We start from the raw sequence: 285,521 nt of genomic DNA on the forward strand, positions 1-285,521 counted from the left end.
AGCAACAAGTAGTCGGAAAGATCGTGGCAGTTTTTCCAAACGCGGGAGGAGGAACCTGAGAAGAAGCCTGCGCCGTCGGGACGACTGGAACGCGAAGAGCAAAGCCTGCCTCCAGCGAGCAACGGGAAAATCTGAGGGGGAGATCAAGAGGAGCGGGAGGAAACACACCAGCCATGCTACGCTAATCTTGCGGTTCCAAACTCCACAACAAAAACTGACCTGGCGTTGAGTACGGTAAAAGGGAGAAGTCTACGTGCCAAGAGCAAGTCGATCAGAGCAAAGCCAAGCAATCGGACAGGAATGGCGACGTACCGGACCTCAAGACCGCAGGGGTTCAACAAATACGACAACCAAGCCAGGCGAGAGAGGGACTTACTCTGAATATGTGCTACAATTACCACCACCCGCGGCACCGAGCTTTCGAATGCCTCCCGAGAGATCAACAGCATCAGGGAAACTGACATCATCGTTCGCATGGGGATCAGCGTGACGAATGGACGCAACTTTCCTTCAACTTCCACAGGAAACAACACCAGGATCTACGGGAATCTCAATCAGAGATGATCGAAGACAGCCTGAGAAGAAAACAGCTAACCTGGTCACGAAAGCCCACCACCTCGCTACAACATCAACATCATGAGACATGGACCGACGTATAAAGTGTTCTCGTCGAAAGGAGGTCCAAAGGAAACCAGCACTGATTTTTGCGTCACTCGTCAGACATCATCAACAGCAAGCCTCCCAAGTCGCGGACGTGGCTCTTCGGTCCGCCTCAGGTCATGCGATAACCGGTTACCTGAGAAACAGCAGTAAAATTCCAGTTAGGAGTACAGAAGAAGACATGACGCCTCCCCACACGCCGAATTTCACCGTGACGCCATCATCGGAGTTAGTTTCGTCCGAAAAAAAAAACAGCATCATCGTCGAGCGGTCAAAAGAAAGCTTTGAATCTCTGTAGCCAACAAAATCATCCTGGAGAACGGAAGGAGGCGACACTCTAAAAGAAAGCGGCGGCCTCTACCTAACCGGTGTCGGAGAAGGAGAGACCAAGATGGATTATTCCAGGAGGAAACATCACTCCGAGAAGTGGAGAAGTCGACCAAGCAGTAACGAAGGAATATCCAACCGAGCCTGAAGAGAAAAACCAGCCGATCAGCAACGCCATCAGCATCTGAGTCGAGACAAGCCGTGGAAAAAGTCACCCACCAGCAGAAGACTCCCCTAAACTACCCACCGCCCAAGGAGGAGACGCCGAAGACCAAATATCAAGACCACCAACTGTTACGAAGTCAAGAAGTCGTGGTGTCAGCGAACAAAACACTCAGATGTCTGGCTAAGCGGGAAAGAGGATGAAGAAAATATGGATCCGAAGATTCTGGGTACCAAGACGCTCGATTCGGATCAGAAGAAACAGCTGCAATACACATCGATGAACATCAAGAGCGCCTTCATGGACCTGAGGACGTGATGTCATTGAACCATCGAACATCGTGTTGAGCTGACCTGCAACAAACCAATTCGAAGACCGGTATAAGTCGCACTAACACCGAAAGGAATTCATGGAAACCAGAAGTTCGAGGCATGCGGGGCAGCTGAGTGAGTCGAACGAATGGGAACGCACAGAGCAGCTGGTGAAACAGGAACAGGCCGCCCAGATAACTGCAATACAGAAACAAAGGCATGGTCACCAAGGAGAGGTACGGAGAGTTGATGTGCTCCATGGAGGACGAACAACAGACCCCAGTAAAACAAATCCTGCTCAATACCATCCCAAACTCCATCCTACCCACTCCAAGGGTCATGTCCAACCACCTTATACTTTCCTTCTTCCCCCCTTCGACCCAAGAAGCATCCTCCCCCTTCTCTTTGTTCCAGGTACCAGAGCAAGCAACGTTACCACGGTGGCGTTGGGGCGTGCAGCTCCAGAGCACCCTCGCAGGTTACCGCCACCGGACTTCACGACAACAGCGCCCAACCATGGCAGAGCCAGATCGATCAGGGTGCTGGCAGAGGCGTTGCTCAAAGACACCCAATGCCCTGGCGCCAACAAACCGGACTTCACGACAACAGCGCCCAACCATGGAGGGAACCAGATCGACAAGGCGTTGGCAGAGGCGTTGCTCTAAAAGCGCCCGATGCCCTAGCGCCAACAAAGCGGACTACACGACTACGACGACCGACCCCGGCCTGGACACGAGCAACCAAGGGGGTCACGCCAGGCGGCGATCGGTGGGAAGGCCCAAGACCTCTCATCCAAGTGGCTACCAAGGAGCCACCACGGGCCGTCGTACCAACATGGAGCGACGTATGTACCGATGTGACAATATGCGCGCGGTGTGTCATTAGGTTTTATGTAGGGGTAGATATCTGATGGTGTGTAGTACTTAAAACAGATGTGTTATACTTACTGGTTACTCGGCTTGTCAGGCAACCACCTTACGAATGTGGGGGGAAAACGATTAGGACATGAACTGCTGTAGTTAACTCGGGGGATGGAATACCGAAAGGGGGGAGTGTCACTAATGGGATGGTTAGGGTGTAAGCTAGGTTAGGGCAAATGGTGGCAAGGGAACTGACCTCGGGGGGATGGCTACACCACAACCAGCTGTCGGAGGATCGAGGAGACGTTACCCATGGAGTCCAGAAACAGCACCCTCGCATCGCAGGGAGGCAGAGGACGTCAACGTCCTAGCCAAGGCAGACGAAGAAGGCCAGCCGACTACCATGCAGAACAAGCCCATCCTTAATTGTGGGGGCACAATTAAAAGAAGAAGCCTGAAAATGTAACAGCTGGAAGCTGTGACATTTTTTTCTCCGTACATCAAAAAGGACATCTCTCACACTCTATACGTAAGGACGATCGCACTGCCTGCCGCGGCGCCGAGCCGGCGTGGGGAGGGAGTCGACTATACGATCCCCCGACCCGTCGGCCGGTCACCATTAGCGAAGATCAAAGGCTCGCCGAAGGGTGGAGTACAAACACACCCATCCGGGCCGGCGCAGTGGCCGCCGAAAAACGCAACGCAGCCGGAAAACACCTGCTCCCGGTGCTGGACCAGCCTCCCGACGCCTGGCGCCACGCACATCCTGCCGACGCAGCTGACAGGAAGATGGGAGGATGTCGTTGCGGTCAGCCGTCCGGCACAGGCAGGGACCGACATCCGGCGAAAATCGAGTGTGAAAACGTCATCCGGCAGGAGACAGCTGAGACGGATGAGCCGAGCAAGTGAGGATGACGTCACGTTCCGGCGGAATGGAGGAGGAGGACGACGGTCTCGACTCCGGATGCGAGACGGGATGTCGCCAATTTTCTGCCCCGGTCGGGGAGGCCCGGCGACGCCCGGAACCTCCGGCCCGGAAATCACAGGCGAACAAAACTCAGCGGAGAAGGAGAGAGGAAAAGAGACTCCGGGATCAGACCACGAGTGACAGACAGACCCGAGACCGACCACCGGTGGCCGACCACCAGAGACAGAACGCCTCGGGACTCGGCGCGGGACACCGCCCCGCCCGGCTTCGGCCGGAGCGGTCTCTCTGCTGATCGGATCATCACTGCACCGGACCTCAGCTGGAGTGGACAGCAATCATCAAACACTGTCAAGTGAGTCATCTCATCTGTCCGCCTCATCAAGACTGCCTCCCCGTCATGGACAATTCACCTCCCATTTACCCGTCGGATGTCTCTGATCTGGATTACAATTGCCACTCCCTGGGGTCTAACCTGAGCCACCATTAGAGGGTAATGGATTTAACATCGTGGGAGTGTTATTCGGCAGGGAAGGGAGGGCAGATGGTCGCTACATTCCGCTCCCGACCGAGCAGCGCGGCAGTGGTGCGTCTGTTTGTAAAGGCGGGAAGGGGCTAATGGGCCTGACTGGTCCGGCCTTGTCTATGGGATAGACAGAGGGGTTAGAGGGACAGCCGGGGCGGGTCAGTAATGGTCAGTGTAGGCTAATGGCTCACCATTACATTGGTGTTGGGGGGAGCGCTATCTGTCGGCCATCACGCGCGCGGTCCGGCCGCAGTGAGGTGTGGGATTCGAGGGGAGGGGTACAGGTCAGATGGTGTCACTTTGGGGGCGCTGGTCACTATTGACGCGTCAAACTACGTCAGATGACGTCATGACGGTTCAATTCGCGATGTTTTGTAAATATTTTTGCGGTTAGGGCGTTAGGATTAGGTTTAAGGTTAAGTTTGTATCAAGAATGGCGAGTTGAATATCTCGATCGCGCTACAACGGTGACAATGACCAGTATTGTATCGTCCGTTTGTAAATATAGCGTGAAAATTTAACAATCTGTCTGGGAAAGAAGGGGAGGGTTACTTCAGATATGTTGTTGATTCGGATTCACAGAGACCGCTAACGTAATTATCATTGAGTCGTCATCGTCGATCACACGGTCTCACGCCGGCCTAACAACACCACAGGTTCACCGGAGTTGAACTAGACTACGCCACGGCCGTCTGATCATCAATCAACGGAAATGCAATGATCACCCCTCACGACGCGACCATCACAGATACATTTTTTTTTGTTCGAAGCTAGTAGGTCAGCATAAGTTGTTTCATAATATAACTAGTTTGAACTTGGTAGGCCAGCGTATCAATCCATTGTCAATCTAGTGTTAATTCCAAGTCTGTCAATCGATTCTTAATTCTTACAAGTACTATTCGAGATAAATCGACGGTCAGCGTAGGATCGCCACATTCCTGGGGCAGATTCATCATTTGGATAAGGTTTGATTCGAAGGCGGCCCAAGAAGTCGTAACGTGTTCAGTTACATTCGGATAGGGAGAGTAAACATTGTAAACGTCAAACATTATTCTGCTCCTTCGGCAGCTCAGCGCCAGAACAAGTTGAATTGCCTTCCGGGTTGTTATTAAATCAGTATTGAGTCGTTTCGTGATTCGCGTTCATATAACTGATACAAATCTGAATCACCATTTCAATCGTTTTAAATTTTTCGCTGTTCGTAACCTGTCAATCAATTCCCTTTCTCTCCTAGCATTATCAGTACCTAACTGATATTGATGCTAGCTCCCCCGTCGAGGTATATCAAAGATTAACGTAGAAATGTTACGGTTGTTAAATTGATGCATCATTTGAGACAATTAATCATAAACGTCAAGCGAGTTACCGTTCAATGTGACGTGAAAATGTCACCCTGTTTGTATACAACTAGAGTTGGTTACGGAGGGAAGCGAGAAATTATCACCGCCCATTAATCACCATTCAGGTATGATAAGGACCGTTTTGTTCAGATCGGATTACTGAGTAGTCTGCAGACCCCAATTAATTGACAGGAACCATGTAACGTGCACGGTCACACCACGCATTATGCCGCCGGGCAGCATTTGCCTACACTTCCAGCCCACTCAAGTTAGTTAACACCGGGATCGTGAACGTGACCACGCCCACCCGTTCCTTGAAGTAATTTGTGATTAATTTTGGGAGTATGTTGGGCCCCGTGAGTTTTACTAAAAACTGAGCGATTGTAGTCCGCGCGAAATGAAAAATGTATGACCCTTGACCTTAAACATGACCTTAAACAATTAACAGGTCAATTGACGCACCAACGGTAGCACCACTAGCGCCACCTTCAAGGTCCAATGCCTTCGGTGCAAACTCCGACAGCGCTCAGATGCAGCTGACAGTACTAGCAGTGCCGCCTAGCGTGAAATAGACCAAGCTGGTTCCCTAAACTGCCGCAAGAGGTCCCTCGTGTCGGCACGCAATTGCGTGTGACTGACTGAAATGAGTGGGTGAGTGAGAGGGCGAATGTGAATGATCCTAGTGAGAGAGAGAGAGAGAGTGAGCGAGAGAGAGAGAGAGAGAGAGAGAGAGAGAGAGAGAGAGAGAGAGCGAGAAGGTGAGTAAGCGAGAGAGTGAGTTAGCGAGAGAGAGAGAGAGAGAGAGAGAGAGAGAGAGAGAGAGAGAGAGAGAGAGAGAGAGAGAGAGAGAGAGAGAGAGAGAGAGAGAGAGAGAGAGAGAGAGAGAGAGAGAGAGAGAGAGAGAGAGAGAGAGAGAGAGAGAGAGAGAGAGAGAGAGAGAGAGAGAGAGAGAGAGAGAGAGAGAGAGAGAGAGAGAGAGAGAGAGAGAGAAAGAGGGAGGAGGATGTCGAAGCAAAACGTTTTAATTCAGTCTTTACAAAGATCGACCCCATAAATGAAAGGTTTTGGTACAAAGTAGATGCGTAGCACTCTACTGCCACCTAGCCAGTGTAGCCTACAACTACATCCACTAGGCGGCGCCAAAAGCGTCGATGAGTCGACGCTCGATGAGTCGATGAGTCGAGAATGGTCGCCGGTCAGGTGTGGAACAAGGTCATGTCCCCGCTAAGCTCATAATTACAAGCATTTAAGGATGCTTATCACCTAACCCTCCACGTTGGCTTAATTTACAAATCTTGTAATATGTAGATTCGATGAAATATCTTTTGTTTAAAGGACTCAGACCAACAACAAACCAAAGGTCTGAGTTTCAACTTCGTTTCAACAGCTAAACAAATGACTGAATCAAACAAAGATGGCTTTTGATCACAGGGCACCTTCTCAAATGATCTAAATAACATTTAGTGATCATTGCATTGGAATACGTTCAATTTGTCGAAACCTTTCAAGTAAGGCGTGATAACTCATTTAACCAGCAGGCAAAAGTGACCGTCGCGCTAATTCAACCCAGTTAGGCAAACGGCGAGGACAGTTGAACCTCACGAGTAGGTATGACCCGGTCCCTCGCCGCTGGATCGGAAAGAGCGCTGGTCACCGGCCCTCAGCTGCACCGCGAACAATGCACCGATATGGGCCTGCTGGGAGAACAAATTATCTGTTAAAGACAGCTGGACGAACCCTTCTTTCAACGATTGACCCATGCTGACTTTAGTAGAAAAGACGGACAAATTTGCGGGTGGTCAAAAGGGGGAGAAATAGACAGCAGTCGCATATCATCAAATTTTAGCAAATCTTGGTGAACAACTCTACGGTTTAATTCTGGGAGAAACTGGCTACCTTTGTCAGTTGAAACCAAACTCTACATCGTGAGGCATGCCACCAAATCAGATTAGCAGACAATTATAGGCTAAAAGGCAGGAATGGAGAATAACTTGTGTTATGATTGAGCGCACATCACTAAACTTAGAAATTGACAGAAAGAGGCCACGGCTGAGTCAGATGATACTAGATTATTGAGCCGCACTAGGGACTTATGAGGAAATTACACCCACCCCAGTCACATTTCTAGTGTCATTCCCTAACAAACATGTACAACAAAAGGTCAAAGATCATTGCCACCCCAAGCTAGGATGACATTCAATCTCATGTCATGCGCGGCGTGAAAAGCCACTGACAACTATACTTACAGAGTTTCGGAGGGATACGTTAAAATTAAGGAATGCAAAGATGATACCTACGAAGTTGTGGCAGATCACCTCATGGACCCAAATTACGGTTTGATACCAACATTTTGTTTTAAAGAATATATTTTTGCCTAAGTGTCAGTTAAGAAACAAGGTCGCATGACCCTTGAGTACTCACTGGCCAGTGGATTATGCCAGTTAATAAATTCAGATGATAAATCAGTAGCATGCATCAATTCGAGTCAGATTATTCCCAGTAACATCCAAGGTTATTTGACCCCTTTCTATTGACATGATCTGTTGAACATGGAATTTCAATGTCAATGATCATTGACCTCTCAAGTCACAACTGATCTCATATCTGGCCTTGGATGCTAGCACAACAGTTTCAGACCAGTGCAGTTTCACTTAACATCCTGGAATTGAAAATTTATAAGGCATCATTGAACATGACAAACTTTGTCAGGTGACGGAACAGATACAACGATGATTACACCAGTCTTTGCCGAGCCATCAATTTAGCTTGAATTAGTACCATTCTCCAATGGTTCGTTCCCCATTAGCTTATTGTAATTTACAGCCCCCCCCCCTGATTTGATATAACCATTTCTCATTGCTAATGTTCCCACTCAATAATTGGATATCACATTTGCCAAAATTTGTATACCTTCAACAACATAGCAATCGGTAAACCGAGCTTCTTTAAATTAGAACACCACAAGTCGATTGTCAATTGCAATTGAATTGCAAGTTAAATAAATCATCTGGTCGAGTATGTCAATAAAAACCTGCATTATAAAATTGACTCTCATAAATTGGTTCAGTAAGATAACGTGAAATCACATGAGTTGGATTGTTTTTTTTTTTAAATCGAAATGCCAAATTGAGACTAATCCGGCGCACTACCTTAGAATTCCCTTGATGCAAATACTTACGACCCCAGAGAAATTTGCGACAGCGCGGGGAGGGACGCCAGACAGCAATCCACAAATAAAATATTCATGATCACAAATGATTGGGCACTACCGAGAATTACTTCATTAAATCACAGGCCACACCCAGAATAATCAAGTTGAAATTCCGATCAAAGTTGGCGTGTCCAAGGTTAGACGGCGTATATATCTTTCCCGAGCGAAAAAAACAAACATTCCAGTTTTTTGGCGCTTTTGTTTCAATTATGGTGGTTCTGTTCGAAGGCTCATACAGATGGTGTTTGCGCAAAATTTCTAACGGAAAATCACCGACTATTTAGTGTCGACAGCTGCATATTAACTTTTTGAACACGCCTCCATCACTGCTTGTTTATTGGCTGTCCGTGGTATTGGGATTTGGGCTGTGTTGCTGTATATACCGTGTGTTGCTGGGTGATTGTGATAATATTCTGATGATTAACCTTTTTATTCAGCGGTAGAGACCCACAAGTTGACTCCATTATAAATATTGTCTCTTTATCATGAAACAGACTCAGAAACCTTGGCATGAATGCTCTCAGGCTCTCAAGAGAATGTTGAAATTCAGGTCTCAAAAGATTAAAATTACAATAATGAAATGTTTCACCTACCTTCCAAGCCATAAACACTCATATTGGTACTGGATGGAACTTAAAATAAAAAAGAGGGGTGGATAATTAGGGGTTTGTAGCACCCCCTGGGATTTTCCACCAATGAAGTAGGTACCTATATGCTGCAGAGACCAGGGCCCTGTTTCACCGTTGATAGCAGCATGCTACTATCAAATTGCGCGAGCTGACGTAATGTGATGAGGTCACACTTATGACGTTTCGTGTAATCTGTGAGCTGCGTTTGGAACAGAGTTGCTGTTTCGTTGAATGCGATGTGTTTGATCGCACGACCGTGAAGCTGTTGGCAGCAATGTTTGATGACATCACACAGATTGACGGCGTCATGGTTTGCTGATGTTTCCGTGGAAACCCAATTTGACACGTGTGATAGCAGCGTGCTGCCATCACCGGTGAAACAGGGCCCAGAATAGCATGGTCTGTGTTGCACATATTGATGCTGAAGCTATACCTACAAATGTCTTTCAGATAACCTACTGAGTGTTCACATTCATCACAAATGCAGTCATTCTCCGGTATATTACATCTGATGTGCTGGGCATCATCAATGTCAGGTATGCACCCTTTACTTTTTTCCTATCATGCATCAGTGATGCATCCAATGTCTGAGTTCCTAAGTAGAACATATGCTATTTTCTCACCAGAACTGTAGTGTGTACTCCATAAGAAAAATGCTAATTTTGCTGAATTTTGCTCTGAATTTGCTGAAAAATGCTGAAGCAGTTGCTGACGGAGGGCGAGCGCTACCTGATGACCGCCTTCCACCTGCTCGACTTCTCCGAGCAGGGCCTGTACGACGTGGTGGCCAACCTGGGCAGCCTGGCGGCCCGCTTCCTCTTTCAGCCAGTCGAGAAGAACGCCTACGTCTACTTCTCGCGCACAGTGGAACGGGGAAAGGTAGGTGGCAACGTGGCTGATTGTGTGGTAGGAGGTGATTGATGTTAGTTTTTTTTTTTGTGTTTTTTTTTACTGAGGAGTAGTGGCATTTGGTGAAAATATCAGTAACGTTGACCACAGTGTGTCGATGCCCGGTAAGGCGCCGAAAAAGCTGTAAGCACACACTCCTCTGATATTAGCCAATTATACTCGTAGCTACTCTTCATCTCCGCTATAAGTCCTTACTGCCAGTCGTTGTGATCTTCATCTTGGTGTCTTTTTTGTCATTCGGTTTGTTTTATTGCCCAGCTTCTATCCTTCTGGCCATCTCTCCCCTTCTCGCCAGTCACTGGAAGGGGACAGTTTGGCACCTCTCCTCCAGCCGGTGCCTGACAGCTCCCTCCCCCTCCAGCCGGTGTCTGCGGTGGCGGGCCGGGCCGGGTGCTACACGACCTACTCCGCGCTATGAGTCTGACCCTACCCCCTCTCCCTGCAGCCGGTGTCTGCCGCGGCGGGCCGGGTTCTGCACGACCTGCTGCGCGCCATGAGCCTGCTCGGTCTGGTTGCCGTCACGTTCGGCTGGAGCTACCCCCCCCCCCCCCCCTGCTGCTGCGGCTGTACGGCGGCGCCCTGCTGGCCGCCGGTCCGGCCGTCAGTTTGCTGCGCGCCCAGTGCGCCTACGTGCTCCTACTGGCGGTGAACGGAGTGCTGGAGTGCTACACGTTCGCGGTGATGCGCCAGGAACAGATCAATGGGTAAGTGCCGTGGAGGGTTTATGGAAAGCAGTCGGGAAATGGTCGGTGGCTTAGTAAGGAGTGAGGTAAATTAGTCGGTAGAGGCTGAGCGGATTAGGAAATGACGTTCTCATGTTGGTTTTTGTTGTTAGACTGCCTTTTGCGGCTAAAGGCGAAGTAGAAAGGCTGGCCAGTTGTGTCGATAAAGTGAAGCTAGGAACGCTACTATCGGGCGCTTTGACAGGTGTTGTGGCGTTTTCCGGTGTTTCAGGTATAACCGGAAGATGGTGCTGCTATCTGTGATATTCGTCATCTCGACAGGGATCTTTACTAGGCTATTCGGCGGGGTTGGATTTATCCTCGCCAACTGCGTCAATATGCTGACCAGGATATACGTTTGGTGAGTTTTTGTGTTTTTGAATAGATTTGATTTGTCCTAATTGGTCTAATTATTTACATCATTATCCAATCTGTCATGGATAGTCAATATCACGCTTTATCGCCGATCTCGATATACTTGGATCTCGTTACTTCACCCGTCCACGACTGATACGAATGTCTGCTGTCCCCAATAGTGTCCTGCACCCCTCTCAATTGTCATCCCGTCCCCTCCCCGTATGCTGCTGGTTCCCGATACAGTGCCCCGTGCCACTCTCAACCATCATGTCTTCGTCCCATTTTCTGCTGCTGCTGCCCGCTCGCCCCGTCCAGTGTGTTGCTGGCGCTTGATGCAGTGTCCCGTACCCCTTTCACCCTGTCCCCACCCCGTGTGTCGCTGATGCCCGATACAGTGTCCCGTACCTCTCTCACCCTGTCCCCGCCCCGTGTGTCGCCAGTTACCGGTTCGTGGCCGGTCTGCCGCTGGAGCCGGCGGTGTCCGTGCCGCCGCTACTCGGTCTCCGCCCGCCGCCCGCCGTGGCTGCCGCGCTGGTGACCGCCGGCCTGCTGGCAGCCGGCTCCGAGAGCTGGCTGTACCCCAGCTCCGCCGCCGCCCATGTGGCTGTGGGCGCGCTCTGTGGGGCCGCCGTGGTGGCCGCGGCGGTGTACAGCGAGCTCCGCCTCCTCCAGGCGGTCAGGGAGCGGGTCGGGGATAAACTGAAGCGCAGCTAGCGGGGAGTGCTACTCACATGGTCATGCAGGGAATAGGTTTGTTTTGTTGTGATATTTATGTGCATTTTGGGTTGAATATACACCGTGCCTGTAAGTAGAGTGGATGTATCAATTTTAAGACTAGTGCGACTGCAGGGGGCGTTGTGGCTATCGCCCATTTGAGAGCTGGACAGTGCTTGAAAGCAACTTCCTACCCATGAATTTTGGCATTCAGATCCTAATTATAGCCATCTGTGATGAACGATGCAGGGGATGCAGAAAATCGATGCAGAAAATCGTGGCCGGTTAGCGTCTGGTGGGGCTTGTAGGCTAATGATGGGCACGACCGGGTGCTGTATGCTATATGTGGTGACAGCAGCGTTCCTGAGCGTCAGGTGTATCTCTTGCTCTGAAGTCCAGAAGTCCTTATCGTTCTTGTGCATTCACTTTGTCAGTGCCTGATGTCAGTGTCAGTGTTTGTCAGTGTTTCATTCTGTAGCAGACATGCAGTCATATTTGGTTAAATAGAACCTTGCAGTCTGAGGCAGTCTTTTCATTACAGTACCTCATTACAGCGTCTCATTCATTACAGTTCAATATTTAGAAATGCAAGACATTGGGGCCGATCGGGCATAGAAATACAAAACAACAGTATACGCTCGCTGGCTATTATTCTGAGACTCAGCATTGAACCTGCCATCACTACAATACAGGAGGCGACAGGTGTAGAGGTGATGTCATAGGTACTCATTTATCAAGTTCAAGTTCTGCTGACTTGACCCACAAGTTGACTCCATTATAAATATTGTCTCTTTATCATGAAACAGACTCAGAAACCTTGGCATGAATGCTCTCAGGCTCTCAAGAGAATGTTGAAATTCATGTCTCAAAAGATTAAAATTACAATAATGAAATGTTTCACCTACCTTCCATTGCCATAAACACTCATACTGGTACTGGATGGAACTTAAAATAAAAAAACAGGGGTGGATAATTAGGGGTTTGTAGCACCCCCTGGGATTTTTAGAATTATCTACCGCTGAATAAAAAGGTTAATCATCAAAATATTATCACAATCACCCAGCAAAACACACGGTATATACACTATACAGCAACACAGCCCAATACAACAGACAGCCAATAAACAAGCAGTGATGGAGGCGTGTTCAAAAAGGTAATATGCAGCTGTCGACACTAAATAGTCGGTGATTTCCCGTAAGAAATTTTGCGCAAACACCATCTGTATGAGCCTTCGAACAGAACCACCACAATTGAAACAAAAGCGCCAAAAAACTGGAATGTTTGTTTTTTTCGCTCGGGAAAGATATATACGCGGTTAGACGATGAGAAGTCAGGATGCACCAAGGACCAACCCGCAGACGACACGATCTTATGACGTCATTACTGATCAACAAGCGTAAACACAGTCTGTTTCCTGGAATATGACGTCACTGAGTGAATATAGCAAGCTGCGGTGGAGACGTTTCGGCTGGTAGGCGTAAATATCGTGTAGATGAAAGGAGTAGTAGATGGTCTGAGTATTTGGCGGCGCAGATTTCTCTATCCAATGATTTTTTTTTTCATGTCGCGGGTAACAATTGACTCGTACCGCGCAGTGGTGCGCACATGGACTGAAGGGAATCTACGGATCAGACAGGTAAGGAGATACAGAAGGAGTGACTCTGAAGTGGTCGATAGATATTGAAACCGGAATTACACAAGGAGGAAAAGATCTAAGGATGGATGCTAGCCGAAGAGGAGGTATGTTGCAACACTTTCATGTGTTTTTGACTCTGTTGATACGTCTAAGTCTTCTAGGATTGGACTGTCTCACGTTACGGAGTAAGTAAGTAAATATGTTAGGCAGATATCAGAACAAAGAACGCCATAAGACGCCCAAGCTGAGAGGTGAGTCAGAGAGACAGGACGAGGGAGAACTCCGCCGAAGGTGAGTGACAAAATACGAAGGTGATAGATTGAGGCGAAGGGGTAATTCCGCCAGGATGAGGTGAGGTAAGTCCACCGTCGGAAAGGATCGCAGCATGTATCACTCATGACGCTAACGCGCTTGAACACACATCTGCAGGACAGGATTCCACGGCGTCGGATAAAATTGTAGGATAGATTCAGTCATGGAGTCTTCGAGTCACACCGGTCAATGATTCAAAGGCGCCACTTGCGGGTGCCATGACTGCATGAGAGTACGGAGTAGGTACCTGTCTATGAGCCCAGTGAGACTGCGGTCGCCGGGCAGCAGGATTGTGTCCACCGGTTCGTTAGGTGAAAACGCGTAAGACGGTCTCTCACAGAAGGGCTGCAAGGGTCAGTAACCAACGTCCGGCCGCGGGGTTTTAGTAGGGAAACAGAGATGTGCCGTGAGCGGCAGAGGTTGACGGACCAATCATAAGCCACTGAGGAACGCTAATAACTGACGCTACCCGCGTCGATCTTTAGACAAGTAATCGGGGTCAAATGATGTAGGTGTTCGAAGAGAGTGGGCCGGCAGAGATTGATTGAACCAATCACATCCATCGACGAACGCTAATAATGTAATCGCTACCTGCGTTGCACCTTTAGACAAGTAATCAGGGTCAGGTGATGTAGGTGTTCGAGGATATTGGGCCAGGGAGCCCAAGAGGTGCTAGGAAGAGCACACACGATTCCAATGCTGGAATGGGGCGCGATAAGTCGTTGGGAGGTAAGAGTAAGCTTAGATGAAATTTACACTAATCACGGAGTCTATTGAACAAATTGCGTTTATTGTCCCTGATATGTACCGCTGGAGGGAGTTAGAACAATTGCTGGGAGGGACTGAGAGGTCGACGCGGGATCAAATTTATTGTAGTGGGATGAGAGAGGTATGACAAAGAGCGTGAGTCTGAGGGAGATTGAGGTATGCGTCATATAGTGTAAGGACCAGCGGGAGATCTAATCTCAGCATTGAGGGCGACATTAAATGGGGATGTACTCGATTATCTTTGGGATGATAGGCATTAGAAAGGGAGAGAATGGTGGGTAGCTATCAGGTATCAGATGGTGGCTTCAGGTTATGTCCTCAAGGGAGGCATCAAAATTATATGCTTTGGGGAGACATCCGTGTCCTAAATTCCTTATGAGACAGATACCATCCTAGGCAGTGAAGACTATATGTTGACAAGCGACAAGCCAGCCTCATTATAAATATTGTTTGTGACGAGCCCCAGGCGCAAGGAACGGTGGCAGAAAGGAATCGGTCAGCTTGAAACCAACGGACCGATCAGCAATTGGAAATGGGTGTGTAAATTACGTTTGAACAGGAGAGAAATCAAACAGCAAGAAAATCAACTCATTAATCAACCATTTGAGGATCTACCAGCCGAAAACACTCACCTGAGGTCGTTCCAGAGCACGGCGCAGGTCGGCAACCATCTCGGACAGAAAACACCCCCGATGAACGAAATTTTATTAAACAATATTTTTTTTTGAAAACATACTCCCCACCGCTTCCGGACCCCAGGGGGGCATCATCACAGAAGGTACCTAGGCTGTACCGCAATACACACTCGGCTGGAAGGTAGGCTGTGCCGCAATACACACTCAGCTGGGAGTTAAGTTGTGCCGCAATACACACTCGGCTGAAAGGTAGACTGTGCCGCAATACACACTCGGCTGAAAGGTAGACTGTGCCGCAATGCAAACTCGGCTGGAAGGTAGACTGTGCCGCAATACACACTCGGCTGAAAGGTAGACTGTGCCGCAATGCAAACTCGGCTGGAAGGTAGACTGTGCCGCAATACACACTCGGCTGGAAGGTAGACTATGCCGCAATACACACTCGGCTGAAAGGTAGACTGTGCCGCAATACACACTCGACTGAAAGGTACACTCAGAAAACACTTTGAGAACATTTTTGAATAAGGGCTCATATGAGTGCCAAAACAGGGCTCAAATCTGTATGATTTTAAAATCGGGATCAGTTAGGCGCCCTTTTCGGGCTCAAAGTACATTAGCCCCGAAAGCGGCATCAGTTCGTCTTCCTTTTCGGGCTCAATTCGAGCTGCGTTTTAGGGCTCCATACGACATTCCGCCATTCCGTCTTTTGCTGTTTTCAGTGCCATGTGTTGGTGTACCTACCGCCGTGATTTCAAAATGAATGGTAAGTTATTAGTTATCAGTTATCGCTATCTTTTAGAAAAAATCAAGATGTTGATGCTCATGCCATTTTAATCCCTTATCAATTAAAATTGTGGTGGCATTTGTTCAGAAAAGGTCTGATCTACAATTGTGGCGCCGTTGATACGAATACGCACGGGTTTGATTATTCGTTTTTCTTGTATTTGCGCCACATGAAAGCATCATATCTGGATTCAGGATGTCAAATAGTGTAAGAATGTGCAAAAATTTTGTCTGGTTCTTCGTGATGATGTGATTGAAGCAATGCTTTCAAGGGTAGGTAAGGATTTTGTTACTTGTTCGTAATGGTTATCTTGATGCTCAACTAAAATTAATCCTAACCTTGCCTACTAACCTATTAAGTTAAACTTAGTACCAATACCTACCAACCTACAACCTATTTGGATCTTTCATATACTTATAATATGCTGCTGCTTCTGCTAACATGCTGCGGAATGCTGGTTGACATGATGGAATGCTGGTATGACACTGTTCCATGTTTCAGAATTTTAGGTGAATAACCACACATGATGGGGAAAATGTTTTCATCCTAAAAATATGACAAGTGGCTTTATTTCATCTTTGCTAAAAAAATATGTCAAAAGTTTGATTCAACAGCCAGCTGCCAGGTTACGCATGACTTGACAGTTGATGCATCTACTCTACATCATTTCATTTCAGATCCTGTGAAGGTTCTGACAAAATCTGAGGTAAAAATGGCATTATGCAGTTTTGCGGAAAGACTAAATCTATCTCATTTTGTCTTCAGATTTTTTTTTATTGGGACACCCAATTGAAATCCAATTTTAGAACACTGTGACACCATGCCTGTGTGCCAAGTAAGAGGAAGGGTCTACAAGTATACATCAAGATAACCAATTATGGACAAGTTGAGACTTGAGTCATGAGCTCTTATTTGTGGTTACAATACCTTCAACTGCATGATTTTGCACAACTTCCATACAGGCATCCAGACTGGAAAAGGTTCAAGTCCATACTTATTCTGGTGCTTGAATATGGCAGTTCAAAGATGGAAGGCATATGATGCTACAAAATGAAAAAAATAATTCAACTTACAAAAAATAGGTATTCATATCTATCCTAAACTAAACTAACCTAAACTTACCTAACCTAATCCAACCCAACCCAACCACCCCAACCAGCCCAGCCCAGCCCAACCCAGCCCAGCCCAGCCCAGCCCAGCCCAGCCCAGCCCAGCCCAGCCCAGCCCAACCCAACCCAAAACCTACAGTCTAAAACCTAGAGCTAAAACCTGCAGCCCAAACAGGAAAACATCCATATGGTACGCCGGACGCCCGTGAAGCCGTCATGCGCCGAAGTTCGGCGCAAGCTATTTTGCAATTTGCGCTAAAATTTCTGCATTATTTGCGCCGAAGGTTAGTGCCCTTTTGCGTCAAAATTAAGCCACTTATACAAAAAGCACGTTTACATCTGCTGGCCAAGGTTTTATAAACCAGACAGAACGCTCTGGGCCTTAACCACTCCTGACTCCCATGTTTGAGCGTCCAAATTAGTTGATGTTTCCATGGAAGCTGAATACCACAATACGTGTAGCGCACTGTAGCATCGTGCCGTGAAATAAGGCTCGGGACGGAAGTTCCGGGGTCACAAAAATTGGTGTGGCGGTGTTGTCGCGGCTGGCGGGCTCCAGCAAGGGGTTTAAGTTTACGACACCACTCTTGTTTCAGGAGAGGTGTCAGCGATTCGAGACTACTTGGGCATGCGGGCAGCGGGGTCGGCGTGGCTGCCTGCGGCTGCGGCCACACATCTTGGCGTCCTGGAGGCGGAGATGCTGATGGTGGCATGAGTCATCACTGGCTGCCCGATTTCCATGCTCCAAGACTCGCCGTGAGGGCCGAGGCGGGCGTCGTGCCGATGGAGAGATGAGGAGGGATGCGCTGGCATCGCGCCTACTGGCGAAGGCGCTCTCCCTCCCGTCGGAGGACCCGCCGCGTCGTGGCGGAAGCCCCCCCCCCCAACCGTGACTGAAGTCAGTGACCGGCTGGAGAGAGCGCGGGGGAGCGGTGTGGGACCACTGGAGTGGCGCTGCCCGCCGAGGCGCGCTTATCCACGAGACTGCCCCCGTAGACGCCAACAGACGGCGTCACGGTCCACCTGGACCTGCTGCCGATCGGGGCGTCCGCGACAGCGAGGAGGAGTGCTGCGGAGGCGTGACTGGGAGCGCTCCCCCAGCGTGCGACGTGGGCCTGGGTCGACGGGTCTGCGACCGGGGGAGTAATAGGAAGGCGGCGCTGGGGTCCTCACCGAGCACCCAGACAGTACAACATTGGTACTGCGGGAGGCGGCGGGGAGGATTTGCTCCATTTACCGATCTGAGATGGTGGCGCCCAAAACGGCAAAGCAACATCTCCTGAAGCACCCGTCCTTCGAGGAAGACCCCATAATCATTTGCTCCGACTCGCAGGCGTCGCTGGCGACGCCACGAGGTGGACAAGTGGCCCAGACACCCCCCCCCCCTCATCCCCTAGGTGCCGCCATCTGGGAGTATATGATGGCCCTAGTGGCTGTAGGGGGCCGAAGAATCCACCATAGAAGGAGGGCGGCGATAGCCCGATTAAGCTGGGCGTCCAGTGGAGCCTCGGCTCTATCATGGGCATTGGGCAAGGACTCTGCGAGCACCCCCGTCTCCTCCATCTTCGACGGCACTCCAGTCAGAAAGCTGTCCCCACCCGAGTTTCCCAGCAGCATGGGCCACATGAAACCGAACAGCGCCGAGCCGCTCGACGCTGAGGACCAGGCGAGAGTAACAGTGAAAAGGTGAAACGCTCGAAACGGCGCGCGCCGCCGGCCGAGGGCGCCGAGCCGGCCCAGGCCGGCTGCGGGTCAAACAGAAGCCGTCTCCGCGGCGGCCGCCCAGTGACAGCGACTCGGACTGACGTCGAGGCACCGCTGCCGCCTCCGCCGACCAACCCGCCGCCCAGCAAGGGCAGTTTGAAGGCGGCTGCGCCGGTGAAGGTGGCGCGGCCTGGCAGGGGCCGCGGCCGGCCCACTCCCAGCTACCCGTCCCGCGAGGTGCTCAGTACCACCGACTCGTCCGATTCTGAGGCAGCGCCGTCGGCGGGCCGCCGCCAGCAGTGACGACGACCGGCTGGCGGCGTTCGCGCGGGACTTGTCCGACTCCTGGTACTCGGACTTGCCGCCCAAACTGGACGCCGGCGGCGTGAGCACCAGCAACGCCAATAAAAAGTCCACCTTCATCCGGCTCTTCTCGCACCGTGTCAAAAGGACTACGCCGCGCGGCCGGCCGGCCAACTCGAATGAGCGCAGCGAAGGGCACACGTCCCCGACGGCGGCACTGGCGCCTCCCGCCGCGCCGCTGCCAGCGTTGCTGGCAACGCCGATCCAGGCCCATCGATTTCTACTGTTTTGTTGCCTACGTGCCGCTGCCGCCGCTCAGCCAGCACAATGGCGTGCCGGTGTTGCGCTGTCGGATCGAAAAGCGGCTCGTGCAGCGGACGGACGGGTGCGGCCCGCGCGATGAGCCGCCGCCGCACACCGAGCTGCGCCGCGCGGACGTGAAGGTGGAGCTGGCAGCGGCCTGCTCAGTCCCCTCAACGGCGCCGACCGGCTCTCCGGCGATTTGCGGTCAGAAACGCCGCTGCTTCTGGGACCAGGGTGTCAGAGCGCGGCGCTGCCCGTGAGACGTTAAGTTAGCACAGGCAATGTCGTCTGCACTCCTTGCAGTTCATGTTGAATACACAACCATGTTGCGAAGTAATAGGCGCCGGGTTTTTCAGTTCATAGAACTTTTTCCCTGGCTATTACACCCCACAACCGAACACTGACACCTTGCACAAGTATGACTGTGTGTATGAATGTTAATAAATACATGAACCAATGTTGTGTTTTCGGTTCCAGTACCTTCTTTGGGCACCTCGGCAACAAGTAAGTAATCCGTTAGCTTTGCCACACCTAAGATAGGCTCCCACGTTGTTATTTGCTCCCGGGTTAACATAAACCGGTTTAACGTAACTTTTGCATCCCGGCCAAAATTGCCGGTTAACTGTCCCACCGCTCGAGACTGGCGCTAGGCTGGCCGAGCAAAAAAAAAAGTTTGTCCGCGGCTTCGTCTTATTCGCAGCTGCTGGACACGGGGGAGGGGGGAGGAGGGGCTGCATCGGACGAAAAGCGGGCTCTGGTATTAACTGGATTTTTTGCCAGCTGGCGCCGTATGGTGGCGCTAGCAGAGCTTCTTACATATCAATGCTAGATATAAAAGAATGAATATTTACCAATCAATTTTTCATTTAAAGCCATTTGAAATATTTATGTCCATCCTACTACCGCGCTTAGGTATATCTAAAATTAAATACCTTTCGTGCGTCGCCAGCTGGCCAGCCAGCTGACGCAATCCAGCTTTTACCAAAGCCCCGAAAAGCGATGACGTGAGCCCTAATATTGGCTTCACCACACAATTTGAGCCCTCAAACTGGAATCAGGTGAGCTCGAAAATGGGGATCAGGCTGAAAACTGGTATCATAGTGAGACTAGTTTTAGAGCTTGACACCGATAATGGGTACTGACTGAGCTCTGTTTCTGCGATCAATGATACCGATTTAAGGGATCGTATGAGCCCATGTGGCGCTAGCTCAGAAAGTATTCTCGAAATGTGCTGTCTGTTTTGAATATGGTACATTAGCCCGAAAACTGGTCTCTGAGCCCGAAAATCGGGACACTGTTTTCTCAGTGTAGACTGTGCCGCAATACACACTCGGCTGGAAGGAAGACTGTGCCGCAATGAACACTCGACTGGAAGGTAGGCTGTACCGCAATACACACTCGGCTGGAAGGTATGCTGTGCCGCAATACACACTTGGCTGGAAGGTATGCTGTGCCGCAATGCACACTCGGCTGGAAGGTAGGCTGTGCCGCAATACACACTCGGCTGGAAGGTAGGCTGTGCCGCAATACACACTCGGCTGGAAGGTAGGCTGTGCCGCAATACACACTCGGCTGGAAGGTAGGCTGTGCCGCAATGCACACCGGCTGACAGGTAGACTGTGCCGCAATACTCACTCGGCTGGAAGGTAGGCTGTGCCGCAATACACACTCGGCTGAAAGGTAGGCTGCGCCGCAATGCACTTTCGGCTGGAAGGTAGGCTGTACCGCAATACACAATCGGCTGGAAGGTAGGCTGTGCCGCAATACTCACTCGGCTGGAAGGTAGGCTGTGCCGCACTGCACACTCGGCTGAAAGGTATGCTGTGCCGCACTACACAATACGGGAAGATTAAAGATAAGATTTTATATTGTTGCACTCTACAATAAGGTCGTGGCCGCTTTATATTCTTCTCACTGTAAACGTAACACAAGCATCATAGACAAAGTGTCAATTTGTTCATGAAGAAAAACAACTCGAAGCTATGTACGACTTATAGCTAAATGCGTTTTGTGCGATGCCTCCTTACAAAATTCAGCTGAAGGAACATGTACAAATTATGCTCTAATAAAGGGACCGTTTCAGTTTGCATTTTCACACCACAAATTACGAAAAGACCGACAGATGGGAGCGGCACCAGTGACCAGACCGATGAGACCGACCCTTGTTCGCGGTGTACAATGTTACAGCAATCGAGCCCCCACGCCGGGGAGAGTCCCCTATATCAGCGGCCGTGTTCCATTCCATGTTCGGTGAGAGGGGAGGGTCGCAGGGGTGACGAGGGGATGCAAGGGGGGGGGGAGGCGGTCAGGCAGGGGGGGGGGGTGCACACCAGGCCGAGTTGACGAGTCTGGGTCGCTTTGAACGGTCGGTTGTCGGCTGCAGCAGTTCCAGCGGTCAACAGGCACCTCTCCGCACCGTGAACTAGGAATACAGATCACACGTACTGTATACAGTAACACGGGAGTCATGGGCAGCGCCCGTCTCTGCTGGCTGGTGGCGCTGGTTGGTATAGCTGCGGCTCTGCTGGCGGTACCTCCGACGGTCTCTGCCGCCCGCATCAGTAAGTGCACTCGGTGAGAAATGATGGGCTCCCTTTCCGGTAAAATAAGCCCGAGCTTTCGTGTCTGTTCGTTAGCCTCAGCCGAAATATTCCACTTTCTCCTGCTGCCGATAAATAAATTCATGTGCCTTACTTTTACACAATATTGCGAAAAACTGAAATTAGAGAGGCAGACACTTCAAAACGAGGTGGTCAAACCAAACTTCAAAATGTTAAACACCACTGGCGGATCCAGACTTGCGTTTTGGGGGGGGCCAACTCATGCAGGAGCCAAACCTAGGGTACCCCCAAATCCTGTTTTCTCATCGGATTTAGGCCACTTATTTTTCGTCACAGCCCTGACACTATGAATATTTTTTTAACTAAAAATAAAAATATATAAATGGTAGCCCACCCGACCCATGCCTTTATATTACTTTGTAAACACTTACTATTGCTTTTGTCGACCAGTTAACCCGCTTCGAGTCAGTGCTTGGGTCCCTTTGCGGGCCGGGAGGTGGTAAAACGGGAGGTGGTCTAACTCGGCTCCTGGGCCAGGCACTGATTGAACTGTGCTTCATTATCGCTTGGGGGAGGGGGCAAACGGGCCACTTTAGGCCTCTGGGAAGGGGGCATGGCCCTAAATGCCCCCTCCCTGGATCCGCCAGTGTAAGAGACCATTGGAGCTGCAGTTGAGTAACTCAGACGTCAGGGTACGTCCTCAGATGTATAGGACTCGCATGGAGACCTCTTATGCTATAGTGGACTGAAAGGACCCAAAGGAGCCTGTCTAGGGCTCCCGGAGATAGACGTGGGCCCTCAGGAGCCCGCCAGAGCCCCCAATGAGGGATAAGTGAGGGATACCAAGTGCCTGCAATTGCATATTGCATAAGCCATAACGCCATTACAAATCAATATAATATGTACCAGTGGCAGATCCAAGGGGGGCCACATGGGTCATGACCCCCCTTGGTGCCCGGGGGCACCACAGGCCTGTCAGGGGCACCACCGGCCTAGCAGGGGCACTACCAGCCCGCCAGGGCCCAGGGGCACCACAGGCCTAACAAGGGCACCACGGACCTGTGAGGGGCCCCACAGGCTAGGCTTGTCAGGGGCACCCCAGGTCTGTCAGGGACACCAGAGACCTGCCAGGGGCGCCGCCGGCCTTGCAGGGGCACCATGGGCCTGTCAGGGGCACCAGAGGCCTAGCAGGTGTACCACAGGCCTTACAGGGGCACCTTGGGCCTGTCAGGGGCACCACAGTCCTGTCAGGGCCCAGGGGCACCAGCGGCCTAGCAGGGGCACCACAGGCCTGCCAGGGGCACCACCGGTCTAGCAGGGGCACCACCGGCCTCGCAGGCATCACGGCATCACGCAGGGGCACCTTGGGCCTGTCGGGGGCATCACGGGCCTGTTGGGGGCACTTTAGGCTTGTCAGGGGCACCACAGTCCTGTCAGGTCCCAGGGGCATCAGCAGCCTAGCAGGGGCACCCTAGGCCCGCTAGAGGCACCACAGGCCTGCCAGGGTCCAGGGGCACCACAGACCTACCAAGGGCACCACGGGTCTGTCAGGGGCACCTCAGGCTCCCGTGCCCCCCCCCCCCCGGATCCGCCAGTGATGCCACACCACGCGAAACACCGCCAACTCCCAGCTACCGCGCCATAAACACGTGCCAACAAGTCTTTTTTGAAGGTCAACTCCACTCGCGCAACTTTTGACTGACCCTCACTGCTACCATATTGCTTCCATATTATGCTGTGGAAAGCTTTACTTCACCAAGTGGCTAAAAACCTCCATCAAGGTATATTTTCTTAGCAATTTTTCTTACGTTTCGGGGGGGGCCAAACAGGCCACTTTAGGCCTTTGGGGGGGGGCCATGGCCCCCGTGGCCCCCCCCTGGATCCGCCAGTGTTAAACACCCCTTTGGCCTTTTGGTATCGACACTACCATGACCGTAATTCATCAATAAATCATATGTCTTTACTGCGTTTAATGCATTAAATCATGCCTAAAGGCCATGCTCCTCTCGTTGTCATAACCGTGCAGTATGTATAAACCGTTCGCCAATGTTCCAGAGCGCTCCAAACCAGGAAGGCACAGCTATCAAGCCAATGTCGTAAGTATGAAGTGACCTAATACTTTGTGCAGTGCAATATGTTTTGTACTTGCATTCCTAAAATTATGAGTCACAAGTTTGCATTTTAACCATGATGTTATTGCTTTTGTTTAGATAGTAAGCTAAATTCGTACAAACAAATGGGTACGCGTAGCCGTATAAAGTACTCGTAAAAGGAACCTTAGACTCATACTACTTAGCACGGGAAGTGAGCTGAGTTATTTACCAAGCAGTTCATTCTCCGCAGACGTACAGTTGAATACAGAATGCTGAATGAAGCTCCTTTTTTCACAGGCAATCAGTTGCCTGGAGTGGTAGGCTGTGCCGCTACACACGAGCTCAGTGACACAGTGTGATGCTGTGACCCAACGCTCACCATAGATACGCTTAATTGCGTGATAAACGGCACAATTTAGCGGTCCAGTCAAGCTTCTGCCGAGTGGAGCATCAGTTCTGTAGTCAACTATACCTACATACCGATGACACATCTCTCGGCTCCCAGGAGGGTACCCGGTTCCTGCCGCGTCGGTCGCCCGTCGGCGGACACCCTTTTGGTGTCGGACAGACCCAGGACATCTCGGGTGGTCGCATTGCCACCGACCACTTCTCGGCGTTCCCCGGTTTCGCCCAGCCGTCCCGATGGCCCTGGATGGTGAGTCAGGGTCTCGCAGGATTGATAGTTAGACAGCTGCATCCACAAATAATAACATGTCTGTTACAGAGCAGGTATAGTCGATAGAAAGGTATGTACCTTACCTATACTGTGGTAAATGGCTTGCATGTAGACCAATTAAAACAATGAATCGCGAATTGGTCTCGGAGGGCGGAAGTTGCGTCGATGGCTTTCAATTAAGCTATACCTGAAAAGAGGTTATGATTTGTAAAGTCAGGTCGAGGTGGATGACAACCACGAAGCAATTTCGCGAAGTGTGTGGCGGGTTTACCGAAAAACTGATTGTTTGAGTATTTACCCGTAAATTCCACGCTCTCTGGTACATTCCGCGCTCTCTGCGTTCTCAGGCTATGCTGCGCAGACATACCGAGTCTGACGTCTTCCCCAAGCCGATGTGCGGCGGGTCTCTGATCGACTCCCGCCATGTGATGACGGCTGCCCACTGCACGATCGACAAACCGTTCCGGGAGTGAGTGCTTCATGTCCCTTCCCCCCGCACCGGACCATCCAGAGACCTAAGATCGAGGTGTAGTGCCGTTACACGAGCCGGGATTCACACTACAGGTTGTTACGATGGAGAGGCAACTTCCTTATGATTTTTTTTATGCAAACAAATAATTGCTTTACCGGTTACCTCCAAATAACAGTATTGTATTGAATTGATGTGTATACGTAAAATTCATCCACGTCAACAGTAAAAGCTACATTAATTTTTACTTATACCAAAGCAAACGAATGAGAATGACATCGTTTGACAGTCTGCAATATTTTGCTTTAAATTAATGTCACACAAAGGTGACATCCTCGACGGTCCTATCCGTGTAATGTCGTCTCCAATTTAATTGAATAACTGAGGTGTGTGTAATCGTCTGTGTTGCAGCGGACATAACTTTACCGTTCGTCTGGGAGAGTTTAATCATGGCACCGATGCCGAGAGTAACCACACCGACTACCAAGTGGAACGCGTCTTCAACCACCCAGACTTTGTCGTAAGTACAACGGAGAGCCTTTCATAGAAGACAACACGTTTTGGCCCCTTCTTCATCGGATATATGACGTCTTCGATCATAAAGGGAGCATACAAATGATACCAGTGCTCACATATTTTGCGAAGCTCCTTTCGATATCACAAAATCTTCTTGAAGTCGGATGCGTAAAATCGAGACCCTGCATATGACGAATAGGTGTACGATATAATATTTAACTTCCGCTCAATATTTAATGAAAGAGGAATGTGCCAATTAGATATAAAACGGTTGATAAGGTTTAAACGGTAATAACTAGACGGTTTTACGTCAATACATAGAAGCGAGCAATATCTTCTGCGTGACGTTACCCCCCCCCTCTCTCTCTCTCTCTCCCTCTCTCTCTCTCTCTCTCTCTCTCTCTCTCTCTCTCTCTCTCTCTCTCTCTCTCTCTCTCTCTCTCTCTCTCTCTCTCTCTCTCTCTTCTCCAGGCGAACGGCTCCTATATTAACGACATAGCCCTACTGCGTCTGTCGACTGAGGTCCAGTTCTCTCCGGTGGTGTGCACGGTGACGCTGCCCCACGGGCCTACCGGGGACCTGGCCGGCAAGAATGTCACCGTCGCCGGCTGGGGATACGCAGCCCGTGAGTTATCGGCGCGGGAATAGCCTGAAACAGACTCCTTCAGCAGACCGCAGTCAGGAAATCGCATGGGAGAGCCCATTCAAATACATGGAAGCACGCTCGCATCATTCGCACGCACCTCCCGCACACATGCGATTAATGCGTGAAGAATTGGAATGTTTTTGAGTAGGCTCTCACATGCGATTTCCTGAATGCGGAGTCTGTTTCAGCTAGCTTCCAGTGAGTGACTGATTGGATATGGGGCTACTCGTCCAGTGAGTGACTTGATTGAGCACATAGCCTCCAGTGAGGGGTCAGCTGGACCCATGCCTCCAGTGAGTGACAGACTGGGCCTGTAAGTTATAACTTCCAATCAGTTGGGACTATAGCTTACAGTGAGCAATTGATTGGGAAGCGCTGTGATTGAATGTTCAAGCCACATTGTTCTTACTATATTTCATGCTAACTTTATGTACATAGTACATGTACGAGGGTTGCTATATTCAATGGACTATGTCACTATGCTAACCATTAGGATAGACTACAAAGGTAGCCGCATTCTTAACTGACCCAACGGTGGCATCATTTTCCCTCAGCCATTCTCGCAGAACTGGATATGACTGCAATCAGTGTAGACGAGTGCTACAAACAGTTTGTCGACAATGATTTCTTTCCTCTCCAAGAAAAAGAAAAGAAAATTTGCGCGGTCACCAGAGAGGAGATGGACGGCGTTTGCGATGTGAGTGACGCATGAACGCATAAAATGGATCATCGTCTTTAGCTTGAATGCCATTTTTGAAAGTCCCAGCATGTTTTCCCTGTTGTGCAAGGGCATTGGTTCAGTAGCTATATTCCGTTAAAAAAAAAAACACGTGTCGAGCTTAAATTGCAAAGTATGCATAAACAGCAGTGGCGGCGGATTCGATTTTGGCGTGGGGGGCAAGATCCCAGCCGAGATGATGTCTATAGGCGGATCCAGAAAGGCGTTTTCGACGCTGTAGGGGACATACCCCCCCCCCCCCAAGTGTCCAAAATCCAAAAACTCCTCGGATTTCGATTCCTTACTGCTGAATAGTATGAAGCAAAGAATTTCTGATAAAAGTTTTATTATTAGGAAACATAAGGTATGTACGTTTTGTCTATTTCGGGCGATGCAAGGGGAGGGGGAGTAAATATTTGCTTTATATGCCCACTCCCTGGATCTGCCAGTGGACGATAGGTATAACGATTTTCGTATTGCTGAGTTAGAAAAAAACTCCTATGGGAAAAATTGTGCCATAGCCCATAACCCGAGTAGTGAAGTAATCTTGCATAACCCGATCGCAAATCAGATTTGAAGAACGGTGCCGAACCTTTTGAAGTAGGCGAGCGCTATTCTTCAATGAGGTAGGGGAAAGTGGGTGTATTGCGCCCTCCTAACCAATTGCGCCCACCAACATTCCCACGGATTCAATGGCATGTTTAGAATTTTGTGTTCGAAAACATTATTTTCACCACTGGATTGTTCATTTTATGGCCCAAACACTCCGATGAAGCCAATCAGCAAGGCTCATTACGCCATCAAAGATGTTATGGCGTTTTCTTAACTTTTTTGCAGTATTTTGAACCGTTGGCTATAAAAATTTGCGATATTTGTGTGATTTTCAGAGTGATATTTAGATAGAAAAACCCTTTTTTCATTGTATTTCACTGAAACCGTAAACTTCCTGCAACATCTTTATGATAACTTCTATGCTTTTATTAAAAAGTACCTCAATTTTAATTGCGCCCATGGCAATTGCGCCAGGGGGCGCAAATAGAATAATGGTGTAGCCATTCAGAATGCATCATTAACTGATTGCAATAAAGAAGGAGTTTAATGTCAGGCAAGGGAGCAGTCCGCTGTCGTCAGTCCGCAAATTATTTCTATCGTCAAACTTATAATGCAGCTGCCATTTAGGCTACGACTTGTGGTGTAATTGACAAAATACGACATGTTCAGCATGGACTCAGGCGTGAGAAGTGACAGCTATGATGAAAAGTAAAAACTGATGCCATATAAAATTCAAAACGATAAAAATTATTAATTTTGAGAGAAACGAGTGAAAATTTAACTGGATCGGCGCATACGTTCACATATATCTAGTCATTTACAGTAAACGTTTTCGTTGCACTTTTACAAGCGTACGGACACATGTCAAGTTATCTACCTGGGCAAAAAACATCGCGATGTATATCTACATTCATTATTTATCCAGCCTGAATAACATAATAAATGTTTAAGCAAGCCGCAATGACATTAGACTACTGGGTTGTATGCATTCCGTCTCATTCACTTAGCCATGTTAAAGTATAGGGCGCAATTGGGTTCTAATTGCGCCATCCCCCTGGCGCAATTTACAGCAGTTGTTGGCAAATGCGCCCTTTTGCATGTTTCTGAAAAAGCAGCTGTCAGAAGCAAACGAAACATTCTTTATTGATCGGGAGGCTCTTAAATCGTAGCCAATGAGCTCCTCTTTGAGATGGTTACCAGTGCATGCTTATATCTCCAGCGTTTTTCTTACAATTAGCGTTTTTCTTTAAGGTGGCGCAATTCACCCTCCTTCCCCTAACTCGTTACCATTTTCTCTGTTCATTTTACGTTCGATTTCCGTTTAACCTTCCTTTAAAAAGTATTTCTGAGACAGATATCAACTGAAACTAGCTAATAGCGGGAGGAGACCGCTCAAACATTCAGAGACAGTCGGTCGCATCTAAACCTATTGGGACAGCAATCCGCCAGAAACCCACCCCAAGGCAGTAGTTCGCCAACTAAGCTCACCGAGACGGGCTGTCTCGATGGGTTTATCCTACAGATAAGCCCACAGCAAGACTTAACTAAGGCCCAAACGCTCGTCAAGCTGGGAACGGAGGGCTGAGGTGAGGGAGTCGAGCAGCGGACTATGGTGAAGGAATTCGGTGGACTGGAACGGGAATCCAGAAGCTCTGGAGGGGGGGCGGTTCTTTATTAGGGCTTTAGGGTGCACTGACTGCGGTAAGGTCCAAATTATCACACCAAATTTTGCCAAGACATCTACCGGTTCAGGCACTCGAGAATCAGCGGCCAGTGATATCTGCAAAGACGAAGCATTTCCAACCCAGCTTCAGCCTGGTGTCAGGGCGCCTCAGGTGGCTTTAATTACAGTTGCACATACCAAACGACCTCAGTGCAGCCAGTCTGTCGCCGAAACCATTCGGAACAGACTTCAAGGAAAAGTGAGACAAGGTTGGTGCTATCGTTAAATGCCATTATAAACTTGGACCCCGTTGGCTTGACCCACTGGAAGGTGGTAGTTATCGGACGCTGCGGGGCATACTCATTTTTCCAAAATGCCTTAGATTTTTCTTTCGTGTTCGATGCTCTATATTCTTTAGCCAGAGGGGGGCCCACTAATGATCAGTGTCCTAACCCTCAAAAGTTTCCAACGTTATTTTTTACTTATTTAATAGTGAATACTGAAATAAAGCGGATACTGAACTGTGAACATCCAGTTTTTACACTGGCCCCACACAAGCCTCCGAATGCCCAAAGCAGATCTCTGATGACTGGCCTTTGGGTGTCATACCGTGCATTGGTCAATGTGGTCAATGAGTACGACCCCGGCGTTTATCATGTTACTTGCACTGGAAACTGTTGCGCTCGAAAAAAAAAATCAGGGTAGTGGCTAATTACGAGCGTTCATCAGTCCTAAACTACCCGCAAGCGAGTGGCTAGCCCTTCCGTCTCCGCTCGCTTGCGATTTGGCATTCATGTATAGGTACAAAATAGCGGCAAACGACCATTGAGGGTGTGAGTTGCGTCTCTTGCACACTTAACCCGCGCCCCGCTGGGCTATTCAGCCATACGCGCCCTGCTGGGGGGGGGGGGGGGGCAGATTCTGCCCCCCCTGTCTAACTTCCGAACCGATGGTCGTAGAAAGACGGGGAAAACGGCAATCGAAAGCTCTCAACAAGGCGGATCTTAAGAGTCCAATTTTTTTTGCTTAAGTAGGTCAGAGGTCAGGTCAAGGTCAGGTCAAGGGTACAAAATGCAAGTTTCTACAGTATCGGCCTTGCACCGTAGTTGCCGAAGAATGGACTGAGACTGATTGCCCAAAACGTGTTCTTAGACTACCAAGACAACATTCGTTGCACACAATGTCATTCAAAGGTCAAGGTCAAGGTCAGGTCAGGTCAGGTCAGGTCACCAAAAACAAAATATAGAAAAGGGCATGTGCGACACATGTTTTATGGGTCATTTTACTCATGGAATTCAATAGGCACACTCAATAAGTGATATGGATCACCTCTGGATGAATTTCAGGTCGAGGTCAGGTCAAGGTCAGGTCAAGTGAGGTCAAATTTTGAAGTTGGTTGTTAAGGTCTAAAAAGGTGTCTATCCGATGCAGTTTTTCACGGCGAATCGAATGGTGCTATTTTTGTTTCCGTACGAGGTCTAGAATTTCCAAAAAAAATCATTTTTCAAAATTTTTGTGTGTCGTGACGTCATAAAATTTTGAATAACTCCCACATTTTTGAACCGATTCTTCTAAAAATTGGTATGTAGGTGCACGTAGACCACTTCTTTGACATATATTCCGGTTTTTTTCGATAAACTCAAAATTTTGGATTTTATAAATATTTTCCCAAAAAAGTCAGTTTTTTGGAAACATTTTGGCCAAAATCCAAAATTTTCAAAAAATCGAGATAGCCATTTGATAGACAAAGTAGAATCACGTATAACCTTTTTTGTTACGTCTTGATTCCTTTAAAAATGAAGATGTTAGCGGCGTTTGAAATTTTGCCGTTTTTGAGGCGAAAATGGCGAACATGACGTCACTAAAACGTCAATTTCTCAAAAATTTTCCGACGGATTTCGCTCAAATTTTCAGGGAACGTGTCAAATTGATGTATGATAAGGTACTGAAAGTTTGACGTCGCTGGCGTAACGCGTTTAGAAGTAATTGGCGAAAAACGGGAGGGGGGGCAGATTCTGCCCCCCCCCCCCAGCGGGGCGCGGGTTAAAATATCTCTAAATCGAATCTGAAAAGACAAAAAATGCTATGTATAAAGCGGAAATGGTTAGCATTTACACATATTCAAAAGGCACCGTTGGACAAACTGTAGGAGCGCATAGCTGCAATATCAGGCTATGGAAATGTTCCTCATGTTTAGGGCACGAATTATGGAGGGGCAAGAATATACGTTTGTCCCTCCTCCCGAAGTTTCTTAGGGAAGATGCCTCCTCTGCCGCTCCGTGTCCGTCGCCCCTGTAAGCGGTCACTGAAGGTCTGGGTTGCCGCTGCGTCACGTTGACGCTTATAATGCCTCCAAAACTAGGTTGAAGAGAGGAAAAGTTCAATTGAACGCGAACACTTGTCATGAAAGGCAACGTATGATAAAGTATATGGGCATCTGGTTACATCTTCAGATGATCGAACAGAATAATCAGGCCGTATATGTTTCTTGTCTAAGTTTTGTCACAAATTATGGGGGGGGGGGGCAAAAAGATACTTTTGCCCCCCCCACGAGTTTGCCAGGGGGGGGGGCAGCTGCCCCCCCTGCCCCCCCGAATCCGCCGCCCCTGATAAACAGCATGTCAGGGAAACTGAGGTCTGCCGGTGTCCGACTCCGGACCGAGTGGGTTGCAGTCTGGTCAGAAGGTCTGCTGCAGATGACTGCTCGCCGTGTGTAACTGCCGCTGTGGTTCTGCAGGGCGACTCGGGTGGCCCGCTGATGGAGTACGGCCACTTCCGAGTGGTCGGCATCGTCTCGGCCGGCTACGGCGAGTGCGGCGATCCCCAGGTGATCCCCGAGACGTTCACCCGGGTCAGTGCGTTCCTCGACTGGATCAATGAGACGGCCACCATCCCGGGCACGGCGACCAGGACGCAGCACTGCCAGGACACGTTCATCGAGAACCCGCCCAGCTCCAAACCCTACTGGAGCTTCGATTAGCGCCAGTGTTCCCCTCGTGGCTGAACTGGTCGATCTGGCCGTCTGTCGCACGTATCGGGATGTATTTTCGTGTCTGCACTTTGCAATATACGTTTAAAAACGCATGAATGCATCTGTTAGTGTCATCAACATTTGAAGTTGGAATAAGAAGCTGGGTACATAGGTACATCGCAAGGTATATCACATTCATTCCAAGCAGAAATCACGGCCTAAGCATGGGTTGCTTCTAACAAGATCGATTTTTAGGCACTGTCATTAAATTGTCTAAAACAGCATCAAGCCAGTCAGGTTAAGTTCATTGATGCCTTGATGATAGCGGCTGCTAAAAAATATATTGCTTTTAGGACACATTTCAAAACAATTGGGTTTACAGGCTGATGCTAGTCGTCGCTTCGCTAGCATTGTGTGATGCATTAAAACGTCAAAAGCCGAACTAATAACCAATCACCGAACGTTATCACTCGTCACATCTACAGTGCGTCCTCCTTCATCCAGTAGAGCACGTTACCGGAATCCCGCGTTCCCGGGTGAATCCAGCCACTGTGATTAAAGGCGCTCTGGGACACGTGAGTCACCATCGTACCCCACCAATTACTGTCGCTCGCCTCCCCTAAAACAGCATCAAGCCAGTCAGGTAAAGTTCATTGATGCATTGATGATAGCTGCTGCTAAAAAATGTATGTGCTCTCTGCGGCCGAGGACGCTCAGCGGATCCCAGCCGCTCTGTGAGACCGCCGTCAGCAGCAGCGTCCAGCCGCCGCCGTCGTGGCTGAAGTCGCACAGCACCGGCACCGGCAGCCCGGTGAACCATTAGACGCCGTCGCCGGGGACGCCGAGCGAGCTGTTTCTCAGCTGGAGGCAGGAGCGGGCGCACGCGCGCTCCGCCGGCTCCTGGTAGACGGGAGCCTCCGCCGGGAGCGGCGACGGGCCAGGCTCACATCTCGGCTCCGTCTCAGGAGCAGTGCTTGGCGTCACTTGGAGAGGTGTCTCAGACAGCATGGCTCCACCGTCAGGAGTCGGCTGCTCAGAGGGAGCGCGAACCGACTCCGACACGGGGTCTGTCGGCAGTCGGCACCGGCTCTGGTGTTGTACCCGAGTCGGTTTTCCCAGTCCTACGGAGCTCGAGCTGGGATCCATGGCCGGGACTGTGACCGGTCTGGCGCAGTTTTGTTCAGCGGTAAGCGTTGCCATTTGGAGCGCCGTCACGTCGTTGACGACCGCGTCGAGCCGCAGCTGCTGTCGCGTCAGCTCGGCCAGCGCCCGGTGTCCGGCGTCGGCGCCCGCCTGCAGCCGCTCCAGCCGGCCGGCCAGCTGCCCCAGCTGCCAGCCGCACTGGGCGCGCGACACGGCGCCCTCGACCAGCGGGTTCAGCAGCGCCGACAGCTGCTCGGCTGCCGACGGCTGGTAGGAGTCTGCTGGGAGCGTCGGCTGGTCAGCTGGCTCCTCAGAGACCGGCGGCGGCTGCTGATCGGCGGTGGGCGGCGGCGGGCGGCGGCTGCTGGGCGGTGGGCGAAGGCTGCTGATCGGCAGCGGACAGTGGCTGCTGTGCGGCGGTGGGAGGCGGCTGCTGGGTGGGGTGCCCCGACACTAGGACCAGCGTCAGGAGGACCAGAGCGGGTCGCTGGCGAGACCTCATCGCCACTGCCATCGACCGCGGAAAACGAAGGCCGAGACAGGGCGGGCGAATCGGGAGGACAATCAGGACCAGTGAGCATACACACTAGGTGAATGGAAATGCCACGGTTCGGTTATGGCCAGTGGATGACGAAGGTACAAGAAAGCCTTGTGCTTGCAATTGGGAGAGGTGTGATTGCCAAATAAAAATGATTCTGTTAGGTGGGATAAATTAGGGGCACCGAAGGACTATCTAGTGACGCTGTAGAGCTACTGCCACGCTGTGACAGCTGCACCGCACTTTATTCTGGGTGTATCATAACATGGGAAACGAACATCGATGCTCGACATACCAGTAGTACGCAACTGCATATTTCCGCGTGCAAATTGTTGATCGCTGCCTTACATAAGACCGATGAACTGAATTATCAACAGTCCGCATTCCTCACGAGTATTTACAGGCCATTCCACGGTAGTTGCATCAGGATGTCTCACGAGTTGATGCTCTTCGGTGGCAAAGACTGCTCAGTGCTCGCCCCAGCCCTCGCCTTCAGGCCAGCCCACAACAGGAAGTGCCTTAGACACTTTTGACAAAGTCCAAGGAGATGGCCGCAGATGTTTATATTTCACCAAACCGTACAATCACCGGGTGATTCAGAACATGACTGATTTTAGGTCGTCAATAACATTCCACACATAATGTACCCAATACTTACACATAACGAGCATATAGCACAATTGCTACAAATGACGCCATGCAAAACTCATACGCAAAGAACGGACTGAATAAGAAAACTCACATTTTAGCTACGCAAACCATCGCAGACGAATTGGCATTGATTCGATTCAGGAATCCGTAAAAGAACTCACTACTTTACATATAATCACATATATGGGCGAATGAACACAAAACCTGCGCAAAATGCACGCCCCATTCTAACATGGTCAATGGTAACATATCCGTCCTAAGCGAAATAGTATGACAACACGTGTTCTGTAGTTTCACTCATCCCCTCATGGATATCGGAGACAGTTCATAGCCTCTAGAACACATCGAGATGTCGACATCTCTCTGCCCCCACAGCTCCGTTAAGAGGTCACTTTCCGTGTACAGACTCACTGCTTGTCATCATGACAACGGTTGCCATGGTTACCGCCGCTGTGGTCTTCGCAGACACGTCTGCCGTTAGCTGTTATCGGCGCGTTATAGCCGTTCACACGCTACAGGACGGCGTCGATCTCGTGGTTGAGCTCCGGGTTGCGCCAGTCGGCCGACACGTTGTCCAGGTGGTTGTCAAAGTCGACCAGCAGGCGGTAGGCTCGGTTCTGGAGCAGGCACGAGGCGGCCACACAAGTGCTGTCCGACTCCAGCGCCACGCTGCGGTCAGGCAGAGAACCATCAGAACGGGGTAACGAGCGGTTACCGCATTCTCGCCGGAGAAAATGAGTACGGATGAGTTTTATTTTACTGCACAGGTGTCATGCAACATGTAAAACCCTAGCGGACGTAGTCACGATAGGTGTGACACAGTATTAGGCTAGGCGTAGGTAATAACGAATAAATGGAGCTTTCTGACTTGTGATTTTTTAAAGAATTGACAGAACGACTGCGCAAATTTGTAAAGCGGGATTTCTAACAGAGACCACAGTGCTAATACCACAGATAAGAAGTTATTAACCCGCGCACCGACGGGGGGGGCGGATATCCGCCCCCCCCTGAGGTTTTTCGCGAATAGCGGGAAAACCGCGGCGCGTAGCGCCGCGAAATTTGGTATGACTATAACCTCATCAATTTTACACATGGTGTGCAAGTTTGAGCTTCCTACCTTTTAAGGTCAGGTCACCAGGTCACTTTGAATGACCCAACCTCAAGTCACTTTTTTGCAACTTTGTCACCGTGCCACAGCTACAGTAGATGTCGGAGGCCTTTGAAAGTCGCAGGATATTATTAGGTCATTAGTAGCTACAATTTGTATATCTCGGAATTTTGATATCGGTGACCTAAGGTCAGGTCAATTTCGCGACCTCCCCATTTTAAAGGTAGTGTGCCAGCTTTCTTGGACCGTATGGAGTTAATGGCCCAGATAAGGAGAACCGGATTTTTAGAACTTATCCATACCTTCAAAACTCATGGAAACGTCTTAAATTCTTCAAATTTTGAGTACCCCAGTGCGAAATTCGCCCCGACGGGTTGTCGGTCGTACCCCAACCACATTTCACACCACTATGAACAATAAATGCACACACTGAAATCGCTATTACCGATATGCTCATCCAATCAAGTTTCGATAAACCCGTTCATCATCAGCTCCTGCGGTTTCGAACACGCCTGTTAGGTGGCTTCTGATGCTCGTCGAGGTCGGAATTTCCAAATACGCGTGGTGCGTCGGGCCGCGCGCTCTGACTTCGGCCAAGAAAAATGCGTCAGCTGATCATTGTCATTTCTGCCACTTGCGTGTGGTGAAATGGGGTCATAACTTATAAGACGGCTTTTTCATATCAATTATTTTACATAAAATCATATTTCAAACCATAAATAATGTTCGACAGCCAAATAAAAGAAACAATACCAATACGGGCTTACAGTTTAAGGCTCGACATTGTGTTGTCTACGATTAGACAGCTGATAACTCATTCCCGTACGTCGTATGGTCGTAACACTATAATGACCTTTGCTTATTGTCACAAGTGCGCCGCATTCGCGATTGTTGCCCGACGCCTGTTTGCAGGTGAGCCCACTACAGTTGTTATACATATCTAAAAACCGAAAAACTTTTAGGCGAAAAAGGCACTATTCCAGGCCCATTTTTGATTTTTTTTTGCGATATTAGGTAAAAACAGAAGCTTCTTATCCTAGGAAAAATAAAATGGGAAATCTTTCAAAGGTGGCACACTACCTTTAAGTCAATGGGGGAAAATCAACTCCCTGTTTTTACCACTAAAACGGGTCGGAACGGCCCCATCTACTTTACATGACTTCATATACGATCAACCTTCACTACCTTGAGGTCTGTTTTGCTGTTGGGCAGCTGTGAGGTCATGTGACGTCATCAAAGGTCACCAAAGGTTTTTGGCCAATAACTCCGTACAGGAACAAGATACAGACGCGTGGATGGTCTCATTGTGCTCAGCTCGTCAAGACGCATCGAATGATATACATGATGACCTCGAGGTCACGTGACCTGAGGTCAACCTTTGACCTTGACCTTTCGAGGTCAACATATATATCATTCGATGCGGATTGACGAGAGGATCACGATGATGCCCTTAGTTTGTTCCTATCTTGACTAATTCGAAAGTTATTCGAGAAAAACTCTCTCCATATCTAGCGCCGCCATTTTGACTTTTTCGACCCCTGTGACGTCATCTTTGACCTGACCTGAAAATGACCTTAGTAAAAATTGTAGATCTTGGCCGTGCGTATCCGATGCCGTTTACCGCTTGTCGCTATCTTGCTTCGTTCTCGAGATCTCAGGGGGGGGGGCGGTCATCCGCCCCCCCGTCGGTGCGAAGTTGGCGCAGACCCCCGTCGGTGCGCGGGTTAAGAGCGCCATTATATAAACTAGAGACACATAATTGATAACAAAAGCTTCATACCTGGCCTTGTCCCTGTTCTTCATGATGATTGCCGATGACGCCATGTCGAGGCTCAGCCGACGGTTGTCCACCTGACGATTATCGATGCCATGGTGAATGACCATTTGTTATGGAAGTGATGGAAACTAGACATCATCAACGAATGTATTCTGTTATCCAGGATGTTTCATATCTGACTTTGTGGCAATAGGTTTTTCACTACTCTTACATAGGTATATGTAGTTCTAACCATTCCATTGATTTTTCAAGAAGTCAATACCTCAAAATTAGAGATGTATAGGTATGTTTATCTTCCAAAGATGTTTCACTACCCCCTTGTCCTATTCGACCGTGAAGCTCCCTTCTTTACCAACAAGCATTAACTAAAAAAAAGTGGAAAACAAATGGGTTTTGACACTCACCATTGCTAAATGAACTTGGCCAAACCTTTCTGAGATCTTCTCACATATTCTGTTGGCTACAAAGTTGGGGCTGAAAAGAGATGTGCAAACAATGATGGCTCAAAAAGTACCACTGTCATGAGAGTGCAGATGCTCACTAATATTTCCTAAAAATACACTCAGTTATTGTCATTTGTCATAGCATTACCATCATTTCATGATAGGCTAAGCAGATAAAAATAGGTACCAAAATGCACACAAGGTATGAACAGTGTACCGTAAAATGGGGTGTTAAGGGACAGTGGGGTGTTAAGGGACAGTTGCATGGGAAAAACTTTGAGGTCATATTAACTTCCTAATTTGAGAAGGTTCAATAAAAACTTCAGTGTGGTAGTTGACACTGTTTTGCTCTTGACCATAGGAGAAAATGGTATGGTTTTTCATGCGAGTGATTTGGTTCAAAAATGGATTTGAATATCATGCTACATTTCACAAAATTGAAACATCTCCAAAACTCTGTGTGTACCACATAAACTAGTGGGTGTACAGGGAAAATGAATGCATAGGTATATTATCACATGTATTGCACATGTTTCCTGAAAAGCTTGTGCAAATCCACCCATTCATTCATCATCCTCTTCCTCTTTTCCGGATACATGCATATTTTGAGGTGGATGTGGGGTGCTAAGGAACAGGGAAGAAAAAATAAAAAATAATATCTAAATACACAGATAACAGTAGTACTGGATTGGAAACAGAATATTGGCAGTTGCAGTAAGAGGCCGAATGTTTTTATGCGACGGCGCCAAAATGAGATTCTCGCGTGCTGCTGGGTGGATAATTTGTGTGTTGTGTATTGCAAGAAATCGTCATTTCTGCGTTTTGTCGTTTACATTTAAAATCGAAGCTACCAAAGCTACTTTCATTTGCTTAGAAAATTTAAGTATTTCACGATTAATTTGATCATTTAGAGGGCACTATGCGTGGTGTTTTCTTTTGAAAAAAAAAAAATGTGGTGCACTGCAAAGCCTTACATACGTATAGGTACATCAACAATGGAGGAGGGGAATGAGTGGTAAAAACCTGCCGTTCTGGCTACAACCCAACGAACCAAGAGGAACAAAAGATTAAAACAGGAGATGTCTCACATGCCACCTATTCGCTTTTCTCACCGAAACGGCTCTACGGGCTCAGTGGGTTGGCGCCGTGGGTCACCGTGACCGGCTGAGTGGGATGAGGACTATTCCGGTGAGCTGCATTTCAGAAAGGAAGATTTCGAAGATGATCGGTCATTTCGCACCAGCATGCAGAGACAGCGCCGTCGGCTCAAGAGCGGCGCAGTCCTGTCAGTATTGACCAGCGTGGATTACGCGATGCCCCATGTGCACAAGCGGCCAGTGAAACTAGCCATGGCATCCGCACGCCACTCACACCAGAAGCAGGCTATGAAGGGCCAGACCGATGCGTTCTTCACGAATGACAATATCAGCTATCAGGTGGCAACTACAACTGGTCGAGTGTCCGACAGTTCCTGGAGAATGAGGCGGTACTCCGGGTCACTGGTCACGTTTCAGCCCCGCCGACGCCTCCCGAATGGCACCATCACAGCAGGAGTGACAGCAGGATGGTGCTCTTGTCATCCAGGAGCCAGTGGCCGCGGTGGCGAAATCCACTGAAATGGAGGACCTGGATGACAGCGCCAAGGCCTCCCTGGGACACAGCTCCGGCGCCTTGGCACGCTCGGCCACCAGGCGTAACAAGTACGGTGCCTCCGCCAGCCTACTAATCTATCATGGGGCTACGCCGCTGGAGGTACGACTGGAGAAAGACGAGGAAGACATCGACCTCACCGTGAGGATCTGCCAGATTTGGAGGCAACTGCCGAAGACGGAAGCTAACAGGAACCAGCTGCTAGTCTGCGATCAACCAAGAAGTGACGCAAAAGTGACGAAGATAGTCGTAAACCGAGATGTCGAACTGACCGGAAGTCGTTTGCAATGATAGCCGCGACGTCCTTAGGACCCTCCTTCCAGAGATGTATGCGACGGTTTTCAATCTATTTGCTGGAAAGTGTGGAAACATGGTAACTGATAAGTGAGACAGACACTCAAGACAGCGATGTCCATCGAAAGTCAGGAAGCAGGCACCCCAGCCACTGGTGCAACCCGATCGAGGAGCGACAAGAGGCCAAAGCTCATCAGGGTCAAGAGATGTAAGGCGGGGAAGTGTCGCTGATGAAATTGGGAGGGCAGGCGAAGCGAAGTGACACTTGAAGGGGTGTTTTGTGACGTTGGTTTGAATCGTGACGTTTGGATGGTTCGTTGTGACAGGACTGGTGTCGATTAGCATGTAAATAAAGAGATCAAACTCCCATGTATGTACAAGTATTTTTTTTGTGGATGAGAGTAAGAAATCAATTATAATCAAATCAGTGGCATACGTTCCCTCACCACGGTGAGGAAAGTGTAACCAGCAAACGTTTGGTAAATAGTTGCCATTATGCAAAAATGCAGCAATAAACACGAGCACGGCTAGTCGATTGCTTCTTTATAAGTTTCATTCACATAAACCAATATTTTTATTGCCTGTGAGAGGAGATATCGAAATATGGGCACGAAATATTCGGTTCTGTTTTCGGCCTCTTACTGCAGCCGCCGGAATCCTGTTTCCAATCCAGTACTACTGTTATCTGTGCTAAATATAATTTAATAAGTAGGCATGGAAAACACCAAATTCCACATAAAATGCTGGCAAGTTCATGCTTTTATCTCTAACACATCTTAAGTTATGTAACAAAACATCTCAACACTCTCTTTTACAATGATGGGTCAATGGAGACTGATGTAAGTAAATGTGATGTCATCATAAAATGGCTAAAACAAAGAGGGCAACATAATGAAAAGTGATAAGCTTCAACATGGGTTTTTATTGATGACAGAAGATTACTTTTTGGTTCTGTTTACCTTATAATTAGCACATTTTCCACAAGCGTAAACTGCATTACACGTAATTGGCTAAAAAGGTCATTAGTGGTGAATGAACCTGACTTGTTTTGTGACAGAATATGCAAAACATTTCAATAAAAAATTGTGTGCCCTTCCACACCCCAATTGTGGGCATTTGATGACCATTTCTTGGAATAATATAGGTGTCCCTTAACACCCCACATTGGGGTGCTAAGGGACAGTGATGAAAAATAATAAAAAATTATATGCAGGTATAAATCTTAAAAACTTTAATGTGGCAGGCATGTAAAGCACCAAATTCCACATAAAATGCTGACAATTTGGTGCTTCCATCTCCAACCCTTCTTGAGTTATATAACAAAACACCTCAAAACTGTCCCTTAACACCCCATTTTACGGTACCTAATATGTATACTGTAAGTAACAAATTGCAAAACAAGCAATTAAGAACTTATCAAAGCAGCTATAGCACAGACAAAATAAATGACTAACTTGGTGTTCTTGTAGTGCTCATTGGCCTGATAATATCCAGTTATCTTCAAGCCATTTGAACTGCAGTAGCTCTCAATCTGAAAAAACACATTAGTTCAAATAAACATTCAGCAACACAGTTTATATCCTCATCCTACTGTTGACTGACTGAGAAGAAGAAGTTCTGAGTGAACAACATAAGTAGGTACCTCATCAATGGGTAACTGGGATTGTCTTTTCACTCGTATAGGGATGAATGACAAGGGATTATGGAGGCGTGGGATTACATCGTTTTCTAAAAAACCTTCTGAGTATATGATTGAGTAGGAATAGACAAATAGCAATTGACACTCTAAAACATGGGAAAATCTTCAATATCAAAGTTTGATAATCATTTTACCCCTTCAAAGCAGATATTTCACAGCACATTAATACTTTGACTTTGACAAACTTCGGAACATTGCAACATACCTGTTCCAGTGCTACTTCAGTCATTGGTGTCAAGCCCAATGCCATGTGAAACAGTGGTATGGCATCAACGAAGACAACATCATTTGAACCTTCCAGATCTTTTACTTTTGACACCAAAATCCCATTGACAGCTTCATGAGGATATTTTGCTGCATGAAGGATGACTTTGCAATATGCCCTTGTGGAAAATTCTACTTCTGACATGTAACGCTAGATGAAGACTTCAACGACTATGGCTTCTCAGCTTATTGTGGCAAAAAAAAAATGCAATGAAAAAACGCAGGTATCATCCCCAAAGCGACCACCACAATCAATTTATCCGAGTCCGGTCCTGCCGGATTGTAACATTCATCAAAACTTCACCGCGCTGCTTAAACCTGCAGTTGCTAGGCAACCTGCTGACAGCACATACATTTTTTCTCAAGACAGCCGGCGATTGGTGCTTGCGTTCGCTTACATAGACTGGATGAATTTATAGAACAGGTTTTATTTGAAACAAATGCGCAGTGTTTGAATACATTTAAATAGCTGCCAGCTTTCCCTGAATGCAACCCTCCCACTGAATGACAGGAAAAGACACATTGGACAAAGCACAGAATGTGATCTATGTGGAAGTGAGCTAGAAAATACGGAACATTTTTGCTAGAATGCACAGATGAAGAGATAACCGAAGAGAGGAGAAAAGCAACTTTACTACAAAGACCTATGCAGGAAAACCAAGCAATGATTATTGGGAAGTTTTTGTTCGAACCTGAAGAGATAGAAGTTAAAAAAGATATTCTGTACAATATGTGGAAAGCAAGAAAGCGGAGAATAAGCTTGAAGCAAGCCAATGCAAATGCAGGCGTATAAATCTGAAGAAGAATGGACCGCTCATTGTAATTTTTGTTTTGTCCAACCCCCGCTAGTAGCAAATTCCAGGCACGCACGCTCATTTTGTTTACGCTTAGTGCTTAGTCAACCTGCTTAGTCGTAGCATCCATATTTATGGCTAAAGTGACAGTGAAAAACAAGGGGTGCCGTTACAAAGGCTATACCCCGATCTACATCTACATCTACTTTCCCTAGCATTTCCCTAGAAGCCTAAATTACTTCGCAAGCTCCAAATGTAGATCGGAGACGAGAAGCGTATTTGGGAGAACAAAAGAAGAAGCCAGGGCGCTTATTTTCCGGAATGTTAGATACTCAAGCTGAGACCGCGATACTGACCTGCTGATCTTGCCAATCTCCTGTCTTGCGATGATAGTTCTCCGATAGAAAGATTGAACTAGAAAGCATCCAAGTGAGAATGACGCTAGAATGACTCGATCAACTGCAAACTCGCCTCTAAGAATGTCCATGCCGTTACAGTACATCATCAAGCATCAAAGTGATAGAAGACCAGAATGCCTGGGAAACGTGAGTAGCGAAAAGCGACTTCACATCGCTAAAAGGCTGGACTCTGAATGAAAGCAACGGAAAAGAGGCACCACCGAGATTCGAACTCGGGATCTCCTGTTTACTAGACAGGCGCTTTAACCAACTAAGCCATGGCGCCGCCGGACTAACTGTCGACATTGTAAAATCTTATCGATGTGGTGTCTCCACGAGCTTCGACCGGCCGACGCCTGAATGGAAACCCTAACATCACACAGACAAACACGGTTTCGGGTTTCCAATCCAACATATGTATATATCCGCAGAGAACGACAGCATCGAGCGAATGCATGTTATGCCTTAAGGACGACGATGTAAAGGTGGCCTCCATCACGGACTGGCGGCCGGGATCGGGCGCTCCACTGACTCCTAGTTGTACGTCATGTACTTGGGAGTGGAGCTGAACTTGGCGTACGACTTGATGACCTTGTTGACGGCGTCCAGGAAATCCTTTTCGCTGGCGACCTTGCGCCTGGCTCGGATGGCAAACATGCCGGCCTCTGTGCACACGGACCGGATCTCGGCACCTGAGAGCGGGTCAGGTCAGGTTAGGTCATAAACAAGGTATAAGCGGCTGTGAGTACATCAGGTCAGGTCAGCATATGGTCAGGTCAGAGACTGCTGCAGTCAAGGTCAGTGACGCCATTGTCGCAGACAGGTCTCAGAAGTCCGAACCTTTTGGGCAGAATAACGGTTCAGGTCACGGTCAGACCAGTTCAGGTCTCTGCCACAGAGTTAGCCACCACCTGCTAGATGAGGGCCGTATGCCCATACAATAGGCATCAGACATTGGTTGCTACATAACGCCCAATCCTTTGGCACAACCACCACCACTGTCGCCGTACGGTACTTCTCGCCCCGTCGCGTTCCGCCGATACCGCGGATACCGCCGTCCGTCCCCGGCACCCACCTGTGCTGTTGGGGCACAGCCGCGCCAGCAGCTCGTACCGGATGTCCTTCTCCACCGACATGGAGCGTGCGTGGATCTTGAAGATGTGCGTGCGCCCCTCGAGGTCGGGCAGGCCGAACTCGACCTTCCTGTCCAGCCGGCCGGGACGCATCAGCGCCGGGTCGAGCGTGTCAGGTCGGTTGGTGGCCATCAGCACCTGGAGGTCGCCAGGGGTCACGGTATGACGAAGGTCACCAGGGGTCAGACTGGGGTAGTGGTTTGTAATGGCAGTACGGCACAGGAGAGCAGAGCGCAGAGCGGGGCAGGGCGGGACAGAGTTGCTTGTTCATGCCAGGTTAGGCTTGCTTTTATGCCCATTGGGGTGTCGACTACAAAGATCATTTTGCGCCCAGCCAGGATAGGCTCTGACGACAAGAATCCAACACGCACACAAGAATCCAGCATCCATCCCGGCCGTCCCGCGCCCTCACCTTGATATTTCCGCGCGGGTCGAACCCATCCAGCTGGTTGATGAGCTCCAGCATTGTCCTCTGGACCTCATTGTCACCTCCCGCGCCGTCGTCGAAGCGCGCGCCGCCGATCGCGTCGATCTCGTCGAAGAAGATAAGACACGCCTTCTTGGTTCGCGCCATCTCGAACAGCTCGCGCACCATTCGCGCGCCCTGGAGTGAGTGATAATGTGGGCGAGTTGTGGGAAAGGGACGACATATTACAGTAGCGCGACTGAGCGATTATAATCTTAGATGACGATCAATCTTAATTGGTGAGCGATTGCTATTTACAGTGCTCTTGCATATTTGAAACAGGATCATTTCACATTTAGTGCAATACCTGACCTAATAATCGGAGTAGACGGAAAAGCAACGTTAAATAAGGTCATGGCAACGGGGATTCAAAAAACTGGAAAGCGTTAACTTCAGGCTTTAAGACTGGACGCCCGCAACAGCAACACCAACATGAATCTAAAAACTCCGTACCTAGGTAATCCGATTGCCATTCTCAGTACGCTAATGTGACATCCCACAATACAACTTAACCCGCGCCGGGCCCACCTCTGCGGTTTTTCGCAGATATCTAAAAAACGGCGGCCGTTTTTGGCACACATGTTCGTGCATCTTTTCCGCACATGTTGTGAAAATTTTAGACCCAGGTCGCCTTAGGTCAGGTCACCAGGTCACGCCAAGTGACCTCACCTCAGAAAAATAAGAATGCTCGTCATAGCTACTTGATAGCTACAGCCTACACCGATTGATCGATTGCCTTGAAACTTTCAGCGATTGATTAGAGCAACATTATCTATAAAATATTTATCTCGGAATTTTGATATCGGTGACCTAAGGTCAGGTCAATTTTGCGACCTCTCCATTATAAGTCAATGGGAGAAAATTGAAAAGCGTCTGTTTTGCACGAACACAATTCTAGACCCTCTCAAACATCGAGATGTAGGTAAGATTGACACACTGAACCGGGAAATGGCAACTGTGACCCCTTGTTATGTCCCCGAGGTCATCTCAGGTCACGAACAGAATCTAACAGTTTTTCGCTAATGACTTCTGATAGAGACGTGCTAGAGCGCTGAAAACGCCTTGGATGTGTTCGGCTCGACGTTGCGGATCGACTGATATGCAACATGACCTTTTCCGGTCAGGTCATGACCTTGACCTGAGGTCAAATTTTCAAGTTGACTTTTCAAGTTCAAATTATAGTTCATTCGACGCGTCTCGACGAGAGGAACACGATGCTGGCAAAAGTAATGTCATGGCTCTTCTGAGTCAAAAGTTATTGCCAAAAAAAAAACGCTTTTCGTAAAAACGGCTATTTTTGGAGTTTTTGCCCTCTGGCGGCTAAACCGTTGACCTGAGGTCAAATCTGAGAACATTACTCAGAAAGGTCTGTAAAAGGGCTATCGAATGCGCTTTTCCGCGGCGCTGTAGCTCTATCGGTACCCGAGATAGCCGTTGGCAGTTTCCAAAATGTTGAAATAGTAAACATTTTACCTTTGGTGACCTGACCTTTGACCTGACCCAAAAAATGACCGAAGTGTTTTCGTCCTTATTTTAGACGTTCTTTTGATTGCCGCTTACCGCATGTCGCTACGTGGCCCAGGAGCCGAGTTAAAAGGGGGGTGTTCAGACACCCCCCCCCCGGCCCGGCGCGGAATCTCAGAGCACCGGCCCGGCGCGGGTTAAAACCGTCTTCAAATGATCTGGATTCTGGTCTCACTACCACCAATCCACCCCCTCCCTTAGCATCCTCTTCTCGGTGACCTTCCACCCACCTCTCCGACGTATTTCTGGACGAGCTCCGATCCGATAACTCGGATGAAGCAGGCGTCGGTGCGGTTGGCCACGGCGCGCGCGCACAGCGTCTTACCCGTGCCGGGAGGGCCGAACAGCAGCACGCCCTTGGGAGGCTCGATACCCAGGTTCACAAAACGCTCCGGCTGTGGGCAGAGGGTGGGGGTCAGGTACGAGGTACAGGTCTCGCAGGTTTTAGCGGTAGGTTTTGCACCTATGAAATTTAGTATACTTCATGCTATATGTATTTTGGTCGTCTTAAACTTTTGAGTGTTGAAGATGCGATAGACTTGTTCGTGGTCTTGTTGTTCGATAGACTTGTTCGCCTGTCATGATCGTTTAAAATGGCTTAATCGTAGATCGATTAATTTCTGAGATATAACCGGAAATGTAAAAGGGCAAAACCTACCGCTTAATCTCACGAGAGCCGTATAATATACGTAGACGGGCGCAGTGTTTGAGATTCGGAGACGGTTAACGAAACAGGTTGCATAGGTAATCGAAGGAGGATAGAAAGCACTAACGATACAACTGAAATTTAGACTTACCTATTCCTTAAAAAAAAAAATCTTGCGAAGTTGGAGAACGTCTGAGGCAACACGAACGGTGCCCTAACTTTGCCTTCACCAAGATTCCCCAATCATTGAGGTCCCAATTAATCAGCTCACGCCCCACATCAGGGGCCCTAGCGTCTAGCGATTAGCACGATGCCACCATTAACAAAAGTCAATAGCACGGCTGTGGAGTGGGAATTGGAGTCGATCGGAGTCGACAGTTCTGCCCGGAGTCGGAGTCGCCAAAATCTTACCGACTCCGACTCCGGAATCGGAGTTAACGCTGCATGGCTCAACGTCATGCACTGGCCACTGCACCTCTTTGATTGACAATACTGCACTCGAAATTAGATTTTGTCGAAATAAAAGGCCATTTTGCTGTTTTGAACGAACGTTTTCAGCGAAAGAAGCAGAGGACGTTGAATGCCCCCAAACATTCTTTTTATTTCTGCATGCTATTTTTAATGCACATTTGCAACGCAAAGCCTTGGAACGCGCAAGGGATCGTTTCAGGCAAGATAAAATATTCCATTATGAACTTCAATATCACGATATGGATTTTAATAGAACCGTCCGGAGTCGGAGTCGGAGTTAAAGTCGTAGTCGGAGTTGATTTTTGAAGCCGGAGCCGGAGTCGGAGCCGGAGTCGCCCTAAAATCCATCGACTCCGCAGCCCTGCTCAGTAGTCTGTAATCAGCCCATAAAGAAACTAGGTTTAATCAGCCTCTAACTCACGTGCAGCAGCGGCGTCTCGACGACCTCCCTGAGTTTGTCGATCTGCTCCTTGCAGCCTCCGACGTCACTGTAGGTGACGTCCGGCTTCTCCTCGACCTGCATCATGGTGACGGTGGGGTCGATCTTGGGCGGCAGCGGGATGTGGATCTGATACTTGTTACGGTCCCCCTGCAGAGGGAGAGAGACGGAATGGTTGGTTAATTGGTGTGAGGGGGGTTAAACAGCATCGAATGATGGTATTAGCTTGTGTCACACGACGTTATGACTCTCGACATACCGGTGATCCCACCTACACCTGGCAAGTTAGCCAAACTCTCATCCATCCATTCTATCCACTTTGTCTGTCTACCTCTCTGGCAAATAGACAACAGTCCACCTCTCTACCCACCACGTTCGCCTCTACCCCACCCTCTGCTCAACTCACCTTTGATCTGCATACCCCTTCTTTCCACCAGCCTGCTTATCTATTGACTTAACCATCCCCTTCTATCCACTCATCCCCCTCTCCATCCATCTATCCCCTTTCTATAAGCCCGGCCTTACCCGACGCGCATGCCCTCCTCAATATCTGTGGGCGCCACGGAGTCGGCCAGGTCGACCACAAACTTGGCGAACTGCTTCACATTGATAATGTAGCGCGGCTCGTCACTGTCGGCATTGATGATTTTTGTACACCGCGCCACTGTCGGTAATAATGGGAAAATATGAAGAGGGGCACAGCGCACAGAGACATACTCGTACCACACAGACACAGTACACAGACACACAGCACAAACACAGCACACAGACATAACATACAGAGCACATCACAGAGACAACAAACAGCACACACCCTCCGCTCCTTTCAGCCCTGTCTCTGCTCTCCCCGCCCAGTTTCTCCACCCCCGCCCGTTATCCCCGCTCCTCTCAACACTGTCTCTCCCCTCAGCCCTGTCTCTTTGCCCCCCTCAGCCCTGTCTCCCGCTCCTCCACATTTCCCTCACCCCTCCCCGCCGCTGACCTGGAGCGGCTGCTCGCTCTGGAGGGTCTGTTTGTCGGCGGCCAGGTCCCACAGCGCGGGCGCCGCCAGGCCCGTGTCCGACTCCTTGATGCCGGTCAGCTCGTTGACCCGTTTGCTGACCGCTGTGATGTCCTCCTCAATCTGTTTGATGGACTTGCTGTACTGGCCCTGGCCCTGTTGGAATAATGATGGTGATGTGACAAAGATTAAACAGCATCAACTGCAATAAAAGCCACATAAATGACCAATTTCGATTTGCTATCTACATAATTCGTGGATGAAGCTCAACATCGTGGATCGTAGGCACACTTGTGCCAATTACATGTTTTGTGCAACATGAAGTGAAGTACCCACTACCCATGCCTATGGAAAACAACTTACATATGTTTTGAGAAGAGCAATATCACCTTCATCCAGGGCTGAAAGCAGAACAGCTTACTGGTTAGGGACACAAACAGCATGGTGAAAAGCAAAACAATAGGAGCGCAATGGCATTAACGATTCTCATTCAAGTTAGGCAGATAAACAAAGAAAATGCATTTTCACTAGTCAAATTGTGATAAACTTGTAGCAAATGATATTGATGATCAGAAATATTGAGAACTGATTGAGATTATGGTCCGTTTTTGTGGTATGAATGATAAAGAACACATTTAATACACATTTTTTATTTCATTGAAACAGGGAAATGCATTAATCTTACAAATATATCACCAAAAATGTGACTTTGAATATGTAGCTGGACATAACACTTACTTTTGAACTCCTTTTCTTCTTCCTCAGGCTCATGCTTCACCTTCCGCATATCCCCTCCCAGATGATCAGGCATGTTGACCAGATTTTCTGAGGCCAAGTGAAATCAAATCTAGAAAAGAAAATGGCAGGTTTGAGGTTATCTGTCCAGGGTCAGTTCTCTCATGTCATTATTTATAAATTTGTATCCCTTTGATGAGTTTGAAGTTCTTCTGTATTATTTTCTGAAACATTCTCTACACATTTAATGGTTCACTCAATAAATCACAACTTATTTGCACTGTAGGGCAATAGAGACAGACTCCTCAAAATGGATGCCAGGTTTAAGTCACTTTTGCTCTATGCAATCCAAGAGATCCTTGAGGGCTGAGGGGATTATCTCAGGTTCCTGGCTCTGTATTTTGTAATCTGTTGCTGGTAGGGGCAGCCATGAGCCACTGTCAATTGATGTCAAAACTCAAAACATCGGATCAGGGATGGATCATGTCACAATTTTGGGATGAAGACATGTTACAGTTTGGCTCTTGAATTGATTATCCCAATTTGCCAGTTTGTTTCAGAAGGCTGATATCAAAACAGCATCATAAAATCAACCTAAACAAAGAGTGTGATCTACAATGTTTTGTGTCACGCGCAGAATTTATGTTAAAGTTTCCCTGCAGTCGCCCCTGAGCAACCACAGGGCATGGGAGCTCAAGCTGTAGCCGGAAGGGCTATGCAATAGTCAATACCCCAAATGCTGGTCTCGCCTGATTAGCGGCCAGCTAAGCTCTGCCTTTAGGGCCGCAGACACTTGAATAGGGCCTAGGGGACCAGGACAGCAAGGGATGTGTATATGTGGTCAGTCATATTTTCATGTTTACAAGCCCTACTGAGCAGTAAGCCGCAGGCAACAGCATGATAAGATAGGCACCAAACAACACACATAACATAGATGAATAGGAAACAGCAAGCATGTTTTAAGTGACCACAGCACACTTTATGCCTAAATCAAACAAATTATTAATTTAATTATATTTTATTTATAATAATATCGTCACAGACACGAAAGTCGAAACTAGCCATAAACTGGAAGTGGAGTGACACAGGTCTCAGTCCAGACTATCGATCAAGACAGTGAACGAGGAAAACGGATAGAAATTGATGCTGTCTCTTATTTTTCCTGGTAGAGACATTGACATATATCATCGCGCTCACAATGGTAATAGCACAATTACCCAACAATTACCGCAGACCAAGGCCCTAAATATACCCGCAGACGACACCCATACCTCTCAGGCCACCGGCACGTTCTCCTCAAGGCCCTATATACCTCCTAGATTTTTGTGCTTGGTCATTTGTAATGTCATTAAGGATAAAGAAAAACCTCTAATATTTCATAATATTGATAGAAAATGACGTCATCATTTATTTATTCAAACGCATATTTGTCGTCTCCTAAAAATAATTGCCAAGGCGTAATAGCTTTTCTAATCACAGAAATGCACTAAAATTTGATCAAAGGTACATTTATTGCTAACACTTTACACAACTGAATTACTGGCTCTTTCCTTTGCCGTTTTAAGGCAAAACTTTTGATAAAACTTTTGACGTCACATTTCTCTCTAACGAAAAATCTACTGACAACAACATTCACTCATGCTGCGCCACTTTTTATTATTATGCCCACTTATGCCTATAAATGCTGTAAATATAGGTATGTATCGAGAAACACACAAAATAAGGAACAAAGTACCTAGCAATTCCTATTATTCGAATTGAAAAATAGTCCAGAATTTCATGTGCCACCATCTGATCTCATGGCTATATTTTGTGTTTAATAGAGCCATGTTGAATGTTGATGTTTAATTTCAAGTTGCATGAGAATGAGATAAATTTGCTTGAATAAATAACTAAACTGTTTCTTTTACAAGGAAAACTTGAGGCAAGATGAGGCTCACTATCACTACTGTGTCGGGCGAGCTGTTTCAGCTGGATGTTAGTGAAGACCTGGAAGTAGAAAATCTCAAGGCTTTTGTGCAGGTATGGTACCTATGTATAAGTCAACTGTGACAGTCAAGTGGGTTTCTGTTTTGATAAAATATTGTCATCATATCATTTGGTGTATTTCCAGAAATATATAGCCATGGTAATGGATAAATGTACTGATACATCGTGATCACCCCACTCGGCACCCCTGCCTGTGCCAGTCTGTGTCTTACAGGATGTTCTTTCACCAGGTGGAAGCCAATGTTCCGCTAGAGGGGATGCAGCTTGTCCATGCTGGCCGCCGGCTCACAGATGACAAACAGACCCTGAAACAGCTGGGCATAGCTGACAATGACGTACTGCTGGTGAACTCCGCAATGGCAGAGCCTGCTGTTCCTCACAGTGGTGCACCAGCTCTGGGCAGGCCACAGGAGCCCTCTGTTGCTGAACAGTGTGGGTAGCACCTGGTACAGTGTGGGTAGTATGCAGGGAGCATTTAGACTGGTCAAGCACTGCAGTTAAGACCATTTTCTCCTTTAAAAAATATGATGTGTACTTTGCAATTATTTCAGACAATTAAGTGACCTATGTAATTGTGGTTTGTTTGTTTTTTTCCCAGAGGCACTCAAGTAAGGATGCCTACTGTTGATAATAGGTTGTCATATCATCAGGTGGTTCAAATTTCACTATTCGGAGTTCGGACAGTTATCGCCCTCAAACATCGCTGCTGCCCTTGTATCATGTTACCGTAAGTCCGCGACATCATTACCGTAAGTCCGCGACATCATAACCGTTAGCGGGTGACACCCGCGTTACCTTAGTTCCACGACACTGTTACCGTTAAACCGCGACATCGTTAATCTGTGACACAATTACCGTAAGTCCATGACACCCAGCCCCCCCCCCCCCCATTCCTCCAGTGGCGCAGATTGATTTCGGCAGTATCCGTTTACCGGGAATGTCTCCGGCTGGGGCGGGTCAGCCGGGCCCGAACCGCGAGGATGACCCGGCCTTCATCCGGGACATGTTCCTGGCCAACCCCGACCAGCTGGCCCTGCTCAAACAGAACAACCCGCGCCTCTCCGACGCCCTGCTCAGCGGTGATGTCGGTAAGAGGCGGGATGGACGGACGGGGGGGGGGGGTCGTGCAGATACGACTCGTATCCACTCGTCACTTGCTGACATCGCCATTACCAGAGCTGTGGGCGGTGTTTCACGGGACGCTGCTACCGCGCTGCTATCAAATTGCGCGAGTTGACGTCACACTTGCGGTAGTGTTGGAGCAATGGGCCTGTTGATGTTTCCATGGAAACCCAATTTGACACGTGTAAAAGCAGCTTGCTGCTATCACCGCTGAAACAGGGCCGTGGAGTCGGTTGATTTTTTTTTGAACTCCGATTCCCGACTCAAGCTTTAAGATCGACTCCGACTCCGACTCGTGCTCAGACTCCCAATTTCTCATTGACAACAAACAACAGTAGCAGGATCGGCCGGTATTTCCATAATATTTACGATCGTTTCGGTCTATAATACGAGCTGCTGGCACTAGATGCTCGTATATACTGACCCCTGAACCATGTGATAAGAGACGTCTCGCTCTGCCAGCTGCCTTCCCCTCTCAAACACTCCCCCCGCCCCTCCACAGGTCAGTTCGCGGCCGTGCTCCGGGAGCAGCAGGAAGCGCGCTCGGAACGCGAGCGGCTTCGACTCCGTATGCTCACCGCCGACCCGTTCGACGTGGAGGCGCAGCGGCTGATGGCTGAGGAGATCCGCCAGAGTAACATTGAGGCCAATATGGAGGCCGCCATGGAACACCATCCGGAGAGTTTTGGGACGGTGGTGATGCTGTACGTCAACTGCAGGGTCAACGGGTTTCCCGTGAAGGCGTTCATTGACTCAGGTCAGTCGCGATCAGACATAGTCGCGGTTATAGTCACAGTCGCGTTGATACATCCTGAGGGTTGTAAAGTGTTTATTGTTTATTGTTTATTACGCACGAAACAACCACAGGCTCCAGGCCCACTTACGGCTGCAGTCACATAACATACATGGGGCACATAAAAGATTCACGAACATAAAAGATGAATGACTAGACAGCGTAGATTAAGCATACGTAGATAGCACCGCTGCCTCAACCATGGACATCAGTAGGAACCCTCACTGTTTGCGAACTTAAAAACCTGAGATCTAAAAGAAGATGGTGAGTAAAAAAATCAGTCCCTGGCGCTTTTTTCAAAAGCGCGTTGCATGTTTCCGGTAACCGCGACAGGAAGCCGTTACGCACAGATTTCACTCGCCCGCCCGGCACATGGAACATGCCAGTGTGACGGGTGCGTCGTGAGGGAACAGCCAGCGAGAACACGGATACAAGATACTGGCAGTCCAGGCGGTCATGCATGACAGACTGCAAGAACCTCATGTCGGTTTGAATCAGGCGAGCTTTGATGGACTGGATTTTAAAATGGTTCAAGAGTGTGGTGTAGTCCATGGAAGGGCAGCGGGGCTGAGTTTTACGCCCTAACCACATCAGAAACCTATGCTGAACACGTTCCATGCGTTTGAGATGAGTTGCGGCGGCCCCGGACCAGGTGACACTAGCGTACTCCATCACGGACAGCACGTGGGCTCTGTACGCTGACAAGATTGCATGATGATTGAAGTCTGGGCGGCGAGCACATGGGGACATCTGGACACTGCGCATCAGCAGACCGAGCATACGGTTCGCCTTGCCAACCGCGGCATCAACATGATCGGCAAAAGTCAGTTTTGCATCCAGGACGACACCAAGATCGCGTATCTGCTCGCATCGCTCCAGTTGATGTCCGTCCAGGTAAAAGTACCCTGTACCGGGGCCGTGCGGAGAGTGAATGATATCGTCTTGCATTTTGCTGGATTGAGCTTCAAGTGCCAAGTTTTTGACCAGTCGCGCAGACGGTTCAGATCGGCCTGAAGGGAAAGGGTGTCCTCGTGATTTCGAATGCGGTGAAAAATTTTGACGTCATCCGCGTATGCCAAACAGCCTGTCTTGATATTGCTTGGAAGGTCAGCGACATAGCAGGCGAACAAGATTGGGCCGAGAATGCTGCCTTCCGGGACGCCAGACAAGACTGGCGTCCACTCAGAGTGCTTCCCATCGACAATGACCCGTTGGGAGCGCTGGCACAGGTGGGAAGGATTAGGATATTGCTAACTTACGGGCATCTGGTTTCGTTAATGCAACACGGAACTAACATAGACTCGGGAGTAACTCTTGATGATCCTCCCCAGCTTCTCATTTTGTCCAATAGTATATCCCAGTCCCTTCATAGCCCATTTTGGTACTCCGACCTAACTATATCGCCATCGCCACTCACGCACACGCACCGTTTATCTCTTCCATTACCTGGCTTACCCTCCCGCTTTGACCCTCTCCTACAGGCGCGCAGACCACCCTGATGTCGTCAGCCTGCGCAGAGCGGTGTCACATCATGCGTCTGGTGGACACACGCTGGTCCGGCGTGGCCAAGGGTGTCGGCACGCAGCGCATCCTCGGACGGGTGCATATGGGTCAGATCCAGATCGAGGACGTGTTCCTGACGTCGTCCTTCTCCATCCTGGAGGAGCAGCCCATGGATATGCTGCTGGGACTGGACATGCTGAAGCGACATCAGGTAGGGGTGGTTTATCGTGCGCGATGGGAAAGACTAGTGTGTTACTTGAGCGGACGGGAACGTACCTACCTATGTTTTGTAAGGTAATGAAGAGAAGACTGGGTGCTCACTGCTGAATACGCCCGACATTGTTGCGTGTCCGGCCCGCCAACGCTGTCTCGATGTTGTAGTATAATGTAATGCCGCTCATTTGTCTGTCAGTGATTACTTCATTCGTCAGTTGTTTGTAACACCCAGTCAGACTTCTCAAAGTGACCCTCAGTGACGCCGTCACTCTGACCGGCAGTGTGTGATCGACCTGAGGGGTAACGTGCTGAGGATCGGCACCACCAACACCACCACGCCGTTCCTGCCGGAGTCGGAGCTGCCGCCCTGCGCCCGGCTCTCCAACAGGTAGGTACCAGCGGCGAGCCGCACCGTACGCTGCATTGTCCGGGTCAGGAAGGGTCGGGGCGGGCCTGGTCTGGGTCGGTCTGGGTCTGGATCGGGTCGGGATAGGCCTGGCCTGGCCTGGAATACACTGGTCGGTTTAGTACCAAACCCCAATCACAGGTGACACTACTCTACGAGATCTCTAATTGGAGATGTCGCCCCTGGAGCAGGACTGCCTTTTGTGGCACTGTCTTGTTCGGTACCGCAGCTGATTGAAATTATCGACCTTGTGGCTGATCGGCCCTATTCTTTGAGATCGGACACAATCTGTTGCGACCCGTGGTTTTGTAGAACTGTCCGCCGGCAGTGGTTTATTTACTGTAGGCGTTTACTGGAGCGCGGAGTAGCGTGGTTAGCGTAGGGGCAGGAATTTGCAATGCCAATTACGCTAAAGTTTGCTACGCCTGCCTACGGCCAGTGGCATAGGTAATGGTACCCCTCGCGTGCAGATCTGGGTAACGAGCCATGGCATGCTATGAACAGGATAACCTAGTTTACGAAACTCGCCTCCGATCAGGTACTTTAAAAGCTGCGGAGGTGGCCCGGAACTTGAGTCGTTGTACGACACTGCTTGCTTGTTTAGGGAGGTTCAAGGCAAGTGGTCTTGTAATGTTTTTCATGCTTAACCCTATTAGTGGCAGGCTCCTGGCTACCCCATATTAGTGGCAGGGGGGGGGGGCTGTTTACGACCCCCCCTTGATATCTCGAGATCTAACGGGCCGATTTTCAAAATTCAAACGGCATTCGATTTGGCTCAACGAGGTCTACATTTCTAAAAAAATAAAATTAAAAAATGTCAATAGGGGGTAGAGGGGGGTAAAAAAGGGCAAATTGCAGATACATTTTAGACTGTTTATCACGGCCAGGTTTCTGAACCAATCTTAACGCAACTTTTGCCGATCGATAGAGAATGAACCAGGAATTCACATGGATCCTAAAATATGCATTTTCAAAAATCATAGGCGGATACAGATCATTGAGATTGGGGGTACACAAAAAGTATAGTAAATAAGGTTTTTGTTGGTACTGTTTCTAAAAAGGGTGGCAATGGTCTTGTTATGTTACAATTTTCTTATGAGAGAACGACTAAAATTGTATTGGTCATGCATAGGCGGTGTCAGGGCACCTATGTTGGGACTGGGAGGTAAAAAATAACCCCCTTTTTGGACGCCTGGATCCGCCTATTATAGCAAAAACGTGTCAAAAGAGGATGCACAATAACTTTGTATATGTTATCACATGATACCTTTCATTCACTGTTCGTAAAACTGGTGCAGCATCGTGATCTTCGCCCAAATGACTCGCTTCACGAATAGGACCCCCCAATTCCCAGTGCTCTGGAGCCGCCCCTGGTAAAGTTATGAACTTGAAATTTTCAGGGAATGTGCCCAATTTAGTTTTAGGAAAAGTCAGAAAATTTCAGCATCGTAGCTTCAGCGGTTTCGGAGATATTCCCGAAAAACCTGAGGGGTGGATAAAAACACCCCCCCCCCCTCCTGCCACTAATAGGGTTAAATGGGATGTTGCAGCCCGTCTTCTGCACGATTTGAAATTCCCACACCGGGAAATTACGTGCCGTGGCCACACAAGCCCACGAAGCGTTCACCGTTGTTGATATTACGCAAAGCTGCCGACATTGCTTCTCTCGGTGGGCGTAGGTATTCCCCGGTGTGCATATGCGGATCTCCAAATGTAATATTTGGATTCGGCGAATGACCATCCCGATGACGTTAACCTGCTGTGCGGCTGCTTTCCTGCCATCTAACCGTTTGCTCTCTAACCCAAGGTTTTGACCCACGAAGTCTGGCCTTCTGATGTCTGACTTTTACCGTCTAACCCAAGGTCTAACCCCACGTAGTCGGTAGTCTATTACGGTCTTACCCATCATGTGTCTGACATCTAACTACTATCTATCACGGGGCTGACCCTCTGACATCTAATCCCCGCGTCTGATCCTCTGCCATCAAACTCTGTTTTCTAAACCTCCTCACCCCTCGTTCTCTCTCCAGGTCAGAGGAGGAGGCCAGAGCCGACTCGGTGCGGGAGGCAGAGGACGCGGAGCTGGCGCGGGCCATGCGGGAGAGCTCTGCCGCCGCTCCCTCCGCCCCTGCTGCCGCTCCCTCCGCCTCTGCTGCCCCCTCAGGAGTGCCGTCTGCCGTCATCCGTCCGGTGCCAGGAGGGACTGACGGTGAGAGGGGGAGGAGAGAGAGAGAGAGAGAGAGAGAGAGGCGGGAGGAGAGAGAGAGAGAGAGAGAGCGAGAGAGAGAGAGAGAGAGAGAGAGAGCCAGAGAGCCAGAGAGCCAGGGAGCCAGAGAGCCAGAGACAGAGACAGGAGGGGAGCAGAGAAGAGAGACGGGGACGTGTAGGGTGGGGAACACTGGGGAATGACATTGAGGCCATTTCAAGCATCCCACGTAATGAGTGACACCCGCGCCTCATCCATCCCCCCTCTCTCTGCCCCCGCCTCTGCCAGCCCCCTCTCTGACCAGCCCTGGCAACCGGACGCGGACTTTACCGAACCCGCGAGTTCCGCTATCACAGCTGTTCAAAGGGCTGTAACCTGAGGTCTCGACGGCCCGGTATCCGTATGCCTGTGACCTGGTTATATGTATCTCTGATATCTATCTTCAGAGCAAAATGAGCCGAGTCGGAATTACACAAAACCCCCAGTCCGCCCGTTGATCACTCTGTGTGCGGTCTCACGTGACACTTCTGTGAGCCGGTAATTACATTTACAATGTCGGGAACCGGCCGCCCAGCTATCATTTAGCCTTTCCCGTGCGGGTGGTTTTGTGACGTATGTTCAGGATTATTGCGAATGAGATTATAACGACTACATTAGCAGCACCTTTTTGATGTATTTCATGTTAGTTGTTACAGTGTTCATAAAGGGCAGACCAATCAGGTATTGCACCGAATTAACAGCATTCCAAGAATATTCACATTTCATTAAGTGTAATCGTTTGTATTTCGCTGTAAACGTGTGGAGTAGGTAATCCTCTGATGGTGAATATTTTTTTTTATTACGCAGCATTTAACAAATCGTTGTGTATATGCCTCAGACGCGTTAGTTGGAACCTGTCGCAACCTATCAACCTTTTCCATCCTACTGATTAGTTCTTCTTACAGTGCCTTGCCACAGCCCGGCCATTGAACAAACTATATTTCATTTTGTTGTGCCGCACTACCTCAGTCCAAATGCCAGTTTAAAGTACAAGTGCTGTCGCATGTGCGCCTTTGTACTGCATGCTTATCCGTTTCGATTTTTGTTCCACGTTCCCCGTACTTTCCCGTATTATTGGAATTCCCTATTAGCGACTGGTGAATGCGCCTTTCAGTGTCCCACGCCCGACGTTGTGTAGCAATCGACCGTTCTTTTTCTACCTCAGGTTCGGTGTCTGCTGCCGCTCCTATTCCGGCTACCGCTCCGGTGGGTCCGACTCCGACTCCGACTCCAGTTCCGACTCAGACTCCGGCCCAGACCGCGTCCCCGGCGGCCAGTCTGTCCATCCAGTCGACAGACTCGTTCACCGAGAAAGATGTGGAGATGATCACCGGCGCCGGATTCTCCCGAGCCGAGGTGAGTGAGTCGTGAGTTAAGTGAGAGAGTCACTAGTGTGGTGAGAGAGTCGTGAGTGAGGTGAGTGAGCCGTGAACTGTGCTGAAATTGTCGTTTTCGGTCCTGATCCCTTAGAATAAAATCTATCCGGAGAACCGGTCATCTTATAAAAGTACCAACCACAGCGCCAATGTTTGGCTTACTAAATGTGACAACTGGTAAATTGTCTTACTCTGGATGTTATTACTACACATTTTTGATGTAAAATTAGCAGACGGGTCGGAAAATTTAGAATATTTCGGGTGCTGGAGGGTAAGTTTGTAAAGGAGAACGAAATCTTTTGAACCCGATTGGGACCAGAAAAGGGTCTTATTTCCAACGTCGGGACTCGTGAGTTAGATGAGAGTGCTGTGAGGGCCGCTGGTGGGGCATGTGAATAAGTTAACAAGGTGAACAGAATGGTTAACTATAATACGAATGCCACTTCCGTACCTGGTAACCCAGTTTTATATTGACACACCTCATCAGCCTGTCAGAATCGGGATAACTGGACGTCCTCTCTAGTTTAATGAGTTCGCGCTGGTCAATATCCGGCAGTGGTGTTCTGTTCCCTGTTTCTACGGCCCGGTCACTGCCATGGCGTCTCTGTGTGGTGGTAATTAGCAACACCTGCTGCTATGTAGCTCGGCTCACACTGAGGGAAAGGCTAAGGGAACAACTACCACTCAGAGTGTATGGATACCCTCGGGTTTTTGTTGGTAGTTCTCGGCGACAAGAGAGCGTCGTCTTACCATGTAGTGCGGAGTAACAAGTCTGTTTGTATGCTACCAGCAAACCAGTAACAGCCAGCTCAAGCTCTTATTGTCTATCTTACCCTGTCACCTCGAATTTCACGTGCCCACGCCCTGACAAGAAATACGTTCCGAGTCGCTCGGCAAAAAGAAATAGCCCCTTGTGTTCTGTTGTCTCCCTCTCTCTTTGCGACGACGAGTCACTTGGCGTCGAGCCGTGGAAGCGACTGATGCCGGTGTACGTTACCTAGCTCCATAATGCAGAATAGGAGCACGCACTTTTCACGCTCACCGAGTAGATGTAAGGCTATGTGATGTGGCGTTATCTTGCGTGAGATAGAGAAATGTGATATTGTGGCGAACGTGGCGTGTTTGTCTGTTATTTCTTATCCTATTTCTTGCGGTTCAGGTGGCGATTTCGGATATTGTTGATTATAATTTTGTGTAGCAGCGTCTTGTGTTTCTGAAAAATATTAACGTAAATGTGACTTGGGGTGTACATAGCACAATATGCTACTCACTTCATGATCGTCGGCTGCATGTTTTGTGTTGCACTAACTCGAGTACCTACAATTTTGCCCATTGTTTGCATTAGTTCAATGATATAAGGGGTGTATCGTTTGTCTGCGTCAACAATTCGTTGTTTAGACTTCAGTTGATGGTGCGAGTCCTCACTTTATTACCACACTACCCTAGTTTTACTCCTCTAACATCCTCTCATTACCCGTCTCAGCCTGTCTGGTGGTTTCGTCGTCTGACTGTCCCGTATGTCGCCAGGCGTTCGCGGAGCTGCGGCGCTGTGGGGGCGATGCCACCAGGGCTGTGGCCGCCCTCTTCGTCCGGTCTTTCAAGCTGCCCAAGTAGCTGCCCAAGAAGCTGCCAGAGCTGCTGCCGGGGTAGCCGCTCAAGAAGCTGCCCAAGGAAGCTACGCTAGCTGCTACGTAAGAAGCTGCCCAAGTTGCTGCCCGGGTAAGCTTCTCACACCGGGTAAGATCAGTGAGCTTTTCAAGATGTTGTTTGAAGACGGGCGGCGTCCGACGCCCCGCGGTCGACTGTACTTCTGCTGGATTCGTCCGCTCTCCCCGTGATCCTGCGCCTCCTAGTCGGGCTCGGCACCTCGTCTGGGGCCGCCTACTCTCCTAGTCAACTGGACACCAGTACCGGTAGTGCTGGAAGGAGTCGGTAGACGCCGGTTTGGACCGGTCGTGGTGTGAATGTGATGAGATTATCGGCAGACAGATCCATACTCACCCCCTGTGCAGAGATACACACAGTCACCAGAGGTGCCTGTGTGTGATTGTGCCACGCGCCTGATGGACGGCTTTGATATGCGGCTGCCTCTTAGTCTGATAATATCAGGAACGATAGTATAGCTTCACCACGCAATTAGGCTCCATACCCAGGGAGAAGGGAGATCGCGCGTGCTGCTCGCATGAAAAGTCTGGGAAATTTGCCATGCTACGCATAATGATACAGAGGAAAAGGTCTTTATTGGTCTTATTTGGGATGAATCCTACCCATTGAGCGCAGGCGATATTAGGCGAATCTGTTCTATAAGTACACAGTGTATGCGTATGCTGCGGGAAATATGACGCACATGAGCGTGCGTCGTCGTTCTGCGTCGAGTTTGCTTATTTATCATTGGATGCCTTTTTCCCCAGCGCTGTGCTCCGTTACCTGTACGGCTGAAAGTGGTCTTTGTGCCTCGCTGTTCCGTGTTCGCCGGTGCGAGAGATGCGCATACGACCGTGGGCGGTGCCCCGTGGGTGATCTAAGTGCCTTGTTAGCTCCGGTCGACTGGACCCGGGAAGGTGGCCGGGGAGTCGCCGCCCCCTACGGGGCGCAGAGAAACCCACCCAGGCGCCGCACAATGCCGGCGGCGGCATCCGGCGCGCTGAAAAACCTCATCACGGCGACGGAGTGCGACTGAGAGCGCCGGGAAGCCGGTTACTTTGAAGGCGGACTCACCGGTACGACGCGCGACGATTGCGTGGGGCGTCCGGGCGTGTTTGTGAGTGATGCAGGAACATTGATCGCGTTTCTCCGTGTTTGTCAGTGTTGAATGTGTTTGCTAGTGCTGGATGGATTTGCCAAAGTTGGGCTGTGAAAACGGAGCGTCTCGGGTGAACTCTGATGTAATGTGTGGCGGTGTGGCTAAAATGAATCGCTTCACTTGGCTAGCGGTTTGGCTAGCTTGACACAACGCGGACTGTTCACGGTGTTTATCTCGTTACGTGTCTGCGGGAGAAGAACATAGTGTGTTTCGTCATGTAAGAAACAATAATTGCGTTTTTCTAGAGTCAAGTGGGTGGAATACTATTCCCCATCGTCTAACTAGGTAAAGCCCCTTACCTGACAGAAATACACCTTAGACGTGACCTCATTTCATGACGTCAGACCTAATACACTGAAAACGGTGGCCTGCTTGTTTTGTTTTTAGCTATAACGTGTACCGGAAGTTGCTAGCTATTTCACTCGCGGCTCGAAAGCCAAACATGCTTATCGCATTTCCGGTTGCCAGCCTGGCTTCCATTATGGCCGTTCGGGAGGGTGAGTTTTATAACACGCATCGACGGGTCACGGGAGCGGAGCTGAATACGAGCGGATCCGTGACTGGAGGTCGGACCCCGGTCCACTGCGGGGCATCGTGGCCATAGTTCAGGACACCAGAGAGCGCATACCTCTGATAGAGGTGCGCGAGACTGCCCAACGGCTGAGGGGTAGAGGTGCCGGGATCTTTGGCGTAACAGGGCTCATCGGCTGAGGAAAGTGCCCACTGCTCGCCCTTCCACATCAGTAGCGGCGGAACACCTTCAATCAAGGGGGGGGGGCACTGCCGACTTTTGGTCCCATTCTTTCCACGCAACGCCCATAGGGCTAATGTTAAAATGCCAAAATCAAAGGGGGGCACGGTGCCCCGGTGCCCTCCCCGTTCCGCCGCCTATGTTCCACATCTTTTCTCCGCGAGAGTCGATGAGAACGAGACAGGGATTCTGTGCTCGGAGCAACAATACCAATGGTATTTTTCCCGCACTGAGGGGGGTATTTCTACAAGTTATAAATGGTCGCTAGTGGGCAGTGGTAAATGTAAACGACTGACTGTAAATTGTCAGTTTGCTAGCACTAGGCCATCTGTTATCCTCTCTCTCTCTCTCTCTCTCTCTCTCTCTCTCTCTCTCTCTCTCCTCTCTCTCTCTCTCTCTCTCTCTCTCTCTCTCTCTCTCTCTCTCTCTCCTCTCTCTCTCTCTCCTCTCTCTCCCTTGCATTATTGCACTACACTTGGCTCTACACGCATCCGTATTCTATTTTTTATCAAAGGGAGCATTTCATAACTACGGTTCCTTATTTCTCGTATTTCTTTTTCCTCACGTTTGCTCAATCCACATAAGATTTAAGTAAAAAGGACAAATCAAAAATTCGATATTCCTATCTTCCTCTGACGGGCTGGACGTTCCTTTTTTTGTGAAATGGACATTGGCCAGGGGTAGCCGGATACGCTCACCCTAGGCGTTTCCCAGAGGCATAAAAAGCTGAGACTCTGCAGAACGCTGCGAACTCTGTCGTATTTTTTCCGTCAAAGGTGCGATCAGTGATCGGTGATCGCGCCTTTTAGATTGATTGCGCCGCGCTGTAATCGGCATTTCGCCACCGCCAGTAACTATGCAAGCGCTAAGAGCATATTCAACAGTATACGAGGAGATGCTCTTCCAATCACTGGTTATGCGATCTATTCTTCTGTAAATTGTAATGAATATCCCACGTCTGCAATCCACCTACGTACAAGTTAGTTTGATTCCCAGTCAATAGATGGCGCGCGAGTATAGCGCCTGATGCATGCTGTGCCGCACAACACTTAGTTGTTCTGATCGCCGCTAGGTGGCTATAACGATGCGCTGTCGGGGTTATAACGAAGGATAGAGTGATCAGTGTTGATAAATGGCATCAGGTCAGTGGAAGTAGACTTCAGCACCGTTCCATGCTTCTATCCTCAGGATACTGAAATCCTTCTCCTCCACGCCGTAACCCCCCTCCGGGCTGGACAGGCAACTTTATCTCATGCGGGCTGCTCCCTTGGAGCCGCACCGCTGCTCCTGAGGGAGCGCACCCCGTAGCCGGGTGCAGTGAGTGCCTTGGGGCTGGGTGGCCTGTCCTCTGGACGGGCTCAGCCCCGGCGACTCACTAGGATGCCTGCCCAGACCAATGTCTCCCCCTAAATCCTATCATCCTTCCGGCTCTGCAATGGTCTTGTCGACCGAAAGGGCCTAACCCAACAAAACAAACAAACAAACAAACAAGTAGACTTCAGGCTGTGGACCATCACTGAAATTGGCACTTACGGTGCTAGAAAAATTGTCTCGTTATAATATCTGCTAAATATGCCGTCTATAGCTTATAATTTATCTCATTTACAATGTTCTCTGAGAATGTGCCACGCCACAGAACAGTAGTAATACTGTTATCTGTGGCTACGCATAAAATATAATTATTATATGAAGCCTGTTAAAACGTCCCTTTGGAAATCAGCCCCTGTTACCCGTCCTAATTATAGCGGTGGGTGTCCAACCGCATCCCGGATCCTGACGATTACTTTGATCAACGCGCACCTTCATTTCTCGAAACGCTTATTTCTGCGCTATAACTGGGCCCTTGTCTGCGCTGAGTTCGGTCTGTAGGCTCGTAAGGGTGCTGTGTGAGTGTCGCACCTCCCTTCGTTACCGCCGTGGGGCTCTCTGGGGTCCGCTCGGTGTCACGGGCGGGGGTCGGGTGGCTAACGGTCCCCGGCGGGCTGCGGGAGCGAGCCGCCGCCGCTCGCGCCGCCTGTTTTCAGCGATATAGAGCGGTGTGTTTTGCGTCGGCCGAGCAGTCTGATCGACCAATGGAATACGTGTATTGTTTTCCGCGGGAATATCGACGGCCGCCACTTATCGTAACAGCACTCTTCTGGAGTTACGCTTATAGCATTACCGCTCACTCATGTGTGCCCTGGCTAATATAGTGATTGACGTTTGTCGTATTCTAAATATAATATTTCGGCAAACTGATCTACCGATAATTGTCGAGTGCTCGAGTGAGCTGTTAGCGAGCACAGCTTAACGCTAGAATGCCAGAGTTAGCGCGTCCCGCTCATGATGCTTCTGAGGCTTCTTTTTCTGTAGGCATTCGAAGTTGTGTTAACCCGCGCCCTGATGGGGGGGGGCCATTTTGGCCCCCCCCCTGTGGTTTTTCTTAAATAGCGAGAAAACGGCGGCGCGCAGCGCCGCCAAATTTTGGGTACCTTACCGGACATCAATTTGACACCTTCACACAAAATTTCAAGTCACAGGTCACCTCAGGTCAGGAGTTATTGAGGTCAAACTGAGGTCATGTTCGAGTAAAAATGAGCAAAAAACATGACATCTTGAAACGCTCACCAATTCTACAGTTCACAAGCAATTTTAAAGTTCTTTATGTGGTTGTGTAGAGAAAAGACGGCGCTACAAAACTGCTATCTCGGATTTTTGAAATTTTTGGATTTTGACCCCCAAAAATAAAAAAAATGATTTTTTTTTATAAAAACTCAAAAAATTTCCAATTTTTTTTTTCGAATTTCGAAAAAAAACCGGAATATATGTGATAGTCCCTGCGCTCTTCGATATACATACCAAATTTTAGATCGATACCTCGTTTTTTGGCCAAGTTATAGCGAAAAAAACTGTTAAAAATTGATGACGTCAAATTTTTGAACTCAATTTTTAGCAATTCTAGACCTCGTAGCGCAAAACGGAGACCACCATTGAACTCCCCGTGACGAGCTGCATCGAATCGATACCCATTTTATGCAAAAATATCAACTTTGAAATTTGACCTAATTTGACCTGACCTTGACCTGACCTTGACCTGACCTTGACCAAAACGTGACCTAAGCTGGCCCTAAAGTCTGTCTGACCCACATAATCGCATTTGTCATGTAAAATGGACCATAAAACATGTATCACACGACACTTTCATATTGTGACCCCCCAGTGACCTGACCTCTGTGACCTGACCTGGTATCAGTGACCTCAAATAGCAAAATATGTGTTTGAAGAACATTTCCCCATCGATGATTTTCAATGAAATGCATTTTACACGATTTTACAACGCATTTCTTGAAATGCCTGTAAACGGTGAAAATTCGACCTTTGACCTGACCTGTGACGTCATCGGTTTGACCGAGGTCAATGAAATTGGGTCACAAGGTAGTTCCCTGTTGGGGCTATCCAACACCGTTTACCGCTTGTCGCTATGTTGCGTGGTTCTCGAGATCTGAGGGGGGGGGCCAAAATGGCCCCCCCCCCCCATCAGACCGCGTTGCTCGGCAGACCCCATCTGGGCGCGGGTTAAGCTTGCCTGTCCACCACCCTTGTGGCGCAGTTGGCAAGTGCGTTCACGTTTGGCGTGGGAGGTCCTTGGATCAAAGCTGACCTCTGGCAGCGTTTTCCTCGGCCGGCTCCTACCCAGGAGATGGCAGTAACTGGGGAGTGTTCGCTCGGTCGTGGGGATTACCGCTGTGCCAGCCAGCGCCCCCGGCCGCAGGTACACGGGCCTGATCCGCCTTTAAACAGATCCTTCGGTCCGGTGACATGTCCCTAGGGCACGGCCTCGGTTCATGTCCCGGAGCAGCCCTCTGACCTGCCGGGCCCGAGAAATCGGGATAGCCCCAGCGTGCGCACCAGTGCGGTGCCACCTGGGGTGCGTGACAGGAAGCGTGCGGTCAAGGCTGTCCCGCGTAGCGGGTGCCGAAAACGATTCGTACCACTGCCGTGTATATAGTGTACTAACCCAGTATGAATGTGTGCTACTAACGACAAAAAGCCCGGGTCGGGCACCAAAAATATTTAAAAAAAAAAGCTTGCCTGTCCAATTGCCCTTTTCTGGTTGAGCGTAATTTTAGACATGCTCAAAGAGCCAAGAAAAGCAGCTTTTACCAGATGTTTGTGTCCATACTTCAGAGCATATAGATTGACTTTGCTTGTATTGAATTAGTTCCGCTCCTTAGCAATTCCAACACAAATAAATGATCGTAATAAGCGCAATAACACGGCAACTATTTGCGACAAATGTATTACGATAAATGCAACATGTTTACTTACTTGGGAGCACACCACACGACACGAAAACAAACTACTGTACACACGACACGCACCGAGATACAAAGCGGCTCACCGCCGGCCGCGCCGGCCAGAGCACAGTCGTCGTTAGTGGGGTCACGTGACCTCCTCCTTGTGGTCACAGCGTCCGAGTGCCTATACCTGCCCACCCGGCACCCTAGGCGGCTGCCGGGCGGCGCCCGTAGGCACGTGTACATAGAGAGAGCGGTACAGGTGGCTGACCGCCGGCCTCGGCCGACTGTCGCGGTCTCAGAGAGCCCGGCGCCGGTGTTATCTCGGTCGCTCTCTTCCAGCCTCCCTTCCGGTCGCACTCTGTCCGGAAGTTGAGTCACGTGATTTTACCAGCCCAATGTTGGCGGGGGATGCGGCCCTGGTGCACATTTGTTTGCACAAGGACTTTGAATTTGATTCTCCCCTGTCATCTTTTTGAAACCAGTTCCTTGGTGTTTCCAACTTTGTGAATGGATGCTGTTTTATGTTGTGGATTATTGTCGATATCTGAAGTGGCATGTGCCAGTAGCCTCTTTTGCTCACTTCGAGCAATATAGTTTCTCCGGATCTTGCTTTCAGGGCTACCTTGCATCGCCTCTTTCGTCCAGAAGTGATAGGAAATAGGTATATGCTATTGCTGTGCAAACAATTCTTTCGTTCAGTGTGTTGCCAAGAGCCCTTTATGTGGATTGACTCATCGGCGACACATGGTTCCGTACCGAAACGTTCAATATTGCTGGTTCAGTTTCTTCGATTCTATTTAATGCCAGTGCTTTCCGTATAACAGTTTGAATGCAGTGGTGGCATTGTTTGAGGTGTCGGTTTTAATGTGAGATGCAAAATAGAAAACAAAGCTTTGTGGTTAGTGGAATTCCTTTTTTGAAAAAAAACTACCGAATATTGAAACAAAGCTATAACAAACATCATGGATTGTCCAAATCTATGGTGGGCGATGCACAAGAAACACAATGCATTCGAATCTAATTGGCAACGTTCACAATGCTGAATTCTTATTTCCTCCTGAACTGCATTTTATCTTCTGGAAATCGCTTTCACCGTTAATTGTCACGAATATTTATTGTCACAGTCGTCGGACTCGGCAGGAGCAGCCAATTGCCCGATGTTCTGTTCTTCAGGACGCTCCTATCTCTTCACCCAGGTCGTATGGCAATTCGCCAGCACCGCGTGGCCACCGGCCACCGGTACCTTCGTCATCGTCCCGCGTCCGACCGTCGTGTTATTTCCGCCTCCGGAAACAGGCGATCGGGTTGAAGTAGCACTGGTGGTAGCGGATCTGCCGCTTGCTCAGCGCCGCCGGCGGCCGCGCCATGGGCAGCAGCTCCAGCAGCTCGGCGGCCGAGCTGCGCGGAAGGCCGTTCAGCCGCAGCTCCGCCTCTGGTTGCTGAGGCCGCGCTGCCAGCCCCGACGGCTGACTCCGGTCGTGGAGATCGGAGACATACTGAGTTAGCCAGTCCGGAGCGACCTGCCGGCAGACGGAACACACACACTGATTAGTGGGGAAGAAATGAGAGATAGTTGGGGATAACATTTCGGTACACGACAGATGATAAGAGAAAGAGAAAGAGAGAGAGAGAGAGAGAGAGAGAGAGAGAGAGAGAGAGAGAGAGAGAGAGAGAGAGAGAGAGAGAGAGAGACAGAGAGACAGAGAGACAGAGAGACAGAGAGACAGAGAGACAGAGAGACAGAGAGAGAGAGAGAGAGAGAGAGAGAGAGAGAGAGAGAGAGAGAGAGAGAGAGAGAGAGAGAGAGAGAGAGAGAGAGAGAGAGAGAGAGAGAGAGAGAGAGAGAGAGAGGGGGAGGGAGGGCCTAGGCCACCACATAGTACCCTGGTTGAAACAGATCGGATTTAATCTGGCCCTGCACCCTCTGTGTCGAGTCATGGAGGATGCTCAGAACAAGCTCAGAAGCCTCAGATGACGGTCCTCCACTCCGATCATTGTGATGATTCCCGTGCAGTGATGCCATTGCCGCTTCCATTCAGCCATGCTATCAATGGGGTTCAAGTACGATTGGTGCCGCTTGACCTGTATTGGCGTGACCGGATACACTCACGTTGGTGGGCTGCTGGGCCAGGCTTTAAGTGAACGTGGGACGTTTAAATTTGGAATATTGTTTTCATGAGGAACACAAATTTATACAGAGGAGGGTATTTGTTTTTATTTTCAGTTGGACGATTCACAACATTTGGATTATCCTACTAAGACACGATATCCTCGTGCGTTCAAACGATGCCCTGTGACGAAGCTGGGCAGCATCGTCTGTGCTCGCACTGGGTTACACTAATATTGGCGCAGCGCCCGTCCGCTGCATCTATTACCGCCCCAGGCCTCAGGATGCCGGCTGTTGCTCGCCGCCCCTCATATGACACCGGTGCGGCGCGGTGACATCTGTGACGCGGCACGGCGGCGTATGTGACGCGCTAAACGGGTGGAAAATGAGCCACTTTTGCCGCATTTCCTTGTCACTGCGCAGCTTTTACCTTACGTATCGAAACCTGCGATGCATTTTCTGACCGATCGGATTTGATAGCTTCAGTAGACAAACACTCAGCATAAGTAGGTGATTGAGCGCCTGTGCTGAAATGGCTGAGGCATTACGTTCTTTTTGTATATCAATGCTCTCTTGTAGCTATGCCGGATGTCGATCGATCGACAGTTGCGTTGACCTTATCAGATAGTGTGACGTAATCCGAGCAAATCGTTGTGCACATCGCTCTTTTTTTTAAATCATTCAATGAATGGTCTCTTTCAGAGATAAAGAACTCCTTGCTATTGAGCTGATAAACCTCTCCCGATATGAACTTGGTCATGAAAATAGATGGACTATTCCAGTCCTTACCCATATGAGTTCCTATCTGTGGCACTGCACAATGCACTTTGTAAATTGAGCTATGTTTTAGGCAGTCCATAAAATAGAAATGAAATTTATGGACAACCTGATGTAACTACGTCAATGTTATGGAGGCATGATCTAGGTGTCTTATTTTTCCTGAAGTTGGGTGAGATTCGTTAAATTAGAGCTGCTCATCTGCCGATGCATGAGTGACCATTTTGAGGGTAATATGTATCCAATCTAGTACACATTCTGGGTTGTTTCAATATAAGACCAATGCTCATCCCTTCCTGAACTGTAAAAAGTACAGATCTCAGTTGCTCCCACGCGATACTCAAAGTCGTTATTAGAGACTCAGCCAGCACAAATCTTAATCACTGAGGTCAAACTGCCCACAGAGCCTGGTAACCACTCGCAATAAACCCACATTCAGCCGAATAAATCATCCGAACCATGAGTGGGTGGTAGCTTCTTTGCACAAACTAAAACCATTCGCTCCCACATTTGCTGTTGTGTTGTATTCAGCCCGACAGGGGGCGGATACAAGACAAGACCGAGTCTGCCCACTTCTGAACCGCAGTGCGGTCAGTTCAGCCCCCGCGTGTCCGGTGGCTGGGTGTCCTCTCCCGCAGCCGTTGTACCAAACACCTCCGTGCGCCGAGCGCTGGATATGTCCCAGTGAGTGCCGACGGACCCGCTAATGCCCGCCTCGCCCGTTATGGCAGCCGCACAGAGTTAATGGCTTCCTCAGACGTGCGGCGAAACCCCGGCCATTCAGCCGTCAGTGCTACTTAGCTGATGACCGTTAAAGACGCCGAGATGGCATGCACACACCACTTACACCGTACCTAACTGAGGGCTCAAGGTGATAAAGGTACACTGGAATATTATGTAGACATAGGTTTACATGACAGACGTAAGTTTATCTTATGGTGGCTAAGCAGCTAAGTTGTACTAACAACATGTGCATGTGACCAGTGACTAGGCACATAAACGGCGAATATGTACATATACGAATGTCACCGTGGAAAGCAATTAGCATGCTCGTAGTTTTCATTCACTTGGTAAGAAAAAGATAAACACTTAATGAACAGAAATATAACCGCCCAATGATGCTTCTTCGATGCATCAGCAATATTGTTTGGAGAGCCGCTGATGTGAAATTGATATAACATAGGTAAACAGACGATGGATACCACGCTTTAGTTGTCAGACGGAACTGCGCCGTGGGGCTGCATATCTATATTCAGAGGGGCAGTTGTCGATCGCCAGCAGGCAGCAGAACCCAATACGGTGTCACCGATTGCCGTGATCCTCCGGTTAAAGGGACCCTCCCACCTTAACATTAGATTTGAGTTGAGATAGCCAAAATGGGGTCCCTGGCTCACAATTACCGGTTTCGGCACTCACAACATCGAGAAATGCCTTAAATCGGAAATATTGAATTTCAAAATTGCAGCATTTTGATTCAGAGGGGCTAATGCTTAGGAATACCCCTCTGAATGTGTGACGTCAGCGCAGATATCTAACGATTTTTAAATGTTTGACTAAAACGTTTTGTAGCACGCGGTGGTATATGCTATTTGCGCGCAGCATCTGCCGCAAACGCCGCACTTCTAAAATAAAGTCGCTAGAAACAGCGGAGATCCCAAAAAAGTAAACAAAAGTAAAAGTCTAATATCTTGAAAACCGGTGAATATTTTTCGGTGAAATTTGGTGAATATTCGTTTTTGCTCTTTCTGAACCGAGCGACATCACTTTCATGCCAATTCATTAACTTTTTTGAAGGTGGGAGGGTCCCTTTAATCTGTCTGAATACACGCCCGATAGGCGGCAAGGTGAAGCTAGAACGTGGTTACTAAGGCTAAACTAGCCCGTGCCTCGGAATAATATATGCAGTACCTACGAACTGAAGAGACCAAACTAAACTTTGTTTTATTACCAACCTCAAATATTAACGATTTCCAAGAAATACGCGGCCAGTGAACTGAAGCACAGTGGATTAGGAGGATGCTATTACATTCGTCCATTCAATACTCGACATTGCAAACATCCATCATCGCCCGGAGTGCTCTAGCCGATCTCGGACTAGGGGTGCCCTGACCGACCCCGCACGATGTCCTGACCGACCCTGGGGTGCCCTGACCCGCCGCGGGGCCGCTGTGGGCCCAGAGAAGTCACTCGGCACCTGGCGAGTGTGGCGCGGTGTGAGGCCGGGCCCGTGGTGAGCCCACGGGGGACTGATGGCCGGTGTGGTCGGCAGCAGCGTCCCGCTGGTAGCCCGGGAAGTTTAATGGTGGGGAGTGGGGAGTGGTAGGTCACTCGATGGATCTGAGCGCGATCTGTGACCACTACAGCCAACGGCAGAGGTGGTGGTATGAATGGAGGGCGAACGGTGGTATCGAACTGTCGGGTACTTCCCTCGAGTCGAAAGTAGCTTACAACTTGCATTTTGCAACTATCCTTATCTTCAAGTAACTTTAAAAGTTACCTAAAGTAACTTGAAGTTAAAAATGGGTATACAGTATACACGCCTTACAGCGCAAAAGTCTATCAAGGAGAATTGAAGTTGGCAAGCTTGTTACCGATAGCTCATATAACATAAAGTTCGCTCGAAGTAACAGTTCTGTTTATAATCAAGGTAGAAGCCTGCGTATATGTCAAACTTTTATTGAGGAAGGAACTACGAGCCATCTAACTGATTACGTACTTTCTCTGTGTAAATCAATCTACTTATGCTCTCGATTTGTGGGGGCATTCTAACAAATGTACCTGCCTCTGTTATAGGTAATGCATGTGGAATTTATAGATTTCGAAGAATACTGAAACCTCTCTAATCTTTAAATATATTTTCAGGTGGACCACAGGTAGTTATGACGAACACTGTAAGACTGCTCGATAACATCGTCTGTAGAGAAATCCAAGTAAGCGTACGTACACCAAAATACTCTAGCTGCATCAAATCGTCTTTGTTTGCAATTCCAGCGCCTACCACGTTTAACATCATGTGCAAGACATTTACCTCGACACAAACTACGAGAAAGCCAGGGTCGATATATCCTTTGACCTAATCTCAGCTCAGTAAAGAGAACTTTGGTTTTTACGAATTAATTAAGGACTGCTGGGCCTAAATAAAAACTGTTAAAGGGACCATCCCACATTCAAAGAAGTTAACCCGCGCACCGACTGCGCCACCTTCGCACCGACGGGGGGGGGGGGCGGATGACCGCCCCCCCTGAGATCTCGCGAACGAAGCAAGATAGCGACAAGCGGTAAACGGCATCGGATACGCACGGCCAAGATCTACAATTTTTACTAAGGTCATTTTCAGGTCAGGTCAAAGATGACGTCACAGGGGTCGAAAAAGTCAAAATGGCGGCGCTAGATATGGAGAGAGTTTTTCTCGAATAACTTTCGAATTAGTCAAGATAGGAACAAACTAAGGGCATCATCGTGATCTCGTGATCTCGTGATCGTGATCGTGATCGTGATCGTGATCATCGTGATCTCGTCAATCCGCATCGAATGATATATATGTTGACCTCGAAAGGTCAAGGTCAAAGGTTGACCTCAGGTCACGTGACCTCGAGGTCATCATGTATATCATTCGATGCGTCTTGACGAGCTGAACACAATGAGACCATCCACGCGTCTGTATCTTGTTCCTGTACGGAGTTATTGGCCAAAAACCTTTGGTGACCTTTGATGACGTCACATGACCTCACAGCTGCCCAACAGCAAAACAGACCTCAAGGTAGTGAAGGTTGATCGTATATGAAGTCATGTATGGTATATGGGGCCATTCCGACCCGTTTTAGTGGTAAAAACAGGGAGTTGATTTCCCCCCCCCCCATTGACTTATAATGGGGAGGTCGCGAAATTGACCTGACCTTAGGTCACCGATATCAAAATTCCGAGATATACAAATTGTAGCTACTAATGACCTAATAACATCCTGCGACTTTCAAAAGCCTCCGACATCTACTGTAGCTCTGGCACGGTGACAAAGTTGCAAAAAAGTGACTTGAGGCTGGGTCATTCAAAGTGACCTGGTGACCTGACCTTGAAAGGTAGGAGGTTCAAACTTGCACACCATGTGTAAAATTGATGAGGGAATAGTCATACCAAATTTCGCGGCGCTACGCGCCGCGGTTTTCCCGCTATTTGCGAAAAACCTCAGGGGGGTGGATATCCGCCCCCCCGTCGGTGCGCGGGTTAATGAATTGGCATAAAAGTGATGAACCATGGTTCAGAAAGAGCAAAAATAAATAGCTACCAAATTTCGCCGAATATTATTCATCGGTTTGTGAGTTATATTTTTATCTATGTTAATTTTGGGGCCTCCGCTGTCCCTATGACGTCTTTTTTTGAAGCAATAAAGTGGTATCTCAAAAAATGCGACGGATGTTGCGCGCAAGGCATTATATACCTTCACAGCAACAATTGTCTTCTACCAAGGGTTTAGTAAAAAATTTAGAAATCGCTAGATCTGCGCTGACGTAACAAAGTATAAGGGGACATTCAAATGCATTAGCCCCTTGGAATCCGATAACTGCAGACGTTGCAATTAAATATTTCCGAATTAAAACATTTCTCGATGTTGTGAGTGCTCAAACCGGTAATTGCCAGTCAGGAACCCCAAGTTGACTATCTTAACCCGCGCCCCAGTGGCGGTCTCAGCCAACTTCGCCCTAGTGGGGGGGGGGGGGGCATATGTTACCACCCACCTCTAACTCAAAAACTGAGAGGGCTAGAAAGACGCGGTAAAAAGCAGTCGATAGCTCTCAATGCGTACGTTTGAAAGTATTTCGGTCATTTTTCATCTTCGAGCAATATTGGGGTCACTGGAGGTCATCAAAGGTCAAAATTGGCCAAATGTCATTATATTTTTCAGAAAACATGCATTTATTTCAGGAATTATGATAGCTAGAAAAACGCATGGAAATGCAATCGATAGCTCTTAAACTCTTCTTTTGATAAAGTCTACATAAAAATTGACCTCAGGTCAACGGTTTAGCCTTCAGGGGGCAAAAACTCCAAAAATAGGTGTTTTAACGAAAAGTGTTTTTCGACAATAACTTTTAACTAGAAAAAGCCACGACATTTCTATTGCCAGAATCGTGTTCCTCTCGCCGAGACGCGTCGAATGAACTATAATTTGACCTTGAAAGGTCGACTTGAAAATTTGACCTCAGGTCAAGGTCATGACCTGACCGGAAAAGGTCATGTTGCATATAATTCGATGCGTCTCAACAAGACAAACACAATGAGGCCATCCTCAGCGTCCTATCTCTTTCCAATCGCGAGTTATTGGTAAAATCTGTTTTTAGCCTCAAATGACCTCGGATGACCTTTCTAGAGGCTATCAGCAAAAAAGGCACCATGGTCGTCACGGGTGGTCGAGATCATTGTGATTCTGAAATAGTTGGACTGTTCCTATGCGTACACACGGATCTAGAGGCATTTTCATTTTTCTCCATTGACTTATAATGGTAAGGTCACGCCACTGGCCTGACCTTAGGTCACGGATATAAAAATTCCGAGATATACAAATTATAGGCGCTCATACCATCATGCAATCCACCAAGTTTCAAACGTTTCTGACAAACACTGCAGGCTGGAGAGGATTGCAAACTTTTTCTTAGGCTTGGTCAGTTAACTTGACCTGGTGACCTGACCTGACATGACCTGGGGTAAAAAATTTCACACATTGTCCAAAATTGATGTACAAAAAGCTACCCCAAGCGGCGCGGCGCTACGCGCCGCGGTTTTTTATTCACACGCAAAAAACGTGACAGGGTGGTAACATATGCCCCCCCCCCTGGGGCGAAGGTTAACTTAAATCTAATGTGAGGATGGGATGGTCACTTTAACAGTACAAGTAGGGACAATTTAATAGAATAGTTTAGTGGGATTCGCAGTACATACAGCCAACGCCCAACGTAGTCCGCATCTCATACCAGCCTAATAATAGCGGTTTTCCCGACGGTCATCTGGTACACATTTGGTGCAACTTTGGTGCAGATTAGGTGCAGATTTGGTCAAATTGGGTTCAGTGTATCTCTTAGAAGCTATCAGCTAGGGTTGCACTAATTGCTTATATGCCTCGTTTGTCATATTATCAGAGAGTATCATCGATTAAAACACTGAAATAAATTCATAACTTAATGAAGATATTTGCTGTAAAAGAGATTAGGTGCAGATTTGGTCAAATTAGGTGCATTCGCCGGATAGCCCGTCGTGAAAACGGCTATTACCAATGTCTTTGGTCTTATGCAGGGGTCGGCAAATGGTGGGGCATGCCCCCTTTGGGGGTAATGGAGCCCTTTCGGTGGGGGTAATGAGGGATTCTGAGAAAACCTATCTTTTTAGAGTTAGTGGCTCCATTGATTACGGAGCGAGCGAAGCGAGCGGAGTCTTACGTAGAATAACGGAAATTTCTGAGTATGAGCGGCCGGCCGGCCGTGGTCACGCTTTTGGGAGGCTTATATATCAGCAACCACTTGACCGATTTACACGCGGTAATTTTTGTAGGGTAGCTTCATTCCTTCTACCAAGTATAGGACTATTCCTGATGCATGTGGGTGACCCCTTATGCACGTGCCACGTGCAAAACGAAGAGGTGTCCGTTTTGTAATTGTTGCAATATCTCGGTAACTACTTGGCCGATTGCGCTGAAAGTTGGCATGTAGGTAGGCACCCACTAGGCACTGCATATCCATGTGCCACAGTTGGGGTGCTGCTGCACGTGCGCACGTGCAGGGATCGTTTCCAGATCTCGAGAACGGCTCGACCGATTGCGCTCAAATTTGGTACACAGTTAGGGACCAGTTAGTAGGGTGCCGTGCACAAGTCAGTTGGGACCCATTTTGCACGTGCGCACGTGCAGGGTGCCGCTTCCAGATCTCGAGAACGGCTGGACCAATTGTGCCCAAATTTGGCACATCGCTAGAGACCGGTTAGTAGGGTGCCGTGCACAAGTCAGTTGGAGGTACCCCCTCGCAATTTCGCACGTGCAAGGCCCACCCTCTCGCTCGCTCCGTTAATCGCCCCAAAAGGCGTTATACTGGTGGAACCATCGTGACTGTTGCATCCCAGGGCTCAAAGATTAGCCCAGGTCAAAGGCATAGCACACATTGATTAGATACCAATTTTCACGTAGCTGCTCGCCTCACCATCTCACCGCAGTTCCGTACAGTCGTACAAAAGCAGCTGCAATTTTTAACCGTCGCCCGTCTGTTGGCGTTTCCACAGCCGCTAACGTAAGGGGGAGGAGCCGATCGGACCCCCGCGGCCTCTCGGACTCTGAGATGGAGCTGTGCATAAAAAACGAGCGTATTACCCGTGACTATAGGAAGCCGCTGCTGCCCATTTTTAAGGTCCTTGGTCATTTCGTCTCATTCAGGAGGTCAAAGACAAGTGTCGAGAAAATCGGGACCCGCTATAACTTCTTGAAATGAGATTTTATGGCTCAAGATGACCTCCAGAAAAGGCTCATAGCCAATGATCATTATGGGTCCAGAGGCCAGTTTTACCGACAGAAAAATAGCTTCCTGCCGGAATTGTTCGCCTTAAGACCGCTTCACATACGGAGCGTAAACGGTAAAGCCCTATCCACTTACGTGCTCATCGCGCTTACGCTCCGAATGTGAATTGTGAAGCCAATGATTACGTAAACGTAAACGTAAACGGTAAAACCCTATCCACTTACATGCTCATCGCGCTTACATCGCGCATCGCGTATGTGAAGCGGTTTTTAGGAAAAAAAAAACTCCGGCAGGCGGCTATTTTTCTGTTGGTAAAACTGGCCTCAGGAATTCCCGGGCAGGTTAAGAAAAAATGATTGGCTCGAGGGTACAATTTGGTCGTGATCCAACGGCTTTTACGTGAGCTTTTAACGAAAAACCACCCGCCGCCCCTATATGTACGAGGGTTAAATGGGATATACTAAATGCTTTATGGAGGAAGTGTCATGTTTTAAATTTGATGCATTGGAAATGCAGAAATACCCAAAGAGTTCCAGAAAGGTATGGAATTTCAGTAAACTTGGTTGTGACAGCAATGGGGTCTGGTATGTGGGGGTAATGGCCCTGCCTGGCGCCTATTAAGGGGGCACAACCCCGAGTGACCTGCCGACCACTGGTCTTATGGTACCATCAAAGGTCATTAATATCCATTCGTTAAGGTCTGATAACACGAGGTCACGACAAACAAACAGATTCAAGGTGCTTGTACCTATCTTCAATGGGGCGCATTCATCACACACACAATCATGGCCATAAGGTCGTGACTCGTGAACATTTATGAAAAATAAATCACAACCTCTTGCAATGGTTGTATCATTGGGCTAGTGATAAATGAGACAACAGCATTACTTTTAAATCGGCAGCGCTGCTGTATTTCGCTGAGACTTCTGACCGAAATCGCATGTAATAAAGTTTGACCATGGACCTCTACCTGCAACATATGGTGCTCCGGATCTGATGTAAAATATAAAAAAACTGACCCATGTGTGATTGATGAAATGAAATTGATTGTCTCTCTAGATATGCCGCCCTTCGAGCTTCCGATTCACAAGCTATGGTGACATTTGTCAGAAAATTTCAATGTCAGGAATATTGAAGGGAAATATTTCACCCTTCCTGAAATATAATGACACTAAATGTTTCATAAACCTCTCACATGAAACGTGGAGAGTCAAATGTGCAGCGGTTTTAAACTGAACTCCTTCAGATATTTACCCGGGCTAGTCACCGACCGTGCTGGGAGCTCTAAGATTAATTTGATTGCGATTAATCATGCCTTTTCGTTACAACGGACAAAACAAACATTCACAAACATCAGAAATATTAAAGAAATCGAGGGTGTCCAGCGATAGAACTCTGTTCACAGAGTTAGGAAAGAATCGTATTGGTCACTCGTTGTGTGCGTCACTTCTTATACATATGCTCGGACAAACAGGAAAGAAACGGAAGACCCATATCATAAAGCACAGATTGCAAAGCGATAACTCATGTCCTTCAGCAGTTCTCGTGGATATATGTTACTCTTATGAGATACTATCCGTGACGTAACGACTTTTAATCTCTAATGGTTTCTTATTTTCGTAGCCGTTGCTGCACCTATGCGTGACGGTGGGAAGTATTCGTGAGATCTGCACAGCATTATCTAGACACGCTGGCTGGCCTGATCATGCACTGCGCATTAGGCAGCATTTCAGCTCCACTGGTATCACAATCAGGAGCTCAGAAAATGCAAAAATCTTTTGACAAGCTTGAATAAACTTCCTTTCTGTTCCATAACACCGTTCTATGTACTTTCACTGTTCCTTCTGTGGTGATTTGCCCGCAACACTTTATCGCAATATTACACACAAAGCTGCCGCCCTGCTTTGCGACGAGTGAAAGACCGTCTCCAGAGTAGTGTTAACCCTCGCCCATGTAGGGGGGGGGGGTTGGTGCAACCCCCTGAGGTTTTTCTTAGCTACACGCCGAACCGTTTCAGATAGCCTGCTCAAATTTTCAGTACCCTTTGGGGCATCCTTTGCGCAACTTTTGGTAAAAAAAAATTGTCAAGGTCATGTCAGGTCACGGAGTTATGACGTCATAAAGGGAACAGCCTCCGGCCACATTTACGCTATATTGGAGATTGCTTCACATTGGTATAAATGCCGACTGACCTGACGCACTGATGGATTGTTTTAGAATCACAACTGGCTGATTTGACATTGACACAATGTCCGTTGACATTTTGAAGGTCACTAAAGGTCAAGGTAAGGTCAGTGACCTCGGTTGACCTCTAATGACTTCTTGCACTTGTATGCCTTTTCGGGGTATTTTGATGCCCTGAATTCGAATTTGATATCCATTTCAGGCATCGTCGGTTGTTTCTTGTTGTTTATTTTGGGTCAGGGTCAGGTCAGTGACGTCACACGCCTGACGTGACCCAATGCACAAATGACCTTGCAGACTTCCGATGCTCCCAACGCATCATTTTTAGAGTTATGACATCGAAATACACACCAAACGATAGAGAATTGATCAAGGATCACGATAGTGAAGGTTTCAAGTCGATATCTCTTACCGTTTTGCCGCAATCGGCGCGGAAATCTGAAAAAGTTAGATGTTTCGAAAATTTGACCTTTGACCGGTCATAAGTAGGTCAAATATTGACCTAGGACCAAAAAATATACCACCAATCGCGAGATCTCGTTGAGAGCAATCCGTTGGTCTTTTCCGCTAAGCTCTACGACGCTTCGTTTTCAAACGCCAGGGGGGGTCGCACCAACCCCCCCCCCCCCTGCATGGGCGAAGGTGGCAAAACACCGTTTACGGGCGAGGGTTAATACATCAATAACACCCTTACATGTCTACATACTGAAGATCCAGTTCTGAACACACCGTTCTGGGCATGTTACGAACGAGGCCCAATTGTCACTAAATCTCTGGTAGCTTCAGTTGCCCCGGTCGCAACTAACGACCAATAAAAGACTGTAAATTTGGCTCCTCACGTATTCTTATTGAACCAAACAAAACAGGCAACATACAGCCAAACTGTGCAATGCGACGACAGGTATGTAATGTGAATGATCGGCAGAAGGCCGACCCTACCCGTGAAAATACCTCCCTTGAAAACGGTTAAGCCGTGGTTTATAAGTGACACCTCCGCAGAGGACTGTCCATGGACCAATATGACTCAGAGTATATTGACCATGGGCAGTGGCCGGAACCAGGCACCAAGAGGTCTGGTTAAGAGGTTGGACTACAGTCCCGCCTCTCCCATTTGGACCGCCCAATGCATTTCGGTCAGAAGCTTTCGACAAGACGAGAGTCCCATCTGACAGCCGCCAACGAAACTACATTGAACAAGCCGCGAAGGGCGCTACTAGCGGGCCAGAAGTCCCGCACCAGCAGCCCAACTCAGCGGTCCACCCGGCCCCGACCGACTCTCGACCAAGAGTGACATGCCGCTGCGGCCCCCGACCCCACATCGCGTACGGTCAGGTCACGTGCTCTCCGACCAATGAGCCCACCGCGCGGGCGCCCGCCGGGTAGGCTGTGCCGCCCGCCGCTCGCTGCATCGGCGGCGGCCAGCCGTACCACCCGGCTACCGTAACACAATCTTAACAGGGCATAGATGTTTGTTGCCAGCAGAGCTCGCCAGTTCGTACCTACTGCTTTCCTAAGGCCTTGGTGTTGGGGACGGCTCCTTTGAATAGGAAGGACCTCTGATGGCCTTAACTACGTTTCTAAAGTCATTTTATGTTGATCTTCAACAAGCTAGGCTGCCCCACGATGGACCTCGCATGCGGGTTGCGAGTCTGCGGGTTTAGGGTTTGCGGGTATCATATTTATTCATGGAGTGAGAACATGAACTCTTATGCTCACTCCATGAAGGCTGTGACGCCGATATACCTATAGAAAATTACTTATTGTCTCAATAACAGCACAACGAACCTAACGCCGACACCAACAAAACAGGCCTCAAAACTCGCAGCCCTCGCAGGATGCGTGCCATTAGATAGGCAGTATTCACTCGTCCTCCCTTTTGATGCGAGCAGGAGTCTTTGGCAAATGTCAGCTCTACATAATTAACAGCTTCACCAGTTAACGATTGTCCAATAAACGCAAATCTTTTAGAATTATCGGAATAAATCTTGAGCGAAAGGCAGGCGTCTGGCTCTGGACCCTCTAAATTTTCATTTCCTGCTGCTGAATCTATGAAACAATTAGGAACTTACTATTGGTGTAAGATATGTATACTTATGCGTTTAAATATGTTGCTTTTTACAAAGATGTTTTTCTGTTGAATAGATAAATAGGTACAAGAGCTATTTTAAACAAGAATAATTTTGAAGTGCAATATGACGTTTCAAGCGTTTTCAGACACGGTCTTACATCAAAACCGATTGTCAGCTTGTCTTCGAAAAGCAAAACATGGTCCCACATGCTCTGCCCACACTTCTCAGCACTCACTCCTGACGCCATCATCACCCAACACCACTGCATCCTACGCATTTAAGTGATCCTCACTACTATTTTTACGCTGCCATGTAGGTCCCTTATCACCATCCCTTGAATTGATGAGTTTCTTACCACCATTGCTGGACTTGAGCGTCGATTCCTCACCAGTATTTCCTGGTTAGTCTGGCGGACCCTCACCACGGTTCCTGGCCTGCTGACGGTCCTCCCCCGATCACCTGAGCTACCGCAGCCCCTCTGCTCACCTGGGGTGCTGGTCGGGGCACGGGCAGCAGCGCGGCCGGCTGGCCGCCCTCCAGCCAGCTCCGTTCGGCCAGCGGGCCAGCGGAGGCCAGCGGTCGCTGGTGTAGCGCCAGCAGCGCCGCCAGGCCGACCAGCAGGCGGGCGCACGCGGACCGGGCCGGTGGCGGCGCCATCGGGACTGCAGAGCGGACGGCGCCGGACGACTGGGCACGCCGAGAGTGCTCGGAGGCCTTTTCTAATGTGTCGCCCACTCGGCGGCGCGCGGCGCTGTGCGTGAGAGACGCTCCCGGGGTCGGTGGGTGACCTGGCGTGGGTGATGGAACAGCGGTGATGGGATGTTGTCTTGGTCATAGTGACAAATGTAGGAGGGCAGACGGTTTGTGACAAATGTGACTGACATTGACTAGACATGTGGAACCTGCTGTGGGCGCCGAGAGATATGGGATGATAGCGGCAACTAAACATTGACATCAACGTGGTTGTATAATGTGAAGTGCGGGTATAGCACGGATCCAGCATATTCCTCGGTACTTTTTGATTTCTTTGGTCTGTATCGAAAGTTTAAATCTCTGCTTTCATAAGCATGCGTTACAGATGTAACGGGAGCTTGCAAATGGTCCACGATCCTTGCCATTGAAGGCATGGATATAAACAAACGAATATCGGTCAATGTTTGGCCATCCTGTCCCTTCTATCCCGAATCCAACTGTTCTTGACGTAACTGCACGTGACCGTCAAGACACGTGATACGCGCTCGACCAGGGTTGTTAAACTCAAAATCGTCCAGCTCACATAAGTTGCACAATGACTAAAGCGCCAACATCTTTGACACCCGCCGGCAGATGAGTGTTTATGTGTCACGATTGAGGTGTTCGCATGCATGTGCGCACGTGCAACTCTAAGGTGTCCGGATAGGTGGGTGGCCCGTACACATTACTAGGGGTAAACTTTGCACCTCCCCCTGCTATAGCCTTGTGCTAGCGGGGATGCAAAAATAAAAAAGGTAATCTTTGCACGTGCAAACGTGTGGAGCCTTCCTACCCACATTGTTTTTGAGTCAGATACTATGCCAAATAAGACCACATCTGAGCATGTGGATTTATCCACATGCCCTCCAGTGTTAGCGGTATGTGAAATTAGCAAATACTTTGAAAATTCACATTGTAAAGTAGCTAGGAATAAACAGGTGAATGCACGATTGGATGTGTTTTTGATAATTGAATTTCACCGGGCGAATGGCCTTGTACGCTCAAGATAAAATTAAGTACTATTTAGCACTACACATAGGAATAAGACACCTAAGGGGTCGCAATAATGGACGATTACAGAAACAAGTAAAACAAAAGTAATGATTTGCGAGTTTCGCACACATCAATCACATTTCGGAGGAATAATGACAGGTCGATTGCCGAGGACGGTTACGCGTGGGTTACGGTAATTTAATTTAACACAAAATCCTGTTATCTCCATGGAAGCACTGCGAACAGCAAACACAGACAGGTGTCCAATGCTGCCCAAATACCGGTAAATAGGTATAGTCATGATCATTACAAGAATATAAAAATTTATCGAGATGAGTCTATGTAGTAATAAAATGTAGGAAGTTTCACGAATGCTGGGAGATAGGTATCATATTTCGCTAGCTGCGAGTGATGTAGCCAGATATAACCTGCACCTTCTCTCCTTCCCTTTACCGTCTCCACTCTAAGCTCTCTCTGGAACGATGTTGACTCACTTCGGCTGTGTAAACCCTCATAAATCTATCATTGAAGGTTGTTCTTACTGCATAAATGAACATTGTGTAGCTCTATATTGAAATAAGAGCAGCTAAAAATGGCAAGTCTTTGGCATCAGTACATTCACATTTTGACGAGTAGCTTCTTTGCTTGCGTTACTTAAGCGGGAACAAACACTAAAAACGATCATTTTTTATCAGGAGGTCATGCGAGTGCTGTTCGACATAAAGCTGTTTCATATTAAGCGCTAGGATATTTATAAATCTCACCGGATCTTACACCTACTGGCGCCACGCCGAACCGGCCGTAATGGCCTCTTCATGGAGTTTCGCTCTTAGCCCTGAGTTCGGCCAGGCACAGCGCTAAGTATCCATTGAACGGGCGCTGCCTTTTTCTGCAGTGCAGGCGCCGACGCAATGGCGGGGCTTTCAGTGAAAGCGCTTGTAGCAATGATTTTAATGTGTGCCTGAGATTTCACTGCGGCATAGCTCTCTTATCGGAAAGTGAGAATATAAATAACATTACGAAAATGCGAGAGTATTACCTGCAAATGCATAAAAATGTACTATAGCATCGTTAGTCAAAACACTGGTCGATTTTTACTAAGCTTGAATTATTAATGAAACAAGTTCATGGAACGTTGCACGCTGGTCCGAACTTATTGGCACCAACTCAAAAGCAACTCCTTTTTGTCTAGGCAACAACTTATTTGCATATGACATGACATCTGTAGGTTGCAAGCTTTACGTTATCAGTTCTACTGTCATCGCTTGATGCTTGAATATGGGCATGTGTATCGCTTTGATCACTATTATTAAGCCGGTTTTTGCTATTCTCCCTTTGCAGAATGAATTATATAGGTTGTAAGGTTCATCGCTTACGGGAAAACCACGGCGCGGCTGACCATAAAGTATGCCCTATTTGTTCCTTAAATATCTTCAGTTCATCCACGCATGCGGCCCACAATAAGTCAAAACTATCGGAAGGCTCCTTCAGAGCGATAGATTAAACTGGCTGTACAGAGCTTTGGCTGGATGTGGTAATGTAGATTGCAGTACAGTTTACATGATGAATGAACGGTTAAGTTCTCAGAATTGTTGTTTTGAAGCATGCATAAGTTATGGATGAGTGCCTTATCGGCTGTTCATTGTTCAAGCGGCTCATCAAGTAGTGCCCGAAGAGTTTAGAAGTCCTGTGGGCTGGCTGTGCGTAGAGCGTACTACAGGGCAAAACAATAAAGATGCTCGTCAGCATTCAGACTTGACATGCTCCGATGCATCGCAATGTTATGCAACTATTTTGTCAGCGATACGTTTGACTTCATTTGACGAGTTTGCACCTTCATTCCTGCGTGACGTATCGTGCGAAACGCAACTCCGAGATCATGCGCTGTCGGCGCGCTATGGACAGCAGCTCAGTGACGCATGGTCGGCCAGAGCGTCACGCAGTCGGCCCGGGCCGGGCACAGGCGTGCTCCAGCGATCCGGCGCCGCAATCCTTTCCACGCCACTGCAGTGAGGCACGCGCCGGCGGTACAAAAGCGGGTGGCAGCCGCTGGGAAGGCACCAATCCAGCAGCTGCAGTGTCCGCTGTGTCTGTTGACCAGGTGTTCCAGCTACTCCGTGACCTGACCCGGTCAGGTGTCCCAGCTACTCCGTGACCTGACCCCCTAAGAGCTCGGCCCGGCGTCCGACAGCAGGCTGTCCCCATGGCGCTCACCAGAGGCCTCTGGCTGGTGGCCGTCGTACCAGCGCTGCTGAGTCTGCACAGCGCTGTGCGGCCCAGCTCGGCCGCCACGCTGCTGGCGCCATCTGTCGGCGGAGTCGCCGCAGCCGAGTCTGCGGGGTCGCCGGTAGATGGCGGTCGGCGCGGTGACCCCAGCTCGGACGTCAGCACGCCGCTGTACGGAGAGACGCCGCTGACGCTGCGGCGCGCCGAGAGGGCGGCCGACGGTGCCGTCCAGGGCCGCGGCTACAACGACAAAAAGTACAGCAGCAAGTACGGCGACAAGTACTACGGCGACAGCGGCCACGGCGGCAGCCACTACGGCAACGACGGCTACAAGGGCGGCAAGTACTACGACTCGGAGTACGGTCACCACGGCAACAAGTACGGCGCGAACGGCCACGGCAACAAGAAGGGCTACTACGGCGACCACGGCAACAGCCACCACGGCTACAAGGGCGGCAGCAAGTACTACGGAGACAACCACGACAAGTACCACGGCAACAAGGGCCACAAGTACGGCAACAAGGGCTACTACGACAAGGGCCACAAGAACAACGGCTACAAGAACATCCACCACAAGGAGGACTACCACGCCAAGAAGAAGTTCTACGACAACTACCACGACGACGGCTACCACAACAAGTACAGCGACCATCACGGATACTACGGCGGCGGTGACGGCAAAAAGTACCACGGCGGACACTACAAGAAGGGACACTACGACCAGAAGAAGGGTCACGACGGCTACTACAAGAACGGGCACGACTACGACAAGTACGGCGGCAGCAAGGGCAAGTACGGCCACGATAACCACAACGCGTACAAGGGCAACCACGGCAAGTATCACAGTGACAAGTACAAGAAGGGCAGCCACCACGGCAGCAAGTACGGAGATGGATACGGGGGCGGATACGGCGGTGGACACGGCGGATACGGCGGTGGACACGGCGGATACGGCGGGGGATACGATGGTGGACACGGTGGATACGGCGGTGGATACGGTGGGGGATACCACTAGACGTTAAGAGCTTTAGAGTTCTTGTTACTTGAGCTATTTGTACGAAATGTAGCTCGCTAAATATTGTTGCGTGTGTCGTGTATAACGTTGTGTAGATGTTTTTAATCAAATAGTGGTCGAGTGTTGTGAATCTTGTTTACCTTCAATCATGTATGTCTTGGGGTTAATAAACTTGAATGTTTGAACCTGTCTTTTAACACATAGACTTAGGCATCCCGGTTCGTGTATTGTCTTGACATTATTCAATCGCAATGACGTATCTACATATACACAGTAACAGTTGTATAACTGCATCGTTTGTACGCATAACATGTAATAAATACCAATGCGCCCAAAGTCTAATACCCTACATACAAAAGAAAGGAAATTAAATGCCCCTTCTTACACGGGTGATGCAGTTAACTTGATGTTTTCAATATGCAATTTTAGTCCAGCTGTTTAAATTTCACTAAAAAATGTAACTTACTTTCAGGCAATTACTTAGAGAATCCAGGCAAATATTTAGAGCGGAATCCAGGCAAATCACTGGATTCCGATATCAGTTTCATGGTCATTTCATTTCACCCGCAGTTATCTTTCGTCCTATTTGACACTTATATACCATTGCTGGCTAACAGGTACCTAAACGAACGGAGATTTGAGAATCTCGTTCAAAGTAATTTTAAAGACAAATTTATTAACCGCGCCCCGTTGGGCTCTGCCGAACAACGCGCCCCGTTTGGGGGGGGGGGCATTTTGCCCCCCCCCTAAGATCTCGAGAACCACGCAACCTAGCGACAAGCGACAAACGGTGTTGGATAGCCCTATCAGGGAACTACCTTGTGACCCAATTTTATTGACCTAGGTCAAACCGATGACGTCACAGGTCAGGTCAAAGGTCCAATTTTCACCGTTTACAGGCATTTCAAGAAATGCGTTGTAAAATCGAGTAAAATGCATTTCATTGAAAATCATCGATGGGGAAATGTTCTTCAAACACATATTTTGCTATTTGAGGTCACTGATACCAGGTCAGGTCACAGAGGTCAGGTCACTGGGGGGTCACAATATGAAAGTGTCGTTTGATACATGTTTTATGGTCCATTTTACATGACAAATGCGATTATGTGGGTCAGGCAGCCTTTGGGGCCAGCTTAGGTCACGTTTTGGTCAAGGTCAGGTCAAGGTCAGATCAAGGTCAGGTCAAATTAGGTCAAATTTCAAAGTTGATATTTTTGCATAAAATGGGTATCGAATCGATGCAGCTCGTCACGGGGAGTTCAATAGTGGTCTTTGTTTTGCCGTACGTGGTCTAGAATCGCTAAAAATTGAGTTCAAAAATTTGACGTCATCATTCTTGAACAGTTTTTTCGCTATAACTTGGCCAAAAAACGAGATATCGATCTGAAATTTGGTGTGTATATAGAAGAGCGCAGGGACTATCACATATATTCCGGTTTTTTGAAATTCGGAATTTTTTTAAAGTTTTTCAAAAAAAATAATTTTTTGATTTTTTTTGTGTCAAAAACCCAAAGTTTTGAAAAACCGAGATAGCAGTTTTGTATCGCCGCTTTTTGTTTACTAGACCATATAAAGAACTTTGAAATTGCTTGATAACTGTAGATTTGGTGAGCGTTATGTTTTTTGCTCATTTTTGCTCGAACATGATCTCAGTTTGACCTCAATAACTCCTGACCTAAGGTGACCTAAGACTTTGTGAATGTGTCAAATTGATGCCCGGGAAGCTACTGAAAATTTGGGGGCGCTGCGCGCCGCCGTTTTCTTGCTATTCAGGAAAAACCACAGGGGGGTGGCAAAATACCCCCTCCCCCCAACGGGGTGAGGGTTTTAAGACTTGATGACCAGTTTTTCCCTCCATTAGGTATACCGCCCTTAAAAGCTATGCCAATTTGTTCGTAGTTTAGTCGCTACATGACCTCAGAAATAGATTGAATGAAAGAAGGGTGGCGTTTTTCGTTCCGTGTTCAAAAAACTGTCTCATGAAATCTTCTGAGCTAGGTTTTGCGGCCTGCGGTTATTTTTAATGACTTGCTCAAACAAAACAAAGTTTCAATTTTTCGACTGGAATAACAATATCATAATTAGGCACGGCTGGTTTCGTCATTTCCTCGATTTATTTCATTTCATTGAAGATGAAAGTCTTTGATAAGTGTATTTTTCTCCGTAATATGCAGCGTGTCGTATAAACGGCGCAAGAACCGTCACGGACAAGTGTTTGACAGTCACTATACCTGTCTTACACGCCTTCATATTTTTTTTTTAAGGTGTGTAAGACATTAAAAAACAGAAGTAATTAATTAATATGAAGTATCCTATTGTAATCTGACGGTATGCATGAATGCAACGAATATCGTAAGAATTTTAAAGCGATATATGTACAGCAGATGTTCACATTTTCTCTGTGTGCCTAGCATAGTAGTAAGACGTTTTTTGGGGCGATAAATGAGCGAGCGCGAGTGTGAGCCCTGTTTGTGCGCTAGTGTGAGAGAATACCTCCAACTGACTTGTGCATGGCACCCTACTTACCGGTTTACAGCTACAGCGTACCAAATTTGAGCGCAATCGGTCCAGCCGTTCTTGAGATCTGGAAGCGTCACCCTGCACGTGCGCACGTGCCAACTGACTCCCATCTGACTTTTGCAGGGCAGCCTACACGCCAGCCTCTAACCGGGTACCGAATTTAAAGGAAATCGTTCCAGTCCGTCTCGAGATGACACGTAACCGTCTATGAACGTATGTTTTCGACAAACGTTTGACAAAATTTGACAACTGAAACGCCAGTTTGCTTTCCGTCTCATAGCGAATGGAAAATAACTGATAGTTGGAACAAAGAGTAATTAGAAACAAGTCGTACGGAAAATTCATTTTCTATTTTTGTGTATGTCTTGATTTTTATTCAGTCATATCTATTTATTTTTTCACAATGACGAGAAAACTGTTCAAAGTCATACATGTGACCGTATGACGACAAACCAAAGTACACTGAACTCAACTGAGTGAACCAAAGCTTTCCGGATCGACTATCGAAGCTAGCCTATCTGGCCATTAGCGAGGGCGGGAGAGACGTCGGGGCCGGGACTGGTTGCGATTGATCATAACAAGACCCGACAGAGTTATATGGAGCATGCCCAGCAGACAAAAGGCACTCAGCGCTCCGCAACAGGGTATGCATAATGTGCACTGAAAAGCACTACGATAAATATCTCGGTAAGAGAGGAAAAAAGTCCAGCACATAAGAAACCATCGGAATACATAGTGGAATGTGGAAAATGATCAGTCACCCTGACGTGAGCGGCGCAGTTCTTTGCACTGATGTAACTCACAAAATTTAGACGGTTAACAGGTTAATACATTAGAAATAGGTAGGTTTGGGTATATATGCACTATATAGTTCAGAAACAGGATACCACTAATATGTATGTTTATTAATATGCAATCAACAACATGCACGTATACGTGTGCACAATAATTGCGAACACTGATTCAAAATGGCACGACACCCATCACCGTGATAAGAAAAATGGATAGCGGGGAGGGAGAGAGAGAGAGAGAGAGAGAGAGAGAGAGAGAGAGAGAGAGAGAGAGAGAGAGAGAGAGAGAGAGAGAGAGAGAGAGAGAGAGAGAGAGAGAGAGAGAGAGAGAGAGAGAGAGAGAGAGAGAGAGAGAGAGAGAGAGAGAGAGAGAGAGAGAGAGAGAGAGAGAGAGAGAGAAAGAAGGAGAGAAAGAAGGAGAGAAAGAGGGAGACAGAGGGGAAATAATTAAAATAGAATGAAATCAAAAGAAACGATACAAAACAGAGAAGTAGTCACAGATTATGATGTAAAAATAGCAATATTAACAACACTACCTTTCGCCACACCATTATTACCACGTATGAATTGTTGGTACACGTTTCATTACAGCGGTTTAGTGGTATCCACCACCGTATCCACCGCCGTATCCGCCGTGTCCACCACCGTGTCCACCGCCGTATCCACCGTGTCCCCCGCCGTATCCACCGTGTCCACCGCCGTATCCACCGTGTCCACCGCCGTATCCGCCCCCGTATCCATCTCCGTACTTGCTGCCGTGGTGGCTGCCCTTCTTGTACTTGTCGCTGTGGTACTTGCCGTGGTTGCCCTTGTATGCGTTGTGGTTATCGTGGCCGTACTTGCCCTTGCTGCCGCCGTACTTATCATAGTCGTGCCCGTTCTTGTAGTAGCCGTCGTGACCCTTCTTCTGGTCGTAGTGTCCCTTCTTGTAGTGTCCGCCGTGGTACTTTTTACCGTCACCGCCGCCGTAGTATCCGTGGTGGTCGCTGTACTTGTTGTGGTAGCCGTCGTCGTGGTAGTTGTCGTAGAACTTCTTCTTGGCGTGGTAGTCCTCCTTGTGGTGGATGTTCTTGTAGCCGTTGTTCTTGTGGCCCTTGTCGTAGTAGCCCTTGTTGCCGTACTTGTGGCCCTTGTTGCCGTGGTACTTGTCGTGGTTGTCTCCGTAGTACTTGCTGCCGCCCTTGTAGCCGTGGTGGCTGTTGCCGTGGTCGCCGTAGTAGCCCTTCTTGTTGCCGTGGCCGTTCGCGCCGTACTTGTTGCCGTGGTGGCCGTACTCCGAGTCGTAATACTTGCCGCCCTTGTAGCCGTCGTTGCCGTAGTGGCTGCCGCCGTGGCCGCTGTCGCCGTAGTACTTGTCGCCGTACTTGCTGCTGTACTTTTTGTCGTTGTAGCCGCGGCCCTGGACGGCGCCGTCGGCCGCCCTCTCGGCGCGCCGCAGCGTCAGCGGTGTCACTCCGTACAGTGGCGTACCGACGGCCGAGCTGGGGTCACCGCGCCGACCGCCATCTACCGGCGACCCCGCAGACTCGGCTGCGGCGGCCCCGCCGACAGGTGGCGCCAGCAGCGTGGCGGCCGAGCTGGGCCGCACAGCGCTGTGCAGGCTCAGCAGCGCCGGTACGACGGCCACCAGCCAGAGGCCTCTGGTGAGCGCCATGGGGACAGCGTGCTGTCGGACGCCGGGCCGAGTTCTTAGGGGGTCAGGTCACGGAGTAGCTGGGCCACCTGACCGGGTCAGGTCACGGAGTAGCTGGGCCACCTGACCGGGTCAGGTCACGGAGCAGCTGGGACACCTGGTCAGCAGACACAGCGAACACTGCAGCTGCTGGAGTGGTGCCTTCCCAGCGGCTGCCACCCGCTTTTGTACTGCCGACGGCGCGTGCTTCTCCGGCGGAGTGGACGTGAATTACAGCATCAGCGCGAGCTGGTCTGTTCAGCCGTATCGAAGTCACCTTAGCCAACAGCTGTCGGGCCGTGCGCAGGGCCAGGAGTCACGCCGGGCGGCCCGCGCGGCGCGTGACGTTTCAACGCACGAGCATTTCACCGCCTGAGACGGAGCTGGGCTACGTGTGGCTAAAACCGCATTGCGATGGACAGGATCTGTTAACATTTACAGTGACGTCTTCGACGAGCCATATATTGCCGATTGATATGGCCTATACCAATTTTGTTGTGGTTGACGTTTGTACCTACTGTCTCTGCTATGCCATAGAAGCTGGTGCAGCACTTAGGAGTGACAATATTATCATCCACGCTATTTGATTGTTATCGTCTGTCTATTCACTGAACTATGTACTTAAGTACATTACATACGTCAATCGGGGAGCGCCATTGGTACACGAAGTAAAAACGCTAGGGCTCCGAATGTCAGCCTAGATTCAAGTTTTTCGCTATTCTATTTATTCTTTTATACCGAGACGGATTGCTTCAGTGATAAAACATTCTCTTAGCATGGCTCAGGTATACATATATCTGATCACTCGGGAATGACTGACTGGCAAGCTTTTTTCTACTTGTCCATGTAGTAAAGTAAATGGTTATGTCGCATATGGGGCATTCCACGTCAAATCAAACACCGAAATCCGTCATCCCCTTCGATTTTTCTGAAAATTTGTAGGCAGACTGGGCATGGTTCAAAACTGAGTTACGTATAATATTTTCGAAATTTGATAACGTATCGCTGAGATATAGGTCATCGAATATAGCGAAAAATGCCACACATCAATTTTTTAAATGGCTATAACTCTGGTTCCTTTTCTGGTATCAAAATGATATTAACAGGGTCTTATAGGCAATTGATAAGGCTTTGATTTTTAATTATAAAATTAAATTGAAGTGACCTTGAAATGCATTTGACCTTGAATTAAAACAGAAAAATTTAAATAGCAAAAAACACGTCACCTTCGATTTGGGTAATTTTTACATATTATGTTCGTCACAATGTTCCTAACCATCTGTGAAAAAATTGGAGTGGGCCATTCATAACTTTCGCGGCAAACGCCGTTTTCATGCATCAACATCACGCAACCGCGCGTGACCTTGAAAGACAGAGTCAAGACATGCTTGCTTGTGTACACTTTCTGAAATGAATGATTGCTGATTAGTGATATCCCAGACTCTGCGAGAATGGAAATGCATAGTCATCGTAGTCAAGCATTCACGTTCCATAGTAAAAGTGTCTCAGGCAAACGGTATTTTGCGGTGAATTTTGAGCCGTGTGGAAATGCATCATGAAGTAAATTCAACGAAAACATTATCACGCAACGATATCTTCACGTCTTTTGATCTTCACTTTACGAAAGAACATACATTTTTTAGTATGAATGGGGAATTTCTAGTTAATCCAATAATAAATATGGCAGTTAGAGGCCTGCTAAGAGTAACATGTCGCCGGCTGAGGCGGGCTCGGCCGATGCGGGAAACGCAGCAATCACAATTTTGTGTTTACACGTTCATATTTCAATTGTTTACCAACCGATTTTCAAAATTCTTTCACCATAAGATTGCCTGCACATTTCTTAGTCTTCTCACAAAATTTGACGCGAATCGAACGTAATCAGCGGTAGGGAGCGCGATGTAAAGACGGAACCGTTTCGTTCCGTCCCGGCACAGTCTACAATTCAGGCGGCGCGTAGCGGTCGGCGCCGGCTGCCGAGTCGCCGCGTCGCTGCGGCGACAGGATGTTCACTTTACACCGCTATTACTAGAACAGTTGTGAACCGATTTTCTTATTGCTTGCACGATGAGATGTCCAATTCAATTCTTGACAGGTAGCCATAATTAATTTCGCATTAATCTTATGAGATATTGGCGAAACACAGGAGGGGTGGGCGAAATTCGCTCTTCCCCCTCCACTGCGCGTGCTAACATACGTTTGCATATGTGCAATTTTCTTCAAAACTTATGAATGGCCCACTCTAATTTTTTCACAGGTTGTTAAGAATATGGTAGGCAATAAAATATATGAAAATGAGCCAAATCGAAGGTGACGTGTTTTTTGCTATTTCAATAATTGTGCTTAAGAACAGAGTTAAGCAAATTTCAAGGTCATACATTTAAGTAGGTGCAATTCTAAACAAATGCTTAAGAAATTACCTAAACAGTAAGGTTGATTTCATTCAAATCAAACAAGTACAAACAAAGTTATGGTCGTTCAAAAATATAAAGATGCAACATTTTGTAAAAATTTGATGCCCTATATTTAGAAGACCTGTGGTCAGAATGTGCAAAAAACATCAATGTAATGTCCGGGGCCACACAGGAACTCGCTCACAAATTTATAATGAAATCGCTGATGATAAGGTGCAAAACAGCCGATTTTTGTTCGATTTGACGTGGAATGCCCCATATGTCTAACTGATTTTCTGCTGTTGTTTGCTAGTGTCTGACCTTTGTGTGCTGCCTCCTGTTCAAGCCATTATCGGTGAAATGTACCAGTCTTTACTTGGCCGCCCACGGTGCTGTAGGAGGAAGTGTTGTGGTCGCCACTCGCCGATGCTGCCTGTCATTCTCCACTTCTGCAAGTAAGTATGTGTAGGTGGTGTGATAAAGCCGAAGACGAGGTGACAGAAGGCGAGATTAAAAGACGAGAAACTGAGGAGCTGAGAGAGCAGTGTCGTGATTGAACACCGAACACTAAACTTTTTTTTAGTGAGCCGGGATGAAAAATACCGTAATAGCGAGAAAATAAAGCGATTAAAAGTACGTCCGACGGACGCATTATGTTGATCACCATGGTCTAAATCTATACATATAGTCTGAAATCTGAATGATGTCAGAAGTCGACAAGAAGCCGGAAAAGCAATTTTAGAGATTGACTCGAGATGGGTTGGTATAAACCACTTTAGTATAAATAAGTTATATGTAGAGGCAGAGGCGGATCTAGTGTAGCGAGACTTTTACTTTAAACTTAGATATATATATACATATATATATATATATATATATATATATATATATATATATATATATATATATATATATATATATATATATATATATATAACGGAATTATTCTGGAATGAGTTCGAAGCGAGAGGGATCAGTGACATAGATGAGACTGAAAGCCGGAGACAACAGGCGAAGTGACATAAAATAATGCTGTCTCGTCTCATTTACTGACTGCTCAGTGGTGTTTAGGTCGGCGAGGGACGGTACCACGGGCCATCCCCGGTCGCTGGGCTCTGTGTCCGTTCGCAGGCTGAACAGAGACCGTGTGCCTTGTCTGCCTCACTCTGTCCGGCCGTCAGGTGACTGGGAATTTGGTGATCTGTTTGCAGGAGACGGACAGAATCGGCGCTCACGCCCGCTACTGGATTCATCGAGTATTTGATTAAAAACATAAGTACCTATTGTCATATTTACGTGTTTTTTAGATACGGGACTGTTAAAAAATATTCGATAAGTGCGCGTATCGACCATTGGTCAGTCAACTACGGAGAGCTCATTTTTTAGGCGTAGCTCGCACCACCCCTGACCAAACACCACCCCTGCCGGCTGACTACCACGCTCTGGCCGAGTTTCATCGCTTCTGGCGACTGACTGGGAGGGGTGAGGTGAGGGGGGTGACTGAAACATGACTGAGCGGGGGTGACGTCTCAGCCTCAGCCCTCACTGCACGGACCCAGAGCGACCTCAAATGCGACGGCCGAGCCGCCAGAAGCTGACCTGTGTGTGACAGGTGGAGGGCGACGATTACTTCATACAAACAGCGCGGGAATAGAGCATGTTTGTGACAGACAGTAATACGGTTAGGTCGCTTGTGCTATAATTAAGCTCTGTCTGTTCTGCTAGCTTGGTAAAAATGCTAACTTGGTAGAACTTGTTTTAGCCCATCTATAAAGTCAACACATATTCTGCGTTTCAATATTTACTTATGCAGCATTAATGATGTACAATATACAGTGTACACTATACAGTGCGTGGCGCTTCAATCTCATTCACTTGAAAGCTAAAGCTCTCAGAAAACGTTTACCAACATTCTACATAACACACACATAGTCACCAATGTTAATCATGTTTTGCATTTGATATGCCCTTTATGCCCTTCTTTCCCGTTTATAATTCTGCTTTGTAGCTAACATAATGCGACATGTGCGAGTTAGTGACCGAAATTCAAAACCATTAATGTGCTAAAAATATACAGGTTCAGGATGTCATCGCGACAGACAATGAGCGAGCATGGTCACAGGAGTACAGCTGTGCTGACTAAAACTGACATCAAATGAATGATTACATTACGGCGCGGGAAACCGATTAGCTCATTTAAAACCTTACAGTTATGTCGGAATCACATACGAAACCCAATTAGAAGAAGGGAGAACAAGACACGTTAAAGTACTTACCTATCTCGATAAGCAAACATATCGGGACTAAGACATAAGACACACATGATGAAAGTGATGTTAGAAATACACAGTCTGATGATCACTGACAATTATGAAAGATGTAGAGTACGATTTATCACGAGTCTCCCTGCAGTCTGGAGTCTTATCCATAGAACTTGTATGGCTTGCTACTTGGCTCCTTCACAGTAAAGCTGGGACACTCTGAAATAAATAAAGAGAGCTTATGAATATGACATTTTACTAGCCTATGCCGGCACCTGTGCTCATTCGATCGATCCCCGCACCCGTTCCCTTCCCCTTCTGTCCCTCTTCCTCCCTCCCTCCGTCCCTTATCCCTCTCTCTCCCTCTCTCTCTCGCTCTCCCTCCCTCTCTCCCATTATTTTTTTTTTCTCTCTCTCTCTCTCTCTCCCCCCTCTCTCTCTCTCTCCTCACTTACTGCAGGTATGACACTGGGTCTCGTCCGACCCGTCGCCACAGCCGTCTCGGCCTGAGCAGAGAACTGCTGTGGAGCGGCAGCGGCCGTTCTCGCAGCGGTGCGGACACGGAGCGTCCAGCCGGCCGAGCACGCAGGCGGCGTGCGGCTCGTCCGAGCCGTCCCCGCAGTCGAGCAGCGCGTTACAGAACGAGGAGGCCGGCCGACAGACCCCCGAGCCGCACTGCAGCGTTCCGGCCGGACAGCCTGAGGGAGGGCAGGGGGAGGCTGAGGGGGGCAGGGGTGTACCGCTACTCAAACGACAAAAAGACAATACACATATATACGTACACACTTTGGACACTTTGGATGTACATATCAGTCAAATAGAATTGCTGTATATTACAAGATCAAAGAAACATTGCTATCCAGTTACGACTCTACAGGCTATCACCGGATATTTCTTAATTTTGAAAAGAGAACTTATGTATTTAAAATTTTAATGCTCGGATAAATAATTTAATTAACTTAGCTTAGAACCGATGCAATTTTGAAAACCACTGCAGGTCTTTATCTTTGGACGGCGCTTTATTGCTTTGCCAGTCGGAAAGAAAGCCTGCATCTGTCATTCTCCGTTCCAAAGTGTATTGACTTATTATTGTGTTTAGGATTGCTTTGACCACTGGCGTGAATAAAACATCAGTATCGGCTGTGCCAATGACAGATCAATGCAGTCTGTTCTGGATATCGATACCATTCTAGTTAACACGGTGACACAGCTGCCTTTTCATATAATCAATGCTCTCCGGGACAGTGCCTCGGTTGAACCCAATCAAGAGCCGTTTTATAGCTGCCGTTTCGCCATTGAACGCGTCCATAAATCCAGGAATATGAGAATGGCAGCGAGTCCCCGCCGGGTTCCGGCATCGTCTGTCAGTGTATTGGCAGCTAAGTGAAACGAACGCCGCTGTGACACCGCCCTAAATTTCGTGACCGTGTGGCGGGGGTCTATCTCTGCCGTCTCTCCCCCATCTCCATCTCCTCTGTCCCTCTCCCATTTCTGCCCTGACATCTTCCTCTCGTCCCCTTGTCCTATTCCCTATCCGTTGCCTCCCTCTCCCCTCTCAGCTGTCACTTTCCCCTCTCTTCCCTCCCCCGTCTCCTCCTCCCTCAACCTCTTCCTTCTTAGCTGTCCCTCTCTCTCTCTCTCTCTCTCTCTCTCTCTCTCTCTCTCTCTCTCTCTCTCTCTCTCTCTCTCTCTCTCTCCCTCCCACTGACCATTCTGCGGCAGTAGCAGGTTCACCAGCGACTCTGCCGTCCCCCGGCAGCCGCGCTCGTCACTGCCGTCCTCACAGTGACGCTCGCCGTCACAGACGTGCGCTCTGCTGACGCACTGGGCGCCATTGGCGCACGCGTGCGTTAGCGGCGGACAACCGGAGGGCGCCCCGGGCGCCAGCGCCGGCGCCCCGGGCGTTGGTCGGCAGAGCAGCTCGTCAGAGCCGTCCTGGCAGTGCCGGCGGCCGTCACAGACGAAGTACCAGCTGATACAGCGGCCCGTGGAGCGGCACTGCAGCGGAGGCGCCGCGCCGGGTCAGTCGCCGCCGCCAGGCACACGGGTCGCGGCGCCCGCCCAGATAACACGTCACCTACACACACTGCCAGCACGGGTCCGTTTGATGTCAGCGTGTGCCTGGCGGCTGCGGCTCCCGGTGCGAAGAGATTATTTCACGGTGAATTAGGTTACAGCGTGCGGCCCAAAAAGCTGAACATTGACGAGAGTTTTTGCCACAGCTGCAATGAGACACTATATCCCTGACTGAACACTGCACCGAGTTGTTCCAATACCGGCTGCGCGCCTACCTGGAAGGTATCGTTGAAGCAGCCAAAGTTGTCGGCGCTGCAGTCTTTGGAGGGCAGGTCGCACTCACAGCGTCCCCCGCGGCAGCTGGAGTTGGGATCGGCCGCCCGGCACTCGGCTGAGGCCACACACGGCTGACCCAGCGCTGCAGGCAGCGCCGGCGACTCTGTCGCAGGGGACGAGCACCGTGAGGAGCTCCATGGAATGTACACATGTTGATGAAAAGTGATACCTTTACAGTGTACCTTAACTTATCCATGTCCTTAATTAGCTTATCCATGTCTTTCTTCGTTTGACAACGCCCCATTCTTTCCTTTGCCGTGCTCTTTTCACAATGACATATACACAATCATTTATGATAACTAAGTTACCTCGATGTGCACGGTGCACCTCCCTTTAACTCCCATCGGACATTGTTACGCCTTTGTACATCCCCAGCCAGGCAGTATTGTGATGCCTTTATACATCCCCTGTTGAGCAGTGCTGTTATGCCGTTATACCTTTGTATGTACATCTCCGGTCGGTGAGTGTTGTTATACCTTTGTACAGCGGCCGGCAGAAGGTCAGGTCGTTGGATTCTGTAAAGCCCGGTGCACACTGGCACGTGCTGGGTGCGTCCGGGTGCCGGGTGCACTGGGCGTGGGCGATGGCGCCGCACTCGGTGGGAAGTTGACACGGACTGCCGAGCTCTACCGGCGAGACAGGGGGTTTGTATCGGCAGCTGACACAGACTCTATCGGCTCTATCGGACACGGAACACCGGCAGTTTATATACACGTACAAAGAGCTGACCAGGACTCCCGGGGAGACAAAGCATGCCGATAGTTCTATACCGGAGGGGACGTGCGGCATTTCCGATATTTTTCTTTACCAATATCTCAATTATCATTAAACCAACAACCAGCAGTAAACAAATCGTAAGAACTTAGTGCGAGGTGCTGAAATTATCCCTAAATAAATCGCAAACCATTCCTTTTCACACCCTCCCGAGTGCTCTACCAACTCACTGATGGCGGCTCGGGCGCATTTGGATCCAACCGGGAGCGCCCCGTCCGGACACTGGCACCGGCCGAGGACCCGCGGGATCCGGAAACTGCACGTGCTGCCCGGGGTGGCCAGCTGGCACTGCTCCTCCGTGTGGCAGAGCTCCGACAGCTTGGCCGCTGCGGTAGAGGAAATAATTCACCGCGTGGTCGGGCCGGGCCGGGCAGACAATGTGGGACATCCGGTCATTCATTTATTCGTTTAAACAGTGGAATATTATCCCATATTAGGTTATAACGAAGAACTGATGAAAGGTTAGACATTTACACACGTGTATCACATGACACAAATGTAACATTAATTTTATCAAGTATTCGCTGAACTGTTTGGATTAAAGGGAATAATTTTTTGTTCATCAGTGTAGCAAAAAAGGCTAGAAATGATTAATACCAGTGCGATGGTCCTGGCTAGCTGGAAATGGTTGGGCAACAGCGGTAGGTGGGAGGATTTTTCTCGGTATTAGATTACTATTAGAGGAAGGGATATTCCACTTCGGCCGTCTATTATCTCGGTGCTTTTTACAGTCTATAAAAAAGCTACCAGAAAAGGTTCTTTCTGAGCCACAGATATTCGCCTTTTATGGACACCGTTAGTTATATGGACGGAACTCAGAAACACGGTCCCCCAAATATCAAGCTAATGATCGTTTTTCTGCGTTGTTCGAAATCATAGGGTAAAAACGGAACTACAGAAAAATAGGTAAATCAAATGACATGCGATGCATGTAACATACGGCATGTATGCGGTGCCACTTATACGGCGACCTGAGACGACTCACGTGCCAGGCACGCGTGCCGTTTGTAGGTGGAGAAGCCTGCGCCGCATCGGCAGGCGTTCCGGATACAGGCGCTGTTCTTCACCCGGGAGCGGCACTGCGAGTCCTTCACACACGGAAAGCCCAGCAGAGACGCTGCAAAAGGACACATTTGTCAGTTAGCTCACCTCTCAACTTATAGGAGAGCTCTCCTAATAGGTACAGACACTGATCTGTCAAGCTGGTTAACAAGCTTTCAGCTAGGGGAGGGTGGGGTGGGTTGTATCAGTTTTTACTCCGAGACCCATAACATCGTAACTATCCGTGATAAACTCATTATTTCCATACTATCTCCTTCCTTGATTCTTCTGCTTTTTTGTGCAAAGTAACTTTTCCGCTACCTCTACCAGTTTTTCTTCTACGGTCTGCCGAATAGAGCAATGTTTTTGATACAACTTGCCCCATGGCTTGGGTGAGTTGTATCACACGGTGGGGTAATTTGTATCACTAGGTATTTCACGTTTCAGGGAGTGTGCTTGCTACTGGTTTTGAACATAACAACAACATTAAATGGGGTTAATACAATGTATATGCTCAAAGGCTTCACTTTTATTAGACCAAACTTAGATCAATGCAATCCGAACGAAACATCGAAACGAACGAAACATCAACAGACTAGATGCAAAAGTGGCCCGTTAAGCAAAGAAGCCAACACATTGTGCCGAAATGGAACGAGTATTGACTAGCTACCTACAAACGCGAGACAGGGCTTAGCTTTCGCGATCAAAAGCAACATACCCATGCATACATACATGTTACAACATACCCCACCCGGCTCTGATACAACATGTACCTCGCCGCCATCTTGGAAAAAAACATCCTCGTGCTCAAAAATAGCGGACAGCTGGAGAAATCCATTTTTACTCACGCAGCCTTAGAACCTACCCTCACCACCGCTACGGAGATCTTTCAAATTCGTGCACATCTAAATGTCCAAAACACACATTTTCTTGCAACTCATTTTTTTAGAATGACATTAAAAAAACATAAAATCGGCTCTCACCTCGAGACGCGTCCACCCAGCCACACGACAGAACAGGGAAAGATGGCGCCCGGAAAACCTCGTCGGCTGGTCGTGTCACGAGCGCTATCTATTGGATAAGTTTGGCACAATTCGCCCTGATACAACTTGGACATGATACAACTCTCCCCGCTCTCCCCTATAGGAGAGCAGAGACCAGCCTAGAACAGACACTGCCGAGGATATATTGAGATCTGCCAATGCACTCAGCTCTTATATGTAATGAGTAACGACAGCTTACCAGAATACGAACAGGTCTATTATTGAGACAGCCTGGTTGGCACGAAGCAAGCTTATGCAACACTTCCAGTACCGGATCCATAACTAAACAAACTCTAACGGCACTTACAGAACGTCGTACTGCTTTTTATCCGTGTTTACCCTCAGCCACCCCTCCCTATACAAGTCGACCCTCGGATCATCTCCAACAGCTGCAGCTGAGGGTAGATGCCCCCTGCCCCCGTTTAGAGCATGCCCGGAACGGGGAGGACTCATGTCGACACGCACGTGGCAGACAGGTGGTGCTGTTGAGCTGCACGTGGAACTGCTCGCAGACGCAACGTCGCCGCCAGCAGCGGCTGTTCTGAGTATCTGAGCAGTCGCGGTTCCGCAGACACGGCCTGCCCAGCTCGGCGGAGACGGCGGACAGCGTCAGCAGCAGCAGCAGCGCCACCTGTGACAGCGGACAGACGGCGGCGTCAGCGGACAGCGGTGGTGGCCTGAGGTGGCGCGGCGAGCTGTCACATCACTCAGGACTTTATTCTTAATAATGTATTTATCCCTACAAATATGGACTAAAAACAGATATCATTTGTTTCGAATAGACGCTCTGGAGGGTGAGTTTTGTGTACAATAACGGAAGCACGTCTTATTTTCTCCAGTCATCCAGAAAGCTCTTCTCTTCATGTTTATCGAAAATTTGACGCAAAGGTGTCTCGAGTCTTCCAACTTGCCCTTCCTTTAAGCAAACTCGAACTGATAGATTTGCTTTTTTTGTTACTCATTTCGGACGAACTTGTCTCAAGGTCACGTTGTCTCCGGTCTTGCATCTCGCAATATCAGCCCGTCTCATTGTGTCATCGACGAATCACAATTCAGACACTCTATCTTGACGTCTCTATTGACAATATTCGGACGGTTTGGCAACAGCTCTATCTGCGTCAATCTCTCCGGTTTGCGCTGTCACAGGCCTCCCTAACAAACGGTGCCTGATAAAAACACCCACCGCCACCTCGTTACAGTATCGCGTGCGCTTTGTCCGCGAATCTGGAGCACCGCCCCTGCGACCGCCGCTGCTTTGTGTTCGCTGTCTGTTCTCTGACCGGCCCCGTGTGACAGACGGAAAACAAAGGACTGCGACACCCCGTCTCCGCTCCGACGGCGCCGCAACTGTCCCAACGCCGGTCTGAGTTCTTCTGCGTGTCGCTCACCGGTAGACCATCTGGTTGTGTCTCTCGGCCTCGCTACCGCGGCGACCAACCCGTCTGTGAGCGTTACAGAGCAGCCGGCCAACTGCCGTCCCCAAATAGCCCATTGTACGACTGTGGTCCACGGAGGTATTGTTTTGCCGACTCCGCGCCGGCCGCCTGGCAGACACCCGCTGTGACGTGACGCCTGGACACACCACCGTGACGGATCGCACGTCACAATAGTGACATGGGCGTAACAGTGCGTCACAGTGCGTCGTCACGGCGTGTCACGAAGCGGTACCGAGTGCCGTCCGTGCCGCGGGGGGCGGTGCTAACAGGACTGGCGGGCGTGGATCGTCTGAACAATGGATAGACACTCCGAGCATCTACAGCTTGTTTGGTCTCCTCCCGTTTTGTGCCGCAGTGACAAACAAGAAATTATTGATCATGGCAGAGGAAACTATTGTGTCACGGTGAATCGCTGCGCTGCTGACGACCCAGAGCAGCTTTCTGCGGCCTGTATATGTCTCTGACTCTGCGGTCTGCCCGCTAACCAGGATCGACAATTGTCGGTGCTTTGCTGCAACAGCTGTGGGTGGCGTAATGGCAGCATTTGTGGTTATGTGTAGGGCTAATGGCCGGAAACGGCAGCTTATGAATGGACTGACCTATCTGTAGAATGGAGTGCTCCATTACGTAAGGAAGAGGTCATATGCTTTTTATTGGGTGAAGCAAGAAGATCTGAAGCCATCTTGTGTTTTATCTGTACGACTCTGAGTTATAAATAAAACGGCAGCCTCTTGCGAAACGTCCCTGAACATAAGCCACTTACCGCAGGGATATACCCTGGAGTCAAATGCGCTATAGGATATACATAGGCATTCGCACGGTGTATCGACTCCCGATCGGTTCCATTCCGTGGCATTGCCTCCACTCAACCCGCCCCGATTCACAAAGAACCGTTGTGTCGCTCGGTGGACAGCGAGCGACTCACAACCCGTCACGATCCGTCACAATTCGTCACACATACGTCACAATCCGTCACAAGTCCGTCAAAGACCCGTCACGGGCGCGTAACGCACCGGCCCGCCAGCAACGACAATCGGCCGAGGCGCACTGAATCGGCGCCGATTGTGGCGCGTCACGGATGAATGTGGCGTGACGTGGTGACGAATGTGGCGCACCGCTGTACGGTGACCGGTGCGGTGGCACGCACGGAGCTCGGTGGTTACTGTGGGAACAACGGTAACCGACTGGGAACGAAAGACCACGGTGTAAAGACGCCGCACTATGAGAGGAAGGTTAGAAATGTCAGGAATGCGACCGTGTTTGATGGGATGTTATCACCGTGACCGATCTGGTGTGGATTCCGAAATAACTGTTACAACTGGTCTAGTTATGATGTGGCGAGTGAATGATAGAACACTTTGTAGAGCGCTTATGAGTAAATGAGCGGACAGCGTAATTGTGAGAATAAACATCTCGTATAACAGCATGAAAACTGTCCGGTGTTCTGTTTCTAACTATGCACAGTGCACAAGTGCATAGTCGAACATCTTTACAATGTGCGTCGGTATCTACAACGGCAAGGTCACTGTGGCCCTTTAGGTTGTTTAGTGATGTCATGCCCTTCCCTCCAAACATTGTGCGCAGAAGCAATTACTTACAACAGCCTTTGTGGCGTAGTAAGTTAATGAAGGTGGATCCTCAGGGGTCTCGTGCATAGTTTGGTAGTCAAGGTCGAGGTTCATCTCTCGAGCTTTCGGTCTGACAAACGTTTCACAGGAAGCTGTCCATTTTTACGATTTCAATCTCTTCGGTGGCTTGGCAGTCAAATTGCATGGAGGCATGCGCTCATCATCTGTTAAACGTGTGAGCAGATTGTTCCGAACATCTAAATCCGAAACTATTTCAACAGTAAATTGCTGGCACCATTGTGTTTGGCTCTCAGATAAGCTCTACAGACGATGCAGGATCAGCGTTGGGTGGCTGGTGGGCTTTATCATGATATAATAGTTGGCCTTCATTTACTGCCCCTGCAGACCCTAGTGCCACACAAAGGCATTAAACTAAAAAAAAGGAGTAAAAATGGTCGCGGGTTGTTCCATCCAGTCGAGTTCCCCCTGACGAGGAACTTCATGACCTTGTGCCGAAACAATGCCACATCACCGTCAACCGTCCCGGCGCTCGACCGAAGGACCTTCCCACCGTCACATCTCCCCGCCTCCCCAGTCCGTCCCAGCGTTCATATTTACCCAGCCCACCCTCCTGCTTTTGGCAAACATGAGCCCGTCTGACGCGTCAACATCTCGTCCCGGCTCCAAGGCCAGGCGAGGTCAGTCACTCCAGGTCGGTCGGCCCGCGGGGCGGCTCCTCCCACACCGAGCTCTGCATACGAAACTAGCCGCGACCTACCGTGCGCGGCCGGTCAGATGAGGCGGGGAGACCAAATTGGCGCCGGCATGGGCCCCCAGAGTGCTAATCACTGGCCACACTCGCAGTATTTCCGAGGAGGTAGGGGTGTGCTGACAGCTACCGGAACTGGGCGCGGACGGTTGTAGGGCCCACCTGGGTGTAGTGTGGTAGCGGCTGTGGTCATAGTGGGCAGAGTGATGGTGTCAAGGGAGAAAGAGAGGGGCGTGGGAGGGGGACGGAGAGAGGGAGTGAGGGGGAGGGAAGGAGGGAGAGAGGGAGAGGGGAGATAAGGGGAAAGATAAGACGGGGATAGGTAGATGGATTGAGAGAAAGAAAGAGAGAGAGAGAGAGAGAGAGAGAGAGAGAGAGAGAGAGAGAGAGAGAGAGAGAGAGAGAGAGAGAGAGAGAGAGAGAGCGAGATCGAGAAGAGAGAGGAGAGAGGGAGGGAGCGACACGCGCACGTGGGCCGTTTGTGGTCGGCTGTGCAGAGAACAGTGAAGCGGGGGCGGTCGTGGCAGGGCAGTTAGCTCCGCCTGACTGCCCGCCGGCGCCGGCGGGAGGTGTGTGACTGACCCATTCATGACCGATCGGTCGGTATTCGTGACCGATCGGTCGGTATCGTGACCGATCGATACGATGACCTTGACGCCAGAAATCCCGCCAGGATGGAGATGAGTTGGGTGAGATTAGCCCGGCGGGTAATCGGACAATCGGGGACCGTGGGGCGATAGAAGTTGGGAATGGCCATCTAATAAATCGAGAAGCAATTACATACCCCGCTGGTAGTCAACAGTACTTACTTATTAATTAAATTTATTAGTTAAAACGATTAAAAACTTGTTTGTGAAATTGACTTGTTTGGGGTATAGGGTAAGGGCGGGTAAGAGTACGCGGGCGATAAGAGTACGCATCAGCTGTTTCGGTTGCTTAGCAACGCGGGTTTGTCGAGTTCATGAAGTGACATGAAGCCGCCAGTGCGTGCATGTCACCAACGGAACGTGGGCGTTGAGCGGCGACCAGTGGCGGATCCAGGGGGGGCAAAATGGGCATTTGCCCCCCCCCCCCAAACGGCATGATTTTAACATTACGCCTATGGACGATGCATGGAAAGAATCGATAAATTTTTATGGTTTGCCCCCCCCCCCAAACCTCTGAGCTGGATCCGCCTCTGGCGGCGACGCTGTTGAGTTTAAGGCGATGAATATTATTTTCGAGCGTTATGATATTATTATGATATGGTACAATAATTTTGATACTTGGCAGTTGAGATAAGGTACATTTCCGTGATTGTTGTGGGAAACTTGCGAGGTTATCTGGGGAAATACTGTACAGTGCAATATTCTGTTTGCGAAGTTTTGCACAACGTTTCGGGGTTGTTTTGTGCGCGAATTGCATGTACGGTAAGAGGACGCACTGTTCAGGAGGGTAAGAGTACGCAGAATTATACATTAAATCGAATGTACAAAAATATAGAATTATTAATCTATCGCTCAATGACGTTTGTTTTGTAGGTATATCATCAATGGAGCACTGTGATGCAGATGCGTACCCGAAATTCTTCCAAATACGAGTTATTCTCCTTTTTGATTGTGCATTTTTTTTTAAAGAAACACACGACATGATTATTTCCTGATTTATAGACTTGAAAGATTTAGGTATCTTATGTTTTTCTTTTTGGATGCTAGAATTAACTTAAATGCCTTCTGAGTTTGAAGTTAAGCATTTGGACAGTGCAAGCTGCATAGGTGTGTGTTCATATGCTTGCGTACTCCACCCGCCTGGCGTGCGTACTCTTACACACCCCATATGGTAAGAGTACGCAACTTCAACGGTTCAGAAAATGTCAGTTTTAGACCACTTCCATTTACGCTGAAGGATCGTTGCCCCATGGGTTGATGGCTAATTCAATGAACTTTAATATTCCTTATTTGCGATTTCTTTCCTTCAAATATTAAACAAATGAGAGCAAGAAATCCACTAAGTGCGTACTCTTATACGACTTCACCCTAAACAAATAGTAGGCTTTTACTGGACACAGTGGAAAGCTATTGCAGCAACCCTCTGCGGACATATGTGTCGGACGGCATCTCAACATGTGAATTATTTCCCAATAATTCGCAATCAGTTTTCTGTCCGACGTTACTTATCAGATCAACGATGATATGACAATAACACCGAAAACAATTATCTCACTCTCGCAGGTAGGTATTAATTTTGCAATCACCTGGTGCGTTTTTTCGTGTCTTCACCTTGCGGTAAAGCAAAGTAACACCGGGTAAAGTGCAAGCGACGCTGGACAGAAACTCCAAGGTGTTTGATGATATCTCGATACCCACACAGTACCAACAAATTGGCACGCACGATCGGACGATAGCGCTAGGTGTCCAGTCCGAAAACCAGTTGATATTGCAGACCGTCAGTGGTGCAATGCACTGCAGACCAATACCACATGTGATATTAGTCTGCCCACGCCGGGTAGACTAATTGTGTATACTGTCCTGTCCCAAAATTAAGTTTACATAACTTGGTGAGATTGGGCCAAGTGCCCAACCTCACCAAGCTAGTTTAACTAATTTCGGGGTAGTATTTTTGTAGTTATGGAGTGGGGTAGTTTGGTATTTTACCCCAAATTGAGTTTACCGCACTTGGTGAAACTGGGCCCAGATGACCGACAACCTCAGTCCTAAGCCGGTCTCTGACCGCACATTGAGGGGCAATGACAGGTGACCCGTACCGCTGCACCTCTGTGTGTGTAGGAGCGGTCACGTGGGGGCGTCTATAGCCGCGGAAGAGTTTGGTCTGGAGGTGGGCTGGCGAGGGAGTGCCCAGGTCAGTTCAATCCGTGGAACGTGCAAGTGGCACGCGCCACATAGTGTACGCTTATGTAACAGCTTCCGGGGCACGGTGTATTGAACGAGAGTTGACCGGTGAGTTGGGAGGTCAATGACAGGTCAATTGGAAGGCAGCCAAAGGTAACATCAAACATGGAACCTGTCGGTTGTCAGGGGTCAATGGCAGGTCGAGTGCAAGGCAAGAGTGGGCAGTCCGATGATCTCATGCTTCAGTAATGGAATGCCTTGCTAATTCTTGAGGCTTAGATAATAATAAGTTTCATCGTTATCCGTCTTACCGATGTCATGGCCTTACCAATTAGCATGAAAAATAAGTCTAGCTTCCCCAGAGCTCAGAGCTAAAATATTGCAGCACACAAACAGACTGGTCCCAACATGAGATAAACAAACATCCACATCTCTCTCTCTCTCTCTCTCTCTCTCTCTCTCTCTCTCTCTCTCTCTCGCTCTCTCCCTCCTCCGTCTTCTCTCTTCCTCCTGTCACCACTATCATTAACTCCACCTATCACTTTATCCATCGGCACCTCTCAGCGAGACACCCCAGCCCACCCGACGCGACAGGTCCCGTCAGATGGGACGGACTGGAGCGCTCTGTGACGCCTTCCGCGTCCGCGGTCATCAGGTCATTGTCACACTGACACCGAGGGACGGCGGCATTCGGCGGTGGGCGCGTGGGCATTGACATGGAAAACCGGTCAGTGACGCATCATCGGAGCAACGTCCTGTCACCAGGTCTGCAGAGAGCGCAGATCTGCAGAGCGTGAGATGGCGTGATGAGCTCCATGTCTACATTAGAGAGCCGTTGTCGACTGTATGTCAAGCAGTATTGTGACAACGAGCACGTAAGGAATCAATGTATGTAACGTGTTCGCCCTGATTTTAGAGTAGTTGGGATGCGCCCAAACAAACCACAAACATTCGTATCTTGCTCCGAGGCGCGCGGCTGCCCACATTCTAGTCAGGTGACTCGCACTAATCATTCACGGAACCTGTCCGTGGTTATGTATCGACCGTATCGACCTGGCTGCCTGCCAGTGCAGCGGTGTGTGGCCCGTTACCCGTCCTGTGGCGACCGCCCCCTGTCGTTGACCTTTGACCGTGGCAGACGGCCGCGTGGGTGACAGGCGACCGGACACACGGGGGGGGGGGGGGTACCAAAGCAGACAGCTTTGTTCCTCGCCCTCTTCAAAGCAGACAGCAAGTCGGTAGAGTGGGCGGGAGTGGTGGGTCGGAAGTCGCAAACTACAGTAGTTCGGTGGTGATTCATCCGCACTTGACAATTGCTATTATTACCTGTTATTGGTCTGAATTCGGCGACGTATAGTGTGAATCACTTTGAATCACGTAACACTTAATACACTTTTAATTATTACGGCAATATTCAGACAAAATTTGATCATATTAGTTGAATTGTAACGCTCCCAATGTCCACTTGCTTACATTAAAAAAGAATGAAGCTCGAAAGTCATTGCTTCACTGCGCTTATGATGCTACAAGCAAGTAGCCAGACATCCTATTCCTTTCTAGGGACTTAGGGAGGACAGACATTCTGTTCCTTTCTAGGGATGGATGGTCCACTAGTTATTTCCTGGTTCTTTCCGAAGGGAAAAGTTGTACAGTAGCCTACAAAACATTAGTCTTCCGTCAATGGGAAGAGGAAAGCAGTCATGCATTTGGGGACACTGTTGTTCAATCTCCTTGAAACGACCATCTACAAGCAAAAATACGCAGGGAAACTGTCACAGAGTATAAACGTTTCAGCGGTAAAAAAGACAAACAACCGGAATTGGAGAAATTAATATTAGACCTTCTATACACTTCAATGGCTTGTTTCTTATCATTACATTGCTGTTAGAGTGGCCCACACTTCGTCTGCTTTTTATTTTTGTTTCCGGATTTAAGTTGATCTTATTTTGCGTTTATACTGCTGAGTGGTGCTGTCGGAATGGTATTTTGGACTGCTCGGGAAGGAAAGTAAAACATATTTGTCCTTTTATTTACAAAGCTGCATAAATAGGAACTGCATCAATACTTTCACAGAAACAGAAGCAGATTAATCAGGCGTCGGTTAAAGTAGGTCTCATCGGCTTTGCTATCAAAGCTGTTGAAAGTTCGATAATTTGGGAGAGCAGACACTCAAGGAGTCCGTTCTAATGGAAAACTGGGTGAGACTTAGACTGCGAAGTGGTTAAAAACATATGATAAATAAGCATCTGCAGCAGAAGTAATTGTGCATTACACAAATATGCTGTTGTACTACAGTAATATACGCGCACACTCAATATCTAAATGGACCATTATCATTATGTCACGCCGATCAATATTTTGTTTCAAAAGCCAACGATAAACCACATCCGAAGTCAAACCCACCTTTTGAAGTGATCCTGCAGCCATTGTCCTCCCCTCGCTGCTCCTCTCTCGGTCCCGGCCCGGTCCTATCACCTACCCACACGGAGCACGCCTGCGTGCCGCCTCACCCGCCAGCGGTGAGTTCAACACTGCCGGCCGCCACAGGCCACTAACACCACGCGCGACTGCGACGCCGAGCCGGCACCTAGCACGTGCTGGGAGGCGGCCGGTCAGAGAGAGGGAGGGAGGTAGGAAGGGAGGGAGGGAGGGAGAGAGAGAGAGAGAGAGAGAGAGAGAGAGAGAGAGAGAGAGAGAGAGAGAGAGAAAGAGAGAGAGAGAGAGAGAGAGAGAGAGAGAGAGAGAGAGAGAGAGAGAGAGAGAGAGAGAGAGAGAGAGAGAGAGAGAGAGAGAGAGAGAGAGAGAGAGACCGATCCACGGCACCGCAGCGAGCAAAAAAAAAAAGATCGGCAACACCATAATCTGAGCAGAGGAGAGGGAACGGACCTTGTAGGTGGCTGTTAGAAGATAACGTTTTGCATGCTTTTTTGTAATTACCAATAATAAAATATCAATCGGTGTCTACTGTGTAAAGTATTAAGGCTTTTCTGAGTAATTTTGAAGAGAATTGTGAATCGTTTTCATTTCAAGATAGCGGGTGACCCACTCCTAGTCCTCCCATTTCAACGCCGGCTTGGCTTTGGGGCCGCAACAGAAGGCATGGGTCAAGGTCATCGAGCGCTGGGCGGTGGATTTGTGGTCTCTGAGCGCCAACAGTTCTGTATGATTTTCCACTAAGCTATGGAGAGGCCCTGCCTGGTGCTCACTGCCGCAGGGCCCATGTCACCGATGCTCACCAGCCGAGGCAGTCAGAGCAGAGCGACATCTATGAAGACCTGACCAGCAGCGTCATCTGGAACTCTCAGCAGACCGGCAGCGGACAGGTACTGCATCGTCCTGGCTAGGGCGATTCGGCTATTGACTGGACGAATCGCTTGAACATTGACGGACTAGGTCCTTAAGTGAAATGGCGCCCTGATATTCTGATGTTCAGAAAAGGAGTTATGAAAATATCAGTGTGGGGAAAGCATCTGCCCTCCCGTCTCTTCCCAAACCACGGTAGGTCGTGCAGTGAATTGACTTTTTGTGAGCGCCACACTTGGCAACATTTGTAGGCCGCCTATCTGAAATTTTCTCGCATGCCTACCAATATATGTTCATACGATTTCATACCTTTTGTACGTCTACGACATGCATGAATTGATGAATGAAAGCTGAGCCGTTTGAAGGATCAAATCGCCGAAAAATCCACTTTCACAGTTACTTTTAAAAACGAACCTTACCTATTAGTTTAAACTCATAACAGCTGCTATCACTCGACGTCATAGCATGTTCACTCAGCTAGAACTTATATGAGTCACATTTTCAGCCAGCAAAGTGCACACCAGTTATTTCAATCCTATCTACATCAGCATATCAATCAACATCAACATAGACAACTCGACGGCTCTGAACTACCTATGTTACCTAATGTGACTCGAAGCCACGCGTGTACTCGACCGCATCTGCCGAGTCGGCGGGCAGCAGTCGGCCGGGCTCGTGCATCACATCGACCACAGTGTCCAGGTAGGGTCCGAGCATGGCCGTCTCTCGCTCCCCCCGCAGCAGGACCGTGTTCCAGTGGCGGCCGCCGGCTCCGCGGTGCAGCGAGCACGGCAGTCCGATCTGGTCCGCGAGGAACTTGAACAGCAGCGCTCGACAGCGCATCCCGGCGCGCTCCACGTCTCCGACAAACACCACGTTCCCACCGGCGCGTCTCTTCAGCTGGCAGAGGTGGAACTCGTCTGACCACGTGCCGAGCTGCTCGCGGGGGACGGAGCCGCCCATCCGAGCGGCCACGAGCCGCGCCAGAGCCGAGCTCTGCTCACGGTCCGTGGCCAGGGGACGGATGACGGTCAGCGCGTGCTCGACGTACCCCGCCAGGTGATAGTCGACCGGCGGCCAGGAGCTGGTGGGAACGGGCGCGGCTTCGGGGTCGTGCGGAACAAACCCAGGCACTGGCAGAGATGGCTGAGCCGGCGCCGGTCTGTCTGAAGGCGCGGCAGTGGCGGCGGCAGGGAGGGAGGACGGTCCGCTGCTGCTAGTCTGTCCAGATGAGTGGTCTTTGCCTGAAGCTCTTGGAGAGGCATCAGATGCAGCACTTTCTTGTTTCTTCTCCCCACTCTTTTCAGAATTGTCACGTCCTTTCAGCTTTTGTTCTTTTTCATCAACATCACCATTACCCTTTTCAGCAGCTGCATCTCCTTCTTTGCTCTTTGATTGTGATGACTCCTTCTGATCTCGTTTGCTGTTTCCCTGATCGGGCTTCCATCCATGCGGCGGTGGCGGCGGCTGATCCTCACCCCTGTAGGGACACACTCCCGAGTTCAGGAGAAACACGATCCTCGTGTGACTCATCGGCTGCTCGTGCAGAGTTATCAGTTCCGGCACCGAGTCGCACGTCTCCTGCCGGCCACAGTCGAAGAACAGATCGTAAAGCTTGTGGTGAGTTCTCAGCCGACCGAAGACGGCGAACAGTGCTGACAGATTCACCTCCAGGACAATGCGCAGCGTCTCTGTGGCTCGCAGCCGGCGCAGGGAGCCGATCGCTCCGCCGGCGCACAGTTCCTCGGCGCAGCGGAAGTCACAGCCCACCACCTGGATGGCGCGCACACAGGCATCCCGTACGTCTGCATCATCATGTTGCAGCAGGTCCATGAAGAGGTCGGCAGCTCCCCGGCGCACCACGCGCGTGCGAGCGTCTTGGTTGAGGCAGAGGACGGTCAGAGCATCGCAAACGCTTACCAGTACGACGGGGCTCTCTTCGGAGAGGCAGGCGACGAGGCGGGTCGGCGCGCTGCCGGCCGCCACCACCGGTCGCACCGTCTCCTGTTCAGACATGTTCCTCAGCACCATCGCCACATGCGAGACGGTCTCCTCATCCTGGATACCAAGCCGGTCCACCAATCTCTCCAGGTGATCACCCAGACAGATCTGTCTACAGGCGAGTTGGTGGTTTCGAGTGGCGGCCGCCAGAGCCACCACGGCGGACTGGAACGTCTCTGGGCTGGAGACCATGCCGAGCAGGATAGAGACGGAGCCGAGGCGCACCAGCTCCTCCTGCGACTCCAGCTTGCGGCACATGTGGCCGATGGCGCGCGCGGCACCGTTCTGACTACCCGAGAGGCCGGTGGCCAGCAGGCTGGTCACCATCACCGGCTCTGCCGACAGCTCGTGGAAGATGTCACGCACGTCCGCGTGCGCCGCCATCTTGGCGTGAAGGAACGCGCACTGCTCGAGCACGTCCGACACGGTGGTGGTCTGCACAAAGGTCAGAATCTTCTGCAGACCTCCGGTCTCATGGATGGCGAAGATGTTCTCCGGGTCGGCGATGGCGGCATCTAGCACCGCCACCGCGCTCGAGTGAAGGTCCTCAAGAGCAGCGCTCTCCAGCAGCGAGAGCAGCTTCTCCAGTCCTCCGACTTCCCTCACGCGGGCGCGTCCATCGGCCGAGTGCATCGCCTTCCGGAGGGCGGCCAGCGCCAGTGTCTGCAGCACCGGGTACTCGCTGGCGAGCAGCTCCAGCGCATTTGGAACGCCGCGACTGTCGACAAACGACTCCACGGCCACGGGGCTGTCCAGCAGCACGAGAAGCGTGTCCAAGCAGTTCTTCAGCACGTCTGGGTCGCGTGAGGTGAGTCTCTTCACCAGAGCGTCGACAGCGGCGCAGGAGAGCAGCATGGATCGTCCGGCAGCGTCAGAGGCTAGTCGCAGCAGTGCGCTGCTGGCCACCTCATCCACAACACAGTCGTCGTCCTGGCGCAGCACGCGCACCAGCCGCACCACGTTCTCAGCCGAGACCAGCGCGGACTGCACCGTGTTGTTGCCGGAAAGCTCGCTCAGCGTCATCGCGGACATACGGCGCACGTTCCGGTTCGGATTCTCCAGATGGTCCAACAGCAGTGCCAGGATGTCGTACTGGATCAGCAGTGTCTGGTTCAGGTCACCGTCGTGGGCGAACTTATACAGCGATTGGCAGGCCTTTAGAATCAGGTCTTCCTCCGTGGACTTGAGCATCAGCACCACCGTGTGCGGTATTCGTGTCTCCCAGGTAAAGGAGGGCTCGATCTGCCCCGCAACGGGATCATCCTGCTTGGTTTTAGGCATGATTGCTTTGGTAGGTTATATGCACGCTCTATTATCACTCACTAGGCTATAGCAGGCATATTTCGCTAAAAAATCGCTGAAGACCCGCTGGGAGGAGTTTTTTTGTCGAGCTTTGAGTGAGGAAAATCTTATATCCATAAAGACTCGGGAGGGAACAGGATAGCAGCGCAGTGAGGCGCTGTTTTCGGTCTGATTTTCGGCACTCTCGATCTGCTTTCGGTTCACTGACAAAGTGCTTTTGCTCGTGCTATTTGTTGCAATATCCTTCATGCTAAATGCATCAAAATGCGTAGCCACTTGTTTTCCCTGTTTCGAGCATTGTTAGCTGGCACGCGCGACACAATCGCTATAAAATAAAACGGATCAATCGAAAGGCATCTCTTGCAACTGTCAGTCTGGCGAAAAACTCATTTATAGTGTCTAAGCCATCAACTCTTTTGCTCCTGCCGGATGAGTTCTGCAATTTTAAACAGTGGATGATACGTTCTAGCGTAGACGATATAAGGAAAGGCAGGCTATGCCCGAAACCTCTCGCGCTTATCCTACCTCCCATCAATTATAGACTATTCATCCATCACTTAGTCCTCAACCTCAACTCCAATGTAGGTTATACTTTTTTATATTAACTGTTCACTGTTCAGAGCATTGAAACTGAATTCCGTATTGCGATTATGCATAGTGACAAGAAAGGTGAACACTTTTTCACTAAGAAACGAAACGACGAACGTTTTCTATCCATGAGCTTCACAGCTATTAGCTAAAAGGCTCGTTGGCAGCAAGCATACCTACACTCTAATGCCCTTGCATTGTCTGTAGGCGTCAGGCCTTCAGGTGCACTTCGCGGTAAGTTCAAACATTCCGTCGCATGTCACATTGATTGTATGGATCGTAGCGATCAAAGGAACGACCTTTTAGGATAGTTGGTGCCTGAATATGGCTGTAAGACCTCCAAACACTCCGTACAAAGGTGGCTATTGAAAAGACCAGCCAGGCTAGGCTAGCTTTCCGACAGCATAGCCTAATCGGTATTTATCGTTTTGGCCTGATGACTGGTCCACAGCATACATGTATATGTTTATGCATATGCATACATGTACCTTCGCCTCTCTAGCATGAGGGCTGAGCTGGAGGCCATCTTCCGCGGTCTGGATCTTGCCAGAAGCGCCCACCCTGATCTAGCCGCGTGCATCATCTGCACCGACTCTCAGTCTCTCCTGCGCAAACTAGAGAGCGGATCGGCTCCTCCGGAGTGGCACCACCTCCCTCAACAAGTCGTATGGGTATACTGCCCAGGGCACGCCGGAGTCCAACTGAACGACAGAGCCGATCACCTGGCTGGCAGTGGTTCTGCTTCCGACTACCTGGAGCTTGGGACGCAGGACATCCAACTCATCATACGGGATCGACAGCTGCGCAGCCGCGACGACGGGTCGTGGGAGGAGAAGAGGATGAGCGAGAGAGGCCTGCAGCGGGGTTGGGTGGCGAAATCCACCTCCCGTGGCCGCGCTGCCCACACGATGTGTCAGCTGGCCACTGGTACTCTCTCCCGAGCGGCGCTGACCAGGGTGTTCCAGCTAGGAGGAGCAGAGGCTGCTTGGGGCCAACTATTGGGCCTCCGCCGGCTTACGACGCTGCCGCTCGACCAGTAAGACCAGTAAGTATGAATGGAGAGGTCCCTTAAACTGTTCATATAGAAGCTTACCATAATTGATGAAGTGGAATGATGGGTTATCCTAAATAAATTGTTGTACCATTATGACTATAATTTGTATTGCATCTTATGCACAAACACATCTTTTCATGCCATGAAAACAGCGCGTGCGGCGCAGTGAAAAGGCAAAAAAAACATAGCCATTATGAAGAACAGTAGGTAACGTAGCGTGCAAGCTAATAAGTTGAGTTGTGTCATCTTCAGCTCATTTGCAGCAGCACGACCAGGTAGGTGACGAAGTCGTCCTAGCTCATTTGCAGCAGCACGACCAGGTAGGTGACGAAGCTGACCGCCACCGTGCCCAGGAAGGTGCTGTTCACTCGGACCGCCCCGGCGGCGGCGGCCGGGCGCAGTCCCTCGACCAGGGCGCGCAGCCGCGCCGCCTCTGCCTCGCTCTCCGGGCCGGTGGGGGGCCGGCGCAGCAGCAGCACGGCCGGCCGACCGGCCGCCTCCTCCAGCCGCCGGCCGTGCGCGCACAGCAGCGCGGCGAACACAATCAGCATCACACCGGCTATCGCCTGTTGGATCGCCAGCCCAGCGCTGGCGTCGGCGCTCATCGAGGAGAGTTTGTACACGCTGATCGCCACTTCATACACCAGCATACAGGTGGCCGGCATCACGTAGACGGCGCTGAACGCGGCCGTGGCGTCAGCGGCGGCCAAGTAGCGCTCTCTGATGTGGACCAGGATGTCCACCCGGGCGGCGGCGGGCGATGCTCCGAGGGCTGAGTTCGCAGAAAGGGACAGAACTCGGACTAGTGCCGAAGGTCGACCGGCCAGAGACGAAGGCACATCGCTACGATCGGGCGTAGTCGGCTTGGTGCAGCGCACGGCCGGTCGAGGCTCCAGCTCCCGCTCTAGGTCGGACGAAATGACGTCAAAAGCGTCCGACAGCTCATGCATCAGGTGGACACACAACGAGAGCAGTGACCACTTGTAAAGCAAAACTGTGACAACGAATGTCTCGTTGAAAGATTGAGGCACGTAGTTGTATCCCTGGCCCCAAATGAAGCCGCTTTTGTAAGACGTCCACCTCCAGACGATGGCACCAATCTGCACGGTCAAGGCCACAGCAATCTGCAGTTGGACAAGGATGCGTTTGCGGGGGCGCAAAGCCCTCTTCATTCCATTAGTTCTTCTGAGTTCGTCTACCCTGTCAAGCATAGCGGGAACCTTCTTGCCACGCATTGCCAGAATCCACACCGAGGCGCACATACTCCCGGAAATGACTAGTTCAAAGACGACCGTCAATACTATTTCATTCAGTTTGTGCAAGCCCAAGCTGCGAGGAGTAAGCCAGGAGACTGCATACACAGTGAATATGGCGACCACCAGAGCCCCGGCGAGGGCCGGGCCGCTGCAGAGCCGGTATTGGTAGGGAGGTCGGCCTCGGAGGGCGCCGCGGACCGGCAGAACACCGGTCAGAACGGCCAACACCCGCCACGGAGCCGGCCAGACGGTCAGAACGCCGGCCATCGTCCACTGTGCGCCGGTCAGAACGCCGGCCATCATCCACTGTGCGCCCGTAGAAACAGCCGCTGTGATAGACCTCACCAGCTGTGGGATACCGTAGCTGAGACCACAACAGCTGTAACAGAAGACCAAACAGCTGTTACAGTACACAACAAAATGTAAATAAAAGATTACATATAGTAGTCGTCCACGGCAGCTGTCCGAACAGCCGACTCAATGGACCCCGGCAGCCGTTTTAGTTAACCGCAGCCGCTGCAAAGAGATAGCAGTCACCTCAGCGGACTAACAGCTGCAGATAGCTAGCTACAGATAGTCCTAGTTTACCTTAGCAGCTGCTGTAGAGTAGCAGGTTCAGTACGCTAGCAGTCGCCCCAGTAGACTAGCAGCTACAGGGCAATAGCAGCCGTCCTACGCGGACCTCAGAAGGTGGAGGACCCCACACTGGTCACCAGCAAAATGAAGAGCCACAGCCAGTAGGCAATCCCCGAAATGGAACACACCTTTATATTGGTGCGACCGTATTGTTCCCTTTCAAAAGTCATGCCCTCAAACAGGTCGATACTGGTCCATGTGTGTCATTCTTTTCACAGGAACCGACCTCACTTCATAATGTTAAAGACATTGGACAGCCAGGCGATGTTTGGTTGGAAAATATGTAGGTATTGGTTAGCTTGTATGACCAGAAGGACGCCATGCCAACGGCTGCAAAGGTGGCGTGGGAGGGTCAATTGGGGTGGCGTCGATGCCGGTGGGCCTGCGATATATTATTCGCCCCGTTTGTCCTGGCAGCTGGCCAGGTACCGTAGTGTCAATAATTTCCAGAGATATTTGCATAGATCTTTGAGTACGACATGTAAAATAGTTAGCTGCGCAGAACATGATACCATGCTCTGTGATTGAAACTGCTGCTCACTTTGAGCCATTTCGAAGTAAATTTCTAACCCAACATCCTAACCACTCATGATTACCAGAAACTACCGTGCTCAGTGAGGTTCTTTGATGTCCTAATTAACGATGAAAAACTGTCGATCGAACTTTCCTTGGTTTAAGGAGGTGCTGTTAAAATTCGGACGACGATCGGCACAGTTTGCCGTCGCGCCCGGCTGGCGGCGTCACGGTCGCGTCGGCCGTCCGCCGAGTCAGCTGGCGTGCCGTCGTCGGCGCCGACAATCGAAAATAGGCCGCGGGGGTTCAGTGCAGCCAGCCGACTGGCCGAGGGAAGACGTCTGAGTGTCAGTGAGGAGACCTGCTCGATTCGGCGACATGTCCTACTACCCTGATCTGTCCGCGTGAGTATCAGGTGCCACTGGTCGACGGCCGGGGAGATACCCACCTTCTGAGTGAGTTAGGCCATATCATATTGATACTGTCCAGGCTTTCCATGAAGTAACGACACTGTGACAAGTAATATTTGTTTCTGTCATGGAATCTTTCTAAGAAAAGTATTAGAGGTTTACATTTATTGATTGTTAATTTCCGAAAATTTGAAAACCGATACCAACTAAAACCTACTCGGAAAAAAATACCAGCACCGCAACTGAATGTCAGCTGCATCCTGAGACAGCCAATGGAAAACATTCGGCAAGTCTGAACAAAGACGAAATTGAAACGATAGGCTAATTAAAACGATCTTATGCATTCGAGTTTGGTGAAAAATGTTCAGATGATCATAGCTATCCAGATCATCACTCGGCTCTTGATAATAATATCTGGAATCAGGATGAATGCGTTTGACACGATGCCTGGATCTTGATATCAAGGTATCTTAAAGTCTCCGTTGCAAGCAATAGGCACCATGTCATAAATGCATCTGCATAGGTACTGCAGAAGCTGCATGGACCGCATTGTCGCAGTCAGCCGATAGTTCTGCCGCTAGATGTCACTGCTGGTCGACGCCTGCGGTGATACTGTACCGCATGGCTTGGTCCATTCGGCTAGTAACGAGTAACTGGTAAACCGTACTATTGACGGCCGACGAATTGACCTGGCAGGTAGATTGCCGGATTGTACAGCACGAAGGCCAAAAATATGATCAAACAACACAAGGCTGCTAATGATGATTATTTTGTAAATATTGCAGTATGTTTCATTGCAATGTAGGTTTATGGGTATGCACTCAAGTTTTGACAAATGTAAATTTTTGCTAACTAATTTTACTCACTGTAGGCAGGGTGGGGAAAACTGGCATGTCGTACTAACTACTGCCGTAGACCGAATAACCCCCACGCACCGTGCAGCCGCTGTGATGTGTTACATCAGCGCCACTGCTGACCTCAGTAGCTGTCTGACGTCAGCTCAGCGGTGTCACCAGCCTCTGTCTCGGCCGGCGCCCGGAGCCAAGGCCGGACTTATGGACGGCTATTTCGGCCGCGGCCGTCGTATTTCGGTGCCTGGGAGACCGGCACCTCGCGTCCGTCAGAGCCGGCCGTCCCTTGGCGCCCCCCCCCTCCCCCTCAGAGACCGCCGGGACCGGGCTGTCACCGCCGCGGGCCGCTCGTTTAATCACGCAGATTGTGGTCGTTGGTAAGCGACAGGTCATACGGGACCGACATACCGACGGCGCGCCGGCGTCGATGACACGCCCTCCCATCCGCGGGACCGGTGAGGTCGCCCCACCAACAGGACGTCACCGGCGCGCTGCCGCGGCTCCGATCGAATATGACGGCGCCGGCCGGTGTCCGACAGGTACTACGCGGCGGCGGCGGCTAACCCGTTCACGGCCGCGGCGGCAGTGCGGCTGGCGGCCGCCTCACCGCCCATGAAGCGCGCCCGGGTGATGGTGCCGCCTCAGGGAGCTGCGATTCCCACCCAGAGAACAGTCATTGCCAAGTCGCCCTCCACACCGCCGGCCAGGAAGCCGCAGGGCAATGTATGCCTGGACGAGCTGAAAACTTACTGTGAGTGGTTTTGTTGTAAATTGAGCATTTCCCACTGCTCTATGGTCATTGTCTTGCACTGAGCTGAACGCCTCATTTCTTGACTTCCGTTACGATTCTTAAAAAAGCATTCTTTAGACAAAAAAAAAAGAACGCAGACTAACGAATGTTATACAATTGACCCACAAAGCCTCATATTTTGAATTCAATTACCGAAAATCCGAAATTCATAGCAGACCAGCATTGGCAGTCTTATGCGCTTTTTCACACATCTCGTCCTAATGTGTTTCATTGCTGAACTAATCTGTTCTCGCCCTGCCCTGACGCAGGCACCGGTCCCGACATTCTGATCTGCGGAAACTGCCGAGAAATGTTCCGCTCGCTCTCCGACCTGCTTCACCATAAGCGGGACTACTGCAAGCTCCGGTTCGCCTGCAAGTGCAGCCACGAGACCCATCAGACGCCCAGTGAGTCGCCGTCTTTTGCTGCCCTAAAATGGCACGCAGCGGGTAGATGCATTGTTTGGTGAAATTTATCTTTTTACGACTCAAATATTTTTTTGGTGATTGCAGATAACAAACATCGTGCTCTTATTAAGATTACCCAAAAAGATTAACTAATGTGGACTGATCTCAGGATAGGATGAGTGTGCTGAACGCATCATGATTCATGACTAGCCATAACATTGAACCCTTGCACTGACCCCACCGCCCAATATTTATCTGCACCCCCGCACGGAGCCGGTCTCTGTTCCGTTGCAGCGGCGCCGGACGAGGCCAGCTCGGCTCTGCTCTGTGGACTCTGCACCGAACCGTTCCTGACCGCTTGGCTGCTGCTGGAACACTTCCAGACCACGCACTCGGTGGAGATCTACAAACTCGGAAACGATGAGGTAATAACCGACCTTCATGCCTGATCGATTCACGCTAAAACTACAAGGTAGTAGGCACCAATATCATTCGATGCCAATGAATGAAATAAAATACATTGACTCTAGGGTTTGTAAGGGAAGCAAATATTGAATTTGGTTCACTTTAATCTCCCACCTACAATTCGACTTAAGACGATTAGTGATATATATTTTTTCTTTATCCACACATTTAAATGAATTCTAGTCGTCTGCACTCAATGTTCATTCCGCCACCATACAACTGGAAATTTACTGTGAACATCGAACTACACTTCTCGGTTTAGGTGCAATTTATGACGTCCAGCCATCTTCCGCTTGAATGCCTATCAAGCAGCCCCAGCCGTTTGCTCGGTTCATTGGAAATGGATGGACGAGCCTGCGTGCGGCCACGGTAGCCAAGCAGCCTCGATAACTGATGATCATTGCTCTGACCAGTTCGGTAGGTCATTTGTAGTACATACCCATAAATTTTAACTACCATGCACTGTAAAAATATCAAATATAAGGTTGGTGTATATCAGATCAATTCCAATCCTGCAATCGTTGAGGTCCGACCAGGTATCAGCTAACCTGAGGATCTGCCAGTCCCACCAATTACCATTCTCAAAATTTTGCACCTGCCTATTAGATGCTTCGGGCATTAGGTACCCGTAGGTATAGATACCCAACTACCTACTTACAAATGGCAATGTCTTCTATATTGCATTTGTCGCCGGGACCTTTGGGCCTGAAGATGAAATACGATGACAAACACATTTACCTGCGTAATGGCTCGGCATTCTGTCGGCTTGTTTGTCCACTGGCGCCAACCGCTCAAGGCCTTGTGCAAAATGCACTTCAGGACTGCCGTAAACGTGTTTCTAATGGGGGTAGCCTGTATGAGTTATTGGAATACGCTAAGAATGTTCACAATGGTATGATCAGTCGATGTTTCTCATTTTCCAGTGACGGTCATAAAGTCACGAAACTCATTGATGCGACAATACATTGTCACTCACCCATATTTGAACTGTTTGTCGATGTCTCTTTGCCATTAAATGTTTGTTAGATCAAAATGGAAAGGTAAGAGATAATAAATTTTGCGATCCATGTAAGCTAAAGCGAATGTTATATGCTGATTAGCTCTTAGCAGCGAATTCATTCTAATAACCTCTGAAAATTCATATTTGTCAGGACTCAAACACAGGTGAACATCAGTGCCGGACCAACGGCAATACCACGGATGATTCAGAGCAGGACAGCCGAGACACAGATGCCGGAAACGGTAACCATCAGGTGAGAAAAATGGGGGGAAATATACCCCAAATTACCAGGAGTATCAAGATATTTCTATGAGGAAAAGTCAGTACCCGAGCTAGCGAGAAATTAATTGATTAACAGGATGAGGAACGAGATTAAAGCGACAAATCCGAGAGTTACATTAATTGTTGAAATAACGTAGCCGTTATGTGGCCTTCGCTCGCTAGATGCTAAACGTGTGCTGTAATTGTCGTTACCTATTTTCTCGTTCACATGGCGTTTCTGTGTGCTCACAGAAGGACGGCGAAACGGATGGTGAGACCAACAGCACGGCAGGCAGCTGATGAACCATCGACACCACAAGGCGGTGCAGGCCGGCAGCGGTGTGCGAGTGGCGGGATGACATCAATGACGGGGGGAATCTATGATATATCTTAATTTTGAGTCGACAAGCAAGTGACTTTCTCTGGCTGAATAGAACAGAAATAGCACTTTTTCACATTTTGCGAGCGAAAATTGCAGCTGAAAGATATGTGCAGAACGATTCAGTGTTGTGAGATGTGCGATTGACTGAGCGTTCAAGCAGAGTGATGGAATTTCCGTAAAAAATTGTGACGGGTGCTGATCGTATGTGAAGCGTGCTCTTTTTTGTGCAATGGACGTGTGGCGGGGTCGTTGGGTAGGTACCTCTGAAGAGTCTGAAATGGCATTTTTCTTTGAAAATTGATCACGCATGTTTATTTTTGTCGATCTTTGAGGAATTCGGTATGGGAGCCATGAAACCTAAGTTTCGTTACTTTATTAACTGTTTGTGCTTCATCCCATGCCAATTATTTGGAAGATACTTCATAGCGGCATTATTTGCTAGTTCTTCGATTCTTACCAGACTTTCAGGGCAGCTGTATAGTGTACGAATAGTTTTTTTTCAAATATGCGCAAAATACTGTTAATAGAGTATATCTCTTGGCATGTCCCTTTATAAATGAATACATTTAACAAAGAACGAGTTAACCCTCGCCCTTAAACGGCGATCTGCCACCTTCGCCCATGCAGGGGGGGGGGGGGGTTGGTGCGACCCCCCCCTTGGCGTTTGAAAACGGAGCGTCGTAGAGCTTAGCGGAAAAAACCAACGGATTGCTCTCAACGAGATCTCGCGATTGGTGGTATATTTTTTGGTCCTAGGTCAACATTTGACCTACTTTTGACCGGTCAAAGGTCAAATTTTCGGAAAAATAGACTTTTTTCAACTTTTCGCGGCGATTGCGGCAAAACGGTTGGAGATATCGACTTGAAACCTTCACTATCGTGTTCCTTGATCAATTTTCTATCGTTTGGTATGTATTTCGTTTCCCTAGCTCTAAAAATGGCGCGTTGGGAGCGCCGGAAGTCGGCAAGGTCACAGTCGGCGGCAGAAATTCGAAAAATCAAAATTTAAATTTTTGAAATCTGATTGTATTTTTGGATTTGGAAGGTCCATTTGCTCCCTATAGAAGCTAATATTGCTGCATATTCCCATTGAGGTGACAAGAATTAGCAAAATAGTGGTTCGGGCGCTTTTCAAAAATAGTACCGGACGCTGTTCCTCTTGTGACGTCATAGCTCCGTGACCTGACCTGACCCGGTCAAGTTTCTTATACCATATGATAGCCAATACTTGCCCCAACATGCATGGGAAGTTTCATCACGATCCATCAACCGATGTCCGTACCACCGGCAGGAAACCTCGGGCGTTGGCACTCAGTTTGTGAAAATCCGGCCGGAGGCTGTTCCCTTTGTGACGTCATAACTCCGTGACCTGACATGACCCGGTCAATTTTTTTTATCAAAAGATGCGCAAGGTTTGCCCCATAAGGTACCCAAAATTTGGCGGCGCTGCGCGCCGCCGTTTTTGCACTATTTTTGAAAAACCTCAGGGGGGGGCTTGCACCAACCCCCCCCCCTACATGGGCGAGGGTTAAATTGTTTATCAAAACGTGTGTTTTTCTTATTTCCCTGTTTACTGAAATAAGTACCCCAGGCCAAAGTCTACACATATTTCTGCAATAAGCCTTATCTCTCGTTGCTTTTAGAGGTGATATTCAGGATGACGGTTTCAAAGCTGAGGTCTCGGCCGACCTTCTAAGAGTCTCGTGGAGCCGCGTATCCGGCCGCTGGACCCACCAGCCCATAAAGCCGGCCCCGAGACTCCTGGCGGCCGCAATGCGGACTGTTTATGCTGCTGGTATTATTTCTGGAGGATCCCACTGGGGCATAAATGTAGCATCACCTACCTGGCAAACGGCTAAGTGAGTCAGAGCTGCTCCGTCGCTGCTCTCGGCTGAACGAGCTGTGTAAACACATGACGAAACCGGTGTTACATGGTGAACCTTACGGTTAGTTAGTGCGCATGTGAAAAGTACATGTACTCGTATGAGTGCTATCAGATTGTGTGGGCGTATTTAATTATTCGGGGTTTGTGTTGATCGCGCGCTATTGAGGCAATTAATTGTTTTCTGAAAAGTGTGTTGCCTTCAAATAAAATAAACTTATTTCACCCTATCAAGTGTGTGACTTTTTTAGATAAACGTTTTGAAGTACTTGTGGCCGTTCAGTTTGTCTTGCGTAATGCGTATTGTTAATCTATGACGTGCACTTTTTGTTTAGAAACATGGTTGCACGAGAGCATATTGGCGCATTATCCTAAAAAATGCCCAAAGATGATTAAAATGCTATCAGAGAAGATCCCGATACAACTAAAGCATTTATTTTTCGGGCTACAGTCTTAAATCAGAGAAGATCCCGATACAACTAAAGCATTTATTTTTCGGGCTACAGTCTTAAAATTGACTCAATGGCTCTTTTGCCATATGGGTCTGAAACATGCTTTATGAGCTGCAGCCGTTACTAATACTCATAGATAACCGCATCAGACAACCTTTCACAGAGGTTGGCATTGCCAAACAGGTTTGTTTTCCGTATCTCTCCCGATATTTCATTCGGGAACGTCCATGGCAGGTGGGGCGTCTCTCAGTCACCTTCAGAAGCCCGGCCCGCTGTGCCGGCCCGTTCGCTCGCGCCGCGGGCCCGTCAGGGACCAGTTGTTCCATGCCGACCACGGTGCCAAAACAAATGCACCCCGCCGCCGCCCCTGCCCCGCACCGCGGCGGAACGGTGCCCGGTACGGAGCTAATACCTGTCCGGGTCCGGAACCGACCCGGAAGGAGCCGCAGCAAAAACAGCGCCCGGATCCTCCCAGACAGCCGGGACGGCCGCGCGTCCCCGGCGATTTGTACAGGGCTTTTTACAGAGCGGCCCAACCGCGACGCACTCCTCTCGCACTCTCTCTCTCTCTCTCTCTCTCTCTCTCTCTCTCTCTCTCTCTCTCTCTCTCTCTCTCTCTCTCTCTCTCTCTCTCTCTCTCTCTCTCTCTCTCTTCCTCTTTTTGACACTACATACACAACTGCATTCACATATTTGCGCACTCCCATTGTATCGCCTCGGCCAAGAAAGAAAAACAAACAAAATTCAACAATTTTACGTTAAGTAGTGTATCCACCCTAAGATGTAGCTGAAATCAATTTAATCGCAACAAACCGCCCATTTATCGTCCAAAATTATCAGTTGCCTCGCATTTCCATTCTGATCTTCAACTCAAGAGCTGAAAATATCCTCGTCTTTCATTACTGATATAAGAGACGGTCGTAGCCACAGAGAAAAACCAGCCGTACCTCTGGTTATCCGCGGAAAAACAAAGCGACTGCGGTGAAGACAGACAGGAAACAGCACTCCTCCTGCCTTCAGACAGACAGAGAGGAAATGGTAAGTACCGCCCACCTCTCCACGAAAGGTTAACGATGGTGAGTAGAAAACCGAGGGACACCTGTCGCTGATAATTGTTTACCAGATGTCAGTGTAAAGGATTCCGGCGGACACACGGTTTGTTTTTGCCACAGCTCTGGAATTCTTTGTTATCTGGTAAAACAATCAGCGTGCATGCCTTTGCCGCAACTTTCTTATCAAACAACGTTTTTAAGAAGACATACAGCAAACCCACCGTCTTCAACGTAGGACGAAATTACGCCTGGTGGCCATTTCAAGTCAGACTCTACTATAGAAGGCAGGCTTCAGAAGCTGCGATATCACGGACTGTCAGAGTCGGTCCTTTGTGTATGAGTGACCTGCAGGTCCCATCTGGCGGAGCTCAGGGTGAAATACGACCCCTGGCACTGGCAGCTACGGCACGGGACACGCCAGACGCCCGTCACAGGCCGACCGGTGGAGTCCACGGTCCTTCACGGGCGGACTGAACGTCGCCAGTGACACCGTATCGTCACAATCTCAGCGGATACTACGGAGTAAGACGTAGGCATGATGGGTGAGAGTGACATAGTCGCAGGACAATTCGGAAGTGAAAGTGGTAGAGGCAGTGAGTGTGCACAGCGAACACAGTAGGAAAGACCCATCAGGAAAACAAAGATGTCAACGGATTTGCTCACATGTGGAAGAAGACGTGGACGAAAATGGTATTGTCGCAGCCGTTCAAATGTGTGTGAATCCCTGAAAACTAGTTGGCGCTTGGAATAAATTGAACTTGAATTGATTGGTAGCTAATCCATCATACGCAGTCTTGCACTGCACGGAAATTCTAGCGATGATGTGGCGAGTTGTCGCGTCTTTCTTCTCGAAGGGCAGCAGCATCCAATATTTTACCACGGAGGACGTCATCATTTTTCAGTGTCTCCTGAGTGCGGGCCTCAGCATGTGAAGCCTCGGTGGTGGCACGTCAGTTTTATTTCCCTCATCAATCAGACGGGGCGCAATAAATCCTCCACGGATTGTCGACCAAGCATGATCCGAGGGCGTACCGCATGCGCCCGCGTAACACATGGCGCAGTCATTACCAAAGAATTGCTATAATGTGATACTTTGAGCGACTTTTCTAGCAGGTCATTAACTGTTCAAAAATAACGAGCTAGTTCCGAAAGAAATGAGGAAATATAGGAAAATCCAAAAAGGAAGGCAAATCATAAAATTACGCCCGGACCAAAATACGTCACAACGTAAATTAGCATATCAAGCTCCTATTTGGAGCAGCTCGATGATTCGTCGTCAAGAGTTGCGCCTGGCCTTGAAGATACCGTCAATGTATTGAGCCGACCCAGCTTCAACTGGAGCCAGGGCTGTGGTCGGAGCGGTGCCTCATCTCTCTGACTCACTGACCCGATCTGAGGCGCGCCAGACAGCCGCCGGTCAGCCGGGGAGGGCTGAGAGCTGCCTCAGGGCAGGCGGCCCTCCATTGCGGACCCAGGCCACTCTCCACAGCGCCTGCAGCCCTCCGCCGCCGTGTATTTGGTCAGAAAACAGCGCCGGCGCGCGGCGCGCGGCCTTTTTCCGCAGGCAGCCTCCCCCGCGGCGGCGGGGCTGAGGGAGCAGGCAGACCCGACTCGGCCGCTCTCCGCCGCGCCGCGCCGCCGACCGCGAGAGCGAGAGCGTTGTGTTGCGATTGGCACGCGTCACGGGGCGACAGCTACCTGAGCAGCGCGCTCCGTCGGCCGCCTCGTCGGTCTCGACGCGGCTCCGTCGGCTCCGACGCCGGCCAGTGCCGACTCGGCGGTGGCGGAGGAACGGGTGCGGCTCGGCGCGGTGTGAGGCGGCGGACCGGCGCGGCGGAAGGGCGGACGGGCGGGCGGACAGCGAAGGGAGGCGGTCCGAGGTGGTGTTGGAGCGGCGTGAGACTCAGTCCGAGCGCTGGGCGACTGAGAGGACTCTGTACAGCGGCTGCATCGGCCGGCGGCCGAGAGAAGGTCAGGTGAGATGTCTGCCAACTGCGGGCTGTCTGGAAAGGTCTGCTCGCCTCCGCGCGAGCTAGCCCGCGGCAGTTGACCAAAGCAGTCAGCAGATGCGGCAAACTACGGCGAATGGTGTGCCAATGCTGAGATATCGGGCCGGGAGGCTGCGCTGGCACTGAGGGAGGGCTGTGGCGCTGACACGTGGCTCGTGACACAGGCACGTGGACGCCACATGGCTGGTATTCGACCGTGAATGATGCAATGTGGCCCGCATAGTTGCTGAGGTTAAGTGGTAACGATGCGTTGAAAACATTTGAATAATCAATCACACATAGCGAAAGACTTATATAATTTTCAGTGGCATTTTATCTGTTCCGAGTATGACATAGAATGGCACACTGGGGTTGTCTCGTTAATGTTAACGTTGTTGTAGCGAATATGATAACGGTAAGCACTTCTGGGAAGTCGTACCTGTCGCATAATACATTCATAAGCGTTAAAAATGCACCGTGCATGAATAATACAAACATAACCTATTCTCTACTCAAAGCAGAAGTGAATGACACACTATAACTCTTCCTACGTTTAGCATACGCATCATTCAAAATTTAGCGTTTTGGAAGGAAAACCTATTGCAACAGCTTTGCTATAAGTACATATATGTAGATGTCGATCCACATTCGCCGCCTCACTTCAACTCCTTCATTTACCGAGGAGGTTCCCTTCCCTCCCTTGCTGGGAGTCCTTATACTGCCTTGTGAATAGAACTGCTTGTGTGCCTGCTTTAAGTGTTTATATGACGTGTGTGTACTGTGTAGGCGCTCACTGAGCCCGTCAACGTATGCAGGCGCGCCTCACCCAGACAAATATCTGTGTTTACTCAGTGCTAACACGCATTCACACAAGTTATGTCCGGCACAGTGACATTGGGCTCGCGTGACTCGCCATTCCTCGCCAACATCGTTCCAAGAATATTCCGACGGTGCTATCGATAATGGCACCACCGTCCCACGAAATATAAAGCTATTTTATGATCCGGCTGATTAGAGGACATATGACATTTATGAACTCCGCAGCTAGAATTGGTAAAAGAGGTTCCTTTACCGAAAGCTGCCTGGAAGGGTCTGAGATGCATGGAAAGCCGTTCCTCAAAACTTTAAAAGGTGTGTGAACCGACACAAACTCTGATCCACTCAAAGTCTACTTAGATAGCAATGCATACGACGCATTCCGAGCCTGATCGGCTTGGAACCTATGTTATGGTTTTCCTCATTTTAGGACGGCAACTGGCAATACCATTTTGTAACATCACATCACGACCACCCTACCGCACCTCACAGCCTCGCTACTAACCCCCTCCTCCCTCCCTCCCCTGCATCTGATGAGCGCCGCCTATAGCCTCGCCCTGCCACCAAACCACCCATAAATACGTCATGATTGGCTAGCCACGATACTAAAACCAACTGAGCGACAAGGCAGACCGCGGCCGATGGCGGCGGTGGAGTCTGGACCGAAATGACGCCGTACGGGACTGGACGGACCCATAGGGCGTCCCCAGAGAGTCACCAACTGACCGGTCACGGTGTCATTTCACTTTACGGCCGAGCCGGGACTGGTAAAATGCCTCCTTTGTGCGCCGTGAAATGAGAAGGTGACGGAGACCAGAGCAAGGGGAAGAGGTGAAGAGGGAGGATGGATGTAAGATGTGGAGACTATATGAGCTAGAGTGGAGGGAGAGTATAGTGGGCGCCTTTTCCTAAGTTGTGAATAAGTGGTACCTAAGGTAACAGGACAGGCACTGAAATGAAGGCTATGATTGCACGTTACATAATACCTACACATCCTTTTCCAATAGCTGCTATACGCTACGTTCTGTGGAATTTCACAACCTCTCATTTATTTTTTACAATTTCTTGTTTACCTCCTGAAACCAATTAACGCTACGTGTGACACTATGTATAAGGTAAAGTTGCACAATAAACAGAAGCAAACAAGTCGCGGGGAGCGGATATACGACTTCCCCTCTGCAGTATCAGTTTCCTGGAATAACACCACCCAACTCTCCCCGCCCCCTCCTCCCTATTCCACCGTCGTCAAGCTGAACAAGGGAAAGCAGGGATTGCCATAAGGGACACCACAAGGGACGCGCCCCTAGAGACCCGGTAGGCGCACGCGAGTTGGACAGCCCTCTGATTTAGTGCGGCATCGCCCGGCGTCAGTGGACAGACCGTGTGACCTGTGACGCCACTGGCCGGCCGCACGGGTGAACGCAGCGGTGGTTACGTCGTCGCTGCCTTATGACCGGATTATAATTGGACACGAATGACGCTGGAGGGCATTGGGTGCACCCAATGAAAGGCTCAGATTAACCTTGAATGAATGCAGTTTGATCGGTTGACCTTATCACCTTAACCGAATTTGAATTCAGGCTTTATTGAGCTTACGTAAGCCACAGGCTCATAAATTATACAAAAATAACGCAAAGCTCAAAATGGCAAAATTTATCACATCTTTTTGTGCAAATGGTGAAATGGGTTCCAGGATGATCATGACTTGTTTTAGCCCATCTCGTTTGGTTTAACGGGTTCCGCCCAGTTCGCGACATCGAACAGTTACGACGCTGATATTACTAACGATCGAACGGCTCACCGCATGCACCAACACGGTTAGCCGATGTTTAACAGGGTAGTTACGAGCCCCGCCGTGATGGGTTCCCCTCCAATCGCGGCAGATTCAGCCCTGAAGTGGGTCGCCGACGTCCCGTCCCCGGACTCTCAGCGGGGGAGAGACTGGGCTGACTGAGTCGCTGCAGTGGCCGCCTTCCTGCAGAGTCGTCACGCCCGGGTGATCTGACAGAGGGCTGTCTAAATCGGGACCTCCCCCTGCGGGACAGCTGCGGGCCGGAAACTGCCGCCATTTGGGGTGTGCCGCCTCTCCCCGAGATGGGAGCAAATGTTGCAGCTGGAGTGGCATGGGTTAGCCATCTGTCTTAAAGTACACCGGTTCGTGATTGTATTGATTTGCAGAGACCAGCCTCATACTAATGCAGTGGGATTCCCGGCAGTTTAGAGGCGCAACAGAAATACGATCGGTCATGGCCTTTTCTTAGTCTTGTTTCAGCCCCTAAGCTGATCACTTTTTGCTAAATCATGCAAAAAGTGAGCATGCAACCAAAATCGCGTTGTTCAACAAATAACATACAAACAAAATCTCGCCGCATGACCTGAAGGCTGAATGAAGCCCTTCGCGCCCAACAAGTTATTCCTTTCCCTTTTGCAGATCTCAAGATGTCCGATATTTCAAAGTCTGTCGTCAATCAATTTTAATCTTCCCTATTTCCTGTCGATCTCTGACTCATGAGGGAAGCACTTGCCTTTACAAATTCCCGACATCGGCACCATGAATAAAACACGGCGTCGACCAACCGAGTCGGGTGCAATTCCCGTTATCACAGCCCTGTCGCTGATCGGAATCGACCTAACGATAACCCTCGCCGGTGGGGGAAGCCTCCTTCCGTATACCAACGCTGTGATTGGTTGTGGCCGCAGCTAAGTAGCGAATACCTGCTGGGGCTGGAACGGCGTTTGGTTTCAGCATGCCCTTCCAGTGATGTCCGGAATTATCCGTACCGAGTCGATTTGGTGAATCGATAGACTCACAGAATGTCGGATCGATCGACAGCTCGTAAAACGGTGGATTCCGGGCTGCCGTGCACTTTGTCAGCTGTAATGGCTGCGCGATCGAATTGCCGGTTGTGACAGGGTTCAATCGTTAAGATGAACAACTCCATTTGCTAAGCGTACAGCCAATTCACAAACCTGTTCATTGGACGTTGTATAAAACAAACATGTTATGAAAAAACATCAACAGCTTTTTCCATGGCTCTGTTCATAAAACATATTGTCTAGATTTCCAGTACTGATTTCTCTGGCGTATTGTTTTACCAGCAGCCTGCAGGTCGCTGACTCAATCATCTGTGCTGTGCGCTACTGCTGTGCGCTGATGCGAGTATCTGTCTCCCTCATGTCCACGTCCCGCGCCACACCGCTGCGGTGTCTACGTCCCTCGTATCATTGTCCCGCCCCACACCGCTCACGGTTCGTCGGAAGGTCATCTCAGGCTCAAAAGAAACGATGTATACCATTCGAAAGCTTACGGTGAGCTGAATCCAAAAATGTATTTTTTATCAAAATCGATCGATGGCCTTTTTTGAAAATTGCGTTTTTGTAAAAACTTAATAATCTTTTATTCAACGGGCTGTCCCGGACATTCTTGAAAACATAAACATGTATTTTTGAGTTCCAGTGAAAGCTGAACGCCAAAAGAACAATATTTAGCGAAGCAATATTTCCAAACATTAATATGCGTCTCCCACAGCCGAAAATAAGGCGCAATCACACAGCTCAGTGTCACGATGGACCAAAGTCAGCCACACATAAGCGTGAAATGACCCTTATCGACTCGCAGACCCGGCGCTCTCGGCCCGCCTGACCGGCCACGGAAAGAGCGTTCGGCTCTCGTTCTACTAAACAAATGTCAAAGTTGTCAGTTTAACTGTCCACATCGCTATTAAAGCTATTCAGGATACCTGTGAAGAAAATTCATTGTTCTGTCGTCTTCACATCATGCATTAATTCGCATCTGTTCATGTCTACTTTGCTCAATTGAGCTTGGTATCATGCCCATATAAGGAAAATTGGCCGCGCTGAAATGTCAGAGGCTGCACCGGCCTCAGGTCGGGTGGAGTGGGGGTAGCGCCCGGCGGGGCAGGGTAACCTTTGACCGGTCGCACGGCCGAGCAGCTGTCACCAGTACAGCCTCTGACAGTGAAACCCCGCTCACTTCCCCTGCGCGGGCTCTGATCGCAGCTGGATGGAACAAAACATGTATAAGAAAAATGTAAATTAAAGCATGTTGTAAATCAAGCAGAACAATGAATTTTCTTCACAGGTATCCTGAGTAACTTTAATAGCGATGTGGACAGTTAAAGTGGCAAATATTACAATTGTTTAGTAGAACGAAAGCCGAACGTTCTTTCCGTGGCCGGTCAGGCGGGCCGAGAGCGCCGGGTCTGCGAGTCGATAAGGGTCATTTCACGCTTCTGTGTGGCTGACTTTGGTCCATCGTGACACTGAGATGTGTGATTGCGCCTTATTGTCGGCTGTGGGAGACGCATATTAATGTTTGGAAATATTGCTTCGCTAAATATTGTTCTTTTGGCGTTCAGCTTTCACTGGAACTCAAAAATACATGTTTATGTTTTCAAGAATGTCCGGGACAGCCCGCTGAATAAAAGATTATTAAGTTTTTACAAAAACGCAATTTTCAAAAAAGGCCATCGATCGATTTTGATAAAAAATACATTTTTGGATTCAGCTCACTGTCAGCTTTCAAATGGTATATACCGTTTCTTTTGAGCCTGAGATGACCTTCCGACGAACCGTGCGCTCGCGTGTCTGTCTCTCCCGTGTCCGTGTCTGCGTCCCCCGTGTCCATGTCGCGCCCCACAACGCTGCGGTTTCCGTCTCTCTCTCTCTCTCTCTCTCTCTCTCTCTCTCTCTCTCTCTCTCTCTCTCTCTCTCTCTCTCTCTCTCTCTCTCTCTCTCTCTCTCTCTCTCTCTCTCTCTCTCTCTCTCTCTCTCTCTCTCTCTCTCTCTCTCTCTCTCCCGTGTCTATGTCTGCGTCCCCCGTGTCCATGTCGCGCCCCACACCACTCGGATGTCACCCTGCCAATCTCAGTTAGCCAGCGCCCTAATGGCGGTCGAGAGAGACGCCACTTCTTGTTAGGAGCTATCCGGGGAGTGCGGGAAGACCTGTCCTGGGGGAGGGGGGGGGGGGGCTGCCAACCGACCGCCAGGTGCTTCTTGCGGGAGGGGTAGAAGGTAGAACACCTGTGGGAAAAGACAGTGAATACGTAATGATAAAGCCGAGGGAAAGTTGTGGTTAGAGTTGTTGAAACAGTGCTAATTTCAGGAAAGTACCTTCATTCCGAGTGAGCATACTTCATAGGTCATCGAACGACGAATATGTAGTACCTATGGTGAAAAAGAAAGCACAATTCAATGCTGATTCTTTCACATGAACAGAGCACATGAATGAAAACAAGGTAACTGAGTACAGTTTGGGATCCTCAGGGCCTCACTAGTCACTCGCAATGAATTATCATGCAGATAGAAACGTGAAATAGACCACATGATAACTTACACGAATATAATTCAGATGCAGTATAATTCTCAGAATTCTCGGTTATTCTCTTAAAGAGGGCACGTTTGCGGGCCCACATCAATCATGCTGGAAATTGGAAACAGCACCGGACGATAAATTCCAACTGAAACATATCCAGAGGCGAGTGAGAGCTAGGCAATCATAGTCCGAAAACGCCCTGCGAAATAGCCAGCGGAATGAATCTGGGAGGAATCCCATGTTGGAGACAGACGCGCACCTATCGAGGAACGAATTCTGTAAAAAATGATTACAGTGTTCCATCAATGCAATGGGTACCGTATTATGCGTTGCCATATCTGGAACAGATAGTGCAATGGAAATTTACGATGGTAGCACAGATGGGAGTCCATTGCATGAATGGAAAGGTTGCACATCCACATCACATCCATCGTTTTTGGACAGACATATGATTTCTGGCTCGATCATCGTGAAAAAATGTCGATCTAGGCTCACTAGCCGGATAGAATTAAGGATATTAAAAGTATACTTTTCAAGACTGATGTTGGAGTCCATGGTTCAAAGTGCAATACCACTAAGTTTCTGTTGGCTTTCGGCCCATGTCATCTGAGCCATGCATCAACTCAGAAGTAACATCTAATGTGACACAATCTCTTAGACTTTTTCTATTTTTCACCTGCATGACAGGCTCTTTATCACATCATGCATCACCACATCTTCATCATGTCTTCACACTTTCTTCATAAATCTGATAATGTGCATAGAACGACGACAGTTTTCATTCCAAATATTTAGCTTCTCTAACATGTTCCCTCATTTTGTGACCGCCAGAACAAAATCGCCTCAGTCCGGCCGCTCCGTCCGTGGCGCTGATGACCTTGTTCCGCCCATGTCGACCTCGCTGTCACCCATTACTTGTCGTCAAAGCGTAACCACATCACATCAGTGCCGGTGGCCTGGGCCGCGGCCCGGCCTGTCACCGTTGTCAAGCCGCAAACAGCCGTATGAACGCGGACACTGCCGCCCTGCGGCGATCAGCTGGTCTGCAATACATTCCCTCTGCATGGAACCGACCTGGGGGGAGGGTCAGGGGAAGGGGGAGGATCCGGGGGGGGGGGGGGGGCGTACAATGCAGCCTCATGGCACCGGGACACAACAAACCGCCTCTGTGTGATCAATACATGGCACAGGAGTGTCATGAATAGTTGTCCGGTGACGAACCCAAAGTACTGCACGTCACGCTCCACGGGGTAGAAAGAAAACCAAGGTTAGGTCTGAGCGAATCTGTAGAGAGAAATACAATGAGGTAAGTACATAGTTGCAAATGATCTTTATGTGGGTGTTTCGTTCCCTTCAAGGAATAAGGGAGGTGTTTGAAATTTCACGAATAAACGTGATGACATGATGATCACTACATAAGAAGTTTTAGGAGTTCGTTGGTCACCAACACATTTGTATATTCTGGCAAAAGGAAAGTGCCCTTAGAAATGCCAGTCAGCGTTGGGTCCGTCCGAAAGCTTCCGCTAAAGTTCGTCCAGTGCAGAGAGGATTCGTCTATTGCCATTCAGAGCAGGTGAGGGGCGAGTGAAAGGCCTTCCGCCGCGAGAACATCAGTTTCGCGCTGATCATTGGTAGAAGTATTTGAATATCTAAGCTTTTACTCAAATGGATAGTACTTCTAAAGGGTGTATCAAGTCGATACCCACGTCGAAGACATTCCACTAATTCTACAAAATCCGTTCTACTAACTTCAAGCCCTGGCAGAGGACGTCCAGTTATAGCTGCAGTCCTGGTCCGCCCCGGCAGAGGACGTTCAGATATAGCTCCGGTCCCTGTCCTGCAATGTTGACCCACGGGTGACTTAGTGACCGGTGATTAGCGCTAAGGCTACTGTCGGTTACAGCTGGTGACAGCTGGTGACAGCTGGTGATAGGTGGCAGTCAATGGTGACCGCTGATGACTGCCGAGATGACAGCTGGCGGTGACCGGGAAAACGACATCCGATTCCAATAAAAATCATCCAGGATGGTGCCAAGAGCTTTTTAAATAACCTTTTAAATAGGATAACTTTTAGTGAAGGGGCAAGAAAACAGCCCAAACCAAATCAGGCTAAGATTAGGTACGTAACTGTTGCCATTAGTTACACATGCCATTCTATTAGCGCCTTTCTGTGCACTTGGCACTATTCTATCTTCACAAATGTTCGCAACAGTAAACCAACGCGCTCAAGAAATCAACCCGAGTATCTCGTATGCACGTCTCTCGTGGCCCCACGCGGCTCCACGTGTATCCACGTGTCATCGCCAGCAGCTGGGATCACGTGACAGCGGCCCGTGGCAGCCGGAGGCGCAGCGGGCTCAAATTAAACTATCGCTTAGCACTATTAATCATACAGCCAGCGCGGCGGCCCCTGTCGGCCGCTAGCGTTCATTAGAGCCGGAGAGAAACAACAGGAGTCGAGGTGTCGAGCGGTGGGCCCTGATCAGCACCCTGCAGCGCTTTGATCTTGTGCTACTGCGCCGGTATTGTTATGAATGTTTCTGCTTTATTTACAAGGCACCCTAATAAAAATTATGATGCTACGTTCTCCTGCATTGACGAGCTGAACAGTACACATAGCTTAAGAATGAAATTTGCATCTGATTAAAAAATGCAAGAAAGCAGACAATTGAAATTCGTTTATCAGGAAATTGGTGTGCCTACCAGTTTACAGCTGGGACAAGAATCGTGAGAGAAGATGCATGCAAAATACACATGCCAACCGACTCCTCGGCTTAGAAGACTAAATCTCGGAACCGGTACCACGACGTTCTAGCGTTCCACGAACGGCTTTATTTATGCATGGCACGTTGCTACTCGCTGCCTGCTATCGTCGGTCGGCTGAGCATTTCCTCGGTCAGCCGAGGTAGGAGGGCAGCCATGTATCTCCACTTTACAGCCATCGGTAGCCATCTTTGTCAATTAGAGCCCCGGTGAACAAATCGGCACATCGGCCACCGAGCAGATACAATCACTCCTCGGGTGATCCGGTAGTAAAGCAGGTAGCCTGTGTTAAAATCAAGGCCGGAAACTCTCGATAGAGCAGAACACTCTTTATAAATGGAAATATAGTAAAGGCCCAACCCCACCCCACCCCTACACCAAAAACAGTTTCTGCTCAGACACCATGAGTGACTGGCGCAGCTACATTCGTAGTTTAAAAAAAAAAAAACAAACAAACAGGGAACTGTCCTAAATTGCCCAATCAGTGTTCTCTTACACAGTGGCCGCTAAACATATTGAACAAGCGACTGTTATCTCGCATCGCACAGCGATTCGACGGAAACCACAGTCGCCAGCGCGCTGGATGGGCTGCTATGCTGCGCCGCTGAGCAGTGGAGTACAGCGGGTTAGCCTACCTACGAAGGCAAAAAGCCTTCAGCGGACGTGACATTCAGTCTGGAAATGATTCACATCTCAAAGCTAATTTCATCGGTAAGCACTATATTTACCAGAGCAGGAAGTGCGACAGTGTCTTTTCTCTCGTCTCCGGATATTCAGTATCTAGCAAACAGAAAGTAACTTCATTCACTCAGCCGGCCAATGCTTTGCGGCATCCGCAGTGTCCTGCGATTGCCGCAGCGTCCTATGATTTTCCGCAGAGTCCTATGATCGCCGCAGTGTCCTGCAGTGCCCGCAGCCGGCGGTAACTGCCGCAGCTCTGTTCTGCCGTCGTCCAGCCGCAGTCATTCCACTGTCAGCCCCATTGCGGCCCGTTCCGCCGAAATTCAACGGGCCGTGAGGACGACGCGTCGGTGTCGGCGGGGCGGGTGGCCGACGGACTGGCGGGGGTCGGGTCTGTGACCGGAGGTTCGCAGCGCACCGCCGGCGGATCCACGCCCGTTTGGCCCCCGCGGTACTCCGATAAGGAGCCGCCGTTTCATGGAAGGAGATCCGAGTGTGGGCCGGTCGGTCGGTCTGAAATGATGGAGGGCGAGTACCCGCACTGATGCGGGCCCGTCTGTCGGCCTGCGGGCACCGATACCGGCCGTATGGCTGCCGGATTGGCCGCTGGCGTCCTACCGAGAACGATTGATGGCGTTCGAGGAACTCGAGCAGCGCACTCCGCCGCGGGCGGGGGCGGCAAACAGGCTGCTCGACTGGCGTGATTTACTCTGAGCTAAATGCTTTCACGAAGCGTTGAAGCACAACCCGCGACCGCCTGGGGGGTCGGATCCGACCCCCCTCCGTTTTTCTTGAATAACTTATGAACAGCTTACGCTATCGACTTGAAACTTGGCATAGCTTCTCCCCCATCAAATTGACGTCTCCTGTGCAATTCTTAAGAAAAAATTTCCAATTATTTTTTAGATATATCGATTTTAGTGACGTAACTACATGGCGTTTTCAGTCAAAAAGTGGTAAATGTTTAAAAAATCGCCAAAAATCAGGGTTTGAAGCAAATTGCAAATTAAGGACATGAAAAGACGCAACTCAACGAGTTCTTTAAAATGGCTATCTCGGATTTTCCATAAAATGCGTTTTTCACCCCTAAAAATTCAAAAAACTATATTTTTTGGAAAACAGCTAACAAAATCCAAAATTTTGAGAATTTCCAAAAACCGGAATATATGTTATAAAGCTCTATTAGAACATTAGATGTCCCAAATTTCAATTTTCTATCTTGATTGTTGACCCCCAAATTGTAAAAAAATAGCTCCAACATGCATAGGGCATGGTGACGTCATAAGCATTTTCGTGAATTAGAGGCACTTCTGAACATCGCATGTGAAAACAAATGGCACCACTAGATTCCTGGGACAAAGCTCGTCTAGAAAAGTGCATTTTTATGTCAAAAATAAAAAGTTGAAAAATTGACCTTTTTTCTTAGCCCTCGTTTAGTTATGTATGGTATAAACGATTTTTTATGCTTTAAATGCACACTTATCACCAGCACAGTTACTTGGGGTCACATATAACCATTACCATCGGATTCGGCGTGAAAAATAAGCCATAAAACATGTGTCGCACGCCCATGTAGCAGAAAGTGAAAACCATGACCTTTCGTGACCTGACCTAACCTTGACCCGTACTTAGTATGACCCCTATACGCACATGGTACCTTCACTAGGTCTTTGAGGTCATTTTTGGTGAGTTTCGAGCAGCAGCTGTCGATTCCGCTGTCCGTAAGCCTAATCATGCAAAACCCCAGAATTTGACCTTTGACCTGACCTTGACCCGAAAGTTGACCTCAATCTTAAAATCTTAAGAGTGCTTTGGGAAGGTCTCGTAGAGACCTTTCGAACGCCGCCTCGCGGGGCTCGATACGACCATTGGTTCTCGAGATATCAGGGGGGGGGGGGGGGTCGGATCTGACCCCCCCCCCCCCAGGCTGTCGTGGGTACGGAAATAGCCCAGGCGATGCCGGGTTAAGCCTACATTGTGCGATGCTGTAGGTGGCAAATCCCCGGGGCTCAGTCTGTAGGGAAGAGAGTGCAGGCAAATTCATAATTATGCAGTTCATTTATTGCTTAGTACTAAAACATCTTTGCAGATCCAAACCTCCATCAATTTTTGTCCGCAATTTCAGAACATAGGCACTCCTCTTTGCTCTTAGTAAACAAAATAACTGGAAACACTTGAACAACAGAGAGCAAACGTCATGCCACTAGCAACTACTGATAGATTTCTAACAAATGTCTCCACTTCTTCTATTTCAGGATGATCAAAGTTGGTAACCAGACCAACTCACAGGACCCGCAGGCGGTCAACTCCCGAGTGTTTGTGGGAAATCTAAACACCTTCCAGGCGACGAAAACGGATGTGGAACGACTCTTCCAGCGCTATGGACGCATTGCAGGTGAGTGAATGGCTTATGGGCGCCATAACTACATGCATGTTCTACCTCTATGGCTGTTGGGATGGCAGGGGAATAATGGCCAATTGCATATCTGAGCAGCAACTGGGAGAACAGGGCTCGTATTCGGGAGCTTAATTAACTGTTCGGATATTGTATCCGACTGGTAGTGAGAGTTCACATCACATAGAACAGGTTAAACACTTTGTGCGCTCTCCTAAGGCTGCCCCGATCAGGGGTAAGTTTGTGGCGAAGCGAAAAGACGAGCAAAGTTCTGACCTTCCTCGAAGAGGCCTAGCCTGGAATGGCTCATCACCGTGCAGGTTCAACTTTCGATAAATTTGATGCTTGGTAGACAGTTTGCACTTTACTGTTTTTACCAGTCAAAAACGTTGTTAAACTTTGCTGAAGATAGCCCAAACAACAAGTAAAATTAAGTCACATACGAGGGTCAATTGTGCCGTAACAATTCACCTCACCAGTATATGTCGCTCGACAGAAGCTGTTCAAACAGCGTTGTGTCGGCTGTCGTTCATCCCATCCGGTTGTCGTTTGACATCCATTCTGTCCTGCTCATCTGTTCTGTGGTATTTCGGCAGCGTGCTCAGTTGCGCAGTCCCTTTGGGTCGTAGTTCGGGGGCCGTTTAGCGCTGCTCGCGGTGGACTGAGTGTGCCGGGGGGCGGTCGGAATGCAGCGCTCAGCATTCATGACGGGTCGCCGCGGACGGTCTAACCGGCGGCCGGTCAGCGGGACCCGGGGGGCGATCAATAACCGAACGGACGGACCGACCCCACCCGGTACACACCCGGGCTAACGGGTAAACAGGGAACCGACTCATCCGACCCTTCGTACTCTCTGCCCCGCCCAGGCGGTACGCTGCAGACATCACGGACAAAGTAAGCCGTCTGAGCCACTAAACCAATCACTTCTTCACTGAGAACAAAGCCGAATGAATCATGCTGAGCATGTCCTAAGGTGTTGCTATGGGTAAAAATATATTACAATTCATTCACTCTGATAGTTATACATCACCATGTGTTTCACTTGAATTTCCCGTTTTAAATGCACTATCCATACAAAAGAGTCAGTCAATAAACGGCAAATAGCCCGCTCCAAACACAAAGGGTGGCTCGTCTCGGACTGACTGAGATGGCGCCTCCGGTCCGGCCGGGGACAGACTCGAGTTCTCGGTATCAGTATGGTGCTCAGCTCGGTTTGGGTGGCGAGGTGTAAATGTTGAGACTCGGCGCAGACCTGCTCGGGAACACCTGCCGCGGATGGAGGACCGTTGACACATGCACGGCGCCACCCAAACAGAGGGGTGAATGAGTCAATTCCGCCGCCTCAGGGCGCACGCCGGAGAAACGTCATCCGGAAACTGAAGTGTGGAGTTTGATCAACAAGCGATCATGAGTAAACAGTCAGTCGAATATGATCATCACAGTGGCAAGTACAGTGAAAAAGAAAGACAATCGAAGGCAAAGGCTTTACATGATCACGACACTACACTGTAAAAACCCATGTCAAAAACCAGCACCCTGTACCTGCTTATTTTAAGCAGGCTAACTGGGTGCTAAATTTTAGCACCCTTTTCGAAAAATAGCTCCCTGTGCCGGCTTATTTTAAGCACCCTAAATGGTTGCAGCCATTTAGGGTGCTTAAAATAAGCCGGCACAGGGAGCTATTTTTCGAAAAGGGTGCTAAAATATAGTACCCATTTAGCCTGCTTAAAATAAGCAGGTATAGGGTGCTGGTTTTTGACATGGGTGCTAAACTTTTTTACAGTGTATAGCTGAATGCCAATATTTCGCCTTGTATAATAGTCCCCTTTTTTGTCTGTTCTGGCTATGCGTATTATGCAATGTGCAACTGCATTGTGCAGCATACATATTGCATACCTGGCTCTACCCTAGACTTGCACCTAGCAGGAATGCCCCAGTTGCTGGTAGACAAAATCGACCCGAACAGTCGCCATGCACCAACTGCAAGTGCTTTACCAGTGACAGTCGATTCTAACAAAAGATTCATAAAGCGGTGACGTCAGCCGGCAATGCCATCAGCCGCCGTTGGAAGGAATGCCGGTCCATAAAGACGGCGCCTGCAGACGGTGTCCTGTACGACCTGACGTCATTATGACGTCATCCGACGTCATTATGACGTCATCTACGGCACGCCGTCAGCTGTCAGCGGGGCGGGACGGGGACGGCGGAGGCGGGGTCTCCGTCGTTTAGCTGTGACACCCGACGGTGGTGGTATGCCGGGGGCGAAAAACGGCCCGCGGCCGCGCCGGCTGTCCGCCCCTAACGAAACGGTAAACCGGCGCCGCGCATGACCCGGGAACAAACTAAATCGGACACGAAGTAAGAGCTCATGACGCGATACTGCCTCAATGTCAAGGTTCAGGCAATATGTAAATGGCTGGAATTATAAGCGCATCATCAAGAGGATGACGAACGCTTTTGAACATGCCCTGTATCACCTTGTTTGACATTTCATTGACATTGCCAAGATGGTTCAATGATCTAAAGCTGAGTTCAGTTACTTCACAGAGTTATGTGAATGTCTGACGAGATGTATTTCTCCTTTCCCAGGAATCTCGATGCACAAAGGGTTCGCGTTTATTCAGTTTACGAACCCGTTTGACGCCCGCTCCGCCTGTATGGGGGAGGACGCACGCAGCATATTCGGTCAGGTGCTCGGTAAGTAGACAATGGAAAACCTCACCTTGCAACGGCACAATCCTTCAGTTCCATGCATTAGCCATGGCGTGTGTTATTTTCGCTGAGCATGAGCCTGAGATGTGATCTAATGCACATTCTTTTAGCATTTCCTTCCCGGCGATTCTCTGGCTCTGATGTGGTTGAGCGTTCCCTCAGCTTTCGCGACGGACGGAAGTTTTACATCGGCGTGTGCCTGACAGATTCCTTTGTCTTTCTTCCCTTATGAAAGACGTTATGTTTCATTTCATCACGGACAGCTCTCTTTATGACACATCTCATTGGGCCAGCTACATAAAGACTGCCCTCCGACTATCTCCCTGCAGTCCGAATGAGCCCTAGGACCTCCTATTTCCGACAGAAAATCCCCGAATGACCGCACGTCTGCGAGAAAGGGCCAGAAAACGACCCGACGACAGTGTTAGCCTTTCCGCAGACGTGGCTCGCTGAAGCCGACTCAAAGCCATCTTGCTGGTGCCTTAGGTTTTGACACATGTCTGTAAAATCGAGGAACTGTTCAGGTCACGTTTTCACATTGTGGTAATACATTTCCAATTTTCTCCATGAATTCAGTTGGTTGATTTTATGACTTGGAGCTCAGTGGCATCATTAAGCCATAAATCACAATTATCGATCCGGATCAAATTTAGAACGACCTTGAACATAAGTTCCACTCTCATCTGATCACCTTCTCGGCATTTCAATACTGTTAGACTCGATCAGCAGCTCCTTTTCCAATCAGCGATACTATAGGTATGTAAGCATGCTTCGAGAGGATGTAAATTGTAACCTCATGCTACACTGAAAATCCATGCATGCCGATCGCTGTCGGATTAAAGTGATAAATCTTGCCTGGCTCTCATTTTTTTTCCGGCAGATGTTAACATGGTAGCAGAACCGAAGCCTGCTCAGACTGGACGAAAAAGGCAACAGCAGCAACAACAGAAGCATCAACAGCAGCAGCAGCAGCAACAACAAAATGTGATACAGACGGCCAATGACTGGTGAGTGCAATCTGGTACAGAGGGAGAGGCTCTGTCCCACTGTAATAAATTGTGTGAACCCTACAAAAAAAAAAAAACGAAAAGAAAAGAGTGGTTCGAGCCTCAGTGTCAGTGGTAAGGGTTTGCGAATATGGTTGACGCGCATATAGGGATGTTAATCAAATTAATTGGCAAGATTTCATAATTCATATACAATAAAATGGGATAATAACTTTCAAGGAATTTATTCCGGCAAAAGGAGTCAATAACATTGGACTCAATCCCATCAAGCTATGTAGTAAGAGGAAAACAGCACGGGTTTTCGCACAGCAGACACGCGTCAGTCGAAAACCAAAATCAAACATCTTCTTTTCATTTCTCCTCTTTATCCCTGAGGTGTTTCTTCAGTTAACCTATTCAGCATAAGCGGGTTAACTCACTTCCAGCGTAATTAACACGATAAGCCGAGACAACACGAAACAAGATCACCGCATCTTCCCATTCCGCCAATCAGCTACTCCGGAAACGAAGTGGCCGTGGCGCCGGAAGCGCGCGGCGGCGCCACTTCCGGCGACGACGGCGCGGGTTTCCGCTGGGTTTCCGGCGGCGGCAGAAGGTGTCAGCCGCGGGATGTCGGCGAGCGGTGGGGCGTTACCGTGGGTGGGCCGGGGGGGGGGAAGGGTCGGTGCAGGGGCGGGCGCTGTCTTCTGGCTCCGTATCTCCGGCTGGTGTGGGGACAGAAACGTGATGGGGCAACTGTCGGGGCGCAGCAGCTAAGGTGGCTTACACTGGAGAGTGATTTGGGTGGCTGGTATCGCTTTTTTATGAAATTATGTTACATGTAGCCGGTTCATTTGTGATGCATATTCTTACAAGCACGCGGATTTCCTAGATAGGCTGCTCAGCCACTACAGTACATGTATGATTTATTTTGTTGAACTTTCTAGTCGTTCAAACATACAACGATGAAAGAAAATATCATGCATCATAAATAGCACTTAGCTTGCTTCTCTGGCTGCAGCAGTACAAGTTTTGGAGTTTCTCTAGAGGATTTTAGCGCAGTTCCATAGAGAGCTCGGCTGTGTTGTATCATTTATTTCACATGGGTCCTGAGGACGGCAGCATTTTCCGGACGCTGTTTCATTTCGGACCTCAATCTGAGAGAATCGATATCCGCCGGCCGGGTTTGGTTTCGACAACTTTTTCTCGCCGCGCCGCGCTTGTCCGGATGGGGCCGAGTGACTGGCCGATTTATTTAGGCCGTCCGGCTCTGCAGGGCCGACGATTTAGAACGAGCCCTCGGAGCCGGGAGACGAGGCGTTCGCTCGGAAAACCCGACACTAATGCTAAATTTCACAGCCGGGCTGTGTGCGGCGGTCTGAGTTCTGACCGGGTGTCTCTCCCCGGGAGCTGGAACAGGACGCCGTAGAGCTCACTCAGGGGTTGCGATGTGATTTTTGTAAGGTATCTTTTTTTAATTTCTGAAATAATTGTTTGGTTTGGAATTTGGATATATGTTCAGCTTAACTGATTTTTTTCAATCTCGTTCATCCTTCCAGCGCCGTCAGGTCTGGAATCCATGGATGCTTCCATTGTCTAATAATAATGTCCACCTCGGCATGCATGGCTTTTTGTAGTTAAAGTTTTTATAACCGAAATGACCGAACCATGTATAAAAAACGAGCCTATTAGCTTGACAGTGTAGCCATTACAAAGAAAATAGCTACTGCTACACGTATTACCTAATCAGTGATGTCTATGCTACCAGGAGCACACATATTGCTTATCCAGAACATTTATGGATACGAACAGCCCGAATCGTATCGCGCTATTACATGCGGAATACATTTGTCCTTATTGCACCGCGGGATGCCCTTAGCGTAGGCCGTCCTGTGCCTACTTGCCCGGCCTGGCGGAGAAATATGTCGCACTTCTGCCGAACGACCGGGCCAGGCGGTGCTCTCTGATCTCCATTTGCAGTTAATAGCGCGTAAAGCAGTTGGGGCTAAATGCTCGGGGATAAATAGTGACCAAAGCTCCGCGTTGGCCCATCCGACGGATCAGGACAATGACGCCGCCGAGTTCTGCAAAACGAGCGGGGATTCGAGAAGCCTCTCATGGCAAAGTGCATGTGTCGGTTCTCAATGCTCTGTCGTTGCATACTCCTGAAGAGAGAAGATTTAAGAAGAGTAATGAGACGAAAGGGGAGAGAGAGAGAGAGAGAGAGAGAGAGAGAGAGAGAGAGAGAGAGAGAGAGAAGAAAGAGAGAGAAGAGAGAGAGAGAGAGAGAGAGAGAGAGAGAGAGAGAGAGAGGGAGGGAGGGAGGGAGGGAGGGAGGGAGGGAGGGAGAGAGAGAGATTCGAAGTGAACTATTTTTTATCTCCGGCTGACACATTTGATGGGCTCTGAAAAGGGGATCGAAATGCGTATTTGTAAGCACTGAGCAGTGAGTAGCGGGTATGAGCAAAAATAGGTCTCGCCTCCGTTAAAATCGCTCAGCGCATCTTTCGACTGCATCGCAATAGTTTGCGGGTTAATGATCCGGAAAACAGGTCTGCTGAAACCCTTTTTGCTTTTATGAAGCACTTGGCTGTTTCTCCGCGACGGTTTTACGGCATGTACGCATGCTTTCCCTGTGGTTTTTGCCACGCTGGCAGTTTTATGATGTTGTTTGATCAACACCTCTAAACAGCTCTCCGACACAGCACAGAATTAAATGTCCGGTTTTTGTGCTGTTAGCTGCCCATTAACCGGTATTATGGGCGTCATTCGGGCGCGGGAGGTGACAGAGCTGTCGCCCGTCTGACAGCCGTTATCTGGGGTTCTGTCACACGGGGAGCTGCGGAGAATCTCCTCCCCACGTCTCTCCCATTAGTGGAGTGTCCGCGGTGGCCGGGTGCGGAGCGGAGCTGGTCGGAACTCCCATCTCCTACACCTACTCATGACAGAGCGGTGTGCCTGATTAAAACCCCCGCGGCGTCCGCCGTCCGCGGAGAGCAAAGTTGTCCCCCGGAGACGAGCGGCGCGCTCCCTCCGCCGCCTGATATTTGCAAATGCCGTGAGCGATGAAGGGATTTTGTAAAACTCAAACGGCACTGCATGCTGACGCCTGGGGAAAGTTTTAATCAGGCACCGCCACGACGTCGGTTGTCACGACTGTCTGAAATTGCGGACTCTGTCATGCGCCGTTTCTGGAAATGCACATTTATTCCTAGCGGCACGAAAAGTTTCGCTTCGCTATAAAATATTCCGAACGACCGACAATAACGCAACATTAAAATCACCCGGATCCATGCCAGAATTTATCAGGTATTTTTATCTTTATGGAAGGCTCTAGCCTCTAGAAAATATTTAATGACTTTTTTTTGTGCCATACCAGCCTCCTATCCAAGCATGCTAACATGGGTATGATATTTTTTTCAGCAGAGATTAGATATTTTATTAGGCGTACGAATTACGGTTTTCTTGTCACTTGCAGGCTTTAAGTTACAAGTTATAACAATGCATAATAAAAGCTCAGTTCATTCCATACACCTATCAGACTAATCGCAGCAACGTTCCTGCAGGCTAAGCTGGATGTAATCGGGGACCTTGACGATGCATTCTTTTCTTCTCCACCATCAGAGATGAAGCCCATATGCGTCCATTGTGCTCCCCACATACGCTCCATTTCGGCAGTTGATTGTTGGAGATGGTCTTTGTGCTCTGGCCATTACGCATACTCTTATGCCGGCGGCCTCTTTTGTTGTAATACCCTTTCATAAGCCTTATTCAGTCGGTCCGGGAGCTCGAGCCCGGATGGGTTCCGCCGTTATATAGTTAGCTCCGCTCCCTTTCCTGAGCTGCTCTCTTCAGCTTCCGTGTCTGTGCGACTACAGGCTGGACGTAAGGTTTTTATTGTGTTGAAATGAATATGAGCCTTTTGTTTTAGGCACACTTTTTGTAAAAAAAAATCACGTCAAGCAAAAACATGAAGTTAATATTTTAATGGCAACCTATCTTTGGGATTACTAAGGATTTGTCACTAATGCAATAATGCATCTCGCCTAACTAAATGCAACCATACGCATGAAGACAGCAGTAGGAGCACAAGGGGCACTATACACCCGGGCGCATATCTGACTGGCAGGGGTAGCGGTCTGCAGCTGTTGACGGGTGCACAGGGTCGGCGCGAGGCGCGGCCGCTCGGAGGTCGGCAGACACAACTGGAGCGGCGCTGCTCGGAGGCAACTGTGTTCTATTTTCACAGAGCGTCGCTCGTCGCTTCCCGGTGCCCCAGTGCCAATGTGAACCGACGCCGGCGGCCAAAAACCACCACCGGTCCCTCCCAATAGACACCGCGACGGGAGCTGTGGCTTCGTCTCTCTGTTGAACGTTTCACGTCACTCCGGGGAACGCTTATCAGCGGGAGAAAACACGGCCAGTCTAAACTACTTAGAATGACTCAGTGAAGAAGAGACTCAGTCAATGCAACTGAGAATCCTCCTCTGAAAGGCGTCAACTATTCAATTCATGACGCCTTTAATGGATGAAAGGCTCCTCACTCTCAGATAAGCGTCTCAATCGCCCGGGCAAAGGCTGGTCTTTGGTCCGTTTCTGACTCGCTCCCGCTGGCGCGCGCTGGGTTGTCGCCAGTCTGGGCTGGCCAGAGCAGAGACACGCTCGGTCATCGAGACGGCCGGGTCATTAATTATCGATAGAGCGCGTCACTTTCGCGAGCCACGCGTCACCGCTCGTTACCGCCGCCGCGGGACGGCGAGGGGCGCCAGCGATGGACACTTTGGCTCGGCGCTCTGAATCCGGCCCCCGTCGGGGTCGCTGCTGTCGAGAGCAGAGCATTCGCCGCTCCGTGTTTGTTTTCGCCACCGCCGCCGCTGGCGCTCGCGTTGTGTGCGTGACCTCATAGAAACAGAGAGGCGGCGCGTCAGAATGGCCGCGCGGGTCGTTAGTGCCCAATCACGCGCGGCATAAGTGACGCAGCGAATGGTGCGCGCCGCGCCGGGATTGCCGCTTGCGGGCGGCCGGAATAATTTTAGCCGGTGACTCACGGCCTGTCGGTAGGAGCATCCCGGGAGGGGGGGGGCGGAGGGGGGCTTTGGCACCTGTTGCGGACGATGTTTACACAGGACACTCATCAGCCAGTCGTGGGCTTATCCCGTCACAGCCGCGGCGCACGGCAGTCTGGTGGCGACGTGTCCGCGCCGCATATGGAGCCGCCCCGCCAGAGAGGACGCACTGTGATAGAGGCGTTTGATGAGGTTACGCCACGGCACATGGGAGCGACGACACAGAAGAACGTGACAGAGCGGTCCGAAAAAGCCGCGGACGAAACGCGAGGGGCGGCGCGGGCGTGCGACAAATTGGCGACAGCCACACCACGGGTTTGACGGGCAGTCGCAGATGCGCTGTCACTCAGATATAGCCGATTGATGCGCCAATATAACAACAGCATCAGGGGCCGTGTTATTACAGGTGCGGCCGAGGTGGCCAAAAATAGCCACCAGTTGATATATGGCAACGACAGGCCCTATTATGACCGCGATGGCGGCCGACGTGCTTGCCAAACTGCAGAGGCGCTTCTCGCTCGTGCGAGACCGTTTAAACAGGTGTCATATCTAAGGCATAACTGACGTGAATCGGAGCGTTGCGTTTGTTTGAAAATGTCAACACGATCAGCTGAGTTTGTACAACAAAGCTGTAAACATGACAGTGCGCAGTGTAACCTGAGATCTGCAGGCGGCCCATCAGTCGCCCTTTGCGCTCAGACGGATTCTACTCCGAATGGTGAGGTTAGTTTTGAGTCAGAGTGTAAATATACTGTCAGCCTCAGTTAGCAAAGGTTAGGCTACTTGGTATAGTACATAGCAGCTGAGCTTGTCACACAAGCTCTTCATTTTACGACAGTCGACAGCTCACTGGTTGACTGCGTATATAACACGCATCTGCCTTTCACGCGATCGTGTACAAAGTGCAAACAATCATGCAGTATAAATGTTTGCCTATCATCCCAAAAACAAGTTATCAGCCTATTTAACATGGTTCTGTGATGTTTAAAAAACCTTAAATCTGCCAAAGACTGCCAAACTGATCGTTGTTCGTGCTAAGTGAAGCTCAACTCCACCATTTCATTTCACACGAATACCCCCAGTCGTCTTATTCCTCAAATCTCAACCTGGGACTCCTGGATGCTGCGGCTACCGTTTAAATTTTCGTAATTAACGCCCGGCCGGTGCCGGTTTTCAGAATTAATCGTGTCGCTGTCCTGGAGCTAATCCGATCCCGGAAATTAACCACTGACAAAGTGTCCATGGCAGAAAAGTCATTAGCGCATTAGTCCGCACGAACCGTTTAGAGTCATCCTAACATGAACGACACGCTATTCTCAGAACATTACCGGTCCAGAATGGCTTTAACCACCACCGTGGCAATAGCACACGTATCGGACGTCAAAAGCAGCGAATTCCTCACAAGTCTTCCATTGCCACTATCATAAGACGACGGCACGGATCCAGCCTGGCCATCAGGGGAGAGTGACTCGCGGTCCGGCCGTGAGCCGCAGACCCGGAGAACAGAGGAAGGACACCGCGGTGTCGCCACTAATCCTGCGGTCGTAATCAGGCGTCCAATTAATTAGAACTGGTGTCGGCGCGAGATAGAACAGGACGACAGTGGCGGCGCGGTACCGCTACTGATGACGGCGCGCTGATGGGCCCGGGCAGTGGTGCAGTGGTGAGAGCGGCAGTGGTGATGGTGGGAGGAGTGGTGACTGGTGAGAGGGTGGTAGAGAGGGGTAGCGACAGGGATGATGATGGGGACAGTCAACAAGATTGTTAGTAGGTTGAAACGGCCGACTTCACTCAGTTACCGCGTATACATGAGTAAAATCAATATTAATTCCCTGCAGAGCTGCACCGGAATTGTCAATTCAAAATCCGTTCGTAAAGTGCATTTACTTTCTCACGTATTTGTGGTTTGTGACTGAAAGTGTTGATGACGGGTATGGTGTGATGAACAGGATGATGACAGCCAGTGGTGACTAGTGACAGGCGTACTGATGGTGACGCAGATTGGTGAAGGTGGTGACAGAGCTAGTGACAGAGAGCGATGGTGACGGTGACATGACTGATGAATAGTGAAATAATCTGGTGGCAAAGAGGTAGAGAGATAAACGCTCTCAATTCACTCGCGGAGTTGCACTTCATAAGGCTCCTCCCCGTTAATGGCTTCAATGATGGGTACACAGCTCCATACCACTAGCCAGTAATCCAGAGCTAGAATCTGTGCATGTAGTGACCACCTGGCACTTTCACACAGCACCCTCGTAGTCATCAAACACGCACTAATCACACTCCCACGACCATCAAAGAACCCACGCCCCTCCCTTCCCACCCCTCCCCGACCACCCCGCAGGGCACAGCAAGGTCATTAGGTCCGCCGCGCCTGGGGGCACTCCGGTCGACCGGCGCGGTGCCCGGGGGCAGGTGCCGGGTCACGCGGGCCAACGGCCGATCTGACCACGACGTAGGAGACCGATAGTGTCTGCCGGACCCACCGCCCTGCTGAGTTGCTGCCCGGCAAGCCCAACGAGCGGAGACGACACGACTGCCGAAATCGGCGGCGGTGTCGTCCGATTTCCGCTTGCTTGGTTGGAGACAGGGGAAACGGCTGGTTTGGTACGAGGTGCTTGTGTTATTGGGTCTATAAAGAACTGCATGGTCTAATCTGCAGCCACATACATTTTATTGAGGAAAAGGGCAGGGATGGATGGCATTCGGAGCAACAAGAGCCTAGCTCAGTGATTCACAGATCTTTTTTGTAGACCTTTCTGATGTTAAGAATGCACGTCAGGAATACCGTGCCCCAGGCCAACTGCACTGTGATGCGCTGGTTCCTCTTGAGTCGGTGGTCAAATAGTCGGTCTCCAATATCCTAATCAATCAATATCAACGACCAGCCAAGTTTCCCGCTTGAAATGACATTCTCACAGAAATTACCTCGAGACCACTCAGCTATCAAACTCAAACTAGAATCGGAACCCGAAACGGCAGCGTTCATCAAGTGCGTGACCGAGCCCCGTCCGAGCTTTGGTCGTCTGGTTTAGGACACACGGGGACACAGGGGAGGGCTGGGGAGTGTGGGGAGGGGAGGGACGACCATCGGACGCCCACGTGTTCCCTTCCCAGGCGGACGTCCATCGGTTCTCGGGTTCCGTGGGGAGCGGTGTGTTTCCGCCCCGCCCCCATATGGATTAGTGGATCGCACGGATTGCCGCCCGCGGTCGGGGAAGCCATCAGTGCGGCGACAGCCCGAGAGCCGCAAACAATGCCACGCAGCGGGCGACGCGGTGGTGCCATCAGCCGAAATGGACACCTCACCTGAACTATTTCACTTAAAATCGGCACCGACAGCTGGCGGTGTTCCCAGCTGAAAAATGAGCTGCCTCTTTCCGAACAGCCGAAGATAATGGAGAAGTAAAAGTTTTCACACCAAAATGAGTCAGGTTTCTGTTATTGTCACTCGAGACACTTATAAGACCGAATATTTTTCAGTCGGTTATTTTCTTTTAAGCTGAGATGTTGAATCAAATCGCAATTGAAAATAAAAATATGTTGAACACTTTCTGATATTATTGTTCTAGGCTTATCGAAAAAAACTTTCCTTTTTTAAACAACTGTTTTCAAGAACTTAACCCGCGCCCCACTGGGGTCTGCGTATAACACGCCCTACTGGGGGGGGGGGGGGGGCTATTCATAGCCCCCCCTCCTAACTCCGAAACTACTGGGCCGATCGTCAAAATTCAAACGGCGTCTGATAGCCCCGGAAAAACTGTCGAACGAAACCTAATTTCATTGACCTCGAGGTCACCGATGACGTCACAGGTCAGGTCAAAGTAAAAATTATTAGCATTTTGGCTTCTTCACGTTTTGGGCTCTGGCCGCCGTCTTACAAGTCAGATCAGGCTCATTTTTGGTTCACACACTCGTGAACAGATGCTCTAGATACCCTGAGGGTACCAAACTTGTACTTTGATTTTCAGGTCAAGGTCAGGTCATCACAGGTCACGAAAATATTATATCATGCGTCGGTCACGTGACACATGTTTTATGGTCCATTTAGGCCAAACATTTCGAATTTGATGTCTTCTGTGTCATTCGAGGTCATTTTGAGTCAAATTTCGCTTAGGTCAGGTCACTTTCAGGTCATAAAAGGTCAAATTTTGAAGTTGAAATTTTTCAACAAAAAAGGTGTCTATTGGATGCAGTTTGAGCTCAGGAACACGATTGTGCTATTTATATTGGCGTAAGATGTCAAATTCGTGCTGAAAATTTGATTTGAAAAATTAATAATTGCTAACTTTTTGCAATAATGCGTATAACTTGGCCATTTTTGAAGATATTTAGCTAAAACCTGCTACAGTTAGTCATAATAATGCGTTCTATCACATATATTCCGTTTTTTTTCGAAAAGTAAAAAAAAATCGAAAAAAATGTAAAAATATAAATTTTGAATTTTATTATATAAAATTTCAAAATTTTCCAAAATTTCGAAAATCCGAGATAGCAGTTTGATAGCGCAGTCTATTCTGAGTCCTCTCATGCAAAGAAATTGGATCTACTTTAAAAACTGAGCTCTTGGGAGCGATTGCCGTGGTTCAATGTTTTGCGTCGAAATCGGTCGAACATGACGTCACTCTGACGTCATTTCCGGCCGACCTATGGTAGGTACGCAGTTCAAATTTTGACACAAGGTGTCAAATTGATGCAGCCAAAGGTACTGAAAGTTCGGCGTCGATACGTCAAGCGGTTTGGAAGTTATTGCAGAAAAACGGGAGGGGGGGCTATAAATAGCCCCCCCAGTGCAGTGGGGCGCGGGTTAACTTTGCATTATGGCGCCTTATATGAAATGTTTGTGTTCACTGTTCCAACCTCTAGTTTCGAGCGTCAGATTATTTTTTCTGTCATGTTGGCTACAATGTTCTCTTCATGAGCGTTTTACCACGCTCGGTCTATTGCGCCTCCGGCAGGCTCTGGGACGATTTACGGCACCACAAACAACCCATATGTATAAATGTTTACAGCTATACCCGCGTTCATGACCACTAGCTTGCAAACATCGCCTCCTAACCGGTAAACCCCCGTTTACCCTGCCGCCAGGTACTACGCGGCGGCGGCGGCTAACCCGTTCACGGCAGCGGCGGCGGTGCGGCTGGCGGCCGCCTCACCTCCCAACAAACGTCAGAGGGTGCTGGTCCCGCCGCACGGCACTGCCGCCTCCCCCGGCGGCAGCAGCAGCGGCCAGACTCCATCACCCACCCCGGCGCCGGCCGGACAGCACGCGCCCAAACTGTTCTGCCTCGACGACCTCAAGACATACAGTGAGTAGTCGTGCTACTGCGCGCTTAATGATGACGAGCGTATGCAGCGGATGAAGGTTGCTCGTTAAATCACAATCCATGGAAAGCTTCCTACTTCCTGCTGCCATAAGATTGAGAAAGTCTGATTTTTACGCATTACCATTTAGTTGAAATATTCAGTCACATTCATCCATCCAAACGCTGATAAACTGATCCTGCAGCTTTGCTCCACCGACTCCGATAAGCGACTGGTCATCTATCGAACCCGAGCACTCATTTGGAGCCGGCTCACCCTAATCGCCCTGATCCCTGGCGCGGCCTTTTCGCCGAACCCTGCCCATCTCGGCTGAGCAGCGGGTGTGGTCTCTATTTCACCGGCTGCGTCGGCGGGCCGCGGGAGCGGTCGGCGGGCCGCGGTGCTCCACTGGGCCGCTCGGAGCCGGCCGGCGGTCTGATTACGGTGGGCCCGAGCCGCCCACAGACGCTGATGGGTGTCGGTGTCTGAGCTGGGGCGTAAACTGTCGGCGCCGCCCGCTGACGCCACCAGCGGCCGCAGAGTTATGGGGAGGCAGCCTCCACCGCCCCACTGCGAGACAGCCCGCGACGGGAGACGGAGCGACGTGCAGATTGAGACGGGGTCGACGGATGGAAGGCGAGCGGAGGTGCAACGATTTTTATCTTATGCCTCGATAGGAAGATACACTCAAGTACAATATGTTGCTGGGAAGTTGCCACCTAAATTTACGACACAATTTGCCCATTAAAGAAGAAGAAAATATTGATATGCTCTCGGTGAAGCAAAACGACACATAATTAAATAGCAAACTCATTCAAACGAGCTATGGAATCTAGCGTGTCAAATGTTTGTTTCGAAAAGACGACCCGGAAAGTGGCACACAAACTCAGTCGGCAATTCATTGAACAGAAAAGATGCATTAGCATCTAGAATGAAATGAACTGTCTAAATATTTGACAGGTTATTCCGTTCGATGGAAAAAAACGTGCTATGAACTAGCACTGGCCATGCTGCAAAGCTACTGTTTCCCTTGCTTGAAAATTATGCACCTTTCTAAACATAGATGTTTCTGGCAGCGAGTAAAAAATCACATGTCTAGACTCACATCATACATGTTTTGCCGTCACCATTCCAATTTCGTCCGGCGCCATGACATAGGGGTGACTGGGGGCGAAGCTGACAGATATCGCTGAAGGGGCGCCAGCGTAGCTGTCAGCTCCTGATACATTCCAGAAGCAGTCATAAGCTTTTCACCACATCGCAGTTTGTATTGGACGCATCCGATTAGTGTTGAGGGGATTAAGCTGGTCAAACACGATTCATCTGTTTATGTTTATGAGAACTATTGAGTTAAGTTATGAAAATAGTGGCTCCTGATAATGTAAATCGCTTGAAAATATATAACATTAGCAAATACCGACAGAACATGAAGATTAACGCACAAAATTTGTCAATATTTCTTTTCAAGCTCCACTGCCATGGCTACCGCCAGTGCTGCAGTCGCCACCGACTAATGCCTGAAAGGTAGGCTGTACCGCAGTGCAGATACGTGTGGCGGTACAGCCTATGTTCCAGGCAAATCCAGCCGCAGCAGTCAGGGTTAGTGTTTCGCATTCGTTGTTCCAGACGATAAGTGTGAGAATAAGCAAGTAGGTATGAACGGCGATGAATTTACATTTTTTACAATATTATGAATACGATAGTTTCATATAACGGTATAGCCAAGACCTAGTCGTTTCTGGTTCGGACTCTACTTTCGCTGTCTCGTCCCAGCCGGTCTGCGGGCTCTGTTGGCGGCCCCCGACGTCACGGCGCTGCTGAGGTGAGGCCGATATCTCAGCCGATCCCGCCATTTCGCTGCCGGACCATCCTCCGTTCTCTGTCGGACCGAACCGCAGCCAAAAACGTCGCCACGCGCGCCGCCCGCACACCAATAACGCTCGACCAGCCGGCCGCCGCGGCGGCGGCAGAAGCTTTTTACCACCGGTCAAATGCCACACTGGGGTCCGGGGTCCTGGCGGTGTCGACAGTGTCGATATTGGTGGGACCGTGGCGGCGCTGTTTCTCGCTGTTATGGTCGCTGCTGAGGCACTCGAGGGCGCTTTTCGGTGGCATAAATAAGCCGACAAAAATGTAGAAAAGGCTCGATGTTTGTTACCACAGCACGCTGTGTTGTGTTACGATCGATCGGACAGTATGGCCCCACCATCGGCTGACACGGGCGCGCCTTTTAGCATACATCAGCCGACCCGGGCGACCTGAGAAGGTCATCCAAGATGTCACGCGGCGCCCTTGTGGAGCACCATAATGACCCGTCGGCGCGGTGTCGTGTCACGGGCTAATAAATCGGCCCACGGACCGAGGTGGTGCCACATACACACAGAGACGCAGCCAGACGCTGACCTTTCGCCCTCACTACCGTACACAAAGGTGGACAACAAAACATAGCGGCAGTGTGACGTCATACATAATGGGGTGGGCCATTATGACGTCACTTTGCATTAGACACGACATAACTATAGATAGAAGCGTTGACTTTTTATACTTCAAGTTGTTTCAACACTAGCTTAATTAAATAATTATGGGACAAATCAGGTAAACGAAACTTGGAGTCACATGGGACAATCTCATAGAAAGTTCAGGCTGCACTTTTGCTGAAATCTCTGTCCTGAGATTTGCGTCAAGCTTTTAGACGAAGCATCTGTCTAGACGTCTAGTAAACCACAATAACTCATGTACACAAAAACTAGCATCGATATCAGACACAATCGCTATTCAATCATATTCTATCACTGTATCACCATTCTTAGGTCCGACAAAGGCGCACAATAAACTTCAGCAATGAATATCAGATCCTCAGACGTCATGTTATGGCTTGCCAGACGAATGCGTCATGAAGCCATGAATCATGCCCGGTTGTTCTATTTTGGTCGAATTCAACGGCGGAGCCGAGCAGCCGTATATCCTGTCGGGGCCGAGCTCCGCAGCGGCAGACTGGGAGATATGGCTGCATCCTGATGGCTCCAGAGGTAGAGCAGTACCAAACCCGTGTCTGCATTGAAGGGCAAGCCGAGGAAGGGCTTGCAGTACTGCGTAGTGCATTATTTGCCCATAACACAACAATGAAAGTACGTCAGGATGGAGTGTCCGACGTCGTTGTGAAATGATATAGAAGCATGACCTTTGTACAGAAACCGCTGATTGAGTACCAACGAATTCAACGCTAAACAGGTGAAAATAGCACGAAGTATCGACCAACGAATTACAATCGACAGCCCCAGGCCGTCTATTTGCTATGCCACTAAGCAGCTAAGTAGCCACCCTGAAGCCGCTCTCCTCACTCTACCCCGTCTCTGTTTTGCAGGCAGTCCCGACATCCTCATCTGTGGCAACTGCAGGGAGATGTTCGGGGACGTTATGGACATGCTGGATCACAAGCGGAGCTACTGCAAACTCCGGTTCGCCTGCAAATGTGGAGAGCACACGACCACAGCAAAAAGTGAGTAATGTCGTCAGTGAAGCAGTAACCGCCGGGCCTCGAGTCTCTAAGATTGAATGTATTGGTCCACAGTAACCATACAACGTCCCTCAGAAATTAATGCCAAACCTTGTTAAAAGCATTTTAACCAACGACTTCACTTTTGCCACCTTGAACTTAAGCGATAGCTAACAAGGAGCTCACGGTCTCAAGAAGCAATGGCATGTGCACAATCGGTTGGAGCCACGATCGGTCCCGTCGGTCGGCCGTCGGTCGGACCTAGCTCGCCACCGCGACCCGTATCCATCACGGCGCATGTTGCCATGAGCGCGCCATGATCGCCGCCCGGCGTCTGCGCCCTTTCACCGGCCATCCATCACATGTTCCACGACCTCAGCTGACGGCTCCACGCGCGCCGCAAACGCCGCACCATCCGTCCGCCGAGCCGGGGTCGATACCGGCGCGCCGCGCGCCACATTGGCCGCGGCGGCGGACCCGGCGCGGCGCGCGGCGGCTATCAGCGTGCATTCATCACGTCCTAGCCGCCGCGGGCAGAGCAATTATCCGTCCGATCGCCAGCAACGTGATGAAGGGTATCGCCTCAAGCCGAGAAGGGCTGGCCGCCGAGTGGGAGGGAGGGGGATCGAGAGCCTCCAGCCGAGAGGATCGCGCCGGGCTGGAGGTATAAGGGGAAAATCTCGAGCAAGTAGAAAATGGTGCGAACACAAATGAATAAATATCGGTAAGAATGGTGAGGAGAAAGGGGTGGAGTAAATGAGTGTGCAGTTTAGGTTAGGGACCGACCAGTGCAGAACAGAGTTCCAATTTAAAGGGCGAGGTGAGAAGGAATAAAAAGTGAGTGGGGATGAAACTTTTTCCTTTAGATATATTCGTTACGGGCTGAGAGGAGGTTATGGACGTCATGGTAGTGAGGTGGGTGTGAGAAGCCTCTTGTATGGATACCTACTGCTCCGAGTGGGCCGAGTATGATCACAACTGAAAGGAGGCTGATGCACATAGGCCAAGGCTAAGCCACAGATAACCGTAATTCATCTTTTCGTTATTTTATCTCTGCGTCTGCACTATTTCAAAACTCTGAATCCATGCTAGGTGTTTTATCGAATACATAAGCGAACATCGGCGCTCGTAGCAGCACCAATACGTCGCTGCAGCTGCAGCCTAGGTTTTCTCTCCGCCCGGCAAACGCCCGCCTTGCCTTCTGACGCTATTTTTCGCGTCAACCCTCCCCAGAGTCGGGGCTCCTTTGTGGTGCCTTCGATGGCTGCTAGCACGACGGTATTGTCATGCAAATGGTTCGGGTGGCGATTAGAGCCAGTTGCGCGGAACGGCGCCGCTGTTTTCTTCCTTGGGTAATGCCCGAGACGAGAAACTGCGCGTCCCAGCTGCCCCGCCCCGCCCCGGGCGAGCGGCCTCTAATGCGTCCCCAATCCTGGCCCGAGGCGCCCGCTTATTACGGCGGAACCGAGCTGAGCGGACCGGAAACGAATATAAGCACTTGTTTAACTGGACAACATTTCATTAGAAGATACAAACAAGCAGGATATATTTGATATATTTGATTTTTCTTTCATATAATTTCGTTAAGTTTCATGCAGATCGAATAGCTCAGTTTATATTTTTGTTCCCTTTCCGCGCACCTATTCATGTCTGCGAGAATCACGGCCATGTTCCTAAAATCTCATCAATGTAAAATCAACGTTAGTTTCGAAGGGCTTCCTACTTGACACGTATTCTCCGTTGCGGTGGAAGTTATGAGAGGCCAACAGGACTGTTCCCGCGTCCTGGGGGCTTCGCTTCACCCAGCGGTTTATTGGAGTGTTTCCGGTCGTTGACCTTTGAATAAAACAAGAACGACCTACTGAAGTTCTCTGCATTGTGGAAACGACTGCTCCAAATGATCAGTGAAGTATCACTCTAAAAATGAAAGTCATTTACCACACGCCTTTTTTGTGCTTTTCTACCGCTGTCACCGAGACTGGCATAATTTGGCAAACATTCTGAAACCGATTTAGGTAATTGATGATTCTATTCAAAACACACAAAAATAATTCGAGGACTAAATGAGAACAATTCTACAAGACCAATTTAGAACCAAAGTAAACATCTTGTCAAGCTAGTGATTCGATACAAATCTTACTGACCCAAGTGACCCTTTATGACGTCACCGGCCTCCCATTTCAGGCTCGAGTCGGACATCCTCGTCATTGGTCTGCGCCCTCTGCAAGGAGTCTTTCAGCAGCGCCTGGGACCTGATGGTACACTTTCAGACGGCGCACACCGTCAACATCTATCGGCTCGGCTCGCCACCCAAAGACGCGGTAAGTTGGAGACGGGAGAAGTGTCGGGGAGCAGAGCCGGGGAGCAGATAAAACTGGGGGAGTTAAGAGAGGGCTTGACAGGTTCTGCACGCAGCATCCACATGCAATTGCTTCATGGGTAAGCAGCGACAATACAGACATAAATATGTTTCGGAATTACAGTCATGAAAGAAAATGATGCAATGAAATAAAATATGAAATATCAGCGACATTTCACAAACCACGTCAATTTGCTTCGTCAACTAAAAAAGAACAAAACGGAAGCAGGACTGAATTACCTTGAAGACGAGAACTGTGACATCCTATTCTTCCTCCATCACCCCGCTCCACATGTTACCGCTGCACTCCCGCCGTATTTCCCGTTGTTCGGCGGCCCCGGCACCAGCTGATAAAGGCCGGCTGGGCGAGTTACTGCCGGGCCGTGTCACACCGGTCACACGGTGCCGAGTTATGTCACAGGCGCCGAGCCGCGCCGAGAGCGCCGTACTGCGCCACACGTGTCGCCATTACCGACCGAGCTCTAATGAATGACGCCACTAAATTGTATCACTTTACTCGGCGTTACTATCTAGTACGAAATTGCAGTGCAGCTCAGGGATAAGCTGCGCCTGAGAGAAAAGCTGATATCTGAACAATGCCACGGGGAACGTATGATTGAATTACACCATTGGAGAATGTTCCCACTAACGAAGGCACCAATATTGTTCGATTCTTGTTAGTAGAAACCCCCAGCTGAGGAAGCCAATTGGCTGTGTTCTGGGCAAACAGCCGTGTGCACTGTACCCCGGGGCGCCTCCCGCGGCCAATTGTCATTGATGAGCATTGGGTCGATGTGACGGGCCAGTCAATATTAACCCGCATGTCCTGATGTTCGGCCACGCATTTCCCATTTCCCCGGAATGGTCGAATAGTGCTACCCTCGCCGTGCGTATCACAAACGAAATGGTCAATGGATCATATGGAGGGATACATCTAGGACGTTGTATTTATGGTGATGCTGCAAATACGCCTATTGCTCCAGCAATTGGGTTAAGTCTAGTCTCATTTGGTGGGTTATCCACTGCGTGAAAGCGGTTATATTGACGGCTAGTTATGACTAGTCCCCGAGGCACGTGGCAATCAATGACGAAACTGAGTAGGTCGGGAAACACGAAACGAATACATTCGCCACCAATAACGTTTATAAGTACGTTATTTATCCATGAAATGTATGCCACGGCGCATGGAACATGACATTGCATTAGATATGTATCAAACCACTTCGTTCAAACCGCATTGTTTTATATCCCACCTTGCAACAAAATTGATCACTTTGTTATGTTAAGCACCGCGGATGAACTAAGCGACACACTCTCTTGAGTGAAGAAGGAGAGGAAAAATCGGAAAATTAAGTTATTCTAAGACTAAAGACAAGAGAATGCATATTAGCGGTCTAAGTTCTAACGTGTCACTTATCCCACTTTATGATTCCTTTAAACAAACGCAGTCCAGCTAGTCCAGCTCAGTAACAAGTCCCTTTGGTGAGGCCGGAGCGGTATATGTCACATCCCTAGCCGCATTGCACATCTCTGACGCCTTGAATATGGAAATTAGGGCGAGGCGGAGTGCGGCCCGCCCGAAATAGACACGAACCAGGCCTGATTCCGGCGGCGGTACCGCTGAGACCGATGCCATCTCGGCTGGCTCTAACAGCGCCGGAATACACGCGTACTGGAGGAATACTAAGCACTGGAAGTCACATTAGCGGAGCAGAGTGGGCGAGGGGTAGGGTGGGAGGCTGGGGCGTGGTACGTGGGTATTGAGCTAAGAGGGATGGGAAAAGGGCAAGGTATGCGAACTTTGAAAGCAGCTGATGGTACGGCTGGATTCCAACGAGGCTTTCTTTGGCTCACCCCGATGGAGGAAATACATGATGGAGACATTGAAGCGGTACAGATACGGCTGCTCAAGGAGGAAAGATCACAGCGCCAGCATCGGACCATCGCTGGGTAAAAATACCCACCAGCCATAACATTGCATCAGTCATGGAAAATATGTCCCACGAATCTGTCTCGAGCGGTGACACATATTTGTTAAAACAACACAGCCAACGCTACAAATACCCCTGAGATATCACAAACAAGCTAAACTAGTTGTAGCGTGCGACAGAAGGACACCGTCTAGTGAGACACAATGGGACTGGGTGACTGTAACTCAGTGGTGAGACAGGAGCCGGGGGACAGTGAGGGGGCAGAATGTGATACAGACTGACAGTGACACACTGCTGGCATGGAGCGGGGCCGTGAGGGACAGGAGGGTCGAGTGGGGATAGGGAGGGACGGGTAGGGACGGGGAGGGACGGGTAGGGACGGGGATAGTAGCTTAGGACCGGGGAGGGACAGGGAGGGTCAGAGAGGGACTGAGAAGGACGGAGAAGAGACGAGGAGGATTCATGAGGGTCGTTGAGGATTCATGAGGGACGGAGAGGGACGGAGAAGGACGGATAGAGGGTGGGGAGGGCTGTAGAGGACCGGAGAGGGTCGAGCCGGGCCGGAGCAAGCAGCGCGAACCTCCCAGTCCGGCCCACAGCGGCAGCTATTCCTCTCGGACAGATGTCTTCACACACAGCCGGCGCCTGTCTGTCGTGACAAAGCTCCGTGTCTCAGTTCGCCACGGTCCGGGCTCCTCTCTCTCTCCTCGACCGACTCCTCTCTCTCCCCGACCGAGTCCGACCGAGTCCGACCGACTACGACCGAGTCCGACCGCTTGGGTTGGCGCTCGTCCAGCAGTGTCTGTGCCGCACCTCTCTGGAGAGAGGTTACACCGGGCAGGTGACGGACAGCCGCGCGCTGGAAACGTGCTGAGAGAGTAACCATGCGAGGGATGGGGCGGGGGCGTTTGTGATGAGGGTAGTGTGTAGAGATGAGTAAAAAACGTGCTGTGGAATGGGGCTGACCGACGATGGTTGAACAATTCGTTATCATTCCGCCTGGAACAGTCAATTCTTTATGGAAGCTTACAAATACATAAGTGAATGCTCATGCAAAAAACATTGGACATGTTTGAGGAATGTATCTAGGTCGGCGTGTTCTCTCGGCCCCCACCAGTGACCTCTGACCTACTCCACCCGCTCAGTCGGACCGTCTGATCCGGCCTCTGACTCCGCCCCGGGACAGGTGAGGCCCCGTTCTCGGTACAGCGGTGCACTGATGGACTGTCGTGACGTCACCGACCGCAACCCATTGCCGCTGACGGCCAACGCTAACAGCGAGGGCCGGCTTTGATCAGGTGACAGTGGGAGCCTGGCATCTGACCGTGTCGGCCCCGGGCCCGCTCCGCCCCCGCCCCGACACTAGAGAAAAGTCGAGCTGGCACACCATTTTGTCACCAGAAACAGGTCTCGAGGTGGCAGATCAAAACGAAATGGACCAATACCTAAGTCAGCAAATGCCGAATACCGTTCCGTTTCAAAATGACGACTTATGTCAATATCCACTTCCTTCATATTTGTAGCCCTCCTTTCGCCAGCAGATCCGTAGGGACGCTGTTTACCGATGACATTCAGTCAGGTATTCGGTAAGACTTTCAGTAGGTAGCCACACTCCAAATTCCAATGATCCTGCGACAGACGATAGGCAGGGAACGTCATCATATTCCTAGCAATATACATACATTGTCCGGTGCCCTGGCAACGTTTGCACTAGACTGAGGCCACTCTAACGATTGCAACTACCACCTCGGTAACACCCAGTGGTCTCCAATCGACCGGTGGTCCATTGGCGGGGGACTAACGGCCCATAGCGACTGACCTGCAGACAGTGACGTCATCGGGTATTACAGCGCCAGTATGCAGCAGTGGGGTTGTTTCGACGATAAACAGGAGCGGGGCATAACAGACCATGTGTGTTATGGTGTCGGCAAGCGACCGACATACATAGGGAAGAGCTGGGCAATGGCCATGCTTTTCCTGAGCTACTCGTGAGGAAAAATAAGATCATCAACTCGACATAGATCCGTCGATATTATATAGTAAAACAAATAGTTTCTTTGCGTAGAACGGGTAGAAAAGGTTCAGTTGGTTTTGGCTAGCTTATTGCTCTAAGCGTCCCTACAGCCACTTAGCATTTAATTAGCTACCAATTTCAACTGAACTGCACACCTTCGACACATAATTTGTCATCTTTAAGTTATCAGAATAATATCCCTTACTTGGATGCGTCGATGTGTATGCAAGCAGTCTCCTAATCCCCCGGTCCTAATTATGACCGGGGGATTAATTAGGAAGGTACATTCCTTCAGACCCTTCTTCAAAGGCTTGGGGTGTGGTTCTCGCGGAACCGCCTTTCTGTAAATGCTGCCAAATCACAAGTCACTGTTTTTGGCACTAGATGTGTTTTGAAAAAGATTAATTTGAAGAGTGTACATGTATTTGATACTGTGGTACAAGTTAAGCCGTCTCTAATTAGTTTGGGCGTTACTTTAGACAGCTGTCTTACGTGGAGTAGCCATATCGACACTGTCGTTGGCAAATGCATAGGCATGCTCATACGCCCAAGTCACTTACGTCACATTATGCCCTTGAAAACTATTGCACTGCTTGTTAATTCGTTAGTTCTTCCACATATCCGTTTCTGTGTTTCTGTATGGGGGCACTGTGGCTTGACACAGGGGAAAAGGATATCTAAAATTGTAAAATTTGCTCGGCGCATCACGGGTCGCGAGAGTGCGAATGTGGCATGGCGAAGAGACTTAGCCTTCGAACATGACATTGCTGTATTGAATATAATTCGTCAGTGTCTGCTTTTTCCGGAGATTACAACACCATTGATATCCTCGCTCTTTATAACTAGAAGATCTGACCGTGAGACAAGACAGTCGGAGAACCTAGATCTGGTTGCTCCGCGAACAGATTTTATAAAATATTCACTGTCATATCATGGCTCTAAATTGTGGAATAGTTTGCCCACTAGAATGAGGAATGCCTATAAATTTGAACTGAAAAAGTACCTCCTAGCAAAAGCAAACACTGACAACTGATGACCACGTTTCACCCAATGTGTGCGAATGTACTCGTATGTGCCCTGCAGTGTACAGTTAAAAGCGTACCAACCATCACTGTTTACTGCATGAACAGACGTGTTGGAATTGGCAATGTTCCACTGTCACGCCCACCCGATGATCGTGGTTAGTGGAATAAACGTTATAATAATAATAATAATAATAATAATAATAATAATAATAATAATAATAATAATAATAATAATAATAATAATAATAATAATAATAATAATATGAATTATACATTGATATAATGCTACAGGCGTGCGCATAGCACAGCCGACGCATTAATGTATTAGCTCTAAATGAAATCTGATGGATAAACTTCGCTCATCATTCACATCGTTTACATTTACATCGAGGAACGCTGAGCTCATCGTTCACTGTGCGTCTGCGGCTCATTCCTCTTCATTATTTGTCCCGATATTGCATTTGGAAAATTACATTGGCGGATAGATACCTATTCAAAAGCTGAATTCAATCATGAATTTGATTGTGTGGCCAGCGTATTATGAACGCATCTAAGTGGCAATAAGGACCTGGTAACATGCGAATCTCATATACGTTTTTCCGTAATACAGTGTTTTCGTTTGATGAGGTGCTTCAAGACGTTACCGTTATCAACACTGAGCTGAAACATGAACTTACTTTCAGGGCGGTCACATCAATTCCAAGGAAGAGCACATGCTTCTGCAGAACAGAATTTCATTTGTTAGCCACTGCATTCTCATTTTCTCGGGAAAACTTCATTTCGTTCGTACTACACGAGGTTTCATCATTTCATTTGATAACGATACCCTACAATATCCCAATTTACACCAATTCGAATACGAAGAAATACAATTCCGGAGCAGTATTGTGTTGGCCTTGGTAGTCTACTGGGTTGTGTCTAAAGATAATTTTCTCACATGTTAACTGCGCGTTCGCCGTTCATGGAGAGATGGCTGCTAACATGGGTCAAAATTATTATTTTCGTGTTGTTTTTCCATCGCAAATTAACGCAATAATAGCCTAATTGCAGTCTGTAACGAAAATCAATGGAGCCATAGCTTCCAAATTGTATTACCACTAGGCACTGGCATCCGCCTTATTGATAAAGTTTATCTAATTAAGGGTGGGTCTCTCAATCAATGCAAATGCAATAACCAGGCTGTAGGCAGATCAGCTAACAAGGCATCTCAGGTCAGTATGCTCTCATCATCACGAAACCCTTTCTCTACGATTACAAGCTGCAACCGAAATACTGGCGCCCTCCTTTGAAAAAAAAATACAATCTACCCACTAGGAGGAAACAATAATACTCCCTCCCCACCCCTTCTATTCCGTCACAGCCTTGCAAACTTCATCAGGGCCGCTGCAATATGCGCCAACGACTCAATGGCAATGCAAACGACGCGCCCGCGTTATCACCGCCACTGACGGTGGCGGCAGGAGCCCTTTGTTGCCATCGGGTCGGCGCCGACGGCTCGGCGATACCCCCGGGGGTGGAGGAGGGGGTGATTTTTCCCATCGGTACTGAGCTGCCAGCTGTCCGGACCAATCTGGGCCGATTGGACCGTTCCCCGTCCGCGCCGCCGGGATGAGAGGAGACACTGAGGAGTGAGGAGACTAGGGGAGACACCAAGGATGAGAGGAGGGGATACGGAGGCAGAAAAAGACGTATGAATGATGTGAGGGGATACAGGGACAGTAGAAGCTAGGGACAAAGGATTAGATAAAATTTGGGTAAATGGGTTAAGAAAATCTCCCACCCCAAAGAAAATGCGAGGACTGGACTAAAACGCGATGGGATGTTTTAGTGCTTTCATTTTTGAATTACGCAAGAACTTTCGTTCATAACGCATGAAACGTCCCGGACGCTTTGAGATATAACAAAATAACTGGGATGCAAGCACGGCAGATATGTACATGTTTCCCTGTTAGGGTACTCAGCCTCACGAGGCTCTCATCAATGTCCCTTTGGAGCCCAACGGCTTGACAAAGTGGCGTGTTTAACAGAAATACTGGGCTTTTAACCGGCTCTATTCAGCCGTCCAGTGCCGCATGAAACCAAGACACATGGCTCCCATTAGCACGGGCGTGTCCCGGGCAGTCGCGCGGCGCGTGCATTAGGGGCGCTTCACTCTGACGTCAGAGCTATGATGAGTAGACCTCACGGTCACAGGAGGTGAACTGAGGTCAGAGCGCAACAAAATGGAATCAGCGAGACATTTTAGACAGTTAGTTCAGGTTGTTAAATTGGCTCATTTGAATACTGAGGAGTACAGAGATGCTATGGGAGAGTAAGTGACATATGCTCTCAGGGCCGGTGGACCCCACATTTGTGCCAGCTACAGCATCAAACTTGAAATAGACCCGCTCAGTGATTTATCTGTCCATATTTTGAACGTAACTCCCACGTCCCCTTGCTAGTGAAGTATAGCAAAGAAATGTAAAATGACTAAATAAAATCGCCTGCGACGGAAAGACATGAATAACGAGAGAAATTCAAGTTTTATATGCGCCGTGCAGTTGAATTTTGACAGTGAAAAATTATGAGGCAAGTGTTTCAAGTCTTTGTCACTCAGAAACGTCGTGAGTACTACTGAGTATCACGGTTCAGCACAACTTCGCAACATTGTTAATAACAAACTAACGAGGAACAAGGAACTTCAGTAACAGTTCCCAGGATCCAGACTCAGAAGTTTGAGGAAATGTAAAAACTTTAGAACCACATGCAGTAACTTGAAAAATAAATAAAAAATAAAAAAATGAAGAGAGAGCAAAACTTTATATAAGAGCGAGGATGTCCGAGTGACCTGATCGGGTAGTCACCATGGCCTTCAGAAGAGTCAAGAGAGAATGTCCCGCGAGACAACACAAAATGCGAAAACCTGGAGAAGTGTTTGGACGGGTCGACTCACAGCCAGAGATCAACTGACAAGTGTTATTGTGTTGACCGCCCTGCCAATTTGTGAACGGGTCGAGTTTCTAAACTGCTTGCGACATAAATACACAAATACGCACGGCTATTCAGTAGTGGTCGTCAGCCTAGTAGACAAAGAAGGGATGGAGGTAAGTAAGGGGTATTTGAAGAGTTAACCCTAGAACGCCTAGGGGGGGGGGTTGTATCAACCCCCCCCCCCCCTGAGGTTTTTTCGAAGTGCACGCTAAACGGCTTGTCGTAGCGGGCTGAAATTTTCAATACCCTCTGGGGCAACCTTTGCGCATCTTTTGCCGAAAAAAAATTGATCGGGTCATGTCAGGTCACGGAGTTATGACGTCATAAAGGGAACAACCTCCGGCCAGATTTACGCTAAATTGGAGATTGCTTCACATTGGTATAAATGCCGACTGACCTGACACACTGATGGATTGTTTTAGAACCATAACTGGCTGATTTGACATTGGCACAATGTCCGTTGACCTTTTCAAGGTTACTAAAGGTCAAGGTCAGGTCAGTGACCTCGGTTGACTTGTAATGACTTCTTGCACTTGTATGCCTTTTCGGGGTATTTTGATGCCCTGAATTCGAATTTGCTATCCATTTCAGGCATCGTCGGTTGTTTCTTGTAGTTCATTTTGGGTCAGGGTCAGGTCAGTGACGTCACACGCCTGACGTGACCCAATGCACAAATGACCTTGCAGACTTCCGATGCTCCCAACGCATCATTTTTAGAGTTATGACATCGAAATACGCACCAAACGATAGAGAATTGATCAAGGATCACGATAGTGAAGGTTTCAAGTCGATATCTCTTACCGTTTTGCCGCAATCGGCGCGGAAATCTGAAAAAGTTAGATTTTTCCGAAAATTTGACCTTTGACCGGTCATAAGTAGGTCAAATGTTGACCTAGGACCAAAAAATATACCACCAATCGCGAGATCTCGTTGAGAGCAATCCGTTGGTTTTTTCCGCTAAGCTCTACGACCTTCCGTTTCGAAACGCCAGGGGGGGGGGTCGTAACAACCCCCCCCCCCCTGGTCGTTCGTGTTATGAGAAATGGCCTGGTCGTGCGAGGGTTAATGCAGTCACCGACTATCAACTGCAAATCCTGTTCTGATAGATGTCATAGATAACATGAATCACGATTCATGTTATCTATGATGTCGTATATTCATTGTCCAATTACGGAATGTGATTGGACAGACTGGAGACCCAGAGACGGATACGTGAGAGACCAGATACAGAACCAGTAGCGAACGAGGGCGGCTCCTCGCCCATCCGTCACAGTACGACACATCACTACGGCTATATCCAGACGAGCAGCGACGAGGGCGGGACAGGCGGGACAGACGGCAGCTGGAGCGGAGAAAAGAGAGTCGTGGCAATATCCTGTCCTTCCCCATTGTGGCCCAGAGGCGGAGCGGCGGGCGAGACGGCGCACAGAGCTCTTCGGTAATGTTCCTGTCCTGGCGGGCGGACGGACGGACGGAGGGGCAGGGAACTCTCGGCTCGCGGCTCGAACGATGGATGCACCGCAGAGACGCTCGTCCGTCGGCCGGCTGTCAGCTCAGTCAGATTGGCTATCGATTGTCCGTACAATGAGTGGCAGTGTCGGCCGGCGGCCGCCCGGTGCCGGCCCGTAATGGCACGGCACGCCCCCCGATGGGACTGGGGTGCCGTGAGCCGCCACCCCGCCGCGCTCGTAGTGGGTGTGAAGGTGGTCACTACAGCTTCCGGGTCCAACAGGGTCACCTGCCAGCATCTGAGGCCACGGGAGATGGAGAAAGCTGGTGGGAGACAGCCTCGGGTTAAAAAAGAGCAACACTCATGTGAAAGAGGACGAATAGTGAAAAACGCGCATTGAGTATATGCAAAATGGAAAGCATCAACACCGAAGGCACCGATGCTCACTAAAATTAAATGAGCTGGCACCTGACACCAAACATTTGTCATGAAGCTGTCATCGTACATCACTTTGTCATCTTCCAAACAGCAGCGAAGAACTCTGGATGTCACGCTGCCACTTTGATGTATGCCATCCCGCCAGTCGTGTCCCGAGCAGTGCATCATTCACCCTGATAATTGCTGCTCCCCGAGAGCAGAAATAAATGAGAGCGACGTCGCTCGTCCAAACAGAAACCCGTCTTCCAGGAATGTTAAAAATAGTCTAGCAATCGAAACACGTCCGATGCCAGGTGTTCATCGGCGAGCTACTGGATCTCACCCTCAGTAAATATTTAGAGTGATCAACGTCGATCACGATACAAAGTGGTTTATAAAATTTCAGAAAAATAGAAATATTGTGCTTTTAAGGAAAGCATCAGAAGTACTAGTATATTCATAGATCGGTCCAGACCACTCTGTATGGACCCATGAACACCTGAAGTACAACAGTGATGAGTGCTCGATGACAGAAAAAAGGATCATCATTTCTCATATGTGACACGCCACATTGCTTTTTATTTTATTTATCTATTTTTTTTATCTTCTCAATTGACGCCGTCCCAGTTATGTGACGTGTCACGTGACATATCAGCCCAGCAACAGGTGGTGTGGTGCTGGGGCCCATGTGCCGCTCCATATACCCAATTTACCGGGACGAAATTTCATGGGCACTGTTTGCAATAAACAATCCCCAACGTGATTGGAAAGCCTGGGCGTCCACTTGATTACGCATGCATGAGTGAAGCGCTGTTTCATCATCAATTTACGGCCGGCCAAAGAGGCGCGATAAGCGCAGCTCGACGGTAACTTATCGACGAATTGGCGATGAATTGGAAAATAGGCTATCGCTGCCAGCAGTGTGGCAGCGTGAGCCGGCGCAACAAGACGCTGAGATCCGAACGAACAAAGAATGATAACACTGAGCATAATGCCGCCATTTCTGGGCTTATAGATGTTGATAAGCATATTTTTTTTATAAAAAGGCGTGGAAATATATGAAAAGTGAAAACTGGATACAGGGGTGTATCTGCCACGCACAACAACAATAAATGAGACTTCAAATGTCCAGATAAGTCAGACCGTGACGGTCCGGCTTATCCGCACATTTGGTTCAAACATTGATCTAAGCTGTCTATTTCTTTATGTCCACAGGACGCTCGTTCTGAGGCGGCCAGCTCGGAGACCAGTGTGCGGGACGCAGAGGTCAAGGATGTGACCTCTCCCGGGTCAGCCGTGCCCAACGGCACGCCCACTGTCACAGTGGAGACGACCAACGTAAGTTAGAGAGTGTCGGGTTCGCTGGGGACCCACCAGTTTCCCGTTTCCGTGTCCCTAACTTGCTCTTCATCCATCCGCACAAAAAAAAATTGTGAATGCCGATATATCAGAGGTAGCTATTCACTAGAGCTCAATTTAGCCCCAGCTCTATGTGGCTTCTTTCGTCCGATCGCCTACGTTCCCCCGTACGCACATCGAGACGTAAACACGATATTAATCAGCTATTTCAGCGGCGTCGCCGCCCGCCTGCAATTGCCGCTTTGTGTGCTGCGGCTGTGTGGCACCCCGGGCTACGTGCAAATGGGAGTGGCAGCCTCCCCTGAATACCCGCCCGATGGCGCTAAATGCGGAGAGCCGGCCAGTCACGCGCTGGTAAAGCCCGGGATGGGGAGATCAGGGGGAAAGCGAGATTGAAGTGCGAAAGGGTGCGTGATGTAGAACGGGAATAATGTTTGATACGAGGTGTGATGTCAGCCATGATTCGAAGAGATTGGTGTAGAGGAATATGTTTTCTATGTTGAATTTGAAAGAAATCAATGTGGAAAAGTGGTTGGGCGCAAGGCAAACGGGCTTTTGCTGGCGCAAAACATGCGGCTAGGTGGCCACCGAAGCTTAGGATTTTAACCTTCCCTCTGGGGTAATGTTTCAAATGAGGTTAGCTGTATAAAAGGTAGCTCCAATGCGTTGATCAGGTTTCGAATGTCCCTGCATCTCTAACTCTGTCTCCCACGCTCCACAGGGGTCGCCCGACAGTCTGACCTCTCCGGCGCTGAAGGTGCCGGCACCGGACCGGCTCAACGGCAGTGCGGTGGCGCAGAGGAGCTGAAGACCGCCCTCCGCTCACTCACCTGATGGTTACCACCGCTGCCGGTCACCCCTCTGAACTGCGGCTACGTGTTGGAGCGGCGGGCCTTCTCCGCTCCCAGTGGGAGGTCGTACCGCGCTCCGCGACAGACCCACTCACCCTCAGTGCCCGGCGGAGTATGTCAGAGCCGTGAACTCGCTCAGTGGTGGGGTAAATGTCAGAGCGGGGGTGCCTACTCGACTCTCATGCCATAGGTGCCAGGGGACGCGCCGACCGCGGCCCGTATTCCAAGACGGAAGAGCCCGGCACCGCCGCTCTGATGTCCATCTCGAGTGGGCCGTCATCAGGGGCACCTGGATACTCCCCGGTAAGATGGACAGATTGGCAGGAAAGCGGTCACTGACTGGACTGCAGACGTTCCCAAGAAGATTCGAGGCAATTCGGACGATTCTCATTGTCCCCAAGCGGCTCCGGGCAACTGGAGATAGTTGGAGGCGGCTCGAAGCGCGTCTGGTCGGCCTGGGAGGACTCGGATGGTCTCAGCGAGTGGCCACATTTGACACACTCCCGGCGGCGTTAGCTCAGGAGCTGCTGTGCCTTGCTGAGCTCCGCCATCACATCATCGTAGCTCTCCGCCATAGCTCCATCGTAGCTCCGCAGTAGCTCCATCCGAGCTCCGTCGGCGCCAAAGCGAGGCGAGCTGTCGCAGCTATTAGCTCTCAGCGCGCCTGCAGGGAGCTCAATGGGGGTGGAGAACATAGCCTGTCGACCGTGGGGGTCGGTGGGTTACGTGAGGCGGCCTGCTGTTACTCTGAGGGAGCGGTGACGGGACGGGACGTGAGCCCAGTGTTGTGTCACGTCACAGCGGGGTCAGGTGCAATCAGTTGGAAACTGTGATGTTAAGGATGTATGAATTACCCTACGTTGGAGGTAAATGCTAATCTGCGGTGTTCACCCCGGGATTTAGAGTTATCGGCATGAGGCGCGCATTGCTGAAAATTGGTGCCAAGTGACCTGCAATAGGGTGACATTTCAATCATCAACCGAACGACGCGATAGTGCTAAAGGTTAAGTGGCGTGGCGTGCCATTCCAAAGACAAACTGAGCCGAGAGGTCACTAAAAGCTCCCATTCTTGATCGGCGAAAGTGCATGGCGCCATTCTGAGAAATGTCAAAACCCATCGTATATATTGGTGCGATGGCCCGGCCTGCAAACCTTCAAAATCAACATAAGGCTAACAGGTTCTCTAACATTGGCTTAATATCAAGACGACTTGACATGATCAATGATAAATACTGATAGAGAAACGCGGTTTCTTTCAGACATACCTAAGTGATAGGCAGAGTAATTTTCCATTTATTATGACACGTTATTATTGTCTCTAATGGAACAATTTCACCTCGTTAATAATATCAACTTCTGTAAGATGGATTAGGTAAGAGGATATGAACGTAGGTTATGTATAGGTATGACATTGCTGACTGAGAAGGGATTTGAACTTCCCCGCAACTTACCACGTGCTATCAAGCTAACAGAAGGGATTAAGTGTTGCCAAGTGATCGATTTGGTTTATTGTGATCGTTCATTCATTAAGAAGTACATATGTTTGTTTGCTCTGTGGGTTTGTCCCCAATCCATCCCATGTGAATTTGTGTATCTGGCAAGCATTTTTCTAATATGACTAACTGTTTTGTTTGCTTCACATGATTGTTGAATTTTAACCAGCTTTGCCTGCAAACTAGGGTTTGAAACATTTGTTTTAGTTTTCCGTGTAGTTCGCAACAACTGGTAATGTTCCCACAAGTTCGCAGCCTCCTGCTTTTGGAATAGCATTTTGTTTTTGTTATGCGATATATTTGACCTGTTTTACCGGGCCATGTGTTATAAACTAATAAAGCTGTTTTCAGAATTTTTCACACAAATGCTGAGTGTCTGAGGGTATCAACCGTCCGTTTTCTATCCCACATTCTACGGTGTGAGTGCTTCAACTTGGGGCATGCTGCTTCTCTTCGTAGAACGGAGGGCCGGGACGTCTGCAAACTCCAAGTCTCTGCCGATTGCCGAACTAGCCTCGAACGCCGTCTACTCGTTATGGCATACCGAACGTACCAAACATTCCATCGCCGCCGAGCGGCTCGTATATTCGGCGCCGGCATTGTCGCGCTAGTGTGTGTGTTTACAGTAGCGACGAGACGGCACAAACAAAGTGTGATGAACGCTGCACTTCCCAGGGGAGAGAAAACATTATACCGGAAATACATGACGGCAAGTGATGGTTAATCATGTGCGACAAAGCAGAAAGGCGCACACGTTTATCGAATGTTATTTTGTTATTAACCAATAAAGAATACCACCGGAATAGCAATCGACCATCACCGATGAAGTCACTGCAACGAATCTCCACATGCATCAATGCATAACTCATTCTAAACTCATCACACGACTATATCTAATACCATCTACTCAATGTACGGAATTTAATACGCCATTTCCGTATGAAATACTACCTCCGCACTCGGGCGGCCAATGACAGCAATAATGGCTCGGAGGGCGACCCATTTCGGCCGGCGGCAGTACGTGAGAAGGCCCGTGGAATGCGGGTGATGACCTCTTAGCTAGAACACCAAATAGCCGCAGCCAGTTCTGGCACAGAACCCGGCCGATCGGTCTGCTGTGAGATCGGTGAGCAGTAAGCTGAGCACTCACTGACTTATATCAACTCAAATCTAATGTAACGGTGCAGGACATCACTTCAGGGCGGACAGTTCTCGAACTCCTGCGAGTATTTGTTTACTGGGTTTGCCTGCTAACAAATAGATTGTTGATTAATAATTTGCCGTGTTACGCAGGCAGAGGGTCTTACATTTCTGAGTTACATAATTCAATTTCTGAAGTTTGGGAGGAAAACCTTGTTTTCGTCAACACCAATAAACGACACTCACACTACTGCAGTTCGGAATAAAATTTAAAACCCAAGCAAGCATGGCAACGCGGATGAGCTCACAAACAGTGCCCAAATGAACATGCCTGGAATACGCCTACACAGATCGAACACAGACTGAAACATGGTCCTTTCGTGCCCTTTGCGGTACGGTGACAGCGGAAAGCCTTTTGGTTCTTCTTTCGATTGGAAACTCGGCTGTTTGCGCCGTTATTTTTCATCTAGTGCCGGGCATTTAGCCCATAAATAGTCGGTTACTTCGACGCCAGCTTGGCCGCCAACGCTTTGGGCGGCAGCGGATTTACCGCATCGCTTCACCAAAGCCAAACACAAAGAACGTTTATCGCTTCAGGATCGATGGAAATGGTGGAACTCCTTGCACAAATCAACGTGTAAGCTAAAAATGGAAAACAACGTGCCGTGGCACCTTGCTACGATAGGCGAATACAACAAGCCAATGTCCTTCGCTCACACGATATACAAAATTGATTGGCAATAAAGAAAATGCCCATACCCCATGAGCAAGAAGGAATTACGAGGACTGAGCAGCAAACGGTCACCTACCACCTAACCAATGTGATCCAATTCAAGCAATATCAAACTGGGCTCTGTTGAATAGCATCGGCTCTTCCAATGCATGGAGCAGGGGGCACAGTATTCGCAGCAACAAGCGAGCCCGCAGCCCTGTACACATTTTCGTCATTCAATACATCAATACCAGGCATCGGAAGGATTGTGATTGCAGGATTGCAAAATCCTGATTGCATTCCTTTTTGGTGGATTGCACCTGGATTTGAAATCCATTCCAAAAAACAGGATTTGATTGCGGATTGGATTGCATCATACTTTCAATTTTTGCAATCCATTCCGGATTGTGTTTGATTAGTGCTTGGAAATGGTTTGTTGCGATTGAAAATTATGAGATCGGCTTCATCGGCTTAATGTACTTTGCTATCAAGGGCTTTACATCGAAACTTGAAATAATTTAAGCGCTTTTAATTTAAACGCTCAAAATAATATACGCTGATGAACTACTTAGGAAGGGCAAAATTACGTATTTGAGGGCGAGTTTTAAAAATATAAAACACTGGTTGGGTAGAGGTTTAAATGTGGGGGTGTTTGAGGCAAAAAATATTTCCCATAAACTACCTGTGCCTTAGATAGGAATCACTCGCAAGACTAGGTACTAGAAATGGGTGATTTGGGGATGGAGGCACGGCCCTATGCCCCCCTCCCTCCCCCAGATCCACTAGTGCACATAATAATACAACAGGATTGCAAAAAAGGATTGCGGATTTGATCACAATCCAAGTGAAAAGGGGGATTGCGGGTAGGAATGCAATCCACTTCGGCACTAGGAATGTGGATTGGGAATGCAATCCTTTCAAAAAGGATTTTACCGATGCCTGATCAATACCAATACTCCCCTGTGTAAAGGCTGATTTACGTCATATGCAGCAGTTTGACAGTCTGTACAGAAGTATGAAATTATCGGAAAACACCGCCAGGCCCTGAGGCGGTCGGCGGAAAATGGTCTCTCATCGTTCTTGGTCAAGTTTCACGGCGAAGTTCAATAGATCGATGGATCTATTCAGCAATTGATTCATGATGACCCGCCCCCCGAAGGCCGAGGAACCGGTCGGGCACACGCCACGACGCTCCGGAGACAGTGGCGATCACGCTCCGACCAGAAAACGATAGAAGAGGGCCCACTTCGGGGACACTTAGTTGGCAGACTAGAACCGTTCGTGACATAACCTGATGTGCTAGAAGTTTGGTACTTCTGGCCAAAACTACACGACACGCAATGCCACGCCCAGCACAGTCGTATGGATAGCAGAAACCTTCGCATGGAGCATATCATTGTAACAATTTACAGCCAATGGGGATATTTGATGTAACCCACGCCAGCCTGGAGCACCCTCACACTTCCCATTCAGAACCTCACTCTTACCCTAACCTCACACCTCGGATAAAGTGACCAAGGCTGAATCAGCCCTCCCAGAAATGCCTGGAGTCGCGAACACAGCCACTACAGCCTACTCTCAAACAGTAGGAGGAAGATCCTACTCTTTAATTGGCTCGGCGGGGACCTCCGCAACCGGAGAGCAGTGATGTGGGCGGGTCGGACCAGGTCCGACTTCAGTGGGCTCGGGGTATCGCTGGACGAGGTAAGATATCACGACAGGCGGACTGCCTTACCGAGGATACTGGAACGGGCTGGGGCGGAATCCACTACACATAAACGCGGGCCAGATTCCGCTATCACTGACCACACCAGACGTTATATGTTAGCGAGCAATTACAATCCTTCACCACTCTTACGTTGCTTCAGCACAGCATCCACTGTACAACCAAAACGGCACTTCAGGCCTATCGTCGTGTATTTGTCATATATAACACACGAATAACACAAATACGTCGACACGATGTTACATTCAACATGCCACAATAAACCTGTAAATGATTTCATTTCGGGACGTTATTTACCGGAGTAGAGTGAGTCGTGAGATGACATAACGCCACGAGCCACCACAGAAATAACTCCTGGCGCCACACGAGCGATTACGCGCACCCACTAATCACTGCACGCTTCTGTTCTCAATCACGGAAATGACACGCTGTCTGACAGAGTACACACGCAACCAGCCAATCACCGCGCCGCACCCATAATCGTTTACCGATACCAATACACGACACACGGACCAATGAACATAACGCACATAATTACACGTGGAAATAATCGAACGGCACAGAAACACAGAGTGGCGCGTGCGTATACACAATGGGGCTCCTCCGTGGCATGGCGAGACACAAGTGCAACATAAACGTGACTTGTTAGACCGAATTCCGTGGATGCCGCATGCTTGTCAAAAGTCTTTCACACGATCTTTCGTAGCATTGCAGCATACCTACAGGTAATAAGATGAACGTTAAATTGTGGAGCAACTATGGGTCCAGAGGCCACCACGGGCACAATTCGACTGGCTCAGACGAAGCGAGTGGTCACTCTTTCACGAGCTCGATTCACCAGTACAAACACCTGCTGTGATCAAATGATCACGGTTATGCCTCCGTTTTAACACCACCGCTACCATCACCCGTTCTTGGTCGTATGCAAGCTCCACGCCTGTCCTGTTCTGCTCCCTATGTCGGTGCCACCATTTTTTCCATAGGTCAGCCATCGTCGGCTTTAGTCCGTGTCACAGTTCAGTCACAGCGGCTAGCCAGTTCAGTGAACCGTTCATCTGTGACAGTCGCACATTCAGACAGGTCAACATGCTGAGCGTCAGATCGGTGGGCCTCCAATCTAACTGAATCAGTCCCGCTGACTGTCAAGACTAGTTGACCGTCCAACTGGACCAGCTGATCGCCCGCCCAGCAGTCGGTCTATCTATCATGCCAGAAGTCTAGCTATCCGTCCAACTAGCTGAGTGTCAGCGCCCCCAGCAGCTGTTCCACGGGCTGGTTGTCCTCAGAGCCACTCGCCTCACGGTACCTGCCAAAGAAGACCCGGTCAGACCTCCGAACGCTAAAACGGCAATGCCCAGACAAAGCAGCTAGGACACCGTGTGGCTGATGTGCTTCATATGTACTTTATTCAAAACGACGTCGTTTTGAATTTGAAAGCGACGCAAATAATGAACCTTTAGTCTTTACACACGGAAAAGCATAGTGAACGTACCAGGAACCATGGCAATGTATTAGGATAGTCCTACGGGAAGAAGTATAGAGACCAAAATTTCAAAGGCAGAGCAAGATATACTCGCCAACGGCGAGTAAGTCCCTTGGCTGCCATTCCTCCCCGACTTTTAGTCGCTTCCAGCAGCCGTCAGGACTCAGTCCACCCATGACAGCCAATCTGTCCTTCGCTATCGCAGCAGCACACATAACGCCGGCGCCGACCAGCCATAACCGGTACTTACCCGTGCTAACCGGTACTAACCGGACATGGCCGGCCCTAACCGGCAGTGGAGCGCGGCGTCCCGCAGCTTATCATACACGGTTAGCTCGAGCACGACCGGAGAACGGCCCGGAACGGCCCGGAACGGCCGGAGAACGGCCGGAGAACGGCTGAGGAACGACACTCGTCGCCGGCGATGACGGCACGGCGACGGGCCGGCGCCGCGCCACGGCCGAGTCGGTGGATAGACACGGAGAGATGGGGTGGATGGATGGGATGGGGTGGATGGGATGAAAGGAATTGAAGAGGATGAGACGGGACGGACGAGATGGCATGAGACGGGAAGGGAAGCGTAAAACAGGACGATACGTAACGGTTTCAACTGTGAGGCCAATCGAAAATACGAATAAAATATGTCAGCTTCTCCAAAGGTTCAATTCTTTCAGAAAGGTATCGCAGTAACGGGTTTGGACACCCCTGAAACCTTAGAAAGGGTATATATGCATACGTGGTTATGAATATGCGTTACTGATTTCCACGCGTCAGCACGACGAGCATAATCTCACATCTCCAAACCGTCTCCATATTATGAGTGAAAACAATGAAGCTTCCAAAATCTCTCTGGTAAATTTAACTAAGTAATTCCAACTCCAAATACATCACGCTAAAAGCCTCCGTTCCGTCTGAATGACAGCTTCGAGACAAGCGACAACCGTCGGACGAAAGTTATAAATGTCTGTCCATTTGACTGCACATAAAAGTCGGAGCTTATGACATGGTGCGTAATCAGGAATCAGTCATTTGCATTTAGTCTGCATGTTTGAAAATAGGCAGCATACTTTCACAGGGTACCATAAAAATACTTCAGTCAGAGTCTCCACTGCTCTCATATACGTAGCTGAGTTTGCACCTAACATGTCGAAAAAGCCAAGTTGAACTACCTAGCTATAACAGACTGTCAGCCAGCCAAGTCCCGACCACTGCCTGCTGTCACCTCCACCTTCCACCCTGCTCTCCCCGGGGACAGCTCCGCACCAAAACACACACGTAACTACCATCAGCGCGGCACGCCACCTCCAAACACCCACCGCGGTGGTCCCCCAGCTCCCACCGGTTCTCTATATCCGCTGTCACCGGTCTACAACCCCGGCTCGGACAGAATCTCACAACTCGCGCCGGGAAGACACGCGGATTTCGGCGGCTCTACCGCGGACAAAGTTAGTGCCGGCCCGAGAGAGGGGGAGGGAAAGGGTGATACCAGGTGGGGCTAAGGACAAAGATGAAGTGTCGAGGGTGGACGTCAGAGCGTGTGGGGGGGATGGACAAGTTTGAGAAGTGGTAAGAATGCTGAGAAATAATGCTACGTTCATACGTTCATAGAAACGCGGCAATGATGGCGAATATGAGTCAAAGACTTCACAGCATTTGTTCTCTGCAATTTTGCTTTATGTCATTGTCATGACATTGATTTCCAGAGTAGGATAACTAAGCATTACCATAGCGGAGGACAAATGTAATACAGCCACCAACGATCGAACATCAAGAACACGTCAGCCTTCTTCCGCCTCTGCAAATTTCACGCACATAGCCTCCAGCCTGACTCCCCAGTGACATCGCCGGTCACAAAAGCCTCACGTTTGCTTCTGAGGACACCCGCTCGCCTCCAATATCGAGTCTGATGATGGTATTGACGGCAGCGAGGCGGGGTACCGTACGCGCTCGCCCAGATGGGTCTCACTCAATAGTTGATGACCGGGACGCGGCGGCACGTGACATGGATGAGGACGCGAAAAGGAGGACCAGGAGAGAGCAGGGAGGAAGGAAGCGAAGAGCACGGGGAGAAAAGAAGGCGAAGAGAACATAAGAGAAGAGGGAATGTGTTTGTTTGCTTATTGGGGCTTTAGGACACCGACTGCTGTGGGCCGTTTGCGCTCCGAAAAATAGGGAACTGGTACAGCTTGAGGGGTTTGAAGGGCTTTGTCTATACCATGAACACAGACAATAGTAGGTCAAAACTCATGTGCTCGGAAGTAATAAAAGCGTCCGTTCGACCCGGTAAACAGACTCGAACAACAGCCCGACGAGGCTTTGTCCAAAGTTCAGCGCGGACATGATGTACGAGTGGTGTCAGTCGAGGGCCATCGGTTGAGTACACCAGACTGATCGAGCCCCGCGGTTCGATCGGTGTTGTAGGAACGGATTCAGTGGGGAGCGAACGATGGGTGGTAAACGGTAGGAAGGGGAGCTCGGTACTCACTTATCCGAGATACACTGCGCGGCCCACTGGCCGATTTTGGTGTTCTCTTTCTTCTTCTGGGCCTGAGCTTTGGGTGAGTTGGCGATCTGAGAGCAGCACTGGAATAAACAGGTCATACGGTTAGCAATGGTTAGCGAATGGGAGATTGATAAGTGAGCGGCAGGAGAATCCACTATTGCGATATTTGCTGTTCTTTGTAGGGGATGGCGACACAAACCATTCATCGCGAAAGCCATCCTCAAAGCAGCCGGCTGCTGAAGCATAACAACAGCTTGCATTTATCTTCAGATTATAACACACGCAACATTTATACTGCTTTTCATCTGCAAAATTATCATTCTGGATAATCTATTACACGATCAGTACCACCGACCAGGCACAGCGGGTATTTCAGCATCGGTAATTAAACACGGCAAATGTTACACCCAGCCCCGAGGGCTAAATGGGCGGCTGCACGTTATGACGTCTCGGGCTGTAAACCAATCACAGCGGTAACTGGCGGCACATTTCCTCTCCACACCCAATGGCCTGTGTCCGTTTCGCCATGTAACGACCGCCGGTGACGGCTCACCCGTCATAGATGAGCCGTGAGATTCCACTGGGGGAATCGTTACTGAGTACTTCATGGCGGAATTGGAGAAAGGGGCACTTCGCCAGCTAAATGGGTGAAAAAAATGTAACCTACAAACTCAAGATAGGCCGATCTAGTTCGGGAATTTGAAGTCGCCACTAAACTCAAAACTAAAAATTGCGCCAAGAACTAAAATATTTTAGTTCTGAACGCAAATAGTGTATAAGCATACCACTTCGTGCTCGAAAAAATGCATCCCAACAGATGTCCTTCCACTTGAAGTCCTCATTTCATAGCATTGAAACAGCCCACGAAAAGCAAGAATTGATGACTAAAACTCCGGAAAAGAGAGCATAACAGTCGATCTCTTCCTCTTCATAAGCCGCTTATTCAAACAAACAACTTCCATAAAAAGACGCCCATCCTATCGCTCATCCAGACCTCTCCATGACATATCCTGCACCGAACTGGGCTGCCATTCCTTTCCTGACCTCCACTCATGTCGGCAAAAGTCGGACCGACCCATCATCGTCCGGCCCTTCACCGCCGTTCTGACACGGCACTAAAGGACCCCAGATGAGCCATCGGGGCCTCACAACCGCCCATGGATCGACCAAGTTGGCGAGCCAAAGCGGCCGGCGAGTCTCGTGGCCGGTCGGCGGCGGCCCCTCCACTGTGAAGATCGGCCATCAAACGAGCAGCCGGTACTATCGATCAAACAGCGCTGTCCAGTAGCTGGGCGTATTTCTAACGGGTTAGCAGACGGGGGAAGGGAAGGGTATGGGGAGAAGAGGGCGGTCAAGGTCTTGCCGAAGAGGACGGGGCAGGGTGGGGGATGTGTCATCGAAGAGAGAAAGTGGGAGCCGGGAGGGTTACCGCAGTCTGGACATGCCGAGAGTCGTGATCGCCAAACATTACGGCAGGGCGTTGCGGTGGTAAAAGAATGTCGGTTACTGAACTTTGTTATCGCATACCGCTGTTTCAAATAATTACGTATCCCATGCGCGTAGTTATGACACCGGTTTCGGTTAAATTCCCTTGCAAGATCACTCATGAGGTAATGAATAAAAAGACCGAAATTACACCACTCTTCTCCAAGCCTATGACAAAAATGAAGGACAATTAACCTGGAAAGCAGAGACTGTGAAAATCAGCGCCAGAAAACGGCACCGGCCATTTCGAGCACCCACTGTTGCTCCCAGCGCCCTCTACGACTAGCCATCGCCAGCCGCCGCGGCGGCGGCGACAGGGGCCTAAAGTCACGGAGCTCTCACGCCAGCCACTTTGAGCGCCCGCAGACAGACCTACCCTGGATTCGGATTCGGAGACGATGAAGAGTCTACGTTGTGCGGCCAATGCCGTTCAAGGTTAGCGGGGGCTTGGCTGCGGTTATCGAACGGGATTGGCCGGACGACGTAGAATGTTCTTCGTCCGAGGAGACTGCGAACGCGCCCTAAGAGAACGCTACCACAGATAGACGAACAGCAGACTAGTCACTACAATACTCACCAGCAGTAGCCCGTAGAGGGCTCTCATGTTGTTCGCGGAGCTCAGTTTCACAGCTCTCGAGTAGTAGGAGCGTGCTACCTCCACATTGTCAAAGCCGCCCTGAAACGCACGGTGGACGAGTTAGCGCTGGCTCAATACAAGGCACAAGGACGGCAGAGGAGCTAGCTGGCTGATGGTACTGTCAGTTACTTGCGGAAGAAGAAAACACAAACAGTTCCCACAGGTCATCACTATCCCTCAGGCCTCTCCCAACTCGTACACCCTATTCCCCAGCCACCATAGGGGATACCTGTGTATATTTTATATCAGCGTGCTTATGAAAATACAAGTGATGATGGGAGCCGCGCGTGCCGCGTACCTGTGTACATTTAATGTCGACGTACTCCTAAAAGTACAGGTAGTAGTGGGGGTTGTGTGTGTGTGGGGGGGGGGGGGCTGCGCCACGTACCTGTGTGTATTTAATATCGGCGTACTTCTGGAAGTAAAGATGATGGTGGGGATTGTGCAGCAGCAGCTCCTCCATGCAGTAGGCGGCCTTGGCGTAATCCTGCTCGCTGATATAGAGGTCAGAGAGCTCCATCCACGCCTCTGTGTCCGACATGAACCTGCGGAAACGGGTGAGTGGGTGTGAGGGACAGAGACTGACGTCAGGAAGGATGACTGACAACAAAACTGTCAAAAAGGCAACAGATGGATGAAATAAAATATCAGTACCGCATGTCTTACATGCACTGCCATTACGCTGAAATACATACAATTCATCGGACGAGTTCAGTTATCAGACAAAGACAGTGAAGCTAGCCAAAAGGTTATGCAAATTGCAATGCAGTCATACTCAACAGAACTGCAAGTAAGAATAAAATCAAAATGTTGCTCTTAGCGTTTACCATAATGCACAAGGCATTCAAAAGGCCAGTTTTATGAGACCATAACAGTCCATAGGCTAATCCATAGCATCACGGTCAGCGTACTTTTTCAGGTACTCGACCAGCTCCCTGATGGCCTCTGACGTCTTCCCCAGCGACTTCAGGATGGCGATCTTCCGCTTCCGAACCACCGTGTTGGTCTCGTCCTTGCGCAGAATGGCGTCATACACGTCATTGGCATCCTCATACCTGATGGGGGATGAGACAGGGTGGAGTTGCGTCAACAGCCAGAGAGAGGTATTAAGGAAGTGAATGGGCGGACTGCAGTCCGTAAGGTTATGAGAACACGAGACGAGACGAAAAATAGGGAAAATGGCGCTTCGTCAACAAGAAACGAGATATTAGCATGAATAGCTCAATGAAGATCCGGTATGTTTAACTTGTTTTCGGTTCATATACAACAGCCAATATGACACAAGTCACGTATGACGACAATTAGCAAGCAGCAGCACCATTGCTTTTGAACCATCACTAAATTCATCTAAAGGAATGATGTGCGTCTGTTACGCTCCAAACACGATGTGTATTTCACGTTCTGCTCTTTTCCTTGCCCGCACGACGCATCTTTCTTATTTTTTCCACCCGCACCTGCCGATCTGCACCTAACAATGCTCCTTCAGCTCTCTCCCCTCTCTGCTCTAACCTTTCCAGGGCCTCCAGTCTGAGCGCCTTGAGTTTCCTGACGCGCTGGCTGCCGGGGAACTGTTTGGACAGCATCACCAGACAGTCTTCTGCCACGGTCATCTTGTGTAGGTCCAGCGCGGCCACGGCCACCTGTTCCAGTACCATCCACTCTGCAGAGAACAGGGAGATACGAGTGTTATAATGAGCTGTAAAAGCCGTGCCACCATCCACTCTGCAGTCTGCAGAGTGAACGCAGGGACATGTGTGTTATACTGCGCTGAAAAACGCACTAACACCATCCACCCTGTAAGCAGAGAGCACAGAGATATGTGTGTTAAACTAAGCTGAAAAAACGTGACACCAGCCACCGTGCAGGGAGAACATAGAATATAGAAACTTGGCGACCATGGGGAAACGGGGTACACACTACACATATCCTAATCCACTCTACAACATAGCCGCTCATCATTTATTGTTCACATAGCACATATACGCACATGTTGACGTATGCTGCACGCGAGGGAGAACCTAGCCTAACATCGCATTCTCTGCCAGGCTATTCGAAAGGTCAGTCAGTAAACAAAAAGTCAGGATTTGCCTCAGGTCGCTCTACCCTACCAGCCCGCCAATGGTGCACAGCGCACACTGGGTGCACAGTGCACACTGGGTGCACAGTGCACACACTGGCAGGCGGCAGCAGATCCGGCACGGGGAAATCCTACCCAGTCACTCGACCCCGAGTTTCACAACTCGTACTGTATAAATGACTTTTAAAATGGAGTCGAAGCGCAACAGACCGCGATTTCGGTCATACACAGCTGTCATATTTATACTACAGTGACATAAAATACTGCCTGCCAGATTCACTGCCACCTGCGGCCCAGGGTAGAATGAAGGGGCATTGAACCGGAAAGAGGAGCTCAAGACGGCAACCTGGGCGGACTCTGCAGTGCAGAGGGCGCTGTAGGTCAGGGGAGAACTAAGCGACACAGTGAAACCACAAACCTACCCGACCCGAGTTGCAGGTGGCGTATACTTAAACAACACGGCGAGACATTTCCAAGGAATGGATAAATGAAAGACGACATCAGCGAATGTTTTTGAAGATTTAATATGATCCTGAAACCTTAGGTGTGATTTTCACCCCGAGTTCTGGCGATTAGGTCAGTCTCTGTCCGGCGTGTCCCGTCGCTGTGCACTCACTCTCGTCTCCGAGTTTGTCGACCTTGGCGCAGAGCACCTCCTCCCAGAGCTGGACAATCAGGTCACTGTTGCGGGAGTTGTCCTCCCTCCAGCGGCGGTACCGCTCCGCCACAGCTGCCGGCGCGCCGTCACAGGTCAGAGGTCTGAGGTCACAGGTCGGAGGTCAGAGGTCGGAGGTCAAAGGTTACAGGTCTGAGGTAGGAGGTCGGGGTCAGATGTCAGGGGTTGGGTTAGATATCGAGAGTCAGATGGCAGGAGCTGGTCAGTTTTTTAAGCTCTCGTCACACATTTGTTGGACCATAGTTTGGTGAGAACGACACTGGCGGATCCAAGGGGGGGCATTGGGGGCAAATGCCCCTCCCGTAGAAATCTGGGAGGGGCATTCAATGTAAGTATGCCCCTCCCGCCAGATAGGTTATTTTTGGCGTTTTTTGAGGTTCGAAATTTCAAAATTTTCTTCAGAATCCCATAATCTTGTCGAAATTGGATGCTTACGCATCAGACATCGTTTTAAAACCAACTTCAATTAATTAAAAAGTTAAATTGTCCTTCCAGGTACATACAAATGTCAACTTCGGTCATATTTCCGATTTTTTTTTTGGGGGGGGGGGTGGCCAAAACGGCATGAGGCTCAATTTGAATATATTTTTTATTTTTAATTAAAAATAAATTTCGGCAAATCCCAAAAAATAGTGGCCTAAATCCGAAGTTTTTAGTTTTAGGGGCACCCTACCTTGGGACCCTTCGCTAAAATGCCCCTCCCATGACAGGTGGCTGGATCCGCCAGTGGAGAACGAGGTCAGCTTAGAACACAGCCGATGAATAGAGCTCAGTTAGGCATGGTCATGGAATTGGCAAATTTGAAGAACATTATTAATTTTGTATGCAGGTGCAAATATTTGGCTTGAGGTGACGGTCGGCAGAATAAACTCCGATAAGTTTAATGTTTGTGTATTGAGGATTACTCACGACATACGTAACAGTCCGTGACTACAAACAGCCCGGCACAAGAATAATGGACCAATCGAATAGCGACAGCTTCCGAGACCAATGAATTGGTCGCTGAATTGGGACACACAAAACTGGACTTGGATGGGGCCATCAGGTAAGGCCAAGGCGACAGTCGACAATGGAGGAAAAACAGGCCGACCGCGACCCAAAATTTGCCGGTAGCAACAGTGTTTACCTAGCACCGCTTCCACGAAAATGTTTGGACAGTCCCCACATTCAGTAGCCACAACAGGTGTCCAGCACCGGTAACGTGTGTTATTTTGCAGAATAATGCTCAAATAGCTCACGTCTAATCTGCTGCTGGCTGCAGTAGCCAACCACAGTCCACAACACCGAAGTGCCCGGAAAATATCTACGATACATGCATGTGCACACTAATAATCCGCGAACAGCTGGCTGGTCAGTGTCCATCTGAAATGTTTGTCATCTGTGGTGGCTTGCGATACGATACAACGGAATGCTGTGGCAGTAATCGACATTGCGTGAGAACTGTAGCCCTAAACTGACATGGTATTTGTCAACAGGTAGGTATCAAAGGGTATTAATAAAGCTTATACGATGACCCTTCTGAACCTGAAATCATGCATAAGAAAAGGTACTTATGAATGAGAAATGCAGTAGGTACCCAGGTATTCATCATCCATGCCCAAATTAAGTACGAAGCATTTGAGGGACAAATAGCGATACCCACCGAGATAGTTAGGGGATATCGATGAGAAAGGTAATGTGGGTTACCCACACCTATCGCTAGTAAAGGTACGCATCGCCCGCTATATGACGTGTAGCACGGAGCGCTATACCACGTCGTCCTGGATCACGGCGCACCGGCTGTCGGCGTCTCCGACATCTTGAACTGCGCCATGACGATGATGTAGGTGACGATGGCGGACCAGACGCTGAGCAGGGTGGAGCGCCGCAGACGGAACAGACCCAGATCGCCGACCGTCTCCAGGTCGTGTTGGACGCTCCTCAGCAGGGGGCCGACCGTGCCGCCCAGCTGCGGGCGGTGCCACTCGAGCCGCAGCAGCAGCCGGCGGCCGGCGTCCAGCCGGTTCAGCAGCTGCTGGCAGGTCTCGCACGGTCCGCCCATCGCGACGGCCGCCAGCGGCAGGTAGCGCAGCAGGAAGGCCATGTCCCGCAGCGGGTAAAAGAGCAGCGCGGCCAGCATCACCTGCGACATCACTGCCACCGCAATCAGCATCGTCAGCTCCGGGGACATGGCGGAGCACAGGCTGCTGGTCACCTCCGACAGACGGCGGTGCAGATGACCGAGCCGACGCAGCTCGGCCTCATCCGACAGCGGCGGCGCGGCGGCTTCCACAAGCGTGACATCAGTCTTGGCGGCGACGGCTTCGACAGCGACCACCTTAGCAGTGGTGGTGGTGTCAGCGGCAGCGGCGGCGGCAGCCAGAGCCTCCAGTCTGCCGTTCACCAGCTGGAGACCGTGCGCCAGCAGCAGCCCGGCGAGGAGGAACTTCATGGCGATCAGCGCGAAGGACACGGTGGAGTAAGCAAGACCGACCGTCAGTGCAACCCACTCTGCGCATGAGAAACCAGAATTCGCGCCGACAGGAAGTGGTATTGCTTCGCATATCCACAGGGTGGTATGCACCTTGGTGGCGAAATAGCTGGCCGTCACGCCAGCGGTAAGCGCCCACATGGTCATACCGATAGTGCTCGGTCGCAGCCACGAGGTGGCGGGCTGTGGCAGCTGCTCCAACTCCTTCAGAACGCTGCAGAGGTCGGATAGCACACGGCTGTAGCGGCGCCGGCCGACAGCCAGCGAGAGCACAATAGACAGATAGATCATGGCCAGGGGAATCCCAATGAAGTTCGACTGGAAAAACGATCTGAAGAACGGCTCTCCGGCGCGCTGATCCTTCCAAAACTCCTCGAGGCTAAATATGGCGAAGATGAATCCAACGATGGAGTGTATGACGAAGGCTACCAGCGCGCCGACGACCGGAGTCCAGCCGCGGCCGGCCATCAGACCGGCGGCACTCAGCAGGCGGACGAACGAGCGACAGGCGCCGGACGGCAGCTCGACGCTCTCGTCGGCACACTTCGCGTCCCCAGGTGCAGGACGGCCGGCCGGCGAGCGCAGCGGCGACGGACTCACTTGCAGAAAATTATTTCTCATTTCGGATGGGGAGATCTTCCGAAGACACGGTTAGCTTGGTGTCTTAACAGCTTCCTCCTGTTCAAAAATTTCGAAAATGTCGGTGGCGCCACGTCAGTAGGAGCTAACCGAAGTAGGACTTGCCCGATACTGGTGAAGCTCAGGCGTTGTTCGATACAAACACCTCAGCAGCAGCGGCGGCGGCGTAACTATCAACATGCCTTTCCTATGGAGCAGCAACAGAAAACCTCAAACAAAAAAGACAACGCGCTAGCGACGTGCATTTAACATCGTACTACCTGCGACCATTCAGAGACAAGACATTGTTTGATTTCCACCCAATATAAGCAGCAGGCGCACGCCAGAAAGGCCAAGTCAATGGAGTAGCTTGTTGCCGAAGTGTCCTGCCGTTGTCCGGTTCCAACACGCACCATTGCCATTTGTCAACAAGGTCCACCATTTATTAATTGGGGTCGATATAGCACGAATGGTGATTGGTGAACCGCCACTTGATTATGTAACACGAGCTTGCACTTCAACGTTATGTGACGAATGAAAAGGGAACTTGGTACACTACCTAAGCAGAAAGAAATATCGAATTTCCAAGGAATAGTGGAACCTACAGGATAGATAATGCTAATTCAGAGCTATCCGTGTAAAATTGGCTACAAGGGAGAGCATGGATTGCTGTGACCGGACGGCGTCCACCTTTGTCAGCCCTGTCTGATCCTGTGAGTTGTGACAGCACATGCCACCGAGTGTGGTCACTGGTCAGAACGGTGGGCCGGACGCGACATGACATAATTTATCCACGAGAGAGTTTGTACTAAAGCTAATAGACGACACGACACATCAGTGCACAAACATATGATTAATTGATCTGACATTTGACAATATGTATACCAAATGGCTTGTCACTGAGCTCAGTTGGTACTTGGTAGAGCGTTGGACTCCCGGTAGGTAGTGAGAGCCCGGGTTCAGGTCGTGAAAGCCCGAGTTCGAGTCGCTACGGCGCCCGATAGGTATATGATGCTCCTCACGGAGATGTCTTGCTGTTGCTGGGAGCAGCCGCAGCCAGTTGAAATCGGTTGAGTAGGGCGTGCCGTGCGCGGCTTTGATGGCACATTAAATTTTGACACCTAAATGATTCTGTTACTGAGTTACTTAGAATTGTGTGATCGGATGGAAGGGGCCAGGGTCTCAAACAACAAGTTCTGCTTAGACTATGACTTAGACTTAGAACAAGACTATGGCTTTGTCAATCCAACCATAACACAAGAGCTAAATTGCTTTTGAATTTTTGTTAGCAGCAACAATAAAAATGACATAATAGCCTTGCTGCAAGAGCAACTCTGTGTATCTGTTAGGTCCTACAGTGGGATGCTGCCACTCAATGAAAGATTGAGGCAAGGTTTGGCATGCTTCAGCCAACTCTGTCCTTACATGGCAAAATGTTACTTATCTACAGCAAGCTTGATTGCTCCACCCATGGTAAGCAGCAAAAGCAGCATGTCTGGTGCTCAACTACCTACCTATATTCACTCACAGATTTGTGCATTAGGTCCTCAATTCTCACTAGCACCCTAGTATTTGACCCCCAGCTCATGAGGTGTGCCCCTCCTCACCTGCACAATGACAGCATTTGAGAGGAGCACCTCGGACATGGACAGAGTTTCTTACCATCCATGCATGCACAAAACAGCAGCAGAGATCACTCGCTTACCTTGCCAGGACATACGGTTCATCTTGAAAGCTGATTAGCAGCTATTTCTGTAAAAATACAAGACACAAATTATATTACTGATTGTAGGTATAAATGTCACAGAAAGCTGAGAAAGGGCACCAGACAAGAGATTTCTGAAAATAAAGAGAATTTCACAACAACTTGCTACTAACCTACAAACTAACATGCAACATAAATCACACAGCTTACTTATCTGCAAGTCACAGCCTATGCACTTTTGGCATTCAATCTGACTTATGCTGCATTTTAATTTTGTTTCCACCTTCGTATCATCATACTGATACATGACTGACGAATGGTGCATGACAATGTCAATCACAATGACCTATGGGTCCAATATGGCTATGCAGATTGTAGAGCAGCCAACAACTTTTTTTAAAGAAATTTTGTCCGAATGGATGAATGGGTGGCTATGGGCCCGGGTGCCCCGCTAAGCAGTACTTGTTGCGAATGACACCACGGACCCACCACCCCGCCTTGCCCGCGCCCGGTTCAACGGTGATAATTTGGATTGAAAGTTTAATGTGCCACAGGTAGATGGCAGCACGGTCCTCCCGGAACAACAACAGCCAGCCCAAAATGTTTTTTTTTTTTGGGGGGGGGGGGGTTGGCACACCTTGGGTTGGCATGTAAATGTTCTGAGTTTTAATGCACTTTTCTTTTCAGTAAAATTGAAATCTGACACAGTTATGTATGTCAAAACCAGTCAAACAAAACGGAACAGGTAGGCATTGTATGCGTCCAACACACAAACTGTGTGGTCCTAAATGAAAATATATTAGAATTACTTTCAAAAGTTTCATTTATGATCTAAAAATATGCAAATTAAGACCATCAGAAATGGAGCTAAAAAGGCATGATAAAAGCAGACTTTCATGCTTCAGCGAGCAATCGATGGAAATCTTTATCTTTTCATACCATGCTTATATTGATATGATACTTATTATATTGATACTTATATTGATATGAAAGCTTAAAGGGAATAGTTCACTTTCCCGAAAATAGTTTTTGCAATAGATTTAGGACTTATAAGCTCAAAATGATAAGCAAAGAAAATAAAACCGTGTAGTTCACACCCATTGGCTGTAAGCAGCATGCCAGGATTGGCTAACAATGACATGGCTGCATTCCTCAGCAACGCACTTTTTCGGGACGAAAAAGGAATATCCTTGCCTCATGCCTGGGGTGATTGTTGGGCCGTAAAAGCTCCTGATTTGTGCTTGTCTCAGCTCAAGCTCAAGCTATGAAACTGCTAGGTATTCCAGTTCAAACCCCATGTTAAAAGTAAAGTATTACCTTTAAGCAGAGCGCTGTTCGGCAGCCGGCTATTTTGTGTGCAGGGTATGACGTATTTCGCGAGCCGACGTCACAGGCGGTGACGTCGGCTCGCGCGCGAGCCGAGCGCCAACGACAAACTAACGGGAACCCTCGGACACCCTCGGGGCATAAACCGCGGAGCAGCATATTGAGCGAGTCTTATAAGGAAAATTCATATATTTTCGTTTCTCAAATGATATCAGGGTGTCTCTTACCTTTTTACATATCATTTAGGCTTACCTAACACTTCAGTTGCCAAATATCTGCAATTTATTCAAGCGAAGGTATTTTCAGTAAATATCAATGGTATAGACCGAAATCTTTTGAATAAAAACTCCAACTAACAGAAATAAAAATAACTTAATTTATTCCAACCATTTCCTCCAAATAAACAACATAAAAACTCACTTTTACACACATCATTCATAATAAAGCATACTAACACGCCGCTTTTGACAATTGCGGCGTGGAGTGGCGCGCTGCTAGCGCTCTTTTTCGATCGCAGAGACCCTGCACGCGCGCGAGCACACTACGTCACGTCCGGGGGGCACAGGTATATGAAAAATCGCAGTGACGTAACACTTTTCTCGCTTCTCATTGGTCAATAGCCCGTTGCCGGGGTAACGTGCACGTATGTGAGCGCGGGCAAGAGTACTAGCCGGCCGCCGATCAGGGCTCAGCATTCAATCCAATAGCAGATAATCAAAACGAAAAATTCTAAGTATTTACTCACCCACACAAGTTTTTCAACCGGCCTCTGCCCCCTACGCCTTGCCCCTACCTCAGTCCCACACACAAGGGGGAAAAGCTCAAAAAATTGAGCGCTCAAAAAATTGAGCGGGCCCCATTATGAAGGAATAGGCGAAACGATGGTATTTTACAATGCCTTTAGCGTCACACTACGGCAAATATCGTATCCAAATAAGGTATCAATGACAAGAGGGAGCAACAAGGTTTCTTCTCGAACACTAGCCGTGATAATTTATATCGGTGTTTTTGGAAAGAAAATGCCCTAAAGACGCTCAACTTTTTGAGCGCCACTTGTCGTTCGGGACCGCGATACTCAATAAATTGAGCGCCACGACAGACGACAGTCAGCTGGCGCTCAAAAAATTGAGTGCCGGCTTGCATCTACACTCAATTTTTTGAGCGTTCTCCGTGACAGGTGAAGCCGGTACTGGCTGCCATTTTTGATGTTCTGTTCGTTGAAATACGTTAAACTGAGTTGAAACAGAAATGCAGGAAGTTGAATGCTACGTGGCACCTAAACTTTTCACAAACCCATGGCATCATGTCACATTTTCCGCTAGTAGTTTTATCGGTCGCCTTTCGGATTCGGCACACCTCAAATAATTATACAGGGCTTGAATAATCCGTATGAATACTGTATTGATATTCTCTGACTGTACTGGGAGAAGGGAATACGTGAATACAGAAAGACATCCACCCACGCTTGAATATTGGAGAATTATAGCAGAAAAACTGTATTGCCACGGTTACAACTTACAAGGCCATCGGCCGCAAACAAACAAAAATACTATACAATGTGGGTTAGATTCACAAACATCATCAAGTGTGGAACACAGAGACGAGCAAAACAACATCACATTATCGCATGCCAGCCCGACCACATTGGAACCGGGTGACCTGCGACCGGAACCTGCGTCTTGCCAGCATACATCACAAAAGCAGGAGGCAGTGTCGTACTGCTTTGATCCAAAATATGCCATATAACAAATTATATAAACGACCTAAGCTCGGACTAAGCTAATCATTATCAAATCCTTAACATGTAAAGGACGAATGGAAACATCGAGTCTCAGACCAGCAGTAGCAACTAGCAACCATCACAGTAGCAACATCACAAAGAACACGCGGCATTATCAGACAGCCGTTTTGTTATCGGGCTACAGGCGGCGACGGCGTGGTTGCAGACCAGCTGCGAGGTAGCGGCGTGCGGGCAAAAGGCGCGGGCACACCTCCATGTGGCCGTGCAGACAGTGCGCGGTCGGCGTCGCATAGTGGGCGGCATCGGGCTGTCCCGGGGCCGTCGAAGCCGCACAGGTTGTCGGCGCATGTGGGCGCGCGCGGTCACCACGGCCAGCTGCTCACCGCCAGCCCACAGACCGCGCAGCGTCGCCGCTCCGCCAGCCAGAACACGCAGACAACCCTTCTTGCAGTCGCACAACACGTAGCCAAACTCATTCACCTGCTCCACCATGTTGTTGATGTCACCGAGTCGTTCAAGTTGTGGCTCGTGCCGTCGAGCATGACCTGCCTGATCGGACACGGGTCAGCGGCTTCTGCTCCAGCGAAGTCTTCATCTTGGTGACGTCTTGCTGATCTCCACAAAGGCTGAGCAGATGACCTTACCCACAGGGACGGCCGACGTCCTCGCCAGCGACCGCTTGGTTGTGCAGACCTGCCAGAAAAAGAAAAGCTGTTTGGTGATCTCAAACGATTTTTTTCTTTATGCAGTGGAACAAAACGGAAAATATGTCATACAACAGGAACTAAAAAAAGATGCAGCCTAGGTCGTCTAAGAAATGGGTGCAACATTGATAAAATTCTTCATTGAATGAATTCTGCAAATGCTTTTGATAAAATGTGTGGTGATTATAAGGAGACCACTTTACTATAAAATTGCTCAGGATTCCCTATCTGGACCTGTCAAAAAATCCTGACTGCACACCAACAATGAGCATTAAATCCGAAACCTCTACCAGGTGCCTAGGGATAATTAAATTCTGATTCAGGAAAATATTTCACATCATACAAATAAAAACCTTTACTATATTGAAACTGAAAATGTGATGCCGATCCAGTGACCTAAGGGTCTCAAAGTATAATAATGAATTAATCTATTATAAATTTGGTGGTGACTGCCGACTGGCGTCTGGCGGCCTAGACCTTGAGGATTGAAAGTGGCCTTCCTTTTCCGTTGACTCCGATCCTCCAGATGGAAATGATATAAAGGATCATTTTTATCTTATTTCATATGAGCCAGTCAGCAAAGTGGCTATCCTGTTTCAGCATTCACACACACAATAGTTGACTGTCAGTCTGTCATGCTATCAGTGTTGTGAAGTAACGAAGGAGTTGAGTTTTGTTGATTATAAATTGTAATGTTATGTAAAGGACTGGAAAATGAATGTGAAAACTATGGAAACATATTGGCAGAGTATTGTCACTTACTATCAGGACATACGGATAGAGAATACATTCAAATTAATAAGAAATGCCAAATATCAAGGTACTCAATCACTGATAGCAGTGGACTATCATATGTTTTAATGTCAATTATATGAAAGTTAAGGCTGAAACTACCTTTTACCTCATCATACCTAATGAAAAATTGTGTGAAGAAAACATTCACAGCCTCTTTGAAGCACTTAGACCACTAAAAAACAAAAAATTTCAAGTAAATATGTTGTGTCTCCTTCCTTCAAAACATCATATCGGATGGCGCCACTTTCGTCGACAGTTACTTATCTGCACGCAAATCGAGGAAAACGTGAATTGATTGACGTTTACGTGTTTCCAAATTTAAAATCACAGCATATTCAAACTTTTCAGTGTACCTTTTAACATCTAAGTATAACTAAAACGATAAAAACTTACCTTCAACACAAGGACGACGACAACCACGCGACCGGAGACGTCGCGACGAAATAAACAAACGGCGCCGCCAAATGAAAAATATTCTCCGATATGGGTAATGTGAAATTGAGTCGCAATCATTTTGGGTAGTATGAAAAATGCTCTTTCCAACAGAACCCTAGTAAAAAACGTGAATGGACAAAAAATTACTTTTATTTTGACATAACTATTGGCCTGTTTTTAAGTCATCCTGGTATGCCGTAAGATTTCGACCTATAAATTGGTGTTCCCCCAATCATTGAAGCTTGAGCAGTGAAAAATATGAAAGCCTAATCTGTTTTGCATCATTAGTGATTCTCCTAGGGTGTTGCCATTTCTCCCTAGGTGTTGCGAGTTGCTTTTGCAAAACGTGTTCCTGAAACGGCTCAATTTTTTGAGCCCTCAGCATTACGCCTATGGGAGCCTCTGACGTCACACGCTCAATATTTTGAGCGCTCAATAATTTGAGCTTTTCCCCCTTGTGTGTGGGACTGACCTCAAAACAGAAGCGAGAAATCCATAAGAAATCCGGAAATCCTATCGTCTCAGGTGCGTCACAAAACATGGCTAAAATTGCAGCATATGGTAGCACTGGGCTGTCCCCATATGAAGTAAAACTAGTAAGAGTAATATCGGAGCATTTGCAGAACATAAGTCATAACTACTGCCTTGAGCATAACTATCTGTAGGAATCTTGAGCATAACCGCGTTGCATTGGCATACAATATGCTATATTGAGTGAGCATTAGGGTAAGTAAAAACATCAAAACTATGCAGAGCCCCTCAGATTATGGCTTATGCGAATTGGAGAGAAAACGTTAACCAAGAACACGTGATGATGAAGATTCAGATTTGGTGTTTTAGGGCGCACCAGCAACGAGGCTTTATGGCGCCCACCCATAACCAACCATTCTTCCTCAAAGCCGGAGGTTAAAAATCACATGAAGCCCGGAGGCCGTGATGAACGAAAAAAGGCGAGAGGAATCAAGCAAAGCGGAATCGTCACGGAGAAGAGTTCTCAAGCGGAGCTGAGGGCCACGATACCAAGAAGGTTTTAGCCTCGTAGTATGACATCTGGGACTTGGACATCTTTATCTTTATGACAAATTTCGCGCAGAGCTTCGGAATTTGTCCTCATCGAAGGTGGCAAGCAGGCCGTTCACTGTTTTAGCTAAGAGTGTGTTCTAACCAATACCATAGTGATGAACGACATATTTTCGTTTTGCCTTCTACAAGCATCATAGAGCCCCTAACCTCTAACCTCTAACTTTTGCCCCTATCATCTAGCTTCATCCAATCCTCTAACCTGACAGGCGACAGCGGTACAGTAAACACTGCCCATGTTCACAACCATAGGCAGTGTTTAACCCTCGCCGGACCTATTGGTTTTCTACATACGCGCCGGCCGAGGGGGGGGGGGGGGCGGGCGGGTACAACCCCCCCCGCCGTTTCGCCCCTGGTGGAGCTAGCGCGTCGCGGAAAAACGAGCGTGTGCGCCGTTACGAGACGCAGAGATTGGCCGATTTTAAGGTCCTAGGTCAACCGGTGACCTATGAGGTCAAATCAAGTGCCCCAAGGTACGGTTCAGTTTTTTTGTGAATAACTTCGCAAAAAACGGCCGCAGGGCCGCAATTTTGGCAGCATCGTGTTCGCCTCGCTCAGGCGCGTCGAATGATATACTTTCTGTTTGGGTCAGGTCAACTTAAAGCGTTGATCTTAAGTCACGGTCAGGTCAGCGCCCCCAGGTCACGAAGTTGGTTGAAAGAGGTCATGTCGCATATCGTTCGATTCGGCAGGTCTTCCTGAGTCCATTGATGGCTTTCCCGACTCGCTAGCTCAATTTGATCGGGAGTTATTGACGAAAAACTAATATGACCTTGATGACGTCATAAATGAAGGTCAACATTCCAAAAGTGACGAAAATGACCTGACCTCATATGACCTTTAGGATCAATCCGAGATAGGTATACAAGTTGTAAGACTCGCAATGGATACTAGATCCTGCAAGTTTCATTTCCCTGTGAAAGCTCCTCTGGCAGTGAGGGCGTTGCGAAGTTGCGACATCTGAAGACCGTGCAGAGGTTCACTTATGACGTCATAGGTCAGTGACCTGACCTGACCCGAAAATGCAGTTGGTGTCAAAAGATCCGGCTTGAATTAACCCGCGCCCCAGTGGCGGTCTCAGCCAACTTCGCTCTAGTGGGGGGGGGGGGGGGGCATATGTTACCACCCACCTCTAACTCAAAAACTAAGAGGGCTAGAAAGACGCAGTAAAAAGCAGTCGAAAGCTCTCAATGCGTACGTTTGAAAGTAATTCGGTCATTTTTCATCTTAGAGCAATATTGGGGTCACTGAAGGTCATCAAAGGTCAAAATTTGTCACATGTCATTATATTTCTCAGAAAACATGCATTTATCTCAGGAACTATGATAGATAGAAAAACGAACGGAAAAGCAATCGATAGCTTTTGCCCTCTTCTTTTGATAAGATTATCATCAAAATTGACCTCAGGTCAACGGTTTAGCCTTCAGATGGCAAAAACTCCAAAAAAGCTGTTTTTACGAAAAGTGTTTTTCGACAATAACTTTCGACTAAAAATAGCCACAACATTTATATTGCCAGAATCGTGTTCCTCTTGCTGCGACGCGTCGAATGAACTATAATTTGACCTTGAAAGGTCAACTTGAAAATTTGACCTCAGGTCTATGTCATGACCTGACCGGAAAGGGTCATGTTGCATATCAGTCGATGCGTCTCGGCAAGACAAACACAATGAGGCCATCCTCAGCGTTCTATCTCTTTCCAATCGAGAGTTATTGGCAAAAATCTGTTTGTAGCCTCAAATGACCTCGGATGACCTTTCTGGAGGCTATCAGCAAAAAACACACCTTGGTCGTCACGGATGGTCCAAATCATTGTGATTCTGAAATATTTGGACTGTTCCTATGCGTACACACGGATTTAGAGGCATTTTCATTTTTCTCCATTGCCTTATAATGGTAAGGTCACGCCACTGACCTGACATTAGGTCACGGATATAAAAAATCCGAGATATACAAATTGTAGGCGCCCATAACATCATGCAATCCACCAAGTTTGAAACCTTTCTGACAAACACTGCAGGCTGGACATGATTGCAAACTTTTTTAGGCTTGGTCAGTTAACTTGACCTGGTGACCTGACCTGACATGACCTGGGGTCAAAAATTTCACACATTGTCAAAAATTGATGTACGAAAAGCTACCCCAAGCGGCGCGGCGCTACACGCCGCAGTTTTTTATTTACACGCAAAAAAAAAACGCGACAGGGTGGTAACATATGCCCCCCCCCCCCCCCACTGGGGCGAAGGTTAAAGGTCAGGTATGCCAAGTTTCAGCTCTCTATTGCCAGCGTGTCCGGAGCTATCGCGAAAAAAAAAACCTATGGGGGGAGGCGGCACCCGCCCCCCCCCCCCCTCGGCCGGCAAGGGTTAACCCTCGCCGTGCTGGGAGGGAGGGGAAGGGCACTTTTTACGCCCCCCCCCCTCAGGTTTATCGCGAATAACTAAAGAAAACGGCGGCGCATAATATCTGTTCATACATCTTTTCCACATATGTTGTTAAAATTTGAGACCCGAGGGTTCAACGACAGGTCACCAGGTCACGTCAAGTGACCTTACCTCGAAACAAGTTCAAAGGCTCGCTATAGCTACACCGGCTGAACGATCACTCTGAAACTTTCAGCGATTGATAAGAATAACAATATGTATAAAATGTATCTTGGATTTTTTATATCTGTGACCTGTCCTAAGGTCAGGTCAATTTTGCGAACTCTCCATTATAAGTCAATGGGAGAAAATTGAAGTGCGCCTCTTTTGGACGAATGTCGTTCTAAACCCTCTCAAACATCGGGATCGGTTCATAGGTAAACATGACACACTGAATCGGAAAAGTGCACCTGTGACCCCTCTGTGTGCCCCTGAGGCCTGAGGTCATCTCAGGTCATGAACGGTGACCAGTAGTTTTTTTTTTTTTGCTATAACTTTAAATAGAGACGTGCTAGAGCGGTGAAAACACGTCAGATGTCAGCTCGACGATACGGATCGACTGATATGCAACATGACCCTTTCCGGTCAGGCCATGACCTACCTACCTCATGCTCAGAAATTCATCCGTTAATTCGCTTCGCTCACTCCGTAACTATACGAAAAAGGCTCCAACGTAGGGTGAGCCTTTTGTGAGAGTGTTTACCCCTATTTTGGACGCCCATGCGCCTACTCGGACCGTTAAGATCCGGAACCCGTCTGCCCCACCTGTTACCGCCGCGACCAGGGATCTGATGCGCCGCCGGCGGGCAGCGCTGCGGGCTGACGGACACGGGTCTGACGCGTACCGGGACGCCAACCGGGCCGTACGGGCCGCAATACGCAGTGACAGCCGCGCGGACATTGCCAACCGCATTCAGGAGCAGGGCCCTCACACACTGTGGCGCAATATCAGACAGCATGTAGCGGGAAAACAGCCATCACCACAGAGGACTGCGCCCCGCGTATTTACAAATTGCAACCGAGCTCCGCCGTAGGGTATTTTATTTCCGCCGTAGTGTATTTCAGTTGGGGTATTTTCTACCATACATCTGCCTGAGCTTGGGGTAATTAAAATTTGTCGGCGATGTTAAAAAATGTTGCAACTTTTTTCGCAGTATAGGTTATCGTATGTGCATATTTTTGCCTTTTTGGTTACGCTTTTCCATCGCCCGTATAGGGGGAGGTGTTGAGCGGACCCCATCGGTTTTTCGTGAGTAACTCGCGTAAAAACCGTCCGATCGCGAGGAAACTTTCAATACCCCCGATTTTATCAATTTTACTCCTACCCTGAAAATTTCATGACCCTGACCCAAATGACCTTTGACCTGTGACCTATTTCTCGAGACCATGTTTGGCCCGAATCGCGATTCGGCGTATGTCGGCTCGCATTAGCCGCGCTTTTGCAGTCTTTACGTGGTTTTAAGCGTTGAAACATGTGATATGATGCTGGTCCCATGCATTAGGGTGGGTGTCACCTGAAGGTCAGGTCAGCTCAATGACCTTTGATGACCTCGGTTCACTTTTTCGAGTTTAACATGTTTCTAGGCTAGTTTTTGGAGCTGATTTCGAATTTAGCAACCATTTGAACATTACAGGGGGTGTAACGAAATTATCCGGACATCTTTCTTCCCGCTGTAATTAAAAAGTAAAACATTCTGGTACTTTTTATTTTGACTGAGCATGTAGCCACCTTTCATAAAAACACAGTGGCGAATGTTCTGGAGCATTTCAGCCACTGGATTCTCCAGCACACTGGCTTTGATGCGGACCAACGCCGTCTAAACCTGTGCCTGCGGTTGGGCGGTGCTTGTGGCGGGCGTCTCTTCAGTCACCTGCTGAACAAGAGCCCACAGGTTTTCGATTGAATTGGGATCGCGTTTTTTCCAAGTCATAAGCGTTAGCCCAGAATGATGGAAGGTTTTATCGGCATCACTTCCCGTTCTTTTAGGGACTTTTAAGTAGCGCGCCGCACCGCATGAAGACAGCGTGGCTTGAATTAGGCATCAGTGCGCGTTCAGAAGCCGAGCCCTCCTATACCGTCTGGTTGAGCGCCTCCGACTATTCATTGGCCAGTATTTTTCTCCGGTAATATTGACGTTGATGGCGGTATTATGTGACACTATGATGTCCTATTCGAGGATCGCTAGGCAGCTGAACATGCTCCAGTTCTGGATATTGTCCGGATGTTTGACGGCGGCGAAGGCCAGCAAGTTTGAGGGGCTGGCAGCCCATACATGGCCGATTTGACGGTTCAAAGGATAATACAGCTCGAACGGCTACCCATCCAACCAGACCACCTCACCCTTATCATTCTTCAACCAGTGGACGCGATCTGGCGTGAGGCGAAAGGTGGTGAACTGGTTGTTTTCCCGTCAGTTTCGTTGTCTTTTTCACTTTGAAGGGCACTAGAACCAAGTTGAAGGGCGGATAGCGGTAAACCATGATATGGGATCTCTTATTATCTGACTTGGTAAGAATTCGAGTCATTTTGCAGATTGATTGGTGCCGTTTCCTTGCCGCTATCTTGATGACTCTCCTCACCACTTGACAAAGGGCGGCTTAGTTTTGTGGTCGCGACCGGGATGAGTCTGCCACCGAAGTCCCAGCTTATTACACCTCAGGCAGATGTGCAATTGGCTGCTGCTGATGTCCAGCTGCTGGCAGACTAGCTTCTGGCTCATGACGCCGTGGATGCCGCCATGCAATTTTACCACGAAAGGAGAGATTGTATCCCTTTCTCGCAACTGCCTTGGACGAAAACTACCATGTGAACCCGTCTGTGAATCGACTCCTACTCAGAGCAACAGTCACATGACAAGGTCAGGTCACTGCTGAGTTGAAAACCGATAGCAGAGGCACGTATTCATCCAATATTCCCACTTCCAACATCAGAAAGGATTAGGAAACTGTGCAAACAGATATGGCGAAAAATAGATGTCCGGATAATTTCGTTACACCCTGTACTGAAGTAGTTTTGGTGCCTTCGTAACATGTTACGAAGCTGTCAGAGAAAAATAGCGTTCTGCCCCTCCAACTTTTGCTTATTTGTACAACTTCGTTGCTTAGCAAATCACTATGTTGTTCGCATTGAGGAGCTTTGAAATGTCTGTATAATTCAAAATGTTAGTTCTGTAATTAAAAGAATTGATTCAGTGTTGCATATAATCTAACTTAACAACCGAGCATTGCAGGTTTGACAGCTTTTTGCCCCACCAGCACCACCTTCCCTGGAAAAGCTCCACCCTTGCCTATGGGGCAAAACATAAGGGACAAAAACACAAAACAAGACAGACAAAAAACAAAACAAAATGAACTCATTACCTAATGAAGTTCAGTCTGGAGCAAAAACATAGGTTATAGGTATCTATGTCAAATTAGAATGAAAGATTAAAATCAACCTGACCAGGTCTTACGGTCTGACCTGATCCTAAACGCCTTACTTCACCTAACTTAACCCAATTCAACCTAACCTACCACAACACCTGCAGAGGTACCTTCCTGGAAAATGACGCCCAGGGAGGTGTCCAACTTATTGGAATATTACCATGATTGCTTGTCAAAATGTGTGTCATCATGAGTTGACAAGTGATGTATAATAAATGTGACATTAAAAAATGATCTCCTGACTGTTAGTGATCAGAATATTCAAATAAGCAGGGTACAATGCTGTGCATCATAGTGCACACTAATCATGTTGTTTTTGTGTAGGCCCTCTGCGCATTATTGTGTACAAGGGAAAAAGTGACTGGTGGTACATGTCTGACAAAGGGTTGTGCAACTGTGAAGTTCATGCCCTTGGTCTTGCTGGGGTCAAATGCCTATAGCTATAGCAGGATCAGTGAGGGTTGTAGACATGCTACATACACTGTGAATTGAAGATATTGGCACACAGTTCATCCATAATTACTATGCTTAACACCTAATGTAAGAAGCAACATAAATGCCCAGATGATACAGCTCTCTGGTCAACATCACACAAATTTATTGACATACGTTGCAGGTACATATTTACATTCATAGCAAATACTTTCGATTTGATTCAATAACTAGGTGCTAGTAAGCTTGCATTTTTGAAGGTACAACAATGAACATATATTTAATCATAAAAAACTTTCTCGTGGCATTCATCACATACCTTTTTACCGAACAAGTACCTATCTACCATGCAATGATTCTAAATTTTTCCACAAGCCACCTGTATCTCAACTGATACATTGAAATCAAATTACCCTAACAAAACCTAGAACTGTACAAAAGAAGAATGCAATACTACAAGAACTATGAAGTTCTGAAGTTATTCTCACATGCTGGAATGTTGAAACTCTACTTTTGTCGTCCATTTTCACGTTTGATTGAGCCATCATATCAATATAGAACTGTTTTCGCTCTTCAGTCATAAGCTTTTGCACAAATCTTGAATTTTTACACATCATCTTGAACCATGCTCCAGTCTTTCCAACAAGGTACAATGGAACATCAAAGCAATTTTGATTTGTTACGACAGCTTCAGATTATGATAGGCTTGAAGTTTGTTACACCATTTGCCAGACAAACCTCTACAAAATGTGCATCAATTCCCAAACTAAGCAATTGATTACATCAGTATTTGCAGTTTCCACACAATGTTTCATAATATTATTCGATTTTTATATCAAGAAACCCAAATAATCCACAAATTGTTATTGAAACACTCCAACTTCAAGAGTTCACAGCAATAACAATACAAGTTCAGAAGCATTGCGCCAGATTTCGTATGAAACGCGTCATCATCCTGAAGTTTCTACCACAGACGGTAGTTCAACCGCAGCCGTAGTGCGAAAACCCCTGCCCACCTTACCCCACGGCGGAGTTCGGTTGCAATTTGTAAATACGCCTGTGCCCCTGGTGTCCGCTGGTGATATGAACGCGTACTTTGTTAACGTTGGGCCGAAAGTCGCGCGCGAGGTGAGACTACAGGGGAGTGAACCGAGTATCCCCGGTAGGCTGCCGCGAGTGGGAGCGTGCGCCTTTGCCGTGTCTGCCATCGACCTCTGTACACTTAACAGCGTCATATTAAGCATGCCCGGAACCTCGGCCTGCGGGGTCGATGACATATGTGTCCGAGTCATAAAAATGTGTCTACCTGTGATCAGCCACATACTGCTCCATTTGGTTAACTCGTGCCTTACTCGATGTGATATCCCTGCGGAGTGGAAACACTCCCTCGTCAATCCCATCCATAAATCCGGCGATCCTTCCAGTCCCGTCAACTTCAGGCCCATATCCATCATCCCAGTTATATCCAAAATAGTTGAGCGAGTGGTGCAGCGACAACTGTACCACTACCTCACTATCAACCACCTCCTTTCCGACACCCAACACGGCTTCCGCACTCGCCATTCCACCGAAACGGCACTGGTCACCATTTCGGATCGCGTTCTCCTGGCTAACGATCAAAATCAAATTTCGCTCCTCTGCCTGCTGGATCTTAGTAAATGTTTCGATGTCATAGACCATTCTAAGCTTCTTCAAAAACTTCAGTTACACGGTGTGGACACTGCATGGTTTGAGGCGTACCTGCAGAACCACACACAGAGCGTCAGCTTCACTGATGTCTCTGGCAACAGGCAGACATCAACCGCGCTTCCGAACAACATGGGCGTTTTTCAAGGTTCGGCACTAGGTCCCCTCTTATACACCGTCTTTTCAAACGACCTCAGCCTGTTCGTGCCGGATGCGACCGTTGTCCAGTACGCGGACGACACCCAGGTCATGGTCTGCGGCAACAGGACAGCCCTGTCAGATCTGACTGAGCGCATGGAACAGGCCCTTTCCTCTCTCGACCTCTGGTTCCGCGCAAATTCTCTCAAGGTGAACCCCGACAAAACTCAGTTGATAGTTTTTGGCAGTAGACAAAATCTGCGGAACATCACACCTTTCGGCGTCAAATTCCGCGAGCGTACAATTCAGCCCGTCTTAGAAGTTAAAAATCTAGGGGTGGTCTTTGATCGCCACCTGTCCTGGGACGCCCATGTGCAAGAAATTACGCGCAAATGCTTCGGGATCCTCATTGGCCTGTCGCACATCCGTCACTATCTTCCGGTCGAGATCCTCCCCACCATCGTAGCTGCCCTGGTGCTCTCCCGCGTCCGCTACTGCCTCCCTGTGTACGGCAACGGCAGCCGAAAGAATCTAGACAAGATTCAAAAAGTGATTAACTTTGCTGCGCGTGTCGTATCAGGACGAAGGAAGTTCAGCCGTTCAGCGGACGTCAAGGCGGCACTGGGGTGGCTCGATGCGGAGGACCTATTTAAATTTCATACGCTCGCATTACTCCACAAAATTTGCATGTATCACACACCAGTGTCGCTTTCATCCTCACTCCAAACAAACCGTGAGGCACGAGAACGGAGCACTCGACATGATGATGACCTGCGTCTGCCACGTGTACGGACGGAGACTGGGAGGCGCCGGTTCTTGTACCGTGCACCGATGCTGTACAATGCCCTCCCAGTGGAAATGCGCACGATGACAGTCGCCAATTTTAATCATGCTCTCAAGCGAGTTATTAGCACGAGGGAAACATAGGAATGCGTGTTTTACTACTAGTTACTGGCTGTCGTCGTTATTATTGTCTTATTTTAGTTTTTCCCTTTTTATTATGCCCGTTTTAGTTTATGTGCATGTGGAAAGTGTGAATGTCTTTTTATATCACTGCATTTTACAACTTGACTGATGGCAAGGAATAGCCACTATGAGTGGATTTGCCTGAATAAAAATTGGTATTGGTATTGGTATTGGTATTGGCCGTCTTACCACTTTCACTTTCAGATGTTGCCGAAGCGTCATTATTCTTTTCCTCAGGTTAATAAATCTCTAAAAAGTTAATTGTTTTCAAAACGGGCTTCGCTGAGGAAAACTAAATATTATAACCAAATATTTCGGCTTAATTGATCAGCCTTGTTCACTGGTTTTGTTCAAACCAGTGAACAAGGCTGATCAATAAAGCCGAAATATTTGGTTATAATATTTAGTTTTCCTCAGCGAAGCCCGTTTTGAAAACGATTAACTTTTTAGAGACTTTCACTTTCCCCTACATTATGCACAAGATGCATTATGAAAAGATGCGAACAAAAGTGTGTATGGGTGAGTTTCAACAGCTGTTTCACATTAACTGACAAAATTAGAATCTGAGTCACCAGCAGGGGAGGGGGAAAGGTCTGATTGAGATGCCTCATTGAGCTGCCGACTTATTAGATGAAACTCTCAACCTGTGTGAACATCTATAGCCCACCATCTCTAGCATTGCACTGGACCTCTGACATGCCTACTGATCTGTGGGGTACTATGGAGGCATTAGCTACAATGATCGTCCCAAACTAGGTTAAAAGCAATCTGATATGATTGCCTTTCCCATAAAAAAATAAAAAACGATGTCGCCACGCCAATATAGGTGATATCAAAGTTATATCCCGAAGTTGGATACATATCCGGCCGGTATTTTCGCCACGACTTGCTGCAGTTGCCCTGCCCCCCCCCCCCCTCCCTCCCAAAGAAAAATCGGATGACCGCAGCCATGTGCGTTGGGTGTTAACCATCGTATTTGTCTGATCCCCACGGTTTAAATTCATTCGCAGTTAGATGGTCAGCTCATGTGAGCTAAAACCGTCAGATTATGGTGCACACCCTGTCAAACGCATAAAAAATGACACCCACACTTTCAATGGTGAGAGCTTTGTCTAGCCGAATCACATGTAGGCCCATGAGACCTGTCTTGTTATGAGGAAACACCGAACTTTTACAACGACACGGAATATGTGCAATAAACATATTTCATAAATCTGCATTGCATTACATTTAATTATATCCAGGAATGTGCGCTAAGTGCCCACCGGCTAATAAGCGGCTCACGTTTTCGGCCGTCAATCCTTCAAAAAGTGGCTGCACGAGCGGCGCCGATCCTCGGTCGGCCCGGCGAGCGGCGCGCGCGTGCTGCTGAGCGTGCCAGATGCGATTAGCGCGCGTGTTGCGCCGATTAGCGCGCGTGCTGCGCCGACTGGGGGGGGGGGGGCGGGCGGGCCCGGAATGGCGCTCTGAGCTGGTGTTGCCGGTCCGACCGGTGTATTTTCGGTTACTATACCCCGTGACCCATTAACTCACCGCGTGCAGGTCATATCGACTGTGCTGAGAGTGTGTTTCGCCACAAATGGTCAACTCGCATGGGAGCAAACGCAAACTCGTATCATCCTCTTGCTTCAAATGTGTCACTTTTTCATATAATGGGGGAATTTCTCCAGGAAAAAAATGGCGGATCCAATCCATTTACATCGATTCTCATCATAATCCAAAGCATAGTTGAAAGATAAGTATGCAGACTGCAAGCCAGTTAGGAGTGAGGAAAAAACAAAATCAAAATCAAAGGACATGGACGTCTAAGCAAAGGACGTTTTGTTTAGACTTTGGTTAGACCGGAACCCTGCCAATAATTTCAGAATCCATTAGCCCTGTGGCGATGCATGGAAAGAATGGCTTCGGTATTCTGAAATTAACCATTAGAGTCCTACCAATAAAATTCAAAAAGGTTATATATGCCAAAGATTATGCAATAACTTCAGCAAGTCAGTTAGAAGGAAGCCGCTTCATGTCATCTGGCAAAAGGTTGTCAGAACAAAAGTTTCTTTCGCAGATTTAATTCAAATTGATGATTAACCCATTTTCCAAAACGAGTATACTTTCGACGAATACCTAAGGTCTATGATGAGCAAAGAATATATTAAATGGGAACATAATGCCAAAGGTGATACCTACTGTGCTCGGTGCTGGAAATCATCCGTTTGACTTTTAACATGTCATTTACCTATGTACCAGGCTACAAAGTGCAAGATTAACCCTCGCCCTGGCAGGGGGGTCGATGCGACCCCCCTCCCCTAAGGTTTTTCGAAGATAGCGTAAAAACGGCGGCGCGCAGCGCCGCCAAATTTGGCACAGTCTATGGGGCAACCTTTTTACATATGACCTGAAAATTTCAGGTCCGGGTGACCTTGGGTCAGGTCACCAGGTCAGAAAAACTGGTACAAGGTCATGGTCAAATTTCAATTTTCTTTTTGCACCTGTCCAACTCACAGTTTTTGACTGATTTCCTTCAAACTTTCAGGGTGTGCTAAGTTCACCGAGTTGTATAACATATAGTTCGGGTTTTTTTATGTCACTGACCTGAGGTCAGTTAGAGGTCATTACGTCGTAATGTTAAGCCTATGGGAAAATACTAAATTCGGAAAATACTGGAGATATCCGCTTCGTTTTATCACTTTTGTGCTTGGAAACCACAATTCTTAACAGCAGGTCACGTGGTGCTTAATTGTTTGGTGTACTTATCCATGGGTCGGGTCAAATGAGGTCAACTGAGGTCAAATGACGTTTTTGCCAATAACTTGGCACATAATGACGCTAGAGCTTAAAAAAGGGTGTCATTGTGTTCCTTATGATTATCCGAATCGAATGATATGCAATATGACGCAATTTGGTTAAGTTGAAAACATAATCAATGAATTAAAGTTTACTTAAAATTTAAGAAAAACTTTAAGTACACTTAAGCAACACTTAAGCAAGCTAAAAAGTATACCATTCGACGCGCCTTGACGTGCTGAGTTCACTGGTGCTTTTCTTTTTGCTCTATCTTAATTAGATCAAAAGTTATAGGCGAAAAACTTTTGACGTGTTTTTAGCGAAATTTTTACATTTATACCCCCCCCCCCAAAACCCCCTAAATATTGACCTAGAGCAACCAAATTTGCACAGGAGCGAGAATTCCAGGGGGCCCACCTACCTACCTACCAAATTTGGTGTTTCTAGGTGCCATAGGAGCCAATCGCGAGGGGGGGGGTCGCATCGACCCCCCCCCCCCTGCCAGGCCGTGTTATGAAAAATGCCCTGCCAGGGCGAGGGTTAACTATTGCATATTAGAGAATTGCACAGATACGATTTCACTTCGTACAGCATGCCTGCTATTTGTATGTATATGTTCGAGAGAGTTTGAATCTTGTGTAAGCTGTCGTAGCTAATCATTGCAGTAGACGCTAGGCCTACATACTTCATGTGATTGCAGAATGTAGATGCCATGCATGGGATTGGGAAGTGCAGCCATGGGTGAAATAACAATAATGGTTCAAGTCACCTGATGTAGCCTGATGGGATTGCACAAAAAGATTTGAGACGACATTTAAAATAAGTTCTGTAGAATACAAGCTGAACAAAACGTAGTTACAGCGGCATGTAGGTTTTTATCAGAGGAGATCACATTACGTCATGTCAAATCCGTGCATGTGCTATGAGATCGTCTATTTACTGAAGTGCTGAGACTTTAGATAAGCGTTTTCTTTTTTAACCCTGCATGTAACAACAATAAAAGATAACAAACAGACATGACAACGCAGCCATGGCGAAGCTAATACAAACTTAAGAAACTACACCAATCAATAGAAAAATAAAAAGCTATTACAAGATGTCAACGCAAGCCAAACCCACAGTGTATATAAATAGCAAAACCAACGCTTGACGGAAGAGGTATATCAGAGCACGTGCATATAAACAGCCCTTTTCACGACAGGCACCTTGATCAGTTTGATCCGTTTGGAGCCTGATCAATTTCTGTATGGTAGTTCATAGTTATTTACTAATAAGGTTTTCACCCATCGAATGAAACGTCGATTGCTTTGCTTCATTATACATTCTAGTTCAATCAAATAGCCTAATGTTCCGTCGTTGAAAGTGCTTATGAAACGCAATTAAGTAGAACACAATTGAAGTAAAGCCGATATTAGCTGTCTGGTTTCGCCGTCGGATATTCGACAAAGAAGCTCAGCTGTCTGATCTATGCAAGTAGGGTAAAGCCGAACAGGCGGTTGCCAAGGTAAGATTTGTGTCTGTGGTTCACTAGGTCAAGTAATTCTGTCTGACTTCCACCGTTATGTGGAAAAACAACTCAAAGCAAGTGCTAGACAGCAGAGCTCTGGCTAGATAAAAATCGCTGTAAAATCACAACTTCTAAAGATGTGAACAAGAAGTGAGCCAGTTATGAAATATTTTGATAAGTGTTTAAGGTTAGTTGTCTGTCTTCAATAGACTTCCGAAGGTCCAGTAAGTGATTAAGTAAAGTGAAAGGCTAGCGCTATTTTTAGGGAAACGTTCTATGTTTATTTCTTTTTTCCTCGTATCGCCGTACTAATGAATCATTCCTGTCAGAGCAATTTTTCCCAACGTGGTGAAAACATAGGATGGGAATGTGCAATCCGATTTTTTTTTATAATCCGTTGAACTGTTCAGTTTCTATAGCAACTACATCACTGACACTGTTTCCGAACGAGTTCACATACCGCCGATGCTTGTTATTTTCCTCGTCGCCAAGTTACAACTGTTCGGCGACCAGACAACTATATCGTCCAAAGTATCAGCGCGACAGGCAAGTGAAAAGCGACAAGAGGTTTTACTGGAAGCCATCACACGCGCTGCCGACAGGGGCGGGTGACATGCGACGCACGAGCATTGTGTCAACGACACGCGGCCGGTCGAATCACTTTTGAAATCATGAGTGATCCGTCACACACATCAAAAAATTTACACAACCGCTACAAGCTGAGAACTGCAGCGCCATGGAAAGTCTCTCCGGGCGCGATTAGGGAGTGCCGGTGGCGCGCGCGCTGCGTGACACTTCCTGAGCCGCGGAGAAACCATCGGCCGCCGGAAGGATGACGTCGCGATCCGCGGAGCGCCGTGATCCTGGTGCCCCGACGGGGTGCTTCAAGTCGGCCGCCGCCTGCCACTCGCCGTGATCGGATTGCGGCCGCCTGCCCGTCTGACCTGACCTGCCACGTGTCTCTCCATAAGCTGATGGAAGCGGCCACGAGGCGGTCGAAAACGGCATTGCAGCACCGGACGCGGCCCGTGCTGCTCCAAACACGCGGCTATCCAGGTCGGAATAGGCTTTCACACGTTGATGAACCGCAGTAGCAGGAACCATGTAAGATGTGTTGTAAAACAGCCTTATTATACCCCTCTGGCATCTCCTAACAATGTTACGAATACATTATAAAGTACACATGCATTTTTGAAGATGAGCATCATCCTTCAACACACCTTGAATTTCTCCGTATATCCTGGAAACTCCGCTCTGACTCAACTCCGGAGAAAAAGTATTGCCAGAAGTATTCCTAGACATATGCCAGCCTCAGCAGAGCTAAAAACAGCTGTAGCACAGATGATGACCGTCCACCGACGTCTTGTTCCGTGTCACTCCGATCCGGTGCAGCCGAGGAACCCTGCCAGGAAGCCCCGTGCTGAGCAGGATAAGCTCAGCAGCCAGCTAGCTCTGCACACGCGGCGGGCGGCTTACGCGGCGCTGCGCTCTGCAGGGCCGCTCTCAGAGTCGAGCGGTGCAGGGTGCAACCGCGGCCCCCGGCTGTTCAGTGTTGCCTTCTCTAGCCTCCTGTGACTATGTGTGGAGCTGCTGAAGGCCTCTCGCACACAACGCACGTCGCGAAAGTAAAAGATGCATGTACATTATCAGATTGTTCAATATCCACTATCCAGGAAGTGGCATGCAGTGCGCGCGCCTTAGGTACTCCTCAATCATCAGACAATGCCTGCCGTTTGACGCATCTGGACGAATTTCAGTGATGTCAGTTCATGGGATGTTGTCTTTATGAAAAGTCGACTGATGAGTGATGAATGCTTTTCTCTAGCACTCAGAAATTGTGTAAAAGCAAGCGAATAGTACGGTTTCCATAAAGCTGGTTTTTCTACGTGAGATCGAGATTTAGAACGGTTGAATGACTGAGTACCTATGAGTTCACAAATCCATAACTAAAACGGGATGCTGTAATGCCCGGTCCCACTGAGCCGATATTTTTCAACACTCGCCAGGAAATATGGTGTCCAAAGCTGTCTGATCCCGACATGTACTACGCAGATAAGGCGGAGATTTTATCACTTCACTACGACATAAGTATGTAGTTGCAGAACGGATGTCTGGACATATGTCAAGGATTATACAGCAGTGCTGCACATCGTCGTGGCTTTCTGATTAAAACCATTAACGCTGGGGCTGTCTTGACAGACGTCATTAACGCTGGACATTTGGAAAGCCAGGAAATAAGGACAGAGACAAATACAAGCTTACGTATGTTTGCATGTAACTTATGTTGGTCACAAGTGTCATGGAAGCTATCTCGTTAAATGACATGGGTCATGCATGATTATTATTCATTTTTCACAGAATAATAACAAAAATTACAAAACCTTACGAAACACAAGCTAGCGACAACGTCATATTACAAATGATTGTTAACGAGGGATACCAAGGCTAAGCTAATTAACTAACGAAAAATATAACCTCAAAGAATCCCTTCTATTGCCGACATCGTGGACAATAGTTATAGGATGCAAACGTCTTTTCAAGGAAGCAAATCATCTATGCCTTACGATTAATAGAAAAGTAGGTACGCCTAGCAAAGCGAAACCCGTACAAAAATGGGTACATTGTTGAACGTTTATGTTTTTAGCGCAAGTTCCCTTGACTTTCAACAGTATTTTTCATCCATCAGTGACGTATCCAGGGGGGAGGCCAGCAGGAAATGGCCTCCACTTTGGCTTCAGACACGCAAGTGTCTGAAGTCTCAAGTTCAGATACAAGTGTCTGAATTGGGGCACTTGAGTGTCTCAAGAGAAAAGACTTTCATGGCCTCATCAAAAGTTCTGGTCCAATCATATATAAAGTCAAACCGCGTCCAAACTATCGTAAATTCGCCATTTGAAGGCCAAGGTCGAGCCCCTTGCGGCTAACTTGGGCCCCTAAATGTCACTTCTGAGCCCTCAAGGGCCAGAATCGGGTGTGGGGCCCCCTGACGCTAGCGTGGGGCCCTAAGAAGCCAGCGCGCAGCCCTCTAAGGCCAGCGTGGGGGTCCTGTGGGCCAGTGTTGATCCTCTAAACATCGTAGTTCCATGCTTGTGTGATTGGTATACCTATTATTGTCAACTGCATTATCCAATATCCATGCATCAGCCACAAGACATTATGCTCGTATTTGCCTACTAATAGGTAATCGTTGAGGTAGAGCTAATGAGAAATATGAAATAATTCAACTCATTGTGCAACTTATTCGTGTGGAAGCACAAAAGTCTTACGAGCAGAGCACAAACATATTAGTACACTGACTGGTGTACTTAAGTAACGACAGCAATTAACAATCTTCAAATGCTAAAACATTGCCCTCGCTCGTGACCAAAAAGCATCAATCTTAGCTATTTACTCTTGCAAAGGATAGCGCAAGTTTATTGTACTTACCTACATGTGCAACGAGTGCTTTAGAGAGAGAGAGAGAGAGAGAGAGATTTCTATATTTGCAGACTCGAGGTCCAATAAAAAAAAACAGGCACATGTAAGTAAAAGATCACTGATCAGTGATCGGCTATATGCTAAATACAATCAGCTATATGCAAACAGTGCAGTGGACCAGGTCTGTCGAATTGACGACAAAACGCGAAGATCCCCATGAAATAGGGATGCGATGATGCCATTGCGAGATTGTCCGATACGAGTCATGAAGCCGAAAACAGCTTTCCGGTACATAGCCCAGAAGTTATCAATGCGCTCATTCACATACATAGATGAGGCACTACTAAAGCGGTCATAACCAAAGAACATTCTAGCAGCGTTATTGAAACAAACTACGAATTTACGCAGAACAGCAGCACGATGAGAATGCCAAAGATGAACACCAGAAACATTCGAGCAATACATGGAATACAAATACTTCTTCACTTGATAAGTACAGAGAGAGAACTTTCTGATCAGCGAATTGGCTCGACAACACAGAAGACGATACTGGTGCTGCACCTCCAGATCATCAGATTTTGTTGGGACATTGCTCACTTCAAAGCCAAGATATTTATACCTATTCACATAAGTGAGCACAGTACCATTCAAGACTATATCTGGTAAAGACATATTTTTAAACAAATTGGGCAGAATAGCCATGCATACCGTCTTTTTTACATTGAAAACAATATCATGTGCATCGGCATATCTAGCACAAATGTCAAGCAATTTTTGCAGTCCTTGAGGCGTTGGCGATAGCAGTACCATGTCATCTGCATAACAAAGGTGATTAACACTGCCCAAATAATGACAACCAGCACCACTACTGTCTAATTTTTTAGACTTTAGTGTACAATATTTTTATGAGTGAAGTTGGGAAGCAGGTTTTCACGAATACATGTTTCAATGAAAATGACAGCGTAACGGGCGTTGTTTTGCCTTTTGTCAAGATTCTCTAGACTTCTTACAGTTTTCCGATCATCTGAAGAAAATTTATGTAAAATAGTGCCTCTATTGCCAGGTAACGTTTCGTCAACATGGCCGTTAACATCTTCAGACTTACATATAATATTGTATGCATACAATTTTTCATGGTATATCATGTCCATCCGGTGATGTAGTTTCAGTTACACAGAAAGGTATACAAGCCTGTCGTATTTAGTCCGGCTTTTCGTTATTCACTCGGCTAAGGATGGCCAGCGATAGTGTCTAGCGGAAACAGTCGGCATGGTGCTTTGGCGTTATCAGGGAAGTTCAAAGGTGAAAAGTCTGTTGTTTGAATAAATGTCAGACATGACAAAGGATTTGTTTTTAAAGTGTGCTAAAAAAAAAACAAAAGAAACAGAGCAGAGCCTGCATGAAAGCTAGTTTGAATGCGAGCAATGAGCATGTAGAGCCTTTCAGCGAGCATAAAAAAGACTAGGTCGTTTACCGGCACCAATAAAGCGCTGTTGACTGAACGAGCGTTTGGTAAGTAGACATTGTTCCATAGGTTCGAAATTGAGGGAGCACCAGCATTATCTCTTTGGAGTAGCAAAAAAGTCCAATTAAGTTACATTGCGCCAGCATACAACTTCGAAATTCGACAAGCAAAAACAGCTAAAAACAGCTAAGGCGATGTGTTATGTAACTTTAAGAACAACAGCGCACGAGTTATAAGCACGTAAACGTCGGACCATCCCAAGCATGGCTTTATTTCGATGGATGTTAATTTAGTGTGATGGAGAAGATGATTAGCGTAAGGGCCATTTCAAGCAGCGTCACCATACGACAACCAGCACTTGCTTTTTTGCAAGCTCCTGCTGCTTGCTGGCTTGCAGGCAAAGACAGACATGTAGCAAAGAGAGCAGCCATAACACACTTACAATGAAATATGTACTGATGTGCCTATGATATCAGCGTTGCAATATGCTACATCTCACCTGCCGTCACTCCCGTCGCTCACCTGATGTCCCCTGTCGCATCTTGCCGTACACCAGGGCGCCCCCGAGTGTCCCGGGCACCCCTGAGTGTCCCGCGCGGGCACCCCTGAGTGTCCCGGGCACCCCTGAATGTTCCCGGCACCCCTGAGTGTCCCGCGCGGGCACCCCTGAGTGTCCCGCGCACCCCCGAGTGTTCCGCGCGGACGGAGGTGGGCGGGACTCGCTGCCGCCGCGGCGCGGGCGGACCGCGGGACCGACAGTTGTCGCCGAGGCCCCGCCTACTTTCTCCACCTGACGCTGTGCGGTGTCTCATGAGCCGTGTTGACACCTTTAACCGTGCACATACCTACCGTCGGGTGGCCGCCGGTCCGGCTGGTTATGAAAGTGGATGCGACATTTTCGCGGCGGTATATAACCCGTGGTGACCTGGCAATGGCCACTTCGGAGTGCGAACTGACATCAGTGCCATGAAGAGGTCTACTCAGCTCCTTTGGATCGTTCTGGTGAGCCAAGATGTGACTTACATGATGACCCGCTGTTTTGGTGTATTGTACAGCGTACAGCGTACTTGAAGTAGATATCTTCTACATTTTGAAAAAAAAAACTTACAGCAAGCATTGTGACAATCTATTTCTTAGAATCTTATCAGCAAAACTCATCTTCGAAAAATTGATACCGGTGCGTCCTTATAGTTACCTTCGAAAATGTATCAGCGCAATACAATCGATAGTAGAAATGTCTATAACTGTACCATCCCTCAATGTGTCCTCAGGTGGCGGCGGCGGCCGGCAGGGCTGCCGCGGCCTCATCTGCCGACCAGCCCGCCCCGGTGGTCGACCAGGGGCCCTCCGAGGTCGCCAAGGATGGAGAAGCGACCACCTCTGGCGGACGCAAGGGACGCTTCTTCGCCAACTTCCTGCACCTGCTCGGTCTGGGGCGGAAGGAGACTCCGGTGGCCGCGGCGGCGCCGACCACGCTGGTTCAGCCGCAGCCCGTCACGCTCAACGTGCAGCGACCGCTCCACATCAAACCCGTCATTGTGCTCAAGACCCACCAGCCGAAACCTGAGCCGCTTGTCGTCCAAACGCCATCGCACGTCGTCGGAACGCCATCACACGTCATCGGAACGCCATCGCACGTCATCGGAACGCCATCGCACGTCATCGGAACGCCATCGCACTACGTTGAAACGCCCTGCACGGTAGGTGAACAGGTCAAGGAAATTGATTTGGCGGCTAATAGTAACACTGACAGTTGTTCGACTTTCGTCCCCGTCTTGAGTTGAGATGTAAGTTTCACAACGTTTCGTTACTAACACTTCGTCTCAAGCATTCCGAAGAATTATGCGGCTAATAGTCTTATAAACATTCTAACCTCCTTTCTTGAAAATATGCAAAGCTATCTTTTTCGAAGTCCTAAGCCTTATATAAATATGTGCGACATGGTTCGCCATGCCGGAATATTTTCTGTTACAGTGTACAAGCTCTGCTGCTGGGTACCTTCTCAGTGATGTCCGCGTTCGTGTTGATATTATTTATGTCCAAAGCCATTAACAAAGAAGTCCCTCGAACATGCCGCGTCTCCCTGAGTTGACCCTATCTCTGTTCTCCGCAGGGCGCCCACTGTCCCGAGTGCAGCGAGCACGCGCCCTGCCACAGCGGCTACTGCCTGGCCGGTCACTGCGTGGCCTGCCTGTGGGACGCCCACTGCGGCAGCGGCTACCAGTGTGCCTCCAGCGTCTGCGTTCAGATTCCCGTTCTGCCGCCGGTCCACCCTCCTCCGGTCCTGCCTCCAGTTGAGTGCACTCAGGACGAGCACTGCTACGACGGAGGCAGCTACAAGAACCGCTACCGCAAGAGCTGCGTCAACAACCACTGCGTTGATCTCTATGATGGCGACCACGGTGGAGACAGGTGTACCAAGTACTCTGGATGCCAGGGAGGCCACTACTGCTCAGATGGGGTCTGCAAGCCGTTCGTGCCCGAGTGGATGCCGTGCTCGTTGGCCGAGAGCTGCCAGTCCAACAGCTGCCTGCAGGGAAAGTGCGCCGAGTGCTCCCAGTGGAAGCCGTGCCCCTCCGGACAGTTCTGCGACCACGGACACTGCAAGCGTCCCGGCCATACAGGAGACAGCTGCTGGCTCAGTCTCCAGTGTAAGTCCCACATCTGCTGGCAAGGCGCTTGTGCCGACTGCGCCCACCACAGCGACTGCAAGGCGGCCGGCGAGTTTTGCGACAAGGGCCGCTGCAGCGCGATGCTCGGATTTGGAGACAAGTGTTCTAGTAACAGCCACTGCATGTCGAATATCTGCGACAGGAGCTCCCGAAGGTGCGTCGACTGCAAGACCTCGGCCAGCTGCGACAGCAACTCGTTCTGCAACGCCGACTTCAAGTGTACGCGAAGAGGCATGTTCAACGACCAATGCGTAAGGGACCAACACTGTGAATCGAATCTGTGTGGCCCCAAGAACAAGTGCGTAGAGTGCAAGCGCAAACGGGACTGCAGGGATAACTCAGACTTCTGCGACGTGGAAGAGGGACGCTGCATGAGAAAGAAGACCCTCGGCCAGACGTGCGACCGAAGTGAGGAGTGTGTCGACCAGTTGACCTGCAGCACCACCACCAGAAAGTGCGTCCGGTGCCAGATCAACAGCCAATGTCCCGACAGACAGCGCTGCGACAGCGCCCTCGGCATGTGCGTGCCCAAGAACGAACTGAACCAGAACTGCGTGGGCGACTCCGACTGCCGGAGCGGCTTCTGCGGCCCGGAGAACACCTGCGTCATGTGCCGCGCCAACGTGATGCCCACCACGTGTCCGACCAGCAGAGAGTTCTGCTCGCGCCAGGGCATGTGTCTGCCCGGTAACGTCCGCGCCGGCAGGATGTGTCTCTCGGGCGAGAGTGCTCAGTGCGCGCGCGGCCTGATCTGCACCAACCGGGTGTGTGAGGTGCCTCAGAGCAGCGGTCAGACCACCCAGCGGCCCGGCACCAGCAGCTCCATTTCGGCTCCGATGCCGGGCGTCAGTCCGCCGACGCCGGCCACGCCCACGCCGCCTACGTTCCGACCCACCTTCCCCACGACCGGTGCCCCTGGCACCGGCAGCTCCGTCTCACCGGACTTCAACCAGCCCAACCCCGGAAACAGGCCGAACCCCGGAAACAGGCCGAACCCCGGAAACAGACCGAATCCTGGAAACAGACCGAATCCTGGAAACCAGCCCAACCCTGGAAACCAGCCCAATTTTGGAAACCAACCCAACCCTGGAAACCAGCCCAATTTTGGAAACCAACCCAACCCTGGAAACCAGCCCAATTTTGGAAACCAGCCCAACCCTGGAAACCAGCCCAACCCTGGAAACCAGCCCAACCCTGGAAACCAGCCCAATTTTGGAAACCAGCCCAATCCTGGAAACCAGCCCAATTTTGGTAACCAACCCAACCCTGGAAACCAGCCGAACCCTGGAAACCAACCCAACCCTGGAAACCAACCCAACCCTGGAAACCAACCCAACCCCGGAAACAGGCCGAACCCTGGAAACAGACCTAACCCTGGTAACAGACCTAACCCTGGAAACCAACCCAACCCCGGAAACCAACCCAACCCTGGTAACCAACCCAACCCTGGAAACCAGCCCAACCCTGGAAACCAGCCCAACCCTGGAAACCAGCCCAACCCTGGAAACCAGCCCAACCCTGGAAACCAGCCCAACCCTGGAAACCAGCCCAACCCTGGAAACCGACCCGTCACCATTACACTCCCCACCGGTCAGATTCCTCTTCCCGGCGGCGGCCAGATTCAATTCCCGGGCGGCCAGATTCCGCTGCCGAATCTCATCAATAACCTGTCGAACCTTGGTCAGATAGGGCTGCCCACATCACCGCAGCAACAGCAAGGACGCAAATAGACGAATCACATGTATTCGTACCACGCTGGCAGGTAGATGGAAACGGCGGATGCTGCAGACACCCAGTGGGTGGGTTAAGTGCTCTGGGCTAGCCTAAGGTGTATATTGTGGGATGTGTTAGGGGCAAACATCGATCAAGTGTACTTCGATTGCTATACGAAAGCAGAGGTATAGTCGCCATTTTTAGGAATATTTACTGTTCTCGGCTCTAATGGTATCATATCATTTGAAAAGAAAAAAACAGTAAAAAAATCAAAACAGGAAGTAGGTAAATGAAATTCACTTAGCAGGGTTCGCAGCCACATCATATCAGCCCACTTACACCCATGCATGCCAGCGGAACAAGCTTCATACCAAATGCTCGCTTTTTGTTTTGTTTTCTTGTTTATATACATAGTGTGTGCCTGTGTCGTCCATTACGTAGCGCCAATATGGAGGGATACGGGTCATTGTTCTGTGGTTGGCGTCTTTGTTCTGTTGTTGCGCATTGGAGAGGAACAATGTATGTTGCAGTGTGGCACGAAAATAAACCGCTCGACCGGAATGAGCTTCATTTTTTAATGAGACAGAAAGGTTTATCTAAGTCCTCACGCTTTTATGAGAATGATGAAAAAACCTTTGCTCATACTAAATCGGAAAATGACGAAAAAAAACAAATATAAAAAAGAGACTGATATTTCACCCTTGTGGCTTCGAGCAAAATGATTCCACAGCTTTGCAAAAACAACTCAATGTAAATAACACAGTTTCGGTATATACTTACAGAAAAGTAATATATATATATGTTACAGGGAGTATGAGAAATCAGTTAGTTTGCAAACTACCTAGGGAGTTTGCAAATTCCCTGAACGATCAGGTAGTTTGCAAACTCCCTAGGTAGTTTGCAAAGTACCTGGTCGAACAGGTAATTTACAAACTCCCTAGGTAGTTTGCAAAGTCCCTAGTTAGTTTGCAAACTCCCTAGGGTTGTTGCAAACTACCTAGGTAAAATGCGAAAACGACGAAACAACAGCCATAACTGGTTCAGAGCCCAGAATGAAGCTTGGCAGCAATGGTGCATAACGAGACGATGTGATTGACGCTCTTTCGCAGCTTACTATTTATTTTTTCTTTCTCGCAAATATCACCTTACATATTAATGTCTGCCTTTTTTCCTGTAGTCGACAACATGTTACGTTGCCATCCACCTCCTTTCCTTGGCCGTCAGCGGCCTCTCCTCCACCGGTCTGGCGTCCATCAGAAAGCGGATGACGTCGCCATGTTCGGCGTCTTCACACGACTCGAGTTATTGCCGCTCAACGCTTCCTCCCACTCCCGGAACCTCTGATCGAACAGTTCGCGAGACATCCCCACAGAACCACAGAACAGAAATTGCGATCACTATGCTGCCTCTTCACAGTCCGCTCAGCACTGATGACCCGCCTGCACTGAGCACCGTCCACCAGCCGTGACCCGACAGCGCCTTTCATCCGTATCCCGCAGGCACACACTGACCTGACCTGTCAAGCTCAGGGCAGTCGACTGCTGGCTAACAGGATCGGGTGGAAGCGGGGCGTTGGGTTGACTAAAGATCACATCCTAATTTCTAACCCGCACCCCGTAAGGGGGGGGGGGGGCGAAACGGCCCCCTGTCCTTTTCCGTCAATATCTCCTAAACGGCTGTGCTATCGCCACCAAACTTTCAGGACTTCTCCGGGCATCAATCTACACATTGTGACCAACATTTTCCAGAGGCTATGATAGGTTGGCCACAAATGACATCAGAATGACGTAATGTTCTGCCATTTTCGACCGAAAAAAGAGCTTCGCGAGAAGAGCTGTCAGGCCTACAGCTTTGAAGATACAGACAAATGATCAGGTCATAAAAGGTGTGAAATCGACAGGGTTACAAAACTGCTATCTCGGATTTTTGAATTTTTTATTTTTGACCCCCAAAAATGAAAAATGAAATTGGTTATATTACCCAAAAAATCAAAAAAGTTTTTCGAGTTTCAAAAAAAAAGGTAAATAGTAACTACCGTCTTCTATCTACATACCAAATTTCAGATGGATATCTCTTTTTTTATCCAAGTTATAGCGAAAAACTGTTCAAAAATGATGACGTTAAATTTTCAAACTCAATTTTTGGCCATTCTAGACCACGTAGGGCAAAACAAAGACCACCATTAGACTCACCGTGACGAGCTGCATCGAATCATTGCCCATTTTATGCAAAAATATTAACTTTGAAATTTGATCTAATTTGACCTGACCTTGACCTGACCTTCACCAGAACGTAGCCTAAGCTGGCCCCAAAGGCTGCCTGACCCACATAATCGCATTTATCATGTAAAATGGACCATAAAACATGTATCACACGACACTTTCATATTGTGACCCCCAGTGACCTGACCTCTGCTCTGTGACGTGACGTGGTATCAGTGACCTCAGATAGAAAGGTAGCCAAAAATTGAGTTTGAAAATTTTACGTCATCATTTTTGAACAGTTTTTCGCTATAACTTGGCCAAAAAAAAGAGATATCCATCTGAAATTTGGTATGTAGATAGAAGACGGTAGTTACTATTTACCTTTTTTGAAACTCGAAAAACTTTTTTGATTTTTTGGGTAATATAACCAATTTCATTTTTCATTTTTGGGGGTCAAAAATAAAAAATTCAAAAATCCGAGATAGCAGTTTTGTAACCCTGTCGATTTCACACCTTTTATGACCTGATCATTTTTCTGTATCTTCAAAGCTGTAGGCCTGACAGCTCTTCTCGCGAAGCTCTTTTTTTGGTCGAAAATGGCAGAACATTTCGTCATTCTGATGTCATTTGTGGCCAACCTATCATAGCCTCTGGAAAATGTTGGTCACAATGTGTAGATTGATGCCCGGAGAAGTCCTGAAAGTTTGGTGGCGATAGCACAGCCGTTTAGGAGATATTGACGGAAAAGGACAGGGGGCCGTTTCGGCCCCCCCCCCTTACGGGGTGCGGGTTAGAAATTAGGATGCGATCTTTAGTCAACCCAACGCCCCGCTTCCACCCGATCCTGTTAGCCAGCAGTCGACTGCCCTGAGCTTGACAGGTCAGGTCAGTGTGTGCCTGCGGGATACGGATGAAAGGCGCTGTCGGGTCACGGCTGGTGGACGGTGCTCAGTGCAGGCGGGTCATCAGTGCTGAGCGGACTGTGAAGAGGCAGCATAGTGATCGCAATTTCTGTTCTGTGGTTCTGTGGGGATGTCTCGCGAACTGTTCGATCAGAGGTTCCGGGAGTGGGAGGAAGCGTTGAGCGGCAATAACTCGAGTCGTGTGAAGACGCCGAACATGGCGACGTCATCCGCTTTCTGATGGACGCCAGACCGGTGGAGGAGAGGCCGCTGACGGCCAAGGAAAGGAGGTGGATGGCAACGTAACATGTTGTCGACTACAGGAAAAAAGGCAGACATTAATATGCAAGGTGATATTTGCGAGAAAGACAAAAATAAATAGTAAGCTGCGAAAGAGCGTCAATCACATCGTCTCGTTATGCACCATTGCTGCCAAGCTTCATTCTGAGCTCTGAACCAATTCATCGCGTCTTATCTACATATATACTCGTATATGACTGTAGTTTCGTCGTTTTCGCATTTTACCTAGGTAGTTTGCAACAACCCTAGGGAGTTTGCAAACTAACTAGGGACTTTGCAAACTACCTAGGGAGTTTGCAAACTACCTGTTCGACCAGGTACTTTGCAAACTCCCTAGGGAGTTTGCAAACTAACTGATCGTTCAGGGAGTTTGCAAACTCCCTAGGTAGTTTGCAAACTAACTGATTTCTCATACTCCCTGTAACATATATATATCAGAAAAGTATATATATATATATATATATATATATATATATATATATATATATATATATATATATGTATGTATGTATAAAATAGACTACAAAAGCAATATTCCTAAATAAACTGTGAGATGTGAGAACTTCTGCAACTTGGCGCTCACCGCTCCAAGAACGTAGGTATAAGCCACTTGATTTTTGTTGTTCTAAGACATGCAGGATTTTCGACAAATATTGACAAAGAAACCCAAAGCAGACCTGAAGCCAGGCCAAAGCAGTTGGTGGGTGCCACTTCCTGACTTTTTTCACGATTGCTTGGAGCGCTAACCACGGAGAGAGAGAGTTGAAAGCCGGCATACCTACCTTTCACTCAAGCCAAAGCTTGTAACACCAACCGCATTTTCGGGCCCGGGCAAGTCACTGATATTGTATGTGAGCCGCTGCATGATCCTAAAACTTTGCAACTTAGCAACGGCCTTGGTACACAGAAAGTGTTTCACAGGAAGATGAAACTTACAGGACTGACCTCCCTGCCCTCATATCATTTACATCTTGGATTTTTCCGGAGGTCCCCTGAGGTCAGGAGTCCAGGACGGTCACGTTATCACAATTTTAAGTAAATGAGGGAAATTTAGAAACTGTTATTTTAACGTCAAAAATAATCTTAAGGCGTTCTCACACTCTTGGCACGACTTTTGGCCAGGCTTTCGTCGTGGCAGATCGTGCCATTTTGGGGCACAAACTGGGAGACTCCCGCGCCATTCACGACTGTCGACTAGCTCACGCATAGTACACGAGGAGTTCATGGTGATTTGACGAATAGTTCACGAATGAGCATGCGTCAGTGTCCACAATGCACAAACTGGCGCTATGAGTTCACGCATAGTTTTCGCATAGTTTGCGCATAACGTACATACACATTTTCCGCATGTTTGCACGACGAGTTCCCGTATTACGTAATTCGATAAGGCTGGGGCACGCCATATACAAATGAGAGCTTCCTTTTTTGGATTTAGCGCCATGTTTTCATTCTTTAATCATGCTTATTCAAAGTTATTAACTTTTGATGCCCTGCGGAGGAGACAGCATGCTGAATGCCAGAGACACAAGTATTGCAGAGAAGAGAAGATGTCCATCCCTGGCAGCTGCTCTACATATAGTCATTATATAAGAAGAGCAGGAAAGGTTGGAGGAGAACAGCAAAAAAGGCATCCTCACATCAAAGAAAGGCTCAGAAAAACGTTGGTCAGGAACTCGTAGACAAGTCGTGAGATTGCCAGTATTATGCCAGTATCAATAGGTATAGGTATTACTGTCCAGAAATGTAGTATGACAGCCCAGGTCAGTCCATTAGAATGGCGGGCAGTGTCCAGGAAGACCCCACACCGACACGAGCGCCACTGTCAGGCAGTAGTCGTGAACTGCTCGTGAAATCATCGTGAACTGCTCGTGGCATGCACAAACTATTCGTAACGTGCGTAAACTAGTCGTGAACTATTCGTGCCATCAATGCGTGAAGAACACGTGATAGCATACCGTGTCAGCGGGAATGTACGGCCGTGTTGCGACTTGCGATATCCATCATTTCGTGAGCATGTCGTGAACCACTCGTGAATTCGACGTGAGATGACCGTGACTAAAGGGGCCCTGACACTTCCACGATTTTGTGGCACGCATTGGCACGAATCGAATCGTGCCCGTGCGCATACTAGTCGCAAACTGACGTGAAGTGTGCGTTAGCTCGTCGTGACTTCGTGCCATGTCGGGGCGAGAACTTTGAAATGTTCAAAGTTTTGGTCACGACAAAATTTCGTGACCGGATCGTGAACTACGCGCAAACTGTTCGTGAACTCGTCGTGAACTCGTCGGGACAGTGCGGGAAGTGCGTAAACTATGCGCAAACTATGCGAAAAGTATTCGTGAACTCGTCGTACCAGCCGTTGCCAATGTGTGGATCTCGGCTTGCTTCGCAGCGCAAAATTTGGAATTGTTTGGTGTTTTTCCCCAGTCGATTGGACGCCTAGATGGGAAGTAATGACCGAAAATACAAACGGGTCATTTCAGGTCAAGGAGGTTAAACTAGGTCACACGGGCTCAGGTTAGGTCACAGAGGTCAAATATATTAGGTCACACGGTGTCAGGTTAGGTCAGAGAGGTCACCATGAGGTCACGATGAGTCACGCCAGGTCACAGAGGTCAGCCAAAGTCACGATAGGTCAGTCCAGGTCAAACTGGTCACAGTAGGTACGGTCAGGACATTTGCGTCACTGGAGCTCACGATGGGTCAGGCCAGGACACGGAGAAATTGGTAAATGGGAGGTCCCATTTTTATTTGGCATGCCCAAGTCGGCACAAATTGCGCAAACTTGTCGTGCTAATGCAGGAACTGCGTAAACTATGCGCAAACTATGCGGAAAGTATGCGTGAACTCGTCGTACCAGTCCGTGTCAATTTGGACACTGATGGGCACGCATTCGTGAATTATTCGTGAAATCATCGTGAACTGGTCGTGCACTAGTCGTGGACAGTGCGGGAGCCATCCCAGTTCGTGCACGAAAATGGCACGGCTTGCCACGACAAAATCGGGACCGAAAGTCGTGCAAGTGTCAGGGCACCTTTATGCGCGTCGTGACAGTCGTGGCATGGCGCGTATCATCACGCACTGGCACGCATCCTCCCGCATCAACCTGAAGAGCTCACGATAATTTCACGAATAGTTTGCACTTAGTTCTCGATTCGGTCGCGAACTTTTATCGTGAACAAAATTTTGAACATTTCAAAATTCTTTTTCCTACGCGGCACGCAGTAACTACGGGTTTACGAGTTCTTCACCTCAGTGAACGTATGACTACTGTCCTACTGTTTGCGTACTACTGCTGTTGACTACTGTTTGCGCACTAGTAAAGCCCCATATGTTCCTTGGAGCTTTTCATCAATAGCTCTCGATCAAATTGAGCTAGAGAGTCGCGAAATCCATTCGTATGGACTAAAATATACCTTCCAAATCGGAAGTGAAATGTAATGCAACGTACCTGGGAATTTCGAACATGGTGGTACCAAAATCGCTGCTCTGCGACCATTTAAGGCGAGCTCATTCACCAAAAACCGGATTCCTGCCTAGAGGTTTTTGACCTGACCTCAGAGATCACAGGCTGACCTGAGACCTTAAAATTGGGCATCAGTCACAGGATCACAAAACGGCGCACACACTCGCCTTTTCCGCGTTGCTCTAGCTCAATTAGAGGCGAAAGGGCAAAGAGGGTTTGATCAACCCACTCCCCCACCCTCGGTCAAAATCATGCAGGATATCACTATTGATTTCGTCTTCATGATCACTAGTTACACACGTGTTTTCGTTACTTCGCAACCCTCATGGATAAATGCAACCCTCATGGATAAAAAATACGTTCATACCGTACGACCCTCAAGAAGAAGAGACAGCACAAAGGACAACAGCTTTAGTATACTTATGCATATGCACCCCACCGCAACATCCGGACATTCCTGCCCAAATGCAAAAGTGTGTAAAGATGCACGTGCTACCTGCTATGCTTTCTCTATGGACCGGAGAACCGAAGCGCGTAAGACGACATGCTACTTAACTACCGTTTTAAGGCTGCCTCTAGTAGGGCCAGTTCTGAAAGTAGTCTCACGGCTGATTTATACAGGTATATAACGCGCGGCGGACCTCGGTAGCGCATCATCTGTGCCTGCACCGCCGACTGCAGTATGAAGACGCTCCACCTGCTGTGCGGCGCCGCCCTGGTGAGTACAGGCCTTCTGAAATGACTTCGACACAAACAACCTAACATCTGGAATGCATCGCTATTTGGTTAACTTATAGATCTGCCTACATACCGTGCAGTTTTGGAAGGCGTGGATTAATGTGTTTGCCAACAAGCCCAGTGCACTTCAGCAATCAGACAGAGCTTAGATGTAAAGCTTTGTGTAATAAAATTCCATTACATGTACGCAGGCCATATATGCATGTTTGATACCTATCCAGGGCCCAATCTTACCAAATGCCGTGAATGCGCATTCACGGCATTTGGTAACATTCAAAACTATTCCACATTCACTTATTCTTTCGTTTAGGCAACATTCATAATCATTCGCGCTATCAAAATCATTGGACAACATTAGCTGGATGTAATGAAAAAGGATATCTTTGATATCAGTGCCGTGAACTGTGGCCAGTGCTACCAAATCCTATTCACGGCATTGGTAAGATTGGGCCCAGGTGTAGTCGGTAAAGTTAGTGAACAAATGAAGATAAGAATGCCACTCAAAAGCATGCCAGACATTCGAGAGCCATACGGAGAGATAACGGCTTTCCATTATGCAAAGTTAAATGAAATGTAGGTAGGGCAGCGCATAGTCACAATGCATCCGAGGTGACCGTTGCAATAGGTTTGGCAAGATGCCAATAAGAAAACATGCTTATTTGGCTCGGGAAAAAATCTTAGTTTGAAGACAGGTGAAGTTTGTTTATTGCTCGCCTTGATTTTTTTTTCATATTATATGTCAATGTATCTGTCTTGAGAGTGCCGTTTGCAATGCAAAGGCTTCGTGCGTATAGTCATCTTGCCAATTCTAAAAATTGAAGGTTTTATCATACACATGTAATAATATCAATATATGATATCAAAATATATAATATGTGTAATAATATCAAAAGCTTTTTAAGGATTGCCGCATATCGAAGAAAGCTCTCAAATAACCATGCATAATGCAACGCATTCGCCATGCACCCTTAATATCTAGAGACACGTCTACACATATGTTCACCAGCCAAATGATACGCCACGTAGTCTTATACGTACAAAACATGAGTTCAGGTGGCATACTGTATCTAACAGACATATTCCCATGCTCTCCTCTCCAGGTGGTGGCTGCCGCTGGCAGTGCCGCGGGAACCGAGGCCGTCGACCAGCCTACCCCGGCGGTCGATCAGGGGTCCCCCGAAGTCACCAAGGAGCGGGAGACAGGCTCAGGCCAGCGCAGGGGACGCTTCTTTGCCTCCTTCTGGAATCTACTCGGCTACAATGAGGAGAAGGAAGAGACCAAAGTGGAAACTGTTCCCGTTCCTGTTTCCGTGGCAACGGTGCAAACTGCTCCCAAACCCATCCACATCAACCCAGTCATCGTCCTGAAGCAGGAGCATCTGACGGCGGCACTACCCAAACCAGTAATCGTCCAGTCTGCCCCTCCGAAGCCCATATTTGTTCAGCCTGCCCCTCCGAAGCCCATATTTGTTCAGCCTGCCCCTCCGAAGCCCATATTTGTCCAGCCAGCCCCTCCCAAGCCCGTGTATACGCCGCCAGTCCACCCGGAGCCAGTGTACGCGCAGTCAGCACATCCGAAGCCAGTGTATCCTCAGCCGGCCACTCCTGTCATCCAACACGGCAACGACGGGTGCAAGACTGATTATCAGTGTCCCAAGGGCTCCTACTGCCTCTCCTACAACTGCGTCCAGTGCATAACTGACAAGCACTGCTCCGCTGGTGGCCGGCACAGTCGTACCTACCAGAGGCGGTGCGAGCACAACCGCTGCGTGGACATCTGGCAGGATGACGTCGTGAAGTGCACCAAGTACTCGGCGTGTCCCGATGGCCAGTACTGCTCGGCAGGAAAGTGCACGCCCTTCGTACCCGAGTGGATGCCGTGCTCGGTGGCCGAGAGCTGCCAGTCCAACAGCTGCCTGCAGGGAAAGTGCGCCGAGTGCTCCCAGTGGAAGCCGTGCGCGGCCGGACAGTTCTGCGACCACGGACACTGCAAGTCGCCGGGTAACACCGGAGACAGCTGTTGGCTCAGCTTCCAGTGTCAGTCGCACATCTGCTGGCAAGGCGCTTGTGCCGACTGCGCCCACCACAGCGACTGCAGGAACGCAGGAGAGTTCTGTGAGAAAGGCCAGTGCAAGTCCCTTCTTGGGTACGGCGAGAAGTGCTCCGAGAACAGCCAGTGTGCGTCCAGAATTTGTGACAGCATCACGGGCCAGTGCGTTGACTGCAGGAACTCACTGACTTGCCCTGACAACAGCTTCTGTAGCACGGGCTTCAAGTGCGTGCGCAAAGGCATGTTCAAGGATGCGTGCACGTCAGACAGCCAGTGCCTGTCAAGGAGATGCGGACCCAAAAACACGTGCGTTCAGTGCAACCGCCTGCAAGACTGCAACAGCAGCACCCACTTCTGCGACATTTCCTTAGACGGAGCGTGCACGCCGCTGAAGCGAGTCGGACAGATCTGCGACGCGAACGAGCAATGTCTGGCACCCCTGACGTGCAGCCCGAGCACCAACAAGTGCGTCCAATGCCAGATCAACAGTCAGTGTATGGACAGTCAGCGCTGCGACAACACCCTGGGCATGTGCGTGGCCAAGTCTGTTCTGGGTGACTCGTGTGTGGGTGACTCGGACTGCCAGAGCGGGGTGTGCGGCATCGTGTCCAACCAGTGCGTCCAGTGCCGCGCCGGTGTGGTCGGGTCCTGCCCCGCCACCTCCTTCTGCACCGTTGATGGCACCTGTGTGCCCACCAACGTGCCGCTGAACGGCGCGTGTCCCTCGGGGCAGAACGAGCAGTGCGCCGTCGGTCTGGTGTGCACCAACCTCGTGTGCAGATCTCCGACATCGGTCATCGACCCGTCACAGACCGTTTCGCCCAACACTCCCACCCCTGCCGCGTCCGGCCCGTTCCAGGCCCGATCCTTCGGACGCCGCTGAGAGGTCACGCAGCTAGTCGGCGGTGATTGGAGGGTCGAGCAACCAGAGGCGATCAGATGACTAGAAAACTGCTAAAAGTAAATCTAGATCTAAATGGTGGCCGATTAGATTTAGAAGTGGAAGGCCGACGCCCGACACCTTTAGTGTTGCGCTTGATTTTAAAGAAAAACGATTTTGCATTGTAGCGATGTATTTCATAGCGTTGTTCAGCTTCACGGTCACGCTATTCGTGGTAGCATATCCTCATCATGATGGCACACTGGTTGCAAATCACCCTCCAAACTCTGTTGCTGATTTGCCGCTGTTCGTTATTTGTTGTTATTAATCGGTATTTAAAAGCGATACACATATGATTGCCACTACGAACACTTAAGTTGGCGTAACGTCCTTCCTTGGACACAAGGACGACTGAGAAATATTGTTGAGTTTATGTTGACGTTGTTTCGCTATGTTTTGTTGTTTTCGTTGTCTGGTGGAAGTTGTTACATCACGTGAATGCTGTTTTGTTATGTGTCTGTGTTGCCTTACATGTTGTATGTGTAGTCACGTTTGGCAAAATAAATGCATTTCCCTTACACACTACTAGCTTCTGCTTCATGGCAAAACGGCAATCGTTTGAAAAACAAGTCACAACTAATAGATAGCGGTAAAGCTGACATAAAGAGTTTCTCATATGGCTATAAAGTGTCCATCACGTTTTATGCTATCATCGGTGCATCGCACAATTTATCAGACTTGAGCTGGGCTTATCATCAGTCACAAAATAGGTAACCTTAAAGTATATCTCATTGAACCTGATAATTTCATGTAGCCCAATTTCCTTACTGAAACAGCTTCCAAAGACTGGATTGAAGGAACCAAACAATGTACTGCATCGTCCTGAATGTTTACTAAGCGACGCCCAGTAGCAAAGCTCCCAATTTAGGTGAGACATGCTCGTAAATCAATGAATGGATTTCGGCCTTGAGCCAGTCCTCCACTACATGTTTCTTTTTCTCCCACCAGACCGTGGTGAGCTGTTTAGCGTACTCCTTGGACGGCGAGCCCAGAAACTGGTCGAGCGCTCCCAGCAGGCCGTCCAGCCGCACCTCCACCTCGATGTCCGGCAGGCTGACGGCTATGCTGGTGTCTCGAGGGATGACAGTCCACTTCTTGTTCTTAAACTGCAGGTCCAGTAAAGTCTCCAGCCTTGCGTACGGCCTGATCAGCTCAATATGAGGCCGCCCCGTTAGGAAAAAGCATGTCAATTTGCCGAAAAAATGCGTACAGTGGCGAATCTGCCCACGAGCAGTGAGGTTTAGTGACGGCCAAGTGACATTAAACTCAAACCTGAGAGCAGAGCTTTTGGCATCGACGATCCTTAGGTGGTGAATTTCGTACCCAGAAAGACCATTCACTCGAGTTTCATTAATCCACCAGTCGACACTGGATTTGTTCACTTGGCTCATGTTCTTCAGGTGGACGGGTTCATACTTTCTCTTGATCATGTCGCGCCCCGTCTCCAGCAGGTTTTTGAGACACTTGCCCAGCGACTCGGGACTGGAGATGATGCATCCATCGATGAAGGAGACGACCGAAACCAGCAGCACGATCACTGTTACACGGCTCGCCATGGCGGCACGCACTCCGGACCAGGCGTCGCACAGCGCAGAGAAGGCACCGGCGTGGTGCCGGCGCCGCGTCCGGCCCCTCAACTGGTCCAGTGACTAAATGTCAGCAGGGCTTCACCGTGTTCACGACAGACAACGAAGCGACGCAAATGTCACAGAGTGAGCGCAATGACCTTTGGTCACTGTGTGAGCTTGTGAACGTGACGCGGCAGCCGCGCCACTCGTGGTCCGAACACGTGGCGTTGGCAGCACCGAAAAATAAGGATCTTGGCTTTCGCTGTTCTTTTGTGTAAGTAAATGAGGCGGGTTCCACTGATTGGTATTGTATCTTACAATTGTAAATGAACTAAAGAGGTAAGTGCATTTTTGTAAGGTATATTTTGTTGCATGCAAACACAGTTTACGACACATAAATCCGAAAAAGGTCAACAAATAACAATAACAACGCTCCAAGCCCCATTGGACATCAACAAGAACAAACAACAAAGGGGACGAATCACGATCAGTGACAAAAGCAAGCAAGGGTCAAGGATAAACATATCACTCGTCAACTTCGGCATGTCAGTAGCTGATTGCAGCAGTCACAATTGCATAGCTTGCCTGTCCTGTGATCCTAGCTCAGTTTTTAAAACCACTGCTGATGGGTGGCACACTCCTGTCACCGGCGTTTACTCCCGCCACCGGCGTTTACTCCCGCCACCGTCTAGCCCTTCCTCAGCGGCGTCCGAAGGATCGGGCGGCGGCCGGGACGGTCGCGGTGACGGTGGGAGTAGTGAGAGTGACCGTCAGTGACGGGTTGATGGCCGTCGCCGGGCTGGTGCACACGCGGTTGGTGCACACCAGACCGGCGGCGCACTGCTCGTTCTGTCCCGAGAGGCACGCACCGTTCAGCGGCACGTTGGCAGTCAGACAGGCGCCCTCGAGGGAGCAGAACTGTCCCAGAGTGCAGCCGCCGAGTGCGCCGGCCGGCAGTCCGGCGCGGCACTGGACGCACGTGTCTGACACGCTGCTGCACACACCGCTCTGACAATCGGCGTCTCCCACACAGGAGTCACCCAGAACAGACTTGGCCACGCACATGCCGAGCGTGTTGTCGCAGCGCTGACCGCTCTGACAGTCCGTGTTGAACAGACACTGCACGCACTTGTTGGTGACGGGACTGCACGTCAGACTCGGCAGGCACTGTTCGGTGGTGGCGCAGATCTGTCCGGCACGACCCAGAGGCGTGCACGCGCCGTCCAGGAGGTCACAGAAGTGCGTGGTGCTGTCACAGTCTTGCACCCGACTGCACTGCACACATCTGTTCTTGGACCCGCATTTGTTGGACAAGCACTGGTTGTCGGAGGTGCAGATGTCCCTGAACATCCCCTTGCGCACACACTTGAGGTCGGAGCTGCAGAAACTGTTGTCAGGGCAGCCCAGCGAGTTAACGCAGTCAACACACTGCTGTGTCTTGCTATCACAGATTCTGGACACGCACTGGCTGTTCTCAGAACATTTGTAGCCGTATCTGAGAAGGGACTTGCACCGTCCTTTGTCGCAGAACTCTCCGGCGTTCTTGCAGTCGCTGTGGTGGGCGCAGTCTGCGCAGAGGCCTTGCCAGCAGATGTGAGACTTGCACTGGAAGCTGAGCCAGCAACTGTCTCCCGTTTTACCCGGGGACTTACAGTGTCCGTGGTCGCAGAACTGTCCGGCCGCGCACGGCTTCCACTGGGAGCACTCGGCGCACTTTCCCTGCAGGCAGCTGTTGGACTGGCAGCTCTCGGCCACCGAGCACGGCATCCACTCGGGTACAAAGGGTGTGCACTTTCCTGCCGAGCAGTACTGGCCATCGGGACACGCCGAGTACTTGGTGCACTTCACGACGTCGTCCTGCCAGATGTCCACGCAGCGGTTGTGCTCGCACCGCCTCTGGTAGGTACGACTGTGCCGACCACCAGCGGAGCAGTGCTCGTCAGTTATGCACTGGACGCAATTGTAGGAGAAGCAGTAGGAGCTCTTGGGACACTGATAGTCAGTCTTGCACCCGTCGTTGCCGTGGTGGATGACAGGAGTGGCTGGCTGAGGATGCACTGGCTTCGGATGTGCTGGCTGCGCGTACACGGGCTTTGAAGGAGCTGGCTGTGCGTACACGGGCTTTGAAGGAGCCGGCTGCGCGTACACGGGCTGTGAAGGGGCAGGCTGGACGTACACGGGCTTCGGAGGGGCTGGCTGCACATAAACGGGCTTCGGCTGCACTGGCTGCACGAGCGTCGGCTCCGTCTCTATAACTGGCTGCACGATTATCCGCTTTGGCTTGGGCTGTGCTGGCTTCACGACAATGACGGGGCTGATGTGAATTGGTCTGTGGACATTTTGCACGTGGGGGACAGGCACATCAACGACCTTCTTTTCCTGCTTCAGTCCGAGTAGGCTCAAAAAGTTGTTGAAGAAGCGTCCCTTGCGTCCGCCAGAGGTGGTCTCTTCTCCATCCTTAGCGACCTCGGAGGGCCCCTGATCGACCACCGGGGCGGGCTGGTCGGCAGATGAGGCCGCAGCAGCACTGCCGGCCGCCGCCGCCACCTGAGAAAGGAAAAGGCAGGGGTTAATTGTTTTCTTTGTTCGTGAATGAATGAAATTAGAGAAAATATGAATGAAAATATGAAACTTGTCATAAAACTCATACAGCAACCAACACATGACAGAGTGAATCGATAAACATTTATGTTTCAATTGTCAATCTTCTTGTTGTTTTTTCTGTTCAAACAAAAACGGCATATTTTCATTTTAAATGTGGACTAAACTGTACAGAAAGGCAGTACGATAAATCGATTGAGCGCTGCCTCTGCCACGGGTACATTAGGTCGGAAGCGCAGGGAGGCCTAGAGTGTGTTGTATAATGCAAAATGAACTACCACTCACATAGATCACACAATAAGCACCGTAACGACTTAATGAAACAAAATGCTGCCAACTTTGATTTAGTCACTCACCAGCACTAGGCAAAGAAGCTGAAAGGGCTTCATGTTGCTGCTGCACTGGGAGTCAGTGCGATGAATGATCCAGCTCTCCTCGGAGAACGCTTTATACCCAGTTCAAATCAGCCGTACCCACTTTCAAAACCAGAACCGCCGCAATCAGTAACAGACACGGAAGCTAAGCAGCGGAAGCCTCTTTGCGTGCTGCGTTAAACGGCTTAGCAGTGGATGAGAAGAAAACGGTGTTGGTGGTCACGCACCTTAGGGGGTACGCGGGTAGGTCAGGCTGAGTCGGGGGTGCACAGCCCCGAGATGGCGCTAGTTATTGAAGTCGGTCGTGTCTCTATGTACTTTCGATGAAGGTGGCGGCAGTCTTAGGAAAAAAGTATGCTAATGCGGTCGGAGGGGCTGGGAGTGGCACGGGCGTGGGAACCGTGTTACGGAAGGGAACATAGGATCACTAGGGCGGATTTCGGTCCCAGATCTGGACTTACGTGAGTGAGATGGACAGCGAAAGTTGCCTGAGAGTGGTCAAAGCAAGAGATGGGTGAGTTTATGCATACTGATGCATCTTTGGATTAAATATTGCTTTCGCTGCTCCAGCTTTGAAGAAAATAAAGCCAGTTACTGGTGCAATTGCTCCATAAACCATCAGTTACAATTTGAAATTCATTCCAAGCGACTTTCACAATACTGATACGAAATATATGCTTTTTATTTCTCGCTTACCATATAGCTTCGTTTAAGGGCTCCAAAAATCAGTCATCCTACGAACCGAACGCTTTTTATTTTGAAGTCGATCGGCGCTAGTAAACGAACAATGTTTAACGGGAATGTTCCGCTTTAACCCTCGCCGATTCTACATATTCGTTTTCCACACGGCACATGCACATTCCGGCCGAGGGCTAGGTGGCAAGTTTGTTTGTTTATCGTTTGTTTATGGTAATGGACATGACATACTACGTAAATTACGATATAGTACGATATAGTACGACGGATTATATTTAAACGTTTGAAGGATTGTTATTGCAATTACTGATTACTAACTAGTGTGACGGAAAATAAAGTTGAATTGCTGCGAAAGCATTAATTTATTATAAAGCACCTCAAGTCGAACCCCCTCTCACCGTTTCACGCCTTATTGAACTGGAGCCACGGGGTAAGACGAGCGAATGCGCCATTACGAGACGCAGCGACTGGTATCCGACTTTGAGGTCTCAGGTCAAGCGCTGACCTTTGAGGTAAAGCCAAATGCCCCCAAGGTACAGGTTTTTCTTTTGATGAATAGCCTCGTCAAAAGTGGTCACAGAGCCGCGGTTTCGGCACCATCGTGTTTGACATGATGAAGCGCGTCGAATGATATACTTTATGTTTAGGGCAGGTCAACTTAATGGTTGACCCAAGATTTACCTTCGCCCCAATGGGGGGGGGGGGGGGCATATGTTACCACCCTGTCGCGTTTTTTTTTTGCGTGTGAATAAAAACCACGGCGCGTAGCGCCACATTGCTTGGAGTAGCTTTCTGTACATCAATTTCGGACAATGTGTGAAATTTTTGACCCCAGGTCATGTCAGGTCAGGTCACCAGGTCAAGTTATCTGACCAAGCCTAAACAGTTTGCAATCATGTCCAGCCTGCAGTGTTTGTCAGAGAGGTTTTAAACTTGGTGGATTGCATGATGTTATGGGCGCCTATAATTTGTAGATCTCGTTTTTTTATATCCGTGACCTAAGGTCAGGCCAGTGGAGTGACCTTACCATTATAAGTCAATGGAGAAAAATGAAAATGCCCCTAGATCCGTGTGTACGCATAGGAACAGTCCAAATATTTCAGAATCACAATGATTTGGACCACCCGTGACGACTGAGGTGCCTTTTTGCTGATAGCCTCTAGAAAGGTCATCCGAGGTCATTTGAGGCTACAAACAGATTTTTGCCAATAACTCTCGATTGGTAAGAGATAGAACGCTGGGGATGGCCTCATTGTGTTTGTCTTGTTGAGACGCATCGACTGATATGCAACATGACCTTTTCCGGTCAGGTCATGACCTTGACCTGATGTCAAACTTTCAAGTTGACCTTTCAAGGTCAAATTATAGTTCATTCGACGCGTATCGGCGAGAGGAACACGATTCTGGCAATATAAATGTCGTGGCTTTTTTTAGTCAAAAGTTATTGTCGAAAAACGCTTTTTAAAACAGCTATTTTTGAGTTTTTGCCCTCTGGAGGCTAAACCGTTGACCTCAGGTCAATTTTGATTTTGACCTTATCGAAAGAAGAGCTTAAAAGCTATCGATTGCTTTTCCATGCGTTTTTTAGCTATCATAGTTCCTGGGATAATGGCATGTTTTCTGAAAAATATAATGACAATGGGCAAAGTTTTACCTTTGATGACCTCTGGCGACCCCAATATTGCTCTAAGATGAAAAATGACTGAAATACTTTCGAACGTACGCATTGAGCGCTATCGACTGCTTTTTACCACGTCTTTCTAGCCCTCTTAGTTTTTAGTTAGAGGTGGGTGGTAACATATGCCATGCCCCCCCCCCCCCTCCCACACACACACACACTATGGCGAAGTTAGCTGAGACCGCCACTGGGGCGCGGGTTAAGGTTAGGTCACAGCCACGTCAAAAAGCTGGTCGAAGGAAAGCATATGACCAATGTCATTTAGATTTGGCAGACCTTCTTGAGTCAATTGCTAGCCTTTCTCACTTGTTAGCTTTATTTGCTCGATAGTTATTAACTAAAACCCCGATGGCCTTAGTGACATCATAAATAACGTCACTAAGGTCAACAATGTAAACACTTAAGTATCGGTCTTTGCTAAGAGTGTATGAAATCACGATTTTATGTGCTTGAGATGATCCTCGATCATTTTGACGTCAGAATGGCAGTTTTCATATTTTCCCTTGAATCAGAATGTGAGATTACGTGACCGATCATGACCTCAGATGATTTCAAGGATAGTATGCGATATACAAGTTTGGTGGCACATCAGAGTCTAGGTCAGTGAACTGACCTGACCTGAAAATGCGGCTGGCGTCACAAGATCTGGCTGAAATGAAAGGTGTGCCAACTTCCATCTCATTATATCCATTTTTTAATTTTTTATCACTTTGTTCTTCAATCGCCCAAAACATTCGTTTTGGGCGATTGATTCGTTTAATAACAAGAAGAATGCAATAGACTTTGGCTGGGACGCCCGGGGACGGCGTCCCGCACACTCGGTGTGGGCTCATCATGCTTGAGGTAACCACCGGTAGGTGGCAGGCATGATGAACAATTTGTTTCTCAGGTAGCGTCTCAGTCTGATCGGCAGGAGTTCATTAAAAATAATTACAAAAAGACGTGAAAACTCACTGCACATAAATAGCGTCGCATACGCCTCGCTGACCGCATCTTGGGAAGTGCGGTCGGGTCACGGCTTACGGCTTGTGACCTTAAGCTTAGGTGAATATCTGGGGAGAGTACCCTAATTGCGCCCGCGAGATAAATGCGCCCTCCCAAGCTCCAGAAAAATTGGCACACCATAAGTACCTAGTGGTGGTTGCAAAAGCTGCCCACCTCGATCATACTTCCTTTTCCGGTGGAACCTTAGCAGAGGTAAGGCAGCATGAGCTTAAGTAACGATTTTGTTTAAATGTTGGGGTTTCTTAGCGGAAAAAGCATTCTTTAAAGCTGTAGAATAAGGTTTAGTGAATGTTTTGACACATGTACCTACTGCTAATTTTTCGGACAGATGGTTAATTTCGAATGATTTAAGCACCTCCATGCAAGAGATTGTGGCTGCGGTGAATAGAGACGCCATGTTCTGTCACACCACTACGTTTTTCAAATGCGACCGGGGTAAATGCGCCACACCCGTGCTAACGTTAATGAAATGGGTAACATTAATAATGATGGCTAATATTCGAAAGGCTAAAGCAGATGACAAAACCACAAGCAATCAGAGGTCACTGTGCATTTCTAATAAAATTTCTAAAAAACAGATGGTAAATTAATGAAATAATGACACATCATACAACGCTTTACCTACTTATCACTCTTATCTTTACAGCCCATAGCTAATGCATGTATTTGCGGTGGGCGCATTTGAATTCAATTGCGCCATGGTGTGGGCGCATTTATCGAAGGTATTCGACAATTGCGCCCTTTGCAACACTTTCTAAAAAGACCGTGTCTGGCTAATGAGTTGAAGTATGCGATAAATTAGTGTCTAAAAAAGGTAGGAAAAAGGTTTCTAAATATAATGTGAAAAACAACTAACCTGTGCTGTCTTTGTATTCCAAGCTGAAGCCAGTTTCGCTTAACGTGGCGCAATATGGCCACTCTCCCCCATAATACTCTCATTGCAAGCCACATTCTGCTTGCACGAGGGGGGGCAGAGGCGGATCCAGCTCAGAGTTTTTTTTTGGGGGGGGGGCAAACCATAACAATTTATCGATTCTTTCCATGCATCGTCCATAGGCGTAATGTTAAAAATATGCCGTTTGGGAGGGGCAAATGCCCATTTTGCCCCCCCCCCCCTGGATCCGCCACTGCGGGGGGAACACAAATGACATTAAAAAGGACAAAGCACAATGGTCTTTCCTATCTAAAAAAGACATTTTATTTTAGTGACCAACGACTACGTAACGATCAAACGACAAGTCTCCCATTCTAAGCTCACACGACGGTCACCCCGCAGGCTAAAGGCCTTAGGCGAGGGCAGTGCCTGTCGGGGCGTCGTGAGCACTATAGTTCGTTTTTTTCAAAAGGGCGCTGGCTCCAAGTTCCTTATCGAAGCTCTCACGTGAGTTTTGGCAGCTTCAGCGTCTGGCCAAGAATTTCTTACCCAAAAAATATTCGATTTCAAATTGTGCACGGTAAGTACCCGGAAATTGTGTCTTGAAAAATTAGCATACCATGATGACGCCACTGGTGGCAGCAGGCACCCAATGTCCGTACGATGGGACAAAGTTTCGACGAATTTGGGGGAAACTTCGTTTTTCACTGTTGCCGAGGTTATAATCGAGTAAGCGGTTTCGTCCATGATAGTTATACGTTACATTGCAATACAAGTTCGACAGATGACGTCACCATTGTTCTCATATCTGGTTCCAAAATGCACGTATGGAAATTATTGGGAATACTTCACATGTTAAAATAAGGCGACGTTCGAGTTTCTCAGGTTCAGTTTTTGCTCGTTTTGCTCGCTAAAACGCGTGCTTTTTCGAAAAACGTACTTGGAGCCAGGGTCCTTTTGAAAAAAACGAACTATACCTACTATGGGTGACTATATTGACGACTGGACATCCTGCCCAGGTACAGCGTGATATGATTAAAAAATAGCCACCAACCGTTTCCCACTCGTCCAGAAGTCGTGTCACTATGACTGATAGCGCCATCTGGTGGTCACTAGATGGCGCTTCGAGCGGCGGTCCCACATCGGTGACCTGTCGGTATGTAAGTAGGTACCTATGTAATACCTTAATTCTATAGTCTGTTCCATATCAAGCTTGCAGTCGGAGTTTCTTCGGCAGATCGCTCCTCCGCTACTCAAGAATTTGCGTCTTATAATGTAAGAGCTGTATATACAGAAATCACGCACTGCTCTGCTTTCAGCAGGGCACTTCGGCTGCAAGCTTAAAACGGAACAGAGTATAGTCCGTCTGCCGACGCGAGTCCTTCAGTCTGACCACCTTTGCACAACTGACAGACGAAGTGGTGTAGGAGAATAACAGTCATCAGCTCTCTCGGAAACTTTGCACCGTATCAATAAATGAAAAGAATATATCGCAGGGCAGTTCCGTCCGAGGTCTACATTACACTATTCATATGAAGGCGCGAGTTCACTTTGTGATCAGCTTATTTTCGTTGTCATTAGAGGTCATATTGTGTAATAACAGTACACATCGTTCCATCGTTTGATATGTCATGGATTTCCAGCATATCCCAATGTCTTTGCTTTAGTGTATATATTGACGGATGCAAAGATTGGAAATGTTTTCAGCTAGAGTCTGTTAGCGAGCAAATACGTTTCTGTAGATATTATGTGTAGGAAGACGGCCGGTGCTCGGAGCGCGGCGGTCGGCCCGCCGCGCCGCGCCGCGCGCACATGTGTCAATTGTGTCATCTGGCCCCTGTCCTGATTCTCATGCCCACGTGTTGTGCTACCACGAGGGCTGAGACGGGACGGGGGCCCGACAGTCTTCAACGGGACTCCGCCGGTGCGACACGGCCCGGTGCACGACGTGGCCGACGTGGCCCTCCGTACGACGCGGCCGACGTGGCCTTACGAGAACGCGATACGATTCAGTGAACTGCGTCTGTGACCGCCGTATTTACCCTTTTTAACCGTTTGCCTGTCAATCAAGAATAGACTTTTACATATATGAACAATAACTTTATGGTCCTCCGGGTGACGAAAAAGAACGAGTACTCGAACGGGTGAACTGAACGATTCTCACGAACATTCTGGTCCTCCGGGCCGGATATCAGTGAACTAGTGTGCGAATGGATTTACAGTGACGACGCGGTAGTGTGAACTGTGAGTGCAATGTCTGACAAACGGTCACGACACGACAGTGATGCAAAATCGCATCAAGGCCGCCGGAGCTCATATCACACGAGGAGTGAGGCGAGCTTCAGTACGGCGTCCTCCGGCCTCAGTGAAGCTCGCCGCCGAGCTGCGCTAAGCAAGCTCCAGGCGGAACAGGCCCAGCGCGCCGCCGCCGCCAAGGCTGAGCTGGCCCGGCGTCAGGCGGAGGCGCAGGCGGAGCAGGCCCGGCGTCAGGCGGAGGCGCAGGCAGAGCAGTCCCGGCAGCAGGCGGAGCAGGCGGAGCAGGCGGAGGCGCAGGCAGCACTGGAAGCCCAGGCGGCGAAGGATGAAGCAGAATGCCGCCAGCTGGAGTTGGAGCTGCTGGAGCAGGAGGAGCGGGGTTCGCAGCTCGCTCGTTCTTACGCTGCACCATCCGTCGCCGGCCTCCCGGTGGTTGCAACAGAGCCACCGGCGCAGGTATGCGTGTCTCGACAGACGGACGAGTCGGTCACGCGCACCCGACAGTGGCTGACTCAGTCTCAGCTACACGTGCCACCAGTGGATACGGCTCCCGTCAGCGCTGTGCCTCCACCCAGCGGCGTATTTAGAAAATCGCGAAGGGGGGGGCCAAGGGTTTGGAGGGCGCCACCTCACCCAAGGAGGGCGCCATACGTTCGCGAGATAAAAATCCTTAACGATCGCTCAGCGGAGGGGGGGGGGGGGTGGGAGGCCTTTTTTTACTGCGCCACCAGTTTTTTTGCGTACCTTGGTATAGGTTATGCTGCATTGATTTTCCATCGTGTGTATTTTGTTTTTACTCCAGGTCACAAAAGGTCAAGTCACCCGCTCAGCTTAAGTGACTATGCTTAAAACATTTTTTTTAAGTTAGGTCACTCGACATGGCCTGATGACCTTGCTTTTAGCGACTATGGTTTACATTTTATAAAGCACGTGTAAGAGTAATGTACCAAAAGGTGTGCCCCTCCCGCTCACCCAGTTCCCTCCCCCAACAGGAAAAAACGGAAGCTCGTAGCGTAGTGGTATATGGGATTTTTCTACCGCATGTCTGAAGAAATGTCCTGGCGCGGGTTATTCTGACACGTGACGAAAAGGTTGGAGGTGATTAGCTGTAAGTTCCTACTAAAGAAGTGTTGTTGTGCGCGCCGAAGGCGCGCGAAATTTTTGAAAACAACCTTTTCCTCCGCCTTTTTGGCACATATTTTACGTGCTCACTGTTCAAAGCTCTTCTCGCTCTTTTACCAAATTTGAAGGTGTAAAAATACCTAAGGTTTGGTGGGGCTGGTGCCACACAAACTGTATAGGAAGCTTCGCCCATGGGTGACGATGTAGAAAAGTTTATTGGCGGTGGCATACACACCAGACCACCATATCGGATTGATACCGGAGCGCGAGGTGCGTAAACACAAGCGCACAACGAGAAGGCGGCAGAAACAGAAAGATAGGTGAACCATAACAGGACTGTTCCTCATGAGATTGATTAGCCTCCTCGGGCTTCTCATCCAAATTACCTCGACCAGCCCTCATGGCCTTCTCACAGATGCATATTACGGTGTTGAATACCTAAATAACCAGCTTCAATCACCGAAACTGATGCCTGCTGTTGCAGCCGAACCTGTTGACAATACTTAATCGTGATCCATATAAAATAGATGTCATGATGCATGTAAAGTAAGATCACTCCGTTAAGACCAAAGACGTGTTTTATGCATGGTAGAGCGTAGACAGTTGTGGTATGCTTCATTCATTATGCTGAATGCACGTTCATTTGTGGCAGTTTTCACAGGCCACAAATGAACAAAGTAGATAAATCAGGAAATACATCAATATGTGCAAGAGAACTGCTAAGTTGGGAAACATGCCAAAGGAGTAGATAAATTATAGGAGGGCAGCGATCAACGGAGGTCGCCAATAGGTAGAAGGGCTGCCTGCGATCGACAGGAGGTCGCTAATAGGTAGGAGAGCCCCGATCAACATCCCGAGTTTCGACAGGAGGGCACCGATAGGTAGGAGGGTGGCAAGCAGCACGAGGGCGCCAATGGGTAGAAGGGCGGCGATCAACAGGAGGGCGCCAATAGGTAGGAGGGCCCCGATCAACAATCAACAGGAGGGTGCTACCAGGTGAGAGGGCGGCAAGGAACAGGAGAGCACCAATAGATAGGAAGGTGGCGATCAACAAGAGGTCGCCAATGAGTGGAAGGGTGACGATCAAGTTCAACAGGAGGGTGGCAATGGTGAGGAGGGTGCCTTTGCCCAAGAGGATGACATTAAACAGGAGGGGACCTGTGGGGAGGGCGCCAATTTAGCAGGAAAGTGCCAGTGGGTAGGAGGGCGGCGATCAACAGGAGGGCGTCAGTGGTTAGGAGGGCGGCGATCAACACGAGGGCGCCAATAGGTAGAAGGGCCCCGATTAACATTCAACAGGAGGGACTAGGGAACCAATAGGTAAGAGGGCGCCATGCAATGGCTAGAAGGGTGGCACTCAACAAGAGGGTGCCAAAAGGGAGGAGGGCGGCCATCAAAATTTCACGAGGGCACAATTGGTGGGAGAGCACCAATAATTATGAGGGTGCCGACCAGCAGAAGGGCACCATTGTGTAGGGCAAGGTGGCGACCTACAGGAGGGCGCCTTCGGGTGAGAGGGCGCCTGTTTACCAGAGAGCGCCAATAGGTAGGAGTACAACGATCAAATGAGGGCGCCAGTGGGTAGGAGGGCAGCGATCAACAGGCTTACATAGGCGACTACCGCTACGCTTAGAAAGCTTTAGCCTACAAATGCGGTTGGAGGGCGCCCAAGGGAGCCCTCCAATCGTATTTGGAGTGCGTATTTGGAATGGCGCCCTCCGAGGGCGCCCTCCAACCGTATTTTCCCTGCAAACACATTCGCGATTGGGCGCCCTCCAGTCGCGATTGTTTTTCGATTCGATTCTATTACAATTGCATTTGCGATTGGAGGGCGCCTTCGGCGCCCTCCAATCGCAAAGGGCGCCTTCGGCGCCCAAGGGGGGGGCCATGGCCCAGTGGCCCCCCCCCCCCCTGCCTACGCCCCTGCCTCCACCTGCAATGCGTCTGCAGCGCCTGTCCAGTGACGACACGCGAGCGGTCCCGCATCTGCCGCGCATCACACTGGAGAAGTTCGGAGGCTCTGCCATCGAGTGGCCGCGGTGGATAGCCCTCTTCAAAGCGCTGGTACACGACCGCGCCGACCTCACCGACGTAGAACGGCTGACCTATCTGCAGAGTCACCTGACGGGGCCGGCGAGAGAGTCTGTGCGGGGCATGCTCTGCGACGCCAGTCTATATAGCACTGCCCTGGGTGAGCTGGAACGACAGTTTGGTGACCCGTCCCGTGTGATACACGCCACGATGAAAAGACTGCTCACAGCGCGGCCAGTGAAAGACGGTGACCTGCCAGCGCTCACAGAGCTGTCTCGTGAGCTCCACACCGCGGTGAGCGTCTTACAGTGTTTACACTACGACCACGACCTTGCCGCCGCCACGAACGTCACCACTGTGACTGGGAAGCTACCAGCCTCCCTCGCCTGGAGGTGGGGCGAGCACATGGTGGAAAACGGCATCACTCGTCCGACGCTCGTCGATCTCGACGAATGGCTTCGTCGCCATGTGTCAGCTGGTCGGTTGGCCTTGAACGTGACCACCAAGCAGCCGCCGAAGGTCGAGGCTAACGACGCTGAGTGCCGCCCGAGACGCGTGTTTACCACCACGTCGGCGCGGCCCACGCCGGCGGTTGTAAAGCGGGGGAGGACGGCGGCCATAAAACCATCAGCGGACGGGAACAGCGCCGGCTGTGCCATGTGTCAGCAAACACACGAGCTCCAGCACTGTGACGAATTTCTCGCGCTGACTGTGAGTGAGAAGGCAGAGTTCGTCGGCAGAAACGGACTGTGCTTTAACTGCCTGGGTCGCGATCACATCAGCGCCACGTGTCCCAGTGATGCACGATGTGACGCAGAGCACTGCGGCAGGCGTCATCACACGCTGTTACACAATGGAGGACGAGTGTTTCCGCTGCGCGATTCCGATGATGGTACGCCGTCATCTGCCAAACACGTCGGCACCGCGTCGGCCGAGCCTCGCAGTGATATTCTCCTGCAGGTGGTGCCCATCACCGTAAATGGGCCGGCAGGTAGCCGCACCACGAACGCGCTCCTGGATCTCGGGAGTCAGATCACACTGATCACCGACGACCTGTGTGACCGACTCGGCATCTCGGGGCCCACCGACAAATTGGTGCTGAGTACGCTGAGTGGGACCCAAACGACGACGTCACGACGCGTATCCTTCGCCGTTGAGGCTGTGGGCGGCGACGGCAGGGTACACCGTATACGAAACGCCCAAACGACGCCGACGTTAAACGTGTCAGCCAAGGCCATGGACTGCACAGTGGCAAAGGAGAAATGGCCGCACCTGGCCGACCTGGATCTCCCCAGCGCCACCCACGGCCAAGTGGAGGTGCTCCTGGGAACCGACGTCATCGAACTTATTGTGCCGCGGGAAGTGATCGAGGGACCGACGGGAACGCCGTGCGCCGTAAGGACGCTGTTGGGATGGACGGTGACCGGGCGGGCGTCGGAACGCTCGGTGCTCGATGGTGAACACGTTGTCAATTACGTTCGTGTCAGTGATAAGACGAGTGCAGTCGCTGACCTTCACACCCAGGAATCATCAGAGACAACCCAGTGGTGTCACGCAGCCGAGCCGCCGGGCCCGGCCGACATCTTCAGCAAAGGCGGCCCGGGGACGGACCTCGCCCCCGGCGGACCGTGGATACGAGGTCCAGCTGCGCGGTCCGGCCCGGCCGCCCTCTCCGACGACGAGACGAGGGTGACAGCGCGCGTCACCGAGCGAGCGGAGCCGGTCGTAAACGGCAGTGACTTCTCGTCCTGCCTCATGGACTCCGGCGGCCTGCTCAGAGTCGGTGGCCGTCGCTGGAAGCGGAAGAACACGCAGCCGCAGGATCGCTCCTGGCGACGCCGGCGGCGAGAGTGTCCCCCCGCGCACGCCGACCGCACACTGCATGTCGATCATGGACACGACCGAGGTCAGGGTTGGCGAACTAGTGCGACTGACCGACGTAAACGTACCACGTGGACATTGGTCGGTGAGATGAGCGGAGTGTGTGACCCTGGCGTGGGCGGTCTTATTCCCGCCGTTGACGTGACGACTGATACCGGCCAATACAGGCGGCCTGTCTCTCGCCTCTGCCGTCTTGAGTGCGACGGCGACGGACAGTAAATGGATTCGGAGAGATAATGTGCGCGCACGTGGGACGGCTAAAGTGAGTCGTCTACGACCGCACTGTGCCGCCGGCGAGCAGTGTGGAGATCGGAGCGTTTATTAGTGTTTCCTGCGCCCACCATTCGCGGTGCTAACGTGTGTGTGTGTGTGTGTGCGTGTGAGAGTGAGCCGCTCATTCTGTCCGCTGCGAATGGTCATTTGTGTTTAGTGTTCAGTCATTAGCTATCAACTGGGAGCCGTGGGGCGGTGCTACGCGTTCACACTGTGACAGTGTCCCTCCCGGCTCATTTGGCCGGTCGGGCTTGGATGAGCTAGTAGTTTACGACTTTAGAGTGTGCAGTGTTATAATAGTTTATGGTATCACGCCCATGTTAGCGCTAGTTTCTGTTCGCGTCCCCTCAGTTCGGTAATGTAATGCGTTGTGTGACGTGTGTTGTACGTTGTGTGCAGTGCGTTTGTGTGTCGGCCATGTGACAGCAATGTCACTGCCGCCAATGCCTCTCGACCGAGCGTGTGTGGTTTACGGCATGCGTCAGTGTGTGAAAGTGACCGGCCGCCGGGACCGCGCCGTCACCAGTTTTATGACTGGGTGATTGTTGGCGGGGATAATGCCTGCCTCAGTCAGACATTGTGTGGTGCGTAATGCGTATTATATGTGAGTGTATGTATATCGCGCATGTTGAACGGATCGTTACGAGTGTGTGCGTGCGTACGGGACGCTTGAACGATTGCTCGCTAGTTGTTGGATTTTCCGCGGATGATCGCGAAAAACCGGGCCGGCTATGTTAGCGAGCAAATACGTTTCTGTAGATATTATGTGTAGGAAGACGGCCGGTGCTCGGAGCGCGGCGGTCGGCCCGCCGCGCCGCGCCGCGCGCACATGTGTCAATTGTGTCATCTGGCCCCTGTCCTGATTCTCATGCCCACGTGTTGTGCTACCACGAGGGCTGAGACGGGACGGGGGCCCGACAGTCTTCAACGGGACTCCGCCGGTGCGACACGGCCCGGTGCACGACGTGGCCGACGTGGCCCTCCGTACGACGCGGCCGACGTGGCCTTACGAGAACGCGATACGATTCAGTGAACTGCGTCTGTGACCGCCGTATTTACCCTTTTTAACCGTTTGCCTGTCAATCAAGAATAGACTTTTACATATATGAACAATAACTTTATGGTCCTCCGGGTGACGAAAAAGAACGAGTACTCGAACGGGTGAACTGAACGATTCTCACGAACAGAGTCCATACGCTCATTGCAAATACAGTGCAGCAGCTGATTAACCCTCGCTCGCACATGCCATTTTCCCATCCTAGCCCTCGCATGTGTGCGGCGTTTGCCAGCTTCGAATGTGTAGGGGGGTCGGTTGGACCCCCCCCCCTGCCGTTTGGCCCCTGATCGAGCTAGAGCTTCGCGGAAAAAACGAGCGTGTTGCCCGTGACGAGAGGAAGCCGATGATACCCAATTTTAAGGTCCTAGGTAATTGGTTGACCTTCCAGGTCAGGTCAATGACCCGAAAGTCGGGAAAATCGGGCCCTGGTAGAATTTCGTAAATTGAGTTTGTTATATGTTTTTTTTCGGGGTACTGATTACGATTTTCAGATCAGTTTTGATCAGAGATGATGTCTTCGTACCGGGACGGCTGGGACCACTTCTGCGCCTGCCATCTATCGGGCAGTGTTTGAAACTACAGCGGGCGCCGGCCGGCCGCGCCGCGCGGCGCCGTTGCCGGGCTATGGAGGCGAATGAAGTGGTGTAAAACCAGACGAATTTTACGCTTGTAAAGCAAAAAACGAAAAATGTACACTCACCACAGTGTTCAGCAAAGTACTGGGAACAATATGGATATAATTTAAAGCTAGTACGATGCGAACTGCTGGTTCCCTAGTCCCTAGAGCAGTATTTACATACTTGTAGGAGATAGGACTTTAACATTACGGGAGCTTCTAAACTGCGCTCGCAAAGTACTTGATTGTAAATATTTTCATTTAGAGGCAAAAATCTAAAAATGTACAGTCAGAGCGTTGTTCCTAATGCTTCTAGGTACACAATGAGCATAAATTTAGCTCGAAATGTCATCACACATTGGTTCCCAGTCCAGTTTAAAACGACACTTTGTGCCGCAGAGCCTATCTCTTCCAATGGATGGCGGCTGGGTGGCGGTTGTAGTGGTGGACAAGACAATTCTTGAGTGAAATGAAATCATTTGCTTTCAAAGAAGAATTTTGAAGAACTTGTAATAATTGACAAATGATCGTTAATTACAATGCATAATTTCAAGTTCATGGCAAATGAAAATATTTTAAAAAATGCTAGTGAACCCCAGTACCGCCGCGCGAGAAAGCAAGTACTCGACGCACGGTCTGCCCGCCACTTCTGAAAATGGTCCGCGGCCGGCCGGCCGCGACCCGACACGTTAAGCATTTAGACCAGGTCGGGTCAGGTCAGGTCAGGTCAACCAGTAGGCGTCGTGACGGGTATTCGTAGTATGTACGTGTCAACCGCCTCTGACAGCTTCGTAACATGTTACGAAGTCACCAAAACTACTTCGTAAATGTTCAAATGGTTGCTAAATTTGAATTCAGCTAAAAAATCTAGCCTAGAAACATGTAAAACTCGAAAAAGTGAACCGAGGTCACCAAAGGTCAATGACCTGACCTGACCTTCAGGTGACCTTGAAACCCACCCTAATGCATGGGGGCAACATCAAATCACATGTTTGAACGTTTGAAACCACGAAAAGCTTGCAAACGCGCGGCTAATGCGAGCCGACATACGCCGAATCGCGATTCCGGCCAAACATGGTCTCGGAAAAGAGGTCACAGGTCATAGGTCATTTGGGTCAGGGTCATGAAGTTTTCAGGGTAGGTGTAAAATTAATCAATGCGAGGGTACTGAAAGTTTCGTCGCGATCGGCCGCTTTTTACGCGAGTTATTCGCGAAAAACCATGGGGGGGGGGTCCATCCGATCCCCCCCCCCTACACATGCGAGGGCTAGAACGCACGTGCGGCCGAGGGTTAAAACAGCATGTCGCATCAGCAAGGTCATGTGAATCTGGACATCAGGTTACTGAGCTAGTGTGTTATAACTTATAATGCGACAGCCGTAGTTTTTTTTTTTTTTTTTTGAAGTGATGCCGTTTACATTAAAAATGTAAAGGCCTGGATACACTATGCGTTTTCTGCGTGCGTTTTTTTTTTGCGAGTTTGCGTGATTTGCGTAATACCTAATACCTATCTAGAAAAACGTTATTACTAATATAACTTCTTTAATATTTATTTAAAAGTTCATAAAACTTTTATATTAACCCGCGCCGGGCCGGTGCTCTGAGATTCCGCGCCGGGCCGGGGGGTGTCTGAACACCCCCACCCCCTTCTAACTCGGCTCCTGGGCCACGTAGCTACACGCGGTAAGCGGCAATCGAAAAACATCCAAAATAAGGACGCAAACACTTGGGTCATTTTTGGGTCAGGTCAAAGGTCAGGTCACCAGAGGTCACCAGAGGTAAAATGTTGAATATTTCAACATTTTGGAAACTGCCGACGGCTATCTCGGGAACCGATAGAGCTACAGCGCCGCTGAAAAGCGCATTCGATAGCCCTTTTACAGACCTTTCTGAATAATGCTCTCAGATTTGACCTCAGGTCAACAATTTAGCCTCCAGAGGGCAAAAACTCCAAAAATAGCCGTTTTTACGAAAAGTGTTTTTTTCGGCAATAACTTTTGACTCAAAAGAGCCATGACATTACTTTTGCCAGCATCGTGTTCCTCTCGTAGAGACGCGTCGAATGAACTGAACTATACTTTGACCTTGAAAGGTCAAATTGAAAATTTGACCTCAGTTCAAGGTCATGACCTGACCGGAAAAGGTCATGTTGCATATCAGTCGATCTGCAACGTCGAGCCAAACACATCTAAGGCGTTTTCAGTGCTATAGCACGCCTCTATCAGAAGTTATTACCGAAAAACTGTTAGATTCTGTTCGTGACCTGAGATGACCTCGGGGACATAACGAGGGGTCACAGTTGCCATTTTCCGGTTCAGTGTGTCAATCTTACCTACATCTCGATGTTTGAGAGTGTCTAGAATAGCGTTCGTGCAAAACAGACGCTTTTCAATTTTCTCCCATTGACTTATAATGGAGAGGCCGCAAAATTGACCTGACCTTAGGTCACCGATATCAAAATCCGAGATAAACATTTTATAGATAGTGTTGCTCTAATCAATCGCTGAAAGTTTCATGGCAATCGATCAATCGGTGTAGCTATGATGAGCATTCTTATTGTTTCTGAGGTGAGGTCACTTGGTGTGACCTGGTGACCTGACCTAAAGCGACCTGGGTCTGAAATTTTCACAACATGTGCAGAAAAGATGCACAAACAGCTGTTCCAAAAATGGCGGCGCTCCGCGCCGCCGTTTTTGAGAAATCTGCGACAAACCGCAGGGGGTGTTCAAACACCCCCCGGCCCGGCGCGGGTTAATTTAACCCTCGCCCGCACATTGGGGGGTGGTTGCCACCCCCCCCAGGTAGTCTTTCTGCTCTGCACTCAACATTTTTAGAGCTAGAAGGCTGATTTTTCGTATAGCTGCTCCTCTATCCTTTCTTGATGTCCACTGAAAACATAGGCGCGGGAACTACTTTCAGACTGGGGGGGCACACCATAATGGAGATCAACCTAGGGTACCCCCAAATCTAGTTTTCTCACCGGTTTTAGGCCACTTATTTTTCAACCCTTGGCTTTTTCAACAAAAAAAGAAAACACATTTGCAAAAAAGTGCGGTATTTCGTCCCAAAGTTGTGGGGGCACCGCCCCCACGGCCCTAGAGTTGGGGGGGCAAGCTGCCCCCACTGCCCCCCCGGCTCCCGCGCCTATGACTGAAAATTTCAAGCTTCTGTGGTTTTTGGTTTCGGAGATATGACCTTGTTTTTCAGGTCATGTCATGACCCAAATGGCCAATTCTCAACATCTTGCGTTGGCTATGGGCCTTGTGAGCTTTTAACACCTTGATTTCGGCCTTTTATGCCAATCCTACCTCCCACCTATCATGAAACATGTTGTTCGACGATGTACAGAGGTCAAGGTCAGGGTCAAGGTCAACCTAGGTCATCTAAGATAATTGCGTTTTAGGCAAGCTGAATTTACTTTTTTTGAAATTTTTTGACTACATTTTTGGTAAAAGCTTCTCAGATCATGATTTCATGTAATATGGACACATAAACAATCGGTGCACACATCAGTATACACACAGACACACACAGACATACGAACACATATTATTGACCTTGACCTAACTTGACCTGAGATGACCTCAGCAGCAAAAACCTGGTCGAGTAGTGTGACAAAGAGGTTCTAGCTGGCTCGGCACCAGAAAACGGCATCGTCATCGGTATATGACAAGCAGCGCGCTTGATATCCAACGGTGACCTAAAACAGCAACATTTTTTAGTTTGACCTGACCTGGAAGGTCAATGACTGACCTGAGAAGGTAAAACTGGGTATCATTGGATTCGTCTCTTCCCAAAGAATCTTTTTGGTCCTTACCGCTAAGCTCTATCTCCAACAGGAACGAAACGGCGCGGGGGGGTGGCAACCATCCCCCCCCCATGTGCGTTCTAGGATGGGAAAATGGCATGTGCGGGCGAGGGTTAAACTTTATATGAAACTAGACGGCATGTTTTGCGCTATAACTGCACGTTTTGATTAAATTGGTTTTACGGATGCATTATGCTGGCTTAAAAATAGTTTATTTGTATTATTTGGGTCCCTACCCATACCCTACCCTGCCCATACCCCACCCTGCCCATACCCTACCCTGCCCATACCCTACTCTGCCCATACACTGCTCATACCCTCCACATACTCTACCCTACCCTACTCATACCCTACTCATACTCGATTGAAGCTGTGTACCAAATTTGAGCGCAATTGGCCCAGCCGTTCCTTAGATATAGGACCGACCCCTCACGTGCACACGTTCAGTCGGTCCACCGCACCTGTATCACATGACCATGCATCGCCTGGTGAGTGCCCTGCCCACCCACAGTTCAACTTTAAGCACAATCGGCCCAGTAGTGGCTGAGTTGTTGCAAGAATAAATTTGCTTTATTTACTGGCGAATCCCCTTGGCGAGCGGTGTCCTGCGCCGGTGTTCGTTGTCAAAGTTCAATGACCTGCCGGCTCTGCTGCTTTTCGTTCAGTTTTGGCAGCGAAGAAAATGAGCCTAGAGCACGTGCTCTCCGCTCGGCGCCAGCCGCGGCCCGTCATGCGGGAGAGATTCACGCGCTGACGGCGCACCCCTGGCCCGATCACGCCCAAATTTTAATACAAAGGCCGCCCACGCCCACAGATTCGGCATGCCAAATTTCACGCCGCTACGCGGCGCCTTTCAGGCGCAATAAGACACATAAGACATGACACACGGATGGATGGATGGAGAACGCACGGACGACTTATAAATCATAATATAGAAACATATAACAAAAACGTAATGTCGTTTCTTTCTAGATCAATATTACGCAAATCACGCAAACTCGCAAAAAAAAAACGCACGCAGAAAACGCATAGTGTAGCCAGGCCTTTATAGGTAAGACGCATTTGGCCAATAGCCATCGCGAAGAATGAATATCATTTGGGAAAGCAACCATTTAGGGACTTTGATGAAACCATTTTACTTTAGGTCTGGTACCTCACGACTGCCTTGTGTAATCTCATTTCACATTTGCAGGTAAGTGTTGGGGGTGCGCGATGTTTTCCTAAGATAATTAATGCCCCTGTCATCCATGCAATAGTCGATTTATGAAGAGATTTTCAAAAACATGTTTTGACCGTCCCGGTGACACAAAACAACTGCACCGAGTCACAGCCAAGTGTTCATGTTTGTCACAGTGTTTTCGATCGGTGACAGACCACTTCATTAGCACACCTCTAACCCACCTATGTAAGACCATTACAGTCGTCAGACCACACCCAGCAGTTCGCCGACATGCGTCCCTCTCAGCAACTGGTCTGCCTTCTGGCAGTCGCACTGACTGCCGTAGCGGCGGCAACGATTACTTCAAAAGGTATGTTGCGCGCAACGAATAACGGTTTCTTCTATAAAGATAAGTTAGGTGCAACGATTACTTCCAAACGTAACTCAGGTGCAACGATTACTTTCGAAGGCTGTGTGCCGGTCGGAAGGAATACTTCTAAAGGTATAGGTACGGGGTGTAGCCAATAGGGGAAGCCGGGGGAAGCCCGGGCGCGGGGGAAGCCCGGCCACCCCGTTTCCGGCTAAATTATTCACAATAAAATGCTCAACTGTTTGTCCTTTCAGCGTGGCAGCTAAGGTAACGCCAGCAAAAAAGTTAAGGCTGACAAAAATTGCATATTGTTAAAGTTATAGCGCAAAAATGATATTTTAAGGGTTTTTAGCTAAAAAGTGAGATATCTTGCACTGTTAATATTATACCATACAGTATGTACTAATATTTATACGAATGTTATGTAAGGACCGTTTAAGTGTTTGTAGTGAGGGGTGACGAGGCAGGCTGGCTTAAGTATGACATTTTTTCGAATATCGCTGTTCTAAAATAAAAATTAGCACATTGGGGTAACCCCGGGCGAGTGGCCAAGCTTACCCCCAACCGAGAGCAATGCCACTAAACCACTGTTTTCCATGAGATAATAGGTACTGAGCAGGTTTGGTTTACACCTAGATCAAAGATAAATTTAGAAAATAAACATGTTATCATAGACCAAGCCAGTCATGTCACTTAAGGTCAACTAGGGTCAAACTACGTTTTTGCAGATAACGCGACAGACAATGAAGCTAGAGCTTCAAAAATGGTGTCGTTGTGTTCTTCTTCATCAGCCGAGTCGAATGATATGCAATATGATGCATTAAGGTAAAAAGAAAAATAAATTTTAAGGAATTTTGAAATACACATTTTTTGTCAATTTTGCATCACGATTTTCATCGACCTGTACTGTATATGTAGTAGACGCTAGCTAAAATACCAGTAGTGACATACACTCTAAGATGTCCAGAGCTAATCAGTACCTTAATATTTCACTTTCCGTTAATATTTGGAAAACACATAGTGGTTTCATCAACTCGTTGTAAAGCGCTGGGGAGGTGGCCGGCGTTACCCCTATGCCGGGCTTACCCCAGAAAAATCAACACTTTTTTAAAACTCGATTTTCTCAACCTTATACTTATTCCACGAAACCGAATTTTTGGGAAAACACGGCCAATGAACTTAGCTAGCTAGCAGGATATCAACATTTTATACAGCACGTATGGTATGTAATAAAAATGAAAGAGAGCTTACTATGCCGGGCTTCCCCCGGCTTCCCCTACTTCTAAAGGGATGCTAATTGATAAAAACAAAGTCTTTTTCGGTGAAAGGTGCTCATTTTGTTTTTGATTAGATTCTTTTTTGGACAATTCTGCATAGAAATAAACACATCTTGACATTGTCTTCTCTTTGAGGACAATCCATGTAAGAACTTACATACTTAGCTACCGTAAACGGTGGTGACTTTGCCTTGCGGGATGACTTTGCCATGCTTCTCGAAAATGCTTTAGGGAGATCTCCAGTGATATTTTACGAAAAATGTAATAATTTTTTATGCACAAATGAAAGATAATTGATGGGCCTTCCAATATAACCAACACTGAGAGATAAGTTACCACTAAATACCTAACTGGGCTCCATTTTATTGGAGTCATTGAAATGGTCAAATTTGAAGAGGTACAAACTTTTCATTATTATCTATTATCTACCATGTTTTATCTAACCATGTTTTAGACCAACTGCGATGCTGAAACGTGGTATGGTTGATCATGACAAGGTTGTCAAATTAGCATATCCAGCGAAATTGCCATTTGTCACTTCATTTAGCTAAAAATTTTGGTGGCGATTTTTCCAAGTGAATTGCAGGCCACATGGGGTGACTTTGCCACCATGTTATCAACGCAAAAATGAAATACTTATACGATGCAATTCAAAATAATTTTTTTAATGTAGCATCATTTTGATCTCCAAACTGGTTTTTAAAAAGTAAAAGTTTATGTGTTGAAAATTAACACAGGAATGCACAGTGGGAGTATAGAAAGGCAAAAATTGCCAAAATCAAGAAATGAATGAAGCTGGGCCCAACTTTTCAGCACAGCCAAGATCATATACATATTGTATATTGTATACATATTGTGTTGGTTATATTGTACAACTACTGAGTTTGCCAGTAAGACTGGCTGAAGAAATATGTACCATTTTATAGATCAAAACGCTAATAATAAAAGTGCCGGTGAGTTGCCGCAAGAACGTCCACTTTCTGTTTCTCTCAATGCCACTGGAAGAAAGCGGCAAGGTCCTAGAGTACCGATACAATAATATTGTTGCTTAGTTATTACGGAGCGAGCGAAGCGAGCGTAGTCTTTCCTTAGATTAACGGAAATTTCTAAGTATGAGCGGCCACCGGCCGTCCGGCCGTGCGGACGCTTTTGCGAGGCTTATATCTCAGCAACCACTTGACCGATTTACATGCGGTAAATTTTGTAGGGTAGCTTCATTCCTTCTACCAAGTATTGGACTATTCCCGATGCATGTGGGTGACCCCTTATGCACGTGCCACGTGCAAAACGAAGAGGTGTCAGTTTTGTAATTGTTGCAATATCTCGGTAACTACTTGGCCGATTGCGCTGAAGTTGGCATGTAGGTAGGCACCCACTAGGCCCTGCATATCCATGTGCCAGAGTTGGGGTGCTGCTGCACGTGCGCACGTGCAGGGGTCGTTTCCAGATCTCGAGAACGGCTCGACCGATTGCGCTCAAATTTGGTACACGGTTAGGGACCAGTTAGTAGGGTGCCGTGCACAAGTCAGTTGGGACCCATTTTGCACGTGCGCACGTGCAGGGTGCCGCTTCCAGATCTCGAGAACGGCTGGGCCGATTGTGCTCAAATTTGGCACATCGCTAGAGACCGGTTAGTAGGGTGCCGTGCACAAGTCAGTTGGAGGTACAGTCACCAGCACTTGCTACTAATCACCTCGTTTTTGCTCAGTAGTTTGAAGACCGATCAATTCTCAGTCGAGCAAGATACGTCAAACGATCGGTTTGGTCCTCCGATTTTCGAATATCTAACTTGTTTTTGTATGTTCGAAGCATTTTGGGATGAGGAGCCAAAAAACGTCTTTTCTGCCCTAAAGTTGCCCCAAGAAGTCGTAGAACCTAGTCCCGCCTCTGACCCACAGACCACTAGTGCCATCTCTTGTCAGCCGAACAAACCGCAGAAGTAAATAATGTCACGTGACCTTTGCACACGCTACAATTACTACGCAGTTGTAGTGGGGGAAGCGGGGCGGAGGCGTTGAGAGGGACGCGATCGGTCCGGTCGGCTGGGGTCAGGTCGCCGAAGTCGGAGGTCATCCGCCGGAGGGTGTTTGGGCGGTTGAGCCGTGTGGGCTGGGGCTTGCGGAGTGGGGAGCGCCTGGACCTGTCTGGAAACAAGTTCTACAACGCTGTGGCAGTCGAGAATATTGTGAGGAAAGAGAGGGAGAGAGAGAGAGTGGAAGAGAAAGAGGGAGATAGAGGGAGAGAGAGGGAGAGGGAAAGAGAGGGAGAGGGAGAGAGAGGGAGATGTAGAGAGAGGGAGAGAGAGAAAGAGAGAGAGGAGAGAGAGAGAGTGGAAGAGAAAGAGAGAGAGAGTGAGAGAGAGGGAGAGGGAGAGGGAGAGAGAGGGAGAGAGAGGAAGAGCGAGAGAAAGAGAGAGAGAGGAGAAAGAGAGTGGAAGAGAAAGAGGGAGATAGAGGGAGATGGAGAGAGAGGGAGAGAGAGGGGGGAGAGAGAGAGGGAGAGAGAGAGAAAGAGAGAGAGAGGAGAGAGAGAGTGGAAGAAAAAGAGGGAGAGAGAGGGAGAGGGAGAAGGAGAGAGAGGGAAAAGGAGAGAGATGGGAGAGAGGGAGAGAGAGAGAGAGAGAGAGAGAGAGAGAGAGAGAGAGAGAGAGAGAGAGAGAGAGAAGAAAGACTGGAGGGAAGGGATAAGGACGGGAGGAGAGAAAAGAGAGACAGAAAAGGAAAACCAGGAAGGGTAAAATGAGAGAGAGAGGGTAATGGGTAAATCAGTGAGAGGGAGCGAGAGAGAAAATATTTAGTTGTGTCAGCTTGTTTCGTATGTAAAATGTAAATTTGCTTTCCATCATTTCAGCTTCGGATTGGAAATTAAATCTTAGCGTCCTTATGATAAACCCACGCTGACGGGATGGGGACGTTTTTATGGTCGTCGTTGGGAGCTCGGCACCAATGGGGATGATGTTGAGGGATTCGCAAATATTTCATAAAAGAGATGATATTTTTTTGCATCACCTATTAAACATTTTTTTACGTTTGCTATGAAAATGTTAGGCCCAGTTCCTTCAAGATCAGGTCCACGACTCCACAGCTTACAACAAGAGCTAGCTAACATCACAATTCACCCGCGCCGTGTTGGTGGCATGAACTTTCCGTCGAGTGCTGAGGGGGGGGGGGGGCGTTTCACGCCCCTCCGTCTAACTCGGCTCCTGGGCCACGTAGCGACACGCGGTAAGCGGCAATCGAAAAAGCGTCAAAAATAAGAAGGAAAACACTCGGTCATTTTAAGGTCAGGGCAAAGGTCAGGTCACCAGAGCTCATCAAAGGTCACATTTTGTCGATTTCAACGATTTTAAACATCCGACGGCTAACTCTGGAACCAATAGAGCTACAGCGCCGTGTAAAAGCGCATTCGATAGTTCTTTTAACGCTCTTTCGTCAACATGCCATTAAATTTGACCTCAGATCAACGGTTTAGCCCCCAGAGGGCACCGCTCTGATTGACCTCAAATTTGACCTCAGATCAACGGTTTAGCCCCCGTGTTTTCACCGCTCTAGCACGTCTCTGTCAAATCAAAAGTTATAGTAAAGAAAAACTGCTGAAGACCTTTCATGACATGAGATGACCTCAGGGGCACACAAAGGGGGCACAGGTGCAATTTTCCGATTCAGAGTGTCATGTTTACATATGAACCGATGTTTGAGAGGGTGTAGAACGACATTCGGCCAAAAGAGGCTCATTTCAATTTTCTCCCATTGACTTACCTATAGGTATGGAGCAGCCGCAAAATTGACCTGACCTTAGGTCACATCTCACAGATATAAAAAAATCCAAGATATCTATTTTATACATACTGTTACCCTAAGCAAGTACTGAAAGTTTCAAAGTGATCGCTCAGTCGGTGTAGCTACAGCGAGCTTTCTAATTTTTTCTGAGGTAAGGTCACTTGACGTTACATGGTGACCTGACCTTAAATGACCGGGATCAGAAATTTTCATAGCATGTGCAAAAAAGATGTCGGAACGGGTGTATCTAAAACAGCGGCGCTACACGTCGCCGTTTTTGAGATATTCGCGAAAAACCTAGGGGGCGTAAAAACGCCCCCCCCCAGGACGGCGCGGATCAAACGGCCCCTGAGACCTCGGGGTGGTGCCCCTGAGACCTTGGGATGGTGCCCCTGAGACTTCGAGATGGTGCCCCCTCAGACCCGGGGAGAGTGCTCCTTCAGACCTCGGATTTCGGAAAAGTGCCCCTGGAAACTTGGAATGGTGCCCCCGGAGACCTCGGGATGGTGCCCCCAGACCTCGCGATGGTGCCGCCGGAGACCTTGGGATGGTGCCCCGGACCCTCGAGATGGTGCCCTCTCCGACCTTGGGATGGTGCCTGCGGAGAACTCGGGATAGTGCCCCCTGAGAACTCGAGATGTTGCCCCCGCGGACCTCGGGATGGAAATAGATGGACAATATTAAACTAAAAACTAAAAAACTCAACTAAACTTTAAAAAAACCGAGGCGAGGGACAGAAATGGGCCTCCGGGAGACCCCGAAAACGGTACCCTATTCCAATAGACCTTCTGGATGGTGCCCCCTTAGGAGACCTCTGGGTTAAAGCTCCCGTCGGTGACCTCCGTGATGAATTAAAAAAAAAACTCCGTGATGGGCCCCCGGGAGGCCCAAGGGGGGGGGGAGAATGGCCCCATGCCCTCCTTCTAGATCCGCCACTGAAATGATCTGACCCAAGATCTTACCTAAAAACGACCAAAAGCCTTCCTTCATTGTCCGAAAACCGCTGACAGTTGATAGCTCAATGACACTAGAGCCGTGCATAAGGAGGCGTGAAAACACTCTCCTCATCTCGATCTATTACGAGAGGACCATGTCATGGCGTGAGAAAGGTGTTCTCAAAATAGATGACACTGTATGAATGAGTAAATAATTCACGCCCCGTTGGGCTATTGGCGGACCCTATCACCTGACGGGATGGTGCAGCCGTTTCGTCCTCCACCTGAGATCTCGGAAAGTTACCGACCGATTTTGAAAATTCGAAGAACGTTCGATAGCCCCACCAGGGGCTATCGAACCTTGTTACCAGGTTTCGTTGACCTATGTAGGTGCAACCCATGACGTCACAAGTCAGGTCAAAGGTTGCATTTTCTCACCGATTTAGTCTAAGGAATGCGTTACAGTCAGTTAACACATCAAATAAAAGGCATGTTATCGAAAAATATCGATGGAGCGTGGTTGACCAATACATATGTTGCCTAAAGAGGTCACTGATGCCAGGTCAGGTCAAAGAGGTCAGGTCACTAAGGGTCACAATATGAACCTAACTATGCTAATTGCTAGGGTCGCGTGATGCATGTTTTATGGTCAATTTTACATTTAAAATTCAATGGTGCGGGCTAGACGGCCATTGGGGCCGGTTTAGATTACGTTCTGGTGGAGGTCAGGTCAAGGTCAGGTCAAAAAAGGTTAAATTTCAGAGTTGATATTTTGCATAAAAGGGGTATCTATTCGATGCAGCTCATCACGGGAAATCCAATGGTGGTCTTTGGCTTGCTCTGTGTGTTCTGTGACGGCTAAAAATTGAGTTTGAAAATTTTACGTAATACATTTTGAGAAGTGTTTTTTTTGCCATAACTTTGTTATGGCAAAAAAAAATTAAGCTGTCGAGTTTAACCCTCGCCGGCACAGGGGGGTTGATGCAACCCCCCCCCCCCCTAAGGTTTTTCGCAAATGACTCGCGTAAAAAGCGGCCGATCGCGACGAAACTTTTAGTACCCTCGCATTGATCAATTTTACACCTATCCTGAAAATTTCATGACCCTGACCCAAATGACAGTTGACCTGTGACCTCTTTTCCGAGACCATGTTTGGCCGGAATCGCGATTCGGCGTATGTCGGCTCGCATTAGCCGCGCTTTTGCAAGCTTTTCGTGGTTTCAAACGTTCAAACATGTGATTTGATGTTGCTCCCATACATTAGGGTGGGTGTCAAGGTCACCTGAAGGTCAGGTCAGGTCATTGACCTTTGGTGACCTCCGGTGACCTCGGTTCACTTTTTCGAGTTTTACATGTTTTTAGGCTAGTTTTTGGAGCTGAATTCGAATTTAGCAACCATTTGAACATTTATGAAGTAGTTTTGGTGCCTTCGTAACATGTTACGAAGCTGTCAGAGGCGGTTGACACGTATTACGAATACCCGTCACAACCCCTTCCGGTTGACCTGACCTGACCTTACCCGACCTGGTCTAAATGCTTAAAGACATCATCTCTGATCAAAACTAACACGATATTCGTGATCAGCACCCCGGAAAACCACATAGCAGCCACACTTCACGACTTTTTAACAAGTCCCGATTTTCCCGGTTTTCGGGTCATTGACCTGACCTGGAAGGTCACCCGATGACCTAGGAACTTAAAATTGGGTATCATCGGCTTCCTCTCGTGACGGGCAACACGCTCGTTTTTTCCGCGAAGCTCTAGCTCGATCAGGGGCCAAACGCGAAGGGGGGTCGTACCCCCCCCCCCCCCCTTGTGCCGTCGAAGGACGCAAAATGGCCTGTGCCGGCGAGGGTTAAGTTTGGCATATCTAGAGCAGATAGTTCTATAACATATATTCCAGCTTTAATTTTGAATGTTGTTGTTATTTTCGGGCTGTTATACTTCTATAGTTTTGATGGTCGAAATCAATTTTTGTTTAGAAATTAGAGTTGGCAGTTTTGTAGCGCTGTTTATTTTACATCTTTTTTATCTTGAATACCTATTTTTTGTTATCTTCAAAACTGTAAGCGTGACAGCTCTTCCTGCTAAACCTTTTATTGGTTCGAAAATGACAGAACATGACGTCACTCTGACGTCATTTGTGACTAACCTTTCATAAGAGCTCTGGAAAAATTGGGTCACAAGGTGTAAAATGATGCCCGGAGGGGTCTTGAAAGTTCGGTGGCGACCTACGCTATTCTTTAGGAGATATCGGCTGAAAAGGAGAGGGGGCTGTTTCGCGCCCCCCTCCCCCCAACGGGGCTCGAGGCTTTCAGTTGTTGCTCTCACATAACTCTTGGTTATATTACAACGTAGCGGAATTGCAAGCTTGGCAATATAAGCTTCCTGCCAGCGCCGGACCCGAGTTTAAACATGCAGGCTGAATTTTAACATTTGACTTTTAAATTTTTACCGTTGAGCTTTTTAGAAGTTGTATGAACTGTTCAGCTCCTTTTTTGGTCCATCACAGCGGGCTTGTATGTCATTTGTCAATCAAAATCGAATTAAAAACTTTTTATTGGGTCTGGTTATCTCGCCAACTTCTTAACTGAATCGTTTAGTAGCTTTTGATTGGGCACTGCCCACGTTGTCTGTCAAACTTTTCGTGTCAACGAGAAGAGGCTGCTGACATCGTTTGTCGCGGTTAGATAATACCAATCCACGTCTCAGTGTGGCTGCTCGATCGCACTTTCCCTGGCCCACCTCTCCCACCAGGCTGGGCTTTGCCCGGCACAGCCGTCGCCTCAGTGCCTCGGGCGGTGACCCGTTCAAAGGGGCTCACAATTCGTATGGTGCCGTGGCTCTCAAACCAACACAGAACAGTGAAACGCACAGGCTTACCTTCCATATAAGGCGAACGGCTGATTCTGGCGCCGGGGCTTCATTCATGCTAAAGCGCCCAATCACAGCGCCGCATTTCAGTTAGTGTCGGGCGCAAAAGCTACTATGCTCCGCCCCTCCATCACGTGACCCTGCCCTCACGTGGCCTCAGTCACGTGGTGTTTCCACTCCTTGGCGCATGGCGGCGCTAGTCTCGCAAGGGCGGTGGTAGCTTGCTCCCCCGCCGTCCGGGGGTGATGGGTAGCAAGTGCTGGTGACTGTACCCCCTCGAAATTTCGCACGTGCAAGGCCCACCCTCTCGCTCGCTCCGTTAGTCGCCCCATAAGGCGTTATACTGGTCTATTTTGAACCATTTCTCATTTTCTATTTACTATCAAATGTCAATTATTTTCAACAAATATAATGCATTATAAAAAGTAATGTATCTCTCCCCTTTTGTACATCAATTAAGAGCAAAAAACCTCAAATTGCTTTATTTCTTCCTATTTAACAATTAGGGATGGTGGCCGTTCCCCATACAATGAACAAAAATGTTTGAAAAATATTTGTTAGTGTTAAAAATCCATTATTTGGCATTGTGGCAAAGTCACCCCTTTTTCAGTTTAACTTTGCCACGACTCATTTTCTTTAAAAAATTGTATTTTTAGGCAAGATATAAATACGATAATAGCAAAACCCAAAGAGCTAATCTTCATCCGTGTTTTGAATATAGAGTCATCCCAATAAGTTAACAAGTTTAAATAATACAAGCGTCTAAAGTTGAAAACATGGCAAAGTCACCCCCGTTTACGGTACCTCATAAGATAGGCTTTGTTCGGGCCAATTCGGGCTCAGGATGGTTTTACGGTGTTCTAACTTCTGAGCTAACTTAACCCGGCCGGGCCCGGGGGGTAATCCCAACCACCGCAGCCCGGGGGGAGGGCGTTTTTCGCCCCGCCCCCTGTCTAACTCCGTAAATAAGGGAGCTACGGAAACAAAAGCGATACCAAACGAAATTTCCTTACGAGACGATTCTAAAGCACCTAAAATATTTGACCTCAGGTCAATTTTCAAGGTCAGAGGTCAAGGTCAAAGGCAAAAACCGGCACATGTGTAGTGATCTCAAAGTAAGCCTTCTAGAGGACCGCAAGCTGCATCAAACCGGCAAAATTGGGTGTCAAACGAAAGAAGAGAATCTGAGGATTCCGAAAATGTGCTCAAAATCAAAGATCAAGGTCAAGGTCACGCTCAAAATTGACCTCAAACTTGGCATTTTTCGCACATCTTGCGTGCTAACTTCCAAGATGTTTTGAAATGTTTTGAGGCTTATCATTTCCCTATTTTGGTTCATTTTACGATACAAGGCTGCTCAAAGGTCAAGGTCACAGAAGAGTATCCCTGCCAGTGGCTATTTCACTAATACAAGTTAGTAAAAATAAATAAGACAATTTTACCATCCAGAAGCTCTAAATGAAGGCTTAGAGGACAATAGATGCCAGAATCGTGATCAGCGGGTACAAATCCATCAAAAACGACCTTTCATGTGTCAAGGTCAACCAGAGGTCATTCGAGGTCACATGAGGTCAACATAAAATTTGACCTTTTCCGAACAAAATATATATCATTCGACGCGGCTTGACAAAACAAATGCGATGGTACCACTGCCGTAGCTCTAGGACCATTTTTGTTGAAGTTATTTGCGAAAAACTAAAACCACATTTCGGGGTCGTTGACCTGACCTCTGACCTCAGGTCACCAAAACTATTTTTCTATTTTTCTCTAGGTCAAACGCTACACATCCCTGCTCGTAACTTGTCTTTATCTCTAAAACTCCATTTTTAGCAGCTATTTGAAGTTTGCGTCTGTGACGCCGAAGTTTGCCGTGCAGGGGTCTAGAAAAATGGACCTTGTGACGTCATCAAGGGGGCTAGGTCCAAATTTTTTACTTCAGAAGATGTCAAATTGATGGGAAAAAAGGTACTGAAAGTTTCGCTTTCCTATCCCAAAGCGTTCGGGAGCTACCGCAAATATTCGCCAGGGGGGGAGACGAAAAACGCCCCCCCCCCCCGGGCCCGCGAGGGTTAATAGCCAGGTTTATGCCGTGCCCACCAAACGTTATATTGTATAGAAAAAGTCCATGAATCGTCCCTTTCGAAGTGTAACGAAGCTGCTGATGGCAGTGGCAAATCCATTTCGAATTATGGTTAGGTCTTGTGCTATATGTAGAACCGCAGGCCGCGCTCGATAGCATATATATAGTCTGGTAAGCCCGATAAGCTTACCCGGCTTACAGCACGATATAATTTCCCAGATGACTTGAACCCGATTTTCAATGGTCGAATGAATAAAAAAAAAATGAAACACATCCTTAGACCTCAAATTTGATACAAACATATACAGCAAAGTCCACGATCAAAAACTGTGGTCCACGAACGCCGTATTTCGTAAAAGCGAGCTTCAATTTCGCGGTGTCCAGCTCATACCTGTTCACTCAAGATAGCTCAGCCATTTATATTTTGCTGTGTTTCAGATGCCAGCATGCAGCGTGTAGACAATAGCGCTGAGGCCATGACACCTGATAGACAACACTCAGCAATTGCAGCCCAACAAGTGATCGAACAACGGTCTCTGGACGACGCTACCCTTCTCGCATGTTACGACGGTCAAGGATATAAGCCACTACCTGCGGGGGTGTACTACATACAGTCACCCAACTACAGACCAGGCAATCCCGGCAATTATACCAATAATTACGAATGCATGTACAAATTCAAGGCGGCTGACAACAAAAGCAAACTACGGATTGACTGCTTCTTTTTTCAACTAGAAGGCGATATGCCAGATTGTGTTACAAAAGACTACCTATACTTTCAGACCGAAGACCTATTTGCGGCCTATTGTGGAAAAAACATACCGAAAACGATGCTCTCGAGGTACGTGTATGCTTTTTTCCACACCAATTCGGAAATCACCGACAAGGGCTTCTTCTGCACGATTATGTCCAAAGAGGCGTTGGCCGGCTCCGGCGGCCTACAGTGCGGCAAACATAACCTTGCACCGGGAACGTACAGCCTCCTCAGTCAGAACTACCCCGACAACTACGGAACCAATATCTACTGCAAGTGGGAGCTGGTAGCCAGCGATCCGTCAAACACAGTGGACTTCAGCTGCAGCAGCTTTGACATGATCTCCTGGGACAACTCCTGCGAGTGGGACTGGATGAAGGTTGACGGCGTCCGCCACTGCAACAACAACAAGCCTGCTCCGCAGCAGTTCACGGGCGGCGTCACCGTGGAGTACTCCACACCAGACCTGCCTCACAAAACAAGAAAGGGATTCAAATGCACTGTTACTGTTAAATAAAAAGGAAACAGCATATAACTACGAACCCAACAGAGTGAATGTGCGCATTCATGCGGTTTTACTAGAAATGACGCCCGTCGCAAAGTCTCAAGCCTCTTAGAAATGTCCGGTTTTGTTACGTTGAGTTTCAGATAAATTTTGCTTCCGTATAAGTTATTCCTTTCATAGACTTTACGGAGTGCTTAACTAAGAAACACCAGGCTCCTCACTTTTTCATCACCTTTTTACGATATTGGCTATGGGGCACAAATAAATGCAATGGCATGCAAGCCCTTATCTTTTTGGACGACCAAACAAATTAATTGCATGCTACACAAAATGATAATATGCGTGTTGCAGAATGCGGCGATGAGTGCGTATGCTAAATGCAACAGCGGATTGCTGGCATAGGCTTGCATCGATAATTATCGCTGAATTATCGTCATAATTTAGTATCAGTATGCATACCTTATGTATTCTCATGGAACGGTCTTTAATCTAGATAGTTTTGTTTATTGATGTCTCATCTTTGTTGGTGGTGGACTTTCCGCGTTGTGAATTAAAGGGTGCTGAGAGTTAATGTGTACGAGTATTATTTTCTCATTCATTGATTTCCTTCATTGAGATTCAGACGCGCAACCGATTTCACCGTTTTCCCTTACATTCTTTAACCCGCGCCCTGCTGGGGGGGGGGGTGTTTGAACACCCCCCCTTGCGGTTTTTCGCGAATATTTCAAAAACGGCGGCGCGGAGCGCCGCCGTTTTTGGTACACCTTATCATACATCAGTTCTACACATGTTGTGAAAATTTCAGACCAAGGTCATTCAAGGTCAGGTCACCAGGTCACTTGAAGTGACCTCACCTCATAAAAAGTTTCAATGTCTGTCATAGCTACACCGAGTGACCGATCGCTTTGAAACTTTCAGCGATTGCTAAGAGCAATAGCATGTACAAAATTTATATCTCAGAATTTTGATATCGATGACCTAAGGTCAGGTCAATTTTGCGACCTCCCCATTATAAGTCAATGGGAGAAAATTGAAATGCGCCTCCTTTGGACGAAAGACATTATAAACACTCCCAAACACTGAATTACAAGTGGTTTAGACACACTGAACATGAAAATGGTGTCCGTGACCCCTGTTTATGCCCTGAGGTCATCTTAGGTCACGAATGGTATCTAACAGTTTTTCGCAAATAACTTTTGATAGAGGCATGCTAGAGCGATGAAAACGCCTTATATGTGTTCAGCTCGACGATACGGATCGACTGATATGCAACATGACCCTTTCCGGTCAGGTCATGACCTTGACCTGAGGTCAAATTTTCAAGTTGACCTTTCAAGGTCAAGTTATAGTTCATTCGATGCGTCTTGACGAGAGGAACACGATGCTGGTAAAAGTAAGCTCGTACAAGGCTTGGGTCAAAAGTTATTGCAGAAAAACTGTTTCCGAAAAAATCGGCTATTTTTGCAGTTTTTGCCCCCTGCAGGCAAAACCGTTGACGTTAGGTCAAATCTGAGAGAATTACTCAGAAAGGGCGTTAATAGGGCTATCGAATGCGCTTTTCCGCGGCGCTGTAGCTCTATTGGTTCCCGAGTTATGCGTTGGCTTCTTGGAAATTGTCGACATTCGACCTGGAAATCGGCGAAATTTTGCCTTCAATGACCTCTGGTGACCTGACCTTTGACCTGACCAAAAAATTGACCGAAGTGATTTCCCCATTATTTTTGACGCTCTTTCGAACGCCGCCTTCCGCGTATCGCTACGTGGCCCAGGAGCCGAGTTAGAAGTGGGGGGTGTTCAAACACCCCCCCAGCAGGGCGTGGAAATCCAGGACCCCCAGCCGGGCGCGGGTTAACATTTCCCCGCCAACAGAGTCGCTTACCATCTCTGCCCCTCCCCAAGCCCAGATAAACCCATTCTATAAACAATTTCGCCCCGGTCCCGGCGCATTCAGCACACAGTGCGTCGCGCCGTCCCACCGTGCGCCGCCAGGTGAGAGTGGCGGGCGGCGCGCGCGGGAGGTCAGCCGGTGGTGGTCGGTGGGGCGCCGGCCGCTCCGCCTCCGCCGACCGGCGTCAGTGACACGGCCAGAGCCGGACTGGACGCGCGGGGGACCGCGGCGCGCTGAGGTCGCCGGCGGAGACCACGGTGACTCGTGACCCGTGATTCGTGACTCGTGATTCCGTGATCTGGTGACCGTGACTCGGTGCGCGGTGTGAGCTCGGAGCGGCCGCGGTGTGCCAGTGATGGCCCCGGGAGGAGGGTACCCTCCGGCGGGGTCGGCCCCTCTGCTGAGGTGGCTGGTCACCGTGACATTGACGGTGACGGCGGCACGGTCACAGGCGGTCAGCAGCTCAGTCGCAGGTGAGCGAGATGCGGTCGAATCGCCGAGCTGCACTCTCACATCGAAAAGACTTCGGACTTTTCATAACATTTCCTTCGTCACTTACATCCTGGAATGAAGAAATGTTCGCACTTTCCTCGAAATTATAATTGAGACAGATTACGAAATTTGCCTAGAAATCGGACATTGCTTTTCCGCTTTTTTAGGAGGAGGAGTTGTGATCAAAATTGAACGTTCAGCTGCGTTGCGTGCAGGACGAGCACAAGGCCGCGCAACATAATTGCAACAGTCCTCCAGTCACCAACTTAAAACCAGTTATGATCTCAGCTGCTTGTCGTGTTTGTTTCAAACCAGAAAATATATTATTGACAAACAACAAAGGCACATTTTGCTCTCTCCTTCACGCCGTAATCCGAGGATCGGCGTTCCACCCATCCCGGCCATCCTACCCTCCTCAGCACGGCCCAGGTGTAAGGCTCACAATAGGTTCCCCTGGCGCCCAGGGTACGGGGTAGTGGGAGGCCCCAGAGAGGGGCGTTTTTGTTCCACGACCTTAGCAGCACCGGGGAATGGGTTGGGTTGGCTTCATAGCGTCGCATTCCCTCCTGTGTGGACCGCCGAGCGCGGTAAAGGCATTGGCCGTGGGTGTGTTGCGGGAGGGGATTGTAAACAAATTCCATACCCGCTTACTTGTAATTATTCATGGCGCTTTGAATTCTGAACTCTGAAGCGTATGATTTTATGTACCGTATTTTTTGCGCTATGGTCTAAAAAATACGCTTTTTTTATTTTTTTAAAGAAATACACCGCCACCCATTAATAGGTGACCAGGAGTGCCCCCACCCTCGAACCCAACGACACACAGAACCTTGCGTTAACACCAAAAAACAAAAAGAAGCAATGTCGTGGCACTCCCTGCTAAGAAATGGAGAAAAACATAAAAGTAAACCAAGAAGGCAGCAAGGAATTAGGCAAGGCTCAGTAAGAAGTCAGAAAGTAGTCAATGTGCTCATAAGCCACTGACTGGCCCCCCACTACGATCCCGAAATGACTGTCTATATAAGAAAGGCATGCAGACATGGGGCAGAGAAGAAAGGAGGGATTAGGCATTGAGTGAAATAACCAAGACATGCAATATACTTTTATACTCCAGAAGTTTTTCCACGGGTAGGTGAGGCTCTGGTCAGGTTCACGCAAAGGTCATTGTTAAAGCACAGGGTGGCCCTCAGCTAAGCGGAGCTTGTTGCCGAGAGGCCCTCCTGCCTCTAACATCATCTGTGGGTGACTATTTGGTACTATTTTGTATTATGTTGTGTTATTTTGTGTTATATTAAGTATATACTATATGTGATAAACTTCAACATAAAGTACTCTATGACTTGACTGTATGCGTATACAATACATTTGTTGTAAGTTATTATATTTATTAGCAATGTGCGTATTTATTTGCTAGGTGACTGTTTTGAGGTATTTTGTATTATTTTGTGCTATTTTTTGTTATATCCACTATATGTGATAAACTCTCCTATCACACAGAGTAACATGTAGTTGCTTTTAGTATTCCGCAATTATTAGTTGTTTTGATGTTTCTTTGATTTTCTGTTTTGATACTCGTTCAGTTTTGGCATGTGGAAAGAGTGGAGTTATCATAGCATTCCAAATTCTTGGACCAATCCATGTAATCGTATGGGTGCGGTAAAGTTTGGCAGTAAACGGCTCAAGGAAGTGTTTAACTCTTCTGTTTTCTCTATGGGTGGGGATAGCAGGATGGAATAGAGATTTAATTGATGATGGTGCATTTCCATTGAGAACATTATGCATGACAGCTATTGTTTGTTGTTTAGGAATATCTTCTAGCTTAAGGATTTTATGTTTTGCAAATAGAGGACTGCTGTGAGTAAGCCTCGGTTTATCATCAATAATTCGAATAATTTTTTTCTGGAGGTTTACAAGTTTTGCTAAGTGTGTTTTCGGGGAGTGTCCCCATAGTAAGCAGCAGTAGTTAAGATAGGGCAAAATCAAAGCATTATATAACATGAGTCTGTGTTTTTGTTTCAGAAAGTATCTAGAGCGATTGATGATTCCGATATTACGGCTTACAATTTTTGAGGTGTGCATGATGTGACTACTCCATTTCATGTCGCTATCAATAAGGACACCAAGGTATCTTATTGTTTGCGATTCTTCAATTATTGTTCCATTCAGCTCAACATTAATTGTTGGTTTGGTTGTATGGTTGCAATATAGCTGAAAACAGGTTTTGTTAGCATTTAAGGATAATTGATTTGCCTCTAGCCATCTACACACTTTTGGGAGTTCCTCATTTAAGAGTGATTGTAGCTCATTTGATGAATGTGCTTGGAAAAGAAGTGTTGTATCATCAGCATAGAGAAAAGGCGTGAAGTTAGAGGAAATTTTAGGAATATCATTGATGAAGAGGATGAAAAGGAGTGGCCCAAGTATAGAGCCTTGTGGGACACCCATTTCTATTTTTTTCAGGCTAGATCTAGCATCTCTAAGTTTGACGTATTGATGCCTGTTTGATAGATATGATTCAATAATGAGGAAAAGTTTATCTGTAATCCCATACTTTTTAAGTTTTTTGCAGAGTATTGAATGGTTTACCGTGTCAAATGCTTTTCTAAGATCTAGAAATATTCCACAAGATAGCATGTTATTTTCAAATCCCTCAAGTATCATATTTTGGATAAGCAAAAGAGGCATGTATGTTGAATGTCCAGTTCGAAAACCAAACTGATTGGGGCATAGTATATTGTTTACTTCAAGATGTGATGAAATTCGACAATATATTATCCTTTCAAGTATTTTGGAAAGGTAGGGAAGGATACTGATTGGCCGATAGTTATTTAGTTGTGTCTTATTGCCAGATTTGTACACAGGTTTTATAACAGCAACTTTAAATATTGTTGGAAATGTTCCACTTTTAAGACATAGATTAATGAAGTACACCAACTGGTCTAAGATTACGGTGAATGTTTGTTTAAATACTTTGGCATTGATATTATCAAAGCCAGATCCAACATTTTTCATGCTCTTAATAGTGTTTATGAGTTCATCTTTATTTGTGAGTTTAATGGTACAGGTGGTTGATGGACATTCTTCAACAAGTGAAGGAAAATTTTCATTTTGATTGAGTAAATCTTTCTGAATCTGTTTCCCAATGGAACCAAAGTAATCATTGAATTTGTCTGCTATTTCAGATTCTTTATCAAGTACAGTGTTGTTATGTTGGAAGGAATGAGGGTATTTGCTATCATTTTCCTTACCAACAGTACATTTCAGCAGTGTATCCCACATCTTCCTGGTATCGTTTTTGTTACTCTCAAGCTGCTCCTCTATGTGTATTTGTTTTGCTTTACGAATCACAGCATTTAGAGTGTTTCTATATTTATTGTATTTGTTCCTGTTTTCAGTGGTAGGTGATTTCAGCTTCATGCAAAAGAGCCTGCACCTATTTTGTATAGATTTTAATATGGCAGGAGTAATCCATGGTTTTATGGAACTGTTTTTACGATTTCGTCTCAGTTGATAACTATATTTGTGTATTCCTATTCTGTATGAGTCTATAAGGGTTTCACAAGCTACTTCCGGATCTTCAATTAAATGGAATGAAGCTAAATTTTCAACTAAGTGGTCTTTTAACTCTGGAATTTTTCTATAGTCAAATATGTATTCAGATTCTCTCAAACTTGTAGCCTCATGCGTTCTAATACTTGATTTTATGGTGGCAAATATGGGGAAATGGTCACTTGTATCATCAATGATTATTCCATTTTTGTCAATTAATGCCAGGCTGTTTGTAAAGATATTGTCTATAAGGGAGCTTGATGTGTCTTGGACTCTTGTTGCTTTTGAGATCACAGGAAGAAAACTAGATGATGCAAGCATATTGAAAAACTCAAGTGGGTAACCACCTTGGCCTATGTTCAACAAATCAATGTTGAAATCACCACACAGGAATGTATGTCTTTTCTTATTGTTTAAATCTTCCAGAAGGGTACCAAGTTCATCCATGAAAACATTTGGGCTGATATTTGGTGGTTTGTATATTTGACAAATAACAATGGTGTGGTTGTTTTTAAGCTGAACCTCAATGGTTAGTGACTCTGTCGAAGGTAATGTTTGTGGCAGTAGTAGAGCTTGTTTTGTAATTTCATTGCTAATGTATATTGCAACACCACCCCCAATACCAGATTGCCTACTGTTATAAAAACCTTGGTAACCATTGAGATGTCTTCTTTGCTCAAGTTCTTTACATAACCAGGTTTCAGAGACACAGATTATGGACCAGGAACAAGAAAATGAATTAATAAATATCTCAAATTCAGTAAATTTATCATCTGATAACAGGGACCTTGCGTTAACGTGAATAATGCTAATATTTTCAGTTTTGTTTGTAGGGTGATTTTGAGAGGGCTTGGGTGGCATGCAGTAGTACGTGCAGTGTGTTCTGATATCTTCAAATATTTGGTAGCTTTCGTGACGATCCGTCGGACCAACGCTTGTGAATGGTGTAAGTATGCGTTGCTCAAGTGACTGGGGGTGGTTGGTACTTTCAACCAAATTCATTTGATAGATTGTAATCTAAGTACTTTTGTGTTCTATATGTGAAATATATAAACAATATCTGTAAATATGATGCTTCCTATGAAATATACTAATATGAGCTTAAGAATATTCAAGTGGGAAGCTCAGGGATTGCAGTTTGATATGCCTAAAAATGTGATGTATTTTGTTAAAGAGGAAGAAAAAAAATTCGTGTTGGATTGTATGATGTTGATGGTAGGTATTATATAGGTATCAATATGTTTTCAGGCAATATTTATGCAACAAAAAAAGAATGTAAAGGGATGACTTACATTAAACCACCTTGCTTCTCAAACTTGTTATCATGAACCAGAAACCGAACCGAAAATTGCGGAGAAGTATGACCAAGCTGAAGTGCAAGTGCAAATAACCGACTCTGTTAAGCAATAGATCGCAGTTCTATCAGTTTATGACACATAAATGAGAAAGGTTAAAAGAAAAACATTTGAAAATAAGTAATACATTGTAATTTTATTGTAAACAAAGAGGGTTGCGAAAACTTTGAAGAACATTTTGTTGTTTGGTGCTAGAGTTCCATATAAATTGTAATTACGTCAGATATACAAATGTACATCCAGCCCTAGTTTAGTACCAGTCGGATATATTTGTTTTATGTTGTGTGCCTTGTGGTAACTGCCTTCAAGGTTGTATTTTGTACCTAGCAGCTTGACCATGCTGCTGTATTTGTTTACAATGATATACTGCATGTTGGTGTTGCTGCTAGCTGTGACTTTATAGGGTTATCATCTTGTTTTTATTTTTGTTGTGAATAAGAAGGATTGTTATCTCAGTGCATACAAAATATCCATCCTTGCATAGCATGATAATTACAGTAGGCAGTCAGTGGTGGCATCAACAAGGTAGGTACAGTGTACTCACCAGTTCAAGCAAACGTTGAGTTCATTATAAGACAAAAAAGTATGACAGTAATAAGCAAAATTTGGGGAAATACATAAATCACACATCTGATCACACAAGTTGCACTGGAATATGCATCAAGATGCAAGAATGAGGTATGCATATTTACATATATGTATATAGGTACCTCACAGCTCAGTTGCAGCTACAGGGTCTAGTCCAGGAGCAACCTCTTAAAGTGTTTTATCATGCTGAAAAATAAGCATTGATATTCATTTAGAGAGAAAAGCGAACCCTCCAATCTCCAGGTTTAAAACGGTTAAAACGGCCTTTCTGCCAGGCTCGAGTGCTTGTGTAGCACTCACACACATGCATCCACTCACACATTTATTCCACATGCACCCACGCAGCTCCGATAGCACATTGGCAGAGCTGGCGGATGCATGCCTGGAGGGTTCAAAGTAATCAATATGATTGTAGATATTGAAGGCTAACATTTAAGGGGAGCTCCAGTAAAGGGACCAGTGCCACTGTTCAAGTAGCTGTGGTCATTTGTGATATATCACAATTTCTATGCAATGTTCTCATCATGCATAGTGATCAAGGTATAATTTTATCATTGTGATATTCATTTGTGGCTACTGCAAACTGCAAAGGCACCAGCCATATGCATCTCATTCCCAGAAAATTGCAAACTGAAATGATCTCAGATGTGTGATTTAGTTTTCAGAGACGGACCCATCAGTCTTCTTGGTCTGTCTGGTTTTGCGGGGGGCAGCCACTATGTACTCCTCAAGGTTTGTTGCTCTACGAGCCACTGCTCCCTGAGGAATGCCTGCCAAAGACTGAGACTGCATGAGGTGTGCATGCGTTGGGTTGTAGGTCTTGTGGGTGGCTTTGTTGAGTGTATCTTTGATCTCCTCCTCAGTGAACCAAGGCTGGATGCGTGCATACCGTTTGGTTGAGCTATTTCGAGCCATGATGTTTCCATTCTTTGTGTGATAGTTCAGAACATCTTTTTTCTTTCTCATGTCCTCAAGAAGTGCGATCATCTTTGCTCTTTTTTGTGTGAGATTCTCATGCACTGCAATCTTATCTTCCTGCTGCTCTTTCTGGGAAAATTTTGCTTCGTACACTGCATCTCGGTCATCCTGATCCGCAAACTTTACAATAACCCGCCGCTTGTTTCTAAGTCTATGGCATGCTACGATGTCTCCCTTTAGTTCTACTTTGAGTTTCTCTTTGATGACTTTCTTTGCTGTCTCCCTAGTCTCTGCAGGAGTTTCACCATCCTCTCCCTCAGGAAAGGCCCCACCCAGGATGAGGGAGGTCTTTCTATGGTACTGCTCTACCTCGTCCAAATTTCTGTCAACCTTGTTTAGTTCATCCCGCATTTTTTTGTTATCTTTTTTGAGTTTTTCCATCTCCTCACAATACTTTTTTTGGTTGGTTTTCAAGTTTTCTATCTCAGCCCGAAGGACTGCAGTTTTCTCTTCCACTGCATCATTTACAAGCTTCAACATAAGGTTGGTGTCCATCCCTGAGCCTCCCTATAAACTAAATGCTAAAGAACCCTAATATAAAGTTAAATGCCGCAAAGTTAGTGCAAAATTTTAGTATCCTATCCTTACGTTAATATATAAACCACAAATTACTATTCTAGCCTAATATAATCTAGAAAATCTAATCAACTACTCCCTGCGTCAAGATCGTCTACACTTGTACAGTCCTTGCGCCAGAGCTCCAATCGCGACCACGCTGGTCACTGGAGAATAATTATTAGTAAATGAAATAATAAATGGCCGGTAATGACGCTTGCTTGATTCATATCAATATGAAGGCATTGATGCATGGGAATGTGAAAATAGTTCGGCTACTTTCCGATGTTTAACCAATTAACATACCCTCGTATCCTATACGAGTCACATGGGTTTAAAGTTCCCAGCGGCCTTCGTCATTGCAATGCACTTACAACCAAACGGCTGAACAGATGCCGCAGCTACCTGCCCAATAGTTCGACTGCAGTATCGAGCTGCCGGCCGCACCGGTGCATCGCAGACCGACTTATAGTGCAATTCGGGCGTTCCGTTCGATTCTCTGATCCACCCGATATCCAAACCCGTCGACCGCATTCATCAATCCGGCGTCAGCAGCACTGGCGGACGGGGACCCGATCGGTGCAGTGTTGCTGATTGGCCCATAAGGAGGTGATCGCGGCTGTACGGATTGGAAGCCCAGGTAGGACAAGAACGGTCCAGCCCGGCACGCGCTATGGCAATTTCCCATCACGACAGACGTTTTGTTCTCGAGTCAAATCTCAGTTGGAACTCGAATCAAATTCATCTACCGAACAAACGTGCATGCGTAGGTCGGATGGACTGAGGCCATTGTGTCGCTCACGGCGGTAATCGGCTTTGGTGCGCGCCCAAAGCCGGCCTCTACAATGGAAAGGCTCGGGGATGGACAGCCGGCACAATGGGTACGTTAGTGGATGGCCGGCGCGCCCGGTCGGGGTCGTGCACGACTCTCTGTGCACGCGGTATGCCCGGGTGGTGGTCTGGGAGCCATGGAGCCCGCGGCGGTCAGAGGGTGGGTGGTTCGTTCACACAGTCTCAGACGTCTGAGATAGGGAGAGAGGGAGGGAGAGAAGGAGACAAAGGGGGGGAGGAAGGGCTCTCAGACAGGGTGGTCAACGCTCCGGTCAGACCGTTTAATAGGTGAAACCTGTGGGTCAGTCGTGGCGGCTCTGGAAGCGAGCCCGAAATTTGGTCGCAATCTGAAGTTTGCGCTAATAAATTGGCAGGATACCGGCCAATAGTCATAAGATGTTGATACGTCTGCAAAGTCGATGACCCCATGCGATAGTAAAGAGGAGTCTGATGTTTGCAGGTCCTTCATAAAGAGAGGTCATCGGTCAAGAATCGCCGACCCAGACTGGTCACTGACCTGAACTCACACTTTTCTGCATAATTAAATAACCTTTGCTGGGAATGTCTTGTCCTTTTTATCGTCATTGGTCCATCCATTCACAGGCGTTAAATTTCAATTATCATCCATCACAAAGCTGGCCGAGCGGTGCCTTATTCGCAGCTCGACTCTCCCAGGGTATTTATTGGTTTTATCCCGTTATCGGCAACATGCAACGGCGCTTAGCTCGCTGGCAATGGCATAAACATGCGACTGATGGGGAGAGGAGCTAGGTCTCATGCAGACGTTGTTGCCGGTATGTCGGTGAAAAAGTATGGTTTGCTGTTTGGACCTATTCCATCTAGTTCTGGTTGCTAGAGCACAAACGACTTGATGTTGATGTTTGAAAAAACGAGCTTCTTATGATACGCTTAATTTGCAAGTTGCTGCTGTCCTTGGTCGCATGCTGCTCGACAATGCAAGAAACACAGACAAAACCTACCGTATAGCATCAACGGGCTAACACGTTGGGGATAACCTTGTTAACTCGCGATGAATATGCTAGGCACGTCTTCCCTCATTCGCTTTATGCTAATTGCAATCATAAATCAGTTTGCAAATTGGTGATAGAATGAACACCGAACACCTGTTCAAGCACCTCATTCATTCTTCTCTAAACACATCCTCCAATTACGACGACATAAATATCTCATTCCACCTCCTGCCCTCGCCTCGCACGCACTTCGTCTCGCTCCCTCTCGGCGCAGTGTGCGTCAGGGTCGAGCCGTTGCCCAACCGGTGCCGTGCTTTCACCGGGTCACCGGCTACTCACCGACCTGGGAACGACCTCTGCCGTATCACCGGAGCCATTAGCGCTCCGCCGGAGGTATCACGATCTCAGCAGCGGTGGGTCTGGGCAGTTGTAACGACCGCCAACCGCCGCCGGCCGCCGGCGCTGCCACTGACGGAGCTGTGAGGACGGACAGAGCCAGTGGAATGAGTGTTTGTCATATGAGACAGAGCGGTAATAGGCTGTAGCACAGATAACAGTAGTACTAGTTATACTACTGTTATCTGTGGCTGTAGTTATCACGGGCAATTGCTGTCGGCGAAGAATAGTATGTTGTCGCTGGTGTGCAGAGGAGTTCCAGTGAGGATTTGAAGGTCGTTAGAGCATTGTTCGGGTTAGTTCATTGGGTAGTTAACCCGGCACCGCCTGGGCTATTTCCGTACCCACGACAGCCTGGGGGGGGGTCGGATCCGACCCCCCCCCCTGTTATCTCGAGAACCAATGGTCGTATCGAGCCCCGCGAGGCGGCGTTCGAAAGGTCTCTACGAGACCTTCCCAAAGCACTCTTAAGATTTTAAGATTGAGGTCAACTTTCGGGTCAAGGTCAGGTCAAAGGTCAAATTCAGGGGTTTTGCATGATTAGGCTTACGGACAGCGGAATCGATAGCTGCTGCTCGAAACTCACCACAAATGACCTCAAAGACCTAGTGAAGGAACCATGTGCGTATAGGGGTCATACTAAGTACGGGTCAAGGTCAGGTCAGGTCACGAAAGGTCACGGTTTTCACTTTCTGCTACATGGGCGTGCGACACATGTTTTATGGCTTATTTTTCACGCCAAATCCGATGGTAATGGTTATATGTGACCCCAAGTCCCTGTGCTGGTGATAAGTGTGCATTGAAAGCATAAAAAATCGTTTATACCATACATAACTAAACGAGGGCTAAGAAAAAAAGTCAATTTTTCAACTTTTTATTTTTGACATAAAAATGCACTTTTCTAGACGAGCTTTGTCCCAGGAATCTAGTGGTGCCATTTGTTTTCACATGCGATGTTCAGAAGTGCCTCTAATTCGCGAAAATGCTTATGACGTCACCATGCCCTATGCATGTTGGAGCTATTTTTTACAATTTGGGGGTCAAAAATCAAGATAGAAAGTTGAAATTTGGGACATCTAATGTTCTAATAGAGCTCTATGACATATATTCCGTTTTTTTGGAAATTCTCAAAATTTTGGATTTTATTAGCTGTTTTCCAAAAAATATAGTTTTTTGAATTTTTAGGGGTGAAAAACGCATTTTATGGAAAATCCGAGATAGCCATTTTAAAGAACTCGTTAAGCTGCGTCTTTTCACGTCCTTAATTTGCAATTTGCTTTAAACCTCGATTTTTGGCGATTTTTTAAACATTTACCATTTTTTGACTGAAAACGCCATGTAGTTACATCACTAAAATCAATATATCTCAAAAGTTTTTGAAATTTTTTTCTTAAAAATTGCACAGGAGACGTCAAATTGATGGGGGAAAAGGTATGCCAAGTTTCAAGTTGATAGCGCAAGCGGTTCATGAGTTATTCAAGAAAAACGGAGGGGGGGGTCGGATCCGACCCCCCCCCCCCAGGCGGTCGCGGGTTAAGGTCCATTGTAAAAATGTGCATGTTTTTTATTTCTGAACCACTTGAAGAGTGTTGTCGGAGACACAGTTGAAAAATATGGTCCGTCCCACGAAAAGCTGTCGCTCGCTTTGTTGCTTTGCAGTGGCGGATCCAGGGGGGGGGGGCAAAATGGGCATTTGCCCCCCCCCCCAAACGGCATAATTTTAACATTACGCCTATGGACGAGGCATGGAAAGAATCGATAAATTGTTATGATTTGCCCCCCCCCCCAAAAAAAAAACTCTGAGCTGGATCCGCCTCTGTTGCTTTGTCCATGTCTTCTTGGTCTCACAAAACCACACACGACGCAACCGGATACCCGATTTCATGCCAAGACACCATGACACACGAGACATTCGACCCCATGACACACGAGACATCCGACCCCATGACACACGAGACATCCGACCCCATGACACACGAGACATCCGACCCCATGACACCACAACCACGACTGAAATCACAAGCAACCACCACCCGCGGGCCTCCTGACCCTTTTTATAGACAGAGGGCTCCAAATAGCTAGACGACGCCTGACCTATATGCAGGGACCTCCCCTTGTTCGCCGCGCCGCGGCCCCCAGGTGGTCGCGACCTGGGACTCGTTTCATAAAGCGAGTCCGTAACTTACGCCGGTTTTTGGTCTTGTATTGCAAGCGCATGTGAAGCGATGATGATAGTTTGAATCGTTGAATTTATTTATCTTGCAAGCAAGAACAGAAGAGAGAAGGGGAAATAAATTTATCGCTTCACATGCGCTTGCAATACAAGCCCAAAAACCGGCGTAAGTTACGGACTCGCTTTATGAAACGAGGCCCTGGTTAGGTCGGGTGCCCTCTGACTCATGACGACACAGCTGACTCCAACACTCTGTTGCCCCGGTCCGCCGCCCCGGCTGACACACCGACCCGGTGGCGGCCTCTCTGCTGAGGTGACACTGTCTCGGGCTAATTGATGCCACCAGGTGCGGGATTAGGGCAATCATGGTGTCGGATCACCGCACTCTTAGTGGGGTGATGATTTATGGCACTGCACGGCTGAGAGCTAATTCACCGGTATTAGTGGCACGTGGATTGAATATGGAACTGGGAGAAATGACACTGTGCACAGGAGAAAGACTGAATCACGACATTATATTCAAAGTCATGCCCTTCTTATTCATTTCATGATTGATAGAAGCCTTTGACTTTATAACGAAAGTAAACTAGCCAAACTTTGATAAGCAGTGTTCGTCAATTTCTACATGCTCACATAACACGCTCTAACCGGTGGCACCTGTGCCGGAACACGCCTCCGATCACGGCACATTGTGTACGATCGACAGTCGGGCTTTTTGGTGGCGTTGTTTACTCCCGTCCTGTCCCGGGAGCGCTGACACAATGGTGTCGTCCAGTCGTGTTTGTGAACAGCGAGCGTGACGTGTGCTGGAGTCACGGAGGAGCCCGTGACGGCGCGTCACACGTACGGAGGTATGTGGTGGGTCTGTGACGGGGTGTGACGCGTGCTGGTGTCAGAGAGGCCGTGACAAGATAAATGTGATAGAAGCCTGTAGAAGGCCATGGATGGACCTTTCCTGATAAAATGCCGCTGATCTAGGAATCAACAGAAGAAAAAGAACTCAAGAATTCGCACTACAAGACAGTGAAAATAGCAGTTGTCACATTGATATCAATTCAGCACCTAATTATAGCTATACACATCTCCCCTACACCCTAGCGGTTAACTTGTACCCGGTTCGCTTCTTTCCGCCGATTTGTTTGAAAGCTGCGGTCGAGCTTCACATAAACATGTCGGTCGGAAGCCCCTGATCTGGCGAGCGTCAATGGAGACTTGACGTGCTGTTTGGGCGATCGGACCGCAGTTTCCGACCGAACCCTGGGGTCGGCACGCCCAGGATACCGCTTCCTGTTATTCATATGCATCACTGCGGAGAGCAGAGTGTGAAGCAGATGTGGAAGAGAGGGAAGAGTGAAAAGGGAGAAAAAGATAGAAGAGAGAGAAGCGAATAACGCATAGAGGGCAGAAACTTCACCAGACGAAGTAGAGAATGAATGAAATGGCGAACACATGGCAAAGGATGATTTATACCATCCCAGTATAACGGGCATAAATGACCTGAATAAATGAGCTAGTGACGAGTCTATTCAGTATTCATTCGAGCATAGGCTACTTGTTGCACAACTTCGCTGTACAAATGAATGAGCAATTCAAGCACAATGGGCAAGTTTAGGACTTCCGGAGCAACGGCAGCAAGGACATCGTGCAAAGATGCACAGAATCGTCTGCATCTCCTGCAATCCTCATTCCTCAGCCAGTCCTAATCACAATTTAGTCCTCGGTCCTCGTAGTTTCTTTTTTCGTCTTCAGCGCTCCGTGCACCGTTCGTCCCCAATGCACAGCATGCACGTGCACCTTCCCCGTGTCCATTCGTGCACACAGTGCACCTTTTCCGTGTCATCCGTGCACACATTGCGGACGAGAGCAGCTAGGTGGACAGAGCAGAACAGGACCGCAGCACGGGTGGTGGACGGGCGGAGCGGGGCCGACAAAACGCCGCGCGGCTCATTTACATACATCTTCTGCGCCCGGGTCGCCTTTCAGTCTCGTGTGCAGTGTGCACCGTTTAGTGCACACGGCCGCTGCGCAGTGCACGGCCTCTGTTCGGTAGCCTGCAGCCTGCTCTCGAGAGCGCGCTTCTCTGTTCCCCGGTCGGAGAGGGCGGAGCGGCCGTCCCGTGTCTGGTTCCCGGAGGTGCCGGACGCTCTCTCAGCCCGTGCACGGTGTGTGCGTGTGTCCCTGAGAGGCCCTCGGTCGGCCGGCGGGCTGTCCCTCCCTCTCTCTCCGGCGCTGCGGGGCGCGTGGGATGAGAGGAGCCCGCCCACACGGCTCGGAGCAGCTGCGCTCAACTGGGAGAGGCGGTGACGACAGGAACGGTCCCCAGACCGGACACGGGCCGACGAAGACCGGACACGGGCCGACGAGGGGCGACAGCGGCGCGACGGAGCCCATCAAACACGAGGGCGGCCCGCGCGGCGCCGCTCAAGACCTGTCGGCAGTGTATCAATGGGAGATTTATTTCCATTACGTGCGCTTGACTGGCTCCGCTTCAATGGCTCGTCTGCGCCGCTTCCATCAACCCCTTCGGCCGGCGGCCCAAGGAGGGAACCGGAGCCCTATTTAGCGCCGCTGGAGTCCCTTGTCGGCCCAGCTGGGGTCCGACGGGTCATTCCTCACATTCCGCACTGGGGTCGGGTCGGCGGGGCGCCCAGGGTTTGTACAGGTGAGAGGCGCGGGCCGAGACACGGCCGCCCAGAAGACGAGAGAACGGTACACTGGGCGCGCCGCGACCCGCCCGATCCGTACACTCGGCGCGCCATGCTCAGACTGGTCCAAATTGTCCAGTCATTAGTGGCTATTGTCGTGGGCTTTATGAATGGCATCTGTAGTAAAAAGCTATAAAATTAACAAGTAATTGCCCTTCTGTATGTGATAAACAAAGGACCGGAACCTGCGTCAAAGTAAAAGATTGGGAGCGTTATTTGAGCCCCCAGACTCAAAACGAGTGTCCGTAACAGACGTCCATTCTGAGATTCATGGGCGGGGCAGAGTAAACACTAGATTAGCCTGGATCACAGCCATGAACAGAACACGAGCCATGGTCCCGCCACTCGGCGTTTCATCAGTACAACAAGCTGACAGCAGTGAGACTGAGTAAGTCGCGTCTAGTCCTGGTTCAAGACCACAGTGTCGGCGCCGCTAAACCAATTCTCCGTGACAAAGACATTGAGCCGCACCTTTGTATCGACAAACTCGAGCCGTGTTCACTCGGGAGTTAGACGTGAACTCTGCGATCAGTCATCAGCCGTCGAGCCACGCTGAAATAGTATCCGCACTTCCTGAGCCAAGTCGGAGCGCCCATCTGCTGCAAATGTCACCGCCGCATCTGACCCCGATTAGAGGCGCCCATCGGTTCGTCGATTTCGACGGCGGTGGCGATGACACGCTACATCTGGCGGCGGTGCGGCGCCGGCGTTAGTCACGTGCGCCGCTGCCAGAGGCAACAGGCCAGCCGGCGCAAACGGCGCTGGTCCCGTGCTCGTTTTACTGATTTAATTATTGCAGACGTATTTAGCTTGCACTCTGTCAGAATGTGTGGATCACGGGATGTTTTCTGAACCATCGTCCCTTCACTAACGACGAGTGAAAGTCGGTCTCTTAATTTTCTACCCAGAAACGAAACTCATGATCCTGAGCCCTGGATCACCTCCTGACCAAGTCATCGATGGCATCGATCGAGTAGTCGATGGGATCGCACTGACTGGACAAATGGCGTGCATCTCATCTCAGCTCCATATTTTCAAACAAGTCTTCGTGCCAAACGAGATGTGTTGATAGGCTCATCGGAAAATCGATCAAACGGTAGTCTAATGGTGCCAGTTGTCTTCTCAGAAGAGACTTCTCGCCAAGAAATGTGCAGCCACTGGCAGTCTGTCTTCCCACAGCTCCCTCCCTACTCATCAACTTCCTAGAGTTCGATTCCGATGTAACGGCCCCGTTTCCTACCAATCCCCCCCCCCCCCTCCCCCGCCACTAGCCGTGTCCTTGCACAGCAATTGATGGTGATTGGGTTGCCATACTGGGCTGACACCTGACCTACTGGGCAATGACGAGTGACCGACACCCAGTCGGCGGCCCATTTCGGCTCCGTCAGTGCTCGTTAGACCTGTCAGAGGGGCAGCTGCCGGCAGACCGGCCCCGGGTGCCGACGACTGACGGTTCCACGCGCCGACTACTGACGGTTCCAGGGCGCCCCTGTCGCGGTTCCAGGCCGCCCCTGTCGACCTCCAGACGGGCCCGTATAACGGCTGACGGACGGGAACGTGCTGCTATGGCGGTGACCGGTAATCGAACCCGCTGTAGGTGGGCACTGCTAGCTGAGGGACTCAGCAAGTCGTAACTCAAGAGACGTGGAGCGCTGACCTGGCCGTCAGCGCTTATTCAAACTTCCTTCTTATGATTGGATTCAAATTTGTGGATAAAAGTATGATTTACAACTTCGATTTCTTTTCATTTGAGCTTCTTATGGAAATTGCTTATAGTCATGACGGATGAGGAAAGATGCAGGGGAGATAACTTTCTAAGCATGGGACAAACTTCCTTCCTAAATTCATCGCACTTGGTTTGCTGACCTTCTGGGGCCCGCGGCTGACCTCTGGCCGGCCTCTGGCGCACTGGTGGGCCGTGACCAGTAATACGGGTCCCGGTAACGTCATCTGCTCCCCCCCTCCCTCCCCCCAGTCCGTGCACATGACCGGTGTCCGCAGTCCGACACCGGTCGAGTCATACGGCACGCGCTGCGCCGCTGATCCCGGCCAGGAAATGCGCACTGTTGCATAACGCGCAGTAGATGTCGGCGTTTGTTGAAAATTTGGTGCAAACTGGGTTGTTTCATACGTAGTGCATGGCTAGTAAACTCACGTGACTGGGTCAATTACTGCAGGGCCAGCGACTGTTGTCTGTTGGTGGGCTGAAGCATTGACCTTGACCTATAATAAGTACTTATTATAGGTCAATGGGCTGAAGGCAGAAGCGCTCAAACGAGTTTCCATGTGAGGATTTGATGGCTCGATAAAGATGGAGTTCGTGAGATGCTTGACCGCATTTTACAACCGTATAAGGGTATCACGCTATCTGAACACAGTGAGGTAGTTAATTCGTTTTTTCCTAGGCATGTCACACACCAAATGAATAACTATCACCTACTATTTTTGATCGATGATCGAAGTCAATTTAAGAAACATATTGATGACATATACTGATAATGCTTTAACCGACTTGTCCCTTTAGGTCATAAATTTATCAAAGTTCTTTTAATATAGCAGCTGCGTCTTTTGCCTTCACGAGTTATTTGTAATGCAGCATCTGTGCAAAACAGGGTAGTGTATTTGACGTGTATGTAGATGCCTTCTACTGATCTATGCTGCACCTGCATTATTTACGACACGATATATCCTTTTTGTCCATAGACAGTCGCGTATTTCGCTCTTGTCCCACTCGCAAACAATGGGTTTGAAACTAATCAGCCACGCAAACTTACACATGTAACGTATTCCGGTGCTTTATCAACACGCCTCTTACGTTCAATAATGCATGTCCCTTGTGCAGGTGCCGAAAGCCTGCACGCCCCTCGATCGGTCTTGCATTGTCATTATGCAGCCGCGGCGGGCGGCGTTTGTCTTTGTCCATTCACATCTGTCAACTGTCGACACTGTCATCGGTTACCAGTGCGACCACCGGCGTTTGCAGCCGCATTATAAAACCGAACAGCCAGCAAACGTGACAGCCGGCATGAGTTCCCAAACCGCAGAGTATCGCTTTGCCGCCATTACACGTCAAGCTCAATAAATCTGTTAGAAAAAGAAATATGTCGCCAAGGCGTTTTTGATGGGACGTTCATTGAGACGTTAC

The 285,521-nt window shown here is 48.8% G+C and overlaps 16 protein-coding genes and 1 non-coding gene across 33 annotated transcripts; 8 read left to right on the forward strand and 9 right to left on the reverse strand.

Annotated features, from left to right (window-relative positions):
* Nucleotides 1–8,507: 8,507 nt before the first annotated feature.
* LOC122385785 (protein RFT1 homolog) lies at nt 8,508–12,176 on the forward strand. Of its 8 annotated transcripts, none has more exons than XM_043374291.1 (6): nt 8,508–8,707; nt 9,403–9,488; nt 9,721–9,831; nt 10,307–10,565; nt 10,816–10,944; nt 11,381–12,176. In XM_043374291.1, exons 2-6 carry the CDS (start codon nt 9,434–9,436, stop codon nt 11,652–11,654), a joined length of 828 nt encoding a protein of 275 aa, XP_043230226.1. In that variant the 5' UTR covers nt 8,508–8,707; nt 9,403–9,433; the 3' UTR covers nt 11,655–12,176. The 8 variants fall into 8 exon arrangements, with proteins under 8 accessions (XP_043230226.1, XP_043230227.1, XP_043230224.1 ...); XM_043374292.1 differs by having other exon boundaries at nt 8,508–8,666; XM_043374289.1 differs by having other exon boundaries at nt 8,517–8,666; nt 9,658–9,831.
* Nucleotides 12,177–13,128: 952 nt separating this feature from the next.
* On the forward strand, nt 13,129–32,190 carry LOC122385777 (proclotting enzyme-like). Its single transcript, XM_043374274.1, has 8 exons — nt 13,129–13,290; nt 23,825–23,865; nt 24,368–24,517; nt 24,886–25,007; nt 25,419–25,527; nt 25,995–26,148; nt 26,724–26,866; nt 31,840–32,190. The coding sequence occupies exons 3-8, from the start codon at nt 24,515–24,517 to the stop codon at nt 32,080–32,082; spliced, it is 774 nt and encodes a 257-aa protein (XP_043230209.1). The 5' UTR covers nt 13,129–13,290; nt 23,825–23,865; nt 24,368–24,514; the 3' UTR covers nt 32,083–32,190.
* Nucleotides 32,191–34,300: 2,110 nt separating this feature from the next.
* LOC122385765 (ER membrane protein complex subunit 8-like) lies at nt 34,301–41,887 on the reverse strand. Its single transcript, XM_043374252.1, has 5 exons — nt 41,582–41,887; nt 41,132–41,208; nt 37,695–37,764; nt 37,294–37,364; nt 34,301–35,074 (listed from the first exon to the last, which is right to left on the reverse strand). Exons 1-5 carry the CDS (start codon nt 41,783–41,785, stop codon nt 34,918–34,920), a joined length of 579 nt encoding a protein of 192 aa, XP_043230187.1. The 5' UTR covers nt 41,786–41,887; the 3' UTR covers nt 34,301–34,917.
* A 1,157-nt stretch (nt 41,888–43,044) lies between these two features.
* Trnat-agu lies at nt 43,045–43,118 on the reverse strand. Its single transcript has one exon. It is a non-coding gene; the product is annotated as a tRNA-Thr (tRNA).
* Nucleotides 43,119–43,250: 132 nt separating this feature from the next.
* On the reverse strand, nt 43,251–50,588 carry LOC122385766 (26S proteasome regulatory subunit 7-like). The gene is made up of 11 exons (XM_043374253.1): nt 50,518–50,588; nt 49,250–49,358; nt 48,875–48,912; nt 48,494–48,667; nt 48,037–48,176; nt 47,902; nt 47,494–47,661; nt 46,186–46,350; nt 44,378–44,569; nt 43,908–44,103; nt 43,251–43,524 (listed from the first exon to the last, which is right to left on the reverse strand). The coding sequence occupies exons 2-11, from the start codon at nt 49,320–49,322 to the stop codon at nt 43,367–43,369; spliced, it is 1,305 nt and encodes a 434-aa protein (XP_043230188.1). The 5' UTR covers nt 49,323–49,358; nt 50,518–50,588; the 3' UTR covers nt 43,251–43,366.
* A 276-nt stretch (nt 50,589–50,864) lies between these two features.
* On the forward strand, nt 50,865–62,065 carry LOC122385768 (protein DDI1 homolog 2-like). Of its 3 annotated transcripts, none has more exons than XM_043374254.1 (10): nt 50,865–50,942; nt 51,160–51,268; nt 51,466–51,667; nt 52,135–52,323; nt 52,860–53,114; nt 54,632–54,864; nt 55,151–55,257; nt 57,306–57,484; nt 58,686–58,876; nt 60,424–62,065. In XM_043374254.1, exons 2-10 carry the CDS (start codon nt 51,176–51,178, stop codon nt 60,508–60,510), a joined length of 1,536 nt encoding a protein of 511 aa, XP_043230189.1. In that variant the 5' UTR covers nt 50,865–50,942; nt 51,160–51,175; the 3' UTR covers nt 60,511–62,065. The 3 variants fall into 3 exon arrangements, with proteins under 3 accessions (XP_043230189.1, XP_043230191.1, XP_043230190.1); XM_043374255.1 differs by having other exon boundaries at nt 50,939–50,977; XM_043374256.1 differs by having other exon boundaries at nt 50,935–51,268.
* Nucleotides 62,066–66,713: 4,648 nt separating this feature from the next.
* On the reverse strand, nt 66,714–82,805 carry LOC122385757. The gene is made up of 2 exons (XM_043374242.1): nt 81,847–82,805; nt 66,714–68,250 (listed from the first exon to the last, which is right to left on the reverse strand). Exons 1-2 carry the CDS (start codon nt 82,015–82,017, stop codon nt 68,005–68,007), a joined length of 417 nt encoding a protein of 138 aa, XP_043230177.1. The 5' UTR covers nt 82,018–82,805; the 3' UTR covers nt 66,714–68,004.
* Nucleotides 82,806–85,288: 2,483 nt separating this feature from the next.
* On the forward strand, nt 85,289–86,326 carry LOC122385773 (glycine-rich cell wall structural protein 1.8-like). Its single transcript, XM_043374262.1, has one exon. It carries the CDS (start codon nt 85,289–85,291, stop codon nt 86,324–86,326), a length of 1,038 nt encoding a protein of 345 aa, XP_043230197.1.
* Nucleotides 86,327–89,360: 3,034 nt separating this feature from the next.
* On the reverse strand, nt 89,361–91,291 carry LOC122385758 (TATA-binding protein-associated factor 2N-like). Its single transcript, XM_043374243.1, has 2 exons — nt 90,387–91,291; nt 89,361–89,364 (listed from the first exon to the last, which is right to left on the reverse strand). The coding sequence occupies exons 1-2, from the start codon at nt 91,289–91,291 to the stop codon at nt 89,361–89,363; spliced, it is 909 nt and encodes a 302-aa protein (XP_043230178.1).
* A 4,486-nt stretch (nt 91,292–95,777) lies between these two features.
* On the reverse strand, nt 95,778–110,318 carry LOC122385755 (low-density lipoprotein receptor-related protein-like). Its single transcript, XM_043374240.1, has 9 exons — nt 110,178–110,318; nt 101,639–101,804; nt 100,075–100,206; nt 99,260–99,415; nt 98,792–98,941; nt 98,255–98,418; nt 97,673–97,961; nt 96,419–96,661; nt 95,778–96,182 (listed from the first exon to the last, which is right to left on the reverse strand). Exons 1-9 carry the CDS (start codon nt 110,199–110,201, stop codon nt 96,124–96,126), a joined length of 1,383 nt encoding a protein of 460 aa, XP_043230175.1. The 5' UTR covers nt 110,202–110,318; the 3' UTR covers nt 95,778–96,123.
* Nucleotides 110,319–111,680: 1,362 nt separating this feature from the next.
* Nucleotides 111,681–114,359, reverse strand: LOC122385759 (armadillo repeat-containing protein 3-like). Its single transcript, XM_043374244.1, has one exon. The coding sequence runs from the start codon at nt 114,357–114,359 to the stop codon at nt 111,681–111,683; it is 2,679 nt and encodes an 892-aa protein (XP_043230179.1).
* A 4,366-nt stretch (nt 114,360–118,725) lies between these two features.
* Nucleotides 118,726–125,105, forward strand: LOC122385774. 3 transcript variants are annotated; one of them, XM_043374263.1, is made up of 6 exons: nt 118,726–118,831; nt 120,228–120,439; nt 120,748–120,885; nt 121,159–121,310; nt 122,502–122,603; nt 122,864–125,105. In XM_043374263.1, exons 1-6 carry the CDS (start codon nt 118,806–118,808, stop codon nt 122,909–122,911), a joined length of 678 nt encoding a protein of 225 aa, XP_043230198.1. In that variant the 5' UTR covers nt 118,726–118,805; the 3' UTR covers nt 122,912–125,105. The 3 variants fall into 3 exon arrangements, with proteins under 3 accessions (XP_043230198.1, XP_043230199.1, XP_043230201.1); XM_043374264.1 differs by having other exon boundaries at nt 121,162–121,310; XM_043374266.1 differs by having other exon boundaries at nt 121,180–121,310.
* Nucleotides 125,106–128,114: 3,009 nt separating this feature from the next.
* On the forward strand, nt 128,115–174,103 carry LOC122385775. Of its 2 annotated transcripts, none has more exons than XM_043374267.1 (9): nt 128,115–128,355; nt 140,218–140,357; nt 142,947–143,054; nt 143,950–144,076; nt 154,210–154,430; nt 157,790–157,924; nt 160,106–160,242; nt 171,303–171,425; nt 172,168–174,103. In XM_043374267.1, the coding sequence occupies exons 2-9, from the start codon at nt 140,219–140,221 to the stop codon at nt 172,252–172,254; spliced, it is 1,077 nt and encodes a 358-aa protein (XP_043230202.1). In that variant the 5' UTR covers nt 128,115–128,355; nt 140,218; the 3' UTR covers nt 172,255–174,103. The 2 variants fall into 2 exon arrangements, with proteins under 2 accessions (XP_043230202.1, XP_043230203.1); XM_043374268.1 differs by having other exon boundaries at nt 128,145–128,350.
* A 3,438-nt stretch (nt 174,104–177,541) lies between these two features.
* LOC122385776 (ER membrane protein complex subunit 2-like) lies at nt 177,542–196,592 on the reverse strand. 5 transcript variants are annotated; one of them, XM_043374271.1, is made up of 9 exons: nt 196,496–196,592; nt 191,023–191,069; nt 186,170–186,283; nt 184,986–185,136; nt 184,388–184,531; nt 183,865–184,021; nt 183,417–183,515; nt 181,337–181,434; nt 177,542–178,674 (listed from the first exon to the last, which is right to left on the reverse strand). In XM_043374271.1, exons 2-9 carry the CDS (start codon nt 191,042–191,044, stop codon nt 178,602–178,604), a joined length of 858 nt encoding a protein of 285 aa, XP_043230206.1. In that variant the 5' UTR covers nt 191,045–191,069; nt 196,496–196,592; the 3' UTR covers nt 177,542–178,601. The 5 variants fall into 5 exon arrangements, with proteins under 5 accessions (XP_043230206.1, XP_043230208.1, XP_043230207.1 ...); XM_043374273.1 differs by lacking the exon at nt 196,496–196,592 and adding an exon at nt 192,769–192,814; XM_043374272.1 differs by lacking the exon at nt 196,496–196,592 and adding an exon at nt 192,340–192,447.
* A 30,684-nt stretch (nt 196,593–227,276) lies between these two features.
* On the forward strand, nt 227,277–230,265 carry LOC122385760 (multiple epidermal growth factor-like domains protein 11). Its single transcript, XM_043374246.1, has 2 exons — nt 227,277–227,312; nt 228,433–230,265. Exons 1-2 carry the CDS (start codon nt 227,277–227,279, stop codon nt 230,263–230,265), a joined length of 1,869 nt encoding a protein of 622 aa, XP_043230181.1.
* Nucleotides 230,266–230,837: 572 nt separating this feature from the next.
* LOC122385764 lies at nt 230,838–232,003 on the reverse strand. The gene has a single exon (XM_043374251.1). It carries the CDS (start codon nt 231,876–231,878, stop codon nt 231,156–231,158), a length of 723 nt encoding a protein of 240 aa, XP_043230186.1. The 5' UTR covers nt 231,879–232,003; the 3' UTR covers nt 230,838–231,155.
* A 21,575-nt stretch (nt 232,004–253,578) lies between these two features.
* Nucleotides 253,579–266,463, forward strand: LOC122385769 (cubilin-like). The gene is made up of 2 exons (XM_043374258.1): nt 253,579–253,691; nt 265,075–266,463. The coding sequence occupies exons 1-2, from the start codon at nt 253,613–253,615 to the stop codon at nt 265,905–265,907; spliced, it is 912 nt and encodes a 303-aa protein (XP_043230193.1). The 5' UTR covers nt 253,579–253,612; the 3' UTR covers nt 265,908–266,463.
* The last annotated feature ends 19,058 nt before the right edge of the window (nt 266,464–285,521 follow it).

This window comes from Amphibalanus amphitrite, unplaced genomic scaffold, assembly GCF_019059575.1.
Source record: "Amphibalanus amphitrite isolate SeventyFive unplaced genomic scaffold, NRLGWU_Aamphi_draft 000230F_arrow, whole genome shotgun sequence".
Lineage (NCBI taxonomy): Eukaryota > Metazoa > Arthropoda > Thecostraca > Balanomorpha > Balanidae > Amphibalanus > Amphibalanus amphitrite.

Coding starts and splice junctions, on each gene's coding strand:
- LOC122385785 (XM_043374289.1), top strand. CDS start 9,434: ATGCAGTCATTCTCCGGTATATTACATCTGATGTGCTGGGCATCATCA. Junction 10,566..10,815: donor CGCCAGGAACAGATCAATGG/GTAAGTGCCGTG, acceptor CCGGTGTTTCAG/GTATAACCGGAAGATGGTGC. Junction 10,945..11,380: donor CTGACCAGGATATACGTTTG/GTGAGTTTTTGT, acceptor GTGTGTCGCCAG/TTACCGGTTCGTGGCCGGTC.
- LOC122385777 (XM_043374274.1), top strand. Junction 25,008..25,418: donor ATCGACAAACCGTTCCGGGA/GTGAGTGCTTCA, acceptor TCTGTGTTGCAG/CGGACATAACTTTACCGTTC. Junction 26,149..26,723: donor CGGCTGGGGATACGCAGCCC/GTGAGTTATCGG, acceptor ATTTTCCCTCAG/CCATTCTCGCAGAACTGGAT.
- LOC122385765 (XM_043374252.1), bottom strand. CDS start 41,785: ATGTCAGAAGTAGAATTTTCCACAAGGGCATATTGCAAAGTCATCCTT. Junction 37,365..37,694: donor GCCAAGTTCATTTAGCAATG/GTGAGTGTCAAA, acceptor GATAATCGTCAG/GTGGACAACCGTCGGCTGAG. Junction 35,075..37,293: donor AAGAACAGGGACAAGGCCAG/GTATGAAGCTTT, acceptor GCCTGACCGCAG/CGTGGCGCTGGAGTCGGACA.
- LOC122385766 (XM_043374253.1), bottom strand. CDS start 49,322: ATGCCTGATCATCTGGGAGGGGATATGCGGAAGGTGAAGCATGAGCCT. Junction 44,570..46,185: donor TCCAGAAATACGTCGGAGAG/GTGGGTGGAAGG, acceptor CACTCACTCCAG/GGCGCGCGAATGGTGCGCGA. Junction 44,104..44,377: donor ACCCGCGCGGAAATATCAAG/GTGAGGGCGCGG, acceptor GGCGACCTCCAG/GTGCTGATGGCCACCAACCG.
- LOC122385768 (XM_043374254.1), top strand. CDS start 51,176: ATGAGGCTCACTATCACTACTGTGTCGGGCGAGCTGTTTCAGCTGGAT. Junction 55,258..57,305: donor TGCGCCCGGCTCTCCAACAG/GTAGGTACCAGC, acceptor TTCTCTCTCCAG/GTCAGAGGAGGAGGCCAGAG. Junction 58,877..60,423: donor CCGGATTCTCCCGAGCCGAG/GTGAGTGAGTCG, acceptor GTATGTCGCCAG/GCGTTCGCGGAGCTGCGGCG.
- LOC122385757 (XM_043374242.1), bottom strand. CDS start 82,017: ATGGCGCCGCCACCGGCCCGGTCCGCGTGCGCCCGCCTGCTGGTCGGC. Junction 68,251..81,846: donor TGCCCCGACCAGCACCCCAG/GTGAGCAGAGGG, acceptor GTCTGCCGGCAG/GTCGCTCCGGACTGGCTAAC.
- LOC122385773 (XM_043374262.1), top strand. CDS start 85,289: ATGGCGCTCACCAGAGGCCTCTGGCTGGTGGCCGTCGTACCAGCGCTG.
- LOC122385758 (XM_043374243.1), bottom strand. CDS start 91,291: ATGGCGCTCACCAGAGGCCTCTGGCTGGTGGCCGTCGTACCGGCGCTG.
- LOC122385755 (XM_043374240.1), bottom strand. CDS start 110,201: ATGGCTGCAGGATCACTTCAAAAG. Junction 99,416..100,074: donor ACGGCACGCGTGCCTGGCAC/GTGAGTCGTCTC, acceptor CCTCTACCGCAG/CGGCCAAGCTGTCGGAGCTC. Junction 96,662..97,672: donor CCTGCTACTGCCGCAGAATG/GTCAGTGGGAGG, acceptor GCCCTCCCTCAG/GCTGTCCGGCCGGAACGCTG.
- LOC122385759 (XM_043374244.1), bottom strand. CDS start 114,359: ATGCCTAAAACCAAGCAGGATGATCCCGTTGCGGGGCAGATCGAGCCC.
- LOC122385774 (XM_043374263.1), top strand. CDS start 118,806: ATGTCCTACTACCCTGATCTGTCCGC. Junction 118,832..120,227: donor TACTACCCTGATCTGTCCGC/GTGAGTATCAGG, acceptor GGTGTCCGACAG/GTACTACGCGGCGGCGGCGG. Junction 120,440..120,747: donor GGACGAGCTGAAAACTTACT/GTGAGTGGTTTT, acceptor GCCCTGACGCAG/GCACCGGTCCCGACATTCTG.
- LOC122385775 (XM_043374267.1), top strand. CDS start 140,219: ATGATCAAAGTTGGTAACCAGACCAACTCACAGGACCCGCAGGCGGTC. Junction 144,077..154,209: donor ATACAGACGGCCAATGACTG/GTGAGTGCAATC, acceptor CCCTGCCGCCAG/GTACTACGCGGCGGCGGCGG. Junction 171,426..172,167: donor TCACAGTGGAGACGACCAAC/GTAAGTTAGAGA, acceptor CACGCTCCACAG/GGGTCGCCCGACAGTCTGAC.
- LOC122385776 (XM_043374271.1), bottom strand. CDS start 191,044: ATGAACCGTATGTCCTGGCAAG. Junction 185,137..186,169: donor CGACAAACTCGGAGACGAGA/GTGAGTGCACAG, acceptor TGTTCTCTGCAG/AGTGGATGGTACTGGAACAG. Junction 183,516..183,864: donor CCGATATTAAATACACACAG/GTACGTGGCGCA, acceptor CGTGCGTTTCAG/GGCGGCTTTGACAATGTGGA.
- LOC122385760 (XM_043374246.1), top strand. CDS start 227,277: ATGAAGACGCTCCACCTGCTGTGCGGCGCCGCCCTG. Junction 227,313..228,432: donor TGCTGTGCGGCGCCGCCCTG/GTGAGTACAGGC, acceptor TCTCCTCTCCAG/GTGGTGGCTGCCGCTGGCAG.
- LOC122385764 (XM_043374251.1), bottom strand. CDS start 231,878: ATGGCGAGCCGTGTAACAGTGATCGTGCTGCTGGTTTCGGTCGTCTCC.
- LOC122385769 (XM_043374258.1), top strand. CDS start 253,613: ATGCGTCCCTCTCAGCAACTGGTCTGCCTTCTGGCAGTCGCACTGACT. Junction 253,692..265,074: donor GGCAACGATTACTTCAAAAG/GTATGTTGCGCG, acceptor GCTGTGTTTCAG/ATGCCAGCATGCAGCGTGTA.